The sequence below is a fragment of the Castor canadensis genome, chromosome 13 (assembly GCF_047511655.1).
Source record: "Castor canadensis chromosome 13, mCasCan1.hap1v2, whole genome shotgun sequence".
NCBI lineage: Eukaryota > Metazoa > Chordata > Mammalia > Rodentia > Castoridae > Castor > Castor canadensis.
The window spans coordinates 98,963,567-99,251,924 of NC_133398.1; the positions used below are offsets into that span (position 1 = coordinate 98,963,567).

General features: G+C 39.5%; 3 protein-coding genes, 2 non-coding genes and 2 pseudogenes across 5 annotated transcripts; 2 read left to right on the forward strand and 5 right to left on the reverse strand.

The window, feature by feature from the left end:
* Positions 1-57,011: 57,011 nt before the first annotated feature.
* On the forward strand, positions 57,012-58,157 carry LOC141415689 (talin rod domain-containing protein 1-like). The gene is given in 2 exon segments (XM_074052661.1): positions 57,012-57,195; positions 57,198-58,157. Coding segments are annotated over 2 exon segments (1,086 nt in total). The 5' UTR covers positions 57,012-57,029; the 3' UTR covers positions 58,118-58,157.
* A 23,881-nt stretch (positions 58,158-82,038) lies between these two features.
* Positions 82,039-192,254, forward strand: LOC141415479 (uncharacterized). Its single transcript, XM_074052193.1, has 6 exons — positions 82,039-82,255; positions 82,561-82,859; positions 91,089-91,175; positions 104,174-104,243; positions 109,003-109,121; positions 175,930-192,254. Exons 1-6 carry the CDS (start codon positions 82,039-82,041, stop codon positions 176,089-176,091), a joined length of 954 nt encoding a protein of 317 aa, XP_073908294.1. The 3' UTR covers positions 176,092-192,254.
* On the reverse strand, positions 97,785-98,328 carry LOC109676965 (large ribosomal subunit protein eL27-like; annotated as a pseudogene).
* LOC141415993 (small nucleolar RNA SNORA61) lies at positions 127,075-127,205 on the reverse strand. Its single transcript, XR_012440930.1, has one exon. It is a non-coding gene; the product is annotated as a small nucleolar RNA SNORA61 (small nucleolar RNA).
* LOC141415677 (KN motif and ankyrin repeat domain-containing protein 3-like) lies at positions 128,748-130,537 on the reverse strand. Its single transcript, XM_074052650.1, is given in 2 exon segments — positions 128,748-130,435; positions 130,438-130,537. Coding segments are annotated over 2 exon segments (1,788 nt in total).
* On the reverse strand, positions 141,537-141,643 carry LOC141415881 (U6 spliceosomal RNA). The gene has a single exon (XR_012440833.1). It is a non-coding gene; the product is annotated as a U6 spliceosomal RNA (small nuclear RNA).
* On the reverse strand, positions 141,842-145,193 carry LOC109676966 (histone-lysine N-methyltransferase 2B pseudogene; annotated as a pseudogene).
* Positions 192,255-288,358: the final 96,104 nt, after the last annotated feature.

A 288,358-nucleotide genomic window follows, 5' to 3' on the forward strand; every position in this document is an offset into this window, starting at 1 on the left:
TTCCTTATTTGATACAAACACAGAAAGATGTATGGTGTGCATTTGGCCATCCCAACTTCCAGAATCCCATTATTTGGAAGAGTTCTTCAGGCATTTCTGAGTTCCATTGTCCCTCTGTATCTGTGGGTTACCATCTCACCCTCAGCGTGATGGCAGACACTCAGTGGTTTGACCTCTCAGTCAACAATTCAGATAGGCAAGCAGAACTTTATTTTCTGTTCATTTGGCAGAGATGGTAGGAAGTGCTAATGTTGGTCTTTCTCCAGAAATCATGCTGGAGGCCAAAGTAGAAAGGGCCAGGCTCTCTCTGGGAGGTCTTTGCTGCAGGGCACTCATGCCATCGGGAGAGGAGCTTTGGCATACACATCCATCATTCTAGATGCTTCCCAGATTCGATGCTTAACAGGGAAAATCCAATTGGCCTCACCTAGGTAATCGGGAGAGTAGAGCACCTTGACTGACAGCCTACCTCGAGGGTGAGCTAATTCCCTGGAATGCACTGAACAGGTATGAGGTAATTTCCTGGAAAGAAAATGGGGTGCTATTAGCATGAATGGGCAGCAGCAAAATCAACAAAGGTCCATCCAGCTCACCACCAAGTCCACAGAGCTGGATTTCACCCAAGACTTCTGGAGACAGACGCCTTCATTCAAAGGATCAACATCCAGGGAAAGGCAGAAAGCATCCTTTGGTCCAGTTGTCAGAAAACCATTCTTTAAGACACCAATCCAACACTGGAAACTTATGACGTGCTACATGGATACTTCCTTCTGTGAAATTGTTTCTCTCCGGTTTCAGAAATACAGAAAGAGAAGCAAAGAAAGCAGGAAGCCTGTCCAAGATCCTCAGCTCAGCCGAAAGCCTGCCATGCACCAAGGAGCTCTGTCTTAAGGTCCAGTCTCCTGGACAGCAGTGTGTTTCAGTGGTTAGCATGCCCACCTAACAGGTGCAAGGCCCTGAGTCCAAATCCCAGTTCCAACCCCATGTCCCACCAAAAAAAAAAAAAAAGGAAGTTTCAATATCCTGACTCTGGGCACCTGTCTCAGTCACCTCTCCCTGGGGACATCCGAGGAGCCCACACTGTCTCTGACGTCATTTCTCAAAAAGCATGTTCTCCAAATTTGAAGTGTGTGGTGACAGGTCAGACCTTTGCACTGACCATTCCGCTAGGGCTGGGGATGGAAGAGGGACCAGGTAGGGGGTGGCGGGAAGGGAAAGAACCCAATGAGCTGAATTTTAAAGGTGAAAATATTTTCCTGAAATATAGCATCTGTGTGCAGTAGGTGTCCCAGGCGACTTGTCACTGTGCAATTTATAGATCCAGGTCTCCGAAGGGCTATAGCAGGCCAGGGAGAGAGTGTGATTTGTTGATTGTGGGGCCTGGCACCTGGCACTGGTCCATGCAGACTTAGCCTGGCCTGCACCTTGGCCCTATCTGAATGGTTGGAATGTAAGAGCGGAAAGCAAACACGCTCATCCAGGAGGGGAAATAAAAACAGAACCCCAAAAGGAACAAAAATAGTGGCCGTGGGAAAGGAGAGCGGAGAGTGAGGGGCCTCCCATGCTCTCTCGGAGATCTGACTTAAAGCACATTGAACTTGACCTTCCACCAAAACCCACGGGTGCTGGCAAGCTTGTCCTTCAGAAGAAAAGATGGATCCCTCTTACCTGATAGGTTGAGTCCCCCTGAAAATATACGGGACAGAACCAAATGCCTTGTCTTCAGTGGCTGTCCCTATGGCTTGCCCCAGAAGAGCAGAGACCAGGTCCAGCCCTCAGACTCTGTGAGAGCCAATTAGGCAGGAAGGCATGACAGTCAGCACATGTCCTGGGGCTGAGGACCATGGTGCCCTTTACAGGCCCCGAGGCCGCTGCCAGAGCCAACAAGCCACATGCACGGTCCATCTGGGCAAGATGGAGAAAGTAAACCATTTTCCTCTGGGCCTCTGAGGCTGATCCTAAAAATGGCCACATTTGCTTCCCTTCTCCCAGACCCGTTCCAGAAACCCCACATGTCTGTATACACACTCTAAAATAAATATGCATAAGGGCAGAATCCACACTGAAGGGGGAGAGGTTACACCTCTGAAGTTCTCTGGGTGGACCCTGTCCCAAAGCTGTTTTACCTGCCCACCCCAGACAGGCTCCCATTGTGGCATTTTCGAGAAGTGTTTGTTCCTCAGAGCATCATACCTGCTTTGTGGGTTCCCTGTTCAACACAAACACGAGTTTGAGGTTTGCAGCACACATTTTCTTCCCCCAAAGGCATCTACAAACTTCTGAACTCGGGTCAGAGGGTGAAAGGGCCTGATTTTCTTTTCAAGTTCATTGGAAACCCTCCTAACCAAGACCTTGTCCTCACCCCCTCCCCAATTTTAGCAAAGATTTTCCTTATCCTTAAAATGGCAAAAGACAAAGATTGCTTCTGTGCTTTTTCTTTTTCTTTCTTTCTTTTTTTTTTGAGGCAGTTTTCTTTATATAGCCCAGGCTGGTCTTGAACTCACAATTCTCCTGCCTTAGCCTCCCCGGAGTGCTGGGATTATAGACACATGCTACCATGCTCAGCACCTTTTCCTCTCTGTGAATTTGTTCTTGCTCACTTCCCAACTCTGATCTCATGGTACAGACTCCCCAAAATCACAGGGGTAGAAAATGTCAACCTGGCTTCTGGAAAAGTTGGGGTTGGCACATTGTGGGCTTTTAGATAGCAATTGGGGGCAAGGAAAAGGAATGGGGTTGTGAAGTCATGCTGATTCAGGATGCAGCTGAATAATGACAGAGGACGTACGATTTGGCCATGAGAAGAGAAAGCAGAGAACGATGCACAGAAGTTTTGCCAGTGGCCAGCAAATGGCCAGGTCATCGTAAAGCTAAGTTGCTGGCCCACCACGCAGCACACAGCAGTTGTGTCACTGGCTCCCCTGGTGTCAGTTGCCATAGTAATGAAATTTCAGGTTACAGTGATAGGCATGGCAGTGTGTCATCTACCAGGAGCTGCTAAACGCCAGCCTCCCCAGGCTGGCAGCCAGCAAGGACCTCCTCTACCTCCATCTGTCAAGGTGTCGCTCGGCCATCTCCTTCTCTATGAAGCTCCACCCACTTAGCAAAGCCAGTCCCCTTCCTTGAGCCCTAAGAGCGGTGGCCTTTTGGTTTGCCTGTACCCTAATAGTGGTTTGAAAATTTAGAAAGAAATTTTTATTTTTTGTAAATGTTACCCTTCTTAAAACTGTATATAACCCTTATACAGTTGGGTAACATTTTTTAAAATTTTCTGTAAGTTTAAAGAGTTGACAAGGATGTCACCAGGATTATTTATTATTAAGCCATTATGTCATTCTTTTAAATTGTCCCAGTGGAACTGAAGTAACAGAGCAATTCTATACCCTCCCATTATCAATGTTTAAAATGCATACAAAGTCTTATTGATGTGGAGCTCATATTTCCATTCTCTTTTCTCTTCACACTTTTTAGAAACTGTCAGCTGCTCTTGTGTTTAAATTTTTTTATAAGAATGTCATTATCATTCTTGTTTTGATTGGTAGTGGGGTTTGAACTCAGGGCCTCATGCTTGCTAGGCAGGCTCTCTACCACTTGAGCCATTCCACCAGTCCTTTTTTGTATTGGGTATTTTTGTGATAGGGTCTCATGAACTATTTACCCAGGGCTGGCCTCAAACCATGATCCTCCTGATCTCTGCCTCCCGAGTAGCCAGCACCTGGCTCTCATTATTTTCTGATACAAACAATGTGAAATTTTAATTTTGTTGTCACTATGACTACAGATTTTAAGCAGCTTTTTCTAGATCATGTAATAATTTCAACAATAACCTGAGTATAATTGATCAAAACAACAAAAATATATCCTTAGTTTTCATGAATAATTGAAAAGGCACACTTTTCAACTAGCTGGTATATCCATGAATACAAATTATTTATTTGTAGGGTGAGAAAGGATCCAAAGTCAATTCTATTCCTACTTTACATTTTGAGAGAGAAAACTCTAAGAAAAAACTTTTTCTCCTAAAAAACGAGATGTGCATGAAAAGTTTCATGATGCCAAAAGTTACATAATACTCTATTATCAAAAAATTAGTAATGCCCTGCCAGCTGACAAATCAATTTGCTACTCCTTCAGTTTTGTCAAAAGAAAAGAACACACCGTGAGACATGAAATACTATGAGCTGCGTTGTCATTAGTTATTCACTGACCTGGTTCTGGGAAATACACCAACAAGACTGCACCAAAACATCTCGGATGGCTGCTGCCATTTCATTGTTCAAACTGGAAAGCTTGGGGAATTAAAACTCCTATTAGTCTAATACAGCTTTGCCAATACAATTTTTGACTTTTCAAATTGAGATGTAATTCACATACAATAAAATTCATCCTTTTAAACTGTAGTTTACTGGACTTGAGTATTTTGTAAAGTTATGTAACCATCACCACCACTGTCTTAATTTCAGAACATTTTCATCACCCTAATAACAAACCCCAAACCCATTACCAGTAACTCCTCATTCCCCTTCGCAGCCAATACAATTCCTAATAAAATTATTTTATCTTATCCCATGATTTAAATATATCTTCCTCACTATGCCATGGACTTGTCTGCCATATAACCTATTTGGCTAAGAGTCCACACTGTGGAGCCAAGCTGCAAACCAGATCTACTTTCGGCTAGGAAAAAAATTGATTTCAGTTTCGAATAACTGTGTTCAAATGCACCCCTTCCCACCATCTGATTTCTGAATTCTACACTTGTGTGTAGGCAAATGATTGTAGACCAGTTGTCCCTCCTAGAACTGTGCTTAGCAATGTCCTGTTTATTTGGGGGAGTCTTTCTTTAGGAGGAACACCTTCTTTGACATTATTTAGGGGACAGAAGTTTTTCAAGAGACATTCTCACCATTCCTGCTGCTTCACTCTACAAAACATCTCAATTCTTAGCTCCTCAATGCTGACCACTGCATTTCCCCCTTAGCAGAACTGCAGGCAGCACAGGGAAGTATAGAAGACGCTCCACACAGATCCCCATCCAGGACACCCTGACTGCCCAGCTGTGGGAGTGAGGCCTGCAGACTGCTCGCCCCTCAGCCTGTTCAGGTCAGCTTCAGCCAAGGGAGACCAGCCCGCCTGCCTTTACTGCCCAATGAGGCCATTTGGTTAGGCAATACTTACCCCAGGGCTCCCCATGTGCCAACTAAGCCTTTGTAGGGCCAGCATTGTGGTTTGGCTTCTTCTGCCCAATCCTGCTCCCTCCCCTCAATACTCTGAACTCTGTCTTAGTTTCTGATTCTGAAGAACCTAGCCTGTCACAGAAAGACAGTCATGTCTCTTTGGGCCAGTAGTGTCCAGGTACAGAAGATTTACCCACACCAATATACTAAAGCAACCTGATTGACCCAAACATTTTTATGCTCCAGAGCAAGAACCCATGGTGAGCCCAGAACAGGTGAGAGGGGCTGAGGCTTTTTGGCAGAGGGAGCAGAGAAGGGCAAAAGGGGAGATGGGGGAGGTGAAGGGCTTCCATCCCTTCACAACCATGTCCTCAGGAAAGAGTCTATTGAACTTGATTCCCTTACCCTGACCCCTGTACCCCTGGGGAGTCTTCAAAAACTTCTTAGGGACCCACGCCCCAGGTCAAAACTCCTACCTAAGGAACAAGCAAAATAAGCCAGACGTAGAGAGACAAAAGTCTCATGTCCTCTCTCATGAATCTAGACCTAATTTTTTTTAAAAAATGAATAACACAAGTGTGAAATTTGGGATGGAGTCAGTGGGAGGAGGGAGAGGGAAAGGAGAGAGTGAAGGGGTTGAAAGTGATTGAAGAATGTCCTATGAATGTATGAAAGTAGGATCATGAAATGCATGAAATTATATAAAGGGGGAGAGGGTTAGAAAGAAAAACAGGGTGAATTTGATCAAATTACGTTGTATGCATGTGTGGGACTATCAGAATGCAATCCCTTTGTGTAATTAATAGATGCTAATGAAAAAAACCATCCTTCTTACAGTAAGATACCTGTCACAACCCCACCTCTGCATGTTAAAAAAACCATCCTTCTTACAGTAAGATACCTGTCACAACCCCACCTCTGCATGTTCACGGATCGGTATGCAGGCTGAGCCTGGGAGCTGCAGAAGGGGAGCATGGCGCTTCATTCATTTACTCAGTCCTTTACCCGATCACAGGAGCCAGCGCCAATATTTTTATAACAAGTGCGTCCTGAGTGTTACCGCGTGCTCATTGAGTGGACTGTGCCCTCAATGAGCTTGGAGTTTCATAAGAAAAATGGGAACCAGTGGAAGGGGGTGAGGACCCAGACAGATGTAGACACAGGCCCCCTGAAAAAGAAAACCAGCTATTTTTATTGCTTTGGCTTATTTGAAATCTCAGTGTTCCTCTAGACAGTAACAGTTGTCATCTTGGTTATCAAATGAAATTTTACTCAGCTGAAGTAAATGATGGAGAAACGATGGCGCACCTGAAATTTCCTCCTTTAATTTGGATACTTCCAAGTGCAGATTTTAATAACTAGTTTATTTCCATGAGCATTCATGACTATTAGTCTGGAAATGTCTGGCCTACCTTAAGTATTTGCATTCAGTGATCTCAAACTCTTGGTAGAGAATGGTACTTTTTTATTTTTTTTGGCCAGTTTTCACCTCAAATCTGAAAGTGCTCTGAAGTAATATAATATAAAATAACAACAGGAACAAGCTGGCATTTGTTGAGCGCTTACTCAGTTTAAACACTCAGCTAAGTGCTTTTAATTTACCCTACTGTTTATTCCTTGAAATAATCCCATAACTCAAATACTATTAATGTTTCAGCTTTGCAGGTAAGGGACCCAAGCTTGGCAAGTTCCAGAAACCACGAAGGATGGAGCCCAGACCTGATCTTGCCTGGTCTCATCAACTCCCTCTACCCCATCCCTTCTGTCCTCTGTGACAATGCCTACCATCTCTGGCTCTTCAAGGAAACAAGTCCATGCTGCCCCAACAGAAGTAAATGGCACAAGCCTTCGTCACCTGCAGATCCAGGCTGGAAGGGCACCTTGTCCACGAACAGATGAATAGGACACTTTCCACAGCTGTGGGAGCTGGCATTCTTTCTAGACAACTCATTTCCAGAATAACAGAAAATATTCCCTAGGGCACCTCTTAGGGTGAGTCACCTCTTAGTCAATCCCTTTCCATCACTGTAGCAGATGTCAAGGCAGCAAATGTCAAAAGAGGAAAGGTTTCTTGTGACCATGCTTTCAGAGGCTTCAGTCATGGTGGCCCGGCCTATGGTTTTGGGCCTGGGGTAGTATGTACGTCACAGGTGAACGTGTAGCAGAGGAGGACTGTTCACTGGAAATCAAAAAAGAGAGAGAGAGGAGGGACTGTGCCCCTGACATTGCCCGCAAGGGCATACCCCAAATGACCTAACTTCTTCCTGCTACACCCCATCTCCTAAAGCCTCCATCACCTCCCAATAGCTGGGACTGTGCTTTTAACATTTGGGATTCTAAAGACTTTCAAATTTTCAAGTTACGATCAAATCAAGATGTAATCATGTGTATCCACTTTGTGCACCTCCATTTGTGTGTTGAAAGGACTTCTCACACTTGAACCCTGCAATCCTGTCACCCCAGTCTCTCCCACTCGGCTAAGGCTAATTCCATCCTTCTTGTCACTTGGACGAAGTTGGGGGTCACCGTTGACTCCTCACTTTCTCTCCTGCCCTATACACAATCCACCCAATATACTAGGATGCCACAATGGCCCAAGCCATTTCAAGTCATGTTCATCTCTCCTCTGCATCCTTGCCATGGCCTCCTGTCTCCCTGTTTCTGCCCCCTCCTCTCTTCTGCCTAGTTTCCACACCCAGCCAGAGTAGCCATGCTAAACCATGAGCCAGGGTACACACTCCACTTCCCAAATGCTCTGAGACTTCCCACAGCCAGTTACTGTGCCCTGAGCAATGTCTGTCATCACCCCACAGTGACTTCTGGAGCCTCACACCCATGGTCCCAGTTATGTGACCTCCTACTGTCCCTTAAACTACTCAGGACACTGTGTACCTGCTGTTCCCTTTGTCTGGAATATTGTCCTGTGTGTGGGGACACCCTCTGTTCAAAATGGCAACTTCTGCTCTTCCTTGTCCCTTTTTTCTCTCTCTCTGTCTCTCTCTCCCTCTCTCTCTGTTTCTCTCTCCCCCTCTTTCTCTCTCTCCACAGCACCTACCACCATCTATCATGCATGCTTCTACTTAACCATCCTGTGTCTGAGCCATGTGGCTAAACATCCCAGGAAAATAGGGTGTTTTGTCTATTTGTGGGCACTGCTCTCTCCCCAGTGCCTGGCACACAATACATACTCAAAAGACTGGGGTTGAATGCATAACTAGTGAAGTTGGAGGACTGTTGAGAAGATTGAGCCTCAGCCCTGTCCGAGGTTTAGGCCTTGTTCCCCAGAGGCAGCACCTTGACTTGTGTGGTGTGTGTAGAGATGGCCCTTCTCTGAGAGCACTCAAGCCAATTCCTTGCCTTCAGTGGCCCCCTGGAACCAGCGGGTACTCAGTGTGGGCACGAGTTGTCTTTCAAGTGGCCACGGTTTCCTGGTGAAGCTGTTCCCTGGGCTTATCAGCCATCAAGGAGGTGAAAACTAGGTGATGCCAAGGGTGAGTCACACTCTTGCCTCAAGACCCAAGCTCTCAGTACCTTGTTCTCCCCATCTATTAAAAAAAAATTCAAACACACAAAAAGCCCATCAGGCCTGCCCTGTGTGCCCTGGCAGGTATTCTGGGCTGAAATGATTCGGGTCTATGCAAATGCCAAGACAATGTTAAACCTGACGGGCTCCCGGACATGCTTTCTCCAATGCTGAGTCCTGGAGTTCAGTGCACTTGACCCCAGCAACTCACAGAGGACTTCAGGAGGCTGCTGTGAGTGTCCCCATGAGTAAGATGAGGACCATCACCTGTTAGCTGAAAAGGAATCCATGCAGCTCTCTCCTTCCCTCCCTCCCTCCCTCCCAATCTCTTTCTCTCCCCTCCCCCACCCACCTCTCTCTCACGCTCTCTCTCTCTCTCTTTCTCTCTCTCTCTCTCTCTCTCTCTCTCTCACACACACACACACACACACACACACACACACACACACACGCACGCACACATACGCAAAGAGGCCCTAACAGGCCAAAGTAGAGTTGGCACCTGCCCTCTTGACTTTCTCCCTGATATGCTACCCTTCTAACAACTCTTGCAGAACTTTCTTTGTGGTTCAGAGCATCTCCCAGGGAAGCCCTCACCTTGCCCCCTACCAAGGCCCAACTCCCCGCTCACAGGTGGCACTCACAGGTGGCCTGTGATGAACTGGCCAGTGCATAGCAATTTTCCTTCCTGAGGAGAGCTGGCCCGCCTGCCCCCCAGGCACCCCACTCCCAACCTCTGCCAACAGGAGGCCTGCAGAGGGGCACAGGGTAACTGGACCCCTCCAAGCACTGACTTCCTTCTTCCCTTCTGCGGTTTCTGGGACCAGGTGGTTAGTCAGAGTTCTGTCCCCTTCCTGGCCAAAATCCTGTCACCCTGGCACCTTGTTTGGCTGAGGCTCTGGGGCGGCATCTTGCTTTCACGTTTGCCTCGTTTGAAACATTCTGGACTATCAGGAGGTCGCTAGTCCCCGTTTAGGTTGGTGGCTTTCACGGGTAGAATTGCCGTTTCTGTAGAAAAAGTAGTTAGGTTGGCACTCTCGAAAATGTCAGCAATCTCCCCTGTAAAGGCAGCTCTCTCCTTTTGGGTGGCAGCAGGGGTCATAAATTCAGAGAAATGCTGCTTCGGATTCCAGGCAATCCTCCCATTAAATCTAGGGGTGGGGGGAGCAAGACCCCTCCCATGTCAGAGGGGCATCTCCCCCTCAGGAAGCTCTGGCAGGCTGAGCAGCACGGGGAGCCCCTCCTGGAGCCGGGGCTGCACATCAACGGTGTAAGTCAAAGGATGCTTTCAGTCAGACAGCAAGAGACCTGGTGCACGACATGACAACAGTCACAATAACCAGTCACATTTTGGCGTGCCCAGGGGACACCCCAACATTTACTAAATCCAGGGACACTCAGTCCTTTACATAAAATAGTGCGGTGTTTGCATAGAAATGAGGTGGTCCTTCTGTATATTTTAAATCAGATTATAAGATTATTTTAAATCAGATTATAATCGTCCTTATAAGATCAGTGCAATGCACACACTGTATTAGTTAGAGACTAATGACAAAGAATAAAAATTCTGAATGTGTCCAATATAGATGCAATTTTTAAAAAAATATTTTCAATCTGAGGTTGGTTGCTTCCCTGTCTGTAAAACCCAGGGATACAGAGGATTAACTGTGTTGTTTGCTTGAAAGTCGCTAAGGCAGTGAATTTTAATTGTCCTCACCATAGAAAGTGATAAACTGGTTAACGAGCCCAATTCGTCCAGCCCACGATGTATACACATTTCAAAGCATCATGTTATTTGCTATAAATCTATGTCCTTTTTATTTGTCACTTTAAAAAGTCTACTGTCAGGAGGTGGCCCACAGGGAAGATTTCAGAGGCTCCTGAGCCACCCACTAACCTGGTGCAGATTTCTTTTTATTTTTCCCTCTTCCTAAGCCTGGCAAGCACCCAAGACAGGTGTACCAAAGTGCGTTTGAAAGAGGAAGCCGAGCACAGGAGAGCAGTTTCTTGTTTCCAGAACCGGTCTTTTCCCAGGAATGGAGAGGTGGCAGTCATGTCATGGTGGCATTAGACTCCAGCTGTCCAGAACCCTGGTTCCACACTCAGGCCAGGAGGTTGCACTGCTCTCTGGGTTGACTTTAAATCCAGTTATGGCCCAGAGAAAGAGTTAAAGAAGTTTTTTTTTATTTTTTAATTTTTAAAAGGTTTTACAAGGCACAAGTTAACAGGCCATATGGAAGTGTGGGGTGACACAGTAACACGTTGATTGTAGGAGCTGAAAAATGTTCCCTAGCTGGCCTTTCCAACTACTTTGAAATTTCCAGCTTGACCATCCCTGTGGCAACTTAGAACCATGGTCAATCTCCAGTGATTTTCTTTCAGATACATTAAGAAGAATTGTGGGTCAGGTGTCAGAGGCTCACGACTGTAATCCGGTAATCCTAGCTACTCAGAACACAGAGACCAGGAGGATCAAAGTTCAAAGCCAGCCCCAGGCAAATATTTCACAAGACCCTATCTGGAAAATACCCAACACAAAACAGGGCTCAAGTGATAGGGCACCTGCCTAGCAAGTGTGAGGCCCTGAGTTCAAACCCCAATACTGCCCCCCAAAAAAGTATTTGTGAATTCAGTCACTCATTTGCATTTCTGAAAAATCTACCAAATAACAAGACTTACAAGGAGCAAAGGAAATTAATGCCAGTCCTTTACCCATCAATAATCTTCCAACGTGGATTCAATCTTGTAATTAGAGAATCCCTTGTTGGAGATTTTTTAATTTAATTCTTTTTTTAAATTTTCCTTTACCCAACAAGAATATCTGGGCTAAAACCATGCCCTAGGAGTACAGAGTCTTGTTTTTGCTACCTAGCTTCTGTTACCTCTTCTGATGATGGCACCCATACCCAGTTTTCCTTAGGACTATCCTGTAACACTTCCTTCATTCATGTGGAGTTTATCCCAGCCCCTGTGTACAAGATCTGACACATGGCCAAGTTACTCTAGTCCTTAGAAAAATAACAGTCTTAAGGACTGGCTGACCATCTGTCCAACCACTCAAGTTGTAGTTAGCAGGCAGATTACATATATATCACTTCCAGGTTTCAAGGTCATGGAAGATAGTCATAAAGGCTGACTTCCTGGTTTGCCCAAGGTCACACTATTAGTTAGGCAGAACTAGGATTTGAACTCATGTCATCTTGCCTCCAGAATTGACATTCTCACCCCTCCACCAGGCTGCCTCATGAAGGTAAGGCCATCAGCTACCTATTTAGACCAGGGGATAAGACTTTGACTCAGGTGTGACTGGTTTTTCATCAGTTATATTAAAATAAAACAGTTATTTTCAAATGGACCATCCCTTTGGTCTTCCAACTCCTTCTCAAACTCACCCATCATGTCTGCTATTACTAAACCCTTTGCTGGGTTGTGGGACTTCAGTGCCCAACAAGAAAGTCTGCAGTATGTGGTAAAGAAAGAAGGGTATCGAAGAGTTGGGGTCTGACACCATCCAGTCAGCTGTGTGGGTTTGATACTCTTGGACTATGAAGACAAGACCCGGTCTCCCTTGCCTGATCCAGAGCGAGATGAGAAGTTTCCTCTGATGTCGGGTTAATTTACTCACCCTCAGGTGCCATCCACACCCTGGAGTTGGAACCCAAGGGGACAGCTGGTGCTCCAGCAGGTACCTGGCTGCCAAGCCTTGGGGACACGGCCATCAACCCCACTGAAAATCACACAGGGGTTAAGGGAAAAGGAAAACAAAGTATCTTTAGTCCCCTGTCTAATGAACCCAGATGGAATTCCTGGTTGGAAAGATTCATCTACTTTGCAGGATTGAGTGTAATTTACTGGTGACATCTGTTGCCTTGGGGGTCAAGGCAGCACCAGGCTCACCTGTGTGCAGGGGAGGCACCTGCATGAAACCTGGTCTTGAGGAGTGGGGACCAGGTGAGTCTCTCTCTCCAGAACACCCTTTCTTCCTCCCTGGTCAAATTCAGGTAGATCTGGAGAGAAAGGCCCTTTGAGCCTTTGCTGGTCACACTTGCTGCACCAAAAGCAATGAAACCAATTGGCGCATGGTGCACATCTGTAATCCCAGCAGTCAGGAAGCTGAGGAAGGAGAATCAAGATTTCGAGGCCACCCTGGTCTACATAGGTAAGCCCTGTTTCAAAAAAACAAAGTAAACAACAACAAAATAAAAAAAACAAAGTGACAGACCAAAGAGTCTTTAAAAAGAGGGAGCAAAAGCAAAGGTCTGTGAGAAAGAGACCACCAGTCCTGGGGAAGAACTTCCTGACTTGACTTAGCTGCTACCTGACCAAAGCCAAGGCTGCTGAGAAGTTGACAGAGGTCCGTGTTGCTTCTGACACAAACACTGAAGCCACAGGATGTCACCTGAGCTTCAGGTACACAGGGGACAGTCCATACAGAGTTTGTCAAATGGTAGCCCTTGGGAGGTAACTATCAAAATGAATAGCTTTTACTGTTTTAGCAATCATGTTAAATTCAGCATTTAATTGCAAAAATAATATGGAAATCCAGTTTGCTTTCAAAATGTAAAATATTTGGGATTAGGGCCTGGGATTGCTCCCTAGCACTGCGACTGAGAACAATAATTAAAATATTTGGATAAGATCCAAATCCTTCTTCACTTCCACTCCTGTCCCACCCACTGAGGTAGCAGCCCAGTTGAGGAATAAGTCCTTCCAGACCTGCCTGTGTGTACACGTATGCAAGTGTGTGTGTGCAGATGCACACAGAACTTCTCAGTTTTTTGGCACGTTATCCATCACTAGTTTGTCTTTTTCAGAAAGGAAAGGAAGGAAGGAAGGAGGGAAGGAGGGAGGAGAGAGAGAGAGAGAGGAAGAGATGAAGAGAGAAAGATAGAGAAGAGAAAGAAAGAAAGACAGAAGGAAGGAAGGAAAGAAGGAAAGGAGGAAGGAAGGAAGGAAGGAAGGAAGGAAGGAAAGAAAGAAAGAAAGAAAGAAAGAAAGAAAGAAAGAAAGAAAGAAAGAAAGAAAGAAAGAAAGAAAGAAAGAAAGAAAGAAAGAAAGAAAGAAAAAGTCTTGGGATTCCAAACTGTGATGGAGGTGCCTAGGTTAAATGCCAATACCACACCAACCCTTCATATAAGGAACTAGAAGATTCTCTCGTTTTGTTATCTTCAGTTGGGTGGGGACCATGGAACCAGCCTCACCCACAGATGCCCAGGGACCAGCGTAGGATGACATTGAACGTGCTCTCCACGCCTGCTCTTGTTTCTGCACTTTGTCTTTCCTTCAGGCTGGATCAACAACCCTTCATCAAAGCTCTTTGGGCCTCAAGGAGGAGCCAGGTAGAATCCTAGTTAGGTAGAGTAGAGATAAAGGGACAAGTGTGGCCCTCAGGCATCCATCCCCCAGGACCTGTAAGAATCCTCCACTCTCTCCATCAGGTGGCTGGGGTGACCACAGCCTCTCCACAAGCCATTTCTCTCCCAAACACAGGTTGGCTAAGGCGAAGTTTCTGAGTGGCTGGGTCAGCCCTGTCTCCTGTGAAAGGCAGCACAGAAGGACGAAAAGGACATGTATTTCAGAGCTGGCTGACTTAGGCTCAGCCCAAGTCAATTACTTCCTAGCTGGGTGCTCTTGACATGATCCCTTACCTCCCTAAGCCTCAGTTTCCATGTCTGGAAAAATGTAGCTAATTATCCCACCCTGCAGAGCACCTGCTTGTGCAAGGAGTTAGAAAGAGCAGCTGCTTTTACGACGATGTCATGATGTCATGAGCTGAGTCTTTCAGTTCAGAAAACAGCCAAAGCTTGGGTGGGCAAAGAGGGAGAGGATTCATTTTCCAAATTTAAATTTTCTAATTTTTTTAAGTAGATTTTGCTTTTTTGTTGTTGTTGTTAGAGGGGTGGGGGATGTATCAGAGTGGTTAAGCAAGCTGGCTTTGGCAACAGAGCTGCCTGAATTCAAGTGTAAACTTGCCAGGTTACCTCCAAGCCTGGTTTCCTCATAGGTCACACCTCCCTGTGCAATGACTCTGAGTGGCACATACGCGCTTGACGAATGGACCCAATTACCATTTTCCAGTGATCCCTGTTCTTTATTAACTTGCTTATGAGTGAGCTGAGCAACCAGTTCTTAAACTTCCTTTGGAAGGTTTTGAGTCAAAGGAAGAAGAAACAAATTCACCACAACCATGGTGCTGTAGCTAGAATGTGCCTCCCCCCACCAAAAAAAAATATTTACTCTCCCAAATTCACTTAAATTTGTCACTTTAACCCACTTTCAGGTTAATTGTTTTGGACTGGATTCACTTCAGTCCCCCAGTTGATATGCCAATGGTCCTTGGGACATCACTGGGGTTAGGTGAGATCATGAGGGTGGTGGCTGTAAGAAGAGGAAGACACCTGAGGAGCATGGTGTACTTGTCCTGTCTCCCAGGGGATGGCCTCTGCCAAGCTTCCAGAGCCACGAGCTACACAAATTTCTGTCCCTTAAAAATACCCAGCCTGTGGCATTTAGTTATAGTAACAGAAAACAGAATAAAACACACGAGTCTCTTGTTCTAAAATGGGGAAGGACTGTCTCCGAACCAGGATTCAGTTCCATCAAAAGTTGTGCTCTGAAAATGGTATGTGCATTACAGAGTTAAACAAACAAACAAACAAGCAAATAACAAAAATTGTGTCTTTACCCATGGAAGAGCCACAGTCAACATGAGCAGAGGCCTCCCTGACCTAGTACCTTCCAGAATCTTCTTTGTCTCTTGAGGACAACTCGTAATGGCTCTCTCTGGGTCACACATTCAACCCTGTAGACCGATGAGATTAAAATGATGTCATCTCCATTAATAGATGGACAACTGGGTGGTGACTTAGTCTCTATTTTAGGACTCCCTTCCTTATCTGGGTCCATCTTCTGTCTTCCTCATAAAGCAAGTGTTTTATTGTTCGTAGCATTAAGACAACTCTTCATGATGGAAAACAGAGGCAGGCAGTGAGGTGTCACACACAGACAAGAGCACTTAGCATCCCACAGCCCCTCCCTGGCCACCTCTATGTTCCCTTTGACCATCTAGGGTTGGAAAAGTGTCTCCCATGGGTTAAAGGCCTGGTCTCCAGCTGCCATATTATTAGGTGATAGTGGAACCTTTAAGAGGTGGAGCCCAGTGGAGGCGAGCCTTTGAAGGGAACATGGGGACCTCAGCCCCTTCCTCTCTCTCTTTGCTTCCGGGTTACCATGAGGTAAGCAGCTTCCTCCAACACATCCTCCCACCATGATGGCTGTGTCATCACAGGCCCAAAAACCATGGAGCCAACTGACCACTCCGAAAGTGTGAGCCAAAATAAAACATTCTTTTTTTTTAAGTTGATTACCTAAGATATTTTTCTTACAGTGTTAGAAAGCTGACCGACACTCCAAGGCAGTCAGGGATCACTCCCTATAAATGCTGAGCTGAGTTCAGCTTATGAGAGCCAAGTGGAAGAGACATCAGTGTGGGTGGGATCTCCACGGCCAGGGTATGTGCCACCATTGCCCCAACTGATGACACACAGGCTGAATGTCGTTCTAAGAATTAGGCAACATGATATATACATATACAAAGCCCACAATCAGCGTTCAACACTGTCATCATCATTGTCACCCTCACCATGGCCGCCCCTCCAGCTTGGGCTGTGTCCGTGCATAGCTGTATGACAAACTTCTTATGGGTTCCCTTGTTGAGAAAGAGGTCAGGAAATGGGAATTTGCATGTTTTCAAACAGGCCCTTTGATCATCGTAGAAATGCCTAGCATCAATAAGGAACCTCAGAGGGAAATTGGGGTCCTATTCTGTGCCTTCCAGGCCTCTGCTAACTTTGACCCCATGATCAAAGGGATCGTGGTAAGCCAACTGCAAACCAAATGAAACCGGCTCCTAAGATGAGAGAATGAATCAGAGTGTATAGCAGCTCATTAAAAAAAAAAAAACAAAAAACAAAAAGCGTTTGCTAATGAGTGCAGGAAATGCCAGTAAACGAGGGAGACCCACTGCACGAGGACAGTCCTGTTGTTGCTCAAACCTAATTTTGCAACAGCACGGCAGGAAGGAAAAAAACCCATCCCTCACTGGCTGTCCTCAGCTCCCAGATGGGATAATCTTGGAGAAACATTTTAGGGTGTATCTCCTGAAGAAAAGCATTTGGTTGACCTTGAAAATGAAAGCCTCCGTGAGAAGTCTGAGCAGAAGCGTGCTCACCTCCTAGAGACAAAAATTTCCACCCAGGATGACAATACCAGGTTACCAAGCAACAGATCTTTTATGGTGGATCACCACGGAGACTGATGTCAACAAAATCACAAATGCCATTACCTGCTAAACACCGGGTCTGGGTTAGAAACACAACAAAAGAGTTGCTTTTCAGGTTAAAAGTGATAAAATAGGCAAGATTTTGGCCAGAGTAAATTGTCATGGGTGAGGCTGTAATTAAGATAGCTCTTTTTTATTTTCTTTCAATGGACAATGGTCCCTGACTTTCCTGTTATCAGGAAAAGCAGTCCTAGTTAAAAAGAGTCATTTCCAACTGAAAATTTAACTCCAGCACCCTCAGGGCCCAAGCTCAGCAGCCAAAGACCCATTTCCTGGTGGTTCTTCCCAGCCAAGCACCGCCCCACTCAGGGTCCATTGTCAGTGGTCACTTGGGAAACCTCTTGGAGACTTTTGGAAACAACCTTGTGTACTTTATCCCATGTGCGGAGCCACCTCTATGAGACTGCTAGATGCCTAGTTTCTAGAACCTTACTCAATTTTCACAACCCCTGTGAAGTAAGTAGGTACCCCTCTTGAACAGACAAGATGCTAGGCCCATGTCAAGAACATCTTACCCACATCACACAGTGAAGGAGTTGAAGAAGGGAGACGCCACCTTCAACACATTCTCCCACCATGATGGCTGCCTCATCCCAGGCCCAAAAGCAATGGAGCCAATGACCATGGACTGAAACTATGAGTTAAAATAAACCTTTCTTCTTTTTAAGTTAATTAGTTCAGGTATTTTCTTACAGTATTAGAAAGCTGATTTGCTCTCTGCCCTCAAGAGAGCAACAAATTCCACATGAGTCCTGCTAAGGGAATGTCTCATTGGTGGTTCCTGTAAGAATGACACCAGACTCCGTGGTGTGCTGGGAAGGATTTAGCAATGGGTTCTCTGAAACAAGAGGCAAGAGGTCAGGTAGGCTTTGGTTTATGTCCTAAAATACTCCTGCCATGGCCAATTTCAGGGGATCAACCACAGACTCACAGAGCTGCACAAGCCTGCTCACACACACAGTAGCCAGTACTCCTTAAAATATCAGTCCCCAGGGCCACGCCCCTGACCAGTCAAACTGGAATTCTTGAGGATGGGCCCCCAAATCTTGGTGCTTTAAAAAGCAGAGCCAGAACTGGGTGTTGGTGGCTCACACCTGTCATCCTAGCTACTTGGGGACCTGAGACCAGGAGGATCATGCTTCAAGGCCAGCCTGGGCAAATAGTTCATGAGGCCCTATCTCCAAAATAACCAGAGCAAAATGGACTGCAGGCGTGGCTCAAGCAGTAGAGCTCCTGCTTTGCAAGTGCAATGCCCAGAGTTCAAACCCCAGTTCCACCACTAAAAAAAAAAAAAGTAGGGTCAGGGATTAAGAACTTCTGGACTCGAAGCTTCCTTTCCATTTGGTGAGCCCCTTGGCCTTCTTGGCTCTGTCCTGGTAAGAACGAACAGGATACCAGCACTCCCATCACACCAAACTGGAAAGACATTTCCACGCTTCCCTGAGTATGATGTCAACATCAACATGAAACTCAGACCTGGCAGTAACAATGTCCCCACTCCCTTGCTACTATCTCTGCACGACTTAGCACGAGATCACACTCCCTTGCCCCCAACTGCAGGGTTCCAACAAGTGATCCTAGCACAAGATCACAAAGCCAGACACCTGCAGGGTCCCATCGAGCCAAGGAAGCAATGGAAGACAGATGAGTGGAGACCCCAGACACATGTTCCCCATCTGAAGACAGTTTGGGCAGAGCCTTGGGTGTGAGAAAGAGGCCACCCATGTCATCGGCCTCACCTTCTGGTCTTCCTGACATGACGCAAGTGTGGATCCTTGTGTAAACTCTGTTTAGGCAACCAATTCAAGTAAACAATATCACTTTCTCCTGTCGCTCCTGTGTCTAAATCCTTTGCCTGAGTCCCCTGCCCCATGAAGACCTGGCAGAAACAAGACTCATCTTCAGAAGCCTGTGGGATGCAGACTGGAATGCTTCAGACAAGGCCTGAGAGCAGCAGTGTCCTCAGCATTGACACCAAGGACCTGCCCCAAGAGTCCCTTCCGTCCAAGACTTTGGTTTTGGAAGCACACCTGCACAGGTAGTTTACCTGGGAAAGAATCACACACAGAAAAAAAAACAGTGTGGAGTGGGGAGATAGAAGGAAAAACAAGCAAGGGCTGTCCTGCACCACCAACTCAGAGAGCAACTGTCACACAGTGGGAACTCTGAGGCCATACAGAACAACCCCGGGGTCACCCCAACCAAGAGGTCAGAAGCTAGGGTGGGTTTCCACTTCTTCATCAGTCATTGATGGGAGTTACATTAGCCTTCTGGCACTTCCGGCTGACCCTAAGCTCAGACCAAGCATCTTCCAAGACTAGAAGAACCCTTAGGTGTTCGCAGGAAGCAGTCTTTGGTATACAGAGGGGAATGTGGAGGATCCATGGTCAGGGAGCCACAGCACCAATGCCAAAACAAGAAGGTGGGTGGCTCGCCAGAGGACACAGAATAAGGGGATGGTGGTAATCAGGTCTTAGATGGGAAAAGATGAAGAACAAGGAGTAGGGCATGGCAGAAGAGATCAGAACAGATCAGTGTGGTCACAGGTCAAGACTTGCGTGAGCTCCCCAGTCCCACTGATGGGTGGACCTCTGGTCTTGCCCTGCTCTGGCTTCCTGGGGGTCTCCCAGTGGGACCCGGATTCCACAGCTGAGAGGAGTCCTTTCAAAGCAAAGCCAGGGAAAAATTGTCTGCCAAATGTGCCTCTTGGGTTTCTCTCTCTTTCTCTCTCTCTCTCTCTCTCTGTCTTTTCTTCCCTTGGAATTTCCACCCCTGTACCCAGAATTCTCTAGAGGCAGGTGCCAGGATGGCCAGAGGTAGCCACAATTTGTGTAGAGAGGGGCAGGGACCCCAGGAGAAGACTAGTCCAGTTCTGAGAAGCAGACGCTAAGACAGGACGAAGCCTGCTAGGGTTTTCTTAGAAAAAATGTCTGGATGGAAATGAGGAGCCAGGCTGGAGGAAAAGGTGAGAGCCAGCCGAGGCGATGCCAATCTGACCCAGAGAGGAGAGAGGGGAGGAGGTTGGATGAAATATCTAGACCGCCATATGAGGCCCTTGGGGAGCCCTCAAGCCAGCTCTTGGGGCAGGCTGCACCTCTAGGGACAGGACAGCAGCTGTGCTGGTGCCAGCTGCAAGCTTGGCCTGTCCACAAGGGCTGTATTGATTGACTGATCAACTGATTTCAGAGTCCAGCAGAACAGGCCTTGGGTCACTTATGCTGGCCCCTCTATTAAGATAATTGGACTGCCTACATTTTGGGGAATCAACGTTCAAGTCACTTCAGGTCAGAGTTACAGGAGAGAAGACTGTGTTGCATAAATACAGGTGATTACTATCTCGAAGTCCTGGGATAGGGAAGGACTTCTACTTGACCTTGTGTATCTGTCACTTCCCTCACAACGAGCGGCATTTGCTTTGGAACTGGAGGTGGGAGTCATGGCAACCACTACTGCCAGCAGCCTGCTTCCTCCCCCTGAACGGGACCCTGCCCTGGGTGTTCCCCCACTATCAACCTTCCCAGTGACCTTGGGGTGAAAAAGGAGGTCCCTGCCTCAGTATGGGCCCCTGGAGGTCAGGCAGAGGCTGCACCTGCCTCTCACCATCCCCTTTTACCAACAACACAGACTCCCTAACTAACACCTTGTTCGAGAATCCTTGGCTTGACCTCTTATCCTGGGACACCCAGCATAAGACAAGGAATTGTTTTCTTGTTTTCTCACCAATCTTTTTTGGTGAGACTGGGGTTTGAACTCAGGGCTTTGTGCTTGCAAAGCAGGTGCTTTACCACTTGAGCCACACCGCCAGTCTATTTTGCTCTGGTTATTTTGGAGATGGGGTTTCATGAATGATTTGCTTCAGTTGGCCTTGAACCCTGATCATCCCAATCTCAGCCTCCCAAGTAGCTAGGATTACAGGCGTGAACCACCAGTGCCAGGCTGTTTTTTTTCAATTCTTGCCTGGACACTGTGGAGGCCTGCTGTATACTTTATTTGCACTACGAAGCAAATGGCTTTATTTTCCAAATTCCTACATTTCTTAGAATAAGAGATCACTTTATTTCATGAGTGGCAAACTCAAACTTCCCTGGGACCAGGCAGTTAGGTCCTTATGTGAGGCCAGTCTGGTGGGGTTAGAGGTAAGCTGAGAAAAATCACCTCCTGCGAAAGCAAGTGCCATTGACTTGGCCTTCTGGATTTAAAGGGCATTCCAAAAGTGCTGCTATTTATGTGACATTCCTGCTTTAGTCTTTGGCCCAGAGCCTCTGCACAGGCCAAGCAAAATGTGTCTGTGACTGAACTTGGTCCAAGGGTTAACATTTCCAGTCCTTTGTTTTCTTGAACAGGTTGGGAAAACAAAAAAATCAAAAAATAGTAATCATAACCCCCTTTCAACACTGACCCCCCACGTGCTGACAGAGGGGACATTTCTTTGTTGCTATCTCATTCTCTTAGCACAGACATGATTAGAAACCCCTGACAAGGAGTCCAGGGGACCTTGACAGCCCAATCCACACCCAGGAATTCAAAGTGCAAACTCCCTGAGTTTCCAGGGTTGGATTTGGGGGGGTTCACAGGCCTCTAGAAGGAGTGCCCTTCCTTCAGCACACTGCCATGGCTTGGATACAGTCTGAGGGTTTCCCCAAATGTTCACGTGTTGGAGCGGGGACCCAGGGTGGTGCCATTGAGGTCGTGGGACCTTTAAGAGGTGAGCCAGTGGCAGGAAGGTCTTTCAGAGTTAGTGTCCACGAAAATGGGCTGTCCCAGGGGTCCTCACACCTCCCTGAATCTGCTCCTCTTGTTACTCACTCACGCCCACCACTGGGACACCATGCCCTATGAGACCCTCACCGGAACTGAGTAGATGACTAAATAAATCTCTTTTCTTTATAAAGTACCCCATCTTGGGTATTTTGCTGTAGAACAGAAAGCGCATCTGCACACACAGTTGTCTACAATGAAACTCCATTAGCTGGTTCTGGTGGCCTTGGAGTAGCCCAGAACTGATACCGATTCTCCACCTAGCTTTGGACCTGAGTAGATGGGGATTGGGTTGGACCATGCAGGGGAAGAGCTGAGCACAGGGGGAGTGGACACTAGACTCATGCCGCCTGCCGTGACAGGGCAAGAGATGTGACAGGTGCCCTGAAGCACCCCACAGTCCTCAAGAGTAATAAACGGGTTAACAGACAGCAAGCCATGGTGGAGAGTTAACCAGAACTCCCTCACTTACTCCTCTGACAAGTATTCATGGAGGACCTTCCTCACTGGGAATTTTTTTTTTTTTTGGCAACACTGGAGTTTGAACTCAGAACCTCACACTTGCTAGACAGGTGCTTTACCACTTGAGCCACTCCACCAGACCTAATCTTTGCTTTGGATTAACGCACAAAATAAAAGAAAATATTATAAACAACAGTGACCCTGCTGTGCAAGAGAACAAGGACTTATTCCTCCTCTCTACAGTAACCTTGAACTTGTTCACCAACCTTTCTTGGCTTCCCCTTTCCCTTGCCCTTCCCAGCCTCTGGTCCCCACTCTTCTACCCTCAAAATGAAACCTATCTCAAAAAAAAAAAAAAACGAGCTGGGTATTGTGGTGCATAGCTGTAATCCCAGCTATGTGGGAAGGTGGAGGTAAACAGAATATGGTCCAAGGCCAGCCTCAGGCAAAAACAGAAGCCCCTGTTTGAAAAATAATGAAAAGCAAAAGGGGCTGGGGCCATGGCTCAAGTGGTCTCACCCCTGCCTTAAGTGCAAGGCCCTGAGTTCAAATCCCAGTACCTCCAAAGGGGGAAGAAAAAGTAGATGGAAAAGGAATAAATTGCATGAGAGAATGAGCAGCAGTTTAACTTCAGATGCGTGCAGTGGATGATAACTGTTCCCCAGCTCGGTGAAGCCCTCAGGTTGGTGGGTGCATATGAGACTTGAGTTTAGGGGGAGACCTTGCTGAGGACAGACACCAGCACAAGCTGAGCTCTAAAGCCACCAGGTTCATGAAATTATTAGCAGGTTAATGAACTGCATAAAAATAAAGCCAGAGATTCAAGGACAGAGGCCAGTCACGGGCGCAGGGAGGTCCTTCTGATACCAGTTTCACAAACCCACAGCCAGAGCCAAAATACCCAATAAAGAAGGGGCCTCCCGGACCCCACGCTCACTGCTCCATTCTCTCATTCTCAAGAAAACTCCTACCATGGCTTTTTCTCTCTCAACAGTTACTTCATGGTTTTACCTGAGCCCTGATCCCCACATTCCTGCTCTTGATTGACAAGCAGACAGTCTTCGATTTATCCAGGTCATCATTTGAGGCTGTGGATGTCCTTGGATCCCCTGGGGAACACTCCCACCACTTAGTCCAGCTGCGGTTGGGCACGTTGCCTTTTTTGAGCTCTGTTAACAGAACAAAGGACGTGGATTTAACTTGTCTCTGGTAGACTGTATCAGCTAGCTCTGGCAAGGATAATACTGCTAAACAAACATCCCAAATCAGCTCTACACTATTGGCATTGATTTCCAGCTCACATGTGGGGAAACAGGCAGCAGGCTTGGTTCGGATCTGTTCTTCTCACTCTCAATTTTCCTGGGATGAATAGTCAGTCCAGAACACATTCTCCTGGTGGTGACAGAAGCAAAATGGACAGATCCAACCATGTGGTACATTTCCATTTTCTTCCCATTTTTGGTGGGACTGGGGTTTGAACTCAGGGCTTTGCACTTGCAAAGCAGGAGCTCTACTGCTTGAGCCACACCTCCAGTCTGTTTTGCTCTGGCTCTTTTGGAGGTGGGGGGGGTCTCATGAACTATTTGCCCAGGCTGGCCTTGAACCATGATCCTCCCGATCTCAGCCTCCTAAGTAGCTGAGATTACAGGCATGAGCCACCTGCACTCCCAGCTCACATTTCAAACTTTTGCTTGCTTTGTGTCCATTGACCTTCCACTAGTTAACAAGTCACATGGCCAAAACCAACATCACTGAGACAGGAAAGCATTCCCCACCTCTAGTTTGGGTGAAAGAAAAAAAAAACTGGGGACAATTTTTTGCCAATTCTGTAACAATGAAACATGATAGAAGGCATTTCCTGGTCACACCCACTTTCATGTCTATGGTTTTCCTAAGTTGGTGACAAGATGACAAAACGTGACAAAAGAAAAATGGTTGCAGAGTGGCTGCTGGGGTTGGAGAGGTAGTGACTTGCTACAGAGAGAGCTGGCTTGTTGCAGAGGGCCACCAAGGAGACTCAGATAAGAGGACAGTACTGCCGCTCGTGGCTCATGTGTCCTTGTCATGCTGTTAACAGAATTTTCTCACCCAGGTCCTACAAGTAGAGACCATCATTGGCTCCCCCAAGCATTTTCCTGATTTGAGCCTCTAACTGCAGGATTGGCAAGACTCATTTACTCTGGCTGGTTCTGTGACTTTTTCTGGCTTCACAATTCAATCAAAGCCATTGGAAAGTGGAGGACAAGGTTGGTCACGGGAGAGTCAGGTGGGAAAGGGCAGCAAAAATAAGGGGGGGGGGCAATGACTTAAGGTTTAGGTATGTCTGGTTGTCAGGGAGCCAACTAGGGAATAGCCCCCCTTTTAGCTGCCATTGTGCAGGCAGGTCCAACTCTGCAGCCTCATTCTTGCCCAAGACACAGACTGAGGGCAAGCCTGACAAAATGCAAGTTCCAGACACAGCAAGATGGACTTCCTGCCTGAAATGTCCCCAAGGAAGCTGCCAGTCAATAATTCAGAGGGAAACGGTACTGTTCATAGCAAGATTCTCTTGTCAAATGCAGCAATTGCGAGCAAATTATGAGGAAACCTGGGTTCAAATCCTGAAATGGTCACTCACGGGCTGTGTGACCTGAGGCACATTACCTAACTTCTCTGGGTGTCAGTTTTCTCATCTATACAATATGCAAAATAGTGACACTTGCCTCTCAGGGCTATGGTACAGATTAAAGAAATGTCACATGGATAGTGTTGACAAAGAACCTGGTGTACCCTAAAAGCTCAGGGAGTAGAAATTATTTTTACTATGAGGCTCTTTATGAAAGCATTTGAGGGCTGGCAGAGTGGCTCAAGTGGTTGAGTACCCATCTAACAAGCATGAGAGCCCAAGTTCAAACTCCGGTACCACCAAAAAAGAAAAAAAAATGGGTAAGCTGGGTGACAGTCGCTTATGCCTGTAATCCTAGCTACTTGGGAGGTTGAGATAAGGAGGATCGAGGTTTGAGGCCAGCCCAGGCAAATAGTTACTGAGACCCCATCTCCAAAATAACCAGAGCAAAATGAACTGGAGGTGAGGCTCAAGCAGGAGAGAGCCTGCTTTGCCAGTACAAAGCTCTTAGTTCAAACCCAAGTCCTACCAAAAAAAGAAAGCCTGTGTAACTGCAGGGTCCCCCATCCAAGAAGCCCCCACATTGCCACTCTCCCCTGCTGACAAGAACTAAAAATGACAAAATATTTACCATCTTCATAAATCCTGAAGGCGGGCAAGTGATCTAGGCAGCCCTCCTGTGAGAATCTATCCGAACTGGCCCAAAGATGACCTCGGAGCCATGAGCAGCAGGGAGCAGACGTGCACCCAGCTGGACCCCAATGGATCTGGACAGAGGACCCCGTGCTGACCTCACACAGCCCACAGGTTCCCTCTGGCCTTCCTCTAGCCTCTCCAAGGCCCCCGCCATGCAGCGGGATCTCCATCAGCACCCAAAGCTCAGATCCTCTACACTAGACCACACCCGAGGTGTCCGGGACCCCAGGTCTCCCTGCCCAAAGGCTCCACGTCTCTTTCCAGGAATATGGGGGCTCTCCCCCCCTCTGATCACCCTTCCATGGCCACCTGTATTTCCAGGCCCACCCCCTTCCCACCCATGTGGTGGGATCTTTAATAGGTGGAGCCTAGTAGGTGGTCTTTGGGCCATCGGGGTGTGAGATGTGAGTAATGAGAACCCATCTCTTCCTCTTCCTCTTCTCTGGTCATGAGTTCTGTCCTGCTGTTTGTCCTACCATGACATATGTCTTCACCACAGGCTCGAAAGCAATGAGGCCATGCAATGAGGCACTGGAATCTGCAGAACTCCAAGCCACACAGCCTTCTCTATTTTATAAGCTGATCATCACAGTGTCACTTGGTACAGTGACAGAAAGCTGGCACATGCTCGTATGTTTGTCAAAGCCCCTTGAAGTTGGAACAGCAGAGCTGGGGCTGGGGGCTGATGGTCCCTGCTCGGGGGAGTCCCAAGAAGTCGAAGTTCAAATCTAGCCTTCCAGGTCATTGAGAAGGATGCTGGCCAAGATGGCAAGATGAGGTATTTATTAAACAGTTAGTTCACTGTATTTATAAATCAGACGTGAGGACATCCATGTGTTCTCTGGCTTTGAGCCCTGCAAACTGAGGGGTGGGCCTGCCACCTGGTAAATCCCAGAAAGTCAGGAATATTGGCCAAGCCCTAATGTCCTTCCAGTGGGAACGTCTATACCTCAAAGTTCCTGGCTGTAGAAGCCACAGCTGGCTCACCCGGTCCCCAAACACCACTGTGACACCCAGGGACCCCGTGGTTTCCTTTGTACTTAATAATTCTGTTGGCTATTGATGGTAAATGGCCCAAGAGAGCCACCAAAGAGTCCAGGACCCCTGAGCTAATGCTCCACCCTGCACACCAGGGCCCCAGCAGGAGACTGTAACAGGCTCCATTTTTCAACAACAGCCACCACACAATTTTCCTTCCTACACAGTCTTCCAGGGCCTGGTCACTCCCCTGTGAGAGGTGACATCCACATTTCCTTCCCGTGACCCTGGGCAGGCCTTTGTGACTGCCTGGGCTGGTGGAGTAGGTAGAAGTGTCATTAGTGGTGACAGAGTGTCTGCCAGGCTCTCTCTTCCTGGGACTCTGAGCCACAACAAGCAAGTTGACATGCTGGAGACACTTAGAGATGCCCAGAGCCCAGTGACCGCCCAGTGACCGCCCTTACATAACTGCTTGGCCACCTATGAGAGGGCCACACAGGTGGTGGCTGGCACAAAACCCAAGTTCCTATGTCCCTTTCTGCATTTGTGGAGCCCAGGTGAAAGATGGCTGAGAAGTGGTTGCTCCCACAGGAGCAAGGGAGTGAGGTGACTCTAGGAAGATGAAGGGCTCCCAGTGTTTCCTGGGACGAGTGCTTCCTGTGATGCCCCATTGGCAACTCACAGCCCCACTCTGTAGAGCTGGTACCAGGACACTGCTTGGCTCCCACCCTGAGCCTCTAGGCCCCCAGGTCACACGGTTTCTCTGGCTGGCAACCATCAACATGGCTTGGCCCCAGGCCAGGCCCAGATCACAGGCCTCACACAAGGGCTGGCCTGTGGTGTCCTAGAGAGGCTTGAGTTTGGTCATGCAAGTCAGAGGCTAGCCATGCATGAAGGGGCCCCAGATCAAAGCCCAGGCCCCCTAGATTGGGGGAGGCCTGTGCATAAAAACACAGGCAAGAGCTTACAAGTCAAGCATAGCTCTTTGGGAAAAAATGGGGAAAATCTATGTATTTTTTGTTTCTTTTTATGTCATTTCACGTCAGCAGGGCTGTCACCTGTGCACTTTGGACTAGGAGGTATGTGACCTCAGGCACAAATCACAACTGTGAGTGTCCACTGAGGGCCCTGTCAGAGGTACACACACGTTGCTGATGTTGGAACAGCCCGGCAACAAATTGGAGCACAGGCCCCTTCCACAGGGGGCTTGGCCGCCACCAACTTGTTGTCAAGTGGGAAATATTTACCTGCTTCCCTGCAGAGTGAACCACAAATCGAGTATTAGTTGTGCAGATGTAGTTCAGGGAACACTGGTAACAGCTATGACTTAAGGGGTCTGTCTAGCTCCCTTTTTGGAGATTTAACTTCTGTTTCATTTTTCTGCAATGAACAGGTACGATCAAAGAGTCCTCTGTGACACAAAAGACATGTGAAAGCTGTTTGATGGAAGTCTGAATTTAAAACAAGTTCAATACAGAAATAATTGGCACTTCCCTGACATCCTTCAGACCTGTGCAGTCTCTTCCCTCTCCACCTCCAAATGCAACATCTTAGGATAAAGTGACAGGACTCTCTGGGATCCAGAGACACTTAGTAACCTTTTGATGTGCGGGTGTGGTGACTTAACTCATTACGTCCACAGAAGACAATGGGACTGGGGATGTGAGGACCCTGCTTCCCAGTGCTGCCTCCGAGGCAGAGTCTGTCCCTAGTGTGGTTGCTCCCCGAAACCTTCTCTATGAAACGGGCATGAGAACCCCAGCCTCGAACGATGGTGTTACATCAGGTGACAATGTGACTGGAGGTGACATTTCCCTAGGCCTTCCCTTGCCTGGAAGCTGAGCAGGTGTGAACTCACTCATTGGCTCAGAGCGTGCATCACTGCCCTTACTTTCCAGGTGGAAATGTACTTTGGGTGACTTGCTCAAGGTCACCCGGCTAATCAGAGGCAGAAGTGACCCCTTAGGCTGAGTCCAACTGCCCAGCGGCCTCAGAGCCTCTAGGGACCTGAGTCCAGGGAGGAGGTGGTCTAGGAGTGCCACATCCAGATACCAGGCTGTCTTAAGCTCACGGCCAGAACTTTCAGAATGCATTAATAGCTGGCATTTTCCCCATCACTGAGGAAATAATTTTATATCAAGAGTGCCGTGAGCCTTGGTCCCATTTTCCTTCTGGTCCACAGAGGGGCCTGTAACGGATGGGGGAAGATGACTGAGGACACATTGGGTTAACCAGGAGCCTCTTTCCAGTAAATTCTGCAGCTCCTTCTCCAGAAACCCAAAGCTCACACCAATCCTTTGAAAGAGGCAGGGACAAAGCAGATGGGCTGGGGATCACAGGGGTCATTCATCTGACAGGTCCGGACATTTGGACCAGTCCTACTCCAGCCCACGCACAGAAGACAGACATGTTCCCCTCCTGGGATTTAGGATTGTAGCCAGTTTTGCCAAGTCTTCACAGCTTCCACCAGAAAAACCAGAAATTCCCATCCCAACTTCTTGAAGGTGTGGGCTTCCCTCCTGACACGTGTGCAGGAATCCCGGTCTCAGAAAGCAGCGATGAAAAGTGTAAACGCCCCACACCACTGGAAAGGGCTGTCTTCATGCCCACTTTCAAGGGCACCTCAGCCCCTTTCTGGAAAAAACTCCAAGGCGTCAGGTGTGCTGTCAAGCATCTTGAGGACACATTCAAGACTGGATTTGGCTGCTGGGCCACCAGTCTACCTTCCGATTAAGACACTGGTTCTGTCTGCTTGTTCCTACAAAACCCAGCTCTTGTCACCATCACACATCCCTCTCCTGTCCTAACTCCACTGCCTCCTGTCAAAATTGCACCTCAGGAAAGAAGCAAATTGATCCTTTTATACCGGCAGTAGACAAAAGAATCGCCCAGTGGAGAGGTGTTTATGCTTTTTGTAAGTCCAAAAACTCAACCCAAATCTTCCCGTGTTCATTTATGCATCAACTAATCAGTGAGCAGCCAGTAGCTGTCCTACACGATCGGGAATACAGCATGGACAAAGCAGGGACGTGTCCTGCTCCAGTGTGGTTCACACCCCAGGTACAGGAAACAGCCAATTGAAGCACAAGCTAATTAATCTTAAACAGACAGAGATGGAGTTTATGTACCCAAGAAGGGATCACATGCACATTAGCAGTCACAACTATTCTGCCTGCCCCCCATCCTCAGTCCCTGGGAACCCCTATCCTACTGTCTGTCCCTGTGGGTTTCCCTGCTCTGGACATTTCCTATAAGTAAGAATCATACAGTGGCCTGTCATCTTTCTTGTTTTTCTATAATGCTTTCAAAACATGTGTGGCACATATTAATGGTTTTCTTACTATCAAGTAATACTCATTGCATGGATAAAATGAATTTCATTTATTAGTCACAGGTTAATGGGACATTTGAGTTGTCGACATCTTTTGGATGTTGTGAGGGATGCTGCTATAATACAAAAATGGAAAAGCGAGACCTGTTGAGACTATTCCAGGAATGGGAGGAGAGGATCTTCTATTTAACTTTCTGAGGGATTTCCAAACTATTTTTCACGTGGCTGCACCATTTTTACATTCCCACCAGCAATGTGTAAAGCTTCTTATTTTCCCACGTCCTCACTAACATTTGCTGTTTTCTTTTTATTATTATTATTTTTGGTGTACTAGGAGCCGAACTCCTGTCTTTGCACCTGCAAAGCCAGTACTCTGCTACTTAAGCCACACCTCCAGTCCATTTTATTCTGCTTATTTTGGAGATGGGACCTCCAAAATTTGCTTGGCTGGCCTTGAGCTGCAATCCTCCCAATCTCAGCCTCCTGAGTAGCTGGGATTATAGGCATGAGCCTTATCATTTTAATTTGTATTTTTGTAACAATGACTTTCAGGATTTTTTTTGGAGTTTCTTGGCCATTTATATATATGGCTATAATGAGAAATGGCTACTCAGTTCCTTTGCCCATTTTAAAAATTTGGTTGGCTGTTTTTATGTAGGCTGGAAACTAAACCCTTATCAGACATGTGACCGGCAAATATTTTCTTCCATTCCATGGCTTGTCTTTTCCGCTTGTATGATGGTGTCATTTGTAACAACAAACTTTCAATTTTCAATTTTGTCATTTGAGCATTTGGTGTGAAATGTAAGAGTTTTGTTTAACACAAGGTTGTGACGATTGCTGTTTTGTTCTATGAATTTTATGGGTTTTGCTGTTACGTTTAAGTCCGTGACACATGGTGAGTTAAATTCTGCATCTGCTGTGAGATAAGAGATCACTGTCTTGCCTGTGGTTAGTCAGTTGTTCCAACACCAAAGCTTTTTTTGAGTTGTTTTGGCATCCTTGTTGAAAATCTGCTGAAAATCAATTCAAGAGCGTATTTCTGGACTTTTCATTTTATTCCAGCTATCTTTATGTTTATTCTTTGTTCTGTTTTTGGTGGGACTGGGGTTTGAACTCAGGGCTTCATGCTTGCAAAGCAGGCACTCTACCACTTGAACCACACTTCCACTCCATTTTGCTCTGGTTATTTTGGAGATGGGGTCTTGTGAACTATTTGCTTGGACTGGCCTCAAACTGTGGTCCTCCTGATCTCAGGCTCCCAAGTAGCTAGGATGACAGGCGTGAGGCACCGGTGCCCGGCTTCTGTTTATTCTTATGTCCCTTGGTTGGTATAGTGTTGTAAGTTTTGGAATTCATCCATGGCTATTCTGAGACCCTGGAATTTCCATATAAATTTTGGGATAAGTTGTCAATTGTGTTTCCACTTTAAACACACATGACCTGAACGTGAACGTGAAAAAAGGACATCATTCCTGTTCATTTCTTTTAATGATGCTTTCTTGTTTTCAGTGTTCAAATCTTGTGTTTCTTTCATTCAACTCATTTTTGAGTGTTTTCTTCCTTTTGGCATTATCATAACTGGGATTTTTCTTGGATTATTCAATATGCTAATTTTTGTGCACTGATCTTATATTTTCAAACTTGCTGAGTCTTTTCGTGGATTTCTTAGGACTTTCTACGTATTATGTCATCTGCACATAGAGGTAATTTTATTTCTTTCCAAGCTGGAAACATTATATTTCTTTCTCTTAATTTCTCTGGCAAACAATTAATCCATGCCAGTGGTGCACACCTGTAATTCTAGCTACCTGGGAGGCTGAGATTGGGAGGATCGTGATTTGAAGCCAAGCCAGACAAATACAAAATAGCCAGAGCCAAATGGACTGCAGGTATGAGTCAAGCAGTAGAGTGCCTGCTTTGCAAGCACTAGGTCCTGAGTTCAAATCCCAGTCCCACAAAAAAAAAGAAAAGAAGTAAATCACACAGGGTGTTAGAAAGTTAGAAATGTAACCAAGAAAAGAAAAATTGCATCCAGATAAGGGAGACCAGGAATCCTGGGGATTCGAGGTGTAATTTTAATTGCTTTGATGAGAGTTACATTGGAAGAAAGTCCCAAGGGAGTGCACCGTCCAGGATATGGGAACAAAGAGCCAAGGTAGGGGTGTGACCAGTCGGTTCTCTAAGGACAGCCAGGAGCCATGGTGCTGGAGCAGAGTGAGCAGGGATGTCCCTGTGGAGTCTTGGGATGGCAGGGTGTGAAGAAGAGACGCCGTGTGACCTGCCCTGTGTTTGTTGTGCAGAGAACAGACTGAAGGGGATAAGGGAGGAAGGCAGAAGACCAGCTGGGGAAAGACGAGTCACTTGAACCAGGTCGGTGTCCCTGGAGGTGGAGGTGTTGGGAAGATGTTGAATCCTAGATCTGCTTTGATGGTAAGGTTGAGGGATTCTTTGAGAGTGTGAAAAAGAAGAGTCAACCTAAGCCCAAGGTTTGGGCCTGAGCGATGAGAGGCAAGCATTGCCATCAAGTCCAGCTGGTGCAAGCAGGAGCTCAGAAGTCCGCTTTTGCAGAGGCTGAGTTTGAAGTGACTACTAGATATCCAAGTGGAGAGAGCAAGTAAAGAGCTGGATACCCAGGTCTAGAATCAAGAATGAAAGTCGACCTGGAAAGAGAAATTGAGAATTTTGCTGGAGCCTAGGAGCTCACACCTGTAATCTAAGCACTAGGGAGGCTGAGGGAGGATCAAGAGTTCAAATTCAGCCTGAGCTATTTAGCAAGACTCTGTCTGAAAAGATGGAGGAAGGGGAGGGAAGGAAAAGGAAGGGGGGGAGGGAAGGGACAGGGATGGAAATAGAGGACAGGGAAAGGGAAAGAAGGGGAAGGGGAGAGAGGGGGTAGGAGAAGAAAGGAAAAGAAAACCTTTGCTAACTAGATAGCCAAACCATGGAGCACTATGACCAAGAGGGGTGTTCACAGAGGAGAGGTGAGGCCTGAGACAGGGAGCCTTCCAGGGTTTACAGGTTGGGAAGAACACAGTGAAGCAGGAAATGAGGCCAAGAAGCTGCTGCCTGAGATGCAGGGAGGAAGCCACAACCATGGCAGAGGCTCAGGTGGGCGGTGTTGGAGGAGGTGAGGGGAAGGGCTGTGTAGATGGGTACATAGCTAAGCACCCCAAAAGGCTGTGACTTCAAACAGCACTGAGCATCTCAAAGTGTCAGCAGTTACCTGTCTGGATGCGGCTTGGCTTGGCTGCGCCCTCAACCTCGGGCTGCCCAGGCTGCAGTCTGATTCTAAGGCTCGCCTGGGGAAGGACCTGCTGCCAAGCTGTGCCCAGCTCCTCCGCAGGTTGGCCTCCCGTAGGTCAGCTCAAAATATGGCATCTGACCTCTTCCCAGTGAGCGAGCGGGAGTGCCGGGGTGACACCAGCAAAGAGCAGAGCAGCAAGACAGAAGTCACAGTTTTCCCGTGACTCAGTCCCAGGATTGGCACCCTGGCGTCTGTGCCATAGACTAGTAGAATTAAGTCACTGCATCCCACCCACACCCGAGGGGGGGTGTCACACAGGGACCTAAGCACCAAGAAGTGGGGGTCACTTCATGCATGACCCCAGCTGACCCCCAACGGTCAGGCCCAGTGCTGCAGGGCAAAAAGCACAAAGACTGGTATTCCACCAGTCCACGGTCTAAGTGTTAATCAGGAAAACGGGAAGAAGAAATTCTACTGCAAATGTCTGTTTTTAAAACCAGGGGACAGGAGGGTAAAACAGGTCCTGTCTGGCGGTTGGCACCAGTGGGAGGGGGGAGGATATAAGGAAAGGGTGTAGGAGGTTGAAAATGATGGAATATTATGCACTTGTGAATGAAAATGGAAAAGTGAGACCTGGTGGATGTTGTCATTATTGCTGCTATGTTGTTCTTAAAATGAGCTATGATAACTGGAAGACTCTGTGTGGAATGTGATGATTAAGTGAATACAAAAAAGTCACACATAGGGTATCTGGCTCACAGTAAGCACTCTGCAAATAGGACTCTGGTGATTACTATTAAGGCGATGGTGTGAGCTATAATTATCAGAGTTTACCTGAGTGCATTTGCATTTACTGTTAACCCATAGCCATTCCTCCAAACAGTCCCAGGACACCTCCTCCTGGTGTCCTTCCTGGACTGGCCATATCGTTTCAGTGCCTCAAGTCGAACTCTAGCTGTCATTGATCAGCTTGGGTGGACAGAATTGTCTTGCTCTAGGCCTGTGTGACCCGGGCTGCTAAGTTCTAGTCTCAAGACTTTTTCCACTTTTCTGGACCTCACTGTGCTCCACTTCCTACCTGCGCCCTCTGCCCCAGACATGACACCCCCGGAGCTCCACCCTGCTAATAACTCCAGCTGCCCGGACAGATGGTGACTGGGGAGGTGGATGGGAGGCTGCGGGGGTGTGGGAGGGACCCGAGCAGGAACAAAAGGAAGAAACAAGACAGGCAACACCCACAACCATGTAGAGCCCAGCAAGCTGGTCTGGGTTGCATTCTGACTTACAGACAGTGGCAGAGACCAGAAGTGGCAAAGGCTCTCACCCTGGGCCACCCACATGGCCAGGCAGCTGGACAATGGAGATTGAAATGTGGCTGTTCATTTGCAAATGAAGTCGATCCAAAATTGAGGAGGGGGTCTTGAGTCAACCAGCTCAGCTCTGTGGGGAGCTGTGTGGCTTCAGGCAGTTAGCTTGACCTCTCTGAGCTTGTCAGTTGTCATAAGGAACATAGAAAACCTTCTGTGCACCAAGCACCACTCTCTGCCTTTGCATATGTTACTTAATATTGCAATAACCCTTAAACCCCCAATGTGTGTGACATGTGACAGTCCTGATGTCATAAGGGTTATTTGAGAATCAAATGAGACATCTAGAAAGTCTGAAGAAAAAGGTGAGAATGGTCAAACAGCGATCAGTCTTAAGATTTGAGTGATTCAGCTTCAGTCACTAATAAATGAGCTGGGGTTTGAGGTGCATCACTGCTGAGCAGAAATTGTCCCATGGGCTCCTTGGCTGTTAACCACACAGCTGGGGACCGAGAGGTCTGTGCAGCGTTCACAAGGATAGCAGGGCCACCCTTTGCTGAAGTCACCCTCAGGTGGCATTTCCTCCATGCTCCCTGCCAGGCCACACACCCGCTTCTCCGCTTCTCCTCCTTGTCCCTTCCATTCCTGCAACCTCACAGCTCCTGTGTGCAAGCCACTGTCACCCCTGTGTGACACATCCTACAGAGAAACTGGGGGACTGAGATCTTGCGTGGTTTATTTGGGGTCTCAGCTGATGAGTGCTTGAGTCAGCATTTGAACTCAGAACTTTGCTCCTTAGCTGCAGAATGTCTGAGCTGTGTTGTCCTTCAGGATTATCCACAAACCCAGAATGATCCAGACAAAATAAATCAACTTAGTGTCCAGGTTTGGAAGGGGCCACTTTGGAACCTGCTCACTCAGGGACAAAAGAATTTCTTATTCTGATCCCTCTGAAGTTAAGAGAGAAAGGAGAGTCCCTGGAATGTTCCATCCCCTTCTAGGTGCCGCCTTGCCCCAGGGGGTGGATGGACAGACAGGGGCTTCAGGTCGCCATGGTGTTCTTTAGTCTCTATCTCTCCCTGCCTTGCAAAGGGCTCTCACCCTAGGGACATGGACTTAGCTCAGAGTTCCGTGACTGAACGTGCACAATGGGGTCTTTGGGGGTCATCTGAAGACCATAAGGCCTGGGGCATTGATGGAGCCTTCAGGGGAAGGCAGTGGGGACCACCTGAGCATGAGGGCCACCTCCCATGCACCCCCTTTGTTGTGAGGTGGTCTTAGCACAGTCTCAGTCACCCTTACAAGAGCCTGGGGTGGGTTGAAACCTTTAGGATCCAAGACAGGCATTGGAAGCAAATAGCCCAAGGTTGTCCTCTTCCTCTGGGGTCAGCTCTCTTTTCAAAGCCTCCCTGCCTCCCCCCACCCTCCCTCCCCACAAAGGGCCTCTAACCAACCTCAGAGAGCCAAATGGGAAGGGCAGGTGGCCTGGCAAAGGCCACCAGCCACCCCCCCCCCCGAAGACCCTGGCTGTGTCCTATCACTTTCACCCTGGCACATGGGGTTAGCCTTCCTCAGGGAGGGTTCTAGAAAGAAAATGAGCACACTACGAAACACAGCTTCCTCCAGCTCTGCTCAGAGGGGAGGAAAACACCAGGCAGGATTCACAGACATCCTGGGCTTCCCTGACTAGGCCAGGAGGCCTTCTGCTCAACTTGGGGACATATTTCCCCAAATCATTCTGGGCGGCCCAGTTTCAGACACAAACTGGCAGAAACGACAGCGCTGTTCTCTTCAACTTTGGGAATCTAGCTTCCTACTTTTTCCCAATTCCAAACAGAAAGCAAACCTCCAAAAATATTAAATAATTTGGACTTCAAAAACTCTTTTTAATTCCTAGTGACCACAATGAAATTAAATAAGGATCAAGTTCTCCTCTCTCTCCCCCTCCCTCCTTCCCTCCCTCCCACCCTCATTCTTTCTCCCTCCCTCTCTCTCTCTCCCTCTCTCTCTCCCTTCCTGCCTCTGTCTCTCTCTCTCAATCTCTCCCCCTCCTTCCCTCACTCTCTTTCTCTGTCTCTTTCTCCCTCCCTCTCTCTCCCTCCCTCCCTCCTTCCTTCCCTCCCTCCTTCCCTTCCCTCCCTCTCTCTCAATCTCTCTCCCTCCTCTCTCCCTCCCTTGCTCCCTCATTCTCTCCCTCTCTCCCTCCCTCCCTCTCCTTTCCTCCCTCCCTCTCTCTCCCAATCTATTGCTCTCTCTTTCTCAATCTCTCTCCCTCCCTCTCTCTGCTTTCCTCCCTCCCTCCCTCTCTCTCTCAATCTATCTCTCTCAATCTCTCTCTTTTTTCTCTCCCTTCCTCCCTCTCCCTCCCTCCCTTTCTCTCTCTCAATTTATCTCTCTTTCTCAATCTCTCTCTCCCTCCCTCCCTCTTTTCTCCCTCCCTTCCCCTTTCTCCATCAATCTCTCTTCCCCCTTCCTTCCTCCCTCCTTCTGTCCTTTCCTTCCCTCTTTCGCTCTGAATCTCTCCCTCCCTCCCCCTCTCTCTCTGTCTCAGTCTCCCTCCTATCCCCCCTTCCTGAGGGAGGGAGAACACAGGAGAGAGGAGGCCCAGGCCCTCTGACTTGGGTAACTGGCACGGCCTCTTGTGGTCACACTTGCTGCCCCAGCCGTGGCCAGCTCGCTGAGTCAATCTGGAATACAGGCTGACCACCCGGGAGCACCGAGGCCATCAGCCACATCTCTCCAAGGGCCTGAGGTGGGGGACATGCCTGCCTGGGAGTGGCTCCCAGACCACTGGGACTTCGGGGTAAATAAACCAGGGTGGCCCAGGATGCCTTTCACCCCTCGTGAGCAGAAATGGAAGCAGCTGGCTTGGCCCTTCCACCACCCCACCCAAGAGACAGACGGGACGAGGTGGGGGGACACTCTGAAGATGAGCCTCTCTCTCTCTCTCTGTCTCTCTCTCTCTGAATATTGTTCTGCTGGGTGGAGGGACAGAATGATACCTGCCTAGGACTTACCGATCCCTGCAACTCATTTTACAGAAATGGTGCTCACTTGAGACTTCATCGTGACCTTTAACCCAGTTCAAGAATACCCTTTCATCAGGGATTTTTATCACCCTTGAATCTCCATCCTGTGGTCTGAAACCTCAAACACCGTGTTTAAACCCGGTAAGACCCAGCCTGGGCCATCGGGGCCCCCATGCTGCTGAAAAGCCTACAGGGGAGATGAGCACTGGGCTGGGTGCATCGCGTGTGGGTTCCACCATGAGCATGTCACTCAGCTGTTTCCATGTGGCTTGATATGCCCATCCCACCACTTTCCACGTGCTCTACCACGTACCATGTCCTTTACCAGTTCTGCCATCTGCAAAGGCCCAGCGCAGATCATCTGGCACTCGACCCCATGGCACAGCCAGGCCATCCTGCCATAACACTCCCCTCGCCTTCAGCAGCTGTGCAGGGCCTGCTGTCAGGAAGTTCTCTTCCTCCTCCCCAAACCCTCCACAAGGGCCCAGTTCTCCACATGTCGTCCTTTCAGTCTCCACAAAAGGTGCCCTGGGCTCAGGGTGGCCCTCTCTCCCCTCCCCTGCGTCCACCCCCACCTCTCCATCTGTCTCTCTGTCTTTGCCTCTGTCTTTCTCTGTTTCTGTCTCTCTCCATCTCTGTCTTTCTCTATGTCTCTCTGGCTCTCTGTCATTGTCTCTGTCTCTCTCTCCCTCTGTCACAGTGTCTCTTACTCTCTGTCTCTCTGTCTCTGTCTCTCTTTCTCTGCCTCTCTGTTTCTATCTCTCTGTCTCTGTCTCTATCTCCCTCTCTCTGTGTCTTTCTCTATTTGTCTCTCTCTGTTTCTGTCTCTATCTCCTTCTGTCTCTGTCTCTCTCTGTCTCTCTGTCTCTCTTCCTCTGTCTCTCTCCCTCTGTCTCTCTCTCTGTCTCTTTGTCTCTCTGTCTCTGTCTCTCTTTGTCTCCCTCTGTCTCTCTCTCTGTCTCTCTCTCTCTCTTGCTCTCTTCATATTTGGTCTGTTCTCCCACTAACATACAGGCCTTCAGATGACTTGCCCAGAGCTGAAAGCACAAGACAACCAAACAAAAGCGAGTTTTCCCTTCTGATCTTTCTTCTGATGTTTTGCTGCTGGTCTCTAAATACTGCCTGTAGTGCAGGACCCCAGAGCCTGGAGTCTGAGGCCTTCCCTCCAGATATGGCGCTGCTCATTTCCACTTCAGAGTAAGCAGGAGAGATCCACCAACCAACTGAGCTCTCCCCACACGGACACCAGAACTTCTCACTGACAGCTCCCGTGCAGTGTTTAATCAAACCCTAAAAAGAAATGAGTGACGGGAAAGAAAGAAGGGAAGGAGGGGGAAGTGATGAGAGGAAGCAAAGGGCAAGGAGAAAAAGAGAAAAAGAAGGCGGAGGAAAAAGCGAATTGCAGACCATTGCACAATGTATGGGTGGATGGAATCACCACACTGCACCCCACAAGTAGGGGCAATCATTATGTGCTAACTTTTTAAGTAATTAATTTTTTAAAAAGAGAATCCCAGAGCAAGTTGTGAAAGCCAGTTTTGCAAAGGGGGTCACATTTTGGTTGCTCCAGGGGCTGGGCGGTGTCAGGACGCTAGAAGGCAAAGAGCTCTCCCACTACCTGGTTGACCACTTTGCAAGGGAGACTGGGGCCCTGCTGCTGACTTTCAAGTGACTCACACTCAGAGCAGACTGACCCCTGCCCCACTCCCACTCCCAGCCCCAGTGAGGCTGGAGGTTTGCCCCACAGTCTCCAGTGGAGAAACTGAGGAAGGAAAGGGAGAGCTGGGGCAAAGGAGCCAGAGGAGAAACTGGGATTGTCCCAAGACTGCCACCAGGACCCACTGCCGACCTTGGCCAATACAGAGGTGCTATCCTGTGTCGCTGGTCAGTGGGCCTGCATGCTGCAGCATTTAAAGACAGAATTCTCCTTGGGGTTGGAGATGCACAAATTCCCAGTGGATAATAAAACCCAACAATTCGTTGTCCCTTCCCTTCAAAGACAGCAGCATTGCTTGCCCACTTTGATACTGGTTCTTATTAAATTCCTAAATTTCTAAGTCCCCATCCAATGCCTGGAGTCCCCTCTCCATCTCCTGGGTGGAAGAGGCTGCTGGAAACCCAGACATCCTGCAGAGGGGCCTGGTGCCAAGTCGTCTGGGGCCTCACCCCTCAGGGAGGCAGGAAGTACAGCCAGCCTTGTCACTGTGCCCTAAAGTGGGATGGATGGCCCCAGCAAACTGATCCTTGCTAATGTAAGCATAGGTGCTATTTCATATAAATACAGCCACCCAGACATTCACCTCAGCACAGAGTCTTTCCCCTGAGGCCTGGCTCTCCACAGCCTCTGCCTCAAACCACCAAAGTTAATGACATCCTCGGGGTGGGGACCAGAGTGTGTTTAGTGTCTGTGCCATGGCAGAGGTGGGGCCCCTTTGCTTCACTCATCATTTTCTGTAATGTGCCTATCACATCCTTGCTCCTCTCTTCTTTGCCAAGCCAAACAGGCTTGTCTTACTAATCTGTCTTAGGATGGGGACTGAGGCCATAAATCTGATCACCGAGAGAAAGAAGGCCTTCCCAGCCCCGGACGGAGCCTTGAGCTTGCAGCACAGCACACATGAAAGCACACAACAGATAATTTGAGAAGTCCTGTCACAGGTGTGTTATAAAATGCAGATGTGGTGAAGTTTAAACTGTAAATTAGCACTCCTGCTAAAGGAAAACAAGCCATTTCATCTATCACCAGCCCCACCCTCTCCTCTTCAGCCTTTGTCGCCATTGGTAAATTAGGTTTGAATGAAATTTGGAAACGTAGAACCCAACGCTGCCTTTGCCAGGATAATATGAAATTAAATCCCATTGGCTCCTAGAATCAATTTTTAAAAATAAAAGGACCTTATGGCTTCAGTTAAACATGGTGTCTGTATGCATATTTTTCATGTAATAAGACACCCTCTCCGTATCCCAGACCTGATTTAACACCTTCTCCCTCCCCCAGCGCTCCACATCCATTCATCAATTCCTCCCAACTTCTCCATTATGAATTTATTAATGTCTTTTTCTACAAATTCTGCTTCCACAAAGTGAAAAGAACAGCGCCTTAATTATATGTCTTTAAAGAATATCTTTAAGAAACAGCACCAAATGGGTTGTGTCTTTCTTAGCATATCTCAGGAGTGCTAATAAGTATTTGAGAAAGGCAGATGTGCTGAGAGTACCCTTGGACCACGAAAGAAACCAAACTCTTTTCAAATCCCTCCCTCCTCCCAAATGTCTTCCAAAGAGGAGAACATCTCCAAGAGGCAGGAGTTATTTGGAAACCAGAAATATTAAGACCATTGTCACATCTTATACTTTGGATATCTGTGCTGGAGAAAAGAGCTGAATTTGACATGTGTGGTGCAATCAGTTATGTTCCTATGGCAGAGGCCAAGTTGCAAATCCCCCAGCTCTGCTCACCCCCCCATCCCCCAGGCAGAGCCTCATTAGAACTGAGAGATAATTTATTCTTATTTTTCTATTTGGTGGTACTGGAGTTTGAACTCAGGGCTTCTCACTTACTAGGCAGGTGTTCTACCACTTGAGCCATGCTTCCAGTCCCTGACTAGAAGTGAGAAACCTGACTTCTGGAACTTGAGAAATCCCAAGACTGGATCCTGTCTAGCCTCACCTGGAAAAGACCCAGGACTCAGTTGCCTGGTGTATTAGTCAGGACTCTCTATGGCAATAGAATTAATAGGATATTTGGAAAGAGAGACTTACAAGGGGAGGTTTTTTAGAAGGTGACTTCATTCATTATGGTCAAGAAGTCCCACAATGTGCTGTCTGCAAGCTGGAGACCCAGGAAAGCCAATGGTGTCCAAGTCTGAAGGCCTAAGAATCAAGATGGGGCCACTTGAAGTTTGAAGGGCCCAAAACCAGGAACACCAATGTTCAAGGGCAAGAGAAGTTGGATGTACCAGCTTTCCCTCAACACACCTTTTTGTTCTATCTGGCCCATCATCCACTTGAATAATGTCTGCCATATTGGTTGGGGTAGATGGCCTTTGTTCAGTCTAATCTTTCTTTCTTTCTTTCTTTCTTTCTTTCTTTCTTCCTTTCTTTCTATTTTATCATTTTTACATTTACTTGCATGTGTATACATTTTTTGGGACACCTCCCCACTCCACATGCACCCCTACCCCTCACCCCCCTCTTCTGGGCAGAACCTGTTGCACCCCCTTGTTCTCTGAAATTTTGAAGAGAAAACATAGGAGACCATAAGAAAGACATGGTGTTTTGCTACTTTGAGGTAAAGATAGCTATACAGAGAGATTCCTAGCATTGCTCCCATGCATTTGTGTATCACAAGCCACATTGGTTCATCTCTGCCAGACCTCCTTGCCACTTCCTGGTCCCCTTCCCATAGTGGTCTCTGCCAGTTTAAGATTATTTTATTCACTCCTCTACAGTGAGCACATCAACCACATTCAAGTTTTAGGTTTCCTTCCCTTTTCTATTCCTCCCATGCATGTTCCCTCTTAGTGTTTGACCATTGTCCAATAATATCACTGCATTTGTTTTGGGTCTATAATGTGCATGTGAGGGAGAACATGTGATTTTTGGTCTTCTGAGCCTGGCTAACTTCGCTTAAGAGGATGTCCTCCAGTTTCATCCATTTACTTGGCAATGTCAGTCTACTATTTTAAACACAAGTCTCTTTCCAAAACATCCTCACAGACACATCCAAAAATGTTTTATCACCTATCTGGACATCCTTAACCTAGTGAAGTTGACATATGAAATTAACTATCACTCTGATGACCCATGCTTCTCTAACAGGCCAAGGTAAGACAACTGGGAAACTACTGGGAAATTCTTAATTCCCAGGATAAACACAGACCATCCTAATGGGCCATCAGTTTTGCTCAGTGGTAAGCAATTGAAAATGGGAAGCTGTACTTAAGAGAAGCACTTTCTTTTTTTAAAGAACATCTTTAGTTTGCATTCTGGGTGAAATTCATTGAAACTTTCAGTTGGAGGAACAGTACAATAAATATTGAGCTTGTAAGCTCAAAATCAGAAATCCCACGGTCCTCTGCTGGTGTATCTTCCTCCTCCTCTGCAAATCGAGTTGGAAGAGCCACAGCCTAACGCCAAGAACACAGATGGGGCAGTGGGAGGGGGAAGAGGGGAAACCTAAAGACCTGAAGTAATGACAAGATCACAGAGTTCTGCCTGAGGAGCAGCTGGCCAGTACAGGTCTGTTCTGAGGAGCACAGGAAATGATGTCAGAGTCTGATGTTCCAAGAACCATCTTCATGAGTCCTGGGAGCCAGAGCAAGGCATGTACTAGGAGTCTGCCCCTTCTTGTCATAGACCAAGGACTTTTCCTTTCTTTCTTGACTGTCCCCCTTCCCCCCCCCATGCCAGAAGCAAACCCTGAGGTAGGAATTCAAGTACAATTAATTTCTTCCAGAGGGGATCCCAGTGTGGAAAACATCTGCAGGGGAGCAGGAAGTGAGACAAAGAAGGATGAACAACCGATTAAGAATACAATGCCCAGCAAGTCACCACTGTGGACAACTAGAGTTTGATCCCTTTAGGAAATGCTAGAAAATTCTATGGAATACAGCTCTAGACACATCCCACTCAGGGGTGAGGGGCCTGGGATTTTTATACTCCAGTGGTTGAAGGCAGCTTGGAGGAGGAGAGTAGTCTTAAATTCCCTGGCAATTTGGCCAGCCTTGGGTAGAGCTGACTCCAGTAGACATAGAAGGCCCTTGGACTATGAGATGCAGGCCTGGCCATTGGATATCTGCTTGTACTGAAGTGTGAGGGTGAGCATGCAGGGATTTGCTCTTCCCAATGAAGGTTAAGCATGAGACATGGCAGCAGATCTCAACATTCAGGTAAAATGGTGCCTACTAGCCATAAACACTAACCACAAAAATTGGGTGGTGGGAGCTTCTTATTTGGTCCCCCAATAAAACCAAGGCTAGACATCATGATTGCTGATCAGGAAATTGACCATCAAAGTTTGAGGAGCTTCTCCACAGTGCAATCAATGGTAAGCTGGATCTTCACAGTCACAACCTCTGTGTATGCATCAAGCATGGAGTGCTTCCCCTTCTACCCATCCTCCCCATGAGCCTTGTGTGAGTCACCTTTCTGTCACTGTGACAAAATACCTGAGAACATCCACAGGGGAAGGTTTATTTTGCCTCAGGTTTAAGAGATCTTGGTCCATGGTTGCTTGATTCCTTTGCTTTGGGCCCACAGTACATCATGGTGGAAGCTCATGGTAGAGGAAGCAGAGCAAAGAGGAAGGGTTTAAACCTCTTGGAGGGCATTCCTCCAGTGAACTAACTTCCATCCACTGGGCCCCACCTCCTAACAGTTCTACCATCTCTCAACAGCACCATAGGCTGGTGACCAAGCCTTTAGCATAAGGGCATTTTAAGGACACTTAAGATTTGAAACACAACAGTTCTGCCAGGAGGCGTCATGTGTTACAGTAAATACGTGATTGTGCCTTCCCAGCTAGCCACAGCTTTTTGGACCAAGGGGTGGGAAGTTGACCGTTTGTCTACCCAGGGCCCTGTGTGGTGTGACCTAAAAAGATGACCTGGATAAATGGGATTCCTATCCTAGATTTGGAATTAGTAACTAGAGGCCTACAAAGTCACCAAGATGAACTGGGTGTCACCCCAAAACTTATCAGAGTAAAACAACACCTTCTATTGACTCTCATTGTTCTCAGATTGACAGGGTCAGCTGGTGGCTCTCACATGGGGTCTCTTACAGCTGCAGTTATGTGGCTGAGTCTTCTTCACTCACTACTCGGCTAGCTGGAACAACTTGGGGCTGGTGGGGGCTCTCCCCCCACCCACACCTCTCCATGTGACTGCCTCATATGGGTGGCTTGGGCTTTCTCTTAGCATGGAGGTCTTGGAGTAGTTGGATTTGTTCTGTAGCTGCTGGCTTCTTCTAGAGTGAGTTTACAAGAGACCCAGGCAGCAGCCGTAGGTCCTTGCTGTATTCCTTTTCAGCCCAGATCCGAGAGGTAGAGGAAAGACCACCTCTTATTCATATAGTGAAGGAAGAGCCTGGTGGCTGGCAGCCATGTTGGAGACAGACTACCACGTGTGCAATTGGCTCCTTTCGTCAAGCACACACCACTCTGCCTGGGGAGTCTCTGGCTGGGCTTGAGTTCTGCCTGCCTGGGGCAGACCAGAGTTCAGAAGAGTTAACACCCGCAGATGCACTTTAAGGATAAATGAGCGTTGAAGATAAATGTCTTAGCTTCCTTCCCATTTCTTAGGTTAACTCAGAGGCAATCTATGTCCCCAGGAAGCCTGCTCATACCACCAGCCACCTTCTTTCCGGCACCCACTTCTCCACCCTTCCACCTGTGCTTCCTGAGACCCATTCTCAAAAGAAGTTGTGCTCAAATTGTTTTCTCAAAGTCTGCTTCTGAAATACCTACTGAACTCCATATTCTCCCCAAATATTCATTTCTTGGGTAAACTAGCCACAGCTGGTTTCTGTTGCTTACAGCCAAAAAGAGACAGAATGTGGGAAAGGGTCAGAGAGAGGGTGGGGGACCCATGGTGTTGGAGTGCCCACCATCAGGTAGAAGGATGTAACTATAAAGCCATCCTGAGGGCTACCATGTAGAAGAAGATGGGACAAGCCCACATGGAGAGGCCAGGCTGAGTTGTGTTCACTGTGAATCCCAGTCTCTGGAATTTCTTACCTCTGTAGTTCCACAAAACTCTTTCTTTTTATAAGAATGTAACAGAACCCCTTCCATGAAAGTGAGCAATCCATGGGATTCCATAAAGCTATAGAGGTAACTCCTCTAAGGACTGGGGTTTCCACAGAAACCTTCTTCTCCCTCCTTTTATGGCTTCTCCCAATCCCCCTCCTCCCCCACCACACACACACATACATGGATTGGCCCAACCATGAGCCCGGTGACTTTAATAGTGTACAGGACATGCCCTGCACCAAAACATCTCCTTGAAGAAGGCCTAGGAGGATTGGTGCAAAAAAGCATTTGGTTGCTTTCCTGAGGCTTCTGTGAGGACAATCAAATTGGGAAAATTTGAGTCTTGATGAGTAATCATGACAGATTTAGTGAGGGCTGATGTGAGGGATGACAATCTACTCAGTCAGCTGTCTACAGGTATTGTCACCTTAAGGACAGAGAAGACACAGCTCCTGATGGAAGAAGAGGGACAAAGAAAGGAAAGTGACAAGGTGCCCAAGACCAGCTTCCCTACTTGGAATTTGGGCTCCAGCTGGTCCTACCATTCTCCTCGCCTTGAGAGATGAGAAATCTGTGCTTTGCTTTGAAGGAAGGCAGAATTTATAGAAGGTCTGGTCAGAACTGTATGGTGACAACTGAATCAACATTAGGAGGGTCTGGAAATGAAAAGCACAGCCATTCCCCCTCAGTTCATGGAAACAGTGAATTAAAAAGCACAGGAAACACAGTGGTACAGAAAGGTTCAATGACTTATCCAAATAAAACCATCAAAATCTGACCCTCTCAGACTGGGTTCAGGCAATTTATCATCTAACCTGGGCCAGCAAAGAGAGCAAAATGGGATGTTATGAATAACTAAGCCAGGACAAGAGGAATCAACCAAGATGTCCTAGGCAAGCAGTGAGTTCAGGACACCCAAGAGCACGTCTGTGTCCCTTGTTGAAAGCGTGTTGCGGTGAGTGAAAACCTGTGACCTGAACCTAAATAAAACCTGTAATTGACATATTTTTTCTTGGTAGGTAGAGACTAGTGGGATATTCTTAATCACTAAACTTTTCAGAGATCTGGATTCATGTCGAGCACCACCCCTTCCTGACAGAGATCCTGAGCAGATGTCAACATCATCAGGCCAATGGGGGTCACTCTGCCTCATTCATGAAGTTGTGATGGCCATAAAAGCACCTGGTAGGCCCTTGCTCAGGAAATGCCTGCCGTTATTTCTTCATCAGCAAGTTCACGCATTCAAAAACCCTTGGACCTGATACATGAGTTCTGGAAGGTTATGAAAAGAATTGCCTCATGTTTCCATCCCTGCCTCAAATGAATACATTCTGTTTATTTCTTTTTGAGGCATGTCCTATTGCAGCTCATCAGGCCTCTCCTTTCATTTCACTGGACGGCAGCTTCTGACCCTTGAACTTTTGACACCTTTCCCCTTGGAGAACGAGCAGGTCAACAGTTAAGTGGAAAGGCATGGCTAGTCCTTACCTCTCGCCTGAGCACACTCAGTTTCCCCAAGATCAGGCAACAAGAGTAGCTGGTGTTCAGTGCTTGTTTGTCTCCCTGGCCAGCTTGAAAGTAACAGAAAAACTCAGAATAATATGGGGTTTTTTCATAACTGGAAAAAAAGACCACACACATGGTCCCATGTGCATTGCACCCTGGAATAACCTCAAAAACATGGAAGTTGCTCTCTCTCCAGTTATGCATAAGCCTGGCTTAATTAAATGTAGGCCACAAATGGACTGGTAACCATGACACTGAAATGCTGTCGATCTGTACAGGAGAAATTCTCACCACTCCGCGTTCCCCCAGAAGATGGTACACGTGGAGGGTACCACCTGAATTCTTGGAAAATGGTTTTGTATGGTTTTCCATCATTTTGAACTTAGCAGGAAATCTCCAAGATGTGTTTTGACACAAGTATGCTTTTTTTTTTCCTTCCCCACATTTGAAATGGCTGTGTTTGGAGGCTAATTAAAGCCATCTGTGTCTGATTCATTTACACTTTAACTCATCAGAACGCTGTTTTGTAATAGTCATTTGAAGTCCTTTCTTTTTTGAAAAACCAGGAAGCGATGGTTTGCCAGCCAACAGCAGGGTTAACATACCACAAGGTTTGAATATGGTTCAAGACAAGCCTTAGACCTGAGAGGCTGCCGTGATGCATCACTGTCAAGGGCAGGCTGTAACTTTGAGTCTTGTGCTGTTCTCTGAAGAGGCTCACTGCTCGAAAGGGCAGAAAACAACCAATAAGAGAAAACAGAGATTATGCTAAGATCTCCAGGCATCATAGGGAATTTTAGTTTAAATGGAAGTTGGGTGGTTCTTGTGTTTTGAAAGAAGAGTTCTCATTAAGTGTAACTGGTATTTATAAACTGAAGATTTCAGTTGTAAGAATACAGTAGCCTCAATGTCATCTATTTTGCTATCGGAACTTTTTTTTTCTTTTTTATCTGGATTCATAACCTTTGTTAGATTCACTCTGTAGTAGCTATGATGTAGGGGCTAGTCTTTGTCAAATAAGGTTTTAAACCGTAGAAGTTGAAATTTGTGTTTGTCCACTGAAAAGAAAATTCTTTCTATCTAAGAGAAAAGATAACTGAAGGTTAGAGTTTTGTTGTCCTCTGGATATTAGCCAGTTTTGTACCTAACTGGCAATATTTCCACATTTTCTCCTTTGGTTGACTATCTGACCAATCTGCGTAACCACCTGTTCGGTTCTCCACTCAGCACAGTAAATCGGGTTAAGACTCACCAAATAAGTGTCTGAGAGTCACCTTTTTCAACTGTTTGAAAATTATACTTTGGAATTGCCCAGGCCCCAAACCTGGCTTATCTACACTGCCTCTCCCTTTAACCTTTTAATGATGTAAAGCAGATGGGTATTCAAAGAATTAAAAACAACCCAAACCTCAGCCAAGAAGAGAGAAGATAGGGGCTTGAACACCTATTGAGTTTACAGCCCCGATTGTCTTTCAGCCACATAACTGAGGGAGGGAGGCATCGCTCCACTTTCCAGGTAAGAAAAGCGAGGCAGGGAGTGGCTAAGGCTTGTCCAGTGTCACCAGGTGGCTGTGCTGGGACTCGAAGAGGGAGCTGGCAAATCCAACCCCTCCACTGTACACTCGACAGCTTGTGGGGATGAGGCAGGAAAACACCCCGGCAGTGGGGAAGAGGCACCCACCAGGCAGGACCATCCACCAACTCCATTTGTGAAGCAGGTCTACAGTTCCCTGTCACAGGCAAATGGCTGAGAATAAATGCTTACAAAGGTCTTACAAACTGAAATGCCAACCTAAATTACTTTTATTACAGCCCATAAAAAAGCGGACGTATAAAATTGATGGGGATTGATGGGGGCAAGCATTTCTTCCCTTCTTCCCACAACTCCATCAGCTTGACACAGGGGGCCCCGTGTGCCTGACTCTCCCCCAGGAAGGAGAAAGGAATGGGGCTGGTCCAGATCCACTGACTCCAATGTTAGAGCTTGTGCCCAGTCATCATATCTAAAGCTGCCCATATGGCCATGTTTAATTTTGGGGGTGACACATGACACTTCAGAACACATGGAAGCATGACCTCCAGTCTCCCTCTTATCAATCACAGAGCTGGCGTTTTCAATCTTCATCTATCTGATGGATACCACTGAACTCAGCGGAGGAAGAAAAGTGTGATTTATTGATCATGTAAACAAAACTGTAAAACAGTAGAATTCAAAGTAACATGTTCATCATTGTGCTGGGACATACGGATTTTGTTGGTTCTGGAAATAAAAGTGATGGCTTGTTCCTGATTTCCTCTTTCATACTGATTTGAAACTGTCCCATTTGAGCTGCACCTTGCTGTCATTTATCCTTCATTTAGTGCCAATTCTTATTACTCAATTCATCCCTCATTCTCTCAAGACAAGGAAAAGACTTCTGGGTGGCACTAACAATGACCCTAAACACACGTGTGGATGTGTAGTAGGTCTTGGGTCATGTGACACACACGTAGACAGTGTTTTACGATGTTTTCATTTTTATCCACACAGAGCTTTCTTAGACACTTTTTCCTAACGCTTGCCCTGGTGAATTTTAATTCAACAGATAGAGTGTATATGTTTACATGTTATATGTACTTGTGTGCTTTACACACCTATGTATGTTGTATTTTTTTCACGACCACCCCCAACAATCAACTTTTGCCACCTGGAAGGTATGTAATCCCCTCTAAGAATGAGTGAACTGTCTCAATGCTCTCTGACAGAAGTGTAACGCAGGTGGCAGAGAGTGTGGCTGAGGGGCAGAGCTCATGCCTAGACACACAAGGCCTTGAGTTCAATCCTCAGCAAAGGGAAAAGAGAAAAGAAATACAATGAGAGTCCCAGGAAGTTTTTTTTTGATAGGACCAGGGTTTGAACTCAGGGCTTCACACTTGCAAAGCAGATGCCCTACTGCTTGGGCCACACCTCCAATCCATTTTCCTCTGGTTATTTTTCAGATGGAGTCTTGTGAACTATTTGCCTGGGTTGGCCTCTAACTGAGATCCTCCAGGCCTCAGCCTCCCAAGTAGCTGGGATTACAGGCCTGAGTCACTGGTACCCAGCAGCCCCATGTAATTTTAAAATTGAAGCCAGCACTTCATGTCATACACCTTAAATACATACAATATTTATTTGTTGATTACATCTCAATAATGCTGGATTTTTTTCTACTGAACACATTAAAAAAGTAAAGAGGGGTAGGTAAAATTAATTTTAGTAATAGATTTTATTTAACTCAATGTGTCCAAAATAATATTTCAGCAGGAAGGAATGTAAAAAAATATATACTACTGGGATATTTTATATCCTTTTTCTTTCTCAGTCTTTAAAATCCAGTGCATGTTTCACATTTAAAGCTCATCTCTGTGCCCCGTGTGACCACATCTCACATGGTGAAGGTCACCTGCAGCCCTCAGTGTGATTGCAAATGAGCCAGCACTGACTGCATTAGTCACTTCAGCTTGCCTCCAAGCCAGGGCGATTCTTGGCAAACTTGTAGAGGACAGGAAACACCTGTGAGCCCCAGACAGCTACAAATTCCAGCTGGAGAAGGCCTGAGTCGGATGGTTCACACCTGATCAAATTGCTTCCTCCGAGGGGAATTTACTGTGAGGATGAAAAGGGACATGAGGGGAATGAGGACCTACCTCATCGAACCTTGCGGAGGAATGGAATCCTACTTCTTGCCTGTCATCATTCGTGGCAGCTCTAATGGCCCAGGGGACCTCTCAAAGCGACAGTACCCTGCCACTGATCTACAGATAATACTTTTCAGTACTCAATGGATGCCTGAGAGCACAGATCATAATGAGCCCCTCTGTACAAGCATGGTGACCCTGTCTGATAACTGTCATGGACACTAACTGACTAATGAGCAGGTCACTGGGGAGGGGTGTCGAGTGGAACAGCAAGACATTCCATCATGCTAGTCAGAATGACGTTCCATTTTATTCAAAATTATTTACTTCCAGAATTCTTCCTTTACTACCTTCAGGTCATGGTTGACAATAGGTCACTTCAACCACAGAAAGTGAAATGGCGTTTAAGAAGAGACTGTGTACTTGACTTTCTCAGCTCCCGAGTCCTGCCTTCCACTGCTGTCGCTCTTCTCCAATTTGCTGGCACCCCAGGTGTTGGGATGGCTACTGGCTTTTCTTTCTTGACTTCTTTCCAGAGGTCTGTTCACTTGTGCAGTCAACTTTCCATCGGTATGATGAAACACCTCAGATAAACAACTTAAAGGAGGAAAGGTTGATTTTTGGACTCATGGTCTCAGATGGTTTAGTCCATGGTCAGGTGGCCCCTTTGTTCTGGGAGGAGGCTGCTGTCAGGACAGCCAGAAGAGAGACAGAGAGAGAAAGAGAGAGAGAGAGAAAGGGAGGGAGGGGAAGGAACCAGGGTCCCAATACACCTTTCAAGAGCACACCCCAAGTGACCCACTTCCTCTATGCCCCTCACCTCCCAAAGTTTCCATCCCCTCCCCAAAGCACCAATCTTTCAGCACATGAGCCTTCTGGGGACATTTCTGATTGGAACCATGACCACCCTGCTAGCTGCTTTCTCCCCTATGTGTCTCCCATCCAGGTCTCCAGGTGGTGGCATCTATCTGGGCCCCTCTAAGATGGCTCCTCTCAGAAGAAGAACATTCTCCCTAGTGCCTTGGTCTTGGATCCTTGTTGAAGCTTCTCCAGTCAGTAGGAAGAAGTAAGGGAAGAGAGTCGAGGAGTGATATCCCTCAAGGTTGGGTGCCAAGCTGGCATACACTGCCCACACCAGGCCACCTCTGCTCCAAGACCCACCCCAGCCCCTCCTGGCTTTCCAGAACCAATGCCATCTCCAGTGACTTCCTTCACCAGCCATACTGGAAGGAGAAAGAAGAAAGAGAACAGACCCTCTGCCCCCCACCACCCTACACACACACATTTCATATTTCTCAAATTGCAACTCGAAACCCTATCCCCTCCACAACAGGCCCATTTTTCAGTCTCACGAACTCCGCGTTGTCTTTGACCTTGATCAGAATGCTTCTTCCTGCTGGTGGAGTGGCTCAAGTGGTAGAACACTGCCTAGCAAGCCTGAAGAGTCCCTGAGTTCAAACCCCAGTACTGCCACCACCAAAATAAAAAAACAGAAACAAAACCCTAGTATCAGAATGCTTTTTCCTAAGTGTGGACTTAGGTGGAAAGAGAGAAGAGATGGGAGCCTTGACCTCTTCCTACATGTGAGAGACTGGGCAACAACCTGGCTTTCCATGGCATCATTTTCTGATGTCGCCTCTCCTTCACTGCATGCTACCTGTCCCCCAATCTCCATGTTTGAGCTAAGGTTAAAGGCAGTATGCATTCATTTATCACAGAGGATCCCAACCAGGAATGATTTGCCCCTGTCCCCAGGGGATATTTGCCACGTCTGGAGATATTTCTGGTTGTCTCAGCTGGGATTTAAAATGCTACTGGCTTCTCATGGGCAGAGGCCAGGCATGGTGCCAAATATCTTACAATGCACAGGACAGCCCCCCTGTCCTCCCCTACACACCCAGTCAAAATGTCAGTAATGGTGAGAAATCCTGAGCTTTCATGAAAAAAGGATTCCCCCACTGGTGGTGGCAGGGGGAAGGCTGGAGGAGGGAGAGAGAGGGTGAGGCAACCTAGAAGCAGGTTGGACAATCGGGAGAGAGGCCTGTGACACGGGATGAGCCCACTGGAGTGTTGGGGAGGTCTTGTGTTAGGTTAGGACAAGGGGCTGGAGCCATGGCCTGACGGCCGTGGAGATTTTAGAGTGTAAAATCTAACTTCTGACTGTCTGTGTGCCAAACCCAGGCCAGAGCCTGGCATCACATTTTGAAAGATGAGAGCTTTGCACGGTGCTCTGCAGTAAGTTTGAAAAAACAAGGAGGGGAAAAAAATACAGTCATTCCTTCATATTCACAGGGTTCTGCATCCATGGATTCAATCAACCACAGACAGAAAATATTCAGAAGAAAAATATCATGTCTATACTAGATGTCCACAGACTTCTTTTCTTGCCATTTTCACTGAACAATAGGGTATAACAACAATTTACCTTGGATTAAGATTTGTAAATCGTGATTTAAGGCACCCAGGAGATATGCATCCCTTACACACGAAAGCATGGGATTGGAGCAGCCACAGATTTTGGTGTCCTCTGGGGTTCTAGATCCAGGCTGCCAGATGACTGCATTGGAACTTAAGGGCACAGGGGAGTAACACAGCCTTCACCCAACGTCTGAAGAAGTCACCTGTGAAAACAACCAGCCTTCTTCCCCATCCCCAGGTGGGTCTGCACACAGCAGCCTTGGAGTCTCTGGTCATCTCCCACTCATTCTTCTGTGAACGGGGTCTGATCTCAGCACTTCTCAATACATGACGGAGACAGGGAGAAGGAAGGGATAGCTGTCATCCTCCATTCCTAAGCCATCAAATCTAAGGAACAGAGAGGTTGTGTGAGTAGCCCAATGCCCCACAGCTGGTAAGGTACAGAAGCAGGACTCTAACAAGTCTGACAGGAGAACCTTGACCTTCACACTTTGATAATCACGCCAGGATGCCATCTCCCTTTGGCCAAAGCATTGACCCCTTGCTTGGTCCAGAAAGGCCACAAGCGCCAACCAAGTCACACAGCTGCTTTTCTTCATTCCTTCCTTCTCCCTGTCTCCACCATTCTCCCTCTGCAAATTTAAAGGTGTGGAGGGTAGGTTTGCTTCCCAGAACTCTGCCAGCCATTCTAAGGAGCAACTGAAAAGCTGTAGCTGGTCCCAGCCCTCTGGAGTTGGCATCACAGGGAGGGAACACAGGCATTTTTAAAAAGCTCCTCCATAAGGGGAGGTGAGCTCATTTCCTGAGGAAATGACAGTAGAGGGTGTCTTCAGGGCCAGCCAGGCCTGGCTTTAAAACATCTGAAACGGCCCATGGTGTAATCAGGCGTGAATAGTGACTCAAATAATTTATGCATATTTGTGCATTAATGTATTATTTGATTCATGCAGTCCCTCCATATAGTTAGTCTGGGTGACCCATGGTCTCATCAGTTTCTTGGATGAAGTAAAAAAATCAGTTGCTTTGAAATATTTAGTGGCCAAAGAGAAATTCAGGTCATTAGTGAAAATTATAAGCAAAATGACAGCAGAATTCTCTCAACTGGAAGGGTTGAGCCCAGGTCGTCAGAGCCAGACGCTGTCCTCATTCCATGGTCTTTCATGAGACCAAGTGTGGATGACCACAGTGAGGCAGGACATGAAGATCCCAACACCCAATTATAATTTTAACAAATAGGGCTCTTTCTAAGAGTCACATTCCTTGTGCATGGCTTCATGAAAACACAAACATTCACCTTATCCTCAAAAAATGCAGGCGCTCTGGGAAGAAAATGCTACCCACTTGGCCCCCTGGCCAGGCAGCAGGAGCTACAGATGGGTGCCAACGCTGGTGCTTCTGCCTCAGCAGATGACCAGTGTGGAGTCCAGGCTTTGGGATGACAGCACCTGATGTCGCTCTGTGTCTTCCATACAGGAGGCACATCAAGCTGGCCTCTCAAGGTCAACACTTAGGAGAGGAAAGAGGTCTCCCCAAAGCCCTGTGTGTGGACTAAGGCTGATACTGTATTTTGAGCTCCATCTGATTTCTTGACTCTATGTCCATTCTGTTACCAACCTCAAAGGGAAATAGGAAAAAGAAAAAAGAAAAAGCACATAATACAGGGAACCCTATGCAATTGTGTATTACTGAAAATAACTTCAGTATGCCTAGTCCCTGGGTAATCATTTTAGAAGGCATCCCCAGCCCTGGGAACCTCCGCCACTCGTTGAGTGTGAATTCATGACTGCCCCCTTCTCTTCAGTGGGGCAAGGTTAGGTAAAATCAACTGGTGACCTGGTGACTCAAATGGTGGGCTAGTGTCAAATCTCACTATCCAAGGCAGAATGCAGGTAAGATTGGAAAAGAGCCACGAACAATGAAGTCATCTCTGGGAGACAGATAGGGGACTTTCACTTTCTACAATTTGTTAAGCAATGAAGTAAATTATTTATATAATATGACAAAATGCTTTTTAAAGAAAGGGAAAGACATAAATATATAAAATGTAAACACTTAAATTCTCAGGGAAAAGAAACAGTATACCAGAGAAGGAAGGAAGGAAGGAGGAGAGAAGGAAGGGAGGGAGGGAGGAAAAGAAGGTTTAAAAATTATGTGACCATGATTCAGAAGCTTAATTCTCATGGTTTCTCACTGATCACTCCGGTATTCTAAAGGATCCAACCTCCAGGTTGTATCCTAGGGGTCCAAAATGGGCGCCATCTTTAAACAACTGTTCTGTGGCCATGGATTCAGGTCTAGCCTCCATGTACTAACTCCTGATGACAAAAGCCTTCCTCTGAACACTAGTGGAAAGTTCCAGAAACTGAAAACTCCAGGTGCTAGTGGAAGAGAAAAACTGTAATTTTAAGCCAAATTAGGGGGAAAGAAAATCAACATTGGATTGGCTACACCAATCCCTCTGATAACAGAAAACAAGGCTGCCAACAGGCCTTTGAAGGCAGTAAAAACACACACGTCCATGCAATGGATTCCAGTCAAACTAACCAGTAAAAGTTGTTCACAAGCTATGCATTGAGTCCTATTTCCCCTAAAGTTACCTCTGAGAGACTCGTTTCTGCACAAACCATCCCACAAGAAGATTCGCTGGGTGTTCACCATCCTCCCAGAATGCCGCAAGGATGGGGAAATACTCGCACCCTAGGTACTTAATACTTCTGTCCCTCCAATGATGGTTACAAGTGATAGAAGGGGTGAGTCAGGGGACAGTGCTCCTTACCGCTTCTCTCCTGGGTCAGCCACCTTCCCTTGGACTTCCCACTGTCACGTGAGTGGGCCAGTGCAGAGGAGCAGGCTGGCGTCTACACACACCCTCCACATCACACACACACACACACACACACACACACACACACACCACACAACAGTGATATATCACATATGTCATAAATACACAAACACATACACACCACACATCACAACACACACCCTCCACACACTATTTAAATACACTACACACACACCACAGCTCAGGACATAGCATGCACCCACACCTCTCACACACCACACTTACCACACATCACACACAGCCCACACGTGATGAACACATTTCATACACACACACACACCACACAAACACACCTTGTAGGCCCGGATTGTGCAGGGAAACCCCTTGTGCCCATCTCCAGTCAGTGTCTGACGGGGCACAGGGACTCGCCAATGCTGGAAGGCCATTATGCCACGGGGAAGACAAGTGTAGCAAGCCCACCCAAGCCACTCTTGTGAGCACCATGGCGGGGCTGTCCCTGGGCAGAGAGACACTGGGTGTCACTGCCTTTAACAAAACAAAATGGGAGACCTTCCACATTCTAGAAAGTGTGAGTGGCTCTGACTCTGTGAACCATACACCTCAACACTGAATGAGCAATCATGTTGTTTGGGGCATTTAAAATGAAATAATAACAGCGATAACATTTTTATAGACAAAAGTAAGCTTCAATTTGCAATTTTGCTGACACCAAACCAAATTTCCACCTCTCAGGTAAGAGCTCAAAGTGCTCAAATAGAAAAGGGTGATCCATTTGTGACTGCGGTCATGGAAAGATCTCTGAGCTGAGGCGTCCTCTGTGGGACTGGAGTTGGGGACAATGCTGTAACAGCAATGCACAGAGTACATCATGTATGTGAAAAGGGACTTTATTCCACGGCCATACATGCATATTGAGCACACAGAAGAGGACTTGAAGGAAGATCCATGACAAACGCCCCACAATTGTCATCCCCAAGGAATAAAGCAGGGAGAAGGAAGCTGCCTGGAGTGGGGGGGGGGTCCTCACGTTCGATTTTCTGTATTTCCCACTTATTTGAATCTCTGAGAAAGAAAAATGCATTTGAGTATTAATTGCATAACTTGCCATGCTCAGGAAGGCGACCCAGCCGAAGGGACTTTCCAGGCAGCAGGGCGGCAAGGAGCGCGGGCTGTGAGTGTGTTGCGCCCCAGTTCATGGTTCCTGCAAGCCCTCCAGGAGGCCGGTCGCCGCAGGCCCTCCCCGCGCCCTCAAAAGCCTGCAAGCGTTCCCAGGCCCTCGGGCCTGCCGCAGCCCAGTGCGCCCTGCCCGCGGTGGTGTCTGGCATGATGGTGCGCGGGAGGCACGAAGGCCCTGGCTAGCTGAGGCGCGGGGGCGGCGGTAGCGGCGGTGGTAGCGGGCTCCGGAGCGGCATGCCAGTGCCCCCCGGGCGCGATGGCTAGCGGCAGCGCTGGGAAGCCCACTGGCGAGGCGGCTTCTCCGGCTCCGGTGAGCGCCGTCGGTGGGGCCAGCTCGCAGCCACGGAAAAGGCTGGTGTCCGTCTGCGACCACTGCAAGGGCAAGATGCAGCTGGTGGCCGACCTGCTGCTGCTGTCCAGCGAGGCCGGCCTGTACTCTTCGAAGGCCCCGCCTCCCCATGTGCGGGCGCGGAGTCCTTCGAGCAGTGCTGGGACACCATCATCGGGCGCACCACGGGGCTCTCCATCCTCACCCACGACGTGCAGAGCCAGCTCAACGTGGGTCGCTTCGGAGAGGCGGGGGACAGTCTGGTGGAGCTGGGCGACCTGGTGGTGTCGCTGACCGAGTGCTCGGCGCACGCGGCCTACCTGGAGGCCATGGCTACCCCGGGTGCTCAGCCTGCTCAGCCAGGCCTGGTGGACCGTTATCTAGTGACACGCTGCCGCCACAAGGTGGAGCAGGGCTGCGCCGTGCTCCGAGCCACCCCATTGGCCGACATGACCCCGCTGCTGCTGCTGGAGGTGTCACAGGGCCTGTCGCACAACCTCAAGTTCCTGACGGACGCGTGCGCCCTGGCCAGTGACAAGTCCCGGGATCGCTTTTCGCGCGAGCAGTTCAAGTTGGGCGTCAAGTGCGTGAGCACCAGTGCGTCCGCGCTGCTGGCCTGCGTGCGTGAGGTCAAGGTGGCGCCCAGTGAGTTGGCGCGCAGCCGCTGCGCGCTCTTCAGCCCGCCCCTGGTGCAGGCTGTGAGCGCGCTTGTGTGCTTCGCCACCGAGCCGCAGTTCCTGGGTCGCGCGGCGGCCTTGAGCGCCGAGGGCAAGGCGGTGCAGACCGCCATCCTGGGTGGCGCCATGAGTGTGGTGTCGGCCTGCGTGCTCCTGACCCAGTGCCTCAGGGATCTGGCTCAGCACCCTGATGGGGGCGCCAAGATGTCGGACCACAGGGAGAGGCTGAGGAACTCGGCCTGCGCTGTGTCTGAAGGCTGCACCCTGCTATCTCAGGCTTTAAGGGAGAGGTCTTCGCCCAGGACTTTACCGCTAGTGAATTCTAATTCTGTGAGTTAGCACCCCCACCCCTACACACACGCACCCCATACTCCTTCTTTCCCCACCCCCACCCCCAGGCTAAAGGGAGACACTTATTCTCTGCCCCTCTGCATTTATACCAAAGAAATCATGGGTGACACCCCCCTCCCCCTCGTGTCAAATGCTCAAGAGGAATCTTCAAAAAGCAGGGCCATGCACACAATTTAACACAAGCACCTGAAGGGCCCAGGGATCCACCCGCCCATACCCAGTAGGGACTGGGAGATGGAAGTTGGGTAATTACTGGTTGTGGCATTACCCTTCATTCCAGCCCATCAATTAAATTTTATTAGTAATCAGGCAGGAAGGAGGTCATGGGTTCATTTTTTTTTTAATTAAAAAGTTACCTCAGTTTTCACTCCTTACACATGGATGTAGCTACCTTTTTTTGTATTTGTTTGTTTGTTTGAACTAGGGATATACTTGGTGTGGAAAGAGTATGACTTCGCTACGTGATTTGCAAGTGGGGGGAAGCTACTGTGAGCGTGTGCTTTATTTTTTAATTTACACTATAGAGTGATTTTTTCCCCCAATGTCAAGTTTTTACCTTGCATGTACTGGAGTATTTATTTCATCTATTAAATTGTTATGTTTCTCAGATGGCTTTTTGCGATCATTGTACCTTTTTTAATTTTTTTGGTGGGACTGCAGTTTAAACTCAGGGGTTGGAGCTTGCAAAGCAGGTGCTCTACATTTGAGCCACTCCTCCAGTGCATTTTGCTCTGGTTATTTTGGAGATGGAGTCTCTTGAACTCTTTGCCCTGCCTGGCCCTGAACCTTGATTCTCCTAATCTCAGCCTCCCAAGTAGCTAGGATTACAGGCATGAGTAACCAGTGCAATGATTGAATTTTCAAGAACTAATTTTGCATGCTTTGCATCATCTGAGGAAAAGGCGACCTTGGTCGTGTGGTTATTCTGTTTGCAGCCCTTTCTCCTTTTCCCTTAAGGGATTATTCCTTTGAGCAGCCTAGGGCCCAAGAAGAGACACATGTATGTCATACTCTTTTTAAAGGCAGGTGACACAAATATGATTGAATTATATATAGTGCCTGTGGTGGGCTGTTAGTGGGGGTTTTTGCCTTGTCTCTAGTTTCTCCAGGAAAGCAATTTAGCTCCCTTTGTCTGCTCATCTTTCCATCCTAATGAACCAGGTTCAGGCTGACTGAAGTCTCATTTGTATTCTGCCTGTCATTTTCAGATTAAAGCACTTCCTTAATCCTGTGTGGGACGCCAGCCTCCCCAGCTCAGAGGATCTATGTTTGGAACCTCAGCACTGGGTATCAAGTCAGAGTGCTTAGCATCTTTCATGTGCACAGGGATGAGGCAGACAAGATCCCATGATTTTAGAAAAAAAAATTTAGAAAGTTCTAGACTGTTAAATATTCTGGAAAGTGTTAATGCTAGAACTGCAGCATAATTGCAGGCAAAAGCTTATTTTTGTGATCTTGATGTGCCATGGTTGATCACATGTTGGAAGAATGGTTGCTGATTGTGATTTGAATAGTTTGAAATTTAAGATAGTTTATCTTTTCTGCAGAAGTTTAAAGGAGTTTGAGAGGTGGGTAGTAATGGTAACATTGTCAATCTTGGTTAATAGTTGAACAGTTTCTTACTAAAAGAACAACAGATTTATTTACAGTTCTGGAGGCCTGAGAGGGCCACATGGGCAACCTCATACATTCTTTAAGTCTGTATAATTTACTGTTTTCTTAGAATTTGTTGTGCTTAAACCATGTAGTTCCCACAGATCTGAAAAGCATTTTTCACTATTGTACAGTAGAGAGAAGAAAGTCATATTGGCTGTTTCTCTTGCTTATATGGCTGTGTTTATTGCAAGAATATGGAATTCAAGTTTAAAAATGTCATTAAACCTGTTTTGGGTAAAAAATAAAATAAAATAAAATAAAAAACACCACCACCAGCACCAACAACAAAAACAGGATGGGGGAATTGAGTTGAGATCCATTACTAAGAATTACAGCTTTTTTAAATGCATGCCTTCCTCGGCAGGCCGCTGTGGGTTTGGGGTTTGTTTTTAGTTTTGATGCTAAGGAGATTCTCAAGATTCCTAAAAACCCTGAGAGCTGCATTTTCAGTGTCCTGTGGGCCCCTAATGCACTTCGAAGCAGAGGGACTCCAGGGACTGGATGGCAAAGAGGTCACCAGGGCAAGTTTGGGACCAGAAAGTCCAGTTTCAACTCCACCTCCACTTGGTTTTCCTCTCCATCCTGTAGACTGGAGTCAAAAATAGTACAACCAGCCCCCAGTGTCCATGGGGGAGGGGGTCCAGGTCCACAAAGGACACCAAAATTCAAGATGTTTGCTGGGTGCCGGTGCTCACGCCTGTGAGGACACTCAGGAGGCAGAGATCAGGAGGATCGCGGTTCAAAGCCAGCCCAGGTGAATAGTTCGTGAGCCACTATCTCAAAAATATCCATCACAAAAAAGGGCTGGTAGAGTGGCTCAAGGTGGAGGCCCTGAGTTCAAACCCCAGTGCTGCAAAAACAAATCAAGATTTTCAAGTCCCTTGTGTAAAATAGAGCCTATATACCTCCTCCTGTGCACTTGACAGTCTCTCTAATTTACCCACAATACCTAATGCAATGTAAGCAGTAGTGGACACTGGTGAGACTGTATTGCATAGAGAACCATGACAAGAAAAAAATTCGGTTGGTGTGTGTTCAATGCAGAAGGAATTTTTTAAAAAATGTTTTCATTCCTCACCTGCAGAGCCTGAGAACTCAGAGGGCCAATTGGGTCTGAGCTATAACCACGCCATGCACTGGTATTAATGAGAAATTCATCTAAGTCTCTATAGTTCTTCTAGAAATATTGTCTGTTGTTATTACTAACACACCTCTAGGAATTCCCACATTCGTTCAATGTAGAATGAAGAAGAGGCCACCAGCCGGAGTCAAATTTGAACCCCAAACATTCAGCATCGGACGACTATTTCTTAGATGTTCTCTGTGTACCATCTGTTCAGGGTGTTAGCAAGGGATGGGTGCACAGCTGTCCTCTGGGGTTCCCCTCCACCCCAGGGAAACAGGCAGTGATTACAACAGAGAGGTAAAGGCAGTAGGACTCCCCGGGAGCACGTGCCCTTGGGACAGGCAATCTGGTCACATCCTGGAGAGAGAAGCTGGGTCACTTCTCACACCTAAGATTAAAACTGGTAAGTCCCTGGCACTAGAGTGCATCCCAGACACAACTCAGGAGCAAGAGCTGGCTGGGGAGAAGGGACTTGGCAGGTGCCAGCAGTGAGGGCAGTCCAGAGGGAGGCGGACAGGGAATAGAGACTGAGAAAACACAGTGCATGTCTAATAAACTTGCCCCGTCTGTCACCTCACACACCCTGTCATAGTGGGCTTGTCCAGCTGGGCCCAGCTGAACCTGGGGAGGGGTCAGCCTGAGAACTGCGACCTCAGTGGAGAAAATGTGCCTCTGTTATAGGGAGGGACCTTCCCAGCAGCAGAAAAGGGAAGGCAGGCCAGGCCTGAGGTCCTGGGGAGGTTAGTGCCCAGGGATCATGAACAAAAAGCCCCCAAGAGCTCATTAAAACCTGTTGCCAAGCCCCAGACAGTGAGGTCCAAAGATAATCTAAGTGACAGGAAACTCCCATCACACAGCCCCTTGCAGACACCTGGCCAGGTGAACTTGGAGGAGGGTGGGTTCTAGATCCTGGAGTGAAGCTGGTGAGGTGAAGAGGCCGGGGGTAGCAAACAGACATCATCACCAGTTCTCTTGGGGCAGAGAATAAGACAATCAAGATTCATACCTGAGCCTTGTTTCCTTTTTGGTTATGCTGGCTAGTTTCCCTTTCTGCCACAAAGAATGACCCACAGATAGGATTCGACTCACACGAATGCTAGACTAAGGATCCACCAGTCCTGCTGTCATCAAAGACCTGGCAGCCATGTGTCCTGTTACAGAGGCCACCCCATCCCTGTCCGATCGACCGATCGGTGTCGCCTCCCCCAGGACCAGCCAAAGAGGAGTGCACTAGAACCATGGCTTCCTACTGTTGGGAGTTTTACTCAAAAGGAAGAGAATCAGGTTGTGTGAATCAAACTGAAAGGAGACAGAGAGAATCTGAAGTCATAAGAAAGTCATGTGATGAGGACAAAGAGGACAGAGGACACTGGAGGGGAACCAGTGAGTAACGGCAAGAGCAGCAAGAAGACAGAAAAGAAAGGCTGAGAGAGAGACCAAGCCTGGTGAAGGTGACCACTCAGAGGAGCCCAGGGTTAGCTCAGTTCCTTCACAGACAAGGTGGCCTCACAGTTCCTCACCTGCCTGAGCAGCCTGAGATCGTCTCTGTCCCTTGGGATTCAAATAGCCTGAGACACACAGATGATGCCTGGGGGGGAAATGAACCTTGTAAGGATTAGAAGAATGGATGTGGCTGTTTTTTCACCCAGTCTCTGCTACTGTGAATCACGGTGGTGGTGCAGAAAATACAGACTGGGGGAAAATTTTGCCTGGGAGAGGAAGGCAGGGTGTAGGTACCAGCACCTTGTGAACTTTGACTGTATCGTGCAGGATGCTAAGACCAAAAACTCAGGCTAAAGGCAGTGATTCATTATAAGAGCCATTGATGATGCCAGACATGGTGGCTCAGGCCTGTAATCCTAGCTAATCAGGATGCAGAGATCAGGAGGATCACGGTTCAAAGCCAGCCTGGGCAAATAATTTGTGAGACCCTATCTTAGAAAAACAAACCCATCACAAAATATACCATGCAATTGGAAACCAAAAGCAAAAAGGAATAGCTATAAGAAGACTTCAAATTAAAAACGTACCCAGTAAAAAGTGGTAGAGTGCTTGCCTAGCAAGCGTGAAACCCTGAGTTCAAACCCCAGCACTGCCCAAAAAAAAAAAAATTGATGACTCCTTTTTAAAGTGCCATGGAAATTCAAAGAGTTTCTGGTAAATATTTTTATAAGAATTGACTTTCTTCATTTTTGCTCTAATGTGAACATCACCTTTAAAATGTAGACTCAAATTCAAATCCATTACAAAAGGTATTAATTAGGCACTGTGGAATAAGCCTTTGCCTCAGTCCTCAATTTGCCTTCCTTGATTTTATCTTTCTCCAATGATAATATCTGATTTGTTATTTTTTTTCTATGTTCCTCCCACCAAATTACTTCTTTTTTCTTGGTGGTGGGGGGTTAGGAAGAACAAAATCTCTCTCTTAGGTAGTCACAGCTACCATCAGTTTGCTGAGCCATCCTCTGTTCTTCCTCTGCCTCCTCTGTCCTGTCTTGTTTTTAATCAGAACCAGCTTTTGGGAATACTTTGTTTCCTCAAGTCTCCAGCTTACGTTTTGCTTTTTTTTTAAGATATGAAAGCAATACACATTTGGTAAAGCTCTTAATTCAAATTCTGACTTTTGATCTTTCTCTGGACTAGCAATAGGCAGTCTGATCCTCTGCTGAAATGGCTGGATGCTGGCAGCCACGCTGGCACCCAGTCAGTCCTGCAATCCCAAGGGGATCCCCAGGGGCTGGTGGAGTGGCTCACTGTTACAGCACCCACCCAGCAAGCATGAGACCCTGAGTTCAAGCCCCGATACTGCATAAAAAACAAAAACAAAAACCGAAAACCAAGGGGATCCCCACAGGTTAATTGTAGAAAATTCATTTTCTGCTTCAGGTATTTTCAACTGAGGGTGAGTTTATCAGAATATAACCCATCATGAGTCAAAAACATCTGTTGTAGAAACTTTGAAGTAGGGAGAAAGTTATCTGGCTGTTTCATAGGGACCCAGTCCCAGCCCTTCCTCCCTATGCCTGTCCACATGAAGTCCAGCAGCAATTCTGGTTCTGCATCCATGCCTCCTACAGCTCTTTAGTGAAACTGGTTTAGGAAGTGGGGGGCGGGGGCGGGACCAAGCCAGGATCTTATTAGGAGATGAATGTTGAAGAAGGAGTCAGAACCCAACTGCCCAACGTCTTCCTCCTCCACCCGAGGGGCTGGGTGCATCTTTATGCTGGATCACACCTTCTAGGTCACATCCAGGATCCCACTGCCAGCCCTGGATCCAGGTTCAGAGCCTGGATGAGCTAACAGCAACCCGGTGGTGCACAAAGACATGAAGTGATCATTGTGAGCTCTCTCTCTCTCCCTCTCTCTCCTCGGAGGATGCACTTTCTGGTGCCGTAGGGAGACATATGTAAGATGGTCCAGTGAGATGTCAGCTTCCTTCTTGAGGAGGCCATGGAAACATTCATGCTGTCACCATCGAGGTCTCTGCTGGTGGGTCTCCCGTGGAATCCGGTCACCGTCCACTGTGTCTGCTCCACAGCAGAGGCGAGAATGGTAGTTCTCTGAATAATTGCAACCACAGCTGTGGCCCTGAGATCCCTGAAACAATGATCCGAGACTTCCAACACCACCTTCATCCTCAGCACAACCCCATGAAGCCAGGAGGTAATCAGTGTCACCCCCACTCACATTTTATTCATCTTATAGTACACTAAAAAAATAAGAAATGTGCTCTGATCCTCGATTTGACATAAATCAAAAGAAGTGTAATGGGAACAGGGAAACATAGGGCCACTGGATTTAAAAAGGGATCTCTTGAGTGTCTGGTGTCCAAGGACTTTTGTGTGACAGTAGGGGTCCTAAGAGTCGGGGGGCTTTAAGTGGACATTCACTTATGTTCTCTGTTCATAATGAGATTGAGCTGGTTATCGAGGGAAAATGCTTAGGAGAGCAGTGTTTGGAAAGTGTAAGCAACAGTTAGCTAAATGCTTCTTTGGGATGGAGTTAGTAATGGGAAGATTTGGGGACATCATTTCTTTCGATGATTTGTTTATTTGTTTTGATGGGACTAGAATTTGAACTCAGGGATTCACAGTTGCAAAGCAGGTTCTCTCCCACTTGAGCCACTCCTCCAGTCCATTTTGCTCTGGTTATTTTGGAGATCAGGTCTCATGAACTATTTTCCTGGGCTGGCCTCGAAATTTGACCCCCTGATCTCAGCCTCCCATGAAACTAGGATGACAAGCGTGAGCCACCAGTGCCCGGCTTCTGTGGGTGATTTTGATAACGGCTTGTGGCAGGCACTACAAATTATCTCTAATATTACCTCCGACATTATCTAGTGTACTTCTGCTCAGGACAGGTTAGAAAGGTAACGCCGTGCTTCCCAGATTCCCCTACAGCAAGCAGTAATGGAACCCTGGCTGGAACCGACCCTTCTCACTGTTTGCCTGAGCAGGCGAGCATTCTAGGTTGTCCCAAATGCAACCCCGCGAGACTCAGGAGGCAGAAGCACTCAATGGGAGGTGACACTCAGGACAGGCAGTAAGAGCTCCAGCCTGGGACTGGAAGCATTTGTTCTTCCAGGACAGGCATGCCAAGCTTCTTAGCTCTGGTCCCAGTCACGTGTGAGCCAGGAACAGAGAGGGCTCTCTGTCCTGTGATGGCATTTCTTTGGATCGCTTCTTCCTGAATAGGTTGTATCCACACTTGGTTCCGTGGCCTACCTGGTAGTGCTGAACTCACTCTGCCTAAAGCAGCTGGGTGGTGTCTGTTGTCTACTTTGAAGAACACCTGGCCTCTTCCTGGTGCTCAGGACAGAAGGTGGCAGGGGGACAATCATGAAAAACCAGAGCGTATCTTTTTGTCTTCTCTGGTGTTCACAACTGACCAGAGGAGACTCCCGGACACTGAAAAATGGTTCTCAGGGTCTCACCAAGACCTCTATGTCTAATAGTTGAAAGGCTAATATTTTCAGATTGGCCAATCTGAAATATGAAAGGAAAACATAATAGTCCATTAAAAAAAAAAAGATTATAATCCTAGCTACTCTGGAGGCAGAGATCAGGAGGATAGCAGTTCAAAGCCAACCCAGGCAAAGTAGTTTGTGAGACCTTATCTTGGAAAAAAAACCCATCAAAAAAAAAGGGCTGGTGGAGTGGCTTAAGGTGTAGGCCCTGAGTTCAAACGCCAGTAATGCAAAGAAAGAAAGAAAGAAAGAAAGAAATGTTTGAAGAAAACTTTTTGTTATTTCTGAAGTCAGATTTTTATTTACTTGGTTTTTTTTTGGTGGCACTGGATTTTGAACTCAGGACCTCACACTTGCTAGGCAGGTGCTCTATGACTTGAACTATACCCCCTCCAGCCTCAAAAGATCATAAGCAATTATATTTCTTCTGAGAACCATATCTAGATCTGATAATGTGAATATCAGAGAAATTTAGACTTACTTAAAATCTGGAAGTTGGCCTGGGTTTATAGTGAAAAGAACTTCTTCACCAATTTCAACATTAAAATCTTGACCCAGGCCTACCAGGTATGGTGAGCAAGTAGTCACTTAATGAGTTAGTGATGATGGTGAGAGTGGGAAAAGGAAAGTTTTTAACAAAAACCAGAAGTGATTCTTATTTTGAGACTAAATGGAAAGAGATTTGGGGGTTGGAGGAGGATCTGGGTGCAGTAGACCTTAAGTGCCATGAAAAGGAATTTGCTGTCCAAAGAAAGTATTTCCCCCATTTTAGTAAATGATAGCACCCTTCACCCCATTTTCCAAGCCAGAAACCTGTGAGTCATTCACCACACTGTCTGTTCTTCCTTTCTCATGTCTGGGCCATCACCAGACGTCTTGGTTCCTGTTCCAACATGTGTCTTGAACTCATTCATGTCTTTCCAAGTCTACTGGCAGCAACTTCTCCATCCAACTTAGCATCATCTCCTCCCTGGGTGTCTGCAGTGGCCTTCCAACCAGCCTCCCTGCCTCCAGCTTGGCCTCCAACAACCCAATCTGCTCCTGTAGCTTGAGCTCTCCTTTAACCCCACACTCCAGACCATTTATGTGACCCCTGACCTCACCACAGCCAACCAGATCCCAGGCCTGGTCCTCCTCTCCTCACCAGCCTCGCCTTGTGCTACCTGTCTCCTCCTTCCAGAGCATACACAAGACAGCATCAGGTCTGCTTGGACTGTCCTTCACCTGGTTCCTCACAGGATTCATTCTGTCAGTCCTAGGTCTGCCGTCCTCCCTCGCCTACACCTTCCTATCTCAAAAGGGCTTTCCCTCCCCACAGCTTCATTCTTCCCCCACATGCTACTCTCTTCCCACACAGACCATTGCAGGATTTGTAGTTACATACAGTCAGCCCTCCAGCTACAGCATCACATCCCTGATTCAATTGTTCTCAGATCAAAAATGTCCAGAAAAAAATCGCATTTATAGTCAGGTGCCAGTGGCTCATGCCTGTAATCCTAGCAACTTGGGAGGCTGAGATCATTTGGGCAGAATTTGAAAGTACAGAAAAAAACCGTACAGCGGTCACCCCGTGCCCTTATCTGTGGTTCTAACTTTTCTCGGCTTCAGTCACTGTGGTCAACCCTGGCCCCAAACTCTTACTGTAAAATCAGGTATTTTGAAAGAGAAAGGGAGAGAGAGAATGTTTGTAACTTTTATTACAACCAGTTGTGATCATTGTTCTACTTTACTAGAGTTAATCTCTGTGTTTAACTTATAAATTAAACTTTCTTGTAGGTGTGAATACATGGGAAAAATATAGTCTATATGGGATGTGACACGCTGCAGTTTCAGCATCCCCAGAGGTCGTGGAACACCTCCCCTGCAGGTAGGGAGGGGCTACAGAGCTCACTCTGGTGTCCAGGGGTGCATGTTTAAATGTAGCCCTAAATTTAAGTGCATCCACTGTAATGAAATGCAAGGAAGAGACTTCATAAAATCAAGAAAGTAGTTGTCCTCCCTTTGGGTAGGGAGGACATGACAGCATTGGCTGTATGTTCCATTGTTCTGTTTCTTGACAAGATACTTACTTTCTGGTAAATACCTGTCTTTAAAAACACCAACTATGCCGGACAATGGTGGCTCATGCCTGTAATCCTAGTTACCCAGGAGGCAGAGATCAGGAGGATCGAAGTTTGAAGCCAGTTCCGGCAAATAGTTCGCAAGACCCTATCTCAAAAAAAACCCATCACAAAAATAGGGCTGGTGGAGTGTTCAAGCCCCAGTACCACAAAAAAAAAAAAAAACCCACCAAGTGTGCATAATAATTACATCCTGAAAATACCAGTTCTTTTGAGTGGGGTCCAAGGGGTGTGACTTCAGGCCTAGTCAGCCACACTTCTAACAGTGATGCTCAGAGAGTTAGAAGCAGGTGGGCCGGACTTGGGAACCATTGACACCCTCATAGCTGGATGGAGTTTTAAGGGACTCCAGGAAGTTAGCTCTGGTCCCCAAGTTATTGTTCTGGCCTGGTCAACTCAAGTCCCCACAGGGACTTGGATCCAGGAGAGGTAGATATACAAAGAATAACATCTCCCAGCCTAGCTTGATTCAACTCTGAAACAAAGCAAGGGTGAGGCTCAGAATTTCATCCCTGTGTCTCTAAGATCAGAGTCATGTGTCCCCTGCTTCACCATGAGTTTTCTTAACTGACCACTTTTTTTGGCTTTTACGAGAGCGGCTGTGTGCCCATCACCTGGGATCGTTGTTAGTAACCTGGCATGTAACAGAGGACATCATTTTGCCATAGAGAACACTGGTCCCAGTCCCAACATGGGCATGAAGTGACCATGTGCTCACGTCCAGCAGAACAGAGCCCTGCTGAAAGGCCTGGCTGTCTGGGGAGCCACACCTGCAAAGTGCAGAACACAAGGGCTGTGCATACCCAGACTTTCCCCCAGGCTACTCTACCACAGCTCCAGGACCACACTTCTCCAAGGAGCCCTTCTCCCCTCCCCACCCCACAGGGCTCTGTGCTTGGGAAAAACACCAGAGCTGCCACCAAGGTTTGCAATGCTCAGGGTGGAAGTCCACATTGAAAACCACTGAGCCGGAACTAGCCAAATATACCCATTCAGCAAAGCAAATTTTGTCCTGAGGTAGGCCCTAATTCCTCCTGCTACTCGCCAAAGAACCAGTGTTGTGCTGTGTTGTGTCCTGTTGTGTTACCCCCCACTCCACACTTTTGACATTTGCACACAGCAGGGTCCACCTCTCTCTTTTAAGCTCTCCTCTCCTTTTGGATTTTACAAATTTTTGAAAACCTGTACTAAGAATCCCTCCAGTGTCCACTGAACGCAGATGCATTTGGGCAACATCTGGAATCCCTATCTTTCTTTCCTGGACCCAGCAGGCAGCTTTTTCTGAAAACCCCCTACCCTGACAAGCCCACCTGCCACCTGCTGTCCCCCTCCCGCCTGCCCCATTGTTCCTGACCAGGCCTTCTGTGTGTGGAATCCTCCTCCATGCACAGAGGCAGGAGGTGGCTGCCATCAGTGCCTTCTTAAGCCAGAGCACTAAAACCAGGGTGGGCTTTGAGGCAAATGATTGGGGGGCATTTCCTTGCATCCATTTATTGAGTTTGGAACATCTGTGCAGGAAGAAGAATTTTACATATGCAGGCCTAACCTCTCAGCACACTGTCGAAGGATCGCAAATGAAAAAGTTGTAGCCACACAAAGCAAAGAGGCGCTGCTACTTGGTGGGTGGCATCGTGGAAAAAGCTTTGGGCTGGGAGGAGAGAGAAAAAACTTCTCATCCCCTTGTCCCTGCCAATAAACTGTTCTGGGTCTTAGGCAAATTGCATGGCCTTCAGTTTTTCTCACTTCTATAAGTGACACAGCAATGTCTTCCAGCTCAAAAAGTCTACAATCTGTGTATTATCATCTATGTAAGGTCACGGGCAAAAACTTGACTTCAGGACTTGACCATGCTACTTGTCCCCACCCACGTTCTCACCGCTCTGTCCCAGGCATTTTTAAATTTCCCACATGCCCACTGGGCCAGCAGGGCCACCAGCCCATCCTGACAGCGTGGTCGATCTTGAAGTCTTCCTTCTTTGCCCATGAGGATTCATGCGTGTCCTCAGTAATCAGCCAGCTTCTCTCCTACCTCATCCCTGGATGGCAGAGGGAACAAACACCACCACACACAACAGGAGCAATGACATCACAACCAGAAAGAAGGATGTCCTGCCAAGTTGTTAGTGTTCAGCCTTAAATTTAGTCCACAGCTTCCTAGAAGCCAGGGAGAAGACACCCGGTAGATAAACAATGAGCACCTTGGAACAGAAACTTGGCAAAGATACAAGCCAACACTTAGAGGATTTACACCTTTCCTGTACCCAGTTTCCAAAAGGCATGTCTATGGGGCTCTTCCTACGAGAACAGAAGTGACAGAGCAGACCACACACCAGGTAGCATGTCCGACATGCATCTGGCTCGTTGGTGTGCCATTTCTCCCAAAGACCTGCAGAGTGGCCTGTCTGTCTGTGGCTGTCAGGTGACCACGAGGGCTCAAGAGGAAGGGAAACAGAGTCAGGGCACAGCGGGTGGAGGGGTTGGGCAAGTGTGCTGTTGGGTGTGGGGGTTAGGGAAGTCCTCTCACATTAGGTGACATTTGAGCAGGAAGAGGTAAGCCTCCTGGATACCTGGAAGGAAAGCATTTGAAGCAGAGGGAAGGCAAATGCAAGGCCCTGACACAGACAGAGCCTGGAGGGTTGAAGGAAAAGGAGGGAGGCCTGGGTGGCTGGAGCAGGGTGAGTAAGAGGAATTATCTCCCTCCGGGCAGGGCAGAGAGCATATGCTGTATGACCAGCCAGGACATTGGCTTTCACTGTAGGTGACAAGGGATGACATAGTGGCTTCTGAGCAGCATGTGTCCTGGGCCAGGTTCTGAAGCACACATCAAGAAATAGCCACTGTGACTTCTTCCTCCTTCAGTGTGACACAGAGAGTCAGGACACCTCCACCCCTGCTGCTTCATCATCCAAACTGAGGATTTCTCAGGGTGTGCGTGATCCTAAAGATGACTGCCAACTTAGACTCCACCGTGCTGCCTCCTCTTGTCCCCAAATACCACACACTGGGTAATACATGAAGGATAGACACAATTTCTCCCAGTTCGTCTGAGGAGGACTGTGCCTACTTCCAAAATGGCACCTCAGTGCTGGGTCCTCACACCACAGAAAGCCGACAAAGCCAAGATACTGGCCTCTGACTCATACATAAAACCTCAATCCAATCCATGAGGGCAGAGAACCCCCAGCCTGATCACCCACCAAAATCTCTACCACTTAATACTATTGCTTTGGGAATTGCTAAGTGTGAGTCACTCATCACTGGAAAAGTGCCAAACTAGACAAAAAGATCGGAGGGATATTCCCCAGCATCTTCTTAGCTATCAGGTGCAGAAAATAGGATGAAGGCAGAACTCATTCTTCTAAGTTGTTTATTTGTGGACAATAACCAAGTATAAATTTTGTTCATTGATACAAAAAAATAAAACCTTATTTTAGACCCTGGGATGTTACTATTCTGTGATGGGTTTTGTGGGGATGTCATTCATTTTACATAGAGAAGACTGGAAGGAAAGGAAAAAGAGGGATGCCCCAATGGCCACCCCAAAACTTTCTAATTAGATTAGTAAAAAAAGGCAGGCATTGGTGAGTCCCCTCTGTCCAAAGGAAGCCTGTTGAGTTAGATGACTTTCTGCCACAAGGAGCAAAAAGCAAGGGCATCTCTGTTGTTCCTGGGTTGCTGTAACAAATCGCCATGAACTTGGTAGGTATAGCAGCAGAAATTTTTCTCTTCTACTTCTGGAGGCCAGAAGTTGTGGGAGGTCACTGTCCCTCCAGAGTCTCTAGAAGAGTATACTTCCCTGCTCCTTCCAGCTTTTGGAAGTTCCAGGCATTCCTTGGTTTGTGGTTCTGACTGATCCTGTGGCCATTGTCACGTGGCCTACTTCTCCCTGTGTCTCATATCAGGACTTTCTTTACATCACAGTTCTGGGACATGGATGGATCTTTCCAAGAGCCACCATTTGATTTTTTTTTAAAGTAAAACACAACTTAACAGCCTGATAGTTGTCTATATGAGGCCTTAGAGTTTTCTGACTTCCTTAAAGATGCCTGGGGTGGCTGTAGAACATCTTGAAATACGATGTTAACTGCACTTTTATTTATTTATTTATTTATTTATTTATTTATTTTTGTGATGCTAGGGATTGAACCCACGGCCTCACACATGCTAAGCAAATGCTCTACCACTGAGCCTCTTCCTTATTTACCTTTTTCTTTTCCCCCATTCAGTCGGGCATGACCTGCATTCTAGTGATCCTTGAATGAACCGCCATCTTGAAATTGTGAACCAGAGCCCCTGAGCCTGGTGCAAGGGCTCCTTAAGCTGCAAGGGGCAGCTCAGGCAGGGCACAGTCTCTGGAGTACCCTGTTCCCCAAAGGAAGTAAGCACAGTAAGCAATACCCAGAAACCTCTAGGAGACTCTGGGGTGACTCACTTAGTGTGGCCAAAAGGGTCGTCTATTGAGAAATGGCCTTGTCGTCTCAGTCAGACATTCTGAGCACCAAACCTTAACTGAAAAACTGACTTACTTTGGGAATGGAAGTAATATTCCACCAGAAATTGAGAATTGATTGCAGACAGAAAACGAAGGGCCAGTGTGTGTGTGTGTGTGTGTGTGTATTTGTGTGTGTGTGTTACTGGGGATCAAACTCAGGGCTTCGTGCATGCTAGCAAGCACTCTATCACTGAGCTACATCCCCAGCCCTAGTTTGGGTCTTAAATATCCCTTAACTGAAAGAGATGAATCAACTGGGATTGTAATACATATATGCATGAAAATGACAGAAGAAAATTCCTTGTGTAGCTATTTTTATCTCAAACTAGCAAAAATGTCATGCTTCTCTTTAAAAAAACAATTAAATGTCCCCTCAAAGGCTCATCTGTTAAAGACTGACTCCATGTGGCACTGTTGGGAGGTAAGACCTAGTAGCTGTCCTCAAATCATTGGGGTTGAGGGGAGGGGTCCTTGAAGGGGATAGTGGGACCCCAGCCACTTACTCTTTTTTCTCTTCCCAGCCTTGAGTGAGGTGAGTGGCTTTGCTCTCTCTGCCCTGCCATGATGTGTCACTAACTTGTCACAGGCCCAAAAGTAATGGGGCCAATCAGTCACAGACTGGAACCTTCAAAACTCTGACCCAAAATAAATCTTTCTTGTTCTCAATTGATTGTCTCTGGTATTTGCTATAGGATGCTAACTACCACGTGAAGAATACATAAATACCTCTTAGAACAGAAAAGTAGTGCAGGTAGGAATTTCCTGGGAGTGACATTGGCATAGGATGCCCAGCATTTGGTTAAATATTCTGGGTTTATCTCTAAGGCAGTTTCTGGCTAAGATTAACATGGACTGCTGGGCTGAAGAAGGCAGACAGTCCTTCCCTACATGAGGGAGCATCATCCAATCCACTGGAGGTCCCAACAGATTGGAGGGTGAGATGCATTGTTGAATTGCTTATGTCTCAGATGGGATTTCCTAGGAAAGACACTGGGACTTTGATATATGTGGGTGAGAGGTGGATGAGTCAGGACTCACAGCGGCCATCCCAGGAGAGAAATGCAGAAGGAGCAGGGGGGCTGTGGGGAGTCTGGAGCTGAGATGGCCCCTCAGACTTATCCCAACCTCTGCATAGCATCCCTCTCACAATGGACCAGGGAAGGTGTATGCCTCCCACCACCAGCTTTCTAAGCTGAGGTGAGCTCCCCAAGACAGACTCAGCAGCGTTGTCACCAGCCAACACTCATGGCAGCTTGCCCGCGTGCCCTGAGGGAGTCTGGGCCACACAGCACAACGTCCACTGTACCTTCCTTGTTTATCCAAGGAAGGGGATTTTTTTTTAACTAAACAATCAAGAGACCAAGTCATCCTCTATGGTATATGGGGAGGTCTTCCTTGAGTGTTTAAGAGCTTTGACAAGCAAAGCTGAGTAAGAAACAAAAAAAGAAAACTTGTCCTCACTGAGTGCTGAAAGAACTCTACAGCAATTGACAAGAACACTGAGACACTAGGATTTGGAAAGGAAAACAAAATGTCTAAGGTGCTTGCACAAAAGATTGGCATTAAAGATGGAGCCCTACATAGGTAGGCCGGCAGACTAGCATGAAGGCCAATGGTCTCAGACTAACATCTTAGGTTACAGCAGCTCTGGGCTTATTTATTTTGCCCCATCAGGTACACTGTGTTCAAAGAGTCTCCCTGTGGTACATGGAAAACCACAGTCCATTTTTTCAAAGGAGAAAACACACACACACACACACACACACACACACACACACACAGAGAGAACTATCCCAAATATATATATGTTCTGAGTTGTAATTATTTGCCATCCTCTGTTGCAGGAAAATAGAAGGCAGGAAAGAACCAGGTGATAGAATCAATTGTGTACATCATGGTTGAGAGAAAGACACCAAATTCAACACAGAGTTAACCTGACTGTAAACTGAAGCTTTCAGAGTTCACACTCACCAATGACCACCTCCCTTGGCATAGCACACTGGGGTTACCTCGGAGACCATTGTGAAAAGACCATTTTCTTTTATTTTATGGTATGTTGAATCAATTTATAGACACCAAAGCATTTGTAGTGGCTCTTGACCCTTTTTTTTCTTTTTTATTAGGATAGATTCGTTGGGGAGGGGGACTCATTGTGACAATTCTGAATAGACTTACATTGTACATTGGTTAGATGGCCCCCACCTTCACTCCCCCTCAACCCCTTCCTTCCACACCTAAAGCAAGAGGGTTCATCATTGTATTTCACATATGTATATGAAGTCCATCCCCCATATTCCCTCACCTTCATCTCCTCCATTCCCTCCCTTCCATAAGTATCTCCCTCCCTTCCAATACACACACTGTACCTATTTTGCAGTCCTGTCTTTTGTTGTTAATTTCAAAGTCGACATTCAAAGGGGTTTCTCAATGTAGCCACACTGTGAGTACACTTTACTTTGGTCAATTCAACCCTCTCTGTTACTCTCCCTTTCCCCTTCTCTCCCACCCTCGACTTTTCAACAGCTTTCAATACATATCGTTATATCCTCCACCTGCCCAGATGTTATGTATTTCAATATTGCTGACTATCGTTCTCTTTTCCTTTCCCTCCTCCCCCAAGTTCCACAGAGAAATTCCACTATTACGAACATGTTCTACATACAGGTTTGTGTATGGTCGTGTTTGGTTTTGTGGATATGTTTATCGTGTCTTATAGCATTTTCCCCTGCAGACAATAACTTCTCTCTGCAAAAAACCCTATCTTCCCTTCTCTCCTATTGCATTTCAAGTACAATTTAGATTGAAGGATGCCTTCTACAATATCAATGCTTATAGGAAAAGAAAAATCAGACCCCATGCTCCTGAAATTTCCCCAACAGAAAAGTACTTCTCCATGGTATGTATTTAGTAGCTTAATTCAACACAAACTCTCTGTTGGTCTGTGTGCAAGTGTTATGGCAGGCATTGAGACACACGCTCGACTAGGACACCATCCCTACTTTCAAGGTGTGAGCAAGACTCTTCCAATAGTAAGCAGGAAATTCCAGGACAGCACGTAAAAGAAATGATGACAGGATGCTTTGGAAGCCACCTGCCCACTCCTGCAAAGGAAGTTAGAGAATGGGGAAAGATTTCATGAGCTCAGGCTCATGAGCCTCACCTTAGAAAATGAGTAGGAGTTAAGTGGAGGAAAAGTCCTTTAAGAGACCTCAGGCTTGGGGAAAAAGAACTGAAGGCTAGAGAGGAAAGAAATGGCATGTTCAGATGCATAGAGTCATTGAAGAGGAACATGACCAGAATTTTCTTTAGACTAGTTGTTCTGGCAGCTCTGTGAGGAAGGATTTAAAGGAGATGACACAGAATTGATGAGACCAATGAGGAATTTCTTATGGAAGTCCAGGTAAGAGATCCACTTAAATGAGGGACAAATGTGAGAACCATTTTAGAAGTAATAAGAGAGCTGGGTTACTGACAGGACTTGGGAGGGAAGGGAGGGAGAAATTAAATGTGGGTCCAGGGTCTCTGGATTAAGCAACTGGGTGAGTGGATGGATAGATGGATGGATGGATTGATGGTGGATGGATTGACAAATGGATGTATGTATGAATGGATGGATGAACTGATGGGTAGATGAATGGTTGGATGGATGAACTGATGGGTAGATGGATGGATGGATGGATGAATTGATGGGTAGATGGATGGATGGATGGATGAATGGATGGATGAACTGAAGAGTGAATGCATGGGTGGAGAGGAGATGAATGAATGGATGGATGGATGGATGGATGAATTGATGGTGGAGGGATAGATGAAAAGATGGGTGGGTGGATAGAGGGGTAGATGGATGGATGGGTAGATGGGTAGGTGAATGGATACACAGATAGTTGGACAGACTGACTTTAGGATGGCAAAGTTTGAGGGAATAGTTTAAAATGTGTGACTGTAAATCTTTGAACAGAGGTCTAAGGTAAACATGAACTTGGAATAATTCACATACTCAAACCTCATAAATGTATGGAGTTTTGTTAGGTTTTATGTTCTTAATTCACTGCTGTATATCCATCACCTAGAACAGTGCATACACGTTAGATACGGTAATTAAACTCTTGGGAAGGAAAGGAATGGGTAGAGAGGTGAGCAGAATGAGAAAGAAGCCATCAGAGGATACACAACCACATAGAACTAGACACTTCATTGGGATCTCCACTGCTACCACTGCAGCATCAAGCACCAACTCTACAGTTCAAGTTTAATCAAAATTATGAAATAATGCTCAACTCATGCAATTATCTACAGATTAATAGAAAAAAGATGAGAATTTTCTTAATCTCTTACAGTGCAGAGAAAGGTCCACTTTATATATTTTGACTAATTTTTATGAGTTAAAGTAGATTTCATAAAAGGTTGAGAAAGTCACCCATGCACATGCAGACACAAACCCTGCATCTTTCATCTATTAAAAAAAATGGCTTGGAAAGAACAAATTACCCAATAATAAAAGGACACACGTTGGTGTCCAGACTCATATTCTAGTGCCTACTCAGAAATCCCATTCAAATGATTAAATGGCACTTTAAAACAATCCTGTGTCAAGCAACCCCACTCCCATACTTTTGGTGAATAACACCAAGAGGCAAGTCAGAAGTCCCGGAGTCATCCCTGACACCTCCTTCCCCTCATTTCCCATAGCTACGTCATCCCCAGGTCCTGTCAACCCAGCATCCTGTCTAGTCCTTCTCCCCCATCACCCACTCCAGTCCAAGGAACTTCCACTTCCCCCTGGACTTCGGGAACAGACCACTAATTGTCCATCTTTTCTGGTCCTCTAGATGACAGATGTCAGTCTTCTTTTATTTGTTTGTTTGTTTTCCTCAAAATGTAAACCTGATCACATTCCTCTCCTACACAGAGCATCTTGTTGGCTTCCCGTGGCAGACAGGATGAAGACAGCTCTCCTTTAAGTGGCCTAAACTTCACCATATGTCCTCCATGTCTCTCAAGCCTCATCTGGTCCTACTTTCCTTGCCATGTCTGTGCTTGACATTCCTTCAGGTCTTCATACAAGCAGGAACAATCTTTCTCATTGGTCCCCCCAACCCAAGCCAATCCTTGAGTCTCAGATAACTCTACTCATCCTTCATCCTTCAACTTGAACATCTCTTCCTCAGCCCAGGGCAGATTTCACTGGTAGATGAGTTGATGGAACTGCTCTGCTATCCCTCAGAGCACATGACCTCACTGCACAATCATGCATTGTCTTTACTGGGTAATTAGACTCTCATTCGTGCAATCAACAAATAATATCTGCTTTGCTTCCAGCTGGACCATACACCTCATAACTGGTTTTTGGTCATTATTATACTAACATCTAACTCTATGCTGTGCTCAGGTAGGAATTCAGTAATATTTGTTGAAGTGATGAATGAATTTATGTGTACACTTCCTCCAGAGGCTTTGGAAAATAGCTCCCCAAACATAAATACTACGTTTTTGCTCCCACCTCTCTGTTATAACACAGCTTGTGCCCAAAGGTCCTCTTTGACAAAGGGCTCAGTTATTCATCCAATTTAACTTCTCAAGTTGACGGAAAAACTAGAACAATACCCATGTCACAAGCTCCTTGTGTCTCTTCCCTCCACTAAAAAGAAGGAATGAACTAGAAATGCCAAATCAAAGGCCCTCCCATGCTATCCTTTACCATGACACATAACATGGACACTTTGCAATACAAATAAAGCATGAAATGTTTTTAAAGCATTACTTTGAGCAATTCATATATTATGGAAAGTTGTTTTCATATTACTGATTAACTATTCAGAATTTCAGAAGGTGAAGATGGGCTTTGCAAGTACCTTCGAAATAACTTACACTGTCTTTTAGTTAGGGTTTACTCACTTCCTCAGTCATATGAAGACAGGTCTTATTGATGTCATTATTATCAGGGCCCCCAATCAATAATTGCCATTTTCAAAACTTGCAGATTTCTTTCTTTTCTCAAAAAATCAGGCCAGTTCATCTATTTTAAAACAATGTCCAGAGGTTGCAATTCTAGTTTATAGATATTATTGTTTCCTTTTTGCTTCCCTCCCCAAAATACTAATGTTTAAAGAGAGAGTGTTGATGAAGCGTCTTATGAAAATTGAAAACACAAGGAACAAGGGCTCAGAATATCTGAAATTTCTGAGGCAACAGAAACCCATGTGAAAGGTGTTTAATCTTTTGACTGAAGCAGCTCCTGAGCAAATTGTCTTTGGGTCCATTGCACTGATTAAGAAAAATTCCATTTATGACTTAGTTGGTTCAAAGACCTCACAGCTTATGTGTAAGAAGGTTCCTTGCAGGAACTGCAGAACTGGGTCTATATAAATCCAACATGGGTAGTGAAAATTCTTTTCTCACATTCAAGGAGATGGTCTTCGTGTGTGTGTGTGTGTGTGTGTGTGTGTGTTTGTGTGTTGTGGTACCAGGGATTGAACTCTGGGACTCACACTTACAAGGCAGGTGCTCTACTGCTTGAGCCACTCTGCCACTCCTGTTTTATCTTGGTTTTTTTCGAGATAGGGTCTCTCAAACTTTTTTTACCCTGGTTGCTTCAAACCACAGTCCTCCTGATCTCTGCCTCTTAAGTAGCTAGGATTATAGGTGTGAGCCACCTCGCCAAGCTCAAGGTGATTGTCTTAATGGAGGTTTCCCCAGAACCAATCCTGAGGACAGATCTGAGTAATGATTTGAGAGTGGGGAGTGAGAAAATACATCAGGCAAACACTGATAAAGGCACATTATCACCAAAGTCATCCTTGTGGATAACTAACAGGAGTCCAGTCCCAGTGAGGAACTTGGGGAGCCAGTGAAAAACACAGAGGTCAGAGTGACTCCAGTGCAGAGGCAGGGGAGCTGGGGTGTTTATACACCCGTCAGTTCTTCTTTCCAGGTTGCTTCCAGAGCTGTTATGTGCTTGCTTTTCTAGCATGTCCTGTGAGGGCCAGAAAACGGCCAAATGCAGATGCTGACAGATAGAAGTTGCATTTGTGTCTTCAGAAGGGTAAAGGAAGGGGCCTGGCACCAGCACCAAGACATCTGCCACCAGGTGTGCACTGTGCAAAACCAACTCCCGTTTACTGATGCTTGCTCCATGCATGGTCCTCTGAATTTATTATTTCATTCTCCAACAATAACAGCCCTCTGAGGTAGGTATTATCTTTACTAGCATTTTACAACTAAAATGTCAGCTTCTCCAAGGTCATGCATTAGTGTTTAGCATGGTGGATCTGGCTCCAAAGTTTCCATTCTGAACAAGCGCTGTCCCTGTCCCACCATGACTCCACACAGACCCCCCCATTCCACCGGAGCTCAGCTCAGGCAGGACCGAGACCAGCCTGTCCTTCCTGACCCCCAGTCCTTCCTTTGCTGGTTCTTTCCCGTTGGCATTCTAAAGCCATGCCAATTATTCAACAGTCAGTTGACCAAATGCAGGCCAACCTTGTGCAGTGTAGAGGAGCTCTGTGAGCCTTTGAAACTTCCAAGCAAACACTCCGTGTGGCAAAGGCTCAGGGAGAAAGGAGGTTGAATGAATCTTCACAGCGTGTGACTAAAAGCAGACCTGAGCCACCAAAGCTGCAAGAGGTGGCCCCGCACTTGGAGGCACAAAGTCTCTGTTATCTGCAGTTGGAGAGGAAGTTCCTGAAATTGTTAGTAATTGTACGATGAAGCCTGGGATCCTCCACCTCAAAACCAAAATGGGACCAGTGACAGCACTAATGTAGACTGTCAAATTATTTTCAGAGATTTCCCCTCCAACAGAGAAAACTCCACCTACCTAAAATAACCTCCCTTTACTAGAGTCATTACTGTGGCAGTAATAAAAGGCTTTCTTTTATACAACTTGCTGTGGACTCCGTGAATTCAGACCAACCCAAAGGCCTGTTCTTCTCTGAAAGTATCATAATGACTTCCTATATACACTCGCGCATTTAAGTCACAGTCTTTTAATTTTGTCTTGAATAAACCCTGAACTATTTACAGTGCTAATTTCTTAGGGACCCTCCTTATTTTTTTTCTTTTGTATTTGTCCAAAGAATCTCCTTCGGTTCTTTGATTCCATGGGAAGCCCACTACTGAGGGAGAAAAACATCATTTGCCCTGTAATCTTTTTAAAACTAGAAAGCTGTTAGTTATGTGTGGTGGTTCTTGCCTGTAATTCCAGCACTTGGGAACCTGAGGCAGGAGGACCTTGAGTTTGAGGCCAGTGTGGGCCACACCTGCAATCCTGGCTACTTGGGAGGCCAAGATCGGGAAGATCAAAGCTCTTCCGTCTCCTCCTCCTCCATCTCCTCTTTCCCCATCTCCTCCTCCCCATCTCCTCCTCCTCCCCATCTCCTCCTCCTCCTCCTCTCTTTCTTTCTTCTTCTTTTCTTCTTCTCCTCCTCCCCCTTCCCCTGCCCCTTCTCCTTCTTCTTTCTCCTCCTTCTCCTCCTTCTTTCTACTACTTCCTTTTTTTCCTCAATACTGGGGTACTCAGAGCTTCACACTTGCTAGGCAGGTACTCTAACACTTGAGCCACTCTGCCAACCCTTTTTTGTGTTGGGTTTTTTGATAGGGTCTCCAGAACGATTTGCCCAGGCTGGCTTCAAACCACGATCCTCCTGATCTCTGCTTCCTGAGTAGCTAGGACCACAACCTGCCAACACCTTGATCTTGGACTTCCAGCCTTCAGGACTGTGAGAAAATTAATGTCTGTTTAAATCTCTAGCCTGTGGTATTTTGTATGGCAGCCAGAGTGAACTGATACAGTCTCCATCCATGCATCCATGAATCCCCTGCCCCCTCAGCATCCTGCTTCCTTTGGATGGAGCTGGACTAGGCATCCATCCATCCACCCATCCATCCATCCGTCCACCCACCATCCATCCATCCATCCACCCATCCATCCATCCGTCCACCCACCATCCATCCATCCATCCACCCATCCGTCCACCCATCCATCCATCCATCCACCCACCATCCATCCATCCATCCATCTGTCCACCCATCCATCCATCGTCCACCCATGCTTCCATCCACCCGTCCACCCGTCCATCCATCCACCCGTCCACCGGGGCCTGGCGGGAGGCACGCACCCTTCCCCCGCGGCAGGCAGCGACGCCCAGAGTCTGGGCCGGACGATGCACTCCAGAGCGCGGCTCCCCAGCGCATCTCAGAGCCCAGGCCTTCCGGGACCGCTCCCCGCCGCTTGGCAGGCTATGGGATAACGGAAATTCCGGCGCGTCCGCCGCTGCCACCGGGACCCTACGCGCCAGCAGCGGCTTCCCCGGGAACTTCCTTCAGCCCCAGGATCACGCCGGTGAGGTGGGGGGGCGGAGCGCGGCCGCGTCCTGAGGTGACTCGCGGGGTGGCAGAGCGCAGGGCCCCAACCCCGCCCCCACCCCCGGGATCGGACTGAGCTGGGGGAGTGGGGGGTGCGCGGCGGCTGGGCTGGGGGAGCGGGAGGGGGGCGGGGGGGCGCGCGGGGCGGGGCCAGGGCGGGTGCGCGGCGGCGTCGGCGGCAGCAGTATGAGGCATGCGCTCGGGGTCCCGGTCGCGAGGAGGAGGATGTGGCGCGCAAAGGGGAAGTGGGTGCCGGATACAAGCTGGGAGGTAAGAACCGGAGCGCGAGGGCCGGGAGGGGCGGCGCGGCAGATGGCGGGACTCGGCCCCGCCGGACATCCCGGGCATCGAAGGCGCCGAGCGGGGGCGCGGCGGACGGGCGCCCTGGCCAGGGTGAGGGCCGGTAAGGTGGGAGCGAGGAGCGCGGCCGCGTCTTGAGGTGACTCGCGGGGTGGCGGAGCGCGGCGCCCCACACCCCCCAACCCCCGGGGACGGGCTGGGCTGGGGGAGCGGGGGTGGGGGCGGGGGGGCGCGGGGCAGGGCCAGGGCGGGTGCGCGGCGGCTGGGCTGGGGGGGCGGGGTGGGGGGGAGGCGCGGGTGGGGGGGAGGCGCGGGTGGGGGGGGCGCGGGGCGGGGCCAGGGCGGCTGCGCGGCGGCTGGGCTGGGGGAGGGGGGGGAGGCGCGGGGGGGGGCGCAGGGCGGGGCCAGGGCGGGTGCGCGGCGGCGGCGTCGGCGGCGTCGGCGGCGTCGGCGGCGTCGGCGGCGTCGGCGGCGTCGGCGGCGTCGGCGGCGTCGGCGGCGTCGGCGGCGTCGGCGGCGTCGGCGGCGTCGGCGGCGTCGGCGGCGTCGGCGGCGTCGGCGGCGTCGGCGGCGTCGGCGGCAGGAGCGGCGGCAGCGGCGGCAGCGGCGGCAGCAGTAGGAGGCGTGCGCTAGGGGTCCCGGTCGCGAGAAGGACGAGGAGGATGTGGCGCGCGAAGGCGAAGTGGCTGCCGAAAACAAGCTGGGAGGTAAGAGCTGGAGCGCGAAGGCCGGCGCGGCAGACGGCGGGACTCGGCCCCGCCGGACATCTCGGGCATGGGCGGCGCCGGGCGGGCGCCCCGGCAGGGGAGAGGGCCGGTGAGGTGAGGGGGCGGAGCGTGGCCGGGTCCTGAGGGTGACTTGTGGGGTGGCGGAGCGCGAGGCCCCACACCCCCGGGGACGGGCTGGGCTGGGGGAGCGGGGGGCGTGCGGGGCCGGGGCGCGGCCAGGGCGGGTGCGCGGCGGCGTGGGCAGCAGCGGCAGCAGTAGGAGGCGTGCGCTCGGGGTCCAGGTCTGGAGAAGGGGCCGGGCTGAGCGAGGAGGAGGCATCCCAGCTGCTCCTGAGCCCTTGACAGCAGGGGTCCCCCGCGCCAGTCTGTGTTGGGGCCGCGGGAATCTCTTTATTTACATTACATCATAAGGTAAAATCATTTTTTCTGTCTCAAGTAAAAATTTCATTATTTCCTTGGGTCATTGAGGTCTCCTTGTTACTTTAAGAATAATTTAAAATCAGGTGTAATGTGATGCCAGGCAGTCTTCTCCTGTAACTCTTATCATGTGCTCTTTTTTGGGTGGGGGGATGCGGGTAGGTACTGGAGTTTGCACTCAGGCCTTCACACTGGCACTTACTGTTTCAGCCATGTCTCCAGCCCTGAATCCTGTGCTCTTTTTTGACTGATAGGCCATGTCGTGGGAGAAAGATTTAAGATTGAGATGGCAATTATGTCCTGCTTATTTAGAGACACACCAACAGTGTTTTTAAAAATGTTACTTGTAACATTAATAATATGAAAGATCTGTGGTTAGTAGTTATGCTTGTTTGTGCCATACACATGTGTATCAGTTTTTCTTTACCCTTCTCCCTTCTTTCTTTCTGTGCAAGGAAAGTTTTTTTTAAATCACCTTAACTAAGTGACTTTGGTGATTTAACATCCCAAAAGATCCACAGTTTCTTCATATACTACTCTAACCTCTTCTGGGAGCCCAACCATGATGTAAGCATTTTCATTCATGAATTTGATGATTCCACATCACTTTTTTTACTTTGTATACTGAGCTATTTCCTGGCATGTACACACACCAGTTTACCATTAGCCTATAAAGCAACGATAAAAGGTAGAACAAAGGATAAGTCTGGAGTTATTTTAATAGTGTTGGAGTTGCTCATACTGATTTGCATCAATGCAGTTTGGATAAGGTTCCTAGCCAAATAAATTGAAATCTAAAAACAGCTTAATTATCTCATGATTTTTGTGGATTGAATTGTGTTGTGAACATATTGACACAATATTTTTGTTCTCTCTGCAAGTTCAGAATGCTCTGCTATATAGCTCTTTTGTTATAAAGTAGTATTTCTCTTATGATTTGGTTGAAATGTAGAATTCTGCGTTATTTCAGAAAGGTTAGGCCTGGAATTTAAATTATGTTCTACTCAAATTATTTTTGGAGTGAATTTGTGTTTTTCTGAGCATTCTGTTACTCTTGAAACATTTTAAATAACTTTATTATTTTATATGTTAAAATATTTTATATTTTAAATAAACTCAATTATTATGGAACTGGCGTAACATCCCTTGTGTTGGAGTCAGATTTCAGCTCTCTTAGATTGTATTCTCATGTAGCTGTGGACTCCAGCTCTTCCTCCAGGAAGGTCAATGCTTGTAATTTAGTACTGTGTGAGAACAGTTCTTAAAGAAATATTTGGAGTTTTCCTCTGTAGGACCAAGTTGGAGGCTGGGCCTTTGGCCCATGGCATCTTTCAAGCCTCCTGTGGTTGACGAATGGTGAGCTGTAAAAAAAGTTCTTTTTCTTTGCTTTCTTAGGGTTTTCTGACTTTTTGGGATACTTAGTTGCCAAGAACATTTAGAATAAAATGAGTTGCATTTAGGAAGTACGATTTTAGCTCAGTTGTAATTCATGGTTCGAGTAGATGATTGAAAGTGAAACCATTTTGATTGATACCCTATGTTTCTCCCTCTTTTCCTCTCCCCCCTCTCTCATGCTGGGTATTGAACCCCTGCTCTCACAAATGTCTCATGCTAGAGATGATTTTTTTTAAAGCCTGGTGACAACTCACAGATTGTCACCTATCCTTAAATGATAGGAGAACTAAATGAAACTAGAGCTTCATGTTCCTTTAGGTTGAACTGAGTTGTTTGATGGGGAACAGAGATGAGTAGTCAGAGATGAGTGGTAGATGAACTAAGAGGTAGAAAATAAAGCAAGCTCGTGGTTATGCATTTGAAGACTTAAGTGGCATTTGTTATTTTTCCTAAGAACCAGATAGCTTTGTTATTTAAATATATATAAGGAGGAATCTATTTGTAAGTAATTGTTTTGTTGTTGTTTTGGGGATTGAACCCAAGGCCTTGTGGATGTTGGGCAAGTGTGTTCTACCACTGAACCAACCCCCAACCCCTATTTGTAAGTAATATTGAAGAAATGAATAGTTCTTTTTAAAAACTTTCTAATTTTTAATACTGTGTACTTCTGTAGGATTTATGAAAAGTTGGGGACTGTGATGATTAGTTTTCCCAGTGTTTGGAAAAATGATATATATAGTGTCAGCATTGTTGTTTTTGTCTTAACCTAAAGGAAGCAGTGATAGGTTAGTCCTCTGGCCATGAAGGCTTTAAGTTTTTCAGAGTCTTTTAGAACAAGTCCTTTTTGACTCCTGTCTAGTGCTTTTTTCCTTCAGTAGCTGGGACTGCTGGCCACAGGACTCAGGGTCCCAGCTAGCAATGCATTTTTTGCTGTCCTTTCTCAAGCCACTTCTGTGGACTGGGAGGTAGAAGCTGTTCTCTCTCTAGCCTACCCACCTTCTCCTTCTTACCAGGCAGTACTTCTTCTTTCATCACTTTTTTTGCAGTACTAGAGATTGAACCCAGGACCTACGCACGTGCTCTATGACTGAGTTATACCTCCAGCTTTTTTGGTTTTGATTTGTTCTTGACACAGAGTCTCTCTTCTACCTTTGCGCTGACTTACCTTCAGCTTAACTATTCCCCTCTCCTGTCTCCTGAGCAGCTAGGATTACAGGTATGAACCACCATGCCTGGCTTCTCCTTTTTGATTCTAGCCCAGCTTTTCATCTTGCCTTCTCAGACTTCACCTCTATGGAATGAGTTAGTATTGATGTTGAGAAGATTCATGTGTTGGATAACGTATTGTTCTAGAAATGACCTCTAAAGTTCTTTTCATCATGATAAGAAAATATAGGGATTTCACTTAATTGTTGCTTTGCTGATACTCAGCTGTTCTGTGTAATGGTTTGTTTTCCTTTTGGGTACTTGCTCCAGGTCTAGAACAAATATGTAAGTTCAAGCCATATAAGAAGAGTTTGAGCTTCTGCCTTTGTAGTGCCTCCTTTCTAGTGTACTTAGAAGGCTAATTTTTTACATCTGACTTTACCACACTGTGAATATTACGTTAAGGAATATAAAAACGTTAAGGATTTTTGGTTTTTTGCGGTGCGGGGGCTTGAACTCAGGGCCTTCACTTTGAGCCACTCCACCAGCCTGATTTTTGTGAAAGGTTTTTCGAGCTAGGATCTTGTGAACTATTTGCTTGGGCTGGCTTTGAACCTTGATCTTCCTGATGTCTGCCTCCTGAGTAGCTAGGATTACAGGCATGAGCCACCAGCACCTGGCTATTGTTAAGGTTTTTTAAAGAATATGCTCAACATAAAATGTTCATTCTTCCTTGTTATTCTCTAAGATTTCAGGTCGAGGGCTCATAGTTTTGGAAAACAGACAAGTAATACATGATTACAGATGAAAAAGTATCTGCTAACCACAAACCTTTTATGTTCAAGTTAGTATTTATATTCATTTAGGTGTATTTTTGGAGTGGATTGATATAACTTATTAAAATGTATTGATTGCCAGTAATTTAGTAAATGCTCTTCCTGTTAAGAAACTCATGTGGATTGGGGAGTTGCTGTGGGTCCACTCTAATCAAAATACAGAATCTTTACTTGAGCATAGTCCCTGGGCTGCTATTGGCCTGGCTATTTGAGGAGGCCTTGGCATCATTCATTTTTGAAAGTTTCTTATTTAAAGATTCAGAGGGGCACACAAAGTTCCTGGTGTCTGGTAAACACTCCCTGCCTTATTCTTTCTCTCTCTGTGCTGATTGAGTCATTTGCTTTGACAAAGCTTCGATGGAGGTTTCTTCCACATTTAGTTTTATTGATGGAGGCTGTTGTGCTAAAAAGAAAGCTGTAACATGTGGAAAGGTGGTGAGTGGGTACTCAGAGCTTTTGAAGTACTTGTCTTTCTTCCTAGGGGTCCTCTAGAAATTGATCATAGATTACTTGGCCAAATTTAAAACCCAGGAATTTATTGCAGGCATTGTGGGTGGGAAGGAACATCAGTCTTTCTGTACTGAATTTAATTATTCTAAATATGACCCATTGCTGCTTGTATGAGTGCCTTCTGATGCAACTATGGTGATAGCGATGACCTCTCTAACAGCGCTGAATATCCTTGACAGCTTGCATCTGTCCTCTTCAAGTATTTTTAGTCTGTCTTGCCTCTGTGGCTGTGTCTGGAAGAACTGAGGATGGATTGAACTGCTCTGGGGCTGCTCCAAGTTGTGGCGGACGCTCTTTGCTACTGTCTTCACCATCCTACCACAGTCCTGCCCTGATGAGGCTCCTTGCCTTTGTCATTTGGTGGATTAACAGAGACAGAACCATTTGTTAGTAAAAGTAAAAAGTCATGATTATCAGAACGCTTTTTAAAATAAAGTATGGCTAGTGTTGATGGTGCCTAACAGTGTGAAAGTACTCACAGCCACTAAGCTGTATGGGGATCAAAAATGGCTAAAATGCTTAATTTTATGTTCAGTATATTCTGCCCCTATTAAAAAAATTAAAACTTCAAATGGATTTGAATGAAAAATGGAAGTACTTTCATTACCCCAGGATTGAAGACTGCCTTAAATAAGTCATCAAAAATCACACTCATCTCACATACACACACACACACACACACACACACTCACATACACACACAAAAAAAAATCACAACAACAACAAAATAAGCTAATAAATGATGGTAATCAGACCCTGAGATTCATCTATACAGAAAGTGATTTTTAGGTCAGACTCCAATATTTGCAGTATTTATATTTGTAAGGAGGATTGACTGGTTTGTCTGAGGTTCATGGTGGACAGTTGGAAACAGTTTGTTTGGGGTTGTTGTCTGGGATGGTAAGCTGGCCCCACTTGAAATAAGAGTAGTTTGGATTGCAAGGATCACAGGTCACTAGGTTAGGTCAGATAGAGGCAGTATCAGTCTAAGGGCAGAATCAGTCTCAGCTTCCAGGACAGACACTAGAAGGGCAGTGGGATAGTCTGGGAACTGTCCCTGGAGTCTGGATGTTCTTGCTAGAGACGCCTTGGGCTGAGCTGGGATCTCTCCTGGAATGCCAAGACTCCTGTTTCTGCTATTCCCTTCCATTTCTCCTTGCCAGTGGGCTTTCTCCAGTAGTTTCCTTGCTTAAGTTGCGTGCACGTGTGGCCCACTGTGGTTGCAGTCATGGCCCATCCATGTCTTGACTCTAGTTCTAGTGCTCACTATCGTCTGACTTCACCTTCTGTGGCTCTCTCAGCTGGATACTTTGTTTTCGTAGACCAGGTGTTCATCGCAGTGGAAGGTTGACTAGGATCAGTGGCCTGCTGGTCATTTAGAGGAGTCAGAGTGAGAAGAGATTGTGTGAGAAGGGGCTGTAGCAGGGGCCCTGGCACCTTAAACTGTCTCCATTAAGCAGTAGAAAAGAATAGATATTGACTCCAAATGGGTTTCTTCTGTTCGGTTGCTGTAGTGATTAAACTTTTTGCAGAGAAAATGTTCACTGTAGCTACAGATAGGAGACCAAGCATCCTGAGTAGCCTCTGTATGTGAGTGTGTGTGTGCACGTGTGGGCATGTGTGTCTGTAATAAATCGCTGGTGGGTGGTGTTAACTGTCCCAAAGCTTGCACTTTGAACAGTGGCAACTCAGGATGCCCCAGAATGCAGTGTCTGTGTAGTCTTTCCTCTGAGGAGGTTCTCAGGTAGAATAAGGAGGTTTGGGGGATGCCAGTAACATCTGAGGTATCATAGTTCAGATGTTTGGGTGGGCCTTTTCCCCCTTCCACTAATCATAGGGCCATAAGATTAAAAGATTAGAAGGGTGCATCCTTAGAAAGAAAGAGAAATGTTGCCCTTAGAGTGGTTTGGGAGGAAGAGCACAGAAAGCAGCCTCTGTTTAAGCATCTGACACCTGTATACACCCTTATAATGGGCTTTTCTTCATATATCTTCCCTGTCTGTAATCTCTTGTTTTTCATGAATTCTCACAGTACAAGGAAGAAACAGAAGGAGAAAGTAGGAGTAGATGGCAGGTTGAAGCCTCTGAAACAACAGTTGTTTGGAGGTACTCTGTAAAAGGCTGAGAGCCTGAGCAACATTGAACTATTTGGATTTATAGTGGCTTAGTAATTGATGTTTCACAGTGATGACCTTGAATATATGGTATTCAGAAAAGCAACGCCTAGTATTATATCTGCTTAACAAAAGAGGAAAGTATATAACGTTTTAGTAAAACATAATCACCAAAGTAGTTTTAGTAGTTTAAGAATTTGAGTCCCTTTTTCTTTTTGGTGGTACTGGGGTTTGAACTCAGGACCTCATGCTTGCAAAACAGGTGCTGTATTACTTGAGCCCTCCATCAGCTTAATTTCTATTTCAGTAACAACTTTTTAAGGATATAATTCATATACCACAACAGAGGTGTAACATTTGAATATCTTTAAAAATTCAGTGGTTTTTAGTATATTTATGCAGCTGTCATCACTATCTAATTCTGCAACATTTTCATCACTCCAAAAAAGAAAATCTGTATTTATTAACAGTCACTCTCCATTCTCCCCTCCCCCAGGCAATTACTAATCTCCATTCTGTCTGTATGGATTTGCTTATTCTGGACATTTCATATAAATGGAATACTACAGTGTTTTTTTGTAACTGACTTATTTCTGTTGGTATGATGACTAACTTATTTCTGTTTGTATAATATTTTCAAGGTTCATCTGTGTTATAGCATGTATCATTACTTCATTTCTTTTTTTTTGCAGAACGGGGGTTTGAACTCAGTGCCTTGCACTTGCTAGATAGGCACTCTACCACTTGAGCCGTGCCTTCATCTCTTACTTCATTCCTTTTATGGCCAAGTAATACCCTTTTGTAAGGATATACTACGTTTTGTTTATCATTCACTGGTTCATGGGCATTTGAGTTATGCTGCCATCTGACCATTTTGAGAAATGCTGCTATGAGCGTTAAGTTTTTGTGTAGACATGTTTTCATTCTCTTGGGTAACATAATGAGTGAAATTGTAGCAATATATGATACAGATAATACTTTTTTTTTGTGGTATTAGAAATTGAATCCAGGGCCTCATGCTGGCCAGGCAAGCTCTCAACCACTTGAGCTATGCCCTAACTTTTTTGTTTGCGAGATAGGATATTGCTAACTTGGCCCAGGCTGGTCTTGAACTTGTAGTTCTCCTATCTCTTGTCTCCTGAGTAGCTGGGCATATAGCAGCATATTACCATGCCTAGCTCTATGCTTAACTTTTTTTTTTCCTTTTTGATCATGCTGGGTTTGAACCCAGGGCCTTGGACTTGCTAGGGTTGAGTCACAACCCCACCCCTTTTTGTTTTAGTAAATTTTGAGGTAGAGTCGATTTGTGTCTGGGCCAGCCTGGACCACGATCCTCCTGTTTCCCTGTATAGGGGTGACAGGTATATGCCACTACTTCCAACCATTGGTAGATACAGGGTCTTGGGAACTTTTTTGCCTGGATTGGCCTCAAGCTGCAGTCCTCCTGATCTTTGTCACCTGAGTTTCTAGGATTATAGGCTTCAGCTACCATGACCAGTTTAAACTTGATTTTTTAAGGAACTGACAAATTGCTTTGCTAAATGACTGCCTTGCATTATATTCCTGCTAGCAAAGTATGAAGGTTCCAATTTCTCTGCGTCTTTACTAACACTTATTATTGTCCATTCTTGTGGATGAGAAATGGTCTTTCATTGGATTTTGATTTTTTTTTTTTGTTGTTGTTGTTGTTGTTGTACTGGCGTTTGAACTTAGGGCCTTATGCTTGCTACGCAGGTACTCCTACTGCTTGTTCCACTCTGCCATCCCTTTTTTGTGGTCTTTTTTTCCAGATAGGGTCTCCAGAACTACTTTGGCCGGGGCTGGCTTTGAACTGTGATTCACCTGATCCTTGTCTTCTGGAGTACCTAGGATTACAGGTGTGAGCCACCATTGATTTGCATTGTTTTTTGGCTGTTTGTATGCCTTCTTTGTAGAAATATCTGTTCAATTTCATGTCCGTTGTTGAGTCAAGTCAATTACTGTTTTGTTGCTGAGTTGTAAGAGTTTTTTAAAAAAATTATTGTGTATATCATTATCAAGTAAACAATTTGCAAATATCTTCTTCCATTCTTGGGGTGCCTTTTCACTTTCTTGATAGTTTCTGTTTAAGTGCGGAAGTTTTAAATTTAAGTCCTATTTAACTTAAGTTGCTTAAGTTTTTGATGTCATAATTCAGAAGCCACTGCCTATTTCAAAGCCATGAAACTTTACACCTGTCTTCTATGAGTTTTATAGTTTTAGCTCTTTCTTCCATTTAGGTCTCTAGTTCACTTTTGAGTTAATTTTTGTATATGGTGTGAGGTTGGCTTTCAACTTTGTCTTTTGTGTATAGAGAGCTGTTTTTAGTGACATTTATTGAAATAAGACCATTATTTCCTCATTGAAGTGTCTTGCTACCCTTGTTGAAAATCAAGTGACTATAAATGTGTGGGCTTATTTCTGGAGTCTTAGTTCTATTTAGTTGACCTATATGTATTTATCCTTCTGCCATTACCACACTTTTAATTGTTGTAGCTTTGTAGTAAGGTTTGTTTTTTGAGACAGGTCTCACCACAAAGCACAGATTGACCTGGAACTGATTGCAGTCCTCCTTCCTCAGTGCTGGTATTACAGGTATGCACTACCACATCTAGCTATAGTGAATTTCAAAATCAAGAACTGCCAGGCCTCCTTCCTCCAACTCTTCTTTATTTTCGAGGTTGCTTTGGCTATTCGAGGTTTCTTACATTTCCATTTGAGTATTAAGATTGTTAATTTCTACAAAAAGGTAACTGGAATTGTTAAATCTGTGTATCTATTTAGGGAGTTAAAGTCCTTTCTTGGGGATCTGCTATATGCTTAAGAACTCTTGGCTAGCTCAAGCACTCTTGCCTCAGCAACATAACATGCTTTAATTTATTGACACAGTAGGCTGACTTGGTGAAACACTGTAGGTCACTTTTAGGCTGGAACTCTACTTTTCAAGTTCTAAGAGAGCTTGTAGGATGGTTTCTTGTAGTATGTGTTCTTTTGATGTGAAAATTTCCTGATGCCTTGCCTGTATAGGATAAAAAGTATTCTGGTTAACACACATTCCAGTTACTAGGAATTAGCAGATTACATATTAAATATTTAATTATCAGAGTTAAAACATGTTACAATAAAACCACGATACTGAAATTTATATAAGTTTTATTGTTGGATGCATTAGAAGATACTTTGGAATCTTGTACTGCAGGGGCCATGTGATCATCAGTTGTTATTATACTTTTGAGTTAGTTCACTTTCTGAACAAGTAATAGCAAAGTGCCTATTTGTGCCAGGCCCAGGGAAGGACAGACTCAGCTCCTGCACTCATGGAGCTAACAGGAGGAAGACTAACATTAATCAAGATGCCATGTGAATTCCAAGTAGAATACAGTGCTATGAATGTGAGTGCATTGGATCGTAAATGGATTTGACTAGTCTGAGTTTGGGGACACTTTCTGAGCAGAAATCTGGAGGAACATGGAGATTGATTGAGGAAAGAATTAGGGGAAGAAATTCCAGGTAATCAGGTGAGCTGGTTAGTGGGATATGTGGAGATGACGGGGTTGTTTTGGCTGTGTAGCTTTTGGGAAAAAGTATGTGAAGACCTAATTTGTCTTTGCTTTACTCTGTCCCTGGAAGAAATTACCTACTGTTTCTGAGCTTGCTTACTTACGTTAAAAAACTTACATAGCAGTTTTTATTTAGAGATAATTATATGAAAACACAAAGAAATCCAGGCTTCTGATTGTTTTCATATAATTCAAAAGTAATTATTTCTTTGTGACCTTCCATGATTGTCCTCTTGCAAATACAGTTCTGGTAAATTGAAACTTTATCTGATCATTTTTCGTAGTCTGACATTAGGATTTACTTCATTAACTATGTACTCCACAAGCCTGTAGAGATAAAAGTCTGTAGGGGAGCAGGTGAGGATGTAACTGACTCAAGCAGTTCATAATACTGTCGTAGGGCATTTGGAGGAACTGGGAAGACTTCCTGGTGGAGGTAGACTTTGGCCTGGAATCATTGATAGGTCAACATGATGGTTGGAGGAGAAAAATCAAGCAGAGGAAATGGAGAAAAGGCAAAACCAGGAGAGGTGGTGGTGGTGGCTGTGGCTGGAATTCATGGTGCATATGGGTAGATAGTCCTGAAATAGTAGTAGTGACTAGGAGCTTAGGAAGTCTCACTGAGGAGCCTGGGTTTTATTCTGTGCTCTGGGAGAGGCATTTATTTATTTATTTATTTATTTATTTTCAGAGGAGTGGAATTGATTGGATTGTCAGTTCTTCTTTCAGATGCTAATATGGACCACCTTCTGACCTCTTTAATCTCCTCTCCACTCTGCACAGACACCATATTAAATAATCTGGATTCTGATTGTGCCAGGATCTCATTCTTCCTCATGGCTATAGGCTTTGTACCTTGTTCTTGCCTTGATTTAGAAGTTACACCTTCCTCTAGAATGCAGTACACATCTCACACATGTGCTTTCTGACTCTGTGCCCTGGGTTTCAGCTTAGATTAGACTTGTCTCTTTCCAGATTGGATTGAGGACCCTTTCTCTGTGTCCTCAGTCATAGCATTCTATGGTTTTCCTGGCTGTAGCATTGGAAGTGCTTGTTCTCATTCTTCCTCAATTAGATGCATGTTTGTAGATGTCAGAGACTTGAGGCTTGGACTTAGAAAATGCTTGTACGTTAAGTGAATGAATGAGTAAGCAAATAGGAAGGACTGGAGTTAGGAAAATCACTCCTGGCAAGAATTGTCTGTAGTAAGAATTATCTGGGTTGAAGAAAGAACTTGTATGGCTGAGGGTGGGTGGGGGTGTGTATGTGTGTGTGTGTATGTGTGTGTTTTATCGTTTTGTCAATTTGATAGTGACTTGGAGGGACAAGGAATAGAGATAGGGTAGATGATTCTTCCAAGAATTTGGTAGTATATGCAGATTACTGGTGGAAACGATAGGGAAATTACTGATGTTCAAGGTGAGAAACAAAGTCACATGCTGGTGTATCTATTGGGCTATGAGTTTATTAGATTACCAACTGATGTTATAACAAGTGACTGCAATTTTAGTGGCTTAAAATAGCACATGTTTATTGTTTCAGGGTTTTCATGGGTTAGGAGTTCAGAATGGCATGGCCAGTCTGCAGCCTCCCAGCCCCAGCAGCCACAGTCCAGGTGTTGGCCAGGACTGGGCTCTCATGAGAAGGCTCAGCTAGGGAAGAATCTGCTTCTAAGCTTCTGCATGTGGGTCTTTCCCACATGGCAGCTTACTTCATCAGAGCTACAAAGGAGAGTCAGCTAGCAAGACAGAAGTAATTGAGAGCCCATCATCACCTTTGCCACATTTTGCTGGCGGGAAGCAAGTCTAGTCACGTAGAGGGGGAGGGGATTGCACAAAGGTATTAACATTGGGGATGGGGTTTATGGTAGGTGTATATCATGAAGTTTGTCTACCACGGTAGGGAGGGACAATGTGACTAGGAGACATTAGGGCAGTTCCTCAGATGGAAGCCCTGTAGAATGGAAAGATGGAAGCTTTCAGTAAGGGACATTTTGGAAGTGAAGAAGTTCTAGGAGAAGGTTAAGATGTGGCCTTGAGATGACCTTCTCAGGCAGCTTTCTTGGCTCTCTCCCTTCATCCCCATCTAGGGGCATAGGTGCCTTTTCATGTCTTCTCTCCTGTTTATAAATTATCATACTGTCTTATACCTGCCACTGATAAACCCATCTACCTTGCTAAAATTAAATTATTTACCAGAGGTTCCTGGCCATTGGAGGGGTCTGCTTTTATGAGGTTGTTGAGGATGAAATGAAGTGATCCATTTGGGAGTATTTTATCTGAGGTAATGTGATATGCAAACTAAAGGTATTAAATATGCAACCTTTTCTCCCTGTAGTAAGTAGAATGCATGAAATTTAAGTTATATTTTCCTTTTTAACTTGGGTTCATGTTATATATGTTATTGAACTGGGCTTTGTTTAATACCGTGATATTTTCAGGGTCTTTTGAGTGGAGTGTTGCTTTTATGATAAGTGATCCCAAACTGCTGTACCTTTCAAGGTCTTGTGTTCAGTTTTTACTGTTTAAAAAAAACCTGTCTTTGCTATTCCTTGTCACTCTTTTGCTTCTGCTTCTATGTCAGTTTTTAGCTCTCTTTCTTCTGGTTTGTTGCCTCTGATCTTCTGTGGGCTTGGCAGCCTGATAATTAAGCTTGTTAGAACTGTGAGTAGTTTAATAGTAACTATGCTAGGAATGTGGGTCAGAGAGCCTCTTCTTGCAGTAAAGTAGGTGAGCTGGTGTGCGTGGACTTTATAAAAATCTCTTGGCCTTTCGAGTGTGTCCTGGCTTCCTTCCTAGTTCTAGCTGTGTTTGGATTAAGAGAGGCCCAGATAGCTGAGTTCCATTCAGGGACATGTGGCTGCCATTTTCTCGGTATACGCCTCAACGCTCTGTTATGAGAAACTGTGTCATTCCTGCTTTAGCTTTGATGAGGTTTCAGTTTTTTGAACAGTAGTGATAGGTGACGGGTGGTCTGGTTCATGGACCAAAAACTGTTTGAGAAGCACAGAAAATCTTCTTTAGACAAGATCAATATCCAGGCATGCACAGCAGTGTCTGTGCCACTGCCTCAGTGCCTTTAGGAAGTCCACCTCCCAGGTTACATTACAGATAATCTGTGCTGCTCCTCAGTATGTCCATTGGCTTTAGCTTTCTGCCAGAGCAACCTGAGTACTTTCTTTGTGGAGCAGCATTTCTGAATTCCTAGGGAGTGAGTCCTGCGTTCTTGTGAAAATAATAGCTCAGAACAGTATGGGGAGCCTGGTCTGGGGCCCTGGCCAAATGCCCGGCCCTGCCTTGGCATCCTCTTTTCTAGAGCAGGCATAATGTCTTGTACCTTTTAGGATGAAAAAATTTTATGTAAGAAAATGATTGTCGTATGTATGCAGTATTAGATGAAAGACCTAGTTTGTTGGGTTGGTTCTGTTGGTATTTTATCTTCGAGTAGTTAAAAATGGTTAGCATTACTACTAAAGTACTACTGAGAAATATAATTCTCAGTCTTACATAGTTTTTTTTTTCTGAATATGTTCTAGAATATGTATATTTGTACAAATGGGGATATTTATTAAGTGCTGTCTGATTACTTTCAGACTGTTGAGTATACTTGCTTCCTGGCCAAATTAAATGTATGAAAATTCTGCCATATACCGTCACCTTAATCTCCTTCTTTCACAGTATATGGCAGATGGACTTCATATACCTATATGAAACAGAACTAAGAAACTGCTTGCAGTTGCTTTAAGTGGGGTGGGGAGGAGGTTGAAGAGGGAGAGACAATGGGGGCAGTGTAACTAACGTAGGATATAAGTCTCATTGGAGTTGTCACTACGAATCCCCCCTGTATAATGACTATATCCAAATAAAAATTTATTTAAAAAATTTATGAAAATTCTAATGCCACCATGATTCATAACAGGAAAGATTTTTTAAACTTCTGAAATCACTTTAAATATACTTCATATGGATCTCTGGTAATAGTGACTCAAGTAATCTTATTTTTCAGGCCATAAATCAGGTTTGATTTATAGGGCTAGTTCCTGCAAGCTGCTTAGACTCACAATTATTTTGTGGGCTGTTGTAGCCACTTGTTTGCTTTTGAACTCAACTCTAGGTGTTGAACTTTATTTGAGAGCCTAAAATGACCTGTGCCTCAGTTCCCTTAGAGGCTAGCATTTCCTTGTTTTATTGTACCTGCCCAAGTGGAGTGTGGAAAGAGTAATAGTATAGTAGCATGTGTGTGTGTGTGTGTGTGTGTGTGCATGTGCTATAGTTATACTATAAAAATTTACTGTAAAAAGAGCTTTTGGGAGGTACAAGATTTGAACTCAGGGCCTTGTGCTTTCTAGGCTAGCATTCTACCACTTAAGCCATATCTCCAGCTGTTTTTGCTCTGGTTATTTTTGAGGTAGGATCTTGTTTTTTATCCAAGATGGCCTGGACTGCAACTCTCCTATTTGAAATTTCCCACTGTAGCTGGGATGAGAGATGTGCACTATCATGCCCACCCTTTTGAGATGAGGTCTCACTGACCTGAAACCACCTTCTTTTTGATCTCAGCCTCCTGTATAGCTTGGGATGATAGGTGTGTGCCACTGCTCCCAGCTGTTGGTTGAGATGGGGTCTCATGAACTATTTGCCTGGACTGGCCTGGACCTATATTCTGCTGATCTCAACCTTCCAAGTGGCTAGGATTATGGTTATGAACTATTGGTGGCTGGCCAAAACATGTCTTTTCACAGACCTTGTACTTTCTTATTTAGCAGACTTGTGCTGTAGCCAAAATTTTAGTATTTGTGAAAACTATTGCGCACCCCCCACACACATTCTTCCTTAGTTGGCCTAAAGTAACTTTACTTATATTGCCTGAATTCTTTTTTTTTTTTTACAGGTCATTATTTTATTTTATATTTTCCTACAGCCCCTCACCTACCACCCAGTCTCTCTTATCCTATGAAAGGTCTACTTCTACCAGTCTGAATAATCAATGCAGCAGGCAGGCAGCTTGTTTCTTTTTTTTAAATAACGGGAACAAAACACATCTAAAACCGAAGCTTCTGGAAGAACTACTTACTCTTGCCAGTCTTGTACCTCTCCTCGAACTTGACTTTGGCCTCCCATCTGGCTTTGTGTTTAAGAGCTGGGTCTCTAAAGACATCCTTATTGACAACAGTCTTGTCCAAGGGGATGTCCACAGAGTACCTTGTGGGCATAAGGTGATTGTAGTTATAAACTTTCACGAAAGACTTTATCTTTGACCTCTTGGCGATTTTCTTCTTGCCCATTGCAGCTGTCACTTTGCGGGGATATCAGTCAATTCCAGCCACCAGAGCATGGCTGTAGGGGTGATCTGAGGTGCCATCATCAGTGTTCTTCACGATGATGGCTTTGCGTCCGAAGTAGCGTCCGGCTAGGACCAGCACCACTTTCCTGGGTTACATGAATTTGCCCATTTCGACAGCAACCAGCAGTCCCACAGCAAAAAGGGTGCCTGAATTCTTGAATGAGTAAAAGAATATGACTCCTTCCAAAAAATTCACAGCATTGCTGGACTGAGACTTGATGGCTACTGATTCTTAGGGGCAGGAGCACTGAGGCACAGGATCTCAGAGTGATTGTCTTGGGGACCAGAGGATAGGAAGCAACAGGGCAGTATTACCAGAGGAGAACTGTGCTTAAGGGACAAACGGCCTTTGGTAAATCCCAGGGCAGGAGATGGGACTACCTTTTTTTACTTTCTGTGAACTTTAAGAATGCCATTCATCCATAAATGCAACAAATGTTTGAGCTTCTGTTATGTGGCAGACATTGAATTAAGTACTGGAGGTACTGGGATGAATAAGCCAAACATCCCTTCAGTGATACCATTGATACAGTCTGTTTTGGAGTATGTCAGAAAAATGTTTATCAGAGAAGAAAGTTCACTAGACTTGTTTTAGATACTGAATGACTAGGGATTAAAGGTGGAGTTGTAGGTTAGCAGAAGACATTTTTTGAAAAGAGTAACTCTTCTATAATTAAAAGACAATTTACAGATGACATTGTGCAGAGACTTTTAGCTGATCCTGAACCTGTCTCTTCTACTGGCCTTTTTCCAGATGTCCTTACAATTAGGTATGCCTGCTTCGTGGCCAAATTCTTGTCAATGGAGTGAGCACAGAGAAGTATGCTACTTCCAGGCCTGGGCCCCAACACCTTGAGTCATGAGTATGTGTCCTTTCCTCAGTTGTCTCAGTGCAGAGGAGTCCAGTCACCCAGGAAGCCCCCAGCCACGAGATGGAAGGGTCATGGGTGCCAGAGCCACTGCTTAGAGGAGAGCTGTCTGCTGACCAAGGACACATGCTATGGACTTTACATGAGCTAGAAGTAAATAGTTATGGCATTTGAGTCATTATACAATTTGTTCTGTAGAGTTAGCTTGCCTAACTAGATACCTTGCCTAGAATGCCAAATAGAACTGGTGAGTTTAGTAAAGGGGCTAAGAGTTTCAGGCTCTGCTTTAACTTTTTTATTTATATGTAATGATCTATGCAGTTGCCATGGATTTTAAGAGTCTGTCTAAGTCATGATAGAATAAGTGGCAAAAAATGTTTAATGTATTCACTTCTAGTTGGTACAGTGGTTTGTCGCACTCAATATGGCCTTTCTCCATATTTGATTTAATAAACTATGTGGATCCTCAGTTAGCTTTAAAGGTACTCTGTGGAGACTTAAACATCCTCAGTTCTTATTTCAAAGAACTGTAAATACAGTTTTCATCATGCTACTTCTCTTTTCCAAAGCCTGTAATCACGTCTTATCATACAGCATTTTGTTTCATTAATCCATTACCCCATACCACATACATATAATGAAAGTGCCTATGTTTAACATCCTGACCTAGGTTCTTTGAAGACAGACAAAATGAATAATATATAGGTCCTGCCTTCAAAGAGTTTGTGCTTGGTACACTGATGGTTACTACCTTTACTCACCTTTACCAACTACTCCTCATTTTAGCCTTTCTTTTTCTTTTTTTGGGTGGGACTGGGGTTTGAACTCGGGTTTTACCAACAAAGCAGGCATTCTACTGCTTGAGCCATACCTCTAGTCAGTCCATTTTGCTCTGGTTATTTCAGCCATGGGGTTCTCACAAACCATTTATCCTGCCTGGCCTCAAACCTTGATCCTCCTGATCTCAACTTTCCAAAAAGCTAGGATTATAGCCACTGGTACCTGACTCATTAGCATTTAAAAGTCCATGTATTATTTTTTCATTTTTTTTCTTTTTTAGCATTGTCTCCTTAACTAGATACTGTAATTTCTGAAAGCAGGGATTATATTTTCCAGAGTTCTGCATCTCCCCTCTTGGGTACTTCTAGCAGATACAGGGCACTATATTTAATTGAGTATTCCTATAATTTTTCTTAATTATCTTGCTTGGATATTCGAGCATAGTTTTGTATTGTAGTCTGCATTAACAGACAAAAGTGCTTTTTTAAAGTTGTTTAGGGATTTATGGTATTATGCAGTTGAAGAGTGTCAGGACTGGTAGGGTCATTCTTAGATATTTACCTAATTCCTGATCTTTTAGGTTGATCATCTGGTTATCGATAGTAAGGTATGACTGTTAATCTTGGCACGGCATCACCTTGGGCTTGTTAGAAGCATTTGCTCTTGTCCCACATAGACCTGTAAATCAGAACTTGTATTGAAATGAGATCCTCAGATGACCACATGCCCATAAAGTTGAAGAAGCCCTGCTCAAGGTCACCCTCACATTTGACTTTTGAGAAAACCAAGAAAGTCAGAGTTACCCAGAGTCACAAGACTGGGATCATTTGGAAACCTTTAAAAAATATTGGTGCCTGGGTCCCTTCCCCAGACATTTTGCCCTAATTGGTCAGAATTGCATCTTGGGCATCAGAATTTTTTAAAAAATCAATGATCAAGTGACCACCTGAGGCTGAGAACCCTTGATTTGGTTAGTGACAGAATCTAGTCTTTTTTGATGCTCTAACCAAGCATTCCTTTCACTCCATCATGGATAATCTGTTCAGGAACAAGGCGAAAATACCCAGAGTGTTCACAGTAATGCACCTCTTTTTTAAAAAAAAATTCCTTTATAATGTTTACCCCAGTTAGCATCCTTCTTACTGTCTGCCTTGCCCTTCTGGAATGTTCCTCCAGGAGGGCAGGACCTTTGCCCTCCTGTTCCCTGCTAGGTCTCAGCTGTGACAGTATCTGGCATGTGGCAGGTGCTTCTTTCATATATATAGACCAAATGGAAGGAGTGACAATAAGGAGGCATGTGTTTTTTGGGAGGGAGATAGGCTACTCTGAAAGTACCTGTGGGGCTGCATAATTCTGGGACTAGGGGCTTCCTGAAGGACCATTGGCCTGCATGAACTGAAGGTTTGGCCAGGAAGAACAGCAGGACTTCTGCAGCTGAGGGAGGACTTGAAACCATCTCTCTCTGACTTGAATGCTTTTGCATTTCCATTCTGTTGTGTTGTTAGCAGTGAGTAGGGACAGGAATAGACCACTCCCGCTTTTTAGGTACTTGGGACTGGCCCTCCTACTTCCTCAGGGGGTAAAGCCATTATAGTAATGCAGAAAGGCATCTCGAGGTGGTTCAGTATGTGATTCTGTGAACAGGGCCTGGCACCAGAGTATCTACTTCCACTTGTTACCAATCACATTTTCTTGTGCTTTGGCTTATTTGCTTTGAGAACCTGGAGTTTTTGAGGTTAGAAGGACTTAATAGATTTTACTTTCAACTTACATGAGTGCCTTTCCTATAGTTAATTACTAAGACTGTTTATTATGGCAATGCTGTGGAGAAAGCATGCTTGGTTTTTGCCTATAATACTTATGTTATGTATGTTATTTTAGTGTTTACGTCTTCCTATTTGTTATTTGGAATGTTTTACCACTAATGATCAGATTTTGAAGTTCAGTGTGAAAATCTTTTTTTGTGAAGCTGTTTTTTCATATGTCCTACCAAGTATTAGTGATTTTTTTTTTTTACTGCAATACTAGGGTTTAAGCTTAGGACTTTGCACTTGCTAGGTAGGCTCTCTACCTCTTGAGCCACGCTTCCATCCCATTTTGCTCTTGTTATTTTTGAGATAGGGATTTGCTTTTTTTGCCTAGGCCAGTCTGGACCATGATCTTTCTATTATAAGCTTATTGCCATAGCTGAGAGATGACAGGTATGAACCACTGTGCCCAGCTATTGGTTGAGATGGGGTCTCATGAACTTTTTGCCTGCCTTGGCCATGAACTCTGATCCTCCCTGATTTCCACTTCCTGCCTCTCAAGTAACCAGGATTACAGCCATGAGCCACCTGTATCCGACCAACCATTAGTGATTTTTAAACTTTTGACCTAAGACCATTGTGAAGATGTCTTGAAAAGTTATCTTACGCTATTTATTTTCAGTAATAGAAAGCCAGAAAGTGTTAAGCCTTGAATGTAAGATGTCTTTTTAAGTTCGAGTTCAGAAACTGCATAGAGATTAGATGTTATCTTCGTGTGACCTAGGAGTCTGCTGCTGGAAAGTGGCAGATGTTAGAGGAAGTTGGGGTTCTGTTGACTTCACATCAGTTGCTTTGCATAATCAACTGTAATTCCATGTTCATGGTCATAGATAGAACTAACATTCTGAGGATAGGCCAGAATTTATAGGGAGAATCCTGGGATCCAGATGTTACTACAGGCTATTACCATAAGCGGCTACTGTTAATTGGTGGGGGGGAGGGCAGAGAGAGAGAGAGAGAGAGAGAGAGATCCTACAATAAGAATTTTCCAGAAACAAAAGAAAGAATTAAAGAGCTGATGGTTATTCTGGTTTCTAGGAGTCATATTATGGGGAAAGATTTATTGTATGGGCCCTGACAATAATTTGACTTCTGAAGCACTTGATAATGGATATAAGGGAGAGGAAAATTAGAAATACATGGAAGTCAGTTTAATCAGATTTTAACATTCCTTTTGGCATTAAAAATTCAGGCAATCATCAGTTTATTCTTAGGAAATCTTAAGGTTATTAAAGATTATTAACAGTAGTGTTTTATAGTTGTGAGTTCTTTTTGAATTTAAAACACTTTGGCATATAGTATCTTATTTAATTCCCTCACCTGCCCTGTGACATAGGAGAGAGAAGTGTCATGTTTCCTTTCTGTTGATGAGGTAGTACAGAGAGGTTCAGTTACTTTCCAAGGACAACTAATAACTAGTAGAACTGAGCTCTTTCTTTATATTTTAAATATAAAATGTTACGGGTTATTGTTGAAGTTGTAAACTGTCTTTTGTTTTCTAAGTATAGGAATGTGTGGCTTATAACTAGGATGAATAATCTAAAATTTTTCCTAATGCAGCCATAAGAAAAGTTTTCTTAGGATTTTACCTAATATTGCAACCATAAGAAAAGTTTTTGTAGGATTGCTGGGTGGCAAGACCCATTTTTTTTTATTTTTAAAGTTACCATTGTATATGTTCTTAAAACTTTAATTTTATCTGAGTGAAGTGGTCTGAGATCAGAGACTATGTCTTCCAACTTCCTCTTGACTTACTCTGTCTGCCATAGTGCCTGTTGGCACTCAGTGCAGATTCTTTTGTGTGAGTTGGGTATTGGGTATATTGCTGGGAAATGGTTAATGATGTTGATCTGACTAACTGCAAAATGTGTACAGTATCTGTTCTTAGTAAATGTTTACTCTATCCACAGCACATGTGTCCCATTAAAAAACTACACGAGTAATACATGTTCACGAGCATAGATGTCTTATACATACACACCCCCTTAAGTTTTGAAACAATCTTTGCAGTGCAAAGAACTTGGCCCTGCTCACCCAGCCATTTGTAAGTTGGCAATATTTTTATCATTCTCAAATATTTTGTGCATTTCTTACAAACAAGAACATTGTCCTTCACAACTAAAATACAGTAATCAAAATCCAGAAATGAACATCGAGGCATTTTTACCATTTAATTCTCAAATCCTATTTCCCTTTTGCCTATTGTCCCAGCAGTGATCTTTGTAAAAAAAAAGTTCAGTCAGAACCTTGGGACACATTCAGTTGTCTCTTAAGTCTTCTTTAACACAGAACAGTCTCAGTGTTTTCTGACTTTTGTGCCCATGACACTTTGAAAATTGCCAGCCAGTCATTTTTTGGAATGTTCCTCATTTTGGATTTGTCCAATGTTTCTTTATGATTAGATTTAGGTTTTGCATCTTTGGCAGGAAAATCACAGAAGAGCCAGAATATATCTTTTTCAAAGATTAGTTTTACATTTTATTTTCTGTTTCCTTAGAGCGTTTCCCAAAGTGTATTCTGCGGAACTAGCACCTACTGTGTTCTCAACACCGTGCCACCTATAGAAGGTAGGATTTGAAAAAAGCTTTTGACTTTTGGGAAGGGGTGGGTTTGGCAGTGAGAGTCACTCCTTCATCACAGTGCAGTGAAACAGTCTTTGACCAGGTCTTTAGAAGGCCTGGGTTCTGCCTTTTAACTGCTGTGTGATCTTAGATAAGTTACTTAATCTTTTTGGGGTTAGTAGAAATTTCCTCATGTTTCTGTGGGGATTCAAAAAGTCAATGGATTCAGTCACACAGAAAAGTCAGAGCACTCTGTGTTGGTCGTAATACAGTTTTATAGTTCTGGAGTCCAGTACCAGGTGATATAGAGTAAGAACATGTGGCATTGTGGGGAAAACCACGGGTCATGTTTGAATCCCTTTTGAGCCATTTGTAACTGAATCCTGGGCAAATTAATCTCAGCCTCAGGTTCTTTATCTGAAAAGTGGGAGTGATTAAATTTTTATGTTTTATCATGAGGAGATAGAGAGCACAGTGTAAAGTCCTTTCTGGGTGCCTAAGTCCCACAAATGTTTGCCCCCTGATCAATAATAGAAAAGAGATTCACTTGATCATATGCAGGTCAAGTTGTAACCCAGTGAAATACAGTAGGAGAGGATGTGTCTAAGCTTAAATTGAAGTGATAGATCACAGGGTTTATGTGCCTCCATTTACATTTTTTTAAATTGAAAATGTAAATACAGATAAATAGAAGTTTATTGACTCCAAGCTATGAGTTGACCTAAACCTGGACCAGAAATTTAATAACAGATTGATAGTAAACAGATACATCTGGACCACACAAAAATAGGAGGGTGCCATGTGTTGATCGCATAGCTCTATGAAAAGGAGAAAGAAAGGTTGTTTAGTAGCAAAACTAGCTATGCTTTTCTGCTTAAAAATTACTTTCTTTTATTTTTAACCTTCAAAAATATTTTGGATAATTACAGCTGTGTTTAATTCATTTTGGAGACTGTCTGGAAAAGAATAATGCAGACTATGATCAATGCTTGGCACATAGTTGGTGCTTAATTAATGTTTACTTTGGATGAGTAGTGATTTGAAAGTTGTAGATTAGTCATGGAAGTATTTGTTGCTGTGAGCACTGTGCTGCCTTGAATGCAACAATGTGTGCTTATGTTTTCCTAAACCAGTTCCTGTCCCAATAATTAAATCTGAGCACATAATAATTATACTTAAATAGGAGATTGTAGAGCTTCCTTTAGTCTTACCATTCCAAGTTACTGATCAGATATATTCCTAATAAGATTTAGCAAGTGGATACACTGATACACCAATTCATTTTGAACAGTTTGGTCTAGAGGTTGAGAAGTTAACCCTAATCAACTTGATTGAGTAAGTGTTCATCATTGCTTATAGTACCAAAATTATTTAATTTTTATTATGAATCAAAATAGATGTATCATATCTAGGTTAGAGTCATTATACTTACAGTTTCCCTTGTAGAAGTCAGAGTGTTCAAGGAGCAGGTCAAATACAAATCTCTGGATTTAGATTTAAATAAAGGATTGGGCATTGTGAATGTCAAGTTTTTAGAAATAAAACCAGAAGCAGGAATATTTTTTGTCTTAATGAAGTGAATGAGCATTTTTGTACATTTTAGAAAGATTTAGCTAAATTATACTATACCTATAAAATTATCATTTAGAAAATATCTGAAGGTTGACTAGAAAGGATGGTTCATTCTCCAGAATTGTAACTGTCAACCAAGTAAATAATCTGTCAATTTCAAGAGCTTCACTAGTTATGTTTTTTTGTGAAGTAGGTTAGAAGATTATTTTGGTCATCTATCACACATGCATATGTGTAGATAATGCTAATGAAATGTTTTACTGTCATTTGGTTGGCACTCCCGTTTTGCAGTGTCAAAGTTTATCTTTGAATTGACTACTGAGATGCAATTGAAACCAGTGTATACCTTAATTTTTTTGTTAACTTAAGATACTGTTACTAGATTTCAAAACTGGCACATGTATTTAATTATTTAATCATTTATAGCTGTTCTAAAAGCATGAAACAGTAGCTTTTAATTAAAAAAACCCATTTTTATGCAGTATTGCCACATGAGCAGTTCTTTTCCAGTATAAAAGCAAAGTTTCTCCTTATCACACTTTAACCTGAAACACTGAAATTTGAAAGTAGGAGGTGTAGCATTTTGCTTTTTCAAGTTCCTAATAATTCTTTCTCCAGTATTGAAATTGCCATCTTCACAATGCGCAGTGGGAAAATTTACCCATGTTTATGTTTCTTTAAAACATCCAATTTATATTCAGTATGAACCTAAAATTGTAGAAGTGGCACAGTTTAAAAACTGATTAGGGCACCCATTGCCCTGTCATACTCCTCTTCCTTTTTAACCCCTGACTGCACATTCCCACAAAGTGCTGTCTTTAGAAACTTGATTGAGACAGTGCTTACACAGCCTTCTGCTTCTCTTTAAAAGCCTTTGGGCTAAATCACCACCACCTGATTTGGTATCAGAGCAGAAGACCAAAGCTTTTCCTATAGCTGTTAGTTATACTGAAGAGAAGAGAACCCCTACCCCCCCTCACACTGTATTTACCACAGGGCAGCTGGACTCTTTAAAGAGGCTTAAAGGGACAGGAAATTAACATCAGGTTGTGAGCACAGAGAGACAGAAGCCAGCGTTTAGTATTCTTTTCATTTGTGTTCAGAATTCTGCTTTAAACAAATTGCTTTCTCAGGGATATGACTGTTTATATGCAAAGCATAAGCATTGATTGAGCACATAGCCTAGTGGTATTTTCTTATAAGGTCCCTGTAAATATTGAATATTTGAATTGAATATAGATTTTAGAATTTTATTTCTACTTTAGAAATCGTATATATCATGGGAGTTTTTAAAAAATGAGAATAAAACCACTTTAGGAGCAGAGAGAAGGGAGGTAAAGGCTCTTATGATTTGGTCTTCTTTGCTTTAAAGTTTTATAGCCCATGGCACCTCCCTTGGGAAGATCGAGTGCAGGGAGCATGCATGAGCACATAAAATTACAAAGATGTTACAGTGTGCAGTTAGTACAGAACTTTCTCCTAGTCCAACAGTTTTCTTGGTTTCTAAGCAAAATATTTAAAAGAGTTTAATCTTATTTTGCTATCAAATTAAAACTTTAGATTCTTAAAAATAGTTTTTAAGTTTTTCCAAGTTTTTATACTGTTGTAGAAATACATGATGGTGTTATAATTCAGTTGGTTATGTAGTTCATGCCCCAAAAAAGATTTAGTGCACTAAAACTCAGTCTTAAGTTCATCCCTATAAAGTATTCTGTATGATGTAGTAAATTTTTTAGACTATTTCTATGCCCAGTGTTTCCCTTTTAAGATCTTTTCCATGAGAAGAAATATGTTAATCAGATGAGAAATGTTTGGAGAAGGTTTTATGACCTTAGAAAGTATTTTTTAATTCTTTTATATTTTTTACATGTTCCAAAAAATAGACTCTGCCAAACAAAATTATAGTAAATAACAGGAAATACTGTTTTTTACTTTTAACATTATCAGTGTATGTAAGATTGCTGAATTGCAAGGTGTGTTAAATTATTGATCGATTTTATAAATTTTACAGGGATTTGTATATGAAGGAGAATGAAGTGATCTCTAATTCTCTTATTAATGATTTGGGAAAACTGAAAATATTAAGTAACTTAGCCAAGGTCACACAATTAGACTGTAGCAGAAGTGGGGTAGATTCTTGGAATCTTAACTCTTGAGTTTGTTGTTATTATATCTTACTAATACCAGAAAAAATGATAAAACTGTCCAACTAGAGCAAATCCAGTCTTCAGTGTTCCTTAGTACCTACTTATGCATTGTATCCTTTATATGTATATTTGGGATTTCATTTAATATTAGCTAAAATGGAGTGGGTAATTTGAAACTTTTGGCCTAAATTTGCCACAGCTGGCAAGGAGTTTTGAACCAGGCAGAGGACATGTGTTACAGGAGTGGGATTATAAATACAGTGTAAATAAGTGATTGAAATAAATGTGATCTAAAGAAATGATCTCTTCTAGAAAGCACCAGCTAGACAGATTACCAAGTTGTCAGACACACTGTCTAGTCTAAAAGTAATCATTTTTCTCTAACTCATTTAGAAGAGTTACATTTTGATGATGTAGCTGAAGAACCAATAGTTCTACAGATATGTACATGTAAATCAAGTTAATTAAAGTGATATGTTTTTAGATTCAGGATGGAAATGCCAGCTCTGTCTTATCTGGTAGCCAACTATAGGTTTAATTCCTTATAAGTTTAATGATTTGCTTTTGAAAGGATAAATTTCATTTGTGTTCTAAGGGATGAAGTTGTATATAGTTTATGAATAAAGTAGTCATGTGTTACAATTCCTACCTAAGAATCTTGAAACCTTTTCAACTAGTTAATAAAAGATTTATGGGTTTTGTGGAATTAAATGATTTTGCAGTTTTGATGTACTTCATGGAAACATGGGGAAAGGATCTTTAAAAGTAATATTCTGGTTATGGGCAGCTGCTGGGATATTCCCTGTTCGCTTGCTTGTGTTGGGGCAAAACACAATCTTATTTTAGAACCTCACAGCCAGGTTCCTGCTGCCATCCATGTGATAAGAGTGTAGGCAAGTGCAACCTAGAGGAATGGAGACTAGAGGCCCTTTGATGCTCTTGGTCTTACAGCTGCTAAACTGAGCTGCTGTTTCTTACCTTGCCAGTGTACTTAAAAGGAGGCTTTTTTCTTATTTTCTCTGAATTTATTGTTTTCTTCTTTATAGATGATCATGGGAACAGCAATAGTAGTCATGTAAAAATCTTTTTACCGAAAAAGCTGCTTGAATGTCTGCCGAAATGTTCAAGTTTACCAAAAGAGGGGCACCGTTGGAACACTAATGAGGTAGATAAATCACTGTTTTTAAGGGCATAACTATTTTAAAGGCAAACTTTCTAGGCTATTCTCATAGCACTCCTTTATATTAACTTGAAATTCAAAAAATACTGAATTAGAAAATTGTCAGTGAGATTAATCTGGATTGGACAGGAACCAACATGTGTACTGACCTGTTTCTGATCTGCTTGGTTTGCATTGAAATGTAAAATGTGCATGCTGACTTAACCAGGGTAACATGAGTTTCTGTGCTGTGTGTTTTCTTGCCTTTTGGCTTCTTGCATTTGGTGGTTAACCCTATCTGCTTCTCATTTAAACATTATCATTAGTTCCCGTGTTGTCATGAATGAATGAATGTGCAGCCCCAGTGTTTCACAGAAAATACAGCGCTTTAACAATGTGAAGTTTGTATAATTGGGAAGAACAGGCTCCTTATGAGCAAAACATCTTTAGTCCTCTCTGGTGAAGAAAGTTTGCTTGGAGAATTCTCTGAGTTACCTTAATCATAGGAATTTTTATTAGAACCAAAGGCAATAATAGTAGATTATATATTTGGCATCCAGATAAAAAGTAAATCAATGAAATAGAGTGAACAGAAGTTTATCTTCTTGGGTGACATTTCCTTTTTTGGTAAATTTTAATATGGGACCATATTACCTTGTCATCTTTTTTTTTAACTTTGACTTCTGAATTTTTAAATTTAGGATAATAGCCATTAATGTGGTGATAAGAATTGGATATGTGTCTGTTTCAATTTAAGGTAATACTAATTACTGTGCTGCTGAGAATTGGGTATATGGCCATCAATATGTGAATTATATTCCTTTAAGTTCAAATGGCTGCAGTTAACTAGTTTTGACAAGTTGGTCTAGGTCCATTCCTGTTCAACATTTACTTCCAATTTAGGTTAAAATACAGCTTCCTACCCTTGATAGTTACTCAGTTTTGTTAGGACACAAGAAGAAAACAATGCTTTTGAGCCTTAATTTTGAAAGATTCTTTTGTTTCAACTTAACTCGGGAATGCTTTTGTTTTTGAGTTGTGGGAGGTTATATGGATGAAAGTCTCTGTACTTTTCACAAGTTAAGCATTTAAATACTAGAACCTTTCAGCTTTGCTACCTTGTCTTAATTGATTTTTAAATCTCTCTTAAGGTATATGTATTTTGATTATTTACATGAATGGTATTTGCCCTTTAGGTAGAATACTTTTGTGTTGACAAACATTACTTTAGAGGCCTATGTTTTTAACCAGTTTTTTTAATTGACAGTGTCATACATTTTAGACATGAAAGCAAATATATTAAAAATTAGTCTTAATCATGGACTGTAACTCTTATCAGTAATATAGTAAAATTTGGAAGCCATCCAGTAATTCTCTACATGGTTATGAATTACTTAAAAACACAAGTTTCTTCCGGGTGTTGGTGGCTTACATTTATAATCCTCGCTACTTGGGAGGCTGAAATTGGGAGAATCATGGCTTGAGGCTAGCCCATGCAGATAGTTCTAGAGACCCCATCTCCAAAATACCAGAGCATAAATGGTGCTAGAGGTGTGGTTCAAGTGGTAGAGTGCCTGCTTTGCAAGCCTGAAGTACAGAGTTCAAACCCCAGTCCCCCCCCCGACTTAAAAAACCAAAAAAACAGGAACCTCAAGATTCTTAATATTCCCTGAGACATAAATTTGATGCAATATTATTATAAGTTAGTTCTACTTTATAATTGTTAGAAAACACATAATATATGTTTTCCAGTATTATATTCCATGTAGAATTGATAATATAATTATAATTTAAAATTATATTTGAAACCAGATAGTCTAATGATTAAAATTGTTGGCCTTAAGAGTTACAGAAGTAGATATAACCAAATCAGAAATTTAATTGGTAGCTTATTTAGATTGGTGGCTTAAGCTAAAAATTTTGAGCAATATCGTTCATCATTCACGTATTTATTTATTGTAAAACACCAATAAAGAATTTTTATAGAGGACAAGATTAAAGAATATGAGGTTGACTCCTTTGGAGACCACAGGTTGCTTTCTCTCAGCTTACAGAGGAAAATGCATCCCTCTTTCTGTGAAATGTGAAATTGGGGATCTAGATGAGAAAAGGTGGATTGCTTTGAGCAGGTGATTGCTGCTACAGTAAGCATAACAGAGAAGGTGTGTTTCTAAGGGTGGAGACAGCAGGAGGCAGCACAGCTAACAAGGGCAGCCACACAGCATCCATTCCCCTTGGGATTGGTTGTTCTTTTAGTAATTTGTCAGTTCAGCACTGACAAAAACTCTTAGGAGAGAACTGAATTTAAAGGTTGGCCCATATTTCTGTGTAAAGGACCTTGGCATGTTTCCCCATTTTCTATTTCTTGGTTTTAGGAGAAAGGAATACTAAGTATGATGGTGGGAGACTTAACTTACATTAGGAGCTGTTAATGCCATAGGATGTGATACAGAGATGATACCCTGTCATTGTTACTGTTTCTTTGCTTTTTAAAAGCTGCCTTGGATAATAGGAGGAAGAAAACAGTACAGTTACTAAACTAGTTGTTTCTTTGGTCTTCCTGGGCATTGGCATTTTCCCCATACTCTTCAGCCTGCCATCGTTCATGGTGACATTCAAACCTGAAAGAAACTGAGTTCGATGGATTTACTTCTCACAGGGGCTTTCTAGTCCTAGGTGAGGAAAATCTTGTTTAGTCACTGTTTCTGAGAGATCCCTTGACACTCTCACAAAGTGAAGCTAGTCACACTGCCATTGTTAAGAGCCCATTTTCCTTCAAAAGTGGAATAACTGCATTTTGGTTGAGGGCCACATGAAGTAGTCAGCTTGTACTGTGAAGCTGTGTTGTACAAAAGCTGAATTTCTTTAGATCTGTCTTCCTGGGATAAGGGGCTTGTACTTGAAGATGTGTGTGGGCCAGAGAGCAGTGGAGTGCATAGTGGAGTTGTGTTTTCCATCTCACTTCTACACAGTCTGTTTGCAGAGTACAACTGGCAGCCAGAATTGCCTGTGTGTAAGAAATTGCAGCTCTCATCTTTCTCCGTCTCCAGTGTTGTTTCATATTCTCTGTATTCTCTCTCTCTCTCTCTCTCTCACACACACACACACACACACACACACACACAGAGCTGGAACTCTTGGGTGTAATGTGACTCTTAAACTTTTTTTTGGTATTCAGGTTTGAATTCAAGACCTCATACTTGCAAGGCAGGCGCTTTACCACTTGAGCCACTCTGGTAGCCCTTTTTTGTGTTAATGTTTTTTGTCTGACATTGATCCTGCCTCCTGAGTATCTAGGATTACAGGCACTAGCCATTAGCACCTGGCTAGACTCTTGAACTTTAAGTAATTCCTTTATTCACATTTGTGTTCACATTTTTGAAGTTATTTGAAAAAATGCAAGTTTCAATGTATATGTGTTTGAGTGTTAAGAAAGCAAGAATGAGATTGTGTCCTGTAAAATGTTGCCATGTGTTGAGTACCTGTTCTTTGGTAGTGACTGTGTACTTTATATAGTTACTTCTAAGCCTTACAAATAAGATTGTAAAATGAGCCACAGTTCCTTTTAGAGATGAGGGAGTGTAGGTAGACGGGTTAAATAATTTGGTCAGTATAGCACACTATCAAGTTTCTGAACTTCATTTCTTCTGTTACTTAACTCATTCCTAGGAACTTTTTGGCATTGCTGGGGATCCAACCCAGGGCCTTGCAACATACTAGGCAAGCACCCTACTCTCAGTGAGCTACATCCCCAGCCCCCCCTAGAAACTTTCATTCTATTATTTGTTGTCTAGGCCTTTAATTAAAGACCCCATCACTCTAAACCACATTAGTGTGCTCAGCAAATCCATTCTGTAATGTAGTTTTGAATTAGAAAGAGTGAATGGAGGATTAGTATTGTAGGTTCATATCCAAGTGTTTGGTGAAGCTGAAAGTCACTAAAAGGAAGACTTTGAGAAGATGAAGAGAGATCCTCAGTCTAGTTAAGCTACTTTAACCTTTTCTAACCTATTGGGATACATAAAGTCTCCTGCCCTTCTTGAATAGTATTTGCAACTTCAAAATAAATGAAGTGCTGCATCGAAAAACAAATCAACTTTAGGTCATGCTTTCTCAACCACGAACATTGTTCCTCAGGTTCTGAAGACCATGAAGGAAATGATGATGGTGACTACATCAGTAGTTGTGGAAGCTAATGTTCATTGAACATTTTTTGTTTGATAGCCACTATTGAGTCCTTTACAGTGTGCAGTCACACACAATCCTAGAAGTAACCCTTATCCTCATAGTACAGGTGAGGAAGCCCAAGTCCCGCAGGATATGAAATAGTGCTTCTGGAGTCGAGAGCTGCAGAGTTGGGCTGCCTGGCTTCAGGGCTCATTCATTCCCTCCTGTTCTGTCCCAAAGATCATTTTCAAATGGACTTTTCCAAGATTTCATTGCTATTAGGACTTCTAATCCTTCTGTCTTATAGAATTATTTGGCTTCTTTATTCATTTGTATTTTAAGTATGATAAACTATTTTTTTGCATGGTTTTATTTTTTTTAAAGTAGCACTCATTTCTTGTGGAAATAGTTTTGCTTCTTAATAATGAATATTAATATGTGCATTCTGGATAATGAAGAAAATCATCCAGCTAATGAAGAAATTTTGTACCTGTGTATACTTTGAGGGCAAGGCCTGATTTTTATTTCCCTGGCAGGGGAGAAAGAACATATTAAGCACAGTGCTTGTTCTTTAATGGAATCAACTTTTATTTCAGTTGGTATTCACATCTTTATTGGGTGAACTAGTACAAGGTTTTTGCATTTTAAGTTAATATTTTTAAGGCCCAAAGCCAGAAATAATTATGCTAATGCAAGTTTCTGATTGCATAAATGACTACTTCATAATTACATTCATTTGTACTCCATACATGTTGTCTAGACTGGAGTTTCTTTTGTTTAGTCATTAATTAGCTGTTTGACTTAAAATATAACTACTGTATTCCTGATTCTCCAGTTCTAGATTTCAGATGGCATTCTTCCAATGCTAAACCAGTGTAGTACCATCAACCTTTTATATTGAAAATGTTTGCCCTCAATATGTTCAAATCACTTTCGTGTGCTACAATTTTTGAACTATTAATGTTCTTTGTTTTCCCTTCAGTACAAAGTTTCTCTACAGTAAGCAAACATGATGGAATTGTTTGTACTGACACTTAAAACAGCACCGTGTGTTTTCAGTTTGGTGGCATCTTCACAGGTTGTCATATTAAAATGGATTTTTAATGGTAAAAAATCTTTACAGAGATTTTAGGTCATAGAGATGATACGTTCTAAGCCGCATTTTAAGATCCTGAAGAGAAACCTGAGTATAATTATAGTGGGGTTTTTTGTTTGTTTGTTTGTTTGGTTTTTTTGTTCCAGGGTAAAGGGAGAATTATCTTTTTAAATCCTGAATACTTTTTTAGGAAAAGTGAACTTTTAATTTGAAGGCTGTGAGAATTATTAAATTATAGTTTCACTTCAGTTTTTTTTAAACAATAAGCTACCTTTTGAGATCTTTCAAATCAATTTTTTTTGGTGTGTAGGCATATATTAGATACAGTGCTTTTTGTGTTTTTAATTTTTTCCTTTGTATAACTTCATAAAGTCATGGATTTAGGACTATAATTTTTCAGTGATTGCTTTGCTAGTGTATTTACATGTTAGCTCTTTGAAATACAGAACCACATTTTGGAGGAGATCATTTGGGTCTTAATGTGAGCTTAGCTGGAAAACACTAGTAGTGCTCTAATCAGAAAGACCAGAGAGATATTTTGGCTTTGATGACCTGGAAAGTTAGTTAACACTGAAATATGGCTTTGTTTTGCTTAGTTTTTAAAGGAGCTCGTGGTTTGAATGGTCCCAGATTATTTTCTGAGTCCAGGCAGGGCCTTTCTAATTAAATTGCAAATGTGAAAATGCACATATGAACAGCACACAGAGAACCAACTTGGTTTGATTTGTGAATACAATATATGGAATTAAGTTTCAAATTGAATGTGATAATTTGTGACAGTGGGTTAAATATAATTCCTGTATTCAGTTTAGCAGTATGAAATGAACCAAATATATTCTATGCCCCAGGTAAGCACAGGGGTGTTTATTAGGCAAGCTGTGTTAAGTGGGCACTTTCTCCTCTGTACATACATTGGAAGCTCTATCCTTCCGCACTGGTGAGGACAAACAGGCGAAGACCACTTATTCCAGGCAGGGTGGACTGAGGAAAAGAAAAGAAGCAGCTCTCACCTGTAGAGATTAATGTTTATAACATTTGAATAAGATGGTAAAGGGGAGGAAATTCCTGTGAATTTCAGATTAGACTTTAGCTGTTTTATTAGATTACTTTAGTATGCAGCACCCAGAAGAATATTGAGCCCATAGTCATTGTTCAGTAAGTGCTTGTTGAATGAAATGTATAAAACCACAACAAACTCTATAAGCTTCTTTATTCTTGGAGTTCTTACCAACATAATACTCAGATATAAATAGAAGCTACAAACGCAATACAATATACATTAACAATGTTAGTTAATGCAATGGATGGTGTTTGCTAAAACTAAATTGTGTCTTGCAATATGAATATCATACTTGCTGTTCTCAAATGGGTTCTTTGGAATTTGGTGTGTAGTACTATCCTGTGCCCTTCAGTCATTCTACCCCTTTTCCTCATTGGGAGATCATTTTTTGCAGAGCAAGCATTTTTTTAAGTCCAGGTTAGGCTCTGTTACAAATATGTCATTCGTTAGCCCAAGAGCAATGTAAGTGGCACGTAAGCAAATGTAGTCACGGCTTGCCAACTTGGACAGTGGGGTTTTCTGTCAATATTTTTGTAGTAGGTATTATTTTTTTCTAATTATAAATTAAGATGTGAAGTTAAAAATCTTTTGTAAACCATGTATCCCTGATAATCATTCCACAAAGCCTGAATTGAGACCCACTACTGTCTTAAAAAGCATTAGGAACTGGTGCAGAGCAGGATCTTGTCGCGTGTGTTATATAGGACACTTGCCTGCCCAATCTCTGAGTTGTAGGTGGTGGCACTCAGTGTCTGTTGAAGATTTGTCTTTAAAGACTTTTCTTGCTTTCCGAGTTGTTTGAGAGTATAGGATCTTTCAGGAGGCTGGAGTCCAGCTTGTGATTACAATGTTTTTGGAGGAACTGGGGTTTGAACTTAGCCTTGATAAGCATGTACTCTGCTACTTGAGCCACACCCCCAGCCCCTTTTACCTTTAGCTGTTTTTTGGGTAAGGTTGTAACATTTTTGATAAGACTTTTCCTTGGACAGTGATCCTCTATCACACTACCTGCCTAGCTGAGATTAGAGGTGAGATTTTTCAGCTTTTTTTTTTGGCAACATTGAGGTTTGAACTCAGAGCCTCACACTTGCTGGGTAGGTGCTCTTATGGCTTGAGCCACTGTGCGAAACCTTTTTTTGTGATGGGTATTTTCAAGATAGAGTCTGGTGAATTTTTTGCTCAGGGCTGGCTTTGAACCAAGATCCTCTTGATCTTTGCTTCCTGAGAAGCTAGGATTATAGGCGTGAGCCACTGGCACCCAGCTAATATATGTATATATGGATATATATTTGATGGTACTGGGGCTTGAACTCAGGACCTCATGCTTGCTAGATGCTCTACCACTGGAGCCACTCTGCCAGCCCCTCAACTGTTAACCATTCTGTTATTTTTATTAGGAAAGTGTACAGTTCACTGGTTTTTAATATATCCACACAGTGTGCAACAACCACCACCCATTTCCTAATTCCAGAATGTTTTCATCACCCAAACAGCCTCTGAACTTGATGGGGTTAGCAAACTTGGGGGCAGGCTGCCTGTTTTTCAGGATCTTGGGTTCTTCTTTTATATTGTCTCTGAAATTTCTATGTTCATTTAGTCCTGAAGCTGAAGTTTGGACAGATTGTCCTTTGGTCCAGGTTATAACTTACTGTCCTGTGTCCTGAGATTGCATTTAAAAAATGTTAAGGTGCAGATGAGGATCCACTTTGGGTCCACACTGTCTAAGTCAGAGGTTTTAGTGCAGTCAAAACTGTGACTGTGCAAGAATGTTATTGATCCACACACCCTTTAGGGATACTTGGAGTGAGACTTTGGGTGATGGTGACTTCCATAGAGGAGAAGCTGAAGCCTGTGGTAAGGTAGACTGAGATGGGAAGGGAAGGTTTACCTAGGGAAGCTGGCATTCTTTACCTGAGTGGACTTGAGGCTTGAGTGGGGCACAGTCACCTGGAGACTGCCAGGATCCATGTGAATGTCTGCTCCAGTAGATCTGGCTAGGGTCTGAGAATGCATGTCTTCCTTTTCTGTCTGTATTTTTGTTTGTTTGTTTGTTTGTTTGTGGTACTCAAGAGTTGAACTCAGGGTCTCCTGCTTATTAGGCAGGGACTCTACCACTTGAGCCACACCACCAGCCCTTTTTGTTTTTGTTGTTTTTAAAATAGAATCTCGATTTATGCCCAGGTCAGCTGCCTGCGCATACCAAGATCCTACTACTTGCGCTTTCCTTGAGTAGTTGGGATGACAGGTGAGTAGTTGAGATAGGGTTTGGGAACTTTTTGCCCTCACTGACCTTGAACCAAGATCCTCCCAGTCTCTGCCTCCTGAGTAGCTAGGATTACAGGCGTGAGCCACCACGCCTAGTGAGAATGTGTGGTTCTAACATGTACCCAGGTGAAACCCATTTAAATGATGCTGCTCTACCTACAGTGTCTCCTAATTGACATTACTTGATCTTAGCTTCAGCTTTGCTGTCTCCACACCGTGTAGGTATATTTCAGTGTACTTTGGTTATGAGAATACAGTTGAGCTTCCTAGAGTCCTTTTCTCTATCCAGTAAGTTCAAAGCATCGCTGAATGCAAGTGGGTTTTTTGGGGTACTTAAGTAAGGTATCTGTTAATGTCTTGTTATTTAGGCAGCCCTTTTAAAGCAGGGGTGGTAGTAATGGGGTGTGTGGGAACATTGTGTTTTTTTTGATATCTCTCCAGGTGGTAGCATGATGGATAGTCTTCCCTCTCTTATATCTCCATTTGGTTCTGGTAGCTGAAGTTGACTGAGATTCTCTTATCTCTGCTTCCTGGATAGATGAGATTATAGTTGCATACCACCACACCTGCTTGTTCTTTGGAATAAGGGTCTTACTAACTTTTTGTTATTGTTTTGTTTTATGGCTGGAGCTGGTCTTGAACCTAAATCCTCCTAGGTCCACCTTCCAAGTAGCTGAGAGCTAAATGTCATAATCTACCTATCTACCAGCCTACCAGATATTTACAAGGACAAGTTCTGTTGAAGTGTTTAAAAGCTGTTCCTAAAAATAACCCAAGTTTTTTTCCAGTGTTAATTCTTTTACAAAGTTACAAAATCAGGGCTGGTAGAGTGGCTCAAGTGGTAGAGTGCCTTCCTAGCAAGCATGAGGCCTTGAGTTAAAACCCTAGTATCACCAAATTAAAAAAGAAAATCAAGTGAATAACAACAACAAAATGCAAAAAAGAATTCCCTTCTAGCAGACGGGCCAGGGTGAATGTGGTGAAACAGAAATGTGTCTAGGGGGTTGTTCGTCTGTAAGGAAGGATGTTAACTTCAGGTACATACTTTCATGGGTTTCTGCTGACCTGCTGAAGTATGTTGAAGTGTAAAATGTAGAGAACCGAGAATTTACATTTGAGGAGAAAGGAGGGAACTGGGAGAACCTCAGCTCTGGGGAATTGAACAAGATGAAGGTAGGGCATGCCACTGTGTGCATGCATGGGGCATCTGTCCTGTAACTGCAGTAGTCCAGCTTCATGTAACTCTGCTGTCATTATAATTCCAAAGGAGTTCTTTGGAAGGAAAAAGAAGTGTCTGTGCAAGAAATAAGGAAGCTTGTCTAGGTGAAGTTGGCCACTTGTAGTGCCAAGTCAAAAGAGAAGCAGGTGGTCTGAATGGCTGGGAATCAGGGAATGATTGGGATAGTCAGCACTTGAGCTATACTGTTACTGTCTGTGTAACTCATACAGGGTACTAGTCTGCATTCCTGCTCCCACCCCCCAATACACACTTTTGTGGTGGTACTAGGGCTTGAACTATATACCACTTGAGCCATGCCTCCAGCCTTTGTTTTTGCTTTAGTTATTTTTCAGATAGGGCTTCATATTCTTACCTAAGGCTGGCCTCAGACTGAGATTCTTTCATCTCTGCTTCCTGGATAGATGAGATTATAGTTATGTACCACCACACCTGGCTTGTTCTTTGGAATAGGGTCTCATTAACTTTTGTTTTGTTTTGTTTTATGGCTGGAGCTGGTCTTGAACCTAAATCCTCCTAGCTCTACCTTCCAGGTAGCTGAGATTACAGGTATGAGCCAGTGCACCTGGCTTTTTTTTGTTTTTTGATCTCCCCATGTAGCCCAGGTTGACTCCCAATTCTCCAGCCTCCTGCCTCTGCCTCTCAAGTGCTCCTTTTTAAGGAGATTCAAGGTCAGTCAGAAGGCCCCAGGATAAAGTGTGGAAGGATCACACCCTCGTAGTGTCTGGGGGCTTTTCCTGGGAGCTGGCCCAGAGGAGGCTTTTCAGCTGCCATTCGGGTTCTTACTCAAAAAGGCTGCAGGGGACACTTTTCCAGAAAAGAAGGGGGAAGACACTTAAGTCTGTTTACCTTTTTAAAAGTTCAGAAGGCATTGAAAGAATGGGAAAGTGCCTTCTTCCCATTTCTGAGAAAAGGTTCATTGAAATGACTTGAAATTAGGCAGGATCTGTAAAACTGATATCTGAGTAAAGTCACTCCCATTTTCCTGACACATCTTTAAGCTGTGTGATGACTGATTGTCTTTCCTGGTATCAGAAGACACTTGCTAATGTGTGTGTTAGAATTCTGTTTTTGAGCTGTGGAACAAAATTTAGACTTCTTAACTCCTGATTATTTAAGATTCATTTTTGTTAAATACTTTAATTATTACTAATCAAATTTTTTTATATTGAAACATTTGCAGTTTTTAATAATCCATTCCTCAAGCAATTCAAAGAATCTGCTGTGGTGATTATGTATTTTTTATTTCATAAATGAGGATAGTTTTGGAATTAGCACCTGTCATCATCCAATACACTGATGACTGATGTCTTTTCATTGAGTGTCCTTTGGCTGCCCCTGCTAGGCTGTAAGTTCTGTATGGACAGGGATCTTCATCTGTGTGTTCACTGCTGGAGCCTGAAAGTTTAGACCAGCACCTTGCTACTAGTGCCTACGGACTGTTCATTGAATGAATGATTGAGGAACCCATCAACACTTGCTGCTAAGTTGCTGCTTAAGTGGACTGCTCTTTATCCCTGAATTAAACAACCTGCCTTTGAAATAGTCACTGTAGCACCCAACAGATCCATAGGAACTCTCCCCAAAAACTTGTGATGCAGAGAGGAGCAAATGTGTGCTCCCTAAATGCCCACAGATTCCCAGCATTGCAGAAGGAAGGAAGAAAGGAAGGATCGAGCGAGGCAGATATGCTCAGTCTAGACCTCAGACTCCTCAGTCAGGGAAAGGCACCAAGGAGTGAGCGAGGGGAGGCAGGAAGCCATGATCATCCTCTGTGTAGGAGTGCTTGCAGGTGGAAACATGCAGCCTGGGAAAGAGGGATGCTCTTCCCCACCTGCAGCTTTCCACGATACAGCACTTAGAGAAAATGCTGCTCTTCTCAGAGTCCGGCCATCAGAAACACAGTTGTGTTTCAGAAGTTTTTCTGTGCTGGTGTGGGCATGTGTACATGTATGTGTATATGTACATGCACATTTATTTACCCAGAATAGGTCTACTCACCCGCAATTTTGTAGTCTAGTTTTCTCATAACATGTTGTATGTTAGGTCTTTCTTGACAGTAACCATGGCATCATGTTTACTGACTGCATATTAATACTGTCTTTTACTTCATGCCATCATTTATGCATTCAGCAATGTTTTTGAGGGCCCACTATGTACCAGGCACTGGTTGGAAATACTGAGGGTACCAGACAGGCATAGTCCTGTTCTTGTGGAGCGTACATTTTAGAACATAAGTGAATAAGTAGGGAAGAGTTTCAGAGAGTGCTCAAAAGAAAACAACAGGATGCTGAGGTGAGCACTCTAGGTGGATGTATTATAGTGTTATGGGAGACCTTTAGAAGTGATACATGAGCAACATCTGAATGATGAAGGAAGGCCAGCTGCCTGAGGATCTGGAGGAATAACATTCTAGGTGGAGTGAATAGTCTTTGCAAAAGCCCTAACGCGGGAAAGTGCTTAGTTTGAGGAAGAGTGAAGAAGACACTGTTGGTTAGAGCAGAGTGGCCTTTTGGGAGATGAGCTAGCAAGGTGGACCAGGTTGATCTAGGAGTGCTGCATAGGGATGAAGCCTTGGGGTTTAGTTTTAGGCAGTGGGAAGTCATCATAGGATGAGGTTTCTGGAGGTGACACCATGTGGAGTTTTCTTTTTGTGGTCATTCTCTGGCTGCTCTGGGGCTATCAGAGGAAGCAGAGAGACCAGTTAGGAGACTGTTACAGTCATTGGTGTCTTGGTAAGAGATGACGGTGGCAGAGAACAGGGAGAGAAGTGAAAGTATTTTAGAGACGGAGCTATCAAACCTGGGGAATTGGATGTAGGGTAAGGAAAGGAAAGCCCAAGAAAGAGCCCTTGGGGCTGGGGGCGTGGCTCAAGTGGTATCGCTCATGCATGTGGCCCTGGGTTCAGTCTTTAGTACTAAAAAAAAAAGAAGAATGAGCCCTCTGCACTGTTGGTGGTCTTATCACTGAGACAAGGAAGACTGAGGGAGGAGAAAATGGGGCAGGGGAGTCAAACAGTGCTCTTCTGGGACGTGTGAAGTGGGAAATGTTGGTTAGACAGCAGAGTGTTGTTGAATGGGCTGCTGTGCATAAACCTGGGTGGAGGTCCTGTCTGGAGATGTACATTGCAGAGCCATCGGTGTACCAGTGGTGTTTAAAGCTGTGGGCTACATGAGGTTACCCTTGGTGCAGAAGATAGATGGAGAAGGGGACGTGAACCTGTGCAGAGCAGGAGGAGCCAGCGCAAGTGGCTGCAGAGGCCACAGCAGTGGTGTGACGAGGCAGGTGTGAGACTGAAGCTGGGAAAACAGGTTTTAAGGGTGGCACCTCAGTTTTCTGCTTCAACAAAGCATCACAAATTCAGTGACTTAAAACAACACAAATTTTATTATCTATGGTCTGTAGGCCAGACACCAGACATGGTTCTTACTGGGCCAGAATCAAGGTGTGGCAGGGCTGTGCTCCTTTCTGGAGACTCTAGGGACAGTCTTTCCTCCTGCACCACTCTCTAGTGGCTTGTGGCCTCTTTCTCCATTCTCAGAACCTGCAACCTAGAGTTTCTTTGGCTTGCCTCCATCTTCACATTTCTTTCTCTGAGTCTGACCTCTCCTCCTTCTCTCTCTCCTTTCCCACTTTTAGTGCTTTTTCTTTTGGCATTGCTGGGGATGGAACAAATACTAGGCAAGAGCTGTACCATGAAGCTATGTTCCTAGGCCCCCCACCCTTCTACTTTTAAGGTCTGTATTGTTTACACTTAGTCCACTTGAATAATTCAGGAAAATCTCCCTCTTGAGAGGTCAGCTGATAAGCAACTTAAACTCCATCTGCTGCCTCAATTACCTTTTGCTTTTTAACATATTCACAGGTTCTGGGGTTTAGGATGTGGTATCTTTGTTGGTGGGGATGTGCCACTATTCTTCCTGTTGGACAGGGTATAGCCAGAGATTATTTACTGGGAAGTTGAGTAAAATGGGGATGGAGAGGTCACCATTGAATTTGGTCATGCAGAGGCTCTTATTGACCTTGATGAATGGTTGTTGGTAGAGTGGGTTGAAGAGAGAGAGATGAGGACACAGAGGCCATAAATATAAGTGATTTATGATGGGAGTTTTGCTGGGAAGGAAAGTAAATTGCAGCAAGGATTACAAAGGAAAGGCACAGAGAACAGATCTGAGGGTGAGATAGAAGACCTACTGTAGGGCAGAGGTCTCATGGAGGAAGGGGCCTGAGGATAGTGTCTGTTGGTGTAGGATGGCTGGATGAAGAACCTAGCGCAAAACCATGAAATGGTTTATAGAGACAGAAACATGAAGATAGAATTAATGAAGCTATTATAAATTAAGAGACAGAACACCCTGATTCCTGTACTTGCCCCTGGGTCTGTGGACAGGATATTCGTCAGTGGCCACTACAGGGCCCTCCAGCATCAATGATATGCTCTTATTATTCCATGGGGAGTTGAAGTCAGTGTTGGACTTCTGGCCTTTCTTTTCAGGGAGCCTGGACCACCTGTGATCTGGCTACAACTCAGTGCTATGGTGCCATGCATGCTCCATGCCACACAGGGATCCAGTCCTTTTCTCCTTACTTCTGCTCTTACCTGCTGCCTGCTGAGTTGTAGTCCTGCTTCAGTTTTTCATTGCATTCCAGTAGCATTTATTTATTCACCAGAGTTAAAATCTTTTGTTTTTTTGGGGGCAGCACTGAGGTTTGAGCTCAGGGCCTCATGCTTGCTAGGCAGGCACTCTACCACGTGAGCTACTCCACCAGCCCAAGGCCTAGATTAACTTAAAAAATTTTTTTGGCAGTTGTTGGGTTTGAACTCAGGACTTCATGCTTACTAGGCGGGCACTCTTACCACTTGAGCCACTCTGCCAGCCTCACCAGGGTTTATTGAACCCTAGGTTCTGGGGAATACTGGTCAAATGCCAGTCTTCAGCTAGCCTAATCTTCTGGCCTCTCTGTGCCTGCACCCAAGCAGCTCAGTGTTGGTGGAGAAAAACAAGACACAAGGCCAACTACGACCTGTATGTAATTGGTGGCCATATGCCTCAAGTGGGCATCATCACCAAAACCTTCAGTCTTGCAGGATTCTGCCCATCTCCACCTGTTCTGTTGTCCATGACCATTTCATCTTTTTGCCTTCCTCAAATTAGGCTCCAGCACCCCCCACCTGGAGCCGATGAACCTGCTTCACATCAGGAAACAGAAGCCAGTGGGAGCTCCAGATCTGCCTGTCACCAAACTCCCTTTAAAAGCCAGTCTGCTCCCATGAGCTATGGACCCCAGCCCTTCTCCCCTCAAACACTCATGTCCATAGCTGCCCTTCACTCTCCTGCATCAGTGATTCCTCCAGTTCCACTGTGCTATTCAGGTGCAGAGATGTACAGAGCCCCTGTGTTGTACCTGTCCTGGGATGGAAGTCAAACCTTGCTGACACATGGTCCATCCCTCTCTCAAAATTTCCTTCTTAACATCAAAACATCCCCAAAAGTAATCCGCATATTTCTTGTACTTTCTCACTGTAAAGTGATTCTTAAGATTCTCCTGCCTACCCCCTCTACCCCCTCTATAAACTACCTGCCAAGTTTTCCAACAACATGCAAAATGCCAAACCCAACGGCTGCTTTGTCCGCACCTTACTTAGCCAGGTAACTAACAGCTTCTAGCTGTTAGTCCCCTCTGAGGCACTGTCTTCTCCAGGGTAACATCCTCTTCTGGTGTCCTACTTTGTGGATCACTTCTTTTGTCCCCAGTTGTCATATTCTTCTCAGTCCACTTTTTCAAGGGTAAAGGCCCTTGGTGTGCCCCACCCCAATATAGTAATTCCATCACCTAACAGAGCCTCACACACCTTCTCCATGTCCCACATTAAGCCCCGACCTTTCCTCAGACAGCTCCAGATGCTTATTGGCAGCTCATGTGTAACTGTTCAAAATCAACCGACTCTACATTAGTCTGTTTTTTGTTAATGTAACAAAATAGCTGAAACCTGACTACTTACCAAGAAAAATTTATTTAGTGCACAGTTTTGGAGGCCGAAAGTTCAGGATCCCATGGCCCCATTGATTGAGCCTCTGGTGAAGTCCTAAATGTAGATAGCATCATTGTGAGAACAAGTTTGGGAGGGAGAGGTCATGTGGCAAGACAGGAAGCCAGAGAGCAGGGGCCAGGCTTGCTAGTTTATAACAACCTTAGTGAAAATTACCTGGAGTTTTTTGAGAACATCATGGGTACATTTTAAGGGCAGCACCCTCAGTGACCCGTTTCTTCCCACTAAGCCTCACCTCTTAAAGGTTACAGCACCTCCCAAAATTCTGACACTGAGGACTACATTCCTAACACGTGACTTTTAGAGATTACACTCAAGCCACAGCAGACTCTTTCCCCAAATCTGCTGGTTCTACAGTAGACTTTATTTTTATCTCCCCAATCACCAAGCTCTCTTATGCCTTCCCCACTTCTCTGTCACACAGTTTTTTGGTGTGTACCCAGGCCTTTCTGCAACTGAGTGAAAGAGTCTGTAGTTACTTTCACAGAATCATGGCTTAAATCATGCATTGGATTATAGAAGAACTAACTATTGAAAGACTAGCAGTCTTTCAATATGAATGATATAGGTTTGTGATACACATACATATGCTTCTTAAATGTTCTTAAGTATCAGTATGTAGTGATGGGCTGTAATTCCCGCAAATTTGAAAGAGTGATAAACACAAATGATATTTCATGCATCAGTGTTGGTGATTGGTTAACAAAACCATTATCACAGGTGCTGCCTGTGCTGATGCTTGTTGTTTGTATTTATATCTGTGAAATAAGGATGCTCTTCTTTTCTCATCTAAGTTCATGGATACTCTGTTGTATTTTCACCATTTAATCCTTTCATTTTTCTCCTGCTCACTGTTACTACTTATTACCTGGACACCCACAAGAGCCATCTTCTCTGGACCTTCTCTACTGCATTCTCTACCCAGCAGTCAGGAATGTTCCCAAAAAGTAAAATGCAAATCAGATCTTGCTGACCCTTACTTTATACTCTTCTATTTCTTTTTACTACTTTTCAGATAGAGACTCAAACATTACTGGGTTGTCAAGTCTCTTTCTTGAGTCTGGCTCCTCCAGCCTCCCCATCAAGTCTCCCTAAAGGTCTTTCCCATGCCTGCCCTGGCCCAGCCATGCTTTTCTTCCAGGTCTTTGAATGTGCCTTGTCTTTTTACTTCAGGGCCATTGTCCCATCTTTTGTTCTGCATTGAATTAATCATACTACCTAAACATAGCACCTTTGAGCAACATAACATTTGTTGTTTGGCTTTCTCCCAGTCTGGCGTACAGGCAGGTAAAGTTTAGGTGATTCCTTTGTGGCTAGGGCTAGATTATAATCTGGAGGTCTGACTGGAGAAGGATCTGTTTGCTAGTTAGTGCGATTATTGGCCTTGTGAACCATTGCACTGAAGTCTTCAGTTCCTTGCTGGTTTTTGTCTGAATTGTCCTCAGCTTCTGCCTATTTCTGCCTTCCTAGAGTGGCTACTTGGCTTCCTGAGAGCCACCAGGAAGCCAGGATCCTAGCAAGGAGGATGTTATAGTCATGGTAACATTCCATTATGTTGCTGTATTCTTTTGGATAGAATCAACTCACAGGACTTGCCACTCTCAAGGGAAAGGGTTTACAAAGAGGACCACAATTTTGGGAACCACCCTGGTGTCTGCCACATCCCTCTGCCCCATGTTCCTGTCCTTGTAAGTATTTTTAGAAGAAACAGTTTCCACATACCTCTGCAGAGAATGTCTTGCATAGAGAAGCCTTTATGTCACCATGTTCGAGCTGTGCACAGCACGCAGGAGCCAAATCCCACTCTTGAATTGGCCATCTTGAAAGATGTTGTATCAGGTGTTTTCCAGAGTGGTCAGTTGAAGCAAGCAGGAGAACACCTTTTCTCTCCTAAGGTTCCTTCTTGTCCTTCAACAAACTTTTCATTCAGTGCTCATTTGCTAACGCTTTGTGCCTGGGTTAGAAGCAGGATGAGCAAGGTAAGAGCTTGCAGTTTGGAGCTACATGTTCCTCACTTAAGTGTTAGTATTTTTTCAACTGGAAGGTCTGTTGTTTTTGTTTTTGTCTTTTTTTTTAATTCAGTTCCATTTGGACATAGCCAGCATGCTGTATGTCAGACTGCAGTGCTGTGAGGCCAGCTTCAGTATCACTTTCCCTCCTTTTATGACCACCAAGGCCAGCATTCACAACTGACGGCAGGGGAACCAAAGGGTTCTGGCAGATTTAAAACTGTTTTCAGTAGCAGTTGTTCTATATTTTTTCAAGCATAATCTTTGGGGAACCAAGATCTATAAAACTGGCAAAAGTGGAGAAGGGTTTGAAGCCAGGGAGTGGGGCAAACTGCCTGCTTGGGTTTGTCACCTCCTCTGGTAGAAGACTCCATAGTGAGCACTTGGAACCCTGGGTGGGAGAAAGGAAGGTTAACAAATAGCTGAGGAGACAGGTACCTAGACAGGTAGAACACCACGTTAGTGCCGCTCCATTCGTTCCCTGACAAGTTGCTCTCAAATGGGGAGTTGCTGGCCTCTTAAGGGTATTTTTGTTGTTGTGTTACGTTCTTTTTCTTTTTTTGTGGTTCTGGGAATTGAACTCAGGGCCTCATGCTTGCTAGACAGGCTCTACCACTTGAGCCACTCTACCAGCCCCTTAAAGGTATTTTGAAACAAGTGGGCATCATGGTGTGGGTGCCATGATGCTGTACCAAATGGTAAAAACATCCTTACTGAGAAGCTTCAAGAAGCCAGACTTCTCCTCTTAGTCCAGTGTTCTCTCTTTGTGTTGTTGGTGGTCAATCCTAGTTGCATATGAGATAGTTATTCACAGCTTTTTGCACATAACTGAGCTTGGCCAACATGTAAATCGATTCAATTAGAGTCCTGGGGGTAGGGCCCGGTAGGGTTTTTTTTTTTTTTTTTTTTTTTTTTGCTGGCACCGTCTGTCGGCAAGCCCTTTTATGCGTTTTTTTCCCCCATAGTTCCACAGCCTGGGTGCTCCCTGGACCTCCCCTTGAGGGTCCCCTATTCTTTGGTCTCCCATCCACCATTCCTTGGCTCTGACCCGTATCCAGCAGCAGGTTTGAGATAGCCAAGTTCCCATGGGATACACTGTAGTGCAGGGCTTTGTTCCCATTGCCATCGGCCAGGTTGACCACGTACGCCAGCAGCTCAGTTCCCATGCGTGTCACACCTCGCAGCACCCCAGCCATGGACTCAGCCTGAGAGCGCCACTGACTGGACACTCGAAACCATTCCTGGCCCACAAGACGCGCTGCGCTCTGCCGGGATAGGGGCAAAGAAGGTGTCACGATGGTCCAAGGCAAGGTGGCAGAGGGAAGCTGTGGAGGCGGCGTGGGGAAGACCCCTTTGGTGATCCCGGCAGGGTGGAAGTCTCCTGATGGTCAGAGTACGGAGACCATAGGAACTCAAGTAGAGGGCTGAGGCCACACCTCTTTTGGAGAGTTCCCAAGTTCTAGAGGACACGGTTCTACCCTTCCGGGAAAAATCTGAGGGAGAACTTGGAGGGGAGATAGTGAGCGTTTGCTCTTGGGAGTCCAGGAGTGGGGCTGGTACTTGCATTCGTGCTTTGGGAGAACCAAGGAAAACAGCGCTGTGCTAGGGCGGAGATTCCTTTGGAAAATCTGGGCTCAGCGGAGGCCCCAGGCGACAGGGCACCAAACTTGGGATTCGAGCTCCAGAAAACCGAACGCACTTCCCTAAGAGAGACTGAGGGAGTGAGGGGAGGTCCCTCATGGGACCTCAGCGCCCCCACTGGCAAGCCGTCGCGGGTGACTCCTTGGGCCGGCTCAGCTGCCAGTGCAGCACAATACACGCCTCTCTCAAACACGGACTCAGCTCACACCTCCCCTGTGTGGCCAGCTGAGGTTCTGACTCCGCCTCAGGCTTGGAATCTCGGGTGTCCTCATCGTTGGGAAGCCCAGGGGTGCTGGAGTCGGATTTCCCGCTGCAGTCGTCCCCAGAGCTGGAAGAGCTACTCTGGGCTTCGGCGGCGCCGTCATCACTGTTGCTGTCGCTGGCATCCTCGCTGGACGAGCTCTCATACTCTCCGTTGAGGACCCCAACAAACTGCAGGCTCTTGGGTCCCGGGCTAGGCTGGGCACCAGGTGTACCATCTTTCTTCTTCATAATGGACTTGAGGATGCCTGCAGGGGCCATGGCCTGGTCTCCAGCGGTGGATACAGATGGGGTCTCCAGAGTAAGGAAGGGGGTCTCTGCTGGGGCGTCGGTCTGCGTAGTCTTCTCCGCACAAACCCACGGAGTCTGGGTGGCGGCCTCGCATGATGGGGACCTGGCCGCCATCGCTTTATTCTCCGCAGCCTTGAGGGCCTCTTCCAACTCCTGCAATCGGCTCCGCAGGAGTTCTCTCACCCCTTGCTGGTGTTCCAGGCTGGCGCACAGCAGCTCCAGCTCGCGCTCTGCGGCCTCGGGCAGCCCCAGCAGCGCCTTGGTCACCCACGCGTCCGCCTCAATGGTCTTGGGGACCACTTCCACGCTGGCCTCCCGGATCTCCGGCACTGCCTGGGTACCCGCCTCTCGGGTCTCGGGCACAGCATCGTTGCCCATCTCCTGGGTCTGAGGCGCCCCATCAAGGGTTGCAGCCGCCCCGTCTAGGATTTGTATCGCGCCCTCGCTGCACCTTGCAGCCAAGCTGTCGGGGCCATCAGCCCGAAGGCTGGCCCTAGAGCGGACGCCTCGCTCGGAGGTGGCCAGGTGTTCAGTGAGCCGCCGCAGCTGGGCGAGCTTGTCCGGGTGCAGCTCAGCTTCCCCGTCTGGCTCTGGTTGCGCGCGCCCAGCCAGTAGCTGCTCCTTCTCTGCATGCAGCGCGCGCACCTGCTCTTGCAGCTCGGGCAACGCGCGCGCCTGATCCTCAAGCTCGCGCAAGCGCCGCAGTGCCAAGGCCATCTGTTCGCGCACCAGCTGCAGTTGCACAGGGCCAGGAGAGGCAAGGGCGGGGTTGGGGGCGGGGCTGGGGGTAGGACTACTGCGGCCAGACCCACGCGGACTGCGCCGAGCCGCGCGGCAAGAGCTGAGCGCGAGCTCGCATGCCTGTTCCTGTGCCTGCTCCAGTCGCCGGCTGGTCTCCAGGAGAGTGTGCTCAACCCGACGGTTACGCACGAGTGAGCGCGGCGACAGCGGCGGCAACAAGAGACCCGGAGACGCTCGGGGAGAGAGTGCGCCCAAAGCTCCTCCATCATCACTGGCCAGGGACTCGCTGGATGTCCAGGCGCCTGGGCGCCACACCCCCTGGAGGCCCGGCCGCAGCGTGCGGGGACGGCGCGCAGATGAGGGTCCTGGGGCTCGGCGGGAGGCAGGACCGCGCTCCAGCTCCTCCACGTACTTGAGGAAGTCCAGGTCCAAGTGGAAGCTGTAGGGCATCTCCACAGTGTAGGGCGAGCTCGGGCTGTGGGCGCTCCCGTGTGGCCCACGCACAGGCGAGGGCCGCCCAGGTCTGCAGTCATGACAGGGGTGTGAGGGGCGGTCAGACCAGAGAGTTCCCAGAGAGAAGGACAGAAATAGGCGCCCCCCATCCCCCGTAGGGGTTTTTTAAAAGTTCTCCAGGAGTCTGGGTGCAGTGGCTTAAACCTGTGGTCCTAGCTACTTGTGAGACAGAGATCAGAAGGATCTCTTTTTGCCCTAGGCCAGCTAGGGCAAAAATTTCCTGAGACCTCATCTTCACCGGTGGCTGGGTGTGGCGACTTGTACTTTGTTATCCTAGTTATGTAGGGAGGCACAGATAGGAGAATCATGGTTCAGGCTAGCCTGGGCATAAAGCACAACCCTGTCTCAAAAATAACCAATGCAAAAAGGGCAGATGGAAGGACTCAAGTGGTAAAGTGCCTGTCTAGCAAGTGTGAGGCCTTGAGTCCAACCCCCAGTACCACTGCCCTCTTTCCTCCTTAAAAGAAGAAAAAAGTTCCTCAGGAGATCTGAAGTACTGCCAGGGTTGGGGATCATTGCCTTAATTTACTGCTAACTGCTTTCAGAGGCTGTCGTTAAATAAATTGTGGTTAAAAATAAGCAAAGGGAAATCTGGAGGGTAACATGTTGTAATAGACAAGTGGATCTGAATCAGTTGACACATCTCAATTCGGGTTCAAATTGCTAAGCAGTGTATAATACTCAAAACTTGGTATCTGTTAGGGCAAAGACTATCTCTTTTTTGGGGGGTTACTTCTTTACGCTTTTTTTCCTTTCTGAATATTTCAGGCTAATAGGGTAAAGCATTTGTTTGTAACACACAAGGTTATTTTTTGATCTTTCCTTCCTGAGGTCCATCTCTATCAGTTAGCTCCTGTTCTTTGTCCATACCTTTAATAAGGCCCTGAGATGTCCATTTGGTTCCCATTCACCCCTCAACACTGAGCATTCCTAGTAAGTGGTCATTCAGTTTGGAAAGATGTATTTTAAAGTTGTTGTGAAATCCCAGTGGTTAGAAAACTTTATATTGTTGTTTAGTGAGGGAAAGATGCAGAAAAATGATCACATCACCTGATGTAGGGAGTTCTCAGAATAGGCATTGGCTGTGAATGGCCTTCTAGTTTTTCCCTTGAGGATAGCTGTATTATAAGGCTAATTTTAAACACCCTCTTTGAACACTTTCAGATCTCTTTTAGTATATTTCTCTCTGTCTCTGACATGCCTCTCATTGACAACTAATTTAGTTTTAATCTTACTTTGCTAACTTTCCAGAATAGTTCTTTTCCTCCTAGCTCACTCATTAATCTATAGATTTCTTGTTTTATATCAGTTTCTGCTTGTGAATTTTTCTGTAAATTGGTGGCAGTGATAATGGTTTAGGTCAGTGTCTTTTTACTTTTTCATGAGATTGCATTGAAAATATAATTTAGTCTTCAGTTAGGTTGATGACGATGACTACTACTACTACTACTACTACTACTGGTTTTTATTTTTCTTTCATTCTTCAGACAGGGTCTTCCTATGTTTCCTAGGCTGGCGTTGAACTCATGATCCTCCTGTCTCAGCCTCCTGAGTGCTGGGATTACAGGCATGTGTAATCATGTTCAGCTGTATTAGTTAAGGTTGACCTGATAATTTTTTTTTTTAAATTTTGGAGACTGGGTCTTGCTATGTAGCTCTCAGGCTAGTATTGAACTTGTGATTCTCCTACTTTTGCCTCCCAATGCTAGGATTGTAGATCACGTGCAAGTGGGTAAATGTTTTGCACACATCATGGGTATGGGTAAATATGATGTATATATTACATAGTGCTTCGGAGTTGGTTGTGAGACCACTGTCTGTAGCAGTTTTGGAGAACTACTCTTTATGCCAGTGTACACAGTGTGGTGTTTAACAGTGAGGTTGTGAGAGTCTGTTTGCTGGATCTGGCATTCTCTCCTCCTCCTGTCTTGTGCAGCTCAGGTACTCTGTGCTTCTGGACTCAATTTTTAAGGATGGTTTGGAGTACTCAGTGAGTTAACAGGTACAACATAAACACAATGTATTATGAACCATTAGTCACTTGCCCATTGCTGATCTGTACAGTAAATAATATTGAAGCAGAAGAAAGCACTGACTATAAAGTAAAAAATGATGGCACACTGGCTTGCATTACCAGGAGACCGAACTGAGTGAAACGTCAAGTCACACAGTGGTAGGCGCCATGTATCGTAGCAGCTCCACCCTAGGTGTGTTCTCAGCAGAAATGTGTGTGTGAACCAAAAGATGTGGAGGAGTGCAGGAGCACTATTCCAAGTTCTCTAAAACTGGAAACAGCTTAAGTATGTGCAAGAGCTGCATGGAAAGTTAATTGTGACATGCTCACATAGCAGAAACTGTGAAGTCAGGGAGGCAAATGAAGTATTGTGTGTTCAAGAAATGAATAACTTTCACAAACATAGTGTTGAGACAAAAGAAACCAGACTCTCACAGTTCAGTATTGAATGATTCTGTAGACAAGTTCAAAACATGTTTGAAAACAGGTAAACTGAATGTATGGTGTTAGAGTCAGGAGAAGTAGTTAGCTTTGGAGAGTGGGGAGGAAGTGGTAGTCTGGCTTCTGGGCTGCTGGTGGTGTTGTGTTTTGTACAATACACATATGAACAAACACACTGAAGATTTGTGGGTTTTTTTCTGTTTGTAGAACTTTTCAGTAAGGAGGTCATTAAAGTGGCATAGAATATAAAATAGCTTGTTAAGCAACAGTGAGAAACCAGCCAAATACTTGCAGTAATGCACATAGTCTTACAAAATGCATATTCTGATTTTGTTTTTCTAAAGTTCAAAAAGTTAATGCCAGGTTGTTGTTTAGGGACACATAGGCAGCTAGTGAGGGAGGCAGCAGTGAGGGAAGCAGAGCCACTGTGAGTATTATGGAATAAAGAACTCTTTTATTACAGAAATAAGATCTTATACAACTCTGGGAGAAACTGGAAACAAGAGCCCAAAAGGAGGGACTATAGGATCAGGGAAATTCATTAAGCCACCTTTCCTGAAGCACCTGTGTTTGGGTAGGCAGGTCAGCTGCTAGCACCTGCTAGCGTGAGACCACATGGGCAAACTGATGAAAAAGTGTGTGATAGGTCTGCTCTTAGCATGTAGTGGGAGCTGGGGACTTCTGTTGGTTGGCGAGGCCAACAGCTAGGAGAAAAGCTCTTGAGAGAAGAGTGTGCAGACAGTCTGGTACCCTGCCGCACCTCCTTTTCTTTGTTTCAACATCTCTTTGGAAAGTAATGGCTGTTTCTTCTCCATATCTCTCTGTTACCACCTCAGCTACCACAGCCTTGGAAAGTAATGGGTGTTTCACTTTCACCTTTTAAATCTTGTGCAAATGCAGGAAAGGGCATCGTGGGAAATCCAGTCTAAGCAAATCATTGGAGTTAGAAATTGCCACAGTGATGGTTGCACAAGTTTATATGTAAACTTTTAAAAACACTTCTCAAGTTGGTAGAGTTTATGGTATGTGAATTATGTCTTAATAAAGTTGGTATTTAAGCAAAAACAACCATAGGTTGAAACTGTAAAGGGAAGCATGGAAACAATTAGTAAAAAAGTTAGGCTGGTGATTCCTTTGTGGGAGGACGGCTTATGAGAAGGAGTTTTCCACAGTTTAGAAAAGTTTGTCCTTCATAGGAGAGAGGGTCCACACGTGCTTACTTATTAACATGCAGTCCTGTGGTGGCAGGGAGTAAAATAGCCCAGTTTACAAAGTTATGGTCATAGTCATTTTCTAGCTTTATAAAGATGAGAAGATGCTAACCTGGATGATCTCAGTGTTCCTCCTTGAGGTCTGGATTCCAGAATGGTAATTGTTTTTTTTTTACCAGGTTATACCTATGTTACCCTAAACTGCTGATCTTTGAAAAACTAGAGAGTAGTAACTATGATGCTTGTTAACTAGGGCTCCAGACAGGTCTGAGAGTAAGTTTTTAAAATAGATCAGTGGGGTAGTTGTGTCACTTTTAACTGAACGTATTAGATTTCAAAATCTGAGCCACGATTTCTTTGTACTTAAAAGTAGATTTTTACAGATTCATTAAATCTTCCATATCAAATCTGTTTTGATAATCAGAGAAACTGGAGCATTGTCATCATCTTTATGTACTGGAAAATGCCCCTATCTGCTCCCTACTTACGTGGTGCCACTTTTCATTGAATGCTTGTTATGGCTCTTTTCATTCTGTATGTAATAAGGAAGCAATTGTCCAAGTAAAAGGCATGCAGCTTTCCTGCCGGGGTAGTAGTCATACTGTAGTTTTGAAATGGATGTGAAAGTTTTTTAGAGAAGTTCAAAACAGAGAGTATCGTGTATCATTTGTATGCAAAGGTTAGATTTTTTTTTATTTTGATCTAGTTATGTAGGCTTTTAGCTGCTGCTTTTGGTGTAGAACATACATAGAATGTTTTTTTGAATGAGATTATTTCGACATGGTTTAAATTTGTAACAATAGTCTCCTTATTACTAGTGGTACCTTCAGACTATTTGTAAAACTTCAGAGATACATTTGTCACATAATGAGATTCTTCAGAGTTTGATGATTTGAGTCAGATGTCACTTTTAATGCCTCTTCCATTAAGAAATAAATTTTGATGTTTTCTAAACCAATTCTTAAGCATTATGTCTGCTAATCCTTTTCATTCAGTGGTCATTTGGCGTGCCTACCGAGTACTGTTAAAGAAAAATTTATTCATGATACGCCTGCCCTCACATAACCCCTCCCCCAAACCAGTTAAACAGTAGCCAGACTGTATTCAGGTGGCTATCCATAGGAGTACAGCAATGGAGTTTTGCAGTAGGGGAGAGAGCGGACCCAATTCTGGGTACAAGGACAGATGAGGATTTATAGCCACGAAGCTGGTGGATGGAAAATTACTAAGAAGAAACATGTAATGAGGGAAGGAGCAAGGGAGAGAAGGAGGGAGGAAGGGGGAGGGAGAAATTATGACCGGTGTTAAAATAAGCATGGTGGTGCATGCCTGTAGTTCCAGTATTCAGGAGACTGAGGCAAGAAGACTGTGAGTTCAAGGCAAGCCTGGGGTACATAGCACATTCCAGACCAAGACAGGACTATATAGGGAGACCTTATCTCATGAAATAAAAAAACAAAACTACAAAGACAAAAACCCTCTGTTTTTAGTTACAGAAGGATCTGACTTGGGAGCTAGAACCAGTAGGATTTAATATGACCTCTAAGATGTGTTAGCTGTTACCTTTTTCCAAAACTGACATAAGACAGATTAACAAGAGAAAAGATAGATTCTAGTCATATAGGTACTTATTTCAGGGGTATTTACAAAGAAAGATGACTGAAAGGAACCAGAATTTAGGACTTGTATGCCATCTTAATAAGGTGGAGGGGAGGCAGAGAGAGGGCACTTATATGAAAACACGTAGCTCTTTGAAAAGTTAAAGGGCCCTTAGGATAGATGGGAGGTAGGCTAGTTTTGTGATGTGATTTGGATATGTAGTCTGTTTGGGTGTCTTCTTACCTCACAAGATTTGAGTTGTTCCTGAGCAGGGGATTTATAACAATTTAGTTCTTTTGGGAGGCTCTACATTTAGGCAGATAAGGCATTTTAGAACTCAAATACTTTGAGCTTAAATTTTTTTTAAAATGCTATGGTGACCTATTCTGGATCCCTTTTTGGCAAGGGAAGGGAGAAATTACTGAGATTCTGACTTGAGAGTGGTACTATAGAGAATGAAATACATAAAGAAGAACAGCTTTTTGCAAATTTGGTATTTATATTTTGTAGTTGAGCTTGGAGCACAAGTTGGTTATTTAGGTAGAGATCCTAGGAGGCAGTTGGGATGTAGAGATGTAGATCTGGGAGCTCAGGAGAGAGCTTAAAGAAACTGAGAGTACTGATGAAATTTTCCTAGGAGAGTAGGAAGAATGAGAAAAAAAGAGGTTCTAGAAATAAAATAGAGGAAGCTAGAAAATGGGGGTAGGTAGGAAGGAAGTTGAGCTTACAACAGAGCTAGTAAGGAGGACTTGGTGATCATGAGGAGACTTGGGAGAGTTACATACCTGTTACTAGAGTCCTAGACTGTAGGAAAGCCTGACTTTGGGGACCAGCAGACCAAGTCTGACTACTTTGCCCCTGAAGTCAAACAGAAAATAATGGTGAAAATCAGGAAAGAAATTTATTCTGTGTAGCCATACTGGGAAGCAAGGGGGACCAAGCATCTTCAACCTTGTATTCAGGGGGTACTGACAAAAGCTTCAAATTTAAATAGGGAAGGAAAAGAAGTGGGGGGCAAGAAGCATGCAAAGGTCAAGCATAGTCTTGGTTGATCACTGCCTCCATATTGGCCTTGTGGAGATTGAATAAGAAAGTTGTGGTTGCCCAGGGATAGTTTGAACCGATCACAAAATGTTCAGACCTGTTGTTCCTAGACTAAGGCGACCACAGGAGAGAGTGGTACAGAGAAGAGGATAAGTCAAAAAGGCAAGATGGGAGGTAGTTCGTTTAGGTTTAGGGTGATGACTAGAGACTTCTAAGGCTCCCTTCAGGTGGACTGGAACAGGATATTGTAAAAAATTGGGGTTGGCAATCTGTTGATTATCTTGTCTCTGCAAACCTTAAAAATACCTTAGTTACTCTTATCTTCGTGTCTTCAGCCTTGAACAAGAGGATTACCAGCTTTGCACAGACATTCCTTAAATGATTAACCTGTCTATGTGCAGAGTTGAGCAGGAATTGGACCCAAAGTTTAAGGTAGACAGATACAGAATGCAAATCTTTGTCCTCCTTTTAGTTACCCACCTGGCTGATGTAAAGATTTAGTACTTTTTTGCAAAAGCATCCTCTTAAGACACCATTATAAAACCAAGGGAGCACATAGTAGGGAGAAGAAGCAGTAAGGATCAGCAGTGCCAGGTTGCAGAATAAAATACGTGTTAAAACATTTCTTGGTTTAGTATATGAGAATAGTAGTGTTTTGAGGAGGAAGTAGAGGACTATTTAGGATTTGAAACAGTTGGCTTATCACTTAAAAAAAATTAGGTCCCTACCTTATGCCCTATTAGCAATGTAAATCTAAAAATTAAATGTAAAAGTTGGAAATAATAGAAATACTAGAAGAAAATATAGGTTGATATTTACGTAGTTTTCAGATGGTAAAGGCCATTCTAATCATGATACCAAAATCAGAAAGGCTGGCAAATTTGAGTGCATATAAATTCAGCATTTCTAAGTGCTAAAAAATACCATAAAATTAAAATGTAGATGGCAGTCTGAGAGACATATTTGCTACATATTTGACAGAGATTTATTATTCTTTTTTTGGGTGGTGCTGGGGATCCAACCCTGTGCGTCATGCATGCTAGGCAAGCACTTTATTACTGAGCTACATCCCCAGCCCTGCTTAATATTATATTATCCTTAACATATAAAAGAAAAAACCTAGCCCTAAAGATAAATCCAACTAAGACAGACTGTGCAGTTGATTTATCTCCCTCGGGGTTAGAGAGTGGTTGGTTAATGGGTACAGGGTGTGGTTGGACAGGAGGAATAAATACCAATGTTCTGTGGCACAGTAGGGTAGCTGTGGTGGACAATGATTAATTGTGTATTTTGAAATAGCTACTAGGGAGGATTTTGAGTCTAGCTAACACAAAGAAATGATAAATGTCTGAGGCCATCGATACACCAACTACCCTGATTTGATCACTACATACTTTATATAAATATGAAGTGTCCCACAATGATGTACAATTACTGTGTCGATTAAAAATTTTGAAAAGGAAACAGTCTATCCACAAATGACTAACTGGAGATTCTCATTAAGCATAGCTCATTGAAGATGTCTTTGTCTCTCCTTCCTTTCAAAAAATTTGATAAAATGTCAGAAGGAAATCACAAAAGGTACAAACAAAAGGCAAGAGAGAATGAGAGTGGGAATTTTCTGTTTTTGTTAATGATAGGCAAAGAGGGCCTCTTCCTAATGAGAACAAGTAAAAGGATGTGTAAAATTTAAAAGAAATTTGTGCCAAGGTAGTAGAGTTGAGTGTTCAAAGACAATGGATAATTCAAGCTACCTTGAGGTGGATATTGGGAGGATCAAGGTTAGAGGTTAGCCCTGGGCAAAAAATTAGTGAGACTCCATTCCAACAAATAAACTTGGTGTGCCTGTGATCCGAGGTATGCAGAAGGCACAGGTGGGAGGCTGGCAAAAATGTGAGATCTTATCTGAAGAATAGTTAAATCAAAAAAGGGCCAGAGGTGTGGCGTGGCTCAAGTGTTAGAGCTACTTGTGCATCAAGTCCAAGACCCTGAATTCAAACTCCAGCACTGCCCTCTACCAAAAACAGACAATGGAATGAAGTTTCAAAATGTTAAAAAGGTAAACTACCAAAGTAGAATTCTATACCCAGCAAAAACCTCCTTTTTTTTAAATTTTATTAATTTTTTTGATGGTCCTGTGGTTTGTACTTTGGGCCTCATGCTTGCTAGGCATGCCGTCTACCACTTGAGCCACTCCCCTAACCCTCCAAATCTCCTTTAAATGTGAGAACAAAATTTCCCCCTTTTTAGGGATAATTGATAAAATTACAGAGTCAGTAAGGACATAGAAAATCTCAGTAATACAATGAACAAATGTGACCTAATTGTGATCTCAGTGGGCTTACCAGTAGATAAGACACAGTGGAAGAGAAAAATGGCATACTGACAGTAAGGAAATTAAGATGAGAGATGAAATACAATGAAACATGACATAAATGCAACATTGTACCTAGTAACTGTAGACTTTACATCCTTTTCCTATGCACAGAGAACATTAATCAAAATTGCTCATCTTGAAAGCAAGTCTTGACAATTTCAAAAGACTAAACTCAGGATATCAAACTTACTATAAAGATAGGTTCAATATTTGAAAAATTGATCAGTATAAATCACTAAATTAATAGAGTAAAAGCAGAAAAATAAGATAATGTCAATAGATACAGAAATTGCTTTTGATAAAATCTAACATCCTTTAAAAGTGAAATCTCACGACACGTGAATAAAAGGCAACTTCCTGAATTTGGTAAAGGTTACTTAGAAAATCCTACAACAGGCATCATGTTTAAAGATGAACATGTTAAAAGATTTCTTCTTTCAGGTTGAGAAACAAGTACCTTATTTTTAAGGTACTTCTGTTATTTCTCTGGAAGTTTTACCTAATTCAATTAGACAAGAAAAATAGAGTTCAAGAATCAGCCTGGAAAAAATAAAGTTGTGATTTTATAGATTATATAAAAATATCTACATAATACAGGAAATTCAGCAATATCTCTATAACAAAAAGGTTTCAAGATTCCAGGTAACTTTGGACACATCAGCAGCAAACAGGAAAGTATTGAAACATTTACAATATAAAAATCATAGTTTTCAGGAAAAAACTAAAACGACGCAAAGGCTCTATACAAAAGCAATGGACATTATTGAGCGATGTTAAAGACCTAAACAAAAAGGGGATATACCGTGTTCATGGATTATAAGACTCAATATTGTAAGATGTTGATTCTTCTCAAATTCATCTGTACATTCACTGTATCAGTCAAAATGGCAACAGTTATTTATTTACTTATTTTTGATGTGAAAATTGACAAGTGGATACTAAAATGTATGTGGAAAGGCAAACAACCAGGAATAGCTGAAATAATTTTGAAGAAAAACAAAGTGAGTAGACTTATGCTTCAGGGTAGCAAGACTTGCTATAGAAGGCTACAATAATGAAAATGATATGGTTCCAGTGAAAGACCATTTAAACAAAGTAGTCTAGGAAAAGAGCCACACTTCTATGGAAATTTGATTATTATCACAGAGGATTTTACAGAATAGTGGAGAAAGGATGGTCACTGCAGTAAGTGGTGTTTGGGGACTGGGGATATAGCTTGCTCTAAGATGAACAAGACCCTGGGTTTGATCATTACAATGAATGGATGAAGAAACACACACACACACACACACACACACACACAGAGAGAGAGAGAGAGAGAGAGAGAGAGAGAGAGAGAGAGAGACAAGGAGTTAGTTACTCATGGAAAAAATATAAGAGTTTACTTTACCCCCTTCCCCACAATTCCTAATCCATATCAGTCTGGATCCAGTCAGGAGTAAATTTAAAGAAAAATGTAATATGAGGAATTACTGATTATTACAGGAAATTGAAGTATGAGGGACTGGCTAGTAAAAAGTGAAAAGAAGTCTAAAGAATGTGAGGAGCAGATACATGGAACAGCTGCTGACCCAGTGCTGAGTTAGGAGCACCCTTCTGTCAATCCATCCCCCTGTCCTGTCCCCCCACCCTCCCTACCCCCGGGACTGGGATCCATACTGAATCAAGGGCACGGCTGTTGTTTACTGTTTTTGGACAGCAAGAGAGCCCTCAGGTGTTATGCTGGAACATGATGGAAATCTACCCTCTGGAACTTGCCAGAAGCCACCCTATAGAGTTCCAGAGAAAAGCTCTTTATGGGGAGGTGTCCACTGGAGGTACCTTGCTGTAAAACCACCTAAGTAGGATGCTGGGAGGAGCTGCTGGGAATTGCTGGCTGCATTGTGCCAGTCTCTGGAGTCCAGAGAGGCTGAGTGTGCTGCAGGATCAGATGCTGTAGAATAACACACTTAGTGTGGAAAACCTGGAAACTGTACATATCAAGGTACCAAGACGACACACCTTTGTATTAACTCAGCATTTATTCAGTAAACATCACTGGATGTTCTCCCTATGCCAGACGAGATATATGAATGGACAGAATAGACATTGAGCTTGCCTTTGCAGACTTTAAGCTCTGGTAAGACATTGAGCCTGTATTGAGTCACTTGAGGTTCTTCTTTGTGCCAGGGAATAGGTATGGAGTTGCTACCTTCAAAGAGAAATAACCACTGAGGCTTCAAAGAGAAATAAGCCACTGAACAGGTGACTTAGTTAGGTTTATTAATAAACTAATAACTAATAGGTTTATTTTTAATCATAAGAATAAATAAACATATCATGTAAAGGGATGTGAAGGAAAAAATCCAGGCTGCTACTAGAGAGAAGGCTTTAATTTAGAGGGCAACCTTCTTTCTTTTTTTTTTAATATGGAATGCTTCACGAATTTGCGTGTCATCCTTGCGCAGGGGCCATGCTAATCTTCTTTGTATCATTCCAATTTTAGTATATGTGCTGCCAAAGCGAGCACTAACCTTCTCTTTCTTAGGAAGCTTTTTTTTTTTTCGGTACTGGGGCTTGAACTCAGGGCCTACCTACACCTTAAGCCACTTCACCAGCCCTTTTTTGTGAAGGGTTTTGGAGATAGGGTCTCCAGATAGGTCTTGCAGACTAGTTGACAGGGTTGGCTTTGAACCTTAATCCTCCTGATTTTTTTTTTTTTTCCAAACATTGACAGACTTTATTGTGGGAGGGTTCCCGCCTGGGACCCCACCCTCCTAAATAAAAAAGTGCATAGAAAAGAAGGGATTTAGAAACCTTTGTACAGTATCTACATCCTGGGTCCCCAGGGAAGGAAGGGGGCGATTGCTGGGTGGGCTGGAGGGCTGGAGGCAGGGCCCTTGCCCCTGCATGCCCACTCCACCCTAAACAAGAGGGTGGGGGTGAGGCACTCTAGGAGGGGCCAGGGAGCCACAGGTTAGGGGTACAACGGCAGCGGGGGTGAGGGTGAGGGGTTGCGGCAGGCAGCCTCAGCCTCAGTTAAGGAAGCGACGGCAGCGCTTGGCGCCACAGTTGCAGGGCAGCTTGTTGCTGGCATCCTTGATGGGGAACTTGTAGTCGTAGGTGAGCTCCTCACCACGCAGGATGCGACGCAGGGCAAAGATGACGATGTGCTTCTGGCCCTCCACGTGGATGACGCGAGAGAAGCAGTTGGGCTCACATGAATGGTTGATGAAGCGGGCGGCGTTGCCATACATGGTGGCATCCACCACGTCAAAGTCATCCATGCGGAACATGTAGCACCCAATGCCCTTCCCGTCGTAGAACTTCTCCCGCTTGTCAGTCAGCACAGAGCGAATGACGATGCCAGAGTACTCAATGACCATCTCGCCCGCATCGATGTTGCGCTTACAGAACAGGCCGCGCCCGTGGATGGCTGATCTGTAGACACCCACAGCTTCTTTGGACGTCTTCTTGAGGTGGTGAAAGCGCATGGCCATGGGCAGCTCCAGGCTGGTGGCACGTCTGGTTGACCTGAGCTGCACCTCATCTTCTTCCTCATCACAGGTTGCCCCCTCAGGGAGCACCCTGTGCTGTGAGGCCAGGAAGTTGAACATGTCAAAGGTGCACTTCCGGAGATAGACCTCAGCACGGGCAGCACCGTGGGGATTCAGAGGAGGCTCCTCCTGGCCCTCTCCCTGCTGGTGGTAGCGGAACTTATAGTGCTGGCAGCGCTGGGCCCCTGGCAGCTGCTCTGCCAGGAAGATGACAGCATCATGGTGGATGCCCAGAAGCCTTGCGCCACTCATTCCACTAAAGGAGAGATGTCTGAGCCGTGCATGCCCTCGGGCCTCTTGCACTTTCTCAATCAGAGTTCTCCATGCCCCCTCCAAGCTCTCTGCTTCCACACTGAAGCCATCCTCACTGCTGATCTCAAAGCGCAGGTGTGGGCCAGCACGTTTTGGAGCCTGATTGTCTTTGTCTTCTGGGGACGGAGGTTCTTCCTCAGAGCTAGAGGCCTCACCTGAATAATGGTGCCACTGGGACTCAAGCAGCAGGTCTGAGGAGCCATCAAGGGCCCGGGGAGGGCCACCTTCTGGAAGTGGCAGCAAAGGGGACCGTTCCTGGAGGTGCCCCAGGCTTTCCTCCCCAGGATTGTCCAGGTCAAGAACTCCACGCACAGTGGGTGTTTTCATCCTTACTTGGCTGAACCCACTGCTACCAAGCCCTGGAACGTGGGTGGTATCCTCCAAGGACTCCCCCTCTTCATCCAGCCGGGGGGTTTTGTTTGGGGGAGGTGCTGGCGGGGAACGGCCAGAGAAGGTAGATACCCTCTTGACACGGATGGCCTGGCGGGGTGGGCTGGGGGGTCCACTGCTAAACACCAGTGTCAGTGGGGGTGGGGGTGGAGGTGGGGCAGGGCGTACCACCCCTACCCCTACCACTGGCAGCACACTAAGCAGGGGCCCTGGGGGCAGAGTCCAGGATGTGGGGGTGGTGGGGGGAATGATAGGGGGCAGAGGTGGCTGCTTTACTGGGGGTGGGACAGGTTCTCCCTCCCCAGCCATCTTCACGAATACCTGCCCCAGCTTGTTAACAAGAATAATCTTAGATGTGGTGGGTTTAGGGGGCTCAGGAGCTGGGCCCAGGCTCAACACCCGGACCCCTGGGGCCCCAGGGAGCCAGGCAAATGTTCGGGTGGGGTCGGCTGGGCTAGGGGGCAGGCCTTGGGAGGGCTGACTGCCATTGGCCAGAGGAGGTGCTAGGGGAAGTGACTCCTCTCTGGGACCAGCAGCCCCCTCCCCAGGCCCCCCTAAGTTCTTCAACACAAAATCCACAATTTCTGAAGGCAAATCTTCAGGAGGTCGGGCCCTGTCTCCTGCAGTCCCAAGGACCCCAGCTCGGCCCACTCCTGGCCCTGAAAGAGGAGTCTCTTGGCCCCGTGGCTGCTGGACTGCTTCTGCCTCACTGTCTGTGCCATCATCCACTCCATCCAGCTGCTCGATTCGGGGGGCTCCAGGGAGGGGGCTGGGAGCCAGAGCAGGGCCAGTCACGACAGTCACAGGGAAGTGGACATAGCGGGTGGTGGGGCTGGCCTCCTCCTCTGAGCTGTCTCCTGGGCCCCCATGGCTGCTCCCCACTGCCCCTGCGGCCACAATCTCTTCCTGGAAAGGCTCAGTCCCCAACAGGCTGGCTGCAAAGTCCAGGTCAGCAGCACTCAGTCCTGATACCACCTCCATGTCCTCAAAGTCTGGGCCCAGGTCTTCAGGTGGGGGCTGAGGAGATGGGGCCAGGCCAGGGGGAGCCAGCTCCCCTGAGGTAGGTGAGAGGGCTGTAACAACTGAGGTAGGAGGGGGCACCCTGAGCTGAGGGGAAGTTCTGAGAGAAGGTGAGGCCCGCCTCACCTTCTTAAAATATAAATTTAAGAAGGTGTTTTCTTAAAATATAAATTTAAGTTTTTGAATTGACATCTTTTCTCATTAAATTGGAGAATTTTCCATCCATAAATTTCCTTTTGAATAATACTTTTAGTAAATTCTATAAGCTTTGGTATTTTTTATTTTATTTGTCCAAAACTTTTTTTCTTTCCCTCTCTGTTACTTTTCTCATCCATTACTTTATTGAAAGCATGTAATTTAAATTCCAAACTTGCCAAATTTTCTTCTTTTCATTGTATTATTTATTTGTAGCTTCATTTCATACTATTAAAAAAAGTACTTTGTATTATTTCAATATTTTAAAATTAACTGAGACTAGCACTCAGGAGGCAGAGACAGGAAAAAAAGTTCAATCCAGCCTGGGCTACATAGTGAGTCCTAGGTTCAGGTCATATATTGAGAAAAAAGAATTACTGAGACTAGTTTGGGATCTAATTATTGTTGTATTCTGGAGAATTTTAACCTATACATGAAAAACGTGTGCGTTCTGCTATTATGTGGTGAACTGTTCTGAATTTATAAGTGTTTTACCTACTTGCTTACTGGGTCATATAGTATTATTGACATTCTCTTCATTCTTGTAAGTAGAATATTACAGATTCTAATATATACTTGGGCATTTTTCCTTTCAATTTTGTCCATATTTGACACATATTCTTTTTTTGCTCATTTGTGTTGCTGTAACAAATTACCATGGACTGGGTGAGTAATTTATAAATAATACCAACTTATTTATCACAGAGTCTGCAGTCCAAAATTACAGTAACAGCAGAGTGAGAGTCTGATTAGGACTGCTTTCTGCTTCTAAGATGGTACTTTGTTAGTACAACTTCTTAGGGTGAGAATATTGTGTCCTTCAATGGTAGAAGTGTTAGAAGAGCAAGAAAACCCTGCTTTAGCCTCAAAAGCATTGCAGAGAAAGCAAATCCTGATCATGAGGGCCATAGCACTCATGACTTAACTCCCTATCAGACACCACACTTCTAAACCATGTTTGCACTGAAGATTTATTTTCAATAAGAAATTAGAGGGGACAATTATTCAAACTTTAGCATATAATTGTGGCTTTAGTGTTTGCTACTTCTGTGACAACTGTTGTTATATCTCATTTATTCTACTTTTCTGCCTTTTGTAAGTTTTTTTACTTAAAGTTGATTTTGTTTTACATTAGTATAGCCAACTCTGCTCTCCTTTAGTTATTATTTGCATGAAGTATTTTTTTACCTTCGTTCATCCCCTATATATTTGTGCCTTTGGATGTTAAATAATTTATTATTTCCTTTAAAATGTATTACCTTTTTTGACCATTTTATTAATTTTAGTCTAATCCATTCACATTTAAAGTTGCTTATGACTAAGACTGTTTTTCATTTTTACATTTTTATATTTCTTTTACCTTCCTTAATTCCTTAAGTTCACCTCGTGCTGCCTTCTTTGATGTTTGTTTTTTGCATATATACTGTTGTTGACTCTTTTTATGTTTCCTTTTTGTATTTTATGTATAAATCAGATATTGTAATTAATGTATTAAATTGATAGCTTCCCTCTTATGTTTTTGGCACATAGTACCCCTGGGTGCATTGTATGACTTTTAACATAAATTTGTAATTACTCCCTTCAGTCCCTCTCTGCTCTCTCCCAGCCCTTTCACCACCACCAGCAGCCTCCCTCCCCAAACCCCCAGTCTCCTCCTCCTCCAACCTTCTCTTATTTCAAGCACCTGAGGAGAGAAGTCCAAATCCCTTTACCTCCGGGTAGCACACAGGGGATATCTGGGGCGGTGGGGGGACAAGTGAAGGGGCAGAGGGGAAGAGGGAGGCACCGAGGCCGTTGGAAAATCATCTGTGCACCAACAGCGCTGGAGGGGGGTGGAGAAGAGCCAGTGCCACTTGGCCCAATCTCTGAGCAGGTGGGGCCTAGTAACACCGGCCCTGGCTCAGACCGCCCACCCCCCAAGGGTCCTCCCTGGCCACCCCAGCCCTGAGGCGCACACCCAGCCCTTGCCCGGGATTGGCCTTCGCAGTGGTCAAGCCGGGGCTTCTGGGCCTCAGGTGGGATGACCTTTGTTCAGCGCAGCGCCACCGGCTGCTGCTGTTGTGCCTGCTGCTGCTATCGTCGGAGCGGCGGCGGCTTCCACGTTACCGGCGTGTCATCTGCATTCCCACTGCCAGAGTCTGTGCGTGTGCGGTGAGCGGCCACGCCGCCGTTGCCTCCTGGACTACCGGGCTCCTGGGGCCGCCACCGCCACCGCCAAAAGTAAGAGGGGAAGAAAAAAACAGGATCATCTTTAGCAAATTATCTCTGTTCTATTTTTAGAAGCAGGATTACAAAGAAATCCCTTTGTCAGGTAGACCAATAGTTAAAAGCAAAGCACCCATCTTAGTCCATTTTGCAAAATCATTGAATTTCGCAGTTGAAAAAGACAGCTTCTCTTCTAAGTTAAGGAAAGAAAAAGGAATAAGACACTATCCCTCTTCCAAAAAATCAACGCAAAAAGGTTCTCTCTTTCTACTTTTAAGATCATTTATTTGTCCTTAGCTTATGATAATATGATTAAAATGTGTCTCTGAATATATTTCTGTTTCTCCATATTGAAGCTTACTGAGCTTCATGAATATATGAACCTGTTTGTTTATCAACTTCAGAAACCTTTAGCTTATCACTTCTCCAAATACTCATTCTTCCTTTTCCATCTATTCCTGTGATTTTTATTCTTGTATGAATACCATTACAATTAGCCTGACTTAATTGGAGATTTATTACAAGTGGTTTTGAGTAAGAGTGTGTAAAAAAAACCTCCCATATGTGCAATATGCAGCTCACATGATGTGAAGAAGCTGTGTCAATCCTGTCTTAATGTCAGTGGTGTGAGTGTTCATGGTGTTTTCTCATGGTGTCATTGGAACTGTTCACCCACAGATACCAAGGGCCAACTCTGTCCTTATGTTTGTATACTTGATGTTCCACATGTTCCTTTGGTTCCTTGCATGTTCTTTTGTTCTTTTTGCACTCTTCTCGTTCCAGGTAATTTCTATCATCATTGGTTCTAACTTCTGTCCACTCAAATCTGATATTTTAATCCTAGAGTGAGTTTTCTAATTAGTATACATTTTGTTTCCAGAAAGTTTCAAATAATGTTTGTTTTCTCCAGTTTTCCTTGCTTTGTTTTCTATGTTTTCTTCATCTCTGTATTCATGGCTTCCTTTAAATTTGCGAGCATATTTAGCAAAATTGATTTAAAAATCATGGGCTACTGCATAAAATGTCTGCTGCCTTAAGCAGAGTTTTGTTAGATTTTTCTTAGATCCTACCATACTTTCTCTTTCATTTTCATGCATTCCAAGTTTTCATTGAAAATTATACATTTTAACATTATGATGAATAACACTAGCAAGCAGATTCTTCTCTTCTAAGTGTAGCTGTTTTTTATTTAGTAGACTGCTAAATTAGTTTTGGTGAAACCATAATTTTTTTGTCATGTGTAATCTCTAACGTCTCTGATTCTTTAACTTGTATTTGACTAATTTTTGCATTTGCTTTTCATGTCTGTTTTTTTTTTGACAAGTATTTGCTTGAACATTAGTATCCCATTGTGGCCAGAATGATAAACAGAAAATACCGACTGCAAACAGAAAGAGAAATATATCTTTTGTTCTTATTAGATTAGCTTTCTGCCATGGTTTTTAGTCAACACTTAAACAGACAATTATGACTCTGTCTTAACCATCATCTCCTGCTTTTACTGAGCCTAGACTTAAGCAAGAGGTGGAGTCTTAAGGTCTTCTTAAGACTTTTCTGACTGAGCAAACATCCTGTCTTGGACATGCCTATACATTCTCAATTCCCAAAAGTGTGTAGACACTTTAAATGTACTAATTTCCATAAAAATATCTCCCTCAGCTTTTCCATCCATTCTTTTCTAGTTCTATTTTATGCCTTAACTCTTATCTTTTACCCCAGGCAGCCATCTCTTGTTAAATTATTTTACCATAATTTTCAGGAATACTCAGGACTTTTCTAACTCATGCATGTTTTGAGTAAAATCTAACGAATTCCTTGTGTTGGTCTTTCAAATAGCCGCAAGACAGTTGTGATCAAGCAAAGCTACTGTTTTTTGAGGGTAATGTCTACTGTAGTCCCTTGAGAGCCAGGGGCTCTGGAGGCTTCGTAAGGTCCAAGCCAAGTAGAGAACTAAGGCAACATCAAAGAAAAATTCCATAAAGCTGTACTTCTCTTTTAATTGTGACATTTTTTCAACATTTTCTTCATTTCTGTAAATATTTTCTCATTTTCTAGAGTCCTAACAAGCTGATTCTAGTAGTTTTGCATGAGTTTATACACATTTCCATGGGAAAGCAGCCTCTTGAAACTGTCTACTCATCCATGCTCCATTGGTGTCACTCTGATGACAAACTTTAGTGACATAAAATGTATATTGGCTTCTATTACCTGTGATAAACATGAGCTCCTTATTACATTTGAGGCAATCAAACAGGTTTTTTTTCATCTAATCTGTTCCCTGCATTCATCATTATTTCTACTACTAGTACAAAATGAGTTTAAAACTTTAGAAATGCTAACTGCTGACAAAAATAGTTAATTTTTCTCTATCTTAATTTAAAACTTATAGAAAGCCTGAGAAATTTTTAATGAAACTTCTTGATATAGAAACAATAAATAGTGATACAGTAAAATAAAGCATATAGATAATATATATTATACTTAATATCACCCATGATTTAACTACAAAATACTCACTAGGGAATTACTAAGTAGTCAAACCATGGTGGAGACTAATAGTTTTCCCACATATATATTTTTTGGTTGAAATATTGAATTTTATCATCTGTAACAAATAGAGTCAGTTATGAGGGCTTTGAAGTGAGAAACTCACTTAACTAATCTGAAGAACATCTGCCAAATAACTAAATCTGAATAATTATATTTGTTATTTATTTTTTCCAGTAAAAAAGGTGTTCCTGAAATAAAAGTGATTTAGCCCATAATTCAATTAATGACCCACTTGGTTTTCTATGAGCTCACAATTATACCTGGCATCCAGCAGATTTCAAAAAATTAGAATATGATATAAAGACTTAAATAGTTGAGATACAAGAAAATTAATAATTTTTGTTAAGAAAAATCCTAATTTAGATGTTTTTTTTTACTATTTAGGATAAATGACTTTTTTTTTTCATTTTTCTTTTATTATTCATATGTGCATACAAGGCTTGGTTTATTTCTCCCCCCTGCCCCCACCCACTCCACCCCCTCCCGCTCCCCCCCTCAATACCCAGCAGAAACTATTTTGCCCTTATCTCTAATTTTGTTGTAGAGAGAGTATAAGCAATAATAGGAAGGAACAAGGGGTTTTGCTGGTTGAGATAAGGATAGCTATACAGGGCATTGACTCACATTGATAGGATAAATGACTTTAAGAGTCATTTTGTAAGTAACACTGCACATATAATAACATTTTGGGGTAATTCACTGTAGTTTTATTTTTTTCATGTATTTTTATTAGAACATATTTATTATAAAATAGTGGGGTTTTGTGTTATCTTTTCATTTGTTCATATAATACAGAGTGAGAATACTCACCTATTACCCTCTCTTATCCATGCTGCTGATGATACCCTCTTCTTACCTAATAGTACTCCTCCTTTCAAGTCATTATAAGATTCCATATATATGAGAGAAAATATGGGATATTTGTTTTTCTGCATCTGGCTTATTTCTCTTAATATGATGATAGTTCCATCAATTTCCCTGCAAATCATGTTTTCATTCTTCATTATAACCGATTAACACTCCATTACATATATTTTTATCCGTGGATCCATTATGGGTACCTAGGCTGATTCTGTAAGTTTACTATAGTGTCACAATAAAATTGCTATGGAAGTGTCTATATTATATGTTGGCTTTGATTCCCTTTGGCTATATAACTAGAAGTGGTGTAACCAACTAATCTCATACTATTTTATTTTTAATTTTTTGAGCAAACTCCATACTAATTTACATTCCTACCAACAGTGCCTAAGGTTCCTTTTGTTTTCCTGCTTCCTTTCCAGCTGTTATTTCTATTTCCTTGATGATTGTCGTTCTGCCTTCTTGAGATAGAATTTCAATGTACTTTTGATTTGCTTTTCAATGAAGACAAAAAATGTTGAACTTTTTTTTCATGTACTTATTGGCTACTTATACATTTTGATAAACCTCTGTTGCATTTATTTGTCCATGTTTTGATTGGATTATTTTTCTGGTGTACTCTGATGAATATTAATCCTTTGTTGGATAAATAGCTGCATTTTTTAACTTCCATTCTGTAGTCTGCTCTTTTCTGTTAACTGTTTACAGAAGCTTTTGAGTTTGATGCAATTCCAATTCTTCCTAGTATTTTCTGAGTGATTAGAGATCTATTCAGAAAGTAGTGGCCTATGCATATATTTTGAAGTTTCCTTCCCTTTTCCTTCTGTACTAGTTTCAGGTCCTATATTAAGGTATTTGTTCCATTTTGAGTTAATTTTTGTAGAATTTGATAGAGAGAAATCTAGTTTCAATCTTCTATATGCAGGTATTCAGTTTTCCCAGTACTTTTGTTAAAGAAACTATCATTTCCTGATATATGTTTTCAGTATATTTGTCAAGAATTGCATGGCTGTAGATCCTTGAGTTCTTACTGGTTCTTCCACTTTGCTCCAATGTCTACTTGTCTATTTTCCATCTGAACACCATGCTGTTTTTGTTACAATGGCTCTACACTTTAACTTGAGACTGGGTACTGTGATACTTCAAGAATTGTTCATTATTTGTTTGCATACTTGGGGTATCTTCTGCTTCCCTATGAATTTTAAGACTGTTTATCTTGTTCTGTGAAAACTGTCATTTGAATGTTGATGAGGATTACATTCAATCTGTAGAACAATGATAGTAAAATGGTTCTTTTCACAATCTTATCTTTGCTGGTGCATAAACATGGCAGCTCTTTCTGTTTTCTAGTGTCTTCAATTTTTTCATTGTTTTATGATTTTCATTGTGGAGATCTTTCACCCCCCTTGGTTAGATTTTTTTCTTGGTATTTTCTTCTTTTTGAGGTTATTGTGAGTAGGAATGATTTCTGGTTTATTTCTCCCTGATAGAACTAATGTTCATATACATATATTAATATATATATAATATATTTATTATTTGATGAACTTTTATCAGGTCTACAAGTCTTTTGGGGGGTGTCTTTAAGATTAATTGTGGTAGGTCGTATGGTTTTCAAAAATTATCCATTTTCTCTATATTCAATTTATTGGAGTATAAAATTTCAATAACATCCTTATTACTACTTTTTATTTCATTGGTATTCATTGTTATGTCCCCCCTTTCCTTTCTCGGAGTTTTAATTTTGGTCCTCATTTTGGTTTGACTAATGGAATATCAATCTCATTAGTCTTTTCACAAACTAACTGCTTCATTGATCCTTTGTTCTTTTAGATTAAATTTCATAAATATTAGCTCAGATTTGCATTAATTTTTCCTCCTACTGGTTTTGTGTTTGGCTTGTTCTTATTTTTAAGATCTTGATTTCCATCAATGGTCTATTTATTTGAGATGCATCTTTTTTTAATATTGGAACTCTTAGCTGTAAGCTTCACCCTTAAAACTACCTTTGCTGTACTCCCAGTGTTTGATATGTTGTGTTTTCATGTTCATTTCCTTCTAGATATATTTCAGCTTTCCCCTGATTTCTTCAATATCCCACTGATCATTCAAATGTTCACTTTTCATTCCCCATATACTTGTACAGTTTCTGTAGCTTAGCTATTGATTTCTCTTTTTGATTAATTGTAATCAGATAGTGTGCAAGAGATTATTTCAAATACATCATATTAGTTAAGACTTGCTTTGTGTCTTAAAATATTATCTAGTTTGGGTAATCACACATGACTTGCTGAAAAGAATATTTTTATGGAGCTATTAGAGAGAATATACTATAGATGTCTCTGATGTTCATTTGATCAATGATATAGTTTATATCTGAATTTTCTGTTCATTTTTTATTAGAGAGTTAAGGATATTGAAGTCATCCACTTATTATTTATCTCTTAATTTCCAGTTGTGTTTGTTTTTATATAATGGTATGCACCATTTACAATCATTATTTTCATCACAATAATTTTCTCTTTTCACTATAGTGTCATTCTTTGTCTATTCTGACCAATTCTGTATTGAATTCTGCTTTGTCAGATTGGGGTAGAACTTCTTCTTGCTTCCAGATTCCATTTGATTGAAATATCTTTTCTTTACTTTCACTTATACTTTGTGTATGTCCTTTCTGGTAAGGTGTGTTTCTTACTAGAAATAACAAATAACAGAATCTTGTTTTTGAATTCATTCATTCAGTGTCTTTTTTTGTTGTGAGACAAAATACCACTTTATAGCTCAGTCTGGCCGGGAACTCATCATATAGCTCAGACTTGTGATCGCTCTGCCATTTCTTCCTGATTGCTGGAATTAGAGGTTGGAACAACAGTATGAGTCTTTCAATTGGAGAATTAAGACCATTTACATTCAGGATAATAATTGAAGTGTATTAATTAATTCTTGTCATTTTTTGTTATTCTAATATTTGATTCTTTTCTAATTCTCATTTGCTTAACTACTATTACAGTTCAGTTTATTCTTTCATGTGTACTCATGGCTGAATTTATCTTCTTCTATTTTTATGATTCCTTTACGTATCTGGCTTAGTGTTCGTTAATTCCCTTAATGTATGCTTTTCTCAAAAGATATTTATTTCTCTTTAGAATCTGAAGGACAACTTTATTAGATGTAGAAATGTATATTTCTAGTTCCCCCCCTTTGGGGCTTGAAATACATCATTCCATGTTCTATGACCGGCAGAAATTCTATTGAGTAATCTGTAATTCTAATATGTTTGCTTTTCTGACCATGTCTAGGATTCACAGTGACTCCTGTACATAGATGTTCATATTCTTCTCAAGATTTGGGATTTTTTCTGTTATTATTTCACAGAATAGATTTTCTATGCCTTTAATCAATGCTTTGGTACCCCCTTCAACAATATGAATAAATGATTTTGGTCTTTTAATCATACTAGAAGTATTTTATGTTCTGTTCATAATGTCTTAGTTCTTATTGTGTGAATATTCTAACTCTTGAAGTACAGAAATTCTTTTTGCTTCACCTCATCTGTTTGTAAGGCTTTTCACTAAATTTTTACTAGACTGATTACATTCATTTCAAATATTTCTGTTTGTGGCTTTTCCAAAATCTCTATCTCTGTATTAAACTTCTCTTTGATACACTTTATTAAGGAAAACAATATTTTTCCTTATAAAGTAAGCTCAGGTTTTTTCTTTATTTCTTGAAATTCATGTATCTACTTAGAGAAAAACTTTTTAAAATTCTTTAATTCTTTCTTTGGCATTTCATCAACATCAGTATTTTTTAAGTCAGTTGGTAGAGAATTATTAATATTTAAATCAGTTAAGTTCCCTTATTTTTCCATATTTCTTGTATTTTCATGTTGAGATCTGTATATCTGTTGAGTTAGATACCTCTTGCACTTTTATATGGTAGACTTTTTTTTAGAAAGTAGACTTCTTTTGATGATTTCCAATTGAATTTTGTGATGATTTTTTGATGATGATTAGTATATTTTGACATAATACAACCTGTGTTGGAGCCTGAGGGTCCTACTTTCCCTATAGGTTTCACAATAATGAGATATTTCTGTAGATTATGTAAATGCATTGTAGACAGCTGATTAGGTGAGGTAGAATCCATGTGATTACACACTAGTCTTATTGCAAATGATTAGTATTAAAGGGTTTTGAGACAATCTATGTTGTGCTGCTTTAAGGTGTGGTACCCATGGTGCTCTTTTTTCTCTCTGATGTTGCTACAGGGGTTAGTGTCTAAGAGTGAGTCTTCATCCCCACCCCTACCAAGCCATGTTTACTTGGATCCTGGTTGGAAGTTGGGGATTGAATTGAAGTATTTGGAGAAGTTCAAGCAAGCTTATATTTTGTGTGAAGCACAATATGCTAATGGTTAGTTTACTGGGAGTGTAGCTCATTACTAGAGCATCTATACAATATACTTCAAGTGTTCTACTTGATTGCCAGTACCATGTAGAAAGGGGGAAATAAACATCAATAACTGCAACAAATACTACTGAACCAGAAACAGGAGTAAAATAAAAACAAAATATCAATGACTATATCTATAACTCTAACAACAGAAATGGTGGAGGAAGAAACAATATAAACCAGAAAGTTTTGAAAGATCACAAGTAAAGAAATAATAAGAATTAAAAGAGAAAAATGGGAAAGAAAAAAGTTAAAATATTGAAAAAGTAAAAGTAGAATAGTAGGAGAAATAAGGAAGTGAAGGCCATATTTTTAACTAGAAATATATACATAAGTAAAAGAATTTGACTATGAAGGGGAAATGAGAAATAGTAACAAAAACACAATAGTAAATAATCTATAAAATAAGACACAAGGAAAACCACAAACCAGTCAGCAAATACAAAAAAGCTCTTGAGAAAGTATGTTGTCTTCACTCAGGTGGTCATGTGGGTAAGTGTGGATATTCACTATCCTTGCTAATCTGCAAAGACAGAGGGATATTAGCCATTTTTTATTTTTAATTTTTTAAAATTTTCCTGTCTTCTTCATTTCTTTTCTATTAGTGCATATTAACTATATAGAATAATGAGTTTCATTACAATTCTTTTATAAATATATAAAATAAATGTATTTTTATATATTTGTCCCTCATTAGTCTCTTACCCTTCTGTCTCCCTTCCCTGATCCCTTTCATTCCTCTCTAAGAGTCCTGCTTATACATTCATATCATCTTTTCTCCCCCTAGATTCCACATATTAGATTAAGCATGCAATACTTGTCCTTTTGAGTCTGGCTTATTTCCCTTAACATGATGTTCTCCAGTTTCTTTCATTTTCCTGTAAGTGACATGATATAATTTTTCTTTGTGGATCAATAATAGTGCATTTTGTATATGTACTCCATTTTCTTCATTTACTCATCTATTGACAGGTGCCTAGTCTGACTCCATAACTTAGCTATTCTAAATACTGCTGCGATAAACATTGATATGCAGGTGTTTCTATCACATGCTGAAATTGATTGCTTTGGGTATATAAGCAGGGGTAGTATAATCTTGACTAGACCGTAGTTCTATTTTTGGTTTTTAAAGGAAGTTCCATGCAACTTCTGTAGATGCTATAATAATTTGCATTCCTACCAACAGTGTATAAGGGCTCCTTCTTCAGTATCCTTATTAGTAATTATTATTTTTTGTATTCTTTTTATTAATTTATTCACATGTGCATATATTGTTTGGGCAATTACTCCCCCTTGCCCTCTCCCTCTCTCCTCCACCCTCCTTACTTCCGGGCAGAGCCTATTCTGCCCTTATCTCTTATGAAAAGAAGACATAAGCAATAATAAGAGAGACAAAGCAGTTTTGCTTCTTGAGATAAGGATAGCTATACAGAGAGATTGCTAGCATTGCTTTTGTGTACGGATGTGTTACAGCCCAAGTTGATTCATCACTACTTGACCTTTTCACTAGTTCCTGATCCCCTTCCCATATTGACCTCTGTCACTTTATCTATCCCCATACATCCCAGATGTGCTCTCCCCTTAGCATGTGACCCAAATCCAAGCACATAGCCATATTTGCCCTAGATCTGAGGGATAACATATGATTTTTGGTTTTCTGAGCCTGGCTAACCTTGCTCAGAATGATGTTCTCCAGTTCTATCCATTTACTTGAGAAAGATAAGATTTCATTCTTCTTCATGGCTGAGTAAATTTCCACTGTGTATAAGTACAATATTTTCTTAATCTATTCATCTGTAGTGGGGCATCTTAGCTGTTTACATAACTTTGCTATTGTGAATACAGCTGCATAAACATGGGTGTGCAGGTGCCTCTGGAATAACCTGCATCGCATTCCTTTGAGTATATCCCCGAGAGTGGGATTGCTGGATCATATGGCAGATCAATGTTTAGATTTTTAAGAAGCCTCCATATTTTTTTTCCAGAGTGGTTGCACTAGCTTGCTTTCCTGCCAGAAGCATAGGAGGATTCATTTTATTGCATGGCTCACTAGTCAGTTAGTGGAAGTGGTTTGGGACAAAAACTGGTTAAAATTACTTGATTGCACTGAACAAAGCCTTCCTAGGCTGAAATTTACTCCAGACACATAATCATGATGTACTCCTAGAGCTTCCTGGTCCTCAGCTCAGAGCCAAGATCGTATGTGTCCCTATGAAGCAAAAAATTGTGCCAGGTAGAGGAGGCACAGCAGATCTGTGCCTTCCATTATTCTTGACTACTCTTAGCCCAGAGTCTGTTCTTGCATGCAGTTACATTACCTCCTCCATCTTAAGACCCTTAGCTGGTCACCTTTGCAGCCAGTCTCAACCAGGAAAGCAAACTCTACTTCCTTTTATGTCTCTAATCTGAATCCCTCTACTTACAATTTTCAGGAAGCATGCTTCAGTGGCATGCCATAAGGACCACAATTAGATACTGGTGTGGACGGCCTGGTAGTATTTGCTGTGAATTCTTGGGGAAAGGAAATGTGGGGATTTGTGTTTCCCAAAGCAGCAAGCATGGGTATGACCCTCTCAATATGGCTACCTGTTATATTTCTCAAATACTATCTTGCTTTGCAGCTCCCAATCAGATAATTTCAGTCTTCCTTTCTGTTCTATGTCTCATTTTGTGTTATTTTTGTTCACTAAATTTCTCCTGCTTACCCTTTCTGTTATCATTTTCCTGTCACAGCACTGACCCACTCTGGTCCTATGCTGATGCTGTCTCTCTCTCTCTCTCTTTCTTTTGTCCTGAAAACCAGTCCCTGGAACTCTCCATGCCACATCTGTCCAATATGAGCTTGAGTGTATTTCCTCAGTCTTCTGCTTCACTGGAAATTTGGAATTTTTTAGCAGTTTCTCCTTGGAGTTGGAGAGAAGATATAAAGTGCTGCTTTCTTCTAATGTGCCATCTTGGCTCCTCTGTAATATCAGTTATATGTCACATTGTTGCAGCATGATAAATTGTCTGGAGTTTTATCCACAATTGTTTTTGCACCAGATGCGATAATTTCAATCCAGTAACAAGGAATACAAAGTTTTAGTATAATTATGAATACAGTTTAGACTTCTAGATCCCTTGTGTCCACAAGCCACACAATAAAATCTCAGTTGTCAGTTAATAAGTACCTTAAATAAACATTTGTTCACAGTAATGTGAGAAAAATGAACAGCCTACCTGAAGAAAGAACTTAGATATGACTATATAAGAGATCAAAGCTTAGCCAAAACACTTTAAGATGAAGAGAAGACATCATTCCTTTGGTGGGTACATGTGAGTATGCATGAATGTGTGCATGCATTTGTGTGTCACAATGTGCAATTTTCCTTTAACTCTCAAAATGAGAAATGTCTCCACACAAATACATTTCTCATATTTAGATGTTTTTACTCATATTCAGATGCTAATTCAAAAAGTTCTCAGAAACAGGTTTGAGAATGATTAGTATTTTGAATAATTTACTAATTTGACTAATTAAACCTATGCTTAAATTCTAAAGCTCTTCACTTATTTATTCAAGAGATGCTAATTTTGAGGTAGGATGTAATAATGGTCCTCCAAAACCTGAAAGTACATTGCTTATGAGCACTTTGAACACTACTGTAAACAAGGAGATCAGCAAAAAAATAACAGAAATTAGAGAATCTGAGAGACACAAACTCCTTTGTGTGTAATCATGTGTGTATGTATGTGTGTGCCTATACACATATCATGTGTGTGTATATATATGTGTGTATAGTGCTTCTAATCAAATTCTACATGAGCAATTCATATACATCAAAGAAGCACATTGTCATTGGAAGAGGTCAGACAGCATCTTGCCCATCCTTCCCCACTCCCTTTTCTCTCCTGTGTTCTGTCCTCCGAACACAGCTGGACATGATAGGATTTCTGCCCAAATCTCTTTACAAATGAAAAAACTGATATTTAAATAAATGAAGTGATCTAACCAAGGGAATACATGCAACTGAAAGTTCCAGCTGAAATCGTGACCTTCTCTTACAGCTGTAATTTCAGCATTATGTTTCATCCCTGTTTGAGAGTAGAAAAAGTGACACAAATTTCATAACTGTACATTGGGAACACCAGAGAAGATGAATGTACAGTAGGAGGGTAAACTTTTTGCAATCTGTTTCAATCTTTCAGGTTCAGTCTGAATTTCCTAAAAAGTTCTTCTATACTTTATGAAATAAAGGGCAGAGTTAGGGAAGGAAAAGGAATAAGACAGATAAATTAGTATGTAACAGTTGATATGTGCCAGCTATTATCCTCATTCTCTTCAGGATAGCTATACCTTGGTCTTAATTTAGTAACTTACAACATAGCTGTGTTTGTCAAATGTTATAATTAAAATAAGGACATACACACACACACACACACACACACATATATATATATATATATACATATATATATATATATATACACAAATATATGAAAGTCACATGTTGGAAATATAATAAAAAAAGAGCATTCATTCAAAGGTATTCTGATTTAGGGAAGAAAGTCAATTAAAGAAGTATGTATTATTAGGTTTTATCAGATATAAAGTTAAGTCAAGTCAAAAACAGTTGTAAATGAGAAATTGATTAGGAATCAACTGATGTCTTTTTTAAAGAAATAGTCATTGTAATGACAAGAGATTATAAAGAGTCAAGATAAGACAAAAGAAAGCTATATAAAAGGGGATAATGGTACTTCTCTAGGAGTATAAATAGATTGGGGACTAATAGATTTTTTGCTTTTTTGACTTGCTTGAATGGATGGCTTGGATAGGGCTCAAAATACTACGTGACAAGCAACTTGAAGTTTCCTTCATTGACAAATCTGATTCATACGTAGTTTGTGTCATTCATATTTTGGAACTTTCAGTTTGACACAGGCAAACTTCTTTCCTTTGAATGGAGAGTCCTGGTTGAATTTTAAAACTTTTAAAACTTACTGTATTTCATTCCTAAAATAGTAAGAAGGAATTCAATGTTGTCATCCTGGTTTGGTAAATCTGAAAACACACAGGCATACAGAGTAATTCAAAAGTTTAATTACAGCAGAGGCCAATATAGTTGGTGGTTAACTGGGAGTCCACTAGAGGTAGGCTCACAGGAGCATGAAGGGAATTGACATTGCACTTTATTATTATTATTGTTGCTGTATTATACAATTATAAAATTTCTTGCAATTCATCATAGTTAATTCCACCTCCTCCATCATTCTCCTTTATTCTCTTACTTCCATTTCTGTAATGACTTTGTGCTTCTTTTTGGAAATTCTGAATAATATGATTAGATTTCCATTATTATTGTTTTTAGCAAGAAATTATTTCAAATAAGTTTTAAATTAAGGGAAATATTTCTGAACTTCCTATATCAAGAATAAGCTAGATAAAAGTCACACAATTATTAGTAATGAAAAGCCAAGAACTGAAAGTCATAAGTTGGTTTTCCTTCAGTTCAATACTTAAGAACTTATTTTTTCTTTTAATATTATGCAGTCAACTTATTTTAAAAGGCCATTTAAAATAAGATTGTACTTTTGAAAGAAAGCACAGAAATACCAATAGCCGTCTATGATTTTAAATGACAGACTACAGCACAGAAAAGAACAAGGATTGAATTATTCAATTTTAATTGTTACTGCATTGAAATTGCAAAAGCTGTGTGATTCAACCATGTTCTATACTTTGAAACTTTTTAACAAATTATGACTTATATCCAGTTCTGTAAATATTTGTGATTATTATAATATTTTGCATATCTTTGTATCTTTGTGCTGCTATTTATAATCATAATACAGGATATTATATGGTTAGAAAATCGTTTTCCTTTTAATAGGAATGATTAGCATACACATTTAGGTCTCGTGCATACATACACTCACACATATATGTACACATATCAAAGAGATATGTTGGTGAGCTTTCTGTCACTGTGTCAAAATCCCAGAGAAAAATCAAGATTTCTTTTGACTCATGCTTTTAAAGACCTTGGTCCATGGTCACTTAACTGTTGTTTGTGGGTAAGGTGAGGCAGTACATCATCATCAGGAGTATTTGAAGGAGCATAGCTGTTCACTACATTGTGTCCAGAAAGGAGAGATTAAGAATGGAAGAATGATATAAGAATTATGTTCCCAAGGATCTATTTTCTTCTGAATCTTGTGTTTCCATGAACTCCCAAGAGCCGAATGAACCTATCAATGCATTAAGCCATTTATAAGCTCAAAGTCCTTAGGATATAATCCCTTCTTTAAGGCCCCACCTCTGGGGAACAAGCCTTCAACTCATGAGCCTTTGGAGCACATTTCAGATCTCAACATGGTTTTATTTGTTGGTTTTTCTGTTTCTTTGCTGGCTTGTTTTTGAGGTCCTGGGGTTTGAACTCAAGATCTTGAGCTTGCTAGGCAAGCACTCTACCACTTGAGCCATGTCCCCAGTCCTTTTACTTTTAGTTTGTTTGCTCAGAAAGGGCTTTGACTTAATTTTGTCATAGCTGACCTTGAACTGGAATCATGTTACCTTGGCCTCCTGTATAGCTGGGATCACAGGTGTCTGCCACCACCCCTGTGGTAGTGATAGATTTTCCCTGTCTTTTGCCTGAGGTGGGCTTTGAACAGTGCTCCTGATATCTCCATCTCCCAAATAGCTGGAATTATAGATCATAGCAGGTGACCTGTTAGTTGCAAAATAACTAAGAGGAAACATACATTCCACATACCTTATTAACAAGAGTAGAGCTTTTGAGAGGTGAAAATTAAATTTTAGCAAGATTTTCTTGGTATTAGGGAGTATGTATTGATTTCAGAATTTCCTTTTCTGAATATTAATAGTAAAACAAATTTACATGACTTAAAGTGATTTACCATCTAATACCAGGTTTCTCTTGAGGTCCATTCTCAGTGTTCAGTGTGAATGATTGGGATGAATGCATGGTATCCAGAATTTTCTGCTAAGTAAGGATTTGGAGGTAAAATACACAGAAAATTATTAAAATGTGTCAGATAACATAATAAGATTTCCCCAAGTAACTCCTTCAGTTCTGATGCCAAATAAATTAATTCCCTGAGGAATTAAGTTGTGATGTGGATTATGAATGTTTATTGTGGGGGTATAAATAGGGTTGTTCCTGAAATCATAAGCTACCTCTATGACATATAACAATAACGATTAGCAAAGGGTAATATTTGGATTTTGAGGCTGACATATTGTAGACAATTTCCTTGAAAAGGGTAAACAAAATTTTCTACCTTCTTAATGAATATTCTGAAAGGACTGTATTTGAGAAAGAAAAAAAAGATTATAGTAACAATGCCATCATGAACAAGATGAGGCAGAAAGGATGTGATGCACATAGGTTCCAAAGATGCATCCATGGAGGTGATAGTTCTCATTTAAAGAAAGAGTTCTTAGTGTCTAAAGGCAGTGATAATATTTCTAAAATATTATTTATGAAATTATATGTTCATTGTAAATACATGATTAATACAACATTAAAGAGAATGAGGAAGTCAAACATTTAGGAGACCTTCAGATTAATAGAGTTAATCTAATGTCAGAAAGATGTATGTTTCAATTTCAGCTCTGAGACTCGACCCTATGATCTCTGTCATGTTTGATGAACTTAAGTTACTAGTGAAATAAGAATATTAAAACCCAGTGTATTTTGGAGAGCACTTGGAAAAGAGAGGATTGAGTACAAAGGATAAACACTCCAAAAGATTATGATGAGTCTTGAAGGGAGCATACATATATATATGAATATATCTATTTTCAGGACTAATAAATTTAAAAGACAGCCAGAATAGTTTTTAGTGGCTAAAGAAAATTTAAAGAAATGGACACAGAGACAAAGAGGTAGAAATAAATCACAAAAAAATGAACTTAAATATCAATAATACAACCAAAATCAATTCTGACACTACTGATATGTCTCCCTCTGATTATTGTTTAAAGTGCATATTTAATTGAAATAATTTTAATTAGATTATGCTTTGATTGTAAAATATAGTCCACAGGCAGTTGGAGTTAAAAGAAACATTCTTATTATAGAAAATAAATGAAAATACAAAAATGTTTAATGAAAATATTAAAATGTTAAGTCATCAGTATAAAATGGAGTGAAGTAGTAATGTACCACGTTATTTCAATCATCAATATAGACCTAAATATTTAAATAAAATTAAGTGTATTAATTGAGTAGAATAAAAATCATAATAATTCAATGCAATCAATTTCATTTTGTTAGACATACAGGGAGGTTGGAAATAGGCAATATTTAAATAATTTTTATATCACTGCATTAGTGGAGAAAAAATATGCATACAAAAGATGAAAATTGTACTTGATTACATAGCAATACTTTCTCTTTGGTTCTGGGGATTGATCCTGGAGCCTGATGGATTCTAAGCACCCACTCTACCTCTGAGCAGGAGCACCAAAAACCTCAAAGTAATGTAGAAACACAAACAAATCACTTAACCATAATAAAGATTTTCCAGCAAACACCTAGATAAAATCTTATAAAATAATAAATATTAATTATGGTTCCATAATTGAACATAGGAGTGTCACTGTTGTCATTATTATCCAACATTTTTTGACATTTGAGCTAATGAAATAATTTGCTAAAATAAAAATCGTGCTTTTCAGCTTCAAAGGAAGCTGGAGAAATTTGGACTACCATCTGAAACAAAGCAAACAAATGAACCAATAAACACCCTCATATTAAACCTAAAACCATATACAAAAATAAATAAGAAGTAACTCAAGTGAAACAGGGACTTATATGTAAAGCTTACATGTAATCTTTTTTTGAGAAAATCTAAATCTCCTAAGAATAGGAGAAGCAATATTAGCATGGCAGCAAAAGCATGATTCACAAAAGAGGAAACTGTTAAAGTGGAACTCATCAATATTAAAAACATTTTCTTACAAAAGTGTCTCTTAAGAGACTAAAAAAAGAAAATACAGAATAAGCAGGAATACTTGAAATTCATATGTATGAAAAAAGATTTGTGTTTGGAACAAATAAGAACTCAATAATTAAATACCTCAGTAAAAACAATCTAATTAGAAAATGGTCAAATGACACAAACAGGCATCTCACTGAAGAATGCACACAGATCAGATTTAAATATATTGAAAGCTGTTCACTTCATTAGCTACTAGAGAGACTCAAAACTGCACTGGGATATCTCTACACATATAATAGAGTAACTAAAATAAACAACAAAAATGGCAACAATGATGTCAAGGATTCAAACAAACGGATCATTTATATATTACCAGTGAAAATGTATAGTGGTATAATTCCTCTACCATACAGAATCCAGCAACTACATTTTGGGCAGAGAAAGGAAAATTTATATTCACATGAAAACTTGTGAACAAAGATACATAGTAGATTTATTCCTAAGTGCACAAAGTTATAAAATAGAGTAGCACAATTGCCTTTTAATGATACCATGGACTATGACTCAGACATGAAAAGAAACAGATTACTGGCACAATCATCAAGTTCAATGGCTCTCATGAGTACTTTCTGAGTTAAAAAATGATACCAAAATGTTACATATTATTTGATTCTAATGATGCAGTATCATTGCACTTGTGGAATGAGAGATATAGAACAAGTTCTGCTTACAAAGGGTTGAGGTGGGGGAGGTATGCTAATAAAAGTGTGCCACAAAATGTCCTGATTATGGATCCATTCTCTATCTTGACACTTCTGGTCATATGATCAATTGTATAGAACTTAAAACACACATAAATGAATAAATATAAAATTGGTGAAGTCAATAATTTTAATGTAACAAGTCAGTGTTAATTCATTTCTGAGATATTCTTAGGAAATATGATATTTTCAGTGAGGGATACTGAATAAAGTATATACCAGCATTCTCTATAATTGTTCATGGAACTCCATGTGAATCTACAACTACCTGAAAATAAGAATGTATGCATCATGCAATAAATTGCTTGAACAAGGAGAGAATGAAAAAAATATATTAAGGTGACAATTAAATATGTAGGAAAAAGAAACTGAATTATTATGGAAATTTTTAAGAAAATGTAATAGTGTATATAACAGTCAATAAACTTTCATATGGAAATCATTTAGAATAAAGACTGGAAAATGTTTTGTTCACAATAATATACTATTAGGGATAAAATTCAATAGGAAAGATAAAGCATCTATAAGTCCATGAAAGTGATATATGAATGCATACGAAACATGAGTGGAATATAGTTCTGAACAGAAGCTTTCATACTATAAAATGTTTCAAGTTTTTCCAACAATTTTGCATATATACCACTGACTTAATGAGATTCCTAGATGGATGAGTTCCTGTATTATTTCCTACATTTAAGAAGACAAGAAATTCAAAAGGCCAAAAACACATGAAAAAATGCTCACCATCTCTAGCCATAAAGAAATTGCAAATCAAAACCACACTAAGATTCCACCTCACCCATGTTAGAATACCCATCATCAAAAACACCACCAACAACATGTGTTGGAGAGGATGTGGGGAAAAAGGAACCCTGGTCCACTGCTGGTAGGAATGCATGCTGGTGCAACCACTCTAGAAAAAAGTTGGAGGCATCTTTCAATTCTAAACATAGACTTGCCATATGATCCAGCAATCTCACTCCTGAGGATTTACCTAAAGGAATGCCACAGAGGTTATTCCAGAGGCACCTGCACACCAATGTTTATCTTAGCACTATTCACAATAGCCAAGTTGTGGAAACAACCAAGATGCCCCCCTATTGATGAATGGATCAAGAAAATGTGGTACTTGTACACAATGGAATTTTACTCAACCATGAAGAAGAATGAAATCTTATCATTTGCTGGTAAATGACTGGAACTGGAGAATTTCATTCTGAGCAAGGTTATCCAGGCTCAAAAGTCCAAAAATCATATGTTCTCCCTCATATGTGGGCTTTTGATCTAGGGCAAATGCAGCAATATGGTTGGACTTGAATCACATGACCAGGGGAGAGCACATACAGAAGATATAGGAATAGGTAGAAAACATTAAACTTGAAATCTTTGATGTCCCCATTCCAGAGGAACTAATTCAGAAACCTTAAAGAGACAGAGGTTAACATGAGAAGGGGATGAGTAACCATTGTAAAGATCAGTTAGAGATGAATCAACATGGGTTGTAACACATTTGTACACAAAACCAATGCTAGGAATCTCTCTGTATAGCTATCCTTAATTCAACTAGCAGAAACGCTTTGTCTTCCTTATTATGCTTATGTCTTTTCTTCAACAAAATGAGTGATAAGGGCAGAACAGGCTCTGCCTGGAAGTGAGGGGGGGAGGGAGAAGATGGGGGGCCGGGGGGAAGAAATGATCCAAACAATGTATGCATATGTGAATAAATGAATTAAAAAAGCCATGAATCACTAAAATATAATTTTAACAATTATTTGAATATAAGATTATTCAGGGTGGGGCACTAAATGACATATATCCACTATTATGGTACCCTACAAAGTAGAATTGCTGCCCAAAATTACTCTATCCCAACTATTTTCTCTCATCCTGAGCCCTTGGTAATCACTGTTCTTTATCTCCAAAGATTTGCTTTTTCCAAAAGTTCAAATAGTTAGATTATGCAGGATGCAACATTGCTTTGTTTTACTTAGTAATATACATTCAAGATTCATGGATATCTTTTTACCTCCTTATTGCATTTTTTATCTCTAAATTACAGTATAGTATATTGTTCTGATATATTGTGATCTATTTATTCACCCACTGAAGGCTATTTTAGTTGCTTCCCATATTTGACATTAAAACAAAACTTCTATAAACATCTGGATACTTGTTCTTTTTTATTTACAAATTTTCTGTTCCTTTCGGTAAATACCAAAGAACACAATTACTGGGTCTAATGGTAAAAGTACTTTTACCAGTGGTCTTCCAAAACAAAAGTACCATTTTTCATTTTTGCATTAATGATTGAGAGTTGATCAATTTAATTTTCAGTGATGCCTTCATTGATTCCTTTTCTAAGATATTCCACTTCCTCCCTCTGTTTTCATTGAGATGCTATATTCTTATTCTCATATCTACCATATGTTTTGGCATATGAAAGTACGCTGCTATGGGCAGTAATAGATATGTTTCCTTTCAAATAGCTCACTAGTTAGCTCAAAAAATTTTAATGAATTAAGAAAGTTCTAATTTTGGTCTGTCAGATTGCCAGGCAAATTATCAAGTGTAGACATTACTTGAAAACATTTATTGTGCAAATCTGTGCATAACCATAGTACCTTATACCAACATTGGAAGCAAACAATCTTCATATATGTTTTCAATTATTCCTTGGCAGCTATTTTGCTGGATAAATACATAATTGATTCATGTGAAAGAGAGTTGCATTAAAAATTATTGACACTTTTCCCCAGATTTTGAGCTACGAAAAACAAAGTTCTTACTGTAATAAGTTTTGAAATTTTTAAAAGTAAAATCTAGTGAGGTTAGTATATGTCTTTAACATTTTACATTCAGACTGAAGTTCATAACAAGAAGGTCACAAAGGAGAAGGTGTATAGAAAACCAAACAATGCTATTATTTTGCAAAGAAAAGGAAAAATTGCTGTCAATAAATTCTTGTACCTAAAGGATATTTGTATTGCTTAATTTTGGTACTCATGACACGTTTTCTTTCCATTGTCTAGATTTTGGAAAGCTAAAGAAAATACACATCTAGCTTATCTATTTGGACCTTATATAAAATGAGTACATTTTATTGGTATTCTAGCATTTTATTACTTGATGTTAGCATTTGAGTCTTAAACCATCTATATTTGTTGGGTGCTAATTATTTGGCAGGACTTACATATACTACTTTCCTTTTATATTGGGATGTGTTCTTTGTCATATATTTTCAGATTTCTTAAATCTCCCACATTTGACTCTTACAATAAATCTGTATATTAAAGAAATATGTCAAGGTGAGTTTGGAAAAGGAGTGGCTAGATTATGGTTAAATAGGGAAATATACCTTTTTCGAGCGAGGCACAACAGGAATTCTTAACTGCTTTAATTTTATATATATAATTATGAATTATTGGATTAGTCTATTACATTGGTATTAAATCCAGATGATTTAATACTAAAAATTCATTAAAAACTGTCATGAGGCTGGATGTGGTAGCAGACCACACTCAGAAAGTTAGGCTGGCCATCTTACAATTCATAGTGAGACTCTGTTTAAAAAAAATGACACAAAATGTCATCTTACAAGCCAGGTTCAGAAAGCCAAATGCCACCTATTTTCTCTCGTATGTGGAATATAGACCCAACACATAAACAAGCAATAGTATATACACTTGGAAATATATAGAAAACTCCTAACCAAAGTGGGACTGGTGGAGGAGACTAAGAGTAGAGGAAGAGAAGGAAAGAAAAATACTTCACATACAAAATGGATTATAAATGGTTAAGGCACAAGGGATTATGAAAATAGCACATTAAATAAAGCCAAAGAAAGCAATTATTAAATAATGTAGTACAGATATAAGCTTATGTAAGATAAATGAAGGACTTTTAAAAATGCATAAAATAAAATGTGCAATTGTTCATATAAATAACAATTTATACCAGTAAGAGACAATAGTGTGAAATGGAAGATGATTTACATGAAGATATTAATCTTCAAAATTGAAAAGAAATAAACAACATATAATTCACCTCTGTAAGACATATAGAAAAATACCAAAACGAGAAGACAAAAGCCCTCCCTAAAAATAACAGTGTTTATTCTTGTAATAAAGAAAATAAAACATGTTAAAAAGAACAGGTCTTTCTGAACAGCACACATAAAAATGTAGGGAAAAAGTACATGCAAATATGCACATATATTACACACACATATATATTTGTTATAAAATTCTGAAAACTTACATCTTTAAACAAGAGAATATTACTTTTAGGGACCAAACATTAAAATAATTTTCAGCGAACAAAAACATGAATATTTATTCACAGTTCCTTGAATAAAAAGAGATTTCTTATGAGTCATAATAAAATTGTTGAGAAATAAGACACCCTGAACCCCCACAACCCCGGAGGGCCACAGCAAGCTTTGGGGGCTGCGGCTGCAACAATTCCACCTTGGTGGAGGGTGCGACAACCAAAAAAGCAGCCCACACCGCCTGCAGAGGCCCATGAACGCCCTAGTGGTGTGGTACAGAGGGCAGAGGAGCAAGATGACCCAGAAGAATGCCACGTTGCACATCTGGGAGATCAGCAAGCATCTGGAGCCCAGTGGAACTTTTGTGGGGAACGGACAAGCAGTGGCTCATGCATGAGGCCAAGAGCCTGCCAGGGGTCAGGTGGGCGCCGGCCTGGGCAAGATACGGCACCTGAATGGCGGGATGTAAGGCAGCTGCAGCCGATTACAGGACCAGCTGGGTGACCCGCAGCACCCTTTCTTCAATGCGCAGGGCGCAGCACAGGTGCAACCCATGCACCGCTAGGTCGTGAGCGCCCTGCAGTACCACCAGGACCGGCTCCCAGACCTATATGAAGGGCTCGCCACCTTCAGCAGGTCTACTCGCAGCAGGAAACACTTGGCCAGGCGCATGACTCCCAGGGTTGGGTGATCAAGTCGGAGGTCAGCCCCCAGCCCCCACTCCCAGCCCGTGGACACCTCTTCTTCCCACTCTAGCGCGACCTGCCAGGCGGGGAACATCAGGAACGTGATCAGCATGCACTTCCTGGTGCTACCAGCAGACTTCACATGTCGCAGCGCTACCTGAGCTGCCTGGTACCCTGCACAGCCTTTAATGGCATACTGCCCCTATAGTACATGTGAGGGCTGGACAGCAAATTGGAGGGGGAAGAAATTTTCAAAGAAAAACAAGGGAAATGGGAGGGGTGCAAAATAGGAGAGTAAGAAACAGCATGGAGAAAAACCTGATAAAGCTCTAAAAGATATACATATCTCATCACCCACCGCAAATGACAGCTGCAAAAGAGAACACCAATTCCATCCAAACTCACGCAAAAACCGTGATGCCAATGAGAAAACTTTTCTGAGAGATCCTGGACTTCTTTTGGGGGGATTATTTTTGTAGAGAAAAAACTGGGGGAGTGTGTAAGGAGGGCGGGAAATGTATAGATCCATAGGAAAGAAAGCTATGCAAAACTTTTAAGAAAGTTCTAGTGGTATGTAGAAGCTGAAGAAGGAAGTTTGCAAGTCTTTACAATAATATCTAGAGGTAGTCTCCAAGCGACAAAAATTATTTTAATATTTGTGAGCAACTTTTATACAGTATTTATCAAAATAAAATGGCAATCAAAATGTCCATTGTTTAGAAGTTGAGAATTTGCCAGTATTTTTCAAGGAAAGGGTTCTTGTTGAATTTTATTCCTGCAGCTGAAATTCAGGATTGTTGCAAATGTGGAAAGAAGAAAATTATTCAGATTTGGACATTTTAAATGCTAGGAAATTTGTACAAGTATTTTCTTATAGTCTGTAATATTTCTGTAAATTTATTATGATATTTTAAGGTAACAATCTCTATTTTCTGTAGCTGTATGATTCCATTCAGTCTGCCAACAATCAATATATATATTTGAAGTAATACCTCCTTATAATAGGTACATTTTCAACTGAAGTTTTCAATATGTTATGCACAGTTTGAGATAAAGTGTTGAAATATGGAAAAAAGTTGATAAATATGAAGGAAAAAATTAAGCAAACCTTAATGAAAATGACAATAATAATCATAATTCCCTTATTTTTGCAAAATATTAAGAGTGAATTTAGTGTTCTCACAGCAAACATAATCAATATATGAGATTATATATTTTTATACGTATATATGTACTAGAGTTAACCATATCAAGATGTACATGGATCTTTTTTAAGTATCTTGTATATAATAAATACAATATTGTCTATCAATATAAAAATAAATTTGAAAAATATAAGATGAAATTAAAAATTTGGTGGCCATAACTTTGAGTAGCAACTTAATCATGCTTAAAATATTCCATAGACTGTTTTGTTAAATAGAACAAACAGCAGACAGAATCTGAGAACTCGAAGATGAAATAGTAATTACAGAAAAAACAAAAGAACTATTAGTTAAACAACACAAAACCTGTGAAAACAAAATGCAAGAACTCACTTACTCCATCAAAAGACTAAACCTGAGAATCATGGGCACTGAAGAAGGAGAAGAGGTGCAAAAAGGGAATGCATAATGTATTCAACAAAATAATAACAGAAAATTTAACAAATCTAGAAAAATCTATTTCCATACCAATGCAAGAGGCCTCCAGAACACCAAACAGACCAGACAAAATATAATTACCCCATGGCATATCATCATAAAAACAAGTACAGAAACTAGGGAAAGAATATTGAAGGCTGTAAGAAAGAAAAAGCAAATAACATACAAAGGTAAACCCATCAAAACCACAGCAGACTTCTCAACAGAAATATTAAAAGAAGAGCTTGGGGTGAGATCTTCTGAGCACTGAATGAAAATAACTTCAACTCCAGGATACTCTACCCAGCAAAACTATCATTCAAAATAGATGGAGCAATAAAAGTCTTCCATGACAAGCAGAAAGTAGAACAAAATGTGACCACAAAGCCACCACTACAAAAGATTCATCAAATGATTCTGCACGCAGAAAGTGAAACCCAACATAACCATGAGAGGGCAAGCAGCACCAAACTACAGGAAAAGAAAAAGCCAGAAAGTAGAGAGTAACCTCAACTTAGGTACACACAATCCAACCTTCAAACAGCTAAGACAACTAAATGACAGGAATCACCACATAGCTATCAGTACTAATACTTAATATTAATGGATTTAATTCTCCCCTCAAAAGGCCAAGTTTGATGAAATGGATTAAAAAGGAAGATCCAACAATTTGTTGCTTACAGGAGACCCATCTCACCATCAGAAATGAGCATAGGCTTAGGATGAAAGGTTGGAAGAAGCCTCATATATTAAGACACAAAGAAGTCTTAACTAGTTTAATGTATTTAAAATAATCTCTCACACCTTATCTGACTACAAATAATTAAAAATAGAAATCAATAGCTAAGCTACAGAAATTGTACAAGTAAATGGGGAATGAAAATGAACATTCAAATGATCAATGGGATATTGAAGAATTCAGGGAAAACTGAAATATTTCTAGAAAGAAATGAACATGAAAACACAACATATCAAACACTGGGAGGACAGCAAATATAGATTTAAGGGTTAAGCTTACAGCTTTGAGTTCCTATATTTAAAAAAGACACATCTCAAATAAATCTCATATTGATGGAAATCAAGATCTTAAAAATAAGAACTAGCCAAACACAAAACCAGTAGGAGGAAAAAATAATGCAAACTTGAGCTAACATTTATGAAATTTAATCTAAAAGAACAAAGGATCAAAGAAGCAGTTAAGCTTTTTGAAAAGACTAATGAGATTGATATTCCATAAGTCAAACCAAAATGAGGACCAAAATTCAAAATCCAAGAAAGGAAAGGGAGGCTATAACAATGAATATTACTGAAATAAAAAGTAGTAATAGGAATCCTATTGAAATTTTATACTTCAGGAATTGAAAAATCTAGAGAAAATGGATAACTTTTGAAACACATATGACCTACCACAATTAATCTTAAAGACACCCCCAAAAAGACCTTTAGACCTGATAAGAAATTCATCAAAGTAGCAATATATTATACATATTAATATATGCATGTGAAAATTAGTTCTATCACTGAGAATAAAAACAGAAATCATTCCTACTCACAATAACCTCAAAAAGAAGAAAATATCTAAGAAGAAATCTAATAAACAGGGTGAAAGATCTCTATAATGAAAATCATAAAACAATGAAGAAATTGAAGAAGACACTAGAAAATAAAAAGAGCTCCCATGATTTTGCATCAGCAAAGATAATATTGTGAAAAGAACCAGTTTACTAAAATCATTCTACAAATTGAATGTAATCCTCATCAACATTCAAATGACAGTTTTCACAGAACAAGAAAAACAATCTTAAAATTCATAGGGAAGCAGAAGATACCCCAAGTATGAAAACAAATAGTGAACAATTCTTGAGGTATCACAATACCCAGTCTCAAACTGAAGTGTAGAGTTATCGTAACAAAAACAGCATGATGTTCAGATAAAAAATAGACATGTAGGTTTTGAAGCAAAGTAGAAGATACACTAAAAACTCAAGGATCTATAGCCATACAATCCTTGACAAATATACTGAAAACATACATCAGGAAATGACAGTTTCTTTAACAATAGTACTGGGAAAACTAGATACCTACATATAGAAGATTGAAACTAGATCTCTGTCAAATTCTACAAAAATTAACTCAAAATGCACCAAGTACCTTAATATAGGACCTGAAACTACTACAGAAGGAAAAGGGAAGGAAACTTCAAAATATATGCACAGGCCACTACTTTCTAAATAGATTTCCATTCACTCAGGAAATAATAGGAAGAGTTGGAATTGTATCAAACTCAAAAGTTTCTGTAAACAGTTAACAGAAAAGAGCAGACTACAGAATGGAAGTGAAAAAATGGCAGCTATTTATCCAACAAAGGATTAATATCCATCAGAGTACACCAGAAAAGTAATCCAATCAAGAAATGGATAAATAAACTAAACAGAGGTTTATCAAAATGTATAAATAGCCAATAAATACATGAAAAAAAAGTTCAACATATTTCATCTTCATTGAAAAGCATATCAAAAGTACATTGAAATTCCATCTCACCCCAGGCAGAATGGCTATCATGGAGGAAATAGAAATAAAAGCTGGAAAGGAAGCTTGAAAACAAAAGGAACCTTATGCACTGTTGGTAGGAATGTAAATTGGTATGGAGTTTGCTCAAAAAATTAAAAATAAAATACTATCAGATTATTTGGCTTCACCACTTCTAGTTATATAGGCAAAGGGAATCAAAACCAACATATAGTACAGACACTTGCATAGCTATTTTATTGTGACACTATAGTAAAGTTACAGAATCTGCCTAGGTACCCATAATGGATGTAGGGATAAAAATATATGTAATGGAGTGTTATTCAGCCATATTGAAGAATGAAAACATGATTTGCAGGGAAATTGATGGAACTATCATCATATTAAGAGAAATAAGCCAAACCCAGAAAAACAAATACCCCATATTTTCTCTCATGTATATGGAATCTTACAATGACTTGAAAGCAGGAGTGCTATTATGTAAGAAGAGGGGAACAGCAGCAGCATGGATAAGAGAGGGTAATAGGTGAGTATTCTCACACTATATTATATGAATAAATGAAAATACAACACAAAACCCCACTATTTTTATAATTAATATATTCTAATAAAAATACAGGAGAAAAATAAAACTACAGTCAATTACTCCAAAACATTATTATATGTGCAGTATTACTTACAAAATGACTCTTAAAGTCATTTATCCTAAATGGTAAAAAAATCTAAATTAGGTATATTCTTAACAAAAGTTATTAATTTTCTTGTATCTCAACTACTTATGTCTTTATATCATATTCTAATTTTTTGAAATCTGCTGGATGCCAAGTGTTTCATTTACTGACTTATCGGCTAAACCACTGTTTTATTCCAGGAACACCATATTTACTGGAAGAAATAAATAACAAATTTAATTATTCAGATTTAGTTATATGGCAGATGTTCTTCAGATGAGTTAAGTGACTATTTGTTACAGATGATAAATCAAGATTTCAGCAAAAAATATGGATATGGGAAAACTATAAGTCTCCACCATGGTTTGACTACTTAGTAATTCCCTAGTGAGAATTTTCTAGTTAAATCATGGGTGATATTAACTAAATATAATATATATTATCTATATGCTTTATTTTACTGTATTACTATTTATTGCTTCTATATTTAGAAGTTTCATTAAATATTTCTCTGGCCTTCTGTCATTTTTAAAATGAGATAGAGAAAAATTGGCTAGTTTTGTCAGCATTTAACATTTTTAAAGTTTTAAGCTCATTTTGTACTAATAGTAGAAATGATGAGGTATGCAGGGAACAGATTAGATAGAAAAAATAAAACGGTATGTTTTATGCCTCAAATGTAATAAGGAGCTCATGTTTATCACAGATAATAGAAGCCAATACACATTTTATGTCACTAAAAGTTTGTAATTAGAGTGACACCAATGGAGCATGGATGAGTAAGCAGTTTCAACAGGCTGCTTTCCCATGGCAACGTGTATAAAACCATGCAAAACTGCTAGAATCAGCTTGTTAGGACTCTAGGAAATAAGAAAATATTTACAGAAATCAAGCAAATGTTGAAAAAACATCACAATTAAAATAGAAGTAAAGCTTCATGGAATTTTTCTTTGATGTTGCCTTAGTTCTCTACTTGGCTTGGACATTACAAAGCCTCCAGGGCCCCTGGTTCTCAAGGGACTACAGTAGACATTACCTTCAAAAACCAGTAGCTTTGCTTGGTCACAACTGTCTTGGGGCTATTCAAAAGACCAACACAAGGAATTCGTTAGATTTTACTCAAAACATGCATGAGTTAGAAAATTTCTGAGTATTCCTAAAAATTATGGTAAAATAATTTAACAAGAGATGGCTGCCTGGGGTAAAAGATAAGAGTTAAGGCACAATGTAGAACTATAAAAGAATGGAAGGAAAAGCTGAAGGAGATATTTTTATGGAAATTAGTACATTTAAAGTGTCTACACACTTTCGGGAATTGAGAAACTATAGGCATGTCCTAGAGAAAAGGTTAGATCAAAAAGAATTAACCTAGAAGGTAACACACATGCACAGGAAATCAATGTGAGTCAACTCCCTGTATAGCTATCCTTATCTCAACCAGCAAAAACCCTTGTTCTTCCTATTATTGCTGTACAACAAAATTAGAAATAAGGACAAAATAGTTTCTGCTGGGTATTGAGAGGGTGAGGGGGAAAGGGAGGGGGCAGAATGGGTGGTAAGGGAGGGGATGGGGGCAAGGGGGAGAAATGACCCAAGACTTATATGCACATATGAATAATAAAATAATTTTTTGTCCCTCAATAGTCACTATATATCCCAAACACACAATGTGACCGCATATGCCATCAAGGCCCTCATAGTGGTAATTAAGGTCAAAGAAGGCCCTAATTCGGTGTTCTTAAAAGGAGAATAAGGGATACCAGAGATCTTTTTCTCTCTGTGTGCAGGCAGAGGAAAAGCTATATAAGGACAATGAGAGGATCATCTGCAAGTCAGAGAGGCTCACCAGACACAGTCCTGCTGGCACCTTGACCTTGGACTTGCAGCCCCAGAACTGTGAGAAAATTAATTTCTGTTGTCTAAGTCACCCTGCCTGTGGTATTTCGTGATGGGAGCCCAGACAGATTAATAAAATACCTTCACCTGGAAAAAAAAAGAGTCAACAACAGAAGGCAGCACTAGGTGAACTTAAGGAATTAAGGAAGGTGAAAGAAATATAAAAGGGAAAAAATGAAAAAAAAACTTAATCATAAGCAAATTTAAATGTGAATGGATTACACTCTAACTAATAAAATGGCCAAAAAAGGTAATACATTTATAAGGAAATAATAAATTATTTAACATCCAAAGGCACTAATATATAGAGGAAGAATGAAGGTAAAAATATATTCCATGCAAATAATAACTAAAGGAGAGCAGAGTTGGCTACACTAATGTGAAACAAAATAGACTTTAAGTAAAAAAAGTTACAAAAGGCAAAAAAGGAGAACAAATGAGAAATAACAATAGTACTCATGGAAGCAACAAACACCAAAGCAACAATTATATGCTAAAGTTTGAATAATGGTGTCCCCTCTAATTTCATATTGAAAATAAATCCTCAGTGAAAACAGAGTTAAGAAGTGTGGCCTCTGATAGGGAGTTAAGTCATGAGTGCTCTGCTCCTCATGAATGGGATTTGCTTTCTTAGCAAGGCTTTTGAGGCTAAAGCAGGTTTTTCTTGCTCTTCTAACACTTCCACCATAGACGGACAAAATATTCTCACCCTCAGAAGTGGTAGTAACAAAGTACCATCTTCGAAGAAGAAATCAGCTCTAACCAGACTCTCACTCTGCTGTTACTGTAATTTTGGACTCCAGAATCTCTGATAAATAAGTTGGTATTATTTATAAATTACTCACCCAGTCCATGTAATTTGTTACAGCAACATAAATGAGCAAAAACAGAATATGTGTCAAATATGGACAAAATTGAAGGGAAAAATGACCAAATATACATTAGAAATTGTAATATTCTACTCACAAGAATGAATAGAAGGTCAATAATACTGCATAACTGTGTAAACAAGTAAGTAAAACACTGATAAATTCATAACAGTTCACCACATGATAGCAGAATGCCCACATTTTTCATGTATAGGCTACCGTTCTCCAGAATACACCAATAATTAGTTCCCCAAACTAGTCTCAGTAATTCTTTTTTTTTTCAATATATGACCTGGACCTAGGAGTCACTATGTAGCCCAGGCTGTACTGAACTTTTGATTTTCCTGTCTCTGCCTCCTGAGTGCTAGTCTCAGTTAATTTTAAAATATTAAAATAGTACAAAGTACTTTTTTAATGGTAAGAAATGAAGCTACAAATAAATAATAGAATGAAAACAAGAAAATTTGGCTAAATGCATAACTTAAATTACATACTTTCAATAAAGTAATGGATGAGAAAAGTAACAAAGGGGAAAAGAAAAAATAGTTTGGGAACAAATAAAATAAAAAATAACAAAGTTTGTAGAATTTACTAAAAGTATTAATTAAAAGGAAATTTATGGATGGAAAAACTTCCAATTTAATGAGAAAAGATGTCAATTCAAAAACTTAAATTTGTATCTTAAGAAAATAGAAAAATGAAGAACAAACTCGATAGCTAAAAGAAAGAAGGAAATAATAAAGATTAGAGTAGTAATAAATGAATGGTTGGATACACATTCAATAGAGAGAGTATATTGGTTTCTTAGAATGATCAACAAAATTAACAAATCTTTAACTCAACTACCTAAGAAGAAATGTGACAGGACATAAGTTAGCAATGAAATTGGGGAAATGAATACAACCTTACAGAACCAAGAATTATGAGTGAAACTATGAAAACTGCATGCCAATGGCTGGATAGCTAATATGAAATGGACAAATTTCTTGAATCTCACAAACTATTAAACAATTTTAGGACAAGATTATTTAGACAGGCACATGCGGATCATGCCTGTAATTGTAATTACTTAGAAGACTGAGATCAGGAGAACAGTGACTCAATGAGAACTTTTGAAAATAACAAGAGCAAACTGGACTGGAGGTTTGTCTCAAGTGGTAGAGTACCTGCTTTATAAGTATGTAGCCCTGAGTTCAAGCTCCAGTGTCACCAAAAAAAAATAAGAAAGAGACTCAACAGACCTATAAAAAGTACATAGCAACAAAAATTCATCAGGAATCAAAAACCTCCCGCCAAAGAAAACTTTAGGACTAGATGACCTTGCTTCTGAATTAAACATTTTAAAAAGTATTAACACGAATCTTTCACAAATTCTTCCAAAAACTCTGCAATATGAAATTGCTTATTAATTCATTTTATGAGGTGAGAGATTCTGATACCAAAGCAAAAGGCAGCACAAAAAATTGACCAATATCCCTTATTAATACAGATACAAAAATACTAACTGAATTTTAGCAAATCAAATTGTTCAATATATTAAAAGTACTTACACAGCATGAACAAGTGGGATTCATCCCAGGAATGTGAGGTGATTTAACTAAAGAAAATCAATATATTATAACACACTACTAGAAAAGGAAGGTAAAAAACTGGATTATCACCCCAGTTGATATACCACATTTGAAAACATTGATAAATGCATTTGAAAATATTCAACACCCTTGCTTTATAAAAAGAGTTTAAAATGAGGAATGGAAGAAAACTTTCCCAACATATTTAACTCATAGCTAAGGCTACTCTATAGTAAATGACTGAACATTTTCCCATGATCAGAACAAAAGAACGATGTTCACTCTCACCATGGGTACACACTGTTGTACTTAAAGTTCTAAACAGGGTATTTGGTAAAAAAATTAATAAAAAGTCAGTCAACATAGAGTAATGCAAATCTCAAAATCTGTAAAACACTATTTTCCCATCATAAAAGCATAATGGGATACTTTAATTTTTGCTTGGACATTTAACACACAGATCAGATGCTTAAATGACACCTTGTAAATTATTGCTGCCAAGAAATTGTTTGAAACATAATATAACATGACATTTAAATGAACTATAAATAGAAACTATTTGGTGGAGAACAATAGCAACCAGAATCAAATCATTTTGAATTTTCTATAATAATAACAAATCAGCTGTCATGAGTCATATAATCTCCTTAATTTTATCAAATACTTTTGGAAGAATGATTTCTTTCTCTCTCTTTTTCATAAAAGAGCAGATGAGTCTTTTTAAGCCCAGTTTAAAGGATCAAATCATCTCACATGCTTGTATCTAATCAGATGTGTCAAACAATAAGAAGAGAGAGCCTTCTTTCCCTCAATATGTAGGCTCATATCAAAGCATGAGCTCAAGCCAGGCTGATAACAAGGTCAATTTAACCATACTATCTACTACACTTTCCTCACAAGTTAGCTGCCTAAGTCACCCTAATCTGCTGGCCTGAGTGGCATTATCTAGAAAATGCTCTAGTATGTTTAACCTCCTAACTTATGAGGTCAAATAAGATGATCATGTAGTCTATGGAAAATGAAAGTTATTTCTTCTAAGAGGGGCATGGTTCTTTAAATGTTGACTTCTAGATTTTCTTTGGTTTTTTAACACTTTTGGAGATTTATCTGGTTCCCTCTGGTTCTGTAGGTTGATTCAAATGAATTAATTAATCATAGCTTCATGATCTATACGTTTTGTGATGTTAGACCTACCCAAAGACTAATGTCACAGTGACAGCCTTGACCTGTATAAATTATTTACCAGTATGACATCTAAATATAGTTTAAATTCTTAAAATTGGGGATAATGTAGAAGTAAAAGCAAAAGCACACACATGCACACACACACACACACACACACACATATATAATTGAGCTGTTTTTTCTCAAGTAATATTTTGTTTAAATATTAAATAAAGCAGCACTCTGACAGTTCATAAAGAAATGCTTGTTTTTTTGATGTTCCAATAGTCCTATGAAGACAAATTCCAGATTTTCATCTAGAAGGTGCTAAATAAATTGGAGTTTACCCAAAGAAGCATAAACAGACTTAAAAAAAGAGAAAATTTTAGTACTTTTTATTTTTATCTTTGGTTAGCCATGATACAAATTAACACAATGCTTCTGTTGTGGCACACATAATAAAGGACAACAGGTCACTGCTGCTGAAGAACTGTGGTAGAGTCCCCAGAGTGAGATTTTGATATGGTGGACAAACTGAAGAGCATGATGAACATCCTTTATAGAACATAGTGTATCTGAAAAAAATATGTACTTCTGTTCTTTAAAGGGTCAAAATTATTTACTGTACTCTTCATAAATTTTCAGAACATGATAATTCTCATTCTATGTTTTAAATGTATGCAATAAAATGTGTAAACATGTAAGTAAATGCAAAGGTGATACCTGTTGAAACTACTCCAGGAAGTGGAGGAGGAGGGATGAAAGAGAATGGTTGAGGAAGTATATTCATGTATGATGTATTTGATATACTCTAAGAACCTTTGTAAGAACCTGTACCTTCATGTAATCCCTCCCATCACAACAATAAAGGGAAAAAAACTGAGATGGTAAAGTAAATGCACAGTTTCATTAGTTAGCTTACCACAGCTTTAAGCATGGAATGTACTTTAATATATTTGTGTAGTATTATAACTGATCTTCTAATCATTGTTTTCTAATAATAAAAATGAAAACCCTTTCTTCCTTAAACTCAATGAATGTTAGAAATATGTGGGCTTCATGAATGTATCCAAATAAGTTTTTCCTTCATTAAAAATACAGAGAACAATGTACTCCTTCATAAATTGTTACTTTTAAGAGGTAATACTTCAATAGCTAACACTTCAAGAATAATCAAAACTTCTCTTCACAAGCCAAGAAGAGGAAGATTTTGACAATCTTCTGAAGGCACCTCTGTCAAGTTACTTCTGTAACAAAATTTGCAAATTCCTAACAATTCTCACTACATATACTCATGTCATCAGTTTATATAATCTTCCATGCTGGGCCCGTGGTAGCACAGGGTTTGCTAAAAGATGGTAGGAAACACATTAAAGGTTTCATATAATGGTACTTTTTCCAATACAGCAAAGTTATTTCAAATTTTTAATTTCATAATAAATATACCAAAAACAATAGTGAAATCCAAAGACATTTGGGTATGTAAAATTCACTTGAAATCTGTAAGTCTAAACTATAGCTACCATTTCCATTTGACTAATGCTATATGAAATTAAATGTTTGGATTGGGAAGATATCGGTTTTCTGTTTAGTTGATTATAGATGAAAGACATAAAACATCAGAAGTGTAGGTCAACTATCACATCATATACAATGTATATATCATCAAAATTAAAAACTGGATGAGTGAAGAAATAAACAATCAACAACCAGATCAATAAAAGAATACCTTCATATTATGTATTTAATCCTTTTCCTTTTTCATAGCATAAAATGAGACTCAAAAACAATCTTTATTCTTGAGATATTTTATAAATTTTCTGGGAAATATCCTTCATGGAACAATATTTGGTACAGTTTCTAACAGTCAATAAATGCTACGTAATAGTAGTGGAACTGCAGTATCAATGAAGGGCACCATAGTAATCAATTGCAATATAACATCTCATTTAGCAACCCAAGAGAAGGCCTTAAAGTTGCCACTATATGTTATAGCAACACAATAGGTGAATAATGTGAGGGACAAGGTTAAATACATTGTCAAGTTCACAAAATTAGTAAATTATAAGCTAGAAATTAAACCAAAGTATGCACATATTGTGTTCTTTAATAAACAACTACATAACTAAGCTGACTACACTGTGGTTTTATACTTCAGGAAAATGGAAAGACTGGATAGATTAACTTAATGAGTGGACAACTCTGTAGGCTGTTGTTATGCCAAACTCTTAAGGATCCCAATATTTCCCTAAGTGATTCACAGGAAAATCAGAGAAAGTGAATCACTGGGACAAGGACACAAGAATCAGGATTGAAGAAAGGAATTCAAGAAAAATTCACAGATATTATATGTCCTCCATCTGGTTATTAGACTCCAATACAAGGAAGCAAAACTAAGTCATTTACTTTTTATAATTATGCTAAAATTCTTATGTTTAAGTGAAATAACATCTGAGCATATGTTCATCTTCCTGTGGCAATGATTCTTTGCATTCTGCAGTAACTTATTAGAGCCTTTATGCTGCTCAATTACATCATACCACAGATGTACAATGAGGCAGTTAAGAGAAGTTTCCTGAAGTGAATCCTGGATAACCCAGCTCTTCCCAGGAAATTTTCTTTATTTCTTATTTCTTCGATTACATTTCTCTCTTGTTTTCTGCCTTCTGGATTCCTTAATGTCTTTCCCATTCTCTTCATAAGTTAAATAAGAATGAGAACCTATATTTGTGATGGTTTACATGTTTCAAAGTCAATATTTTAACAAAGACAGAATATTTCCCAACATAACCCTTTGGAGCAATTGATAACTGTTATTTGTACAATTAGTTATTATAATCAATTGAGTAAATGACTCTGAAAAGGAACTGTTGTTAGTCATATTTTCTCCATCAGGAAATAAGTTTCTTTAATGTGTTTAAGTGGCTTATGTAATAACAAAACTGGGACAGGAACTGAAATATAAATAAAAAACATTCAACAACAGTCTATACTTTATAATATCAATTGATTTTGTAGGAGTTCAATATTTAAACAACCCTAAAGTGAGTATTTTTTCATAATACTCAGTATTTGGTCTTTGAGGGAATCAGTTGCATGGTTCATAGCCACACACCATATTTATTGTATCTGAAGACAATTTGGGCAATTTAAAAGTGAGCACTATATTTCTGCTTTCCTTACTAGCACATTAAAATTGTTGGCATTAAAATTATATATATGGAAGAACTGTCTACCAATAACTTCTATATTAAAGTTAAGCTCTTCAATCTTAAGGACACAGTCCTAATATTATTGCAAGGGCAATTTAGAGATTCAGGGGAAGATCTCAGAATTTTTAAACATCAATAAATAAAAGGAAACTAAGAAGAAAGTGGTATCTACACTTAAAGTTTTAGGTGACTGTCTTGATGGAATCCTTTTTTTTCTCTCAAATTCTCTCTTTTCATTTCCATATATTGGGTTCATGTCCACATAGGTTATCTCCTAGACTCCACTCCTTCATCTTCAACCCACAATAAAAGTCAAATGCCCCATGCATAAATAAAACTGACTAACATAATATGTTTCTAAGTAGCAATGGAGACCAAATATCTCCTTGACCTTCTTAATTTATAAATTTTACACTTTCAGCTTCCCCAAAGTGTCTACACAATGTTTGAACTACAAGATTACTGTGTCATTTGCAAAAATCTGATGATGATCTTAGAAAAAATTCCAACCCATGCTAATGTGTCCTAAAATAACACATGCTGATATCTTCTTGAGTCATTTGAATGTGAAATTGTAATCTACTGTACCATCATAAGAGGAATAAAAAGATTTTACCTGGGGTTAAGAAGATGACTGACATAGTGATGAGTGAACATACAATTAAAATCAAGAGCAGGGCAATACCAATTCTCATCCCGTTTCTCTGTGGAGGTCTGTTACTTCCCAATTCCCATAGGGATAAAAATAAAGACTCATAATTATACATGCTCCAAGACCAATATAATCATAAAGGAATGATTCACTGCACAGTACAATTAGTTTGAAAGCTGATTAGAATTTGTTTCTTCTTTAGTACCTCATTTAATTATTTAAAGGTGCATATATTATAAATGGCTATCTTTTGGGGGTTAATCTTATTTTTCTATGAGATAAACAAACAGAGCACTATGCCTTCTGTCCAAAATGTAGGTGGTGATCAAATGTATTGAATATAAATACCAGGATGACAGCCAAAATTCTCTTAAAAATGATTGTGCAAATAAAGTATGTCCATTTACATTTATCCCAACTTTCTAAATGGAAATGTTCTAGAAGGACTGTCAAGTATTTTCCTCACTTGATGGGGAAAATGAGTATCCATGAGAAAATCATTCAAAATGTCTTTCACCACAAAGCAATTCACATTTTTCAACACAGCATGCTCATTTTAAACAGATGCCTTAATATTCAAAAATGCCAAAAGACATAGTCACTAAATTAAATGAGTACTTTTCTACCAATAGTTAATGACATTCTCTTGCTGGACAACATGCATGATATGATACTTGCAAGAAGGTAAGACTGACGGGGAGGATAAGTGACAATCTCTCACAGTGCTTGCAGTAAAGCTACTCATTTTTCACATAATCCATATTCTATTTTTTTGATTGGGAATCTATAAACCTAATTTGCCAAAGCAAAGCCCAGACCACACTGACTGCCAACTTTTCTTTGCAAAGTTTATAAAACATTACCCTGTACTCTCTCAATTACTACCCTATATTCTACCATTTCTCATCTTTTCAAGTACCATCTTGAATCAGAAATGGTTAACTGATTTGAGGTAATAAAAAAATGAATGTATCTCATTCTTTATGCATGCAAAAATCTCCCAAAAAGCCATATGGGATGTTTTCTTTTCTTTTTCTAGAGGAACTTTGACTTAAACAGAGATTGATTGAAACAGAAATGATAGAAGCATTTGATAGTTTGTAAATGAGTTACTGTGACTCACAGATTACAGTATTAATGTCTATTTCCACAAAGGAGTTGTGCACTGAATTTTGCCTTAAACACATTAACCTTAAAGAAGTACACTCGAAATGAAACAAACAGGAACAAAGCATAGGAATTGTTCTGAAGCTTGTTTTCCTTTTCAAGTCAACCATTCTATTTTTCATTCTGATGAAACAGATCTAGTGGAAGTCAATTCTACTCTTTGTTGCTATTGTTTAATACTTTATCTTGAATAATGCTTAGTTTCCCACATCTCTTTTCCTCTTGAAATTTGTTTAGAATTTTCATTTATATTTCCACATAATATAAGAAAGTGGTTCCTGCAAATTACAAGCTTTAGAGCAGCAACTTCAAGACAAGCAGTAGTTGTCTTATGACCAGATAAACCCTTATCTGGACTGTAACCTACCTGCAGGTTGCTAAGTGTATGTTGTGATGATTGCTGATTCTCTGCAATTAAGCCCAATTTCCAGGCTCCTCTGGAGTTAGTGTCACAGAAAAGGACAGGTTAGTGCTGTAAAGCAAAGACTATAATGGTTTTGTAAGTTGCAATTGAAAGGATTTGAAGGGATAGTTGAGGGCAGGAAACAACAGTGAGTGGGTATCTGGAACAAGAATCATAAATACTTTCGCATTTATTACTATAAGGAAGGTGAGCAGGTATTATTGTGTGGTCTGAGTGGCATTATCTAGAAAATTGCTCTAGTTTGATTAACCTCATATTTTATGAGTCTAAGTAAGATGATCTTGTAGTCTATGGAAAATGAAAGTTATTTCTTCAAAGATGGGCACGGTTCTTTAAACGTTGCCTTCTAGGTTTTCTTTTGTTTTTTGACACATTTGGAAATTTATCTGGTTCCCTCTTGTTCTGTATGTTGATTCAAATGAATTAATTAATCATAGCTTCATGATCTATACTTTATGTGATGTTAGACCTACCTAACCACTAATGTCACAGTGACAGCCTTGACCTGTATAAATTATTTACCAATATGGCATCTAAATTTAGTTCAAATTCTTAAAATTGGGGATAATGTAGAAGTAAAAGCAAAAGCATACATATAGTGTAGCTGGGTGTTCTCAAATAATATTTTCTTTAACTGAAATAAAGCAGTGATCTGACAGTTCATAAATAAATGCTTGGTTTCTTTGATGTGCCAATAGTGCTATGATGACAAATTCCAGATGTTCAACTAGAAGGTGCTAAATAAATGGGAGTTTGCCCAAAGAAGCAAAAACAGAGTTAAAAGAAGAAAAAACTTTAGTACTTTTTACTTTTATCTCTGGTTAGCCATGATACAAATCAGTACAATGCTTCTGTTGTGGCACAAATAATAAGGGACAACAGGTCACTGCTGCTGAAGAACTGTGGTAAGAGTCCCCAGAGTGGGATTTTGATATGGTGGACAAATTGAAGAGCATGAAGAACATCCTTTACAGAACATAGTGTATCTGAAAAAATATGTACTTCTGTTCTTTAAAGGGTCAAAATTATTTACTGTACTCTTCATAAATTTTCAGAACATGATAATTCTCATTCTATATTTTAACTGTATGCAATAAAATGTGTAAACATGTAAGTAAATGCAAAGGTGATACCTGTTGAAACTACTCCAGGAAGTGTGGGAGGAGGGATGAAAGAGTTGGTTGAGAAGGTGAATTCATGTATGATGTATTTGATATACTGTAAGAACATGTGTAAATGATTTAATGTAATCCCACCCATCACAACAGTAAAGGGAAAAAAAGAAAAACTGAGATGGTAAAGTAAATGCACAGTTTCATTAGTTAGCTTACCACAGCTTTAAGCATGGAATGTACTCTAATATTTTTGTGTAGTATAATTACTGGTCTTCTAAGCATTGTTTTCTAATAATAAAAATGAAAGCCTTTTTGTCCATTAACTCATTGAAAGCTAGAAATATGTAGGCTTCATGAATTTATCCAAATAAGTTTTTTCTTCGTTAAAACTAGAAAGAATATTGTACTCCTTTCATACATTGTTACTTTTAAGATGAAATACTTCAATAGCTAACTTTTCAAGAATAATCAAAACTTCTCTTCACAAGCCAAGGAGATTCTGCCAATCTTTTGAAGGCACTTCTGTGAAATTACTTCTGTAACAAAATTTGCAATCAAGCCAAAATTACAATGAACATGAGATTCTTCAGGTATGGACTTGCTTTGCTTAGCACTTATCTGCAAACTGTAATGGTGTTTTAAGTGAAATAGCTTCAAAATAATTTCTTAGACCAGATGATTTTTTGTACGCTTTTATCTCCACCCCCAAAAAAATCCACTACATTTTCCTCAAGGTTGAAAAGTCTCTGTCAATTAATACAGCAGATTTAGTCCTCTATTTGTTAGTAGAAAGGCCAGTGCTATTGTTGTCGTTGTTCCTTTTTTATACTAGATTATAGTTATTAGTGCTGTAATACATTCAGATATTACTTCATCTTTTAGCAAACTAAATCTCCTTTCTTTTACAAGATATTTGATGCCACAGTTTGGATCTCCAATATTTCCCAAATGCCTGGTGTCAAGCTTGGCATTATGGGGACTTGGTGGAAACTTAAAGACATGGGCTCCAATGGGAGATTTTAGGTCATTGTGGACATAACCTTGAAAAGAACCACACTCTCTCTTCCTCTTTCTTCTTTTCATCCCAAGGAATGTAACTATAAAAACTATACAAATTTCTAATCTCAACACTGATTGGAAAAGTTGTGCTAGATTCAGCCCTTCATTCTAAAGCTCCAATAACTTGATGAAAATGTCACTGTCAGGAGTTTCCTTCTGGCATATATTTCCCCTCCTTGTTATAACCCTCAATAAGATCAGTGGTTTTACCTAGAGAACTAGATGTTAGGTTCATAGCAATGCACAAAGATTAGAAGGGAGGTACTGCATTGTCTTTTTAGCTGGTATTTTCCTTATTGGTAGATCCCTGTGTGGCTGAGGGTTAGAAAAGAAGGCTTGGTATAATTAAAGCACTAGAGTCTAACTACAGGCATTCAGAGCCACACATATATGCTAAATTGAAAGAATATACTAGTGGTTTTCATAAATATTCATGTCTTCAAAACTGAAACTTCAATAAACTCACTTTTTTCTTAAGAGATGCAAGATTAGATAACTTCTAAGAGTACTTACAAGTCTGTAACTCAAGTCATGGGCTGCAAATGGTTGAACTTCTGCTCCGATAAATGATCCAGAGATATTAGCTTTGGGATAAACATAAAGTCCATGTAACTGGGCTGACATCATGCTGGGTCACAACTCAAGAAATTCCTAACCATTGTCACTACATACACTCATGTCATCAATTTATATAATCTTCCTGGCCATGCCCCTGGTAGCACTGGGTTTGCTAACAGATGGTAGGAAACACATTTATTTGCTTCCTATAATGGTACTTTTTCCAATACAGCAAAGTGATTTCAAATTTTTAATTTCATAATAAATATACCAACAACAATAGTGAATCCAAAGACATTTGAGTATGTAAAATTTGCTTGAAAACTGTAAGTCTAAACTACAGCTACCATTTCCATTTGACTAATACCATATGAAATTAAATCTTTGGTTGTGAAGATGTGGGTTTTCTAGGTTTGTTTAGTTGATTATAGATGAAAGACATAAAACATCAGAACTGTAGGTTAACTGCCACATCATATAGAATGTATGTATCTTCATAATTACCTACTGGATGAATGAACAAATAATCAAATGAACAACCAGATCAACAAAAGAATACCTTCATATTATGTATTTAATCCTTTTCCTTTTTCATAGCATAAAATGTGACTCACAAACAATCTATGTTCTTAAAATATTTTATAAATTTTCTGGGAAATATCCTTCATGGAACAATATTTGGTACAGTTTCTAGCAGTCAACAAATACTACATAATAGTAGTGGAACTGCAGTATCAATGAAGGGCACCACAGTAATCAATTGCAATATAACATCTCATTTAGCAACCCAAGAGAAGGCCTTAAAGTTTCCACTATATATTATACCAACACAATAGATGAATAATATGAGGGACAAGGTTAAATATGTTGCCAAGTTCACAAAATTAGTTAATTATAGAGCTAGAAATTAAACCAAAGTGTGCACATATCCTGTTCTTTAATAAAAAACTGTAAGACAAAATGAACATAACTAAGCTGACTACACTGTGGTTTTATACTTGTGGAAAATGGAAAGACTGGATAGATTAATTTAATGAGTGGACAGCTCTGTAGGGTGTTGTTATGCCAAACTCTTAAGGATCCCAAAGTATCCCTAATTGATTCACAAGAAAATCAGAGAAAGTGAATCACTGAGACAAGGACACAGAATTAGGACTGGAGAAAGGAATTCAAGAAAAATTCACAGATATTATATGTCCTCCATCTGGTTAATAGTCTCCAATACAAGGCAGTAAAACTAAGTGATTCATTTTTCATGATTATGCTAAAATTCTTATGTTTAAGTGAAATAACATCTGAGCATATACTCATCTTCCTGTGACAATGATTCTTTGCATTCTGTAGTAACTTATTAGAGCCATTATGCTGCTCAATTACATCATACCACAGATGTACAATGAGACAGTTAAGAGCTGTTTCTTGAAGTGAATGCTGGATAAGTCAGCTCTTCCCAGGAAATTTTCTTTATTTCTTATTTCAATTACATTTCTCTCTTGTTTTCTGCCTTCTGGTTTCCTTAATGTCTTTCCCAGTCTCTTCATAAGTTAAATAAGAATGAGAACCTATATTTGTGATGGTTTACATGTTTCAAAGCCAATATTTTAACAAAGACAGAATATTTCCCAACATAACCCATTGGAGAAATTGAAAACTGTGATTTGTATAATTAGTCACTATAATTACTTGAGTAAATAACTCGGAAAAAGAACTGTTGTTAGTCATATTTTTTCCATCAGGAAATAAGTTTCTTTGATGTGTTTAAGTGGCTTATGTAATAATAAAACTGTGACAGGAACCAGAATATAAATAAAAAGCATTCAATGACAGGCTATATTTTATAATATCAATTGATTTTGTAGGAGTTCAATCATTAAACAATCATAACATGAGAATTTTGTCATAGCACTCAGCATTCAGTCTTTGAGGGAGTCAGTTGTGTGTTTCATAGGAACACACCATATTTACTGTATCTGAAGACAATTTATGGAATTTAAAAGTGAGCACTATATTTCTGCCCTTCTTACTAGCACACACTAAGGAATAATAAACCTTTTGAGCATTAAAATGGTATCTATGGAAGAACTGTCTACCAATAAGTTCTGTATTAAAGTTAAACTCCTTAATCTGAAGGACACAGTCCTAAGATTTTTGCAAGGGCAACTTAGAGAGCCAGGGGAAGAACACAGAATTTTTAAACCTCACTAAATAAAAGGAAAGAAATTGGTATGTATACTTAAAGTTCTAGGTGACTGTCTTGATCAGATCCCCTTTTTTCTCTCAAATTCTTTTTATTTCCATATATTGGGTTCCTGTCCATATAGGGGAAATCCTACGCTCCATTCCTTTTCAACCCACAATAAAAGTCTAATGTTCCATGCATTAATAAAACTGACTAACATATTTCTAAGTAGCAATGGAGAACAAATATCTCCTTGACATTCTTAATTTGTAAATTTTACACTTTCAGCTTCTCCAAAGTGTCTACATAATGTTTGAACTACAAGATTACCATGTCATTTGTGAACTATCTGATGATATTCTTAGAAAAAATTCCAACCCATGCTAATGTGTCCTAAAATATCACATATTGGTATCCTCTAAAGTGATTTGAATGTGAAATTGTCATCCACTGTACCATCATAAAAGGAATAAAGAGATTTTACCTGGGGTTAAGAAGATGACTGACAGTGATGAGTGAGCATACAATTAGAATCACCAGCAGGGCAATAGCAATTCCCTTCCAGTTTCTCTATGGAGGTCTGTTACTTCCCTGTTCCTATAGGGATAAAAATAAAGACTCATAATAATTGCTCCAAGACAAATATAATCATAAAGGAATGATTCAGTGCACAGCACAATCAGTTTGAAATATGATTAGAGTTCATTTCCTCTTTAGAACCTCATTTAATTATTGAAGAGTACATATATTATAAATGGTTATATTTTGGGGGACAATCTTATTTCTCTACAAGATAAACAAGCAGAGCACTATGCCTTCTTTCCAAAATGTAGGTGGTGATTGAATGTATTGAATACAAGCAAACTCTGCTCCTCTGGCTGACTACCTGCCTTCTCAGTGAACTTCTCAGAGAGCATGCAAACCAGATCCTGCCCACCCTATAACAATTTCTGTTAAACCAGGGCATCTTGTTCTCCAAAAGGATCTTCTACCTTCTCCATTGGGACTTCAGTGGACCCCCCTCATCTGGTCATTCTCATAACACCCACTGCTGTCAAGCTAGGTGGGTCCCCCAATGGCGGCACCTCTCAAGAAACAATTAGAAAATGGAGAAGGGAGTTGGAGGACTCTTGAAATTGTCTAGGGAAGAACATTTCACAGTGGTTCTCCTGGCCAATGCCCATCCTAATGCCTATGTTCTTGCTCTCCTATTCTTAAGTTTCCTCCCTTGTATCATACTACATGTCTGCTATTGCTAATCAAAAATTTAACCAGTTGTACCTTCAGGGATACCAACCTCTCCAAAACGCCAGGATAGTTGGCTGATATCCACCATGCAGAGGTTGGAGGATTGGCCCAAGACTCTTTATGACATGTGGCTACAAGGGACCTTCATCAACTTCAGGGAAGAGGAAATCTTCATTTTTGGAGCCTGGGTGTATGCCATCATGAGGCTCAGCACCCAAACTGACCCTCCCTTCCCCTATGCCGCCCCTTGCCAGATCGAAGAAGCCAGAGTGAGCACAACTCCCCCCTCCTTAACAAACAAAAAAGGGAGGAATGTTGGCAGTAATGGCACCGATAGGTTTCAGTTCTTATTTCACCCCTAAGCCCCTGTTTTCCAGGGTCACGGTCCTGCCTCCCAGGGTCACAGTCCAGCCTCAAGTCTAGCTTGAACCCTACTTCTGCCCCAACCTCCAATCAGCATGAACCATAAGATCCTAACCAATCAGATCATACTGAGTCCCACTGAGGGGTATTTAAGCCCCTGCCCCTCTCTCCCTCTCTCTCTCTTGGCTCTCTGCTCTCTCCCTCTCCCACCTGGCAATGAAGAATCTCTCGGCCAAATCACTCCTTTCCACGTGGTCACTTTTGGGGCCCACATTTCCTTACAGTCTTCATGTCTGTTTTTGTGCCAGTACCATGCTGTTTTTATTGTTATTGCTTTGTAATATAGTTTGAAGTTGAGTATTGCCTTGGCTATTCATGGCCTCTTGTGTTTCCATATAAATTTCACAGTAGATTTTTCAATCTCTTAAATGAATGTCATTGGAATTTTGATGGAAATTGCATTAAACATGTAGATTACTTTTGGGAGTATTGACATTTTTACTATGTTGATTCTACCAATCCATGAGCATGGGAGATCTCTCCACTTTCTATAGTCTTCCTCAATCTCTTTCTTCAAAAGTGTATAGTTTTCCTTGTAGAGGTCATTCACATTTTTTGTTAAGTTTACACCTAGGTATTTGATTTTTTTGAGGCTATTGTAAATGGAATTGTTTTCATACATTCCTTTTCAGTTTGTTCACTATTAGTGTATAGAAATGCTAATGATTATTCTATGTTGATTTTATATCCTGCTACCTTGCTATACTATTGATGGTGTCTAGCCAAATCTTTAACCTTGATTAACTTGCAAAATAAAAACAGAGATGCACAGTGACCCAATGAACATTTGGTTCAAGGGAGTGGAGGCTGGGAAACCCATGACTTTGGGACCCGTATCTGCTCCCCATCTGGTGAGGGCCTTCTTGCTGAGTCACATGGTGGAAGGTGTCACATGGTAAGACAGAGCAAGCATGGCAGCTCTGGTCTCTCTTTTTTCTTCTTCTAAAGCATCAAGAGCCATCATGGGCTACTCTCACAACCTCATCTGATCGTAGTTGCTTTCCCGAAACCACACTTCCAAACATTAAATATGAATTTGTGGTTTAAATTTCTGACACATTAACTTTTTTATGTGTGGAACAGTTTCTAATCGTAACGCCTATATTTCCATCAGAATTGAGATTATAAAGAACATTGTCTTTTGCTACATGGAGCATCCATTGTTACTGTACGATTTTGCATTGTGCTTCATTTGTGAAAGTGTTCTCTGAGAGTATTGCTGGGTGCAAAACATTAGTGAATAGTCACTTAAGTATGAGCACTAATGACAAATATATAATACATAATTCATATATGATGAATGATATATATTTGGGACGAAATTCAGACAGGCGTTAATATCTTGGAAACTTATCATGACTGTTTTTGTTCTTTATGATACTGGGGATTAAAGTGAGGGCCCCATGCATGCTAGGCAAGCACTGTACCACTGAACCATGACCCCAGCTGCGTGTGGTTGTAAGATAGAGTGCTACTTCGTTCGTGATGGAGATACCTTGAGTGCAAAATATCCCTTCAATAATAAGTTACATATGATAGAATGTCAGCATAATAAGTGTAATATTAGCATAATTAGTGCAACTACAGTAAATACTATTACTGTATACATTTTACATAATAAAGTATAAGTGAATGATAAGAAATAAAAAAAAACACCAGGATGATAGCCAAAATGCTCGAAAAATTATTGTGCAAATAAAATGTGTGCTTTTATATTTATCCTAGCTATCTAAATGAAAATGTTCTAGAAGCACTGTCCAATAATTTTCTCACTTGATGGGGAAAATGATCATCAGTGAAAAAATCATTCAAAATGTCTTTCACCATGAAGCAATTCACGTTTTTCAACAGAGCAGGTTCATTTTAAACAGATCCCTTAATATTCAAAACCCCCAAAATACATAGACAATAAATTAAATGAGTACCTTTCTACCAATAGTTAATGACATTCCTTGCTGGACAACATGCATGATATTTGCAAGGAGGTAAGATTGATGGGGAAGATATGTGAGTATTTCTCACAGCACATGCAGTAAAGCTACTCTTTTTTCACATAATCCATATTCTATTTTGATTGGTAATCTATAAACTTAATTTGCCAAAGCAAAGCCCAGACCACACTGACTGCCAACTTTTCTTTGCAACGTTTATAAAACATTACCTGTACTCTCTCAATTACCACCCTATATTTTAGCTCTTCTCATCTTTTCAAAGTATAGTCTTGAATCAGAAATGGTTAACTCATTTGAGGTAATAAAAAATGAATGTATCTTTTACTTTATAGATGCAAAAACCACCAAAAAAAGCCATATAGGATATTTTATTTTCTTTTTCTAGAGGAACTTTGTGTTAAACAGAAATAGATAGAAACAAAATGATAGAAACATTTGATAGTTTGTAAATGAGTTACTGTGACTCACAGATTACAATATTAATGTCAATTTCCACACAGAAGTTTTGCACTGAAGTTTGCCTTAAACACATTAACCTTAAAGAAGTACACTCTAAATGAAACAAACAGGAACAAAGCACAGGAATTGTTCTGAAGCTTGTTTTCCTTCTCAGATCAACCATTCTGTCTTTCATTCTGATGAAACAGATCTAGCAGAGGTCAATTCTACTGTTTGTTGCTCTTGTTTAATGAGTCTATCTTGAAATAATACTTGGTTCCCACATCTTTTTTCCTCTTGAAATTAGTTTAGAGTTTTCATTTATATTTCTACATAATTTAAGAAAGTGATTTCTGCAAATCACAAGCTTTAGAGCAGCAACTTTAAGACAAGCAGTAGTTGTCTTTTGACCATAAACCCTTATCTGGACTGTAAACTACCTGCAGGTTGCTAAATGTATGTTGTGATGATTGCTGATCCATGGAAATCCAATTTCCAGGATCCTCTGGAGTTGTGCCACAGAAAAGGGCAGGTTACTGCTGTTAAGCAAAGACTATAATAGTTTTGAAAGTTGCAAAACACTCATCTTTGCAACCTAGAGAGAATTGAAGGGATAGTTGGGGGCAAGAAATAACAGTGACTGGGTATCTGGACCACGAATCACAAATACTTTCAAATTTATTACTATAAGGAAGGTGAGCTGGTATTATTGTTTCACAGTGCAATAAAATGGAGAAAGTAGAGAAATAGAGCAAATAGAACTCACTTTTCATTCTAGTAAAAGAGATAATTACAAGTTCAAATCCACCTTTGTGACCTTGATCCAATGTCACTCTAACTTAAGACAAACAGAACAATTACTCCTTGGTGTGTTTTTCAGTTTTGAACATAACAGAACCATGTAGAGCCTATGAGAACTTGTCTAATAGAGTAATAACTACTTTGATATCTTACTATATGTCTGGCAGTATGCTAAGTATTTTGTATTCCGAACTTCGTATAATCCCCATGGTAATCCTGTCAGATAACTTTTATTTTGACAGATGTACCAATGAGAAAAATAGGATTTAGAGAAATCATTTGCACATCAATTTACTATTAACAAATGGAAGAGCAGAGCCATAAAGTCTGGCTACCAAAGCGATATTCTTAACCACTACAGTATGCTGCTCCTAAAAAACAAATATTTCCAAAACAGGCATATGAACAGATTAATAAATCAATGGAGTATTTGGGCATGCATAATGTAGTTGTACAGTAATAACAATTATTTAAGAAAATCCATACAAGCACACTGAATTTAGTTATGCTTTTAAGAAAATGTATATTTTTGCAGTCACAGACACCTAAGGAATCATAACATTTAAAAATGGTAAAATATATTTGAGGAAGAAATATTTTTCTGTTTATGAAGTGAAGTACATAAGAATGCATGTCACCAATAATACCATACCCTAAGTGCCAAGGCATCTCCAAGCGTCAGATTAATAATTGCTGACTTAATGATCCTTTATAATAATTCTTCCTTTCTAATCACCCCACATTTCATACCATAATGATACTTCTAAAAAAGCTATCTTACCCATGTCACTTTGTTCCCCAAATGTCCTTACCCTATCTAAAGAATGAAGTATAAATGTGTAAGTCTAGGCAAATAATTGTCTACTGCAGTCTATATTAGCATTATCTCTTTTGGAGAAATAAATTTTATCCAATACTGCTGTGATTAGCATTGCCTGCGTTTGTTTCAGGTGCTTTAAATTTCATTTATGTCACCATTTACATTTCTAGTTCTATCTCATCAAGTACACCTCCCCTATTTTCTTGAGGATTTCAGAGCTCCACTCTTGTTAAGCAAGTGCTTCATTACTTGGCCATACTTCCTACCATGTCACCTCTCCCATTTTTAGTCTGTTTCTTGGATTGGATCTCATTAACTTTGCATGGGTTGCCATTGGCCTCACAATCCTCCTACTTCTGCTTCCTTCTTAGTCAGGATTACAGATGTATGTGATCAAGCCCAGTCTACCATCCAACCCTTTTTGTCATGGTGTAGATAATGAATGTCTCCCAAAAAACCATGTGCTGAAGGTCTCCACCCTGCAGCACTAATGGTAGATGATAGAAACTAGGAGGTAGAACTTGCAGAGGGAAACTTGGTTACTGGGGTAGTGCCCTCAAAGAAGATATTGGGACTAGTGCTCTTTCTCATTTTGCTTCCTGGCTGCCATGAGGTGAGGAGGAGTTACCTTTGCCACACAGTCCTGCCATGATTTGCTGCTTTGCCATGGACCCAAAGGCAACCAGGCCAAGTGACCATGAACTGAAACCTCTGAAATCATCAATCAAAATAAATACTTCCTCCTTATAAGTTGATTTTCTCAGGTATTTTGACACCTAGGTGAAACTAACTAATAAACCTTTCATTTGCATGCAATGGTTGATGTTGTCAGTCTTTCAACATCTTGCTTACATGTCTCTAACCTAAGGCATTTCTCCAATGTATATAAGTCAGAGATGATTTTCTTTCCCCTATAGTACACTGTGTTAATAGGTTTGAACCCAACTCTACTAATTAATAGCTATGAGACTACAAATATGCTTCTAAGCTTCAATTTGTTTTTTAACTCTGAACAACTGGAATAATTTTTAAATGTTGTAATAATTAAAGTGAAATAACTCATATAAAACTTTTACATAGTATATAACAAAAACGTTGATACTAAGTGAACTACTTGAACTCTTTTTCCTCAATACTTGCAATAGTCATTACTTGTCATCATTCAAGTTCTCTCTACTGCACTTTCTTGCCTCAGGGAAGCCTTGTCTGAGCTCTCTAAATTAAGATGTTATGCACCCTCATAATGCAGCTTTACTTTTCTTCATAGCAGTAAAACTTTTGGGCAAACCACACATCATATGTTCTGTTTAATTATTCATCTATAATAATAAATAGTAATCTATTTAAATATTCATTTAATCTTCCTCAGTAATCCAGAATAGAAGCTTCATGATGTCAGTAACCTACTTCATTTTGTTCTCCTCTGTTTTCTTAGCAAATCAAACAGTGTTTGAGTCATACTAAGGATGCCATAGATAATAAAAAATAAATGCATAAATGAATGATAAGTAATAAAAAGTAATAAATGGTAACATATTATGATTATGGAGGTGGCTGTAGTGAGAGTGTGGTTTATATCCATGTATAAATAATCAATCACTTCACTGTTAAAGTTGTTACCTATTTGAAAAATCATATTGTATTCAACTTTAAATTCCTAGGGCACTTAACAGTCTCTGGTTCTTTTAATAGGTGCCTAGAAACTGATTACCCAATGAAGTAAGTGGTGTAAATAGAGGTTAGAAAGGGTATAGAGATATATTGCCCTTAGTAAAAATGCACATTAATAACAATCTTTTGAACTGTGACTTGACTGATTACTAAAGGTAAATTTGAATGAAATTATTTTCAATCTCATTTATCTGATATTTGGATTCTGAATACAATTTCCATTCTTCAAGTTTCCTTCTTCAGAAAGCAAACTCTTGCATTATAACTTCTGTCTCTAGGGAAAGTGGTCATAATCAATTTGATTGTCAATAACTCTGCTCAGTCAACATCTGAAAGTACATTCCAGGCCACAGAACAGTAGCCAGCAGCTGTAGAACAAGTTGGGTGTTTATCTGCATGCTCTAGAGTTAGAACAGAGTTGATGTTGGGTTATGATTTACACCAGGGGGTTTCAGAGATTTATGAACAAATATTAAATTATCCACATGCTTTTGCAAATTAGTCTTCCACTGTGTAGAGGTATCAGTTGAAGTACAGTCTTACACTGCACAGTGATGTTATGGTCAAAGATGTACCTCATATAACATATACCATATATAACATGGTAGGAACTACATGACCAAGCACCCTTCATGACATTCACTCAAAGACAATGGAGTCTATGAACATAGCCTCAGAATACATTTCTGTCTTTTAGCAACACATGACTAGACTTCTGTCTAACTGAGTGTTATGATTGTCTAGAAACACATTAGCATTACTGACGAAACTAACCTGAATTTTTAAACTAGCTATTCATGCATATCCACTGTAACCCAAGTACTTACAATTTGGAGAATTTCAGCTTAAAAGAAAAGACTGGCTATTACACTGTTTACCCAACAACAAATTCATATTTATTTGCTTGTGTGCAAAGAGAAAAATTTTAGAAAACATAAGAAAAAGCAAGTTTTACATGTTTCATTTGGCAAAATAAGAAAGAAGTTATCATTAGATTTGCTTTCCCTAAAAAGAAGGTAATGTGAAAATCACCAAATACTGAATACTCTGCTTACAATTTCCTTTGAGAAATATCAACGTGTTCATTGGCCACATCTACCCTGGAAGAAACTTGATCCAACAAAAAAATGTTGAGATTATTTTCTCTAAATCTATACTTGGATGTAGAAAGGAAAATCACGGACATGTTGAAATTATATCACTAGGTTAGATGTGGGTATGTTTCATAAAAATAGATTTTCTTCAACCACATAGTCACAGAAACACTGCAAAGGTTCTGTGAAATACCTTTAACCCTGCTTGAAAAGATGAAGCTAGTGTTTTAGACTTAGAGCATTAACATTTATTACACTGATCATTTACTTTCTCATCATAATCCCACCAGATAATCAGAAACTTAATTCACTTGCCTTTTATTTCTTCCCTGCACCTACTTTATTACCTCAATACCCTTTTTATGTGGTTAACTCTCCACAAACACAGATTCAATGTTTTCTGAAAGAAATTCCATAAAAATCTACTTAAAAACCCCAAGGTATTCAACTATTTTATCAATTTATTTCCTGTTAAATAGCACAAAAGTTTGAATTATTTTTATTTGAATTATTTTATTCTACTCATGATGTCTACATTTTTAACTGTGAATACTTTCAACTCTAAATAGGTCACGAACCATCAAAAGACATCATTGATAATATGCAACTATCATAAGGGAAGTTTTATAATTTTAAGTTTTGTATTTTGCTTCACGGTATTGGGAAAGATCACATTTTAGAATTACAATTTAAAAAGACACCCGAGATAGACTGCAACACATGCAAAAATGCTTTTACTTCTGTACTTAAGAAATGCTTAACAAGTTCTGGCTTGAAAAACCTTGACATACAAGGGTTCACCACTTGTCCAGTTGTCTGAATCCCTACAAATAATACCATGTGGAAAATTAGTGCTTAGAATGCTATAGTAGATACAGCTAGGAATAAAAATTAAAATATGACCTGTTGCTAATGTGCACAAAATCTAATGAAGCATTTGCTAATTGCACTTTCTTCTGCAGGTCAACAGCACTACCTGTAAAAACATAGTTGAGAAAAATGTGCGGTTTGTGATCATGTACACACATATGCTCTTTACTTGGAATTGAGTCTCCTATACTCTGAGAAGTAGGTAAAATGAGGAAATTGTGAATGGTCATAAGTGAATGCCATAAGAAATAGTTTCAAGTGGAAGCAGGTAATATAATTACTAACTTCAAATTATGTATGAGAAAAGTTCTCTATGATTATATTTTTGCTACTGATATCTTAGTTATTGTGTTTTAGGGATAATAAATACATTTAATAGTGATCAATATTTCACATAATTGTTATTTATATTAAATAAATTCAATTCAATAAAGTTTTATTCTCTACATATGCACTTGTTTTTATAAATTGATTTTAAGATTTTTTTTAATTTGGTGGTACTGGGGATTGAACTTAAGACTTTAAGCTTGTGAAACAGGTACTGTACCACTTGAACTAGAATTTTAACCCTTTTTGCTCTGGTTATTTTGGAGATAGGGTCTTGCTTTTTCCCCAGGCCAGCCTAAACCACAATTCTCCTAGGTTCAGACTTCCACTATCACTAGTGTGACAGGAATGCTACATCACACCCGGGATTCAGTTGAGATCGGACTCTCACAAACTTTTCATTGGGGCTTATAATCCTCCTGAGCTCTGCCTGCCAAGGAACTAGGATTACAGGATTGAACCAGTAGCTCAAGGCTGAGTTTACATTTTCTTTTTGAACTATATGTTTAATACATTTTATATTCATTATTTGGGTTTTGTGGTGAGATGTGGTGCACGCCTGTAAACTCAGCCACAGAGAAGAGGAGGGAAAGAAGATCACAAGTTTGAGGGCAGGTTTGCCTTGTGAGACCCTATCTCTGAATAAAAAATTTAAAAGGGGATTTAGATGGAAGTCAGAGGAATTGTGATTGCTTAGCATGCATGAGGCTCTGGGTTCAATTTCAAGTGCCACATAAAAAAGTATTTAAAAACTCATTCAATACTTCATGACATGGTTTAAATACAAAGAAATTGTTTCTTGGAGCCAAAATGTGTATCCTTGTACCTTTGAAGAATTCTTTGAAATTTTTTTCATTTCTTTATGCTGTTGGTCCATTCTAGTTTAAAAAAATTTTAAATATACATAAGTAGGCCTGATGTTGGAAAGGTAATAGACTAAGAAGTTACAACTGTCCATTCCTTCATAGAGTCCAGTGGATTGCAATCAACTGAAGTGAATTACAACTAGAAAGCTATTTAATTCTGTGATAACCAGTCACATATCTACAGCAACCACATGAATTCCCAATCAAGAAAATACCACATTAGAAAAAGTAGAAAATTTCCCATCATTTTTACTTGCACATACACCATGCTGGATGATGAATGTGGTGCAGTCGAGAGGAAGCAGAACAGTGGTAGAGAATATGCTTAGTGCATGTTAGGCCCTGGGTTGGGTCCCAGAACCACAGCAAACAAATAAGTAAATGTTAATAAGCAAATCAGTAAAAACTTAAATAAAAGTATAACATAAATCTGTTATATAGAAAAAGCATGATACTGATCAGAAAAATTTAAATGTAGAAATACATTTTAAAGAAAAAAGCTGGTTTCACCCATGTGCATGCCAGCACCATTCTTGTCAGAAGTAAAATTTTTTGTTGCTGAGAAAAAAAGAAAGGAAGGAAGGAAGGAAGGAATAAAAAAAGCCACATAGGGGAACTCCTAGATTCCATTCCTTCATCGTCAACCCACAATAAAAGCCAACTGTTCCATGCATTAATAAAACTGACTAACATAATATATTTCTAAGTAGCAATGGAGAACAAATATCTCCTTGACATTCTTAATTTATAAATTTTACACTTTCAGCTTCTCCAAAGTGTCTACATAATGTTTGAACTACAAGATTACCATGTCATTTGCAAAATATCTGATGATATTCTTAGAAAAAATTCCAACCCATGCTAATGTGTCCTAAAATACCACACACCGTTATCCTCTAAAGTCATTTGAATGTGAAATTGTCATCCACTGTACCATCATAAAAGGAATAAAGAGATTTTACCTGGGGTTAAGAAGATGACTGACAGTGATGAGTGAGCATACAATTAGAATCATCAGCAGGGCAATAGCAATTCCCTTCCAGTTTCTCTGTGGAGGTCTGTTACTTCCCTGTTCCTATAGGGATAAAAATAAAGACTCATAATAATTGCTCCAAGACAAATATAGTCATAAAGGACTGATTCAGTGCACAGCACAATCAGTTTGAAATATGATTAGAATTTGTTTCCTCTTTAGTACCTCATTTAATTATTTAAGAGTACATATATAATAAATGACTATCTTTTGGGGGACAATCTTATTTCTCTACAAGATAAACAAGCAGAGCTCTATGCCTTCTGTCCAAAATGTAGGTGGTGATTGAATGTATTGACTATAAACACCAGGATGATAGCCAAAATGCTCTGAAAAATTAATGTGCAAATAAAATGTGTCCATTTATATTTATCCCAGCTATCTAAATGCAAATGTTCTAGAAGCATTGTCAAGTAATTTTCTCACTTGATGGGGAAAATGATTATCAGTGAAAAAAATCATTCAAAATGTCTTTCACCATGAAGCAACTCACATTTTTCAACACAGCAGGTTCATTTTAAACAGATCCCTTAACGTTCAAAAACCCCAAAAGATATAGTCACTAAATTAAATGAGTACTTTTCTACCAATAGTTAATGACATTCTCTTGCTGGACAACATGCATGATACTTGCAAGAAGGTAAGATTGATGGGTAGGTTAAGTGAGTATCTCTCACAGTGCATGCAGTAAAGCTACCCATTTTTCAAATAATCCATATTCTATTTTTTGGATTGGGAATCCACAAGCCTAATTTGCCAAAGCAAAGCCCAGACCACACTGACTGCCAACTTTTCTTTGCAAAGTTTATAAAACATTACTCTGTACTCTCTCAATTACTATCATATATTCTACCTCTTCTCATCTTTTCAAAGTACCGTCTTGAATCAGAAATGGTTAACTGATTTGAGGTAATAAAAAAAAAATGAATGAATCTCATTCTTTATGTGTGCAAAAATCTCCCAAAAAGCCATATAGGATGTTTTCTTTTCTTTTTCTATAGGAACTTTGACTTAAACAGAGAAAGACTGAAACAGAAATGAAGAAGCATTTGATAGTTTGTAAATGAGTTACTGTGACTCACAGATTACAATATTAATGTCAATTTCCACACAGGAGTTTTGCACTGAATTTCGCCTTAAACACATTAACCTTAAAGAAGTACACTCTAATTGAAACAAACAGGAACAAAGCACAGGAATTGTTCTGAAGCTTGTTTTCCTTCTCAGATCAACCATTCTATCTTTCATTCTGATGAAACAGATCTAGTAGAGGTCAATTGTACTGTTTGTTGCTCTTCTTTAATGAGTCTATCTTGAAATAATGCTTGGTTTCCCACATCTCTTTTCCTCTTGAAATTAGTTTAGAGTTTTCATTTATATTTCTACATAATTTATGAAAGTGGTTCCTGCAAATCACAAGCTTTAGAGCAGCAACTTCAAGACAAGCGGTAGTTGTCTTTTGACCATAAACCCTTATCTGGACTGTAAACTACCTGCAGGTTGCTAAGTGTATGTTGTGATGATTGCTGATTTTCTGCAATTAAGCCCAATTTCCAGGCTCCTCTGGGGTTAGTACCCCAGAAAAGGACAGGTTACTGCTATCAAGCAAAGACTATAATGGTTTTGAAAGTTGCAAAACACTCATCTTTGCAAACAAGAGAGAATTGAAGGGATAGTTGGGAGCAAGAAATAACAGTGGCTGGGTATCTGGACCACGAATCACAAATACTTCCAAATTTATTACTATAAGGAAGGTGAGCTGGTATTATTGTTTCACAGTGCAATAAAATGGAGAAAGCATAGAAATAGAGCAAATAGAACTCACTTTTCTTTCTAGTAAAAGAGATAATTACAAGTTCAAATCCAATTTTGTGACCTTGATCCAATGTCACTCTAACTTAAGACAGAGCAATGACTCCTTGGTGTGTTTTTCAGTTTTGAACATAATACAACCATGCATAGTCTTTGAGACCTTGTCTGATAGAGTAATAACTACTTTGGTATCTTACTATATGTCTGGCACTATGCTAAGTATTTTGTATTCAGAACTTTGTATAATCCCCATGGTAATCAAGTGAGATAACTTTTATTTTGACAGATCTGCCAATGAGAAAAATAGGATTTAGAGAAATCAATTGCATATCAATTTACTCTTAACAAATGGAAGAGCAAAGCCATAAAGTCTGGCTACCAAAACCATATTCTTAACCACTACAGTATGCTGCTCCTAAAAAACAAATATTTCCAAACAGGCACATGAACAGATTAATAAGTCAATGGAGTATTTGGGCATGCATAATGTAGTTGTACAGTAATAACAATTATTTAAGAAAATCCATAAAAGCACACTGAATTTAGTTATGCTTTTAAGAAAATATATATTTTTGCAGTCACAGGCACCTAAGGCATCATAACATTTAAAAAATGGTAAAATATATTTGAGGAAGAAATATTTTTCTGTTTATGAAGTGAAGTACATAAGAATGCATGTCTCCTCTAATATTATACCCTAAGTGCCAAGGCATCTCCAAGCCTCAGATTAATAATTGCTGACTTAATGATCCCTTATAATAATTCCTTTCCAGTCACCCCACATTCCATACCATAATGATACTTCTAAAAAAGCTATCTTACCCATGTCACGTTGTTCTCCAAATGTCCTTATCTTATCTAAAGAATGAAGTATAAATGTGTGAGTCTAGGCAAATAATTGTCTACTGCAGTCTATATTAGCATTATCTCTTTTGGAGAAATAACTTGTACTCAATACTGCTGTGATTAGCATTGCCTGCATTTGTTTCAGGTGCTTTAACTTTCATATACGTCACCACTACATTTCTAGTTCTATTTCATCAAGTACCCCTCCCCTCTTTTCTTGAGGATTTCAGGGCTCCACAATTGTTAAGCAAGTGCTCCAGTACTTGGCCATACTCCCTACCATGCCACCTCTCCAATTTTAGTCTGTTTCTTGGATTGGATCTCATTAACTTTGCATGGGCTGCCATTGGCCTCACAATCCTCCTAGTTCTGCTTCCCGCTTAGTCAGGATTACACATGTAGGTCACCAAGCCCAGTCTACCATCCAACCCTTTTTGTCATGGTGTAGATAATGAATGTCTCCCCCAAAAAAGCCATGTGCTGAAGTTCTCCAACCTGCGGCACTGATGGTAGATGATAGAAACTAGGAGGTGGGGCTTATAGAGGGAAACTTGGTTACTGAGGTTGTGCCCTCAAAGGAAATATTGGGTCTAGTGCTCTTTCTCATTTTGCTTCCTGGCTGCCATGTGGTGAGGAGAAGTCAACTTTTCCGTACACTTCTGCCATGATTTGCTGCTTTTCCATGGGCCCAAAGGCAACCAGGCCAAGTGACCATGAATGGACACTTCTGAAATCATCAATCAAAATAAATCCTTTCTCCTTATAAGTTGATTTTCTCAGGTATTTTGACACCTAGGGGAAATTGACTAATAACACCTTTCATCTGCATCCAATGATTGATGTTGTCAGTCTTTCAACATCTGGCTCACATGTCTCTAATCTAAGGTGTTTCTCCAAGGTATATAAGGCAGAGATGATTTTCTTTCCCCTACAGTATACTGTGTTAATAGATTTAAACTCAACTCTACTAGTAGCTATGAGATTGCAAATGTGCTTCTAAGCTTCAATTTGTTTTTTAACTCTGAATAACCGGAATAATTTTTAAATGTTGTGGGAATTAAAGTGAAATAACTCACATAAAATTCTTACATAGTATATAATAAATATGTTCACACTAAGTGAACTACTTGAACTATTCTCCCTCAATACTTGCAATAGTCATTACTTGTAATCATTCAAGTTTCCTCTCTACTGCACCTTCTTGTCTCAGGAAAGCCTTGTCTGAAGTCTTTAAATTAAGATGTTATATACCCTCATACATGCTGCTTTATTTTTCTTCACAGCCGTGTAACTTTTGGACAAAGCACATATTATATGTTCTATTTAATTATTCATCTATAATAATAAATAGTAATGTATTTAAATATTCATATAATCTTTCTCAGTAATCCAGAATAGAAGCTTCATGATGTCACTAACCTACTTCATTTTGTGCTGTTCTGTTTTCCCAGCATATCAAATATGGGATATATATGGGATATATAAATGTTTGGGTCATATTAAGGATGCCACAGATAATAAAAAAATAAATGAAGAAGTGAGTAATAAAGAATAAAAATAAATAAATGGTATCATATTATGACTATGGAGGTGGTGGTAGTGAGAGTGTGGTTTATATCCATGTATAAATAATCAATCACTTCACTGTTAAAGTTATTACCTCTTTGAAAAAATCATATTGTATTCAACTTTCTTCCTAGGCCACTTAACAGTCTCTGGTTGTTTTAATAGGTGCCTAGAAACTGGTTACCCAATGGATTAAGTGGTATAAATAAAGATTAGACAGGGTATAGAGATATACTGCCCTTAGTAAAATACACATTAATAACAATCTTTTGAACTGTGACTTGACTGATTACTAAATATACATTTGAATGCAATTATTTTCAGTCTCATTTATCTGATATTTGGATTCTGAATACAGTTGCCATTCTTCAAATTCGCTTCTTCAGAAAGCACTCTCTCACATTATAACTTCTGTCTCTGGGGAAAGTGGTCATAATCAATTTTATGGTCAATAACTCTGCTCACTCAACATCTGAAAGTACATTCCCAGCCACAAAACAGTAGCCAGCAGCTGTAGAACAAGTTGGGAGCTTATCTGCATGATCTAGTGGTAGAACAGAGTTGATGTTGGGTTATGATATACACCAGAGAGTTTCAGAGATTTAATAACAAATATTAAATTATCTGTATGCTTTTGCAAATTAGTCTTCCAGTAGGTAGAGGTATCAGTTGAAGTACAGTCCTACAATGCACAATGATGTTATGGTCAAAGATGTACCTCATAGAACATATACCATATATAACACGGTAGGAACTACATAACCAAGCACCCTTCATGACATTCACTCAATGACAATGGAGCTTATGGACATAGTCTCAGAATAAATCCTTGTCATTAAGCAACATATGACCAGACTTCTGTCTAATTTAGTGTTGTGATTGTCTAGAAATACATTAGCGTTACTGACCAAACTAAACTGAATCTGTAAACTAGCTCTTCATGCATATCCACTGCAACCCAACTACTTTCAATTTGGAGAATTTCAGCTTAAAGGAAAAGAGTGGCTATTACACTGTTTACCTAACAATAAATTCATATTTATTTGTTTGTGTGCAAAGAAAAAAATTAGAAAACATAAGAAAAAGCATTTCACTTGTCAAAATAAGAAAAAAGTTAACATTAGATTTGCTTTTCCTAAAAAGAAGGTAATGTGAGAATCACCAAATTCTGAATATTATTCTTATACTTTCCTTTGGGAAGTATGAATGTGTTCATTGGCCATATCTACCCTGGAAGAACCCTGATTCAACTCAAAAATTTTGAGATTATTTATTCTAAATTTATACTTGGATATAGAAAGAAAAATCATGGACATGTTGAAATTATATCACTAGATAAGATGTCAGTATGTTTAATAAAAACAGATTTTCTTCAACCACATGGTCACAGAAGCACTGCAAAGGTTCTGTGAAATACCTTTAACCCTGCTTGAAAAGATGAAGCTAGTGTTTTAGACTTAGAGCATTAACATTTATTACAATGTTCATTTAGTTTCTCAACATAATCCTACCAGATAATCAGAAACTTAATTCACTTGTCTTTTATCTCTTCCCTGCACCTACTTTATTGCTCCAATACCCTTTTGATGTGGTTAAGTCTCCACAAACACAGTTTCAATATTTTCTGAAACAAATTCAATAAAAATCTACTTAAAAACCCCAAGGTTTGAATTATTTTTATTTGAATTATTTTATTCTACTCATGATGTCTACATTTTTAACTATGAGAACTTTCAACTCTAAATAGGTCAGAAACCATCAAAAGACATTGCTGATAATATAAAACTATCATATGAGAAGTTTTATAATTTTAAGTTTTGTATTTTGCTTCATGGTATTAGAGAAAGATCACATTTTAGAATTATGATTTAAAAAGATAACTGAGATAGATTGCAACTTATGAGAAAATGCTTTTACTACTGTACTTAAGAAATGCTTAACAAGTTCTTGCTTGAAAAACCTTGACATACAAGAGTTCACCAGTTGTCCACTTGTCTGAATCCCTACAAATAATTCTATGTGTAATATTAGTGTTCAGAATGCTATAGTAGATACAGCTGGGAATATAAATTAAAATATGACCTGTTGTTAACGTGCACAAAATCTAATAAAGGATTTGCTAATACCACTGCCTCTTGCAGTTCAACAGCAGTACCTGTAAAAACACAGTTGAGAAAAACGTGCAGTTTGTGACCATGTACACCCATATATGCTTTACTTGGTATTGAGTCCTATAATCTAAGAGGTAGGTAAAATGAGGAAATTGTGAATGGCCATAAGTGAATGCCATATGAAATAATTTTAAGTGGATACAGGTAATATAATTATTAACTTAAAATCAGGTATGAGAAAGTGTCTCTATGGTTATATTTTTGCTACTGATATCTTAGTTATTGTGTTTCAGGGAATAATAAATTCATCTCTTAATAGTGATCAATATTTCACAAAATTGTTATTTATATTAAATAAATTTAATGCAATAAAGTTTTATTCTGTATATGTGCACTTGTTTTTTAAAATTGACTTTAAGATGTTTTTTTTATTTTGGTGGTACTGGGGATTGAATTTAAGGCTTTAAGTTTGTGAAACAGGTACAGTACCATTTGAACTAGACTTTTAACCCTTTTTGCTCTGGTTATTTTGGAGATAGGGTCTTGCTTTTTCCCCAGGCCAGCCTAAACCACAATTCTCCTAGGTCAGGCTTCAACTCTCACTAGTGTGACAGGAATGCTACATCACACCCAGGTATCAGTTGAGATGGGATTCTCACAAACATTTCAGTAGGGCTTGTAATCCTCCTGATCTCTGACTGCCAAGGAACTAAGATTACAGGCTTGAGCCAGTGGCTCCAGGCTGATTTACATTTTCTTTTTGAACTATATGTTTAATACATTTTATCAATATAATACAAACTTAATAGTATTTTGGTTTTGTGGTGAAATGTCATGCATGCCTGTAAACTAAGCCATTGAGAAGATGAGGGAAAGAAGATCACAAGTTTGAGGGCAGGTTTGCCTTTTGAGACCCTGTCTCTGAATAAAAAATTTAAAAAGGGATTTAGATGGAGGTCAGAGGAATTGTGCTTGCCTAGCATGCATGAGGCTTTGGGTTCAATTTCAAGTGCCACATAAAAACAGTATTTAAAACTCATTCAATACTTTATGACATGGTTTAAATACAAAGAAATTGTTTCCTGGATACAAAATGTGTATCCTTGTACCTTTGAAGAATTCTTTGAAATTTTTTCCATTTCTTTATGTTTTTGGTCCACTCTAGGTTAAAAAATTTTAAATATACATAAGTAGGCCTGATATTGGAAAGGTAATAGACTAAGAAGTTACAATTGTCAATTCCTTCATAGAGTCCAGTGAATTACAAACAACTGAAATGAATTGCAACCAGCAGGCTACTTACTTTTTTTTTGTGATAACCAGTCACATATCTACAGCAACCACATGAATGCCCAATCAAGAAAATACCACATTAGAAAAAGTAGAAAATTTCCCATCATTCTTACTTGCACATGCACCATGCTGGATAATGAATGTGATGCAGTCGAGAGGAAGCAGAGCAGTGGTAGAGTATATGCTTAGTGTGTGCTGTGCCCTGATTTGGGTCCCAGAACCACAGCAAACAAGTAAGTAAATACTGGTAAGCAAATAAATAAAAATTTAAATAAAACTATAATATAAATCTGTTATATAGAAAAAACATGATACTGATCAGAAAAATTTAAATGTAGGAATACATTTTAAAGAAAAAAGCTGGTGTCACCCATCTGCATGTCAGCACCATTCTTGTCAGAAGTAAAATTTTGGTGCTGAGACGAAAAAAGAAAGGAAGGAAGAAAAAAAGCCACATGAAGAGAAACAAAAATACGTAGAATTGTTTATATTTTGATTTCTACTTTCTCACTTTTCCTTCTTTCAACAAAGAAGGGCAACCAAAATTTCACACAGCCTTCCCATAAAATAATGTCTTGATCTCCATGGTGCTAAATCAGAGTCAATTTGTCCAATTCCCTTAAAATACTCTCAGCATCATTCCAATCTACTCCTTGTCTAAGCCTCCCAGGTAAACACCTTTGTTTATGTTCCTATGACACCATGCTTTCCTGCCTTTTATTTCTATTATTTTACATCTCCCATTGCTAAAGTAAAGTAAATTGTAGAGTTAAGAATAGTAATCTCTGTTATGTGATTTGTATCTAAAACAAAATTTTGCAAAAACTATTTTTCATTACATAAATAACTTCAGTTCATTAAAAATCTAGGTTATTTTGATAAAATATTTTAGTGTTCAAAAGAATGTACTTCAGAATATGATACAGCTACTTGCACACCCATGTTTAATACAGCACTATTTACAATAGCCAAGATTTGGATACAGCCCAGATGCCCCACAAATGATGAGTGGATTAAGAAAATGTGATAGATATACACAATGGAGTTTCATTCAGTTGTAAAGAAGAATGAAATATGTTGTTTGCAGGTAAATGGATACAATTGCATAACTTCATATTAAGTGAAGTAAGCTAAGCTCAAAAAATCAAAGGTCACATGTTTTCGCTCATATTTGAAACTATACTTAAAAGTTAAATGTATGTATAGAAATATATATGACCATATACTATATATATGTAATGACAGAACAAAATTGTATTATTGAGTCTGTCTGAAGGGCTTACAGGAGGTGGGAGAGGGAAATAAAATGTTAGAGAATGAAAAACATTGAAACAACACATGTATATATGAATATAATATAATGCCCAGTACAGTAAGCTGTTGAATATTAGGGGAACTTGGTGATAGACAATCAGTAAGAATGGAAGGGAGAGGGTTAATTTGATAAAAGCATGCTATGTACAGACCCTAAGTACCAAGGTTAACCTCCCTTGGATGGTCAATATACATGAAATTTTTTAAAAGGTGAAGAGCAGGAGGGAAATACAAATCTTTTTCAGGTGTGTGTATCAGTGGGAGGAATGAATGAATCAGGGTATATATGGAAGATGGGTTTTATATCCATATATGAAAATAAAAGAATGAAACCTATTGAAATTGTTCTTGGAAAGACAAGAGGGTAGAGGGAAAATGATGGAGAGGGTAAATTCAACTAAAATGCATGTCAAACATCTACATAAATATATGCCTCTGTGAAATATTATTTATTAAAAAAATCACAAATAAAAAAGAAAATATTTTAGTGTCCCTAAAATCCATTATCAAAGGTGTCTCACTGTACCTAGAAACTAGCCTGGTGTCTTACTTCACAACAATGTTGTCTAACTTTTTAATCATACAACATGCCTAGAAAATAGTAGATTTTTATAAAAATCTGTTAATAATAAAAGTCTCTGACTTATCCATTTATTTACAGATTACATGTGACCTTGCACAATGTAGTATATGTACTCTTGGTATAAGTACTTAACTATGAAATTAGAGGGAAATGGAATAGCAATTAAGAAATTGTCAAGTATGTTTTGTGCATTATGTGATCTTTTAGAAAAAAGAATAATATACCTATTTTCTCCGTGTGATAATTTTACACATGTGTGTTTAAAATATTCAAGAGCAATGGTTTTTAAGCATGGAGATTTTATCAAGGAGACATATGACAATGTCTAGAGGTATTGTTTTTTGTCATGGCTGGGGACATAGAAGTGCTGTTGGCATCTAGTGTGTAAGAAGTCATGGATGTTGCTAATTATCCTATAATGCATTGGTAGTCTATATAACAAAATGATCCAGTCTAAAATGGCAATGGTGGCAAGACTGAGAAATGTGCACAGTGCATTTTAAATGTTGCAATAAAAGGAAAGTGAAATTAAAAATTAAAAAAAAAGAAATTATCAAGTGTATCAGAAATCCCACATATATTGATAAGTCAATATGCCAGAGAAAAATTCAATGTATCTTTTATACTACATATTTAAGAAGCAATATTTTATAAAGACAACATATCTGCTTTTGTTTCCATTTAAATTGGTGAGGTTGAAAGTTTCTGTCATCTAATGCACTCTTGTCACTTTCATCAACTTATCTCAAGGCTGCAGTTGTTGGTTTATGACTTCCTTTTTTTCCACTCTTGATCTTATTTCCATTTCATCCTGTTTAGTTATGTCAAAGTTAAATTGCTCAGATCTTAAAATGCACAGCATGAATTATGAAAACTAAGAGAGTAAGGAATCCACAGATGTCATCAATAGGCAGTAGGCATGGAAAATCTGAAAAGGGAGTTTAACATTTGCATAGCATTTTGAAATGTAGCAGGAGAATTTTCATAATACTCTCATTGATCTTTTTCTGCAGATCAGAAGCAAATATTTGGGAATGCAGTTTTTTACTTACTTACACTTTTATAGTGTAAGTGAGAAAAAGTAATTTTCTCGCTACACTTTTAGAACTCTTAGCTGAAGGTGAAGCCCCTGTAACAAATAGATTAAAAACATAAAAACACACATTAGTTTAATATTATGTATTTCTAATGAGCATATGGACAATATTCAGAGAAATTAGTAAATCTAGGCTCAGATACCACCATACCAACCTTGGCTGAAACAAAGAAAGAAGAGTGTAGGGAAGGCTGGTTACAGGGAAGTCATCAGGAAATATGTGATAAGCAAAAGCAAGGTTTGTTTTGCTGATTTAAGACCAGTGTCTTTGCCATTGATGAGTTTCTGGTAATTTAGAAACTAGTCTTATAATAAAAGTTACCTGTTAGCTATCAACTTTCCTCATAGAAGGTGATTTCTACTGTTTTCAGAGTTCCTCCTGTGTATGCTTTTTCTCAAAACAATCCACCCAAAATAACTTAAATGAAAAGGGAATATTTGAGAGTGGTATGTTTTGGTCTTCTACAATAGCAAAGTGAGCACTTTTAACCTATGAACTAAGGAAAGGGCTAAAAGAAGAAAAAGTAGGTGAGAGAAGATGTAGATCATTTATTGAATACCACTATACACTTGTATTACACCAGATATTTCATTTAGTATTCAAAATTATGTCTGTGAGGTGTGTCTTATTATCCACCTTTCACAAATGAGATGACTCAGGGCCAGATATAATATTCAACAGAGTTCAGGTACAAACTCAGATTACCTGAATCTAGATAACTTATTTTTCCTCCAATTTCAGTGAGTTACAGAAATGTATTTCCTGTCATTAATTGGGAAAATGTATTCATGACACTTTGAAGGTTTTATTAAGGGTGATTAATGCTGAAGGAATGTGGACCTACAAACTTGCTGTGTTTAAATAGTGACATAAATGGATGTCTGTAAAATGTGACCATGCTTTTCCAGGTTTCTCTTGTCCATATCCCATTGACATGAGAAGTGCCAAGGCTAACCCATGAGAGGAGAAGTGTTTGTGAAGCCCAGACTAGTTACCCTAATCATTTCAGTGAAGGCCATCCCAGAACAGCACCCATCAGATGACCACATGACATGTGAGCAATCATAGCCAAGGTCAAGAGCATTATAGTCACCTGGCTAACCAACTTACAGAAATGAACAATTTTATGCCATTGGGGTTTTGTGATTTTTTATGGCAATAAAAAACCTAGCTATTTTCCTTCTACAATGAGGTATGGTAGGACTTATAATAGTTAACCCTCTTATTATTGCACACATATGAAAACTGACCTGTCACAAACATTCCTCTTTTAATTCATTTTTCCCAATATTCTTTATCCATCTTTTATATGTATTAAGATATCCCTTCTTAAACCCCTAGTAATTGCCTGCCAAACCAATCTAAATCCCTTACTCAGTCACTAAAGGTCATCTGATTCCAATATGCCATTATTTGTGACATTTATTCAAACCAGAATACCTTCCCTGCTCCACCACTGTGTAAATACAATGCTCTTCCTCCACGGAGAAGTTGAAATCATACTTTCTTCCTGGTGAAACAGCAGAGTGATATGTTTCATTCTGTTCCTACCTAGAAATTTTTTGGGGGGTGGTACTGGGGATTGAACCCAGAGCTTCAGGCATGCTAGGTAAACACACTACCACTGGAGCCATGCCCTAATTCCTTTTGTTTTTAATTTGTTTTTCAGGAAGGGTCTCATGGTTTTACCCAGGCTGGGCTTGACCAAAATCATCTATCTCTGCCTTCCAAGTTAGGGGGATTACAGCAAGAAGGTTCTTTTTAATAAATTTCTTTTATTCATATGTGCATACAATGTCTGGGTTATTTCTCCTTCCTTCCCCCCTATAGCCTCTCTTTCCCCCTGCCTCCTTCCTCTATCCCCCACAACCACACTTCCAGGCAGAAACTATTTTGCCCTTATCTCTAATTTTGCTGAAGAGAGAGTATAAGCAATAATAGGAAGGACCAAGGGTTTTTGCTAATTGAGATAAGGATAGCTATACAGGGAGTTGACTCGCATTGCTTTGCTGTACATATGTGTTACATTCTAAGTTCATTCTTCTTGAACTAACCTTTTCTCTAGTTCCTGGTCCCCTTCTCCTATTGGCCTCTGTCACTTTAAATTTTCTGCACTAGTTCCTTTGTGTTGAGGACATTAAATGCTATCTTGTGGTTTTTTTTTTTTTTTTTTGGATTTCTTGCTATCCTCATACCTCCCTTGTGTGCACTCGCCTCATCTTGTGATCAAAGTCCAACCCCCTTGTTGTGTTTGCCCTCCATCTAAAGTTCACATATGAGGGAGAACATATGAATTTTGGTCTTCTGGGCCTGGTTAGCCTCGCTCAGGATGATGTTCTCCTGTTCTATCCATTCACTTGCAATTATAAGTGGTACAATAAACATGGGTGTGCAAGTGCTTTTCAAATAACCTGTGTCACATTGTTTTGGGTGTATCCCCAAGAGTGTTATTGCTGGATCATATGGCAGATCTAAGTTTAGAATTTTAAGAAGCCTCCCAATTTTTTTCCTGAGTGGTTGTACTAGTTTGTATTCCCACCAGCAGTGTATAAGTGTTCCTTTTTCCCCACCTCTTCACCAACACCTGTTGTTAGTGGTGTGTCAATGATGGCTATTCTAACAGGGGTGAGCTGGAAAATTAGTGTGGTTTAGATTTGCAATATTTTATGGCTAGAGATGGTGAACATTTTTTCATGTGTTTTTTTGCCTTTTAAATATCTTCATTTGAGAAATTTCTGTTTAGTTCAGTTGCCCATTTGTTTATTGGTTCATTAACTTTGGGAGAGTTTAGTTTTTGAGTTCTCTATATATTCTGGTTATCATTCCTTTGTGTGATGTGTAGTAGGCAATTATTTTCTCCCATTCTGTTGGTGGTCTCTTCAGTTTAGAGACCTTTGTCTTTTTGAGCAGAAGCTTTTTAGTTTTATGAAGTCCTATTTGTCTATGCTATCTCTTAATTGCTGAGCTGCTTGGGTTCCATTTGGAAAGTCCCTGCCAATATCTATTACTTCCAAAGTATTGTATACTCTTTCCTGTTCCAATTTTAGTTTTTGGGTTCTGATATTAAGATCCTTGATCCATTTTGATTTAATATTGGTATGCGGTGATAAACATGAATCTAGTTTCATTTTTTTTTGCAGTCTGATAACCAGTTTTCCCATCAGTTTATGTTGAAGAGGCTTTCTTTTCTCTGTCATATATTTTTAGCACCTTTGCCAAAGATAAGTTGGTTATAGTTGTGTGGCTTCATAGCCAGGTCCTCTATTATGTTCCACTGGTCTTCATGTCTGTTTTTGTGCTAGTACCATGCTGTTTTTATTGCTATTTCTTTGTAATATAGTTTGAAGTCGGGTATTGTGATGCCTCCAGCATTGTTCTTTTTACTGAGTATTGCCTTTGCTATTCATGGCCTCTTGTGTTTCAAAATAAGTTTAACAGTTGATTTTTCAATATCTTTGAAGAATGTCATTGGGATTTTGATGTGAATTGCATTAAACACATAGATTACTTTTGGGAGTATAGACATTTTTACAGTGTTGATTCTAGCAATCCATAAACATTGGAGATCTCTCCACTTTCTATATTTTTCCCCAATCTCTTTCTTCAGGAGTTTATAATTTTCATTGTAGAGGTCTTTCACATCCTTTGTTAGGTGTGCTCTTAGGTATTTGATTTTTTTTGAGGCTATTGTAAATGGAATTGTTTTCATATATTATGTCTCAGTTTGTTCATTATTAGTGTATAGAAATGCTAATGACTTTCATATGTTGATTTTGTATCCTGCTCCCTTGCTATAGCTGTTGATGGTGTCTAGGAGCTTTTGGACAGAGTTTTTGGGTCTTTAAGGTATAGGATCTTATTGTCTGAAAGTAAGGATATTTTGACAGTTTCTTTACCTGTTTTTACTCCTTCTTCTTGCGTAATTGCTCTGGCTAGAAATTCCAGTACAATGTTGAATAACAGTAAGGAGAGTGGACATCCTTTTCTCGTTCCTGATTTTAGAGGGAATGGTTTCAGGTTTTCACCATTAAGTATAATGTTGGCTGTAGGTTTGTCATACATAGCTTTTATAATGTTGAAGTACTTTCTTTCTATTCCTAGTTTTCTTAGAGCTTTTATCATGAAATAGTGTGGGATCTCATCAAAGGCTTTTACTACATCTATTGATATGATAAAGTGGATTTTGTCTTTACTTCTATTAAAGTGTTGTATTACATTTATTGATTTGCATATGTTGAACCACCCCTGCATTCCTGGGATGAAGCCTACTTGGTTGTGGTGAATGATCTCTCTGATGTGTTGTTGAATATGGTTTACATTAGTTTATTGAGGATTTTTATCAAATGTTCACTAAGGAGATTGGCCTATTTTTTTCATTTTTGGAGTTGTCTTTGCTTGGATTTGGTATAAGTGTAATGCTGGCCGCATAAAATGTGTTAGGCAGTTTTCCTTCCCTTTCTATTTCATGTAACAGTTTAAAGAGGTTTGTATTAGTATTTCTTTAAAGTTCTGATAGAATGCAGCAGAGAATCCATGTGGTCCTGGAAATTTTTGGGGGGAGACTCTTGATTGCTGCTTCAATTTCATTTTGTGTTATAGATCTGTTCAGCTGACTAATGTCCTTTTTGTTCAGTTTTGGATGATCATAGTATCTAGAAATCTGTCCATTTCTTCAAGATTTTCAAATTCATTTCAATATAGGTTTGCAAAGTAATCTCTAATGATTTCCTGGACTTCAATGGTATTTGTTGTTATCTCCCCTTTTGCATTCCTTATCTTACTCATTTGGGTTTTTTCTCTCCTCAGTTTAGTCAGGTTTGGCAGGGGTCTATTGATCTTGTTTATTTTTTCAAAAAAACATTTTGTTTCATTTGTTTTTTGTATGGTTTTTTAGGTTTCTATTTCATTGATTTCAGCTCTTATTTTTATTATTTCTCTCCTTCTATTTGTTTTGGAATTTGTGTGTTCTTGTTTTTCTAGGAGTTTGAGATATATCATTAGGTCATTGATTTGAGATCATTCAGTCTTTTTAATATATGCACTAATGGCTATAAACTTTCCTCTCAGGACTACCTTTGCTGTGTCCCATACGTTCTGATAGATTGTGTTTTCATTTTCACTGACTTCCAGGAACCTCTTAATTTCCTCTTTTATTTCATAAATGACCCATTGTTCATTAAGCAATGTATTGTTCTGTTTCCAGCTGTTTGCATATTTTTTGTCTTTATTTTTGTTGTTGAGTTCCAGTTTTAATGCATTATGATCAGGTAGAATGCATGGTATAACATGTATTTTCTTATTTTTGCTGAGGTTTGCTTTGTGCCTTAGGATATGATCTATTTTGGAGAAAGTTTCCTGGGCTGCTGAGAAGAATGTATATTATATAAAAGTTGGATGAAATGTTCTGTCGACATCAACAATGTCTACTTTAACTATGGTATGATTTCGATTTAGGATTTCTTTATTGTTTGTTTGGATGACCTATCTATTGATGATAGTGGGGTGTTAAAGTCTCCCTCTACCACTGTGTTGGAGTTAATATATGCTTTTAGGTCCTTCAGTGTATGTTTGATGAAATTGGGTGAATTGACATCTGCTGCATATAGGTTGATAATTGTTATTACTTTTTGGTCTATTTCCCCCCTTGTATTAGTATGGTATGTCCTTCTTTATCTCGTTTGATCAATGTAGGTTTGAAGTCTAATTTGTCCAAGATAAGTATTGCTACTCTTGCTTGTTTTCCAGGGCCATTGGCTTGGAAATCTTCTTCCCACCTTTCACCCTAAACCTATGCTTATTTCTATTGATGAGATGGGTCTCCTGTAAGCAACAAATTGTTAGATCTTCCTTTTTAATCCAGTTTGTTAGACTGTCCCTTTTGATGGGGGAATTAAGTCCACTCACATTAAATGTTAGTATTGATAAATATGTGGTGATTCCTGTCACTTCATTGTCTTAGTTGTTTGTGGGTTTGATTGTGTGTAGCTCAATCAATGTTACTCTATAGTTTCTTGCTTTTTCTGTTCCTGTTGTTTGGTACTGCCAGGCAGAAAGTTCTTAATACGTTCATTATGGCATTGTCCACATTCTGATTTATGAAATAAGTGATATGTGTGCAAGTTTTAAATCATCTTACACCTTGATTTTTATAATTAAAGGCAAGAGTTGGGCATCCTCACTCTCCTCAGTGACATTTCTTGTTCTTTTCTCTATCCTGTTATAACTACTACTTTACTCCATCCATGACTTCAAGCTTCCCCATCACAGATCACCAACTCTGGCAAAGAGATTTTGATAATTAGTTGCTACACAAATAAATATGACTTTATTCTAATCACAATGAATTTAACAGTAGTAATATTTCAGAAAAATATTCAAGATCATATTATGACAAAGGACTGAGTGATTAGTCATTTATTTTATGCACACATGCATGTGTTTCAGTGGAATTCCCCAAAAGGAAAATAATGTCTATCTATGCATGAGCATGGAAACAGATAATATTGTTAGCACCATAGAAAAGAGAGAGAAAAGCTCTCCAAAAACGATTGCTTTGTTGATACATTGTCAAAAGCACAATTGCCTTCTCTGTAGAAGGAAACTTATTTTTATCCCTGTCACTATACAGAATTAGTGCTTATGTAGATGCTTCTTATCTTTTGATATATCTTTTGTTGGATTTGGTATGGCTTGTGAAATTTTCTCTATGTATTCTACCATGTATATTTTCATGTTATTCCACAAAACATAACAGCAAAATTAGCAATTATCCCATTTTATCACTTGATGTATTTAATTTATTCATGCACTCATTCAGTCTAATCTCAGTTTCCCAGAAGCAGCTTAGAGTCACACATATATAAATAAGCCCACATGAAGTGGAAATAAAAAAAAGCCTGTGAAACCTGACTGAATATGTACATCTTTATTTGAAGCCTGCATGTGAGTGTGTATGGTCTCTCTATAATATAATGCTCACAACTTTAATCATTCAACTAAAACCTCTCACTGGGAACTTTATATATAAATGGGATTGTGAAAGACACTTTATCTATTTCTCAGCAAGAACATTCTTCCCAGAAGTAAAAAAGGGGGGTCCAAGTAAGGCTTATATTCCAGCTCCCTCTTTTTATAACCTTTAAATGTCAAGGGGTCTATGCAATAAAGTTGATCAATTCTTCTACTACCAAGGTAGTGATTAAAGTGTAAATTGCAGGAAGTTCCCAAGTCATTAGAGATTATTACAATGGATAAATGACACAGATTGATGCTGCATTTTTCGTAGGCTAATTTATAGCATAGGAATAAAAGTATACATGTTTGCCAGGTTGAAATGCTTGAAAAATCATAGTGAAACAGATTTTGATTGATTATAAGATCATTCCAAAACTATTTGTGTATCTTCTGTGTGTGTATATATCTGTATGGTGCATACACTAGGAAGATCTAATTTCTTGCTATTGAAATAACAAATAAATAAATAAAATTGTCTCTTTACAACCCCTTGTTTCCCATCACCTTTACAGGTTACCTTCTCTTGCACACTTAGCTATTAAATACTTTCCAGAATGACAAATTATTTGAATGAGGCCTGACCCACCATAAACTTAAAAGCAACCACATCCAATAGCAATAAAAATACATTTCAGTGGTACACAATTATCTTGTGGATTTGTGTGAATTTTCCTGTTTTTAAGTAAAAATTATTTCAACCAAATGCATAGATTAGAAATGTTCAAATTCAAAGTATTTAATAATAATATATGCCCATGACCTGTTCAATGATCAAACAAACCATGATATAGCAAATTTGTGTCACCACAGAGAGTTCCCTTGTGTCTCTTTCCAGTCTATTTTCAATACACAGGCAACCATTTTCTGACTTACACAGCTAGATATGCATTAACTCTTCCCTTTGATCTTAGTCTTCTTTTGCTCAGTATAGTGTCTGTGAGAGGCATCCACATACTATGTCTCAGTAAATGGGTTCCTAAATTATCTTTATCTGTTCTTCTGTTGATAAGCATGTGCTTTATTTCCAGATCTAGGCTATTAACAGTTTGTACTTATTATAGATTATTGATTTAAAGTGATAGATGCAAATGTGTATATTTGTGTATATATGTATGTCCAAAATCAGTTTTATTCTAAAAATATATAGAATGAACTACTGTCTATTTCCCTAATAGTATTTTCATGTGCGTGATCTTGTCTAATTTATCAGGTTTATTTCATTATGAATAGCATTTTTGAGTCCTGTCTGAAAAATCGTTTGCCTACTTCTGTGGCCATGCAAGTATTCTTCCATAATTTCCTTCACAAAATGTGGCTTTAGAATTTATGCTGACATTTATGATACAACATAATTTTGTTTATACAATTAGACATTACAAAATTATATTTGTTATTTTCATATGCATATCCATTAATTAAATACCATTTGACTAGGTATCTACAAAAATGATTTGACATTTGCACAAGTTTAGAGGGTTCTGGTTTGATTTCCCTTAGTTTATAAAGTAAAGATTACCAGAAGAAAACAGAGTGAGAACAGTTCAGGACATTATATTAGGCAGGAATTTTTGGACAATGCTGTAAGAGGATAGGAATCAAAAGCAGAAATAGGCAAATGAAGTAACAAACTAAAAAGCTTTTGCACAGCAAAGGAAACAATCATCAGAAGCACAATGAGAAAAAAATATTTCCAAAGTATACATTTGACAAGGGATTGATACACAGAATATATAAGAAACTCCTAAAAGAACACAATAATTAAGTAAATAATGTAAACCAGTGAAAAATTGGTTATAGACCTAAATAGGAGTCTTTTGAAAAGAAGATATACAAATGATCAACAGGTACATGAAAAACTTAAACTTTATTCATCATCAAAGGAATGGAATCTAAGCTACAATGAGAGAGCACCTTGCTCTGTTAACAATTGCCCCTTTATTAAAGATAAAAAACCATGGATAACAAGTATTGACAAGGATATGGAGAATAGTAACCTTTTTGCCTGTTGATTGGAATGTAAGTTAGTAGAGGCATTATAGAAAACAGTATGGGGCTTCCTCAAAAGATAAAATAAATCTACCATATCCTACTCCTGGGTATGCATCTAAAAGAAATAAAAATCAGTACATAAAAGAAACATCTGTATTCTCATATTCACTGCAGAACTAATTGCAATAACCAAGAAATGGAGACAACCTATGTCCATCAACTGATAAACAGATAACAAAAATGTGATATCTAACACAATAGAGCACTATTCTACTTTGATGGTCAGTCATACAAAGAATGAAATTCTATCCTTTACATCAACATGACTGAAGCTAAAGATCATGTTAGGTGAAATAAACCAGGTACAGGAAGCAAAATATCATATAATATCACTCAAATGTGAAATATACAACAGTGAGCTTCTAGAAATTGAGACTAGAATGGTGGCTATCTGAGACTAGGTTGTATAGGTAGGAGGAAGGGATTGGGAAAAGTTGGTCAATGTGTACAAAGAAACAGTTAAATAGGAGCAAAAAGTTCTGGTGGGCAACAGTGCAGTAGGAGAGCTACTGATAACAATATGTACTGCATATTTCAAAAAGCTAGTAAGAAGGATTTTGAATGTTTCTGCCATTGAGAAATTATGTTTGGGAGATATTTATGTAATGGTGGACTTGATTTATACATCATACAATGTGTGCATGTATTGAAACATCACATTGACCTATTTGTATGTATATTGTATATTATATTATCAGTTAATAATTAAAAATAAATTTTCACATTTTAGGAAGTATATCATGTTTCATTCATTTTTGGACAATTTTTGCATAAAGTTTTATGATATAAAATATTATAATATAATAGTTGTTATATACTGTGACTCTCCTCCAGTATCATATTATGAAGCCCTAAATCTATGTACTTCCATATGTGACTATATTTAGAATGGAACATTTCTAAAGAAAATAAAATATAAAGTGAAATATATAGAGTGGTCCCTAATCCAGTCTTACTGGTATCCCTCCAGGGAAAAGAGAGTAGGATATTCAAAGAGAAACTAAGGATGCATGTTTGAAAGAGATGACCATGTGATGAGATAATGAGGATATAGCCATCTAAAGGCAAAGAAGAGATGCCTCAGAGTAATCCAATCCTGCAAGTACCTTGACCTTAGGTTACCAGCTTTCAGAACTGTTGCTTTAGTTTATTTAGGTATTTTGTCAGAGCATCTTTATGGACCAAATCATATCAACTCAAAATCTATATACAGATGATCAAACCCTATTATGCATAGATTTGGAGATAGGGACTTTAAGGTGATAATTAAGGCAGCAGGAAATCATAAAGATGCAACTTACATCCAATTTGACACATGTCCTTATAAGAAGAGACACCAGTGCTGCTACACACAGAGAAAAGGTCATATGAGGACATAGTGAGTGGTACATCTACAAGCCAAGGAGCAAGAGCTCAGAAGAAGCCAAATCTGCCAATACCTTGATCTTGAGCGTAAAGCCATGCAATTTGTGGTATTTTTTTGTGTTTGAAAGATATTTATATCTCCCAGACTAATATAAGCAGCCCTAGAAAACTAACCTAGGGTGTTAGGCAGAAACAAATATTCCAAAAATAGAAAACAATGGCATGAGAAAAGTTTGAGGAAAACTTTCTCTGATTCAAGTTTTAATTTTTGTGTTTTGAACTCCCACAGCATGGTCTGTGTCTAAGACTAACAGGGATCCTTAAAATAAATCAACACTTGTCATACAAAATATTCATCCTTTCTTGCCTTCTGTCTCCCTCAAAACACATACACTTGAATGAAAATATAGCAATGAAGCCACTTGAAAGAGTTTTAAGTGGGAGGGGTATGAAATATGGGAAAGTCACAATGATAGTCCCCCAATACAACTAATTTATGCTAATAAAAATTTTTATAAATATCTTTGTTCAGAAAGTTTGTCTCTGGAAGTTCAGATTTCAAAAGAATATTCTCCATCACATTCCTGTCAATTGTTTGGTTAATGGGTGTCTGAGAGAGAGAGAGAGAGAGAGAGAGACAGAGAGAGAGAGAAAGAAGAAAGACTCCATCAATTCATTATTTCCTCATCTGTGCGGTAACAGCCTGTCTCATAATTGTGGACTTAAGCCTCTTGCTTCCACAAAGGGAAAGAAAAGCAGTACTTTTTCCCTTTCGCATTCCTGTAGGTGCAAATCAAATGAAACTGAAGTGAAAACTAGAAGCACATCAAAGCAATATTAGTTTGAATTCTGTTCTTGTCAAGTTAAGTATACAATATAGTATTTTTCTATTACTGAAGAAAATTTGTAAGGTAACCCAAGGCCCTTTCTGTGTTGGGCCCATTATCATCAGTAGTTTAATACACTCCTTTTAAAATCTAAGAATTAAATTTAAAATTTCAGTTAAATGGTAACTATTTGTTTCTCTGTGAGAAACAAATACAAGGTTCCTACAGGTGTCCTGAATAACAGATGGTCCTGAAAAATGAAAAGAATACAAAGAGAAGTAGACTGTCCATTTAATTAACTATCAGTTTTAACACTAAAAGCCTTAAAAATCCCAGTTTTATGAAATTAGGTTTGTTACTTATTTTAATATTTATGAATGAACAGTTGATATGTGAGTATGTCTATAGTAGTTAGGCTTGAAATCAAGTATTTATGAAAAAAAACTTACCACAATTTTTTTTTATTTTGTGTTGTTTAAAAAATGATTTTGTCAAAAGCTGCACCAAAGAAATACTTCATGGTAGTGTTAGCAAAATTCTAGGATTTTATGTTTAGAAAAATGTGCACACTAGCTTATTCAAGACAAAAGCTTTGAGATGGGTCTGTGGCTCAAATAGTAGAGCACTTGCCTAGCATGTGTGAAGCCCTGGTTTAATCCCCAGTAAAAAAATAAAAAGATAAAAGGTAATAATATGACATTAATTTGAATTGTATAACTTATGCAAAATGAAACACCTTTTTAATGCACTTAGGTAAAGTAGGATTAGCAGTAGAAGTAACATATGGTGTACTCCCTGGTCTATTGTCTGCATGTGGAATTTCTACTTTATAAAGCTTCAACATTTAGCTTACATTCCAGTGCATTATTTTATTCAAAGAAAAAAAATCACATGAGTTTAAAATGTTTTCTGTAACAGACATTTAAATTTAGATCTCAATTCCATAAATAAAAAATGTCTAATACAGTATATATTTTAGATTTCTGTCACTATAAGGAAATACCTGAGATAATTAATTTTTAAATAGGAAAAGGTTAGTATCAATTACAGTTCTGGTCAATAATCAATTTGCCCCAAATCTTTAGATGTGTGGCCCAGCAGCACATCATGGTGGGAACATATGACAGAGTTAACCGTTCACCTCATCAGCCAGGAAGTAAAGTGTGAGGAAGAGGAAAGGGCTCACATTGCACATCCTTTTAAGGATAGACCCACAGTGAAGTAAGGACTTCCCTCCAGGGCCCAACTTCTAATTGTCTACATCATTTCTCAATAGTGCCACCCACCTAGAGACACATGGATCTTTAGGGGACCTTCAACTGCTTTATTCTAGAAATTTACATTCAACTTTCTGGAAACAACACTAACTTCTCACTTAAAAAAGGCATTTGTTGCCTATTTTGTAAAATGTGATATATGACTGTTGAACTATATTCTGTGAAAGCCACTCAAGAAATTTCTAATATTAGAAATCTTAGAAAATATCATATTCTTAAAGTAATAAGTTGTGTTCTATTAATTCTTTGAAAATGACCAAAGTAATATATTATATCCTTCCTTTTTATATAACATCTGAATATTCATGTAACTATACATACACACTGTATTTTTATGTTAAAATACCATAATATATTTTACATTAACAAACTCATACAAATCAAATTGAGTATTTACATGATTATAGAAATGAATTTAAAAGAAAAGTATAATTTCTTGGTTACTGGGGTAGTGCCCTCAAAGAAGATATTGGGACTAGTGCTCTTTCTCATTTTGCTTCCTGGCTGCCATGAGGTGAGGAGGAGTTACCTTTGCCACACAGTCCTGCCATGATTTGCTGCTTTGCCATGGACCCAAAGGCAACCAGGCCAAGTGACCATGAACTGAAACCTCTGAAATCATCAATCAAAATAAATACTTCCTCCTTATAAGTTGATTTTCTCAGGTATTTTGACACCTAGGTGAAACTAACTAATAAACCTTTCATTTGCATGCAATGGTTGATGTTGTCAGTCTTTCAACATCTTGCTTACATGTCTCTAACCTAAGGCATTTCTCCAATGTATATAAGTCAGAGATGATTTTCTTTCCCCTATAGTACACTGTGTTAATAGGTTTGAACCCAACTCTACTAATTAATAGCTATGAGACTACAAATATGCTTCTAAGCTTCAATTTGTTTTTTAACTCTGAACAACTGGAATAATTTTTAAATGTTGTAATAATTAAAGTGAAATAACTCATATAAAACTTTTACATAGTATATAACAAAAACGTTGATACTAAGTGAACTACTTGAACTCTTTTTCCTCAATACTTGCAATAGTCATTACTTGTCATCATTCAAGTTCTCTCTACTGCACTTTCTTGCCTCAGGGAAGCCTTGTCTGAGCTCTCTAAATTAAGATGTTATGCACCCTCATAATGCAGCTTTACTTTTCTTCATAGCAGTAAAACTTTTGGGCAAACCACACATCATATGTTCTGTTTAATTATTCATCTATAATAATAAATAGTAATCTATTTAAATATTCATTTAATCTTCCTCAGTAATCCAGAATAGAAGCTTCATGATGTCAGTAACCTACTTCATTTTGTTCTCCTCTGTTTTCTTAGCAAATCAAACAGTGTTTGAGTCATACTAAGGATGCCATAGATAATAAAAAATAAATGCATAAATGAATGATAAGTAATAAAAAGTAATAAATGGTAACATATTATGATTATGGAGGTGGCTGTAGTGAGAGTGTGGTTTATATCCATGTATAAATAATCAATCACTTCACTGTTAAAGTTGTTACCTATTTGAAAAATCATACTGTATTCAACTTTAAATTCCTAGGGCACTTAACAGTCTCTGGTTCTTTTAATAGGTGCCTAGAAACTTATTTCCCAATGAAGTAAGTGGTGTAAATAGAGATTAGAAAGGGTATAGAGATATATTGCCCTTAGTAAAAATGCACATTAATAACAATCTTTTGAACTGTGACTTGACTGATTACTAAAGGTAAATTTGAATGAAATTATTTTCAATCTCATTTATCTGATATTTGGATTCTGAATACAATTTCCATTCTTCAAGTTTCCTTCTTCAGAAAGCACTCTTGCATTATAACTTCTGTCTCTGGGGAAAGTGGTCATAATGAATTTGATTGTCAATAACTCTGCCTCACTCAGCATCTGAAAGTACATTCCAGGCCACAGAACAGTAGCCAGTAGCTGTAGAACAAGTTGGGAGCTTATCTGCATGCTCTAGTGGTAGAACAGAGTTGATGTTGGGTTATGATATACACCAGAGGGTTTCAGAGATTTATGAACAAATATTAAATTATCCACATGCTTTTGCAAATTAGTCTTCCACTGTGTAGAGGTATCAGTTGAAGTACAGTCTTACACTGCACAGTGATGTTATGGTCAAAGATGTACCTCATATAACATATACCATATATAACATGGTAGGAACTACATAACCAAACACCCTTCATGATATTCACTCAATGACAATGGAGCCTATGGACATAGCCTCAAAATACATTCCTGTCTTTAAGCAACATATGACTAGACTTCTCTCTAACTGAGTGTTATGATTGTCTAGAAACACATTAGCATTACTGACCAAACTAAACTGAATCTGTAAACTAGCTATTCATGCATATCTACTGCAACCCAAGTACTTACAATTTGGAGAATTTCAGTTTAAAAGAAAAGACTGGCTATTACACTGTTTACCCAACAACAAATTCATATTTATTTGCTTGTGTGCAAAGAGAAAAATTTTAGAAAACATAAGAAAAAGCAAGTTTCACATGTTTCATTTGGCAAAATAAGAAAGAAGTTATCATTAGATTTGCGTTCCCTAAAAAAGAAGGTAATGTGAAAATCACCAAATACTGAATATTCTGCTTACAATTTCCTTTGAGAAATATCAACGTGTTCATTGGCCACATCTACCCTGGAAGAAACTTGATTCCACTAAAAAATGTTGAGATTATTTTGTCTAAATCTATACTAAGATGTAGAAAGGAAAATCACAGAGTTGTTGAAATTATATCACTAGATTAGATGTGGGCATGTTTAATAAAAACAGATTTTCTTCAACCACATGGTCACAGAAGCACTGCAAAGGTTCTGTGAAATACCTTTAACCCTGCTTGAAAAGATGAAGCTAGTGTTTTAGACTTAGAGCATTAACATTTATTACACTGATCATTTACTTTCTCATCATAATCCCACCAGATAATCAAAAACTTAATTCACTTGTCTTTTATCTCTTCCCTACTTTAGGTAGGTACTTTATTGCTTCAATACCCTTTTTATGTGGCTAAGTCTCTACAAACACAGATTCAATGTTTTCTGAAAGAAATTCCATAAAAATCTACTTAAAAACCCCAAGGTATTCAACTACTTTATCAATTAATTTCCAGTTAAATAGCTCAAAGTTTGAATTATTTTTATTTGAATTATTTTATTCTACTCATGATGTCTACATTTTTAACTATGAGTACTTTCAACTCTAAATAGGTCAGAAACCATCAAAAGACGTTGTTGATAATATAAAACTATCATAAGGGAAGTTTTATAATTTTCAGTTTTGTATTTTGCTTCATGGTAATTAGCGAAAGATCACATTATATAATTACAATTTAAAAAGACACTGAGATAGACTGCAACACATGCAAAAATGCTTTTACTACTGTACCTAAGAAATGCTTAACAGGTTTTGGCTTGAAAAACCTTGACATACAAGAGTTCACCAGTTGTCCAGTTGTCTGAATCCCTACAAATAATACCATGTGGAAAATTAGTGCTTAGAATGCTATAGTAGATACAGCTAGGAATATAAATTAAAATATGATCTGTTGCTAGTGTGCACAAAATCTAATGAAGGATTTACTAATCACACTTTCTCCTGCAGGTCAACAGCACTACCTTTAAAAACACAGTTGAGAAAAATGTGCAGTTTGAGATCATGTACACACATATGCTCTTTACTTGGAATTGAGTCTCCTATACTCTGAGAGGTAGGTGAAATGAGGAAATTGTGAATGGTCATAAGTGAATGCCATAAGAAATTATTTCAAGTGGAAGCAGGTAATATAATTACTAACTTTAAATTAGGTACGATAAAAGGCCTCTATGATTACATTTTTGCTACTTATATCTTAATTATTGTGTTTTAGGGAATAAAAAATACATCTCTTAATAGTGATCAATATTTCACAAAATTGTTATTTATATTAAATAAATTCAGTTCAATAAAGTTTTATTCTCTATATGTGCACTTGTTTTTATAAATTGACTTTAAGATTTTTTTTTATTTTGGTGGTACTGGGTATTGAACTTAAGGCTTTAAGTTTGTGAAACAGGTACTGTACCACTTGAACTAGACTTTTAACCCTTTTTGCTCTGGTTATTGTGGAGATAGGGTCTTGCTTTTTCCCCAGGCCAGCCTAAACCACCATTCTCCTAGGTTCAGGCTTCCACTATCACTAGTGTGACAGGCACACTACCTCACGCCCAGGTTTCAGTTGAGATGGGAGTCTCACAAGCTTTTCACTGGGGTTTATAATCCTCCTGATCTCTGCCTGCCAAGGAGCTAGGATTACAGTATTGAACCAGTGGCTCAAGGCTGATTTTACATTTTCTTTTTGAACTATATGTTTAATATATTTTATATTCATTATTTGGGTTTTGTGGTAAGATGTGGTGCACACCTGTAAACTCAGCCACTGAGAAGAGTAGTGAAAGAAGATCACAAGTTTGAGGGCAGGTTTGGCTTGTGAGACTCTGAATAAAAAATTTAAAAAGGGATTTAGATGGAGGTCAGAGGAATTGTGCTTGCCTAACATGCATGAGGCTCTGGGTTCAATTTCAAGTGCCCCATAAAAAAGTATTTAAAATCTCATTCAATATGTTATGACATGGTTTAAATACAAAGAAATTGTTTCTTGGAGCCAAAATGTGTATCCTTGTACCTTTGAGGAATTCCTTGAAATTTTTTCCATTTCTTTATGCTGTTGGTCCATTCTAGTTTAAAAAAATTTTAAATATACATAAGTAGTCCTGATGTTGGAAAGGTAACAGACTAAGAAGTTACAACTGTCCATTCCTTCATAGAGTCCAGTGAAGTGCGATCAATTGAAGTGAATTGCAACTAGCAAGCTATTTACTTCTGTGATAACCAGTCACATATCTACAGCAACCACATGAATGCCCAATTAATAAATACCACATTAGAAAAAGTAGAAAATTTCCCATCATTCTTACTTGCACATACACCATGCTGGATGATGAATGTGGTGCAGTCGAGAGGAAGCAGAGCAGTGGTAGAGCATATGCTTAGTGCATGTTAGGCCCTGGGTTGGGTTCCAGAACCACAGCAAACAAATAAGTAAATATTAGTAAGCAAATAAATAAAAACTTATATAAAAGTATAACATAAATCTATTATATAGAAAAAGCATGATACTAATCAGAAAAATTTTAATGTAGAAATACACTTTAAAGAAAAAAGCTGGTTTCACCTATGTGCATGCCAGCACCGTTCTTGTCAGATGTAAAGATTTTTGTTGCTGAGACAAAAAACAAAGGAAGGAAGGAAATAAGGAAGAAAGAAAAAAGCCACATGAAGAGAAACAAAAATAGGTAGAATTGTTTATATTTTGATTTCTACTTTCTCACTGTTCCTTCTTTCAACAAAGAAGGGCAACTGAAATTGCACACTGCCTTCCCATAAAATAATGTCTTGATATCCATGGTGCTAAATCAGAGTTAATTTGTCCATTCCCTTAAAATACTCTCAGCATCATTCCAATCTACTCCTCATCTAAGCCTCCCAGGTAAACACCTTTGTTTTTGTTCCTATGACACCATGCTTTCCTGCTTTTTATTTTTACTGTTTTACATCTCCCATTACCCTAGTAAATTGTAGAGTTAAGAATAGTAATCTGTGTTATATGATTTGTATCTAAAACAAAATTTTGCAAAAACTATTTTTCATTGTGTAAATAATTTGTTTATTAAAAATCTGGGTTGTTTTAATGAAGAACATATTTCAGTGTTCAAAAGAATGTACTACAGAATATGATACAGCTGCTTGCACACCCATGTTTTTGCAGCACTATTTACAATAGCCAAGCTTTGGAAACAGCCCCAATGCCCCACAAATGATGAATGGTTTGAGAAAATGTGATAGATATACACAATGGAGTTTCATTCAGTTTTAAAGAAGAATGAAATTATGTTGTTTGCAGATAAATGGATATAATTGGATAACTTCATATTAAGTGAAGTAAGCCAAGCTCAAAAAATCAAAGGTCACAAGTTTTCTCTCATATTTGGAGGCTATACTTAAAAGTTAAGTGTATGTATAGAAATATATATGACCATATACCATTTATATGTAGTGACAGAACAAAATTGTATTAGTGAGTCTGTCTGAGAGGCCTACAGGAGGTGGGAGAGAGAAATAAAATGTTAGAGAATGAGAAACACTGAAACAACACAACTATATATGAATATAATATAAATCTGTTGAATATTAGGGGAACTTGGTGATAGAGATTCAGTAAGCAATGGAAGAGAGAGGGTTAATTTGATAAAAGCATGCTATATATAGACCCTAAGTACCAAGGTTAATCTCCCTTACGGTCAATATACATGTAATTTTTTTAAAAGGTGAAGAGCAGGAAGGAAATACAAATCTTTTTAAAGTGTGCATATCAGTGGGAGGAATGAGTGAATCAGGGTATATATGGAAGATGGGGTTTATATCCATATATGAAAATAAAAGAATGAAACCTATTGAAATTGTTCTTGGAAAGACAAGGGGGTAGAGGGAGAATGATGGAGAGGGTAAATTCAACTAAAATGTATGTCAAATATCTACATAAATATATCCCTCTGTGAAATATTATGTATTAATAAAATCATAAATAAAAAAAAAATTTTAGTGTACCTAAAATCCATTATCATAGTGTACCTAGAAACTAGCCCAGTGTCTTACTTCACAACAATGTTGTATAACTTTTTAATCATACAACATACCTAGAAAATAGTAGATTTTTATAAAAATCTGTTAATAATAAAAGTCTCTGATGTATCCATTTATTTACAGATTACATGTGACCTTACACAAGGTAGTATATGTACTCATCGTATAAGTACTTAACTATAAAATTAGAGGGAAATGGAATAGCAATTAAGAAATTGTCAAGTATTTTTTGTGAATTATGTGATTTTTTAAAAAAAAAGAATAATGTATCTATTTTCCCCTTGTGACAATTTTACAAATGTGTGTTTAAAATACTCAAGAGCAATGGTTTTTAATCATGGATATTTTACCAAGGAGACATTTGACAATGTCAAGAACTATTGTTTTTGGTCATGATTGGGGACATAGAAGTGCTGTTGTTATCTAGTGTGTAAGAAGTCATGGATGTTGCTAATTATCCTATAATGCATCAATAGTCTATATAACAAAATGATCCAGTCTAAAATGGCAACAGTGGCAAGACTGAGAAACCCTGTTTTAGTACAGAGAGCATTTTAAATGTTGCAATAAAAGGAAAGTGAAATTACAAATTAAAAAAACTTATCAAGTGTGCCAGAAATCCCACATATATTGATGTCAATATGCCAGAGTAAAATTCAATGTATCTTTTATACTACATATTTAAGAAGCAATATTTTATAAAGACAACATATCTGCTTTTGTTTCCATTTAAATTGGTGAGGTTGAAAGTTTCTGTCATCTAATGCACTCCTGTCACTTTCATTAACTTATCTCAAGGCAGTGGTTATTGGTTTATGACTTTCTTTTTTTTTCCACTCTTGATCTTATTTCCATTTCATCCTGTTTAGTTATGTCAAAGTTAAATTGCTCAGATCTTAAAATTCATACCATGAATTATGAAAACTAAGAGAGTAAGGAATTCACAGATGTCATCAATAGGCAGTAGGCATGGAAAATCTGTAAAGGGAGTTTAACATTTGCATAGCATTTTGAAATGTAGCAGGAGAATTTTCATAATACTCTCATTAATCTTTTTCTGGAAAACAGAAGCAAATATTTAGGAATGCAATTTTTGACTTACACTTTTATAGTGTAAGGGAGGAAAAGTAATTTTCTCTCTACACTTTTAGAACTCTTACTTGAAGAATAAGCCCCTGTAACAAATAGATTAAAAACAGAAAAACACACATTAGTTTAATATCATGTATTTCTAATGAGCATATGGACAATATTCTGAGAAATTAGTAAATCTAGGCTCAGATACAACCATACCAACCTTGGCTGAAACAAAGGAAGAAGAGTGTAAGGAAGGGTGGTTACAGGGAAGTCATCAGGAAATATGTGATAAGCAAAAGCAAGGTTTGTTGTGCTGATTTAAGACCAGTATCTTTGCCATTGATGAGTTTCTGGTAATTTAGAAATGAGTCTTATAATAAAAGTTACCTGCTAGCTATCAACATTCTTCATAGAACAGTGATTTCTACTGTTTTCAGAGTTCATCCTGTGTATGCTTTTTCTCAAAACAATCCACTCAAAATAACTTAAGTGAAAAGGGCATATTTGAGAGTGGTATATTTTGGTCTACAATAGCAAAGTGAACACTTTTAACCTATGAACTAAGGAAAGGGTTAAAAGAAGAAAAAGGTAGGTGAGAGAAGATGTAGATCATTTACTGAATACCCACTATACATTTGTTATTATTCCATATATTTCATTTAGTATTTAAAATTTTGTCTGTGAGGTGTGTCTTATTAAACACCTTTTAGAGATGAGATGACTGAGGGCCAGATATAACATTCAACACAGTTAGGGTACAAACTCAGATTATCTGAGTCTAGATAACTTATTTTTCCTCCAATTGCAGTGAGTTACAGAAATGTATTTCCTGTCATTAATTGGGAAAATGTATTCATGACACTTCGAAGGTTTTACTAAGGGTGGACATTACTGCTGAAAGAATGTGGACCTACAGACTTCTGTGTTCAAATAGTAACATAAATGGATGTCTGTAAAATGTGGCCATGCTTTTCCAGGTTTCTCTTGTCCATATCCCATTGACACGAGAAGTGCCAAGGCTAACCCATGAGAGGATAAGTGTTTATGAAGCCCAGACATGTTGTCTTAATCATTTCAGTGAAGGCCATCCCAGAACAGCACCCATCCGATGACCACAAGACGTGAGCAATCATAGCCAAGGTCAAGAGCATTGTAGTCACCTGGCTAACCAACTGACAAAAATGAACAAATTTATGCCACTGGGGTTTCGTGATCATTTGTGTCAATAAATAACTGAACTACTTTCCTTTTACCATGACATATGGTAGGACTTATAGTGCACACATATGAAAACTGACCTGTCATAAACATTCCTCTTTTAATTCTTTTTTCCCAAGATTCTTAAACCATCATTTATACATGTTAAGATATACCTTCTTCAAGCCCCAGTAATTGCCTGCCAAACCAATCTAAATCCCTTACCCAGTCTCTAAACATCTTCTGAATCAATGTGCTATTACTTCTGACATTTATTCAAATCAGAATGCCCTCCCTGCTCCACCACTGTGTAAATACATTGCCCATCCTCCACGGAGATATTGAAATCATACTTTATTCTTGGTTAAACAGCAGAGTGATATCTTTCTTTCTGTTCTCACCTAGAACTTTTTTGGGGGGCAGTACTGGGGATTGAACCCAGGGCTTCAGGCATGCTAGGTAAGGACACTACCACTGGAGCCATGCCCTAATTCCTTTTGCTTTTTAATTTGTTCTTCAGGAAGGATCTCATGTTTTTACCCAGGCTGGGCTTGACCAAAATCATCTATCTCTGCCTTCCAAGTTAGGGGGATTACAGCAAGAAGGTTCTTTTATATAAATTTCTTTTTTTCATATGTGCATACATTGTTTGTGTTATTTCTCCTCCCTTCCCCCCATAGCCTCCCTTTCCCCCTGTCCTCTTCCTCTCTCGCCCACAACCATGCTTCCATGCAGAAACTATTCTGCCCTTATCTCTAATTTTGCTGAAGAGAGAGTATAAGCAATAACAGGAAGGACCAAGGGTTTTTGCTAGTTGAGATAAGGATAGCTACACAGGGAGTTTACTTGCATTGATTTCCTGTACATATGTGTTACATTCTAAGTTCATTCTTCCCGAACTAACCTTGTCTCTTGTTCCTGGTCCCCTTCTCCTATTGACCTCTGTTGCTTTAAATTTTCTGCATTAGTTCCTTTGTATTGAAGACATCAAATGCTATCTTGTTTCTTTTTTTTTTATTTCTTGCCTATCCTCATACTGCCCTTGTGTGCACTCTCCTCATCTTGTGATTAAAGTCCAACTCCCTTGTTGTGTTTTCCCTGGATCTAAAGTCTGCATATGAGGGAGAACAAACGATTTTTGGTCTTCTGGGCCTGTCTAGCCTCGTTCAGGATGGTGTTCTCCAGTTCCATCCATTCACGTGCAATTATAAGATTTCATTCTTCTTCATGGCTGAGTAATATTCCATTGTGTATAAATACCACATTTTCTTAGTCCATTTATCAATGGTGGGGCATCTTGGCTGTTTCCATAACTTAGCTATTGTGAATAGTGGTACAGTAAACATGGGTGTGCAAGTGACTTTGGAATAACCTGTCGCATTCTTTTTGGTATAACCCCAAGAGTGTTATTGCTGGATCTCATGGCAGATCTATGTTTAGATTTTTAAGAAGCCTCCAAATTTTTTTCAGAGTGGTTTTAAAGGTCTGATAGAATTCAGCAGAGAATCCATCAGGTCCTGGACTTTTCTTATTTGGGAGACTCTTGATTGCTGCTTCAATTTCATTTTGTGTTATAGATCTGTTCAAGTGATTAATGTCCTCTTAGTTCAGTTTTGGATGATCATAGTATCTAGAAATCTGTCCATTTCTTCAAGATTTTCAAATTCATTTGAATATACATTCGCAAACTAGTGTCTGATGATTTCCTCGACTTCCATGGTGTTTGCTGTTATCTCCTCTTTTGCATTCCTGATTTTACTTATTTAGATTTTTTCTGTCCTCATTTTAATCAGGTTTGGTGGGGGTCTATCAATCTTGTTTATTTTTTTCAAAGAACCAACTTTTTGTTTCATTTATTCTTTGTATTTTTTTTGGCTTCTATTTCATTGATTTCAGTCTTATTTTTATTATTTCTCACCTTCTATTTGTTTTGGGATTTGTTTATTCTTGTTTTTCTCGGAGTTTCAGATGTATCATTAGGTCATTGATTTGAGATCTTTCAGTCTTTTTAATATATGCACTCATGGCTATAAATATTCCTCTCAGGAATGCCTTTGCTGTGTCCCATAGGTTCTGGTAGGTTGTGTTTTCATTTTCATTGGCTTCCAGGAATGTTTTAATTTCCTCTTTTATTTCATCAATGAGCCATTGTTCATTAAGCAATGAGTTGTTCAATTTCTAGCTGTTCGCCTGTTTTTTGTCTTTACTTTTGTTGTTGAGTTCCAGTTTTAATGCATTGTGATCAGATAGAATGCATGGTATAATATCTATTTTCTTATATTTGCTGAGGTTTGCTTTGTGACTTAGGATATGATTTATTTTGGAGAAGATTCTGTGGGCTGCTGAAAAGAATGTATATTATGTAGAATTTGGATGAAATGTTCTGTAGATATCAACTAGGTCCATTTGATCTATGGTATGTTTTAGATTTAGGATTTATTTATTGAATTTTTTGTTTGGATGACCTTTCTATTGATGATAGTGGGGTGCTAAATTCTCCCACTATCACTGTGTTGGAGTTACTATATGCTTTTAGGTCCTTCGGGGTATGTTTGATGAAATTGGGTGCATTGACATTGGGTGCATATAGGTTGACAATTGTTATTTCCTTTTGGTCTATTTCCTCTTTTATCAGTATGGAATGTCCTTCTTTATCTTGTTTGATCAACGTACGTTTGAAGTCTAATTTGTTCAAGATAGTATTGCTACTCCTGCCTGTTTTCTGGGGCCATTGGCTTGGTAAATCTTCTTCCGGCCTTTCACCCTAAACCTATGCTTATTTCTATTGGTGAGGTGGGTCTCCTGTAAGCAACAAGTTCTTGGATCTTCCTTTTTAATCCAGTTTGTCAGATAGTGCCTTCTGATCGGGGAATGAAGTCCATTAAAATTAAGTGTTAGTATTGATAGCTATGTGTTGATTCCTGTCATTTAGTTGTCTTAGTTGTATGAGGGTTTGATTGTGTGTAACTCAATCAATTTTACCCTCTACTTTCTTGCTTTTTCTATTCCCATAGTTTGGTACTGCCAGGCAGAAAGTTCTTAATATATTCATTATGGCATTGTCCACATTCTGATTTATGAAATAAGTGATATGTGTGCAAATTTTAAATCATCTTACACCTTGATTTTTATAATTAAATGCAGAGAGTTGGACATCCTCACTCTCCCACTGTGACATTTCTTGTTTTCTCTATATTGTTATAACCACTACTTTACTCTATTCATATCTTCAAGCTTCCAAGTCACAGTTCACCAACTCTGGCAAAGAGATTTTGATAATTAGTTGCTACACAAATAAATATGACTTTATTTAATCACAATGAATTTAACAGTAGTAATATTTCAGAAAAATATTCAAGATCATATTATGAGAAAGGACTGAGTGATAAGTCATTTATTTTATGTATACATGCATTTGTTGGAGTGGAATTTCCCAGAGGGAAAGTAATGTCTATCTATCTATCTGTATATGAGGATGGAAACAGATAATCTTGTAAGCACCACAGAAAAAACAGAGAAAAGCTCTCCAAAGATGATTGCTTTGTTGATACATTGTCAAAAGCACAATTGCCTTATCTGAGTATGGAAACTTATTTTTATCCCTGTCACTATATAGAATTAGTTCTTATGTAGATGCTTCCTATCTTTTGATATATATTTTGTTAGATTTGGTATGGTTTGTGAAATTTTCTTTATGTATTCTACGATGGTATTTTCATGTTATTCCACAAAACATAACATGTAAAATTACCAATGATCCCATTCTATCACTTGATGTAATTAATTTATTCATGCATTCATTCATTCTAATCTCACTTTCCTAGGAGCAGCTTAAAGTTACTCAAATATAAATAGGCCCACATGAATTGGAAATAAAAATAAAGCATGTAAAACTTGATTGAATATGCACATCTTAATATGAAGCCTGCATGTGAGTGTGTATGTTCTCTCTGCAACATAATGCTCACAACTTTAATCATCCAACTAAAACATCTCACTGGGAACTTTACATATAAATGTGATTGTGAAAGACACTTTATCCATTTCTCAGTGAGAACATTCTTCCCAGAAGTAAAAAATGTGGTCCCAGTAAGGCTTATATTTCAACTCCCTCTTTTTGTAACCTTTAAATGTATCAAGGGGTCTATGTAATAAAGTCCATCAATTCTTCTACTCCCAAGGGTAGTGATTAAAGTATAAATTGCAGGAAGTTCCCAAGTCATTAGAGATTATTACATATATATATGACACAGATTGATGCTGTGTTTTTCAGGGGCTAATTTATAGCATAAGAATAAAATTATACATTTCCCAGGTTGAAATGCTTGCAAAATCACAGTGAAACAGGTTTTGATTACTTGTAAGACCATTCCAAAACTCTTTGTGTACCTTCTCTGTGTGTATATATCTATATGATGCATACACTAGGAAGTTCTAATTTCTTGCTATTAAAATAATAAATAAATAAATAAAATTGTCGCTTTTCAACCTCGTTTCCCATCAGTGTTCCATGTTACCTTCTCTTGCACACTTACCTATTAAATACTGTCCACAATGACAAATGACTTGGACGAAGCCTGGCCCTCCATAAACTTAAAACCAACCATATCCAATAGCTATAAAAATACATTTCAGTGTTACACAAGTATCTTGTGGATTTGTGTGAATTTTCTTGTTTTTAAATAAAAATTATTTCAACTAAATGCATAGATTTGAAATGTTCAAATTCAAGGTATTTAATAATTATATATGCCCAGGAGCTGTGCAATGATCAAACAAACCAGGATATAACAAATTTGTGTTACCACAAAAAGTTCCCTTGTGTCTATTTCCAATCTATTTTCAATCTTCAGAAAACCATTTTCGACTTACACTGCTAGATATGCATTAATTCTTCCCTTTGATCTTAGTCTTCTTTTGCTCAGTATAGTGTCTGTGAGAGGCATCCATGTACTATGTTTCAGTAAATGGGTTCCTAAATTATCTTTATCTGTTCTGTTGATAAGAATGTGCTTTGTTTCCAGATTTAGGTTATTACAGTTTGTAGATGTTATAGATTATTGATTTAAAGTGATAGATGCAAATGTGTATATTTGTGTTTATATGTATGTCCAACATCAGTTGTATTCTAACAATACATAGACTAAACTACTGTCTATTTCCCTAATAGTATTTTCATGTGCGTGATCTTGTCTAATTTACCAGGTTTTATTTCATTATGAATAGCATCTTCATGTCCTGTCTGAAAAATAGTTTGCCTACTCCTGTGGACATGAAAATATTCTTCCATATTTTCCTTCATAAAATGTGGCTTTAGAATTTATGCTGAGATTTATGACACAGCATAATTTTGTTTATAGAATTAGACATTACAAAATTATGTTTGTTATTTTCATATGCATATCCATTAATTCAATACCATTTGACTAGGTATCTACAAAAATTATTTGATATTTGCACAAGTTGAGAGGGTTTTGGTTTGATTTCCCTTAGTTTACAAAGTAAAAATTTCCACAGGAAAACACAGTGGGAACAGTTCAGTACATTGTAATAGGCAGGAATTTTTGGACAATGCTTCAAAAGCATAGGAATCAAAAGAAAAATAGGCAAATGAAGTAACAAACTCAAAAGCTTTTTCACAGCAAAGGAAACAATCATCAGAAGCAGAATGAGAAAAAAAATATTTGAAAAGTATACATTTGAAAAGGGATTGATAAACAGAATATATAAGAAACTCCAAAAAGAACACAATAAATAAATAAACAAGATAGAACAATGAAAAATTGGTTATAGACCTAAATAGGAATCTTTTCAAAAGAAGATATACAAATGACCAACAGGTACATGAAAAACTTAACTTTATTCATCATCAAGGGAATGAAGTCTAAGCCACGAGATAGCACCTTACTCTGGTAACAATTGCCCTTTTATTAAAGATGAAAAACCATGGATAACAAGTATTGATAAGAATATGGAGAATAGGAACTCCTCTGCCCGCTGATGTGCATGTAAGTTAGTAGTGGCATTATAGAAAACAGTATGGGGCTTCCTCAAAAGACAAAATAAATCTACCATATCCTACTCCTGCATATGCATCTAAAGGAAATAAAAAATCAGTATATCAAAGAGACATCTGTACTCTCATATTCATTGCAGAACTAATTCTAATAACCAAGAAATGGAGAGAACCTGTGTCCATCAACTGATGAACAGATAAAAAATGTGATATCTAAACACAATAGAGCACTATTCTACTTTGATGGTCAGTCATACAAAGAATGAAATTCTATCCATTACATCAACATGACTGAAGCTAAAGATCATTATGTTAAGTGAAATAAACCAGGTACAGAAAGCAAAATATCACATAACCTCACTCAAACGTGAAATCTACAGCAGTGAGTTTCATGAAATTGAGACTAAAATGGTGTCTATCTGAGACTAGGTTGTATAGGAAGGAGGAAAGGATGGGGAAAAGTTGGTCAATGTGTACTAAGAAACAGTTAAATAGGAGCAAAATATTCTGGTGTGCAACAGTGCAGTAGGAGAGCTACTGATAACAATTATGTACTGCATATATCAAAAAGCTAGAAGGAAGGATTTTAAATGTTTCCATCACTGAGAAATTATGTTTGGGAAATATTTATGTAATGGTGGACCTGACTTAAACATCACACAATGAGTGCATGTATTGAAACATCACATTGACCTATTTATATGTACAATATTTTATATTATATTATCAACTAATCATTAAAATAAATTTTCACATTTTAGGAAGTATATCATGTTAAATTCATTTTTGGACAATTTTCACATAAAGTTTTATGATATAAAATAGTATAATATAATAGTTGATATATACTTTGACTCTCCCCCAAATTCCTATTATGAAGCCCTTACATCTAAGTACTTCCATATGTGACTATACTTAGAGTGGAACATTGCAAAAGGAAATAAAAGATAAATTGAAATATATAGAGTGGTCCCTAATCCAGTTTTACTGGTTTCCCCCCAAGGAAAAGAGATTAAGATATTCAAAGAGAAACTAAGGATGCATGTTTGACAGAGATGACCATGTGAAGAGATAATGAGGATATAGCCATCTAAAGGCAAACAAGAGATGTCTCAGAGGATTCCAATCCTGCAAGTACCTCAATCTTAGATTACCAGCTTTCGGAACTGTTGCTTTAGTTTATTTATGTATTTTGTGACAGTATCTTTATGGACCAAATCATGTCAACTCAAAATCTACAGGCTGATGATTAAACCCTATTATGAGTATATTTGGATATAGGGACTTTAAGGTGATAACTAAGGTAGCATGAGATCATAAAGATGCAACCTTTATCCAATATGACACATGTCCTTATAAGAAGGGACACCAGTGCTGCTACACACAGAGAAAAGGTCATATGAGGACATAGTGTGGTGAACATCTACAAGCCAAGGAGCAAGAACTCAGAAGAAAACAAACCTGCCAATACCTTTATCTTTAGCTTAATGCCATACAATTTGTGGTATTTTGTTATGTTTGGAAGATATTTGTATCTCCCAGACTAATATAAGCAGCCCTAGAAAACTAACCTAGGGTATTAGGCAGAAACAAATATTCCAAAAATAGAAATCAATGGCATGAAAAAAGTTTGAGGAAAACTTTCTCTGATTCAGGTTTTAATTTGTGTGTTTTGAACTCCCACATCATGGTCTGTGTCAAAGTATAACAGGGATCCCTACAATAAATCAGCACTTGTCATACAAAATATTCATCTTCTCTTGTCTTCTGTCTCTCTCAAACCACGTACACTTGAATGAAAATATAGCAATGAAACCACTTGAAAGAGTTTTAATTGGGAGGGATATGAAATATGGGAAAGTCACAATGAAATTCCCCTGCCCACAACTAATATATGCTAATAAAAATTTTTTATAAGTATCTTTGTTCAGAAAGTTTGTCTCTGGAAGTTCAGATTTCAAAATAATATTCTCCATCACATTCCTGTCAATTGTTTGGTTTAGAGGTGTGTGTGTGTGTGTGTGTGTGTGTGTGTGTGTGTGTGTGAGAGAGAGAGAGAGAGAGAGAGAGAGAGGAGCCAGACTCAATCGATTCATTACATCCATGATGTAACAGACTGACTCAAAATTGTGGACTTAAGCCTCTTGCTTCCACAAAGAAAAAGAAAAGCAATACTTTTTCCCCTTTGCATTCCTGTGGGTGCAAATCTAATTAAACTGAAGTGAAAACTAGAAGCATATCAAAGCAATATTAGTTTGAATTCTGTTCTTGTCAAGTTAAGTATAAAATTTAGTATTTTTCTATTACTGAAGAAAAGTTGAAAGGTAACCCGAGGTCCTTTCTGTGATGGGACCATTATCCTCAGTAGTTTAATACAGTCCTTTTAATAGCTAAGAATGAAATTAAAAATTTCAGTTAAATGGTAACTGGTAAATTTTGCATGTATTTTTTCCACATAAAACACTCTGTGAGAAACAAATACAAGGCTCCTAAAGATATCCTGAGTGACAGATGGTTTTGAAAAATGAAAAGAATACAAAAAGAAGTAGACTGTCTATTTAATTAGCTGTTAGTTTTTACACTAAAAGCCTTCAAAAACCCAGAAGTTGTATGAAATTAGGTTTGCTACTTATTTTGATATTTATCAATGAACAGTTGATATGTGAGTATGTCTATAATAGTTAGGCTTGAAGTCATTTGTTTATGAAAAAAAATCTTACCACAATTTTTTTCATTTTGTCTTTGTTTAAAAAGTCTTTTTATCAAAAACTGCACCAAAGAAATATTTCATTGTAGTATTAGTAAAATTCTAGCATTTTATGTTTAGGAAAAAGTATAAGCACTAGTTTATTCAAGATGAAAGTTTTGTGATGGGGCTGTGGCTCAAATAGTAGTGCACTTGCCTAGCATGTGTGATGCCCTGGTTTAATCCCCATTAAAAAAAGATAAAAGATAATAATATGAGGATTTTTGCTAGTTGAGATAAGGATAGCCATACAGGGAGATTCCTCCATCATGGGAGGAGGAGTGAAGGGTCTTCCTTAGTTTTCTTTGATAAAAGCACTAATGCCACTTGTGAGTTGTCTACTCTCATGATCTGTGTGAGTCATAGACTCTCAAAGGCCCTACTTCCTAATACCATCACCAGGGGTGATGGATTTCACCATATGAATTTTGGCAGGACATAAATATTTAGATCGTAGCAGTAATTGTGACTAATTCTGATATTCTGTGGGAATTGCTTTCATGTAGTTGTGAAGATAGAGGCTTATGGGCCAACTTCAAGATATTTTTTTAAATTTCTCACAGTTTGTTAGAATTAAGAGAATTAACCCAGTTCTTAGCACTCAGCCTTACCAATAAGATTGATTTAAAAAAATTTAGCTGTTTTGTTTTTGTTGCTACATATAATAATAATAGCAACAGTGACAATGTCTTCCTGACTCAATAAAATTCTAAGAGGCTTTTTAAGCTTCTACCAGTAGAGGAGATCCCTAGACTTTGTAATATCCCTGAATTATCCACGACCTAGCTCAGTGCCTGGAATAGATTATGGATATGTTTGTAAGTCTTTCTTAGGGAAGACAGTATGTGGTGTTCCTCAGATAGTCAAAATATTTCATTGTCTGAAAAATAAAAGACAATTGCTTTAAAAGAGAATTTGTCACTGTGTGAGTAACAATTTCTAATGAGAAAATGAGGAAGTGGGGAGGAATGATCTGAGTGGGAATGGCTTCCCACCATGAAAGAATAAGAAATCATTATGATGCCAGCCTCTGGGTTGACTGCCCAGGACAGTTTCCCCTCCCCCTCCCCACCTGGAAATTCCGATTTGCCCTTTTGGATCATTTACATAAGAGTCTGTGGGATTACTAGCTGTACATCTAGACTTGAACAAAGTGATTCAAAGCCAATAACATGTTGTTTTTAAAAAACAGTATGTATTTTATAGTACTTATAGAGTTCCTTACTTTAAACATTTAAAAGTACGAGCCTCTTAGAACCACGTGTGCTGGCACATGCTTGTAATCCCAGCACTGAGGAGGCAGAGGCAGGAGGATCATGAATTTGAGGCGAGCCTGGGATTCATAGTGAGATCCTATTTCAAAAAACCTAAGGGCTGGGGATGCAGTTCAGTGTTACAGTGCTTGCCTAGCATACACAAGGTCCTGGGCTCAATCCTCAACACTGTAGAAAATGAATAATGTTAAAAAGTGTAAACCTTTCTATTCACCTAATAACTCTGTGAGGTAGATCCTCTTGTTCCATTTTAAGATGGGGAGTGTGAGACAGAGAGGGACAGGCCACAGGCAGTGAGAGGTTTCCTCAGGAAGGCACAGCTCATGGGAGGCAGTTGGCATTCCCTCTGGGTCCAGAGAATTCTGAAGTCTTCCTTTGTGGGGAAAGCACAATTAAAGATAGGATTTTCTTTCTCCTCTTTGTGTTGTTATTTGTTTTCTTTGAACGTGTAGGTGGATTTGGGTGAGGAAACAGGTAAACTTTACTTGTAGACTTGAGTTGAGAGGTTGTCAGGACACACAATCTCTTGGAATTTATGTAGGGCTGGTTGCATGACATACCAGGAGCTTAGGGCCATAGGATGCTATGGTGAGAAGAGCTGGGAGACAGTTAAATTGGGAGACAATTGGACAGAGTACTGCACTGTGGATGGCACTCATGATATTGGAAAGACACCAAAGTTTTCTAAAATACCAAGAATCTGACAGAGGATTTGGTTTTCTGTTTTATTATAGAGAGGCCATAACTACTATAAAGGGAGAGGGCACTGGAAGTGGTGATGAAATTCATAAAGGAAATGTAAAATATAATAGAGAAAGAACTTGAAAAATCTCTATTTTAAAAACCAGTATTCAGTAATGTGACAAATAGTCTATGAAAATGTAATGTATGCATAGAACTATGATAAATCCTGGGAAGACCGTGAATTACAGGGAAGACAAGATTCCTGACCAAATTTCTCCCTCTTTTAATTGAACTCAACAAACACCTATTAAATACCTGTTGTATAGGAGGCACCACACATTGACACATACACATAAATTTCAAAACAAACCCAAATCCCAAATTCCAACCAAAACAAAGACACAAAATAAAATAAAATATTTTGCCACCAGTTATTCATTGCCTTCCAGCAAATGAAAAATATTTTTTCTTGGTGACAATATTTTGAGATAAGTGACTCTTGTTCAAGGATGCCCATAAAATTGTGCTTTTTGACTACAGGTTAATATTCAACTCACATTTATTAAAACCAGGCACTGTGCTAAGAGCTTTCCACGTTGAATTTTTATCTCTGATGGAAAATGTGCGGTGGATATTTTTCACTCTGTGTCACCCATGAAAGTGCTGAGTGATGGGAAGATGAGTTGCTAGGTTTCACACAGCAGAAAATGAGATGGGATTTGAACCTAGGTCTCCTCACCTCAAATGCAGTCTTCCTCCCTCCAGGGAAAGCAAAATTTAAGACAAAACTCCAGCATCTTAGCACTCTTATTTTTTTCATTTGTTTTGTCTGTCAAGTGAATTTCTCACTATTACATTTATTAATTCCATGTATCCACTACCTTTTTAAAGGTAGCCAATGTTTGTACATACATGTGGACTTTATCCCTGGCCATGGAATATCAGAGGAAATAGGGGGATGTGGGTAAGCATTTTTGTCACATCATGTTTGAGTCAGCTGTTTAAACCTGTTTAGAAATTTGGATCTGAGCAAAAACCAGAATTCTATTTTCACTCCAGGTTCTTTACCACCAAGCAGGAAGAGATGTTTTGCTTGTATTCTTTTGCCTCAACTTGGGAATTTTTAAATATATATATTTTTATTAGTGTTGTGCTGGGGGTATCTTGTAACAGTTACAAAAGTTCTTCCAATATGTCACAATTCAATAGTATGTAATTCTAAGGCAATTCATTGAATCATTCTTTGCCTCTGTTTCAAACATTTTTCATACATAATAAAACAATAAATATTTGATTAATAACATTTTTTGTGAGAAAGCACTACAAACATTTTGGAAGGGCTGCACATGGCAAAGAGTGTAAGTTCTACTGTTGGCCCAGACCTGCCCTCTGCTCTGTGACCTGTGTGGAAACCTGTTAGGCTAAGATCATGACTGTACTCACAGAATGGTACTACAGCCAGCCTGCTTCATTTATGGATGCACATCTGGGAGGTTTATATTTAAATAAGTTATCTTTTGTAACTTGGCCTGTGTGGCTTCTTTTTTGCTTTTGCTTAAGGTGTGATAGGGGCATTGAGCATGGTTTTGTAGTCCATTCTGTGACGAGTATTGTCCTGTAACGGTGTGTGTATTAAAATTCACATCTTCCCACTAGCAGGAATCTATTCTACATTATCTCAGTTCCTCTGGGGTTGTGTTATCCCATTCATAATTAATTCTTTCAATGTATTGCTCAGATGCAATTTTGCCTTGCAGAAAATTATGCAACTAACCTCTCATCCCTGCCATCCAAAGACTCTCGCACCTTTTATAAAACCTCTAAAAAGCCTCCACTTCTCAGTACAATGCCTGGTGGTTTTTTCAGCAGGAAACTGGAAAAATTCTGACATTTGGTAGCAATTTCAGTACAAGCAGAGGCATCAGCTGTTTGCAGCTGTCCCTTTGGGATCACAAAATCAAACAGTAATATCTCTGTTATGGACAAAGCCTGGGCTTCAATTATTCAGCACAAGAATCACAGTTGTGCAGGGAAAGCAGCATGCCTATGTGGACTCAGCACAGGCCTGGGAGCAAGAAACTGCACGTTTTCATTGTGACTCTACTCCTGATGCATGGCATCACTGAGAGAGTCTGGAAACTTCTGGGTCTAGGGTTTCAGGTGCAAGACCCAATGGCTATACTCCCAGTCATATTGAAGAATACAAGGAGCATAATGTCTCTTCCAAGTGCAGGTCAGGCAGTCATTGGCTTTCTCTGTGTCTTCTTTCCAACTGTTCAATTGCTAGCACTGGAATGAGCATCACCTCCAAGGGAGACAAACCTTGACTTTTCTCACCTAGGGAGATGGTCAGAAATGTCACTTTCCTTTCAAAGCCTAAGGAATTATCATTCCTCAACATCTACCTGCCTGGATGGAAGCACAGAGTGTATGAGTTTGGCACACGTTGAATTAGCACTAAGCCTGAAGATGAATAGACTTATGTTTAAGTCACCCTTTACCACTTATCTTATTTCATATGTTTGAAGGCACACTTTTACTTGTGTAAAATTGGGAAGCATTCTATAATCTGTGACATCTTTGTGAGTTGTCATACTTTAAGGGCTAACACTTTTATTTCCTAATGCAGCACAAAATAAGGACAAGTCAAACAATTGAAGTTGACTCATTCCATGAGATGCTATTATGCAGCATCTTTAAATCCCAGTTTTATTTATAGAAAAGCATGATAATGGTGAGTATGGTATACAGTTTTGGTGAATATCAAGTAAGATAAATATATATAATGGACTCTATAAGGAAATTGGATAGTACCAGCCATTCAATTCATGTTTGTTGATGGAATCTTTAGGGTCAGAAGATTGGGGGGATGGAAACTGTTATTTAACATTTCTTTCTCCTTTGTCACGTATAGGTGTGCTATATTCTTCTAAATGATGTCTGTGTTATCAAAAATTCAGATCTAACCTGGAACAACTTTTTCTTCTCTCCTCTTCCCTTCCAATCTCTTCACAAATTCCTTTCTTGATGGTGTGAAAAGGATAGGGGAGGGTTATTAAAGATTGGAAGCCTAGTGTATATACAGTAAATGTTAATTTTTGACCTCTATTGTTATACAATCGTGTGTTTTGTAATATTTATGAGAATAACTTATTCATTTGTCTTCATATATTACTAGTTTTATAATATAACTAGTTATATAGCAGTAGCAGGAGATTTGGAAGGAGTTAAAAAGATTGAATTTTAATGAAAAATTAACAGGCAGAAATTTTATGTTGATTGTGTAATAATATAATATTCCTGATTAACATATAGAAAAAGAACAAGATATTTAAGTTCACCACAAATTAAACATAAATCAGTGATTTAGTGCTTTGGGTAAAGTAATAAAAGATCAAAGGAAGTATGCATGATGCACTTATTTCATTCATTCATAAAATATTTCTGTAGAATTTTCAATGTGCTGGGTATTGTCATAGACACCAGAGAAACAAAAAACAAGTAAAACTTAGTCACTGTCCTCTAGAATGCCCTGGCAAGACAGAGATGGAAGAGGAAATGTATTGGATTATGGCAAGTGTGACACTAAAGTCACATGGGAAGTGAAGAGATTAGAGGGATGATGAAATGAAAAGAACCAGAACAAGCAAAAAGGCATTCTCTGCTGAAATGACATATGAGCTAGACTTAAAATATTAAAATCTTTATTAGTTAACTATAGTATAACAATATTAAATTTCCTCAATTTAATAATTATATTGTTGCAATATGTAAGAAAATGCAATACAAACTGAAATATTTAGGGTAGGAATAGTGTCTTTTGAAATTGATTCTCAAAATCCTTGGCAAAGTAGTAATTGTTACACACATGTACACTATATGCATACATATGTGTATATTTTTGTACGGAGAGAGAGATGTACACACTAAATGTGGCAAAATGTTCAAAACTGGTGGCAGGGCAAAGAGTTCATTGTTTTATTGATGTGATTTTTTTCCTGTAAATTTCCTATAGTTTGAAGTTTTTCCAAAGGAAAACTAATGGCTTACACTTTTCTTAAAAATTAAAGCATTTAATTCTAAAATTTTGTGCAGAAAAATGAGAAAGTTTTAGAAGTTAAAGTTACATTTGCAATGGCAAAAGACTGTTGATGGATTTGTGCAGCTAACCTTTGAAGCATGGATATTGGATTATAAAATAGGCCTCCAGTACCTGTAGCAGTACTTTATATTGAACTGCCACTGTATTTGGCTCTAAAGTGTTTTAAAGTCTAGGAAAAACTACTTGTTTTGAAGAAGCAATTAAAATCTATAAATGGTCACCATGGGTTGCTGTAATTGTCAGAACATGTCAGGGGTTGGAACATGTGTAAAATTCTATTAATATATACCATCTCTTAATAAGGAAACCTTTTAAAAAAATCAAAGCATATGATATTTAGCTTCAATTCATATCCTTCCTATAGATGTAACTTATACTGTCCATTCTGTGAGTCTGTAGATGGTAAAATTGTAAACTAGCCATGTCCCTTTTTGTATCTCTTCTGAAGAGCTTACCTCCTGGTTCCTCAGGAAACTGGTAGTTTTTTTCACAATCCTATTAACTACAGCTTTCACCACCAGCTCCCTTTTGGGGACACCATATGTCAGGCATCATGCTAAGCATTTTTTAGTTAGGATGTATCACTTTCTCAAATATATATTTGTAAAAAATACATTCTGACATTATTTTAATTGGTGTATTTGATGCAATTACTGATCTAGTGGGTTTGTATCTACCATATAACTATTTATTTTTTATTTGTCTCACCTGTTTTATGTGCCCTTTTCTCTCATTTCTTGCTTTCCTTTGGATTGATTAAATATTTTTATTATAGTATATTTTCTTGCATTTTTAGTTATGCATCTTCTCATTTTTAGTGGTTTCTACAGGAATTATAACATGTATTTGTAAATTGTTCAATCAAATACAAATATTAACTATATAATATATAACTTCTATAACAAACTAGAATATTAAAACACTTTAACTCCATTTGTGTCTTACTAATTTGTATTATTGTTGTTATGATGCACTTTAATTCTGAACACATTTTTAACCTGCATAAGACATTACAGTCAATATTCATTGATAGCCATCCACTGTTCCTAATCTACTTAGATTACCACAACAAAATACCACAGACTGATTGGCTTGAGCAAAGGGAGTTAATTTTCTCACCATTTTGGAGACTACAAAAATGAAGATCAGGGTGCCAGCAGGGTTGGTGTCCGATGAAGGCTCTCTTGAATTACAGATGGAGGACTATTCATTGTGTGCTTACATGGCCTTTCCTTCCCACACAAGTGGCCTGGTTTCTCTTACAAAGGACACTAATGCCATTAGACCAGGGCCCTCTCCTTATGACCTCATTTAACACTAGTTACTTCCATGGAGGCCCCATTCTGAATACAGCCACACTGTGGGTAAAGATTTTACCATATGAATTTTGGGGGGATAAAAACATTCAGTTCATGGTATCCACCTATTTACTATTTTTGGTGCTCATGATGTTTGTTTGTTTGTTAGTTTTACATTTCTGTTTCATCTGAGATAATTTTCCTTGTGCATAAGTAATGTCTAGTATTTCTTTTATACTGAGTTTTCTAGTGACAAATTCACTCACTCTTTGCCTGAAATGACCTGTATTTGCTGCTTTATTTTAAATAGATATTTTTACTGGTATAAAATTGTACAGTCACAGTTATTTTCTTTAAGCACTTTAGATCTATCATTCTGTTATCTTCTGACTTCTATTGTTTCTGTGAGTGTAAAGGTAATTTGTCTTTTTTCTTTCTGCTTTTGGTTTCCTCGCAATTTTATTCTGCTGTGCCTCCATATGGTTTTCTTTATATTTATCCTTCTAGGGATTTGCTGGAATTCATTTGTCTTAGAATTTTCAGCCATTATCTTTTCAGATATCATTCTGCCCCCTTTGCTCTTTTTTCTCTGTCTGGAACTCCAATTATTTATAAAAACTATATTTTGTTTTGCTAACTAGTTCTTTTCTGCATTTTCTGTATGTTTTTTCTCTATCCTTTAGCTTGGATATTTTCCATTGATCTGTATTCCTGTTCAACTCTCTTCATTTTGCTGCTAGATGTACTTTTTGAATTCTTATTTTCAATTATTGCATTGGTTGTCTAGGGCTGCTGCAATAAATACCACAGAGGTAGCCACATAGGCAACAGAAATTTATTTTCTCATATTTCTGGATGCTGGAAGTTCAAGATCACAGAGCTGGCAGGGCTGTCCTTGATTTGTAGATCAGCCTTCTCATTGTTGTCTTTCTGTGCACATGTGCCCAGCCTGTCTTTCTATGTTTAAACTCTTTCAAGAACATTGATTATGGCCAAGACTAATTATCTCATTTTGACATAAGTAGCCATTTTTCCCCATTTTTATTAGGATTTATTTGTTGTACAGGGGGAATTCATTGTGGTAATTCCAAATAGCCTTACATTGGTTAGATGTTCATCACTATCTCCAAGCTCCTCTACCCTTCAAGTCCCTCCCTGACCCACTTAACATAATTAGCTCTTTACAAGTACATCTCCAAAATCTAATCATTCACATAGGTACAAGGGATTAGGCCTCAATATACAAATTTTGAGGAGACACAATTCAATCCTCAGTTGTAGCTATATATTTACTTCTAGAATTTCCATTTGATCCTTTTATTTAGATTGCAAGTTTTTGGTAAAATGGTCTTTAAAAAATCTATTTAAAATATATTATTGAACATGTTAAGTGCAGTCATTTTAAGTCTTTGTTTGCTAGTTCAATATGTGGATCATCCACAGGTCTGTTTCTACTGTCTGTTTTGTCTTTTTTAGGAACAATTTGTTCTTAAGGTTTACCTTAGCATTAGCACGTTCGTTTTATTGAATTTTAGGCACTATGTGTGAAAATAGTGTAGAGGTCTCAGATAATACCTATCTTCCAATATAAGTGATTAATGCATTCTGCTGCCAGGCAGACAGACTGAAGGCTAATTACTTAATCCAATTGGGTTCTAGGCTAAAGACTTTGGCTGTGATTCTGTTGGTTCCCAACACTTTTTTATTATATAGACCACTGGGACTTTCAACTGGGAACCTTGCATGCTACTGGAATGGTAGTTTCTGAACTTTATATTTGCTTCTTAATGTAGTGAGGCGGTCTAAACCTCTCTTCTGCTTCTCAGAGGCCTTTTGCTGAGTTCTGTACTTCATGCAGTTTCAGATGTCAGCATGTGTCCTGGTGGAGTTGACTGTGTGCCAGGCTCTGTTCTCTACCCCATCCTTCTCATGTTTAGCCTCTCATGTTTCCAAATTCATCTCTCTGGACACTCAGACTTCAAAATCTACTGGTTTCCCTGTCCCCCATGGTTCCAACCAGTCAGATCTCATAGTCTACTGTTACCCCTTGGCCATCCTCATAAGCAGCAACTATCATTTACCATTCTCTCCTCCCTACATTTAATCCTCACAGCAACCCTGTGGAAGAGGTATTACTATTGTCAGTTGCCATTTGCATAAGTGGTTAACAAACTCATAAAAATTACATAACTGGTTAGTTGCAGAGTCGAGATTCAAATTCATTCTGTTGTGGTTCCAGAGCCCCATTTCATAGCTACAGTTTTACACAGCTATTTTAGTTACCTCATATTTTCCTGTTATTTTCTAGTTCTCCATTCACACTATTACCCAGGCCTTTTATTTCTAGGAAGATTCCTCATTTAGAAAATGCAACAGATCTTAGGCAGTTATATAAAGGAAAATAATGGACTGGAGGTGTGACCCAAGTAATAGAACATCTGCTTTGCAAACATGAAGCCATGAGTTCAAATTCCAATCCCACCAAAAAGAAAAAACCCTGAGTTTACTAGTTTATTCTAAACTGTGACTCTCTGTATAGCCATTTATTTTACCATTCTTACAGAAGTATTTAGGTGTTTAGAGTACTAACTCAATGATAGTTGCCTTAAAAATAACTGATGTACTAAATCAATTGTTCCTTTCTGTTACTAACTCTGCTACTTATACCTTATTTTGGTGTGTGTGTGTGTGTGTGTGTGTGTGTGTGTACTGGCTTATATTACTATAACCTATATAAATTCATATGGTTATATAGCCATATAACTACAAATAAATTTCACATGACTAGCTATAATTTCATGTATTTCCTCTTAGATGGTGAGTTTTTAAGAGAGGTCCCTTGACTGTATCCTTTTGTCTAAGTTTTTTCCTAAACCTTGTACAGTGCCTGAATAATACGTGCTAAGTTAATATTTGTTAAATTAGAAGTAATGTAGTTTTAAATTTTTACTTTACTTTTTGATTAAACTACATTGGTACTACAGGGGGTTTCATTATGATAATTTCATAAATGAATACAGTGTACTAAGAACAAATTCACTCCTCTCTTATATTTCCTTGACCCCTCACTCCCACACATTTTCAAATAGTATTTTGTAGGTTTCATTATGTTATCTGTATACAGAGCCTTTTTTTCCTTTCTGGTGGTACTGGGGATTGAACACAGGGCCTCATGCTTGTTAGGCTGATACTCTACCACTTGAACCATGGCCCCCCAGCCCTTCCCATGTAGTCATAATGAGGTAGGATGACATCTTAAAACTTTTAAAATAATATATCAGAGGCAGTTTATCTGAAATATGCTTAGCAATGAACATTATAAGATCGAAAATGATATATGATCTGTATTAATGCTTATAGCCTGATTGAGGAGGGAGCAGAGGAAAGAATCTATTATTCTATGTCTGTTCCATTTTGCATACTATTGAAAGAGGGATTCTCTTTCTTATAATAGGAGAAATGCACATAGAAATGGAGGAAAACCACTTTCCACCTCTGAACTTGTCAAAAATCCAGATGTTTGCTAATGTACTCTGTTGTCAAATATGTGGCAAAGTTGGCATTCTCATGTGTGGTTGATGTGACTGCAAAGCAGAAAACATTTTGGAGGAAAATTAGGCAATACTTAGCAATTATATTTGTTAGTTATATGTGTCTTCACTTTCTAACCCAGGAATCTCATTCCTAGAAACTTACCATAAAATGGCAAAAATACATGCAGAGCATTAAGAAGGATATTGATACAAGTTCAGATCATAGCAAAAGCATTATTTTGATCAATAGAGAGCACATTGATTAAGTGATGGTGTATGCAAAAGCTGGAGTGCCGTATAGCTGGAAAAAGGCCTGTAGAATGTCTTTATGTACTGCAGAGTAGTAAGTTCATCATGGCATAATCTTCTGAATATATATTTTAGGTGAAAAAGCAAGGAGGAGAAAATCAGTTCATACATTATCATTCATCTAAGTGCACAAAGGTGGGGATAAGGAGAGTAGGTATCTATTTCCTAGGGCTACCCAAATTTACATTTTTATGGCACAAAAATTTATTCTCTCAGCTCTGAAGACTAGAAGTCCACAATCGCGTTGACTGGGACATGCTCCCACTGGAGGACATAGAGAAGAATTCCAACTAGTCTCTTCTTAGTGTTTGGTGTTTACTGTCCATCTGCCTCCATGTTTGCATGACTGGTTGTGTGTGTGTGTGTGTGTGTGTGTGTAAGTGGATTTAATTTCCTTTTTTTTTTCATTTTTCTTTTATTATTCATATGTGCATACAAGGCTTGGTTCATTTCTCCCTCCTGCCCCCACCCCCTCCCTTACCACCCACTCCCCCCCCTCCCTCTCCACCCCCCTCAATACCCAGCAGAAACTATTTTGCCCTTACTTCTAATTTTGTTGTAGAGAGAGTATAAGCAATAATAGGAAGGAACAAGGGTTCTTGCTGGTTGAGATAAGGATAGCTATACAGGGCATTGACTCACATTGATTTCCTGTGCGTGGGTGTTACCTTCTAGGTTAATTCTTTTTGATCTAACCTTTTCTTTAGTACCTGTTCCCCTTTTCCTATTGGCCTCAGTTGCTTTAAGGTATCTGCTTTAGTTTCTCTGCGTTAAGGGCAACAAATGCTAGCTAGTTTTTTAGGTGTCTTACCTATCCTCACCCCTCCCTTGTGTGCTCTCGCTTTTATCATGTGCTCATAGTCCAATCCCCTTCTCTTTTCTCTTTTAATAAGGACAACAACAACTAGACAAGAGTTGACCCTCTTCCAGTATTACATGTTGATCACATCTGCAAAGATATTATTACCAAAGGTATTTTATCTTAGGACTTAAATGTATCTTTTTTGGGGTTCACAATTCAACCTACAACAAAGGGTGTACAATTGTGTGTATCTGATTATTTGGGTATGTGGTAGAGGGCTTATATTTCTCTGAATAGTTACTATTTTGATTTTGAAATCATGTAAGTATTCCTACAATTATAAAATAAAACTGAATGTAAAATTCCTTAAAGTAAAATTAAGGTGAAATAAATCATGAGAATATTAAGTTTGTGACATACTATGAAGAAAGAAACTATTTCAAGTGATCTTAAAACAAATTTCTTTGGTCATATTTCTCTAGTGGGATATAGCCTAAAGAACATAGAATTGAAAAAATGTTATTTATTTTCAGTAATCAGGTAGGTGGTAGTGTTGGCACTATTATTTTAAGATGGTTGAATATGTATAATGTGGAGAAAGTAAAGCAGTTATATTGTATCATTGGATAAAAGATATAACATACATGAGGCAAGTTAAAAATCTTGGATTTCTAACTTTTGGCCAGAATATAAATTTGAGTTCATGATGTATCTCCTGAAGGAAATATCAAAATAGCATATTTCTAGCTGTGTTCACCAAACAGTTCTAGAAACAATCAGCAAACTTGATGTCAAGGTCCTCATCTGTTAGCACCATTTCTTTCCTGAAGGAACCAGAATTTCTCAGAAGATGGCAGATATGAGGCAGGAAATATTCATGGTGAACCTGTTGCATCCCATCATACCACTGATCATGGCTGTCAAAGACACTGAAGATGCTTCCGAGGAACCCAAGGGTCAGCTTGGTGATGCTCCCTACTTGCAATCAAAGTGAAAATTTGGTCATCAATACGTGTATTAACTGCAATGGACCAAAGCTTTTCAAATATGCTTAAATTTACAACTTAATGATGACTCAAGAGCAAAAGACTGTCAATTATCACTCATAGAGAATGATAGGAAACCAACTCATTATTTGAAAGATCAAAAGTAATCCTGACTTTCTTAAATAAACCAGACTCTTGGGCAATTAAATAATTGATGAGAGGAAGTTTCTTTTACTAAACTATTCAAGCTAATAAAATGCATAAAGAATGAAGAAGAAAATTTAAGATAACTATTTGGAACTAATAAAGTAATTGATCAAGATAATGATAATATATGATTATTAATGTAAGAAAACCAATAGGACAGTAGTGTCCACTGAGAGAAGTATGTGCTCCACCTATGAAAATTTGTGCAAAACATTGAGAATCTGATAAGGCCTCTAGCCCTAATTATCAAGTTATAGGAAATTTAGGGCACAGTGGAACACATTAAATCCCATAATAGGAATGTAAATAGCAAAACCCAAGTGATGGGATTCTCTATAGGACAAACTATTTACATATTCAGTATGTAAATTTCAAAGAATTTCCCTTCTCTCTCTTCCCCAAAGGGAAAGAGACGATGGAACTATTGATTAAAAAAGACTTAAGAAACACCTTAACTAATTGCAATGTAAGGATTTATTTGGAACCTGCCTAAAATAAATTAAAAATTAGTTTTAAACCAGATGTCGTGGTTTATGCAAGTAATCCCAACTATTGGGGAGGCAGATATTGAAGTCATGAGACACTATCTCAACCAATTAACTGGGCATGGTGGGACATGTGTGTCTTCTCAGAGGCACAAATAGGAAGATGAAGGCCCAGGATGGCCCAGGCATAAATTTTAGGCCTTATTCAGAAAAGAACCAAAGCCAAAAAGAGCTCAGGGTATGGTTCAAGTCACAGAGTGCTTGCTTAGTAAGTGCAAGGACCTGAGTTTATACTCCAGTACCACAAAAAATATTTAGAATCATTTGGGGGAAACTTGAGTATTATTTGAACATGTAAACATAGTTTTAGTTGTGTTAATGACATTATGGCTTTACTTTTTGAAAAAATACTGAAAAATTAAGACTGGAATGTCACAAAGTTTGAGATTTGCTTCAAATAGTCTAGATAGAGTAGAGATTAACTGGAAGATTGGTTGAGTTGACAATTGTTGAATCTGGATGATGGCTATTTATAGTTATTTTTGTAAGTGTTGGAATTTTTAAATAGAAGGGTTTCATTTGTTTTTTGTGGTGCTGGGGATAGAGTCAAGGGCCTCATGCATGTTAGGCAAGAGCTCTACTACTGAGCCACACCCCCAAGCTGCTTTATGTTTTTTAAAGAGTAATATCTAGTGAAGGCTGAACAGGCTGCTAGAACCTTAGAATACAAATCAGTTTTATGAGAAGTAAATTTTATCTGCAAATCCTCCAGCAATAATTGATAATTTAGCTGTTGAGTCATAAATGTAATGATGAGAATGAAAACAATAATCACTATTTATCAGGTGCTTACTATGTTCTCTTTGCTTTGCATATAATACCCAAAAAACCTTGCTGTAGTAATTTTGAAAAACTGATTTTACAGTTACAACTACTGAGACTCAAATCAAACAGACTAGAATTTCTTAAGCTCTCTTTTGTAAAACACATCCACTGCAGGCCTTGGTTTTCCCTCTAGTTTTTTCCATCGTTTATTCTGAAGGCCTTACCTGTTTCTCAAGACCCAGATTACACATCCTCAGTTAAAACATTATCCTTCTGGCCCCAGCCTATCAACATTTCTTTCCTTTCCGGATTCTTATTTTACTTTGAATCATTGTAGAAATTCATTATGTGCTGATCTGTGACATCTTTCAAATATTATCTTGACTGTTATTAAAATATTTAATCAATTTTACTTGTTCAAGTTGCCATCTTGGAATCTCTGAAGTCTACTTTGTCTGAGATAAATATTGCTACTCCTACTTTTTTCAGGGGCATTGACTTGGTAATCTTCTTCCATCCTTTCATCCTAAACCAATTTTTGTTTCTGTTGATAAGATGTGTTTACTCTAATGAACAGGTTGCTGAGTCTTCCTTTTTAATCCAATTGGCCAAATAGTGTCTTTTGATGGGGGAATTAAGTCCATTAACATTCAATGTTAGTACTGATAGGTATGTGGTGCTTCCTGTTACTTAGTTGTCTTTGTTGTTTAAGCGTCTGATTGTGTGCAGCTGAATCAATGTTACTCTCTACTTTCCTGCCCTTTCTTCTCCTGTGGTTTGGTGTTGACTGTCCTTTCATGGCCTTGTATGCTTTCATTTTCTGTATGACAAATTCATTGAAGACTCTTTTGTAGTGGTGGCTTGGTGGTCATATATTGTTTTAGTTTCTGCTTGTTATGGAAGACTTTTATTGCTCCATCTATTTTGAATGATAGTTTTGCAGGGTAGAGTATCCTAGAGTTGCAGTTATTTTCCTTCAGTGCCCGGAAGACCTCACTCCATGATGTTCTTGCTTTTTCAGGTTTCTGTTGAGATATCTGCTGTGATTTTGTTGAGTTTACCTTAGTATGATTTTTGTTTTTTCTCTCTTACAGCATTCAGTATTTTTTCTCTAATTTATGTTTGGTTGGAGAATGGTTTCCATCCCTTTTTTATCTTTCCATCATTCAACATGGTGCTGTTTTCATCCCTGTCCTGTGTTTAATTTAGTATTAGCTGACTTACAATGGTAAAAGTAATGATATCAAGACAGAAAGAGTAAGAAGAAAAAGAAAGAAAATAACAGAGAACCAAAGAAATCAACAGGGTGAGGTGGTGTACTAAGCAACACTGAACTAAACAAGCACTTACAGAGAAAGAGAAAAAAGAAAAAAGGAAAAAATCCCAGGTTCAGGAACAATGAAGTTTCAGTCTTGGTCGTTCTGGCATTATTCCTTCAGCATCCAGTCCTGGTGTTGGTATTTAAGCAGAAGTTCTGTTGTTGTCTTGCCAGGTGGTTGTGTCAGGACATAGCTTTGTGAATCACTATCTGCCCTGTGTTCAGGCAGTGGCTCATCTTCTGTCTGCGGTCAGCCATCTACTTTTGGAGGCTTTGTTTACTGAAAGTTCATGTGGAGAGCTGCTCCTTTCACCTCCTTTCTCTGGTGGAGGGACTTGCCTGCCATCTACTATTGCCAGCTTTGTTTACCAAAAAGTCACATGGAGAGAAGCTCTTTGTCCCTCCCCCTTTCTCCAGTGGAGGGGCTTGCATGCTGGCTACTATTGCAGGCTAGGTTTGCTAAAAGTTCTCATGGAGAGCAGCTCCTTGCTCCACCCCCCTTCTCCAATGAGCTTAGATCACCCTGCCCCCTCTGCTGTGTGTGATTTTCAGTTCATTGTTTATTATTCAGTTTATTTTTTGCGTGGCAGGAGTCAATTTGTCCAGGGGTTTATGCTGGTTTATCCCAGGGGTGGCTGTGGGAGTACCCTGTGCAGCTTATTTGCTCTCCTGTTGGTCTGCATCTACCAAGCAGGTTTGGAACTGGCACTTGGCGGTGCAGGATCACTCCTGGTTTCTCAGTGTAATATGGCATAGAGAAGCTTTGTGTAGGCTGGGGGTTCAGGGTGTTGAAGTTTTGCTTCTTCTTGGTGTTTTTTTTTTTTCTGCCAAGTGTGGCTCCAACTTCTCAGCAAGATTTTCTTATATGGAGTTCACACTATCTGCTTCCTACCTGTAGTCACCATCTTGGATCCTCCCTAATCATCTTTATTATTCTCCCTTTCTCTTTCCCCCTTACCCACTGTGATTCAACACCTTTCAATGTGTTTCATTATGCCATCTTCCTACACAGATACAATGCATTTCTACATAATTATTATCATTCTATTTTCCACATCTTCATACCACTAGTCCCCTCAAATGTCCCACTATTGCAAACATATATATATATATATTTACATATGTAAATGTATATAAAGACATAATCATGTATGTATATGACATATAAAATGTCTATAACTATATAATTATGCATATGCAAATATCTACACAAATGCACATGATCATGTTTGTGTTTGTGTAGATATTTATATTTTGGATCTATCTTCTACATATGAGAGAAAACATGTGACCTTTCTCTTTCTGAACCCTGAACCTTGGTTACTTCACTTATTTAATATGATATCTAGTTTTATCCATTTACCTGCAAAGAGAGGAATTTCATTCTTCTTTATTTCTAATTAGTATTCCTTGCTTAGCTATTGTGAATAATGCTGCAATAAACATGAGTGAGCAAGAGTTTTTATTGTATCCTGATTTACCATCATTTAGATACATGCCCAGAATTTGTATTGCTGGATCTTAGCATTGGCCTAGTCTTATTTTCTTGAGTGTCTTCCATACTACTTTCCTTAATGATTGTACTAATTTACATTCCCACCAAAAATATAGAAGGGCTCCCCTTCCTGCCTCCTTGGTAACATGTGTGGTTGTTTGTGTTCTTAATCATAGCCATTCTGGCTGGAATGAGATGAAATCTTATTGTACTTTTGATTGAATTTCCTTTATGGCCAGGGATGTTTAGCATTTATTCATGTATTTATTGGCCAGTTGTATGTCTTCCTTCAAAAAATGTCTGTTTGGTTCATTTGCCCATTTCCTCGTAGGACTGTTGATTCTATGGGCGCTTAGATTTTCAGTTTCCTTAAATTCCTTTAATTGTTAATCCCTTCACAAATGTATAAATTGCAAAGATTTTCTCCCATTCTGTAGGCTGTCTCTAGTCTAATGACTGTTCCTTTTTCGGTTCAGAAACTTTTTAGTTTCATGTAGAATCATCTGTCCATTTTTTCTTGTAATTACTGAGCTATTGGAGTTCTACTGAGGAAGTCATTGCCTATGTCCATTTGTTGCAATGTTTTCCCCATTCTTTCCTGTAGCAATTTCAAAATTTTAGGTCTCGTATTAAGATCTTTGATCCACATGATCTAGGTTTTATGCTTTCTGGAATGTAGGTGAAAGTGTTGTTAACAATCTGCAAAGATATGTTATCTATTTAAGAAACGTATTGTTAGAAGATTTGATTTTGAGTGTTAGGGATCTATGCTTCTCCTTGAAAACTTCAGAGTACTAAGGCTGAACTCTTTAATTATAAAGTCCTGAGATATGTTCTATAAACAAAAAATTCACCTTGTATGAATTCTCACCCATGAACAACATCCTATGAATGGTATAGACACTGATCCAACAACTGACATTGGGAAAATAATCTGATGTAGAAAAAAATGCCAAATTTGTAGTTATGTTTCATACATATATTGATATGTTGTATCTGTGGAAGATTTCTTTAGTTAACATTACAGCACTGGACTACGCTGCATGGTTTGAAAACTTTCATGTTCCCATTCTATGTGATGTATCAGATGTTCTGTTCCTGGATTTTTGAGAGTGAATTACTAGATATTTCCCTATTGGTTTCGTGGGAATTATCATATATGAGGGAAGGCCTTGACTATGCTAAATACATCTCTATCATTAACTTTATATCTTTGTTTCTATCAGATTTCTTCCATACTTAACTCAAGGTAAGCATTCTCTCTTGTCCTCTTCAGAAGCTTTATGTAACTGTAAATAGCTGGGTTCTTAAAAAGTGGAAAGCTTGATGGTATGGAGACAGAGCTGAAGTTAACAATTTATTTTTTGTTTAGTTGCCTCTAAACAGTTGTGCTAGACACACAAATTTCAATTTTTTAGTCATTCCAACCTATTTTTACGTTTTTTTAATAGTCTGCTTTTAATTTTATGTTGTTTTTTATTGTGCTGGGTGTGGTATGTTGTGGTGTTTACAAAAGATCTTATGATATATCAAATATATAATACTAGAATTCAGCCTCTCCACCATTCTCCATCCACCTTTCCCTCATTCCCAGAATAGTTTCAACAGATGTCTTTTTTCCATTTACATACATGTACATGCAGTATTTGCAAAATACTCACCCTCCTTCACCATTTCCCACCTCCTCCCCCTCCCACCAATTCCAAACCCAATGCAGGAACTTTTGCACCCTTCCATTCTCTGATTTTGTATAAGAAAAATATAAGAAGGAAAAAAATGATATTTTTGCTTGTTTAAAACTCCCACACAGGGAGTTTCCTTGTGGCACTTCCATGTATATATGTATTATAGCTTGATTTGGTCAATTTCCTCTATTTTTTCTTCTTTCTACCTTAATCTCTTTCTTATGGTGGTTTTAACCAGTTTAAAAATTCTATATTCATTTTTTTATAGAACGTACATCAACCATATTCAACTTCTTAACTTCCTTCATTTTTTATTCATTTAATCATATGTGCATACATTTTTTGGGCCATTTCTCTCCCTTACCCCTACCTCCTCCCTCTCTCTCCACTGCCCCCCTCACTTCCAGGCAGAATCTGTTCTGCCTTTATCTCTAATTTTGATGAAGAGAAAGCATAAACAATAATAAGAAGGACAAAGCATTTTTGCTAGTTGACATAAGGATAGCTATACAGAGAGATTCCTAGCATTGCTTCCAAGTACAAATGTGTTACACCCCAAGTTGACTCATGTCTAATTGACCTTTGCACTAGTTCCTCATCCCCTTCTCATATTGACCTCTGTCATTTTAAGCTTTCTGTATTAGTTTCTCTGCAGTGGGGACATCAAATACTATAATGTTTTGGGTTTCTTTCCTATCCCCATACCTTCTCAATTTGAAGAACATTTCTTTTTTATGCAGAAAACTTTTAATTTCATTTATTCCTGTTTGTCAGCCCTTTCTCATAGTAGCTGAGCCATCTGAATTCTATTAAGGAAGTTATTACTTATGCCTCTTAATGCCAGTTTATTCCTTCTTCTTTTCTGCACTAGCTTCAAAGTCGATAATCTACTTTGAGTTGAAACTTAAACAGTGTGACAGACATGGATCTAGTTTCAGTGTTTTGCATGCAAATTTATAACATATCATTCATTTAATGAGAGTGGAAGAAAGCATTACATGATACAGTACTCCATTTTTTAATGTTTTAGCTTTCTATATGTATATGAATTTTACAATTAACTGAAAACTACAATGTATCAATAATCAAATTTTTGTTTTTTTTCTTATTTTTTTATTTCTATTTTTCCATTGTTCAAGGTTATTAAAAAACTTCGTGTATTGTCTAAATATTTTCAAGTTTAGTGTTCATATCTGAGCCTGTAAATCCTCCAAGGTAATTTTCACATGGTATGAAGTTGTGATTATGGCTAATTATTTCTCATGTGGGTAACTAATATTTCTATCATCATTTGTTGAAAAGATTGCTACTTCTCCATGGAATTGCCTCAGTACCTCTGTTGAAATTCAATTAGTTATTTGTGTGTGAATGAATTTTCCACACTATATTCTGTTCTGCTTCTCTGTCCTGACCCTATATCATGTGTTTGATTATTCTAACTTTGTAGCAAGTTTTCAAACCAGAAAGTGTAAGTCTACTGTCTTTGATTGTCTTTTAAAAATTTGGTTTGATAATCTAGAGTCATTTCATTTAAATATAAATTTTGGAACTAGCTGATTCGCTTCTAAAAAAAGCCTATGCATATTTTGATGAAAAATATATTAAATTTTCTAGTAGTTTTGAGGCTTCCAGAATTTTGAACATGGTATATACCTCCATGTATTGTGGTCTCCATTAGTTGTTCTCAGTGAATCGTAATCTTCAGTGATCAGGTGTTACAAATCTTTCATTTTAATTATTGCTAAAAGTATTTCCTATTTATAATGTTTTTATTCTTCTAAATTTATTTAATATAAGCACATCATAGACTTTTTATATTTTAAGCTTATGTCCTAAACTTTCCTAAATAAGTTTATTAGCTATAAAATCTTTTCTCTAGATTAACTGGAATTTTCTTTGTAAACAACCATGTGATCTGCAAATAGAGAAGGTTTTTATATCTTTTGCTTTCTAATATCTTAATGGCTGTGATCAATACACATGGTTTAGCCTGTGTATGATATTATGTTTTGTATTTATAGTGTCTCACTAACAGAGAGTAATAAAATAGGTCCTTCAAAAGAATAATTATTTCATTTGGTACTTAGTGCCAGAAAGTGTGCTTCTAACAGGAGTTTACATAGGAACTGACTCCTCTCAGCAACTGTAGTGTCTTACACAATCTGACTATTCTCAAAATTTTCTTAGCTAGAAAATAGAGCATCAAAGTTTGATGCCAGCTCATGAAAAAATGTTAGTGGACCCTATCTCTAAAGCAAGCCAGGCATGTATTTCCTTGAATCTTTGTTCTTCAGGAGGCAGAGGAAGAAGGATTATGGTCTGAGTCTGTCTTGGGCAAAAGCATGAGACCTTATCTGAAAAACAAAAACTAAAATATCAAAAGGACTAGGGCATGGCTCAAGTGGTGGAGAACTTGCCTCACAATCATGAGACACTGAGTTCAATCTTCAGAACATCAAAAACGAACAAACAAAATGAAACAAAATTCTCCATGCAGTAGAGGCTGGTGAAATCTCAGAGTCTTGATATCCTTTGTTTGAGTATAGAACATAGTACCTACCTTGAGCTATTATTTTTCAACCAAGAGCATTCACAGATTTTGAAGATTTGGTTTTTTCAATCTCATTGGAAAAATATCTTTCCTACCTTGTACCTGTTTCCCAGTTTGAGCAACAAATCCCTAATCCTTTAAAAACATCTGGGGATGTGTTTGGATTTTAAGAAAACAAATCCTAATCAGCTCATGGCTCACTCTCCTGTATGCATTTTAGAATCTAACTTGGGCCTATGACTATTTCATAATTTATAATGAGTCTACTCATATACATGTTTTGGATTGGATTTTATCATCTAGCCATGGTTTCTCTCTCAGATTGGTCCTAGCTCACTCTTTCCTATCACAAATTCCATTTCTGTTACTGGCTTATATCCCAAGTACAAAAATAGTACAACGTTCTATGTGCTGGGGATGCCCTAGGCTGCTATAGATCAATAAGTTCAGTATTCCAAAATATTTTTGAAGTATGTAATGCAAATATCACCACCTGAATGACTTAAACTTTAACTCATAATTGGATTGAAATTAATAAATAAAAATCTCTGTGATATTAATCATTGCATTTTAAATGGACACTTTGCTTGAAATTCTACCATATAGGAAGTCATATCATCAGAAAGAATACATTGGCTGATTCTCCTCAAGCTAATTATTTTACTTCTGTTTATTATTTAATAATGTAGATGGTTTTTAAATGCACAAATAATATGATGTGATCGTTTATTTTAGGTGTGAAGTATATAATATGATTTTATCATAGTTTTTTTGTATTTATTTATTGATATGTTTATACATGGTTTGGGTCATATTTCACTCCCTGCTCTCATGTCCCTCACCTCCCACCCACCCCCTCAGTTCCAGGCATATCCTGTTCTGCCTTCTTCTCCAATTTTGTTGAAAAGAAAATGTCAGAGAGAATAAGAAAGACATAGCATTTTTACTAGCTTGAAATAAAGATAGATATACAGGGAGATTCCTAGCTTTGCTTCCATGCACTTGTGTATTACAGCCCACATTGGCTCATCTCCACCAGACCTCTTCACTTCCTCCCAGTCCCCTTCCCATAGTGGCCTCTGCCAGTTTAAGATTACTTTATTCACTTCTCTACAGTGTGCACATCAAACACTTTCAAGGTTTAGGTTTTCTTCCCTTTGCTTATTCTTCCTGTACGTGTTCTCTCTTTAGTCTGTGAACCATGTCCAATAATATTACTGCAAATTTTTTAGGTCTATAATCCACATATGAGGGAGAACATGGATTTTTGGCCATCTGAGTGTGGCTAACTTCACTTAAGTTGATATTCTCCAGTTCCATCCATGTACTTGTGAATGACAAAATTTCATTCTTCTTTGTAGCTGAGTAAAGTTCCATTGCATGTAAATACAACATTTTCTTAATCCATTCATCATTAGTGGGGTATATTTCCTGTTCCATAACTTAGCTACTGTGAATCGTGATGCAATAAACCTGGGTGTGCAGTTGCCTTTGAAATAACCTGAGTCTCATTCTTTTGGGTATAAATCCAGGAGTGGGATTACTGTATCATATAACAGATCTATGTGTAGTTTTGTCAAGAAGCCTTCATATTGTTTTCCAAACTTGTACTAACTTACATTCCTATCAACAGTGACTATAAGGGTTCCATTTTCCCCACATCATTGTCAACATTTGTTGTTGGTGATGTTTTTGGTGATACCTATTCTAACAGGAGTAAGGTGGAATCTTACTAAAAGAGTATGGTGTGGTTTTGATTTACATTTCCTTTACGGTGAGCATTTTTCATATTTTTGGACATTTAGATTTGTCCCTTTGAAAAAGTTCTGTTTAGTTTGGTTGCCCATTTCCTTATTGACTCATTGATTTTGGGGGAGATTAGTTTTTTTGAGTTCCCTGTATATTCTGTTTATCAGTCCTTTGACTGATGTTTAGCCAGCAAATATTTTCTCACACTCTGTGGGTGGTCTCTCCAGTTTAGAGACCATTTCTTTTGTTGTGCAGGAGATTTTGAATTTAATGTAGTCCCATTTGTACATCCTTTCTCCTAGTTGCTGGGATCCTGGAGTTCTGCTGAGGAAGTCCTTGCTTATACCTACTGCTTTCAGAGTATTCCCAGCTCTTTCCTGTACTAACTTTAGGGTTTCAGGTCCAATATTAAGGTCCTTAATTCACTTTAAGTGGATACAAGTACAAGGTGATAGGCACGGATCTAGTTTCAGTTGTTTACATGCAGATAATCACTTTTCCCAGCAAAATTTGTTGAAGAGGCTGTCTTTTCTCCATCATATGTTTTTGGCAACTTTGTCAAAAATAAGTTGGGCATAGCTGTGTGGATTCATATTGGGTTCTGTATTCTGTTACAGTGATCTTCATGTCTTTTTTGGTGCAAGTACCATGCTGGTTTTATTGCTATGGCTCTATAATATACTTTGAAGTAGGGCATTGTGATACCTTTAGCATTGCTCGATTTCCTGAGCATTGCCTTGGCTATTCATGGTCTCTTGCATTTCCAAATGAACTTCAGGGTAGATTTTTCACTCTCTGTGCTGAATGTCATTGGGATTTTGATAGGAATTGCTTTGAACATGTAGATTGCCTTTGGTAGTATAACCATTTTTACTATGTTGATTCTACCAGTCCATGAACATGGGAGATCTTTCCACCTTCTGTTGTCTTCCTCAGTTTCTTTCTTCAGGGTTTTGTAATTCTCCTTGTAGAGGTCATTCACATCCTTTGTTAAGTTTAATCCTAGGAATTTGATTTTTTTGAGGCTATTGTAAATGGAATTGATTTTATGTATTATTTCTCAATTTGTTCATTGTTGGTGTGTAGAAAGGCTACTGGTTTTGTGAGCATATTTTGTATCCTGCTATATTGCTGAAGCTGTTTATGATATCTAGGAATTTTGGAGTAGAGTTTTTTGGGTGTTTGAGGTATAGGGTCATGTCATCTGCAAATAGGTATACTTAAACAGTTTCTTCACCTATTTGTATTCTTTTTATTACTTCTTCTTGTCTTATTGCTCTGGCTTGGAATTCCAAGACTATGCTGAATAGGAGTGGTGGAAATGGTTTGAGATTTTCCCCATTAAGTGTGATGTTGGTGACCCATTTATCATATATAGTCTTCATAATGTTGAAGTACATTCCTTCTATTATTAAATTTCTTAAGACTTTTATCATGAAGTGGCATTGAATCTTATCAAAGGCTTTCTGCATCTATTAAGTTGATCAAGTGGATTTTGTCTTTGCTTCTATTAATGTGCTATATTACATTTATTGATTTGTGTATGTTGAATCATCCTTGCATCCCTGAGATGAAGCTGACATGGTTATTGTGAATGATCTTTCTGATATGTTGTTGGATTCGGTTTGCCATTATTTTATTGAGGATTTTCTCATTGATGCTCATTAAGGAGATTGGCCTGTAGCTCTTTTTGGATGTGACCTTGTCTGAGTTTGGAATGGGTTTAATACTGACTTCATAGAATGAGTTAATGAGTGTTCCTTCCCTTTCTATTTCATGGAATAGTTTAAGGAGAGTTACTATTAGTTCTTCATTTTAAAGACTTTTCTTTTTTGGGATACTACTGGTGCTTCAATTTCATTTGATGTTATAGATTTGTTTAGGTGGCTAATAACCTCTTGGTTCAGTTTTTTTTTGGTTGAAGTTATCTAGAAAATTTTCCATTTCTTCCAGATTTTCAAATTTATTGTAATATAGGTTCTCAAAGTAGTCTCTGATGAGTCCCTGGATTTCTCTGATGTTTGTTGTTATGTCTTCTTTGTTGTTTCTGATTTTAGTGATTTGGGCATTTTCCCTCCTCACTTTAATCAGATTTCCCTAGGGTTTTCCAATCTTGTTTATTTTTTCAAAGAACCAGCTTATTGTTTCATTGATTCTTTGTATTTTTTGTTGTTTCTATTTCATTAATTTTGGCCCTTACTTTTATTATTTCTTTGCTCTTTGATTTGGGTTTTGCATGTTCTTGTTATTTGAGGAGTTTGAGATGTAGCATTAGGCCATTTATTTGATATCTTTCAGTCCTTTTAACATATTCACTCATGAATATAAATTGCCTTTGCTGAGTCCTATAGGTTATAGTAGGTCATGTTTTTATTTTCATCAACTTCCAGGAACCTTTTAATTTACTCTTTTATTTCAGGTATGACCCACTAATCAATGAGCAATGTGTTATTCAGCTTCCAATTGTTTGCATATTTTCTGCTGTTGTTTTTGTTGTTGTGTTCTAGTTTTAATGTATTGTCATCAGATAGAATGCAGGGGATTATTTCTATTATCTTATAGTTGCTCAGACTTGCTTTGTTTCATAACATATGATCAAATTTGGAGAAAGTTACATGGACTGCTGAGGAGAATGTATAATGTGCACATGTTGGATGAAATATTCTGTAGATATTTGTTAGGTCCATTTGGTCTGTGGTTTGATTTAGCTATAGAATTTCTTTACTGATTTTTTTGTTTGGATAACCAGTGTATTGTTGATAGGAGGGTATTAAAGTCTCCCCGTACTACTGTGTTGGGACCTATATGTGCTTTTATATATGTTAGAGTTTGTTTGATGTAATTGGGTGCTCTGACATTGGGTGCATATATATCAATAATTGTTATTTCCTTTTGGTTATTTCCTTTTTATTAGTATGAATTGACTTTCTTTATTTCATATGATCAATGTAAGTACGAAGTCTACTTTATCTGATATAAGTATTGCTCCTCCTGCCTGTTTTTGGGTGCCATTGGCTTGGTAAATCTTCTCTCAGTCAGTGTTTACTTTTGTCAATGAGATATGTGTCCTGTGAACAACAGATTACTGGATCTTCCTTTTTAATCCAGTTTGCCAGATGATGTCTTTTGATAGACAAGTTTAGTCCATTGACTTTCTGTGTTAATATTGATAGGTATGTAGTGATTCCTGCACTTTAGTTATTTTTTGTTGTTTAAGGGCTTGATTGTGTGCAACTGAATAAATGCTACTCTCTGAATCTTTTTCTTCTCCTGTGGTTTGATACTGCGCCTCCTCTTGTGGTTTTGTTTGCTTTCATCTTCTGTGTACAGAATTACTTGGAGAATCTTTTGTAGTGGTGGCTTTGTGGTCATATATTGTAGTTTCTTCTAATTGTGGAAGATTTTTATTGCCCCATCTATTTTGAATGATATTTTTGCTGGGTAGAATATCCTAGGGTTGAAGTTATTTTCATTCAGTGCATGAAATACATCACTCTATGCCCTTCTTGCTTTTAAGGTTTCCATTGAGAAATCTGCTGTGATTTTTATGGGTTTACCTTTATATTTTATTTGTTTTTTCTCTCTTACAACCTGCAGTAGTCTCTCTCCATTCTCTGTGATTTTTGTTTTAATGATAAAATGAAAAAGCTGTCAGTAGGTTCTGTTTTGGTCAAGTCTGTTTGGTGTCCTGAAGGCTTACTGTACCTGAATGCACAAAAGTTTATCAAGATTTGGGAATTTTTTTGTTATTATTTTATTGAATATATTGTGAATCACTTTCACTTGGACCTCTTTGCTTCAATACCCATGATTCTCAGGTTTGGTCTTTTGATGGACTTGATGTCTTCTTGCCTGTTCCTTTCACAGCTCTTGAGTTGTTGCACTAGCATTTCTTCAGTTTTTTCTTTAATTTCTCTTTTATGTTCAAGTTATGAGTTTCTCTGTTCCACTTGTTTTAGTCTGCTGGGGTGGCCTTCCACTGTTTTTTGTGTTTTCTGTTTGATTCTTTTTTCTGAGGTTTTCCATATGTTGGGTCACGTCCTCTTTAATATTGTTTAGTTTCATCTTAATTCATTTATCTCTCTATTTATAGTGTGTTCTGTTTCACTTTGGTGTTTATTTAGGGTGGCACTGAGGTTATTTACTTGTCTCTGTATCTTCTCATATTCTTTATTTTTGGTGTCTTGAAATTTCTTGAGGCCATTTGGAGCATTTTGGTAAACCTGGTCTAGTATCTCCTCCATGAAACTCTCAGTGATTTCTTGCAAGATTTCTTTTTGGAGTGTGTTTTTAGTGGGTATTGCTGGATTCTTTAGTCTCATTCTTTAGTGTTTTTTGGAGGTCAAGAACTGGGTATCCATTTTCTTCATTTCCTTCTGAGTTCTGTATTAAATTAAATTTTTGAGGAAAGTGTTTTCCATCCCTTCTTCTTTCCATTGCTACACATGATACTGTGCAACTATATTTTTGATAGGTTAGTTGATGTTTTTAGTTACTTGTCCTCTTTCCCTTGATTTAGTTTTTGTGTTGTGACTGTTTTGGTTCCTAGCTAGATTGGTGTGCTCTTTCAGTCCCTGATCTGGAGTTGAATTTTAGCAATAACTAAGTCACAGTTTCAATACCAAAAAGATTGTATATATATTATAGAAGACCTCATTGTGGTAACATGTATAAACAGTGGTAGTAGAGGGGTTAATGTTTGTTGGGCTGGCTATAAAGATTTGGAGAGTTGGTTAGTGTAGCATTAAGAAGGAAGGTGGGAATGATGTGGGTGAGTGGCAATAATGGTGTCAAGGCTACTGGGTTTTGTGGCCCTTTTGTGTTTGGGTGTAATTGTTTTGTTGTAGTGAATGGTGGTTGTGACAGAGATTGCAGAGGTTTGGGGTTGTGTAAAGTTGGTATAGTAAGTTGGTCAGCAGATGGTGAGTGCCTAGGAGGGTGGGGTGTTCTAGTGACAGGTTGGGGGAGAATAGGAGGTGAAGGTGAGAACGGGGAGAGGGTGGATGGGAAGTGTCAGCAAGAGTAGAGAGATTGAAGTTGGTGGGAATAGGGATAGGAAGATAGTAATGGTAAAGTTGATAGTACAGAAAGGAAAATAGGTATACAAATTAAAAATCCACAATAATATAGTAGGCATACAGCAACAACAACAACAACAACAAAAACACATAATAAAACAAAAGCCACCAGGATCAGGTGCAATAGAATTTCAGACTTAGTTTAAGTTCTGGGGATATTCCAGGCATCCAATCCTGGAATTGGCATATAAGCATAAGCTGTGACATTGTCTCCCCAAGTAATGGGCTTGTAAGTAGTGTTTTGTTCTTCTGCCTATCATTTTAATTGAAATTGTGAGTCTAGGTAGGTTTGCCAGATCATGAAGGGTGGTGGAGCTATTTTATCCTCTGCTGACAGTTGTATTATTCTTCAGTTGCAGCGGTTTGGTTAGAACCTCCCCCACCGAGGTGAGGGAGTTCTGTTTTGGATGCTGCTCCCTGACTCAAGAGAACAGCCTTGTGATCCACTACCTGCCCCGCTTCAGGGAGTGGCTTATCACCTGCCCACTCTCAGTCTTCACTCCCTTTCTTGTGTTTATTTACTGTGAGTTTTGTGTTTTGCCTCCTTTCTCTGAGGCAGGATCAACATGCCATCAACTTCTTCTGTCCATGTTGTTTACAGTTTGTTTTTGTTTTTCAGGTTTTTTGGTGGAGACCAGTGTGCCCAGGGGCTGCACTGGTTCATGTTCCCAGGAGAAAATAGGGGAGTCACATGTGGTGCAGGAATTATTATCTCATTTAAACCCCACTACACTCTGAAGCTGGTAATCTTGCGAACTCTCTAAGTAAGGAGACCAAGGTTTTAGGAATTTAGTCATCAATTTAGGGCAGGTGGCAGAGTAGGCTCACCAGCCCATGTCTTTCCACTGATATTGATTCACTTAACTGCTATAGTCTCTTACCTAGGAAGGGTTTACTTTGCTGATTGTCTTTCAAAAAATCTGTTAACACTTGCTTTCAGCTTTCATAAACCAACATTGGCTATAATTTTCAAATGTGATATAACTCACCACATATCCAAAGGCAGTTAATAATGAATATGCAATAAGGAGCAAAAGGTACAAAATATTAGGAAGGATCATTATTTCTATGAGTTGATTTGTTTTAAAAATTTCTCCCCAAATATATTAACATCTTAGAATATGTGCAAGTTACACTGGTGACCTTACTACATAGAATGGAAATGAGAAAGTGCATCCCATTGTTAGGTGAATGCTTTTCATTTCAATCATGTAAGCAGCACCACACTCAGTGGATTAAAGATCAATTGATCTCAGCAAGCAAAGAACATTGTTAAATGGGATGGTCTCCTCACTGTCTTTCTCCTTTTGCAATGAATGGAAACAGAGAAGGCTTACCCTCTCTGTTGTCCTAGACTTTTGGATCTAGGGCTATATTTGCTGCAAATAAACCCTAATAACAATTGGATTGTGTTTTCCAAGTGCAATTATATTATAACTTCTTCTCTTTGCCTGAAGTCACATTTTACATTTGAGAATAAAATATTAGTCAAAATGAAGCAATGGTATATTGTAGTTAATGAAGGATTTTATTTTATTTCTTCAATCCTTTTTTCCACAGAAGAATATGTTTATGCTAACTTTTATGTATGATATAGTTAGGTTTCTATATATTATGTGGGAAAACTTTTGCATTGGCACTAATAAATAAACAGTTGAACTTTTGAACTTTAAACCATGCTCTTTGCTCTACTTTATTTATTTTTTCATTACTGAGGAGAAAATAGACCCTGTGTTTTATTTTTAAAATAACATCGAGAAAGAGTTATTATGGATCCTAACACTGGTATGCAAACATCATTAATGTTTACAAAGAAAAGGCTTTTAATGATATTTGGAGAGAGTTTGGCTGATGCAGTTTTTGCACTAATATTTCTGCTTCAAGGTAAGATATACTGGATGCTATCCTAACTAGCATCATGGGAAATAATGGTGTTATTTGTAAATGAAGATGAGGAGCATTTAGCTGAACTTCTGTATAAAGAGTACCTACCAAGACACATCTTTTTCACTTTGGAATTTTAAAATGTAATTTATCTTCCTATGCTAGGTAGCCTTCAGAGTCTAAAATGGAAAATAACTGAAAGGCTAAAAATTAAGCCAATACTGACTCAGTCTTTACAATGGCAACTGGAACAGAATTGAGAAGGATATGTAGTGGGTGTGGAGGAGAGATTTCAGCTTGTGAATTAGAAATGGTGACAAAGAGATGAGAAGATAACAAAGAGAGAATTATATTGTTAAACCATCCTTATTAAAATGCTCATTATTTTGAATGGTCTGCGGTTGTTCTGACTCCTTATTAAAAATAATAAGACTAGTTACAAAATTGTCAATTTTCAAGTGCATTTGAAAGGAATTATAGCATGCAAATCCTTGAGAAGACATTTTCTTCCGACAGGAAACTGATTTACTATGAAATAAATAAACAATGGTGACCTATTGTTTCTAAGTTTCCTGTTCCTAGGTCCTAAAACTTCTTTGGGAGAGTTGTCTAAACATTCACACTCTAACATTCAAGATTAAAAATTGAATTACATGATCTAGAAAAATTGATGAATGTTTAATCATTGGATTTTTTTTCTATAGAAAGGCAGAAAATGGAGACTCCTGAGTTCATATTCATTAAATTATTGTGTGTTTGGATAAAGAGAATTCAGTCTCAATTTGGGGAGGGGATGAAGCAGTGGAAACTCTCTGAAAGAAAATTATGTTTAGGACAATTTAATGTAGTACTTGAGTTAGTTGAGGTTTGTGCACTTTAATCTATGTAAAATCTACCTTCAGATGTACCTGTAACAATTAGTGAAATGAGAGCATTCTATATGCTAGCATGCTTAAATGTGATACTTTGAAATTTTCCAACATGGCAAAGTAGTTTATAAAATTCAAGTTACCTTAAAAGGTTTTGAAATTTGGGTGAAATAATGTAAGAGTGGATGAAAGGCAAGAAAAATTGATATATATTATATTTATATGTGAGAGAGAGAGAGAGGGAGAGAGAGAGAGAGAAAGGTAGATATGTGATAAAACAAATGCTACTTATAGAATTCAAGCCCTATATACATGACTGTATATTATACATTTCCTTCAACTTTTCTTATGTTGGAAAATTTTTGTAATAAACTGTTACTTAAGAAAGGAAAACTACCTGAAACAATGGTAAGAAAATCCATACTTGCTTATTAATGTAATACTAACTGAAAATTAATTCTTTAAAAAAACTTTCTGGGAAAGTCACAGATTATATAAACAATGCTCACTTCTATGAACACTATGAATTCCTAATGTTCTTCTGAGCTTGTCATAGTCCTGGACTAGATACATTTATTTGTTAATGAGTACTGCTCTGCTCATCTCTCCACCTCTGATCCACAGGAGAGGAATTAAAATATGTTACAGGACCACAGGGTCAAGTGCTTCCCCTTTCTTGCATATTAGTTCTTCTGTCTTTCTTGGACTAAATGAAGTCATTAATCAAATGTTATTAAGCTTGAAGATGTAAAATTTTTAAGTTTAAGCTGACCTAACCAAGAAAACATACTGAGTTTTCTTCATCACAAATTTCCAGTACTTGGTAAATTAATGATGTGCTTTGTTTTTCCTCTTTAAATATTAGAAGAAGCATAATCCCAGTGTATATGGAACAATTTATATGACTAATGTATTAATATTTTATTTTTTCACAATTTTTCCATTACCTTTACTTCAGTGATGAATGTTTTGATGCTAAACCCCTTTATAAATAAGAAAAATTACTAATGAGAAAATTTTGTGCATTATCTACCCATGACAGTTTCAGAAACTGATCTTTTATGATGAAGAAATGGTCACTGACCAGATCCTCATGGCACACTCATTATTTTTCAACACAGTCATCATTTAAAGGCCTTGATGGTGACTGGATCTAAAGTATTGTGCCACTGTACTCTCTGAAAATGCTTTAGTGTATATAGACTATGTCTTCCCAAGCTTATCACTAGGGAAATCAATTGTCTTTCCTGTAAGTATGTATGATAAAAAAAAACCTAGAACTGAAATATTATTGTAGGCAATCATTCAGGTTAAATATTTACTTCCTTAATAGAATTAACCTTAAACTACAACATAGGCAGGAACAGGTCCTGTTCTAAAATATTTCTGGAGAAAATCCTTAGTCCATTTAAATAATGCTGTATATGAATCCAATTTTTTATCATGTCCAACTTGTCTAATTTTCTTTGTGCTATTTAAATACAAAGTTATTCATCTAAACTTGAAACTCCATAGAAACTAGTGTTCAGGTAAAATGGTTTCTCTGTCAATAGACTTTGGATTTATATTGCAGCATACCATATTCTTGTCACATTGCTATTTCACTGAAGTTCTATATGTCCAAATTGGGAGAGCATAGGCTCCTGGATCACAAGTATTATGTAGTCATGTTGCTTAATGATGAGGGACTATTCTGTGAAATGTGTCATTAGGAACTTTGTCACTGTGCATGCATCATAGGCATCCTGGCCTACTGCACAACGAGAATATGTAGATGAACAGTCTCAAGACTGTAACAGTCTTGAGAGTTGCTGAGCCCCTTAGGAGGGATTCATGCCTTTCTAGTGGGAATAAGGTCCTGATCTTGTAGAAGAGCTGGAATGTTACCATGGGAGTAAGTTATTATCATACAAGCCTGGAACCATTTTTTGAGTCTTTTTAGAGTACATGCTTTTCTCATGTGTGCACGTCTAAACACTCTTCTGCATTTCCACCGTGAATTGAACCTCCATGAGTCCCTCATCAGTAGGTGAAACCATGTCCTTGAACCTCCAGAAGTTTTAGATAAATAAATTTCTCTATAAAGTACCCAGTCTCAGATATTTTTCTTATAGCAAAATAAAGACATGGAGACAATCACTGAACTCAGGGTACTCTTGGAAGTCTGTAAGTCATTATTGTTCAGAATGAACAAAAAAGATGATAGAGATGCATTTGTTTTGATCAAGACAGTCACCTACAACTTTAAGTGTAGATACCACTTTCTTCTGTCTTTCTTTCCTTTTATTTAGTGATGTTTAAAAATTCTCAGTTCTTCCCCTGGCTCTCTAAATTGCCCTTGAAATAATCTTAGGACTCTGTCCTTCAGATTGAAGAGTTTAACTTTAATATAGAAGTTATTGGTAGACAATTCTTCCATAGATACCATTTTAATGCCCACAAGTTTTATTATTCTTTAGTGTGTGCTACTACGTAGGGCAGATACATAGTGCTCAATTTTAAATTCCCCAAATCGTCTTCAGATACAATAAATATGGTGTGTTGCTACGAACCACACAACTGACTCCCTCAAAGACCGAATGCTGAGTGCTATGAAAAGGTAGTCATTTTATAATTACTTAAGGATTGAACTCCTTCAAATCAATTGATATTATAAAGGATAGCCTGTTGTTGAATGCTTTTTATTTATATTTCGGATCTTGTCCCAGTTTTGTTATTACATAAGCCACTTAAACTCATCAAAGAAAGTAATTTCCTGATGAAGAAAATATGACTAACACGAGTTCTTTTTCAGAGTCATTTATTCAAGTAATTATAGTGACTAATTATACAAATCACAGTTATCAATTGCTCCAATGGGTTATGTTGGGAAATATTCTGTCTTCATTAAAATATTGCCTTTGAAACATGTAAACCATCACAAATATAGCTTCTCATTCTTATTTAACTTATGAAGAGACTGGGAAAGACATTAAGGAGACCAGAAGGCAGAAAACAAGAGAGAAATGTAATTGAAGAAATAAGAAATAAAGAAAATTTCCTGGGAAGAGCTGGCTTATCCAGCATTCACTTTAGGAAACTTCTCTTAACTGCCTCATTGTACATCTGTGGTACAATGTAATTGAGCAGTGTAATCGTTCTAATAAGTTACTGCAGAATGCAAAGAATCATTGTCACAGGAAGATGAGCATATGTTCAGATGTTATTTCACTTAAACATTATAATTTTAGCATAATTACGAAAAATGAATGACTGACTTTTGCTGCCTTGTATTGGAGACTATTAACCAGGTGGAGGACATATAATATCTGTGAATTTTTCTTGAATTCCTTTATTCAGTCCTAATTCTTGTGTCCTTGTCCCAGTGATTCACTTTCTCTGACTTTCCTGTGAATCACTTAGGGATACTTTGGGATCCTTAAGAGTTTGGCATAACAACAACCTACAGAGTTGTCCACTCATTAAATTAATTTATCCAGTCTTTCCATTTTCCACAAATATAAAACAACAGTGTAGTCAGCATAGTTATGTTCATTTTGTTATGCAGTTGTTTATTAAAGAACAGAATATGTGTTTACTTTGTTTTAATTTCTAGCTCTATAATTTACTAATTTTGTGAACTTGGCAATGTATTTGACCTTGTCCCTCACATTATTCATCAATTGTGTTGGCATAATATATAGTGCAACTTTAAAGCCTTCTCATGGGTTGCTAAATGAGATGTTATATTGCAACTGATTACTATACTGCTCCTCATTGCTACTGCAGTTCCACTACTATTGTGTAGTATTTGTTGACTGCTAGAAACTCTACCGAATATTTTTCCATGAAGGATATTTCCCAGAAAATTTATAAAATATCTCAAGAATATAGATTTTTTGTGAGTCTCATTTTATGCTTTGAAAAGGAGGTATTCTTATATTGATCTGATTGTTCATTTCTTATTTGTTCATTCATCCAGTAGGTAATTATGAAGATATTATACATTCTAGATGAAGTGGTAGTTCACCTGCACTTCTGATGTTTTATGTCTTTCATCTGTAATCAACTAAACAAACCTAGAAAACCCACATCTTCCCAATCCAAAGATCTAATTTCATATGGCATTAGTCAAATGGAAATGGTAGCTAGAGTTTAGACTTACAGTTTTCAAGTGAATTTTACATAGCCTAATGTCTTTGGATTTCACTATTGTTTTTGATATATTTATTATGAAATTAAAAATTTGAAATCACTTTGCTGTATTGGAAAAAGTATCATTATAGGAAGCAAATTAATGTGTTTCCTACCATCTGTTTGAAAACCCAGTGCCTCCAGGGGCCTGGCCTGGAATATTATATAAATTGATGACATGAGTATATGTAGTGACAATGGTTAGGAATTTGCTTGAATTGTGACACAGCATGATGTCAGCCTAGTTACATGACCTTTCTGTTTATCCTAAAGCAAACTTGTCTGGATGATATATCAGGACAGAAGATCAACAGTTTGCAGCCCATGATTTGAGTTTCAGACTTATAAGAACTCTTAGAAGATATCTAATCTTGCATCTCTTAAGAAAAAAATGAGTTTATGAAGTTTCGTCTTTGAAGACATGAATATTTATGAAGACCACTAGTGTATTCTTTCAATTTAGCATATGTGTGTGACTGCATGCCCATAGTTAGCCTCTAGTGCTTTAAATATACCAAGCCTTCTTTTCTAAGCCTCAGCCACACTGGGATCTACCAATGAGGAAAATACCAGCTAAAAAGACAATGCAGTACCTCCCTTCCAATCTTTGTGCATTGCTATGAACCTAACAGCTAGTTTTCTAGGTAAAACCACTGACCTTTTTGAGAGTTTTAACCAGGAGGGGAAATACATGCCAGAAGGAAACTCCTGAGAGTGACATTTTCATCAAGTTATTGGAGCTTTAGAATGAAGGGCTGAATCTAGATCTTTTCCCATCAGGGCTGAGATTAAAAATTCTTATAGTTTTTATACTTACATTCCTTAAACAAATCACATACTTCTTTTGATATCAAGCACTTTGGTCACTTTTCTGGTGATATATTAAATACCTGAGATAATCAAATTAGAAAGAGCAGAATTTTATTTTGACTCATAATCTTGGAGTTTCCAGTCTAGGATTTACTGGACCATTGCTTTCAAATCCTCCAGTAGAAGGGCAGTACATCATGGCAGGAGTTGTGCTGCACAGCAAATCTGCTCACTTGATGGTCCTTGGCTGGGGTGGAAAGAAGAAAGAGGAAGAGAGAGCATGGTTCCTTTCAAGGTTATGCCCACAATGACCTAAAATCTCCCACTGGAGCCCATGTCTTTAAGTTTCCACCAAGTCCCCATGATACCAAACTTGACACCAGGCATTTGGGAAACATTGGAGATCCAAACTGTATCATCAAGTGTTTTGTAAAAGAAAGGAGATCTAGTTCACTAAAAGATGAAGTAACAACTAAATTTATTATTGCACTAATAGCTATGATATAGTATAAAAAAGAACAATAACAACAATAGCACTGGCCTTTCTACTAACAAATAGAGGACTAAATCTGCTATATTAATTGAAAGAGACTTTTCAACCTTGAAGAAAATGTAGTAGATTTTTTGGGAGTGGAGATAAAAGCATACAAAACATCCTCTGGTCTAAGAAATTATTTGAAGCTATTTCCCTTAAAACACCATTACAGTTTGCAGATAAATGCTAACGAATGCAAGTCCATACCTGAAGAATTTCATGTTCATTGTAATTTTGGTTTCATTGCACATTTTGTTACAGAAGTAATTTGTCAGAGGTGCCTTCAGAAGATCATTAGCATCTTCCTTGACTTGTGAAGAGAAGTTCTGATTATTCTTGAAGAGTTATGTATTGAAGTATTCCCGCTTAAAAGTAACAATTTATGAAAGGAGTACATTATCCTGTTTTTGATGAAGGAAAAACTTATTTGGATACATTCATGAAGCCTACATATTTTTAGCTCTCATTGAGTTTAAGGAAGGAAAGTCTTTCATTTTTATTATTAGAAAACAATGATTACAAGACCAGTAATTATAGTACACAAATGTATTAGAGTACATTCCATGCTTCTACATTATCCCCAATTTTAAGAATTTAAACTAGATTTAGATTCCATATTGATAAATAATTTATAGAGGTCAAGGCTGTCACTGTAACATTAGTGGTTAGGTAGGTCTAACATCACATAAAGTATAGATATGAAGCTATGATTAATTCATTTGAATCAATGTACAGCACCAGAGGGAACCAGATACATTTTCCAAAAATGTCAAAAAACAAAACAAAAGATTTAAGTCAACATTTACAGAACCATGCCCTTCTTTGAAGAAATAACTCTCAATTTACATAGACTACATGATCATTTTATTTAACCTCATAAGATATGAAGGTAAAGAAACTGAGCAATTTTCTTGATAATGGCACTCAGGCCAGCAGATTAGGGTGATTTATGCAGGTAACTTGTGAGGAAAGTGTAGTACAGAGTATGACCAAATGAGCCTTGATATCAGCCTGGCTTGAGCTCATGCCATGTATGGTATGAGCCTACATATTGAGATAAAGAAGGCTCTCTCTTATTGTTTGACACATCTGATTAGATACAAGCATGTGAGATGATTTGATACTTTAAATTGGGTTTAAAAAGACTCATCGGCTCCTATTTATGAAAAAGAGAGAGAAAGAAATCATTCTCCCAAAAGTATTTGATAAACTTAAGGAGTTCATTGGACTCATGACAGCTGATTTGTTATTATTATACAAAATTCAAAATGAGTTGATTCTGGTTACTATTGTGCTCTAACAAATAGTTTCTGTTTATAGTTCATTTAAATGTCAAGTTACATTATATTTCAAACAATTTCCTGGCAGCTATACTTTACAAGGTGTCATTTAAGCATCTGACCTGTGTCTTAAAATGTCCAAGCAACAATTAAACTATCCCATTATGCTTTCATGAGTGGAAAATAGTGTTTTATAGATTTTGAGATTTGCATTACTCACTTTTAAACATCAAGATCAACCAAGATGCAAATTGTATGTTTTACTTTGTTGAATTACAAAAAGGAGATTAAGTTATATTGATAGACATAACCTAGTGTGCCTCTGCTTGTGTTTCCAAGAACACAGATGAACTCATTTAAATGTAGCAATACCAAGGAATCATCAGCCAGAGAGAAAACCATGGTAGATAAAGGTTCCCCTCACAGATAAATGAATCACCGTGGCTTTTAAATAGATTTTTCTCTGATGTTGAATGAGACATTAGTTTCTTTGTATCAATAGAGTAAAAGTAGTTATATTTTTGTTTTTGTTTTATACTTTCATTTCTATTCTTAAGTCAAACTTCATTTCTTACTGTCATGGTCTTATACTGTGCAGAGTAAAAAGCAAATTTAGTTTGTTAGAATGTATTTAATTTTACAAGAGTCAGAAGAGGGTATGCTTTTTTTTTATTTATTACTACTGGAAGCATGCCAAATGTTGTACTAAGTGTTTTACATGTACTATTTTATTTATCATCAAATAACCTGAAATAGATACTACTAATTTATTTATATTCTACAGTATTCATTTAATAGTCACAACTAAACATTATTAGTCTGATGTTCCACAATGAGAAAGTAAAGAAGCTGGCTCTAGCATGGATTCTAACTTTCATATGATAATTGATTAGGATACATTCTTTCACTCAAGGGGAGAAATGGGCACCGACATACACACACAAATAGAAAGATAAACTCTGCTTTATTTTATCCATGTATTTTTTAATATTTTCTTTTCATTATTTCTATACTGGGAGTGCATTGTGACATTTACCAAATTTCTTACAATAAATTGTAGTTGAATTCACCCCCTCCATCACTCTCCTTTATCCTCCTCCCTTCATTCTTAAAAGAAAATACATAGTAGAGAAGAAATTCATTCAGCTGATGATAGAAGTAACAAGTCAGAACTTGAAACCATAAATGTAAAATCTGTATGAATTTTAATTTTAGCTGTTGTTTATTTTCTGGAACCTCAAGTACCTATGATAAAATATGAACACACCTTACTTTGCTAAACTGCATCATATACAATTTATTTGTGTGCCACTTTAAAACTTTATTTCTCATGTTTTTCTGCCCCCTCCTAATAAAAATAAGTTACAAAACTGAAAGTACAGCCTCTAAAATATGGGGACTTAGAGACCCTCATACTGATAAGTGACATTTCCATAAAATGAGAGCTACCTATGTAGTTATCATACGAAATTCAAAATGAATTGATTCTGGTTGCTATTGTGCCCAACAAAATCATAGCTACTGTTTAAAGGTAGTTTAATGTTATTTTACATTATGTTGCAAATAACAAATCAGCTGTCAGGAGTCCAATAAATTCCTTAATTTTGTCAAATACTTTCTGGAGAATGTCTTCTTTCTCTCTTTTTCATAAATAAGAGCACATCAGTCTTTTTAAGCTCTGTTTCAAAGATTCAAATCATCTAGTGTGCTTGTTTTTAATCAGATGTCTCAAACAATAAGAAGAGAGAGAGTTCTTTATCATAACATGTAGGCTTATATCAAGGCATGAGCTCATGTCAGGATTATATCATTATCAAAATTATACCCCTTTTTACTATTAAATGTATGCTAACAAAAAAAGAAAATCTTCCTAGGAAATATATTCTAATGTATATTTACCACTTGTGTTTATGAAAGGGATTATTTTCATATGTAATTATATGCCTGAATGCAGTTTCTTATTCCTCTAAGTGTAGCTGCTTTTTATTTAGTACACTGTTGAAATAGTTTTGGTTGAAAGAGACATTTTTTTCTCATGTGTAATCTCTGAAGTCTCTGTTTCTTTATCTTGTATTTGACTAATTTCTTCATTTGGTTTTCTTTCCTGTTGTTTTTGTTTTTGACAAATATTTGCTGGAACATTAGTATCCCACTGTGGCCAGAAGGACATTCAAAAAATAACAAATGCAAACACAAAGAGAAATATATCTTTCATTCTTATCAGATTAGGTTTCTGCCATGGTTTTTAGTCATCACTTAGCCAGACAATTATGACTCTGTCATAAGCATCCTGCTTTTACTGAGTCTAAACTTAAGCAGGGCCTACACCTTGAGCCACTCCACCAACTCTTTTTTGTGATGGGTTTTTTCTAGATAGAGTCTCATGAACTATTTGCCTGGGCTGGCTTCGAGCCTCAATACTCCTGATCTCTGCCCCCTAAACAGCTAGGATTACAGATGTGAACCACTGGTACCCAACCATTTTGTGTGTGTGTGTGTGTGGTACTGGGGCTTGAACTCAGGGCCTTTACTTTTAGCCATTCCACCAGCCCTTTTTGTGATGGATATTTTTGAGATAGGGTCTCTCAAACTATTTGCTTGGGCTTCAAATCGTGATCTTCCTGATCTCTGCCTCCTGAGTAGTTAGGATTATATGCATGAGCCACTGGTGCCCAACCATATATATATATTTTGAGACAAGGTCTCACTATGTAACTCAGGCTGACCTCAGACTTGTACTGTCTCAGCCTCCCTAATGCTGGAATTACAGGCATGTATCACGATGAGTGACACACAACATATTTTGAGGGAAAGAGAGAGGCCATATTCATACAATTTTACTATAGTATATTATTATAAATGTTCTATTTATTACTAGTTATTGTGGTTAATCTCATTCTGTGCCTAATTTATAAATTAGACTTTATTTTAGGCATATATATATATATATATGTATATGAAAAGCACTGTACATGTAGGACTCAGTACAATGCACAGTTCTAAACAATACCCCCTGTGGATGGAGAAGACCCTTGTGTATATCTTCCATCATAACCTCACTGAGTTTGTTCTTAGCTTCCACTGTTGTCCACTCTGTCTGGCTAATTTGGAAAGAATAATATAATGTCTTGTATACATGAATAACTTCTAAAAACAGAGTTACCATGGAAATGAAAAAAATTAAGGAAATAATTCAGAAACATATAAATTGAATAGCTACATCACTACATCACAGAAAATGTGACATACAAGGAAGACGTGATATCAAACTTAATCAGCAAAAAGTGCCTGGGAGGGTGACTCAAGGGCACCTAGATAGGAAGTATAAGGTCCTGAGTTTAACTGCAAGTATGATGAAAATAGTTTTCTTCTTCTCTTAATCTTAACATCATTCGTGTTGTGAAATGTTTTTTGACATGGGGTTTCCTTGTAGTTTTATAATTCCCTTTGTATAAAGTTTAGAAGTACTGGACATATTGGCATAGAAAACTGTGGCCACTTGATTGCCTCTGCCTTTGTAATGACTGAAGTGTCCTCGAATTTCTGTTTTCCAGGTGATGTGTATAACCACTGCATTCAACAGCCAGTTGAAAATAAGCCAGTAATTTAGCAAATCCATATTTAGTACAGTTAACATATAGTAGTAACACAATATTTGATATGTACACTAGGTACGTTTTCATTTTTAATGTTCCCACAGCATTTTTAATGGATGCCGGATTCCAGAAAATATAAACTGCCAGTTTCTTAACTTTACATATAATCTAGTGGTTAACTTCCCAAAGCACAACTTATGTTACAACTCTGCAAAATGAGTTAAGTTGCCAGTTTCATAAAAGTCCTGATTTGCCTTCCTAAGAATTGACAAGCTAAAAACAAGCAACTCTTACCCATCATTTTCAGAAACGGAGAATTCTGAATATAGTAGTCTGTTCAAATGAACTGAAAAGAACAGATATTGGCTTGTAGTGTATTTATGTGGGTTTTTTCAATTTCAAAAAAGCCTCTCTTCCAAATAGAGTTCATTATAAATAACCATTAGATAATCAGACATCTCCATATCTTACCACTACCAGAAAAATGTAAATGATTGCCATTAATTTGTCAGGAATAAACAGGTCAACTGTTGTTAACAGGACTCATATGCACTCTCATAAAATCAAAAGTTACAGTACTATATAAATTTACAAGCAGAATGTAAAAGGAAGAATTAGTGCAATTTGTAGGCAAACAAAATGTTATTCAATAGCTTTACTTTCTTAAAGATTACCATTTCAAAGGATATTTTACTCTTATATGAACGCCTTAAGAAATAAAACTGCATTTTAATTTTAAATATGGATTTTCACACTATTAATAAAGAACATGTTGGTATGAAATAAATTATTAAAATAGAAATTAATAGAAAAATACAGGTAACGAAGACTCAAGACATATCCAGAGAATGTGATATGACGTGCCTTTAGTAAGAAGGACGCACTTAAGAAGACATAACAGTAAGAAAGTAGTTATCAGGGACTGGGTAAAATTGACGATATTGACTCGATTTTAGAAAGGAACTGACACATGTTAGAATGCATAAAGAAAAACCTCAGTATCATATATCGGAATGATTATTAACAACTATGCCATAATTAGGTGTCATATACACATTTATCTGCAAGAAAATGAGGTAATTAAAATTCAATCAACATTTTCTAGCAAAACATAAGTAGAGACAATGACATTTCAGCTGTCACATGCATACTTGCTAATATGAAAAGAACCAAGAAATAGTAATATTTCAGCAAATTGCGGAACGCATAAGGAAATCTCTAAAGTTGAGGACATTTTGCAGGCTTTGATATAATCTCAATGTTCACCTAAACTGTGATAGAAAAGTACAGGCAAAATGAAGAACATGCCTTATGATATTAAGTTATACAATTTGTAAAATATTTAGTAATGTGCATGGAGAAATGTGCATGAGAGGGTGAGGTAATAACCATTAAATGTAGATTGCCAATACAGATCATCTTTAAGAAGCTGCATATTGAAATTACCATCCAGAAATGAGCATGAACATGACTGAAAAGTATACCAAAATTTAGGTGTGCCCCATATATATTAATTGTTCCGAATTAAGTCTGACCGCCATACAAGTATAAAGTGACTGATGAATAATGGATTACATTGGAAAGGAAAATTGTCGGAGTGCTTTTTCTTGGGTGTTAACGAATCTGTATATGAGAATTAATAACAGAACATTGAAGCATGAAAAATTTTATGATGTCACAATGAGAAAGAATTTTAAAGTGCTCACAGATGGCCTGCAGAAGAAATGAGAAATTTAGCTACGTAAGGATTTCCAAAAAGGACATATAATTTTGAAACTTATCACGCTACACTCCAATAATTAGGAAAAATATATAGATAACAAAAATGAAATTAAAAAATAAATACATACTATAAAATAAATGGTCACACAGGTGACACATAAATACGCATCAATAGATACATTAGATAAAAGGGAAAACTTGATCGTTGTATTTTTACGAAGAAAGAAAATAATCTAATCACATAAGTTTATACATACTACAACAAAATCACAAAAATTTGGAAAAACTATGAGAAAACACAAATTTAAAAATCACCCTCCACATCTATTTAAATACAAATATATGTTCCATATTATTTCCAAATCCAGGATAATCACCAATTACCCCGAAATTTTGAAAAGGAAATAAGAAATTATTTGGGGAAATAACGTTGAAGATGTTTGCGCTGGCTCTTCAGAATTGTGTGCCTGATAGGTAAACAGGACTAGAGAGAACTCATATATTTTCTGGTAACACAATGACAACTTTTTAAATTTGAGAGCAAGGAGGGTAAATTGACAAAGAGAAATATTGAACCGAACATAAATGACAAAACTATTCTTGCAGATAGCAACCATACTATTTGGAAATACTGTATTGGAATTTCCAAGTGAAAATAAGGTAAATTCTAAAAAGTCATGAAACATGGAAAAAAGTAAGGTAAAGGTGAAAATAAGACTAATCTATCAGTGAAACTTAGCCAAATGATACTGAGTAAAATCTTAAAAATTTAAGGGCTCTTCTTCCATGACAAGGAGAAGGACACCCAAGAGAGATAATTACCACAAGGAGCCCAGACTAGGATAGTAATCATTAATACAAATCATTAAGTTATGCAAACTCATCTCTGGATGTAAACTATACTGTGATAGAAAAGACTAACACTAATTTGGAAGGATCATGTGTAGGGTGACACATAGTTAAGACAAACTCCTGTTCAATAAATAACGTCTGATTTCACAAAACAAGGAAGAATACCCGCAGACACTATACAGATATTCCGGCAAATACCAGAATGATTATAAATGAAAGATGCCAATCCCTGTTTAATCTATTGATCTCTATCTACTAAATTAACATAAATTCCATCAATACCAAGAAAATGGAAACTCTCTTACCTAGAATTTATAGAATTACAAACTCTGCCTATTCAACATTGTCCTTAGGATGATGAACAGGAAATTGCAGAATTCTGTTGTGGTTGAAAACCACAATGAAAACTGCAACGATGGATACATATTTCCCAGACCAGATTCGCCTAGAAAAGACAAGAAAAATTTCCACATATAAGAGATGTGACATAGGAGATATTTATATACAAATATGTATGTAGATATATAAAATAATAAAATATATATGCTTCTAGATATAGAAAATATAATGAAATACATATTGAGAAATTTTTTATAGTGAACAGTATATTGTGAATGCAGGCAAAATGTAGAAAATGCCTTCCAATATTAAGTTATACAATTTGTAAAATATTTAGTAATGTGCATGGAGAAATATGCATGAGGGTGGTGAGGTAATAACCTTTAAAGGTAGATTGCCAATACAGGTAATCTTGAAGAAGCTGCATATTGAAATTACCATCCAGAAATGAGCATGAACATGACAGAAAAGTATATCAAAATATAGGTGTGCCCCATATATCTTAATTGTTCCGAATTAAGTCTGAACGCATACAAGTATAAAATGAGTGATGAATCATGTATGACATTGGAAAGGTAAATTGTTGGAGTGCTTTTTCTTGGCTGGTAAAAAATCTCTTTTATGGGAATTCCGAACAGAACATTGAAGTATGAAAAATTTTATGATGTCACAATGAGAAAGAATTTTAAAGTGCTCACAGATTGCCTGCAACAGAAATGAGAAATTTAGCTAAGTAAGGATTTCCAAAAAGGACAAATAAATTTGAAACTTATCACGCTACACTCCAATATTTAGGAAAAATATATAGATAACAAAAATGAAATTAAAAAATAAATACATACTATAAAATAAATGGTCCCATAGGTGACACATAAATACGCATCAATGTATACATTAGATAAAAGGGAAAACTTCATCGTTGTATTTTTATGAAGAAAGAAAAGAATCTAATCACATAAGTTTATACATGCTACAACAAAATCACAAAAATTTGGAAAAACTATGAGAAAACACAAATTTAAAAATCACCTATCATCTATTTAGATACAGATATATGCTACATATTATTTCCAAATCCAGGATAATCACAAAATTACACCGAAATTTTGAAAAGGAAATAAGAAATTTTTTGGGGAACAAACGTTGAAGTTGTTTCCGCTGGCTCTTCAGAACTGTGTACCTGATGGTTAAACAGGACTATAGGGAACTCAAATATTTTCTGGTAACACAATGACAACTTTTTAAATTTGAGAGCAAGGAGGGTAAATTGACAAAGAGAAATATTGAACCGAACATAAATGACAAAACTATTCTTGCAGATAGCAACCATACTATTTGGAAATACTGTATTGGAATTTCCAAGTGAAAATAAGGTAAATTCTAAAAAGTCATGAAACATGGAAAAAAGTAAGGTAAAGGTGAAAATAAGACTAATCTATCAGTGAAACTTAGCCAAATGATAC

Excerpts from the sequence above, each read along its gene's own strand:
- LOC141415479 (XM_074052193.1), top strand. The coding sequence starts at position 82,039 with ATGAGGCATGCGCTCGGGGTCCCGGTCGCGAGGAGGAGGATGTGGCGC. Across the intron at positions 82,256-82,560 it reads CCTGGCCAGGGTGAGGGCCG|GGCGGGTGCGCGGCGGCGGC; the intron begins GTAAGGTGGGAG and ends GGGCGGGGCCAG. Across the intron at positions 109,122-175,929 it reads ACCGTTGGAACACTAATGAG|GCAGAGGAAAAGCTATATAA; the intron begins GTAGATAAATCA and ends CTCTGTGTGCAG.